Here is a 238,948-nt window from a genome sequence, read left to right as displayed (position 1 = left end):
GCCAGGGAAGGGAGGCTCAGGCAGAGGGAGGGAAGAGAGGAACTGCCTCGAGCAGCCTACCCCACTTCACCTACCCCTGTGTGAGCCTTCATTCCCCCAGGGCTGGCACAGCTGCTCACCGGAGGGGAAAGCAAGCCTGGAAAGGGAGAGGCAGCGCCAAGGAAAGGGGAGCTGTGGACCAGTGCTTTCCTTGAGCAGCAGAGCAGCCCTGTGTCTGCTGAGCCCAAAAGGGGCCAGCCTATCTGTCTGGCCTCTAGCTCCGGTGGCATCCTCCCACGGTGCCAGTCGGTCACAGGCTGATGCCTTGGGCCTCCCTGGCAAAACCAGGCACAGCAAATAGAGGGAAGGCAGCTGGCAGCCAGCAGTGCTCAGGTCCCCGTGCAGGGTTAGCCTCTCTTGATGCCCAAGAGGGGGAAAGCAGCCATGCCTGCCAGCACATCAGGAGCAGGTGAAGTTCATTACCTGCCACTAACACTCAGCACACTCATCTGCACCGTCTGCTTGGTCCAGGCAGCACACACAGGTCCCAGGGGCAGCTCACTTGCAGCTGGCTGTAAGAAGTTTAAATCGATAGAGACATCAGTACAGGTTGATTATCCTGCTGCTCAGACTCCTACAGCCAGCAGCACACCAGGCCTGAGGCTGAAAGCTGACAGAGCCTCACTCTGAAATGCAGAAGTGGCCTATGCCCAGGAAAAGCTTCTACAGCTCGTTTCATGATTCACAGTGCTCCTGAAATGATATTCATCTGTCTGCTTTCCATGGCAGCACTTTCAATCATAAACACTTAATTGCAGGAATTCATCCTCAAGGCCAAAGAGCTCTGGGTGAATTTAACCCTCTTTCATGTAAGGAGTAGAAGAGAGATTCAAAACTCAGCTTCTTAGCACGGAGGCCATTTGTTCAGGGCCACATAAGCCAGCTTTTAAGCCGTCTCCATTTTGCCCTGCAGCTGCAAACTCTCTCCTTTGGAGATAGCCACTACCTCACCTGTTTTCATCCTCCTCCCTCCTGCCACAGCTGACTCTGGGCCAACAAAAGAGCTGTAATGACTTCTGGGCTGACAGAAGAGAGGGGAGCTGCCCACATGCCGTCTGTCAGCACAACTTTTTTTTCACAGACGTTGCTTGGTCTCTTTTACTTGGAGAAGTAGGACTCACAACTGGCAAGAAAACATCTCAAGCCTCCTCGGGCCTAAAAGGGTTGTTTTTCCTGGCAGCATCTGGGACAAGAATGTAAGATTTCACAGTGCTCTCAGCTGGGCTATCTCTAGGATTTTTCTAACCCACAGACAAGAGTGTCCATTCCTCCAGGCCTGCCAGGAGCCTGCTTGCACACACACACTTCTGCTCAGGTATACAGACACTCGCTCAGCCAAAAAGAGGCAACAAACACTATGGCCACAGCATCTTACACCAGCATCTGAACGCTGAAATCCACTGCAAGTATGCTCCTGCTTACTGTTTGGCATTACTGCTACCAGAGTGGCTCCTGCCAGGAGTCTCTTTTTCTATCCCTATTGCTGTTCACAAAAAGGCAGCACAACAGGGGAAAAAAAAGCCCTGTGAAAGCACAGATATTTACAAAGCAGCCTCAGGTAACTCCCAGCAATATTTAGCTAGTGCTGGACAGAGTGAAACTGGGGAATTCACAAGACACTAAAGCGACAGAGCAGAAGTCATAAAGGAGCCCAAGACAGGACAAGGTGAGAGCTGCACTATGGAGGTTAGATGTGTTTGATACCCTTTCCCTTACTGTGTCCAGCCACAGTGTTTTAGTTTTGGATCTACTCTGAACTGTAAATGAGAGAAATTACAAAAGCAGTGCATTTGAGTTTTTAACCAAGGATATGCAACCAGTCGAGGCCCTGGGAGGCTGTTGCTGTTTTACACAGCATATGTAAGGCATGTGAGGAGCTGAGAGAAGGATTTAAGCACCACTCTGTATGGCCAGAGCTTCGTGCTGCCTGCTGGCTGCCTATCCACTGAACTGAAGGATCCTCTCCTTCTCTTGTCTGCCTCTGAAAGAAAATAAGCTGGGTGTTATTTCCAAGTACTACTTTCTTTACTGTTATCTCTTGATGGTTTGCTTTTAAATTAGGGGTGCTGGTTTTCTTTTGGAACACCACTGGTTCACAGAAATGATCTCACTGAATTCCTGGTTCTTCTCCTTTACCACCTATATATTCTCAAGAAAGATGCACATGTCCACAGACCAAAATGACAGGGAATAAGGTGGCAGCTGGTTAAGAGTCAAATTGTTTGGTATTTCATCAGACCCTTCTGCCCCTCGAGCAGCTGGGAAGAGCAGAGTGACTCCACTGACGGAGAGATTTGTTTTCTCTCTGCTGCACTGATTATATTTTAGGGACTCTCTGTGAAATAAGCAACTCTTCCTCCTGACTGCCAGTGAGAAGCTCTCCAAGGGCTCACCTCAGCGGCGGTGTGGAGCTGCAATTAACCTGCTCTAAGCTGCTTGGGGTAAAGGCTCAGTGTTCTCGTTTCTCTGTTGGAGAAGCACTGTTGATGACAGGACAGGGAGGAACCGAGGCAGCTACAGGCTGTGATCTCCACCGGGGCAGGTAAACAGCTGTCAAAGTATGCTCCAGAAGCAGCCGTGTGCTAGCTGGCCTGTTCCCTGCCCTGCTTTTTATCTGACCAAACAGCACACAGTGGGTCATGAACCTCCTCTGCTGCACCTTCGGGAAGCAAGGACACAGTGAGCGAGGAAAGGCCCCTTGGATGCTGCCAGGTCGCTGGAGAAATGCAGCTAAACACATCAGGAATCTTTTCAGCAAATCAAAGCAAAGTGAGCAAAATCAGCTGGGCCAAAACTGCATCCCTCCCTCCCCCAGCTCCTGTCCCGCTACATAAATAAATGAGCCTGCTAGCTCTCCAGTAAATTTGGCAGGCTTTTCAGGAACAAAGTGAAAATAACTTCTAGCAGCAGGCACTTCACACTATTGTCAAAATCTTATTACCTCCTTCCTTGCTCACAAAAGGGACTTTTGCCTCAAGGAACAACAAAATAAAATAAACCCATTCAGCCCTCCCCTTCTCTCTATTTTTTTAAGCACCTCTGTCTGAGGACAGGTCAGGCAGCAGATATTCTGCTTGTGATTTTCCAGAGCTCTTACTGTCCAGCTTCTCACTGCTAAGATAAAGCTCCCTTGAAAACGCTGAGGCTAGGGCTGATAGACTGACCCAGAGCAGAGCACTCACTCACAGCACCAAGGGTCTGGGTAAGAAATCCAGGGAGGTCCTAAGTTTGTGGCTTTCATCTGCAGTCGGACGACAGCTCTAACGCTGGCTCAGAAGCACTCTCAGCTGTACACCAGGACATCTGTCCCAAAACACAGAGGGTTGAAGAGAGCATTTGGCTTCACTTGGACTCACATTTTCAATCTCCATGCAATTCATTAGTTTCCTTCTCCATTTCAGGGACTCTGCTCAGAATTACTGTTTGTTGCATGGCAAATTAAAGAACCTGCTTTTGCTTACACGAGGGAAAGCTCAGCTTTCAGTCCTCTTCTTCTTTCCTCTTACTCCATCTCACATCTTTCTCCTAGTCCATCATATTTATTTTTTTTTATACAGTGAAAGAAAAACCCCAACAAAACCTTACGGCAGACTAAGCAGCTATTAAACATCCTCAGGCTAAAGAAGCTAAAAAGTAGCTTAAAGTAGTTTCATGCACCACGTGTGGCCCATAATCCCAAAAGTAATTTAATTTAATCACCTTTTCTCACTCCTGATTTTTTTTCCCCTTCTCCCTGTGACTCTGCGAAAGACTCACCCAGGCAGGGCAGAAAAGCAGCTCACACTGCCGAGAGAAAGAGTGAACTGCTAACTCACGCCACCGAGCCCTACCGTGCTTGTGGGAGTCTGCCAGAGAATAAAGATCGCTGCAAACCCAAGCGCTCTCCCGAGGTGCCAGAGGCATCGTTTAAAGACTGATCTGCAGGCTTGGTGGTTTGCTTTTTTTTTTTTAAGCTTGATTTTCATTCCTCCTGTAAGCTTATCAGATCTTTAGGAGTTGTTCTTTTCAAAGAGATCAGCTTCTCCTACATAAATACCTTCAGAGAGCTCTGTCTGGGTAAGATCTGCTGATACACTGCCTGTTTAATTTCTTTTATGCTGCCTTTTCCACAACAAGATCAAGTTCTAAGCAAGAAACGCTGATTGCATTCCTCTGCCCTCGCTTCTCCTTCACCACGCAAATCAGGGTCTCCTCTCTGCCTCCAGAGCAGCTAAGCTTTGCTTTTAGGAACCAATTATTATGACTTCAAGTGATGAATAAAGAGCAGAAGCAGAGGAAGCCTTGAGATACTACTCACGTAACAAATGCCATTAATAAAGAGCGTGGGGAAGGAGGACCGGAGCAAAGCTGTACAAAAGCAGCTTTGCACCTAGGGGAGGGAGGTCCAGTCCATTCCTCTAAGATGTATCAAGAGAACTTTAAAGGAAGAGTCATAATTTGAACACTGTGACATCAAAATCACCTCTTTTTGAGGAAAAGCTCCGTGTCTGCACATGCAGACACAGTATTATTTGAGTAGTAAAACCAGATTTGGCTTCCTTTTTTTGTTGTTGTTGTCCTTCTGAACACAGCTAAGCCTGCGTGCAACTCTGGAAGAGTAAATGAGGTTTCATGCAACATCTCGCACATCGTTGGTAGCAGAGCTGTTAACTGCATTTCAAAGGGCACAGACAGTATTTTTTCCCCCTTCCTCACATCCAGCCCACGAAGAGACAGTAGGGATTTCACAGAAGTCACCCGGGGCTGGATCTGAGACTACTGGAACCGACAAAAACAGGAACAAGGCTGACCTTCAAGATCGAAATTGTTTCGGAGCATTTCTGAGAATGCTGAAGGAAGAAAAGCCCAGGGCTGGTTCATTTGTCCTTTCCCCAGCCCTTACTTGACATCTGCGGTGCTGTCGGTGCTTTCAAGCCACCCTTTTTCATAGAGCTGAAGAAATCCAACCCAAAGGCACCCAAGCACTGCAAGCAGATGAACCCAGACCGACCCACTCACGGAGCAAACGGATTCTTTTTTTCCCCCAGGTGAAATCTGCTTAATCACTAAATAGAGCAGCTGGGATTTTCAGCTGGGTTGTTTTTTTTATTGAGAGAACTGTTAACTCTAGAACTATTCTAATGCTCTTCGCTTGTCCCTCGACATATAAAGATTATATCTACTACCTATCACAAAAACTTTCAGGAGCTGTCCTCTGTGGTGTGTGTATATATAAATATATATATACAATATATGAAGATACAATATATATGTATATATATATATATACACAATATATATATACAATGTATGAAAATAAATGTTGAATTTCAGGAGCTTCTGCAGAGTAGGACCCAAGGCAGCAGCGTCGCCGTGGGAGCTCCCTTCTGTGCAAGGGAGCTGCCAAACCGTCCAGCCTAATACATATGCATTTATCTCTTTGATAACGAAGGCTCTCCCCATCGCCCTGCCCGGGTTGTGGGGTTTTTTTACAGCGATTTTTTGGGTATTATCTTCTATTTTCCAGGACTTTTAAGACAATTCTTAACCCTTCTGCTGTCCAAGGCGAAAAATATTCCCTCCCTAACCCTGCTGTGGGCTGTGCAGACAAGGGGAGGGGGTGAGACTAATCGGGTGACTTTTGCTTTGTTTCCTTTTTGGTTTTTCTCCTTTTTTTCTCTTTTTCTTTTCTTCCTTTTCTGTTTTAACCTTTCTTTTTTCCTCTCCAGTCTTTCTGAAGTCGGCGGAGCCTGCCCCGGGTAGCGTCGGAAGGTGGCTTGGTTTAACCGAGCAGCGCCCGCGGCGCGGCTCAATCTCCTCGCTGAAACCCTCCCCCCGCCCGCCCCAGCTTCAGGCTTATTGCAAAATTAATGCATTTAAAAGAGAAAAAAACAATAATTAAAGAACGCCTAAAAGATGGGAGGGCTGGGGCGGGGGGGCGGATCGGCGGGCCACGGCTGTGTGTAGCAAGGAGGTATTTGGAGCCGCAGGGGGAAAGGAGGGAGGGGGAGAACCAGGGTGGGGTGTCCCAGGAGCTTCGGCCACCGCCGAGGTCTCTGGCACCGGCCCCCGGACGCGCCTCCCGGGCTCGGAGGGCGGACCGCGTTTGCCGCGTTCAGGTGCCCGCGGTTGCCGGGGCCGGCCAGGCCGGGCACCCCCTGCCCGGGCCCCCCCTGCCCTCGCACCCCCTGCCCGGGCACCCCCTGCCCTCGCACCCCCTGCCCTCGCACCCCCTGCCCGGGCACCCCCTGCCCTCGCACCCCCTGCCCTCACCCCGCGGCGGCTGCGGGGGAGGGGGGGGCGCCGCGCTCGCGCGCTTCCCGCTTACCTCCGGCGGTGCCGCGCGGCCCGCGCGCGGGCGGCCGTTGGAGCCTCTGCCGGCGGCGCCGTGCTCCGAGCCCCGGTCCCTCAGCGGCCCCGGCCCCCCAGCGGCCCCGGCCCCCGACCTGCCGCTGCCCGCCAGTCCCCCCGCGGCTCGGCGGGGCGCAGGGGGAGGAGGGGCGGCCCGGCCCGCCGGAGTGGCGGGGGCTGGGGGAGGGGAAGGGCTAAGCGAGCGCTGCCCCGGCGTGACAGGGGCGGCGGCTCGGTGCGGCGGCCCCGGCTGGCCGCGATCGCGGCGGAGGCGCCGGAGCGGGTCCTGTCACATGATGCGGTTCCTGGAAAGTTCCTGGAAAGCAGCCTTTGTATGTAGCCATCTCGGGAAGGGGGAGCGCGGGGGCAGGATGCCCTCGCCTCGCAATCAAAGGCGAGCAGAGCGCCCGCGCCGGGAGAGGGAGGGAGCGGAGGGTGTTGTTTCCCAGGAGCACCATCCTCCTCCTCCGGCAGCGGCAGCCTGCCTGCCTGCCTGCCTGCCCGCGCACAGCACCGGCGCTTCTCCCCGCGGCAGCTGTTGCTGTGGCTCACAACGCCGCCAGGAGCCAGAACAACCTGACTGCCCTACCTCCAGGCGGCGGCAGCGGCGGCCCCTAGCCCCGTTACGCCGAGCCTGGGTGAGTCCCGTCGTCGTTCTTCCCCCCTCCCCCCGCGCCCGGTGCCCTACCGCTCCTGGAGAGCAAGGAGCCTGCCTCCCTGCTCCCGGACAGAGCTGCTGAGAGGCGGGATGAGGGCTCCCCCGAGGCCGGAGGCAGGCTGCTGGGGCGCTCCTCGTCCCTGCCGCAGGACGCCCCGCCGCAGCTAGTAACTGCCACCGCCTCGCAGACCCTCCTGTCCCCGCCAAGCTCCCGCGGGCGGCCACACTCGGCGTTTCCCCTTCACAAGGGGTCGCGCCCGGGCAGCCGCGGTCCGGCGGATTCCACCTGCGCTCGGGGCTTCGCGGTCGGCGGCCCCGCAGCCGCTGCGCTGGCAGGCGCACCTGCGCCCGATCCGCGGGCCGGCAGCGAAAGAGAGGCAAAGGGCTGGGCTCTGCTAGGGGGTAGCGGCCTGAGTGCCTGTCTGTGTTGCGGTAGAAAGCCGGCAGAGCAACCTATCAGCTGCCGCTAAAGTTTAATTTGGAGAAGTTGCGAGCTTCACCGCCTAACTTCTGACGGGAGGAGCCGCCGCGGCAGAGCCTGCACCTGGACGCGGGGTCTTTGCCCGGTTCGCAAGCACAGGCTGGAAGGGGGGTCCCTGACTGCCCTGTGAGAGCCTCCCGCTTCCAGCCGTCTGGGCTCGCCCTCTCGGGTGCTGCCTGGCTCCGGATCGTTCCCGGTGTGACAGCGGGGGAGACAGAGGCTCTTTTTGTCCCTCCCGTGTGCTTCGGCCGAGCAGGAAGATTGGTTTTTTGTGGGTTTTGGGTTTTTTTTTCAATATCAGCATTTAATGGAACGGGAAACGCACATTTCCTGCCCCGCGCTAAATATATCGCGCCCTTCTCGGCGCTGCCGCTTTCCGCACCCAAGAGGCCGGCGAGCCCCGGGAGCCGGCGCTGCCCAGGGAAGGGAGGCTCCTTCCCCGTGCGGGAGCCTGGCGTGGGCCAGGCTGCCATTTCTAGAGGTACGACTTCGCCTATGACCTTATTGACAGGCGTACCGTACCGTACCGTGCCGTGCCGTGCCGTTCCTACGCGATGCAGCGTGCAGCCCGGGACCTGCCCCGCTGCTGGGTTACACCCCCCCTCTCCCCATACCTTTCCGTGCTCGGCTCTCCCCCCACGACCTGCTCTCTCCCAAACGCACTCCCCGGCACTACCGGCCAGAGTTTGGCTCCCCGGCCGAGGGAGCGGTGCATCGGCGGGCTTGCCCTTGCGACAAAACGAGACCACCTCGGCGGAGCGCTGCCTTTGCTTCGCCCCCGGCGGAGAGGAGCCGGGGACAGGCTAGGCGGCAGAGGGGAGGAGATGTCCCTCCCTCTGTGTCCGCCGGGAGGTGATGTCTCTCCCTCCCTCTCTCCGCCGGGAGGTGATCTCTCGCCTGGGGTCCGTTCTCTGGATGCTGGGAAGTTTCGAAGCAGGAGCGCCAGAGACACACGGGGCTTGCTGGGAGCGACTCTCCCGGGGCTCGCCGCTAACCACGCTCTCTCTCCGCTCGCAGGCTGCGCTCGGGCCGCGGGCCGGGGCCATGCATCCGGCGCCGTGCTGAGTACCGCGGCGGTGGCGAAGCGGAGCCCTCTCCCAGCGGGCAGCCCCCGACCTGCGTGCGAACGGGGCCGCGCCCGCCGCCGCCGCCCTCCATGACCCTGCGCTCCGCCGGGTCCCTGGAGAGCGCGGAGGGCTCCCGGGTGCGCTGGGGGCACCCCGGGGCAGCGCCGCCTGCTGCCGAGGAGTCCCGTGAGGCGGCGCCGCTAGCCGAGGCCATGGAGGAGCTGCGGCGGGCAGGTAAGCCAAGGCGGCTGGCCGGGAAGCGGCGAGCGCCCGGGGCGGCGGCGCTCACCAGGGTGCCCAGCCCACCGCACCCGCCGCGCCGGGGTCGCGGGAGGGGGGCAGGGGGAAGCGGGCGGCGGGGCGACACTTGCCGTCGCCGCCCGGCGTTGCGGGGTCGCGGCGGTGAGGGGCGGCGGCGGCCGAAGCGAAAAGTGCCCGCAGCGCCTCGCCCCGGTGGCAGCTCGGGATCGCGGGCCGGGCGCTGCCGCCGGTCGAAGCTCCGCGGTGCTGCATCCCTCACGGACCCGCGTACCTGCGCTCCGCTCGCCGGCGGAGGGGAGGGCTTTTGTCTTCCTTTGCCTTCCCGTTGGCACCGCCGAAGTTGTTTTATTGCCGATTTCTAGGCAAGGCTCCCTTCAGCAGCAGCCTACGAGAGAGTTACCGAAAGCGGCTGCCAGCTGCGCCTTGCGGACGCGGCCCCGGCCCGGCCGTGTGCGCGCCGCGGAGCAGTGGGACGCGGCCCGTGGGGTCGCTGCATTCGGCGCCAGCCCCGCAGGGCGCTGCAGGAAAGTCCCTGCGTGTGTCCGCGTAGATGTGAATGCAAAGAGTGCTCTGCAAAGCTGTGTCAGAACGAGCCGCATTGTAAAGCAAATGGATTTAAATAAGAAATAATAGTGTAGGGTGCCCGCAGGACTGCAACTTTCAAATAACAGGAAATATGTTATTGCAAATCTGTCGGCCAAAGAGCAGCTTTGCAAACAGACAAACGGGAATAAACAAATCCCCCCTCCCATCTTTCCTCTTTTAACAGGATGGTACTGGGGCAGCATGACTGTTGCTGAAGCCAAAGAGAGATTACAGGATGCCCCCGAAGGGACCTTCTTGGTTAGGGATAGTTCACATTCAGAATATCTGCTGACTATTTCGGTAAAAACATCAGCAGGGCCGACCAACCTCCGGATAGAATATCAAGATGGCAAGTTCAGACTGGATTCTATCACCTGTGTCAGGTCTAGACTTAAACAATTCAACAGCGTCGTGCATTTGATCGAGTACTATGTGCTGATGTGCAAGGACAGAGCCGAAACGCCTTCGAATGGAACAGTTCATCTTTACTTGAACAAACCCCTTTATACATCTGCTCCATCTCTGCAACACCGCTGCAGAATAACCATCAACAAATGTACAAATCAGATCTGGGAGCTGCCGTTACCAACAAGGCTAAAAGAGTACTTGAAAGAGTACCAATACCAGGTCTAAATGGCTTTTCTGAATGCCTCTAATGGAGAGGGACATTGAAATGCAATTCTTAAAATCGGCCAAAGAACTGAGTCATGGAATTCACTATCAAAACAGTGGCAGTTCTGGGGGAAACGGGTTTCATTTCAGATGCTACAAAGGGAGACTTTATGCAGAACAACCCCAGCTTGCATCTGTGGGGGCTGGACAAGGCGGCATGCTTATTCTTCAAGGAGAAAGAAGCCAGGAAGCTGTCCAGACTGCGTTGCTTTGTCAGTAGCATAACGTACTGCACTATCAAAGGCTGACTGGTGGGGCTGGGAGAGACTGCAGAAGTGCTCAGAGGTGTGTGAGACTCTCTAAGTTTCTCAGTTGTCTGATTCCAAGATTACTTTGGTGCTGGTGTTCCTACAATCCTGAAAGCTTAACTGGATCACACTGTGATAATCTTGCCAAAGTTATGCAACTAATCAAATCCAGTCAGACAAAACAGTGACCATGTATTCAGTTGTTAGTGAAGTAGAACTCTCGTGCTTTTCTGCAGGCAAAGGAATACTGTAAGTAACCAGAACACATTTTGGTTTGCTTTTGGTTTATTTTTTTCCTCCAAAGTTCTCTAAAAGCTGACCTTAAGGAGCAATGCCACAACCCAGGATGCTGCTGATTATACCAAATTGGTATCCCAGAACCTTGAACACGTTAGCATCTCCCGGTGGTGATATATCCATGGTAGTACTGTCAAAGCCTCTTTTGCCTGAGGCTCTAGGACTGGTACTCTGCAGAGTTCCAGTGTCAGAACATGGATATCAGCAGTTTACAGCTGTCTTCTACAGTGTAGAATGTTTTTCTTCAGCTTCTTTCCCAAAATGTGGGGAAACAGAATTTGAGGGGTTTTGGTTGTTTGGGTGTTTTGTTTCATTTTGGTTTTCGTTTGGGTTTTGGTGTTTTGCTTCGTTTTGTTTCATTTGGGTTTTTTGATTGTTTTATTTTGTTGGTTTGGGGGTATTTTGTTTTGGTTGGTCGTCTGAGGAAGGTTTTGGGTTTTCTTTTCCTCTAATTCACCATTGTAGCTACCAGACCATTACTCAATAAAGTAAGTCAAATTACACAACAATCTGGCAGTGGTTGGATGTATGGATTTGCTGCTGTTCAGGAAACAGGGATCATTTCCCAGCTAATAAATAAATGCAGGTGTACCAGTGAGGATGAACACCCTTCGTGGGGCTTTGCCTTTGTGGGGCAAAGGTATCTTTGGATTGTGTTCAGATTAGTGGCTTAGAGGCTGCATTCCTGTAATTTGGCATTATTATGGCATTGCTTTGCCTCTTTCAGCAGTGACAGGAAGGGACTAAGACCTTCAATACCTGTTCCTCAGACTAAATATTTAGCAGACTAAGTGTTTAACAGAACAAATACTCAGGGTGAGAGTAAGAGGCGGGCAGATAAGACAGAAACAAGGATATAGATTTATCCTTAGTCAACAATTTCAGGGATTTAACTCTTTCCCTGGCTTGCTTTTTGATTAAAGCAATCAGACCAACGTTTGGACACCAGGTGCCAAGACTTGCTGTAATCTAGCTCTGCCCAGGCTGAACTAAAATCAATGTACAGTTTTCTTCTTTTGCTTGTGCCTTAACTGCTCTGTGGTAGTTCTGTCCCTTCTCACAAGCCCTGGGACATTGACTGGCTCATTTTGTTGGGCCTAAACTCCCAGGGCTGTGCGCTCAGTTCTGTCACCAGCACACGGGCAGAACTGAGGAGCCTGTTCACTGAGACAAGGAGGACACCAAGAACCCGAGGCAGAGATGGTCCCTTGGTATGGCAAACGTTTGATATGCTGTTGTCCTCTCTCTGCAAAAGGTGGCTTTGCTCCCACCTCTTCCATGGCTTCAATTCTTTCTCCCCATTTTTAATGCAAGCTTCAGTGTAGAAGTGGACTTTTCTGCTGAAAAGCCAAGCAAAAGCTTTTGTGGTGGTAACTTTGTCTCCATGCCTTGCCAGCATGTAGGAGGTTGTTGAAGCTTCTCATATACAGTGACCACTCTCCAGTTCCCATCCCAGATGCATTCTCATGTTCCAGGTACATGCAGCAACCACACTTCTGTGCTTGTCATCTGTCTTGCTAGCATCTGGCACCCTAACACTGGGGACCTTTCCCAGTGAGCAGCACCCATGAAAGATCTGCACTCCTGGGAAGACTTCCCGTGCTGATCAGTGCTCTCTCACAGTTGTTGCTTGGCCGTACCTCCAGGTGAGACAGCTGCTGCATGGCACAGCTTCGGATGCAGTAGGAAATGTTCTGATCTGCTGCTACTGGGCACAGTGACACTCAGCTGTGATCCACTTGGGGTCTTGGTGGTAGACCTGTTACACCAAGGTCCTTTAAGATACGTTCCTTCCAGGCTAGCTCCTGTCCCAGGGATGTGAAATCACAAATAGCAATGCTGGAACAAGCAGGCTGAGGAGAGAAGAGCTCTGGGCTGCAATGAGACAATTGTCTGGTACACGTAAGAAATGATTTAGGGCTTGTTGCTTGCAGCCTACTGTTGGAGGCCAAATAAAGCCAAGCTCTGAGGAAGGAGAGAGGGCAGATGCTGGGCAGCTCGTTCTGTTAGTGGTCTTTTAGCCTTTTTGTTGGTGGTTCCCCAAAGCACAGGGGCAAACGGCAGGCTGAAATTAAGGAGCGCCAGCGGACTGAGAAGTGCCTCTCACAAATCATGGGAAGCGGTTGCTGTGATGTGGAATGCAGCCCCCAAAGCACTGAGCAGCTGCCCTGACGCCTTGTCGCCTGTCCTGGCTCCCGGGTGGAGAAGCAGGGCCTGCAGCTCTGGTGTGCCTGAGGCAGTGAACAGTGTTTTGAGCAGACTGGAGGGGGAACTAGTCCTCTTTGCATGAAAGCGCAGCTCTTGGCCTCAGCGGGATGCCAGCCCCAGGCTGGTGCCTTGCTCCAGTGAAGCTAACCACAGCAGAGCTTGCCGAGAGCTGGGCTGCGTGCTGAGGCAGCGCGGAGGAGGCACTGCTGCTACCAAAGCACCCAGCGGCAGAGCGTGGCTAGATTGGAGCTTCTGGGCACACTGATGTTGTCCAAACGTTGGCTTTTTAAGGTTCCAGTGCTGTTCTGGTTTGGTTTGGTTCACATTATTTTATTGTTTCACTTTATTTTAGTTCACTTTTGTTTTGTTTTATTTTATTACTTTACTTTATTTTGCCTTTATTTTGCTTTTATTTTACTTTATTTAGCTTTTATTTTGATTTATTTAATTATTTTACTTTATTTTGCTTTTATTTTACTTTATTTTGCTTTTATTTTACTTTATTTTGATTTTATTTTGATTTCTTTAATTATTTTACTTTATTTTGCTTTTATTTTACTTTATTTTGATTTTATTTTACTTTATTTTGCTTTTATTTTGATTTCTTTAATTATTTTACTTTATTTTGCTTTTATTTTACTTTATTTTGCTTTTATTTTGCTTCCTTTTGCTTTTATTTTGATTTATTTTATTTTAATTTATTTTGTCTTTATTTTACTCTATTTAGCTTTTATTATACTTTCTTTTGCTTTTCTTTTGCTTCATTTTGCTTTTATTTTGATTTATTTAATTATTTTACTTTATTCTGCTTTTATTTTGCTTCCTTTTGCTTTTATTTTGCTTCCTTTTGCTTTTATTTTGCTTCCTTTTGCTTTTATTTTGATTTATTTTATTATTTTACTTTGCTTTGCTTTTATTTTACTTTATTTTGCTTCCTTTTGCTTTTATTTTGATTTATTATTTTACTTTATTTTGATTCTATTTTGATTTATTTTATTATGTTACTTTATTTTGCTTTTATTTTGATTTATTTTACCTTTGCTTTATTTTATTTTGCTTTTATTTTTGCTGTTATTTTGATTTAACTTATTTTACTTTTGCTTTATTTTGCTTTTATTTTATTATTTTCCTTTTATTTTGCTTTCATTTTGCTGTCTTTTTTTCCCTTTATTATTTTAGTTTATTTTGCTTGTATTTTGCTTTATTTTATTTTGCTTTCATTTACTTTGTTTTTACCTTATGGATGTTGTTGTGGCTTGTTTGCAACAGTAGCTTTTAAATCACTGTCCCTTCAGATTCCAATCAATGACTCCTGACTGATCTGTGTCATCTTGATTTGCCAGCACAGGCTGCTCAGGAAGCCAGTTGCACAGGTTCAGTGCCCATGACTCAACCAAACATCCTGATAAGGTCTTTAATCCTAAGCCCTTTATTTTTTTTCCCATTCCATGTGTTGCTTTTGTTTTTCAGGTTTGGAGTTTCATTTTTTCCCCATCTTCTTGCTGGAATATTATTTGCTGAAAGCCTTTGTTTTAATTAAAGGAAAAGTGAGAATCTCACAGGACGTTAGGGGTCGGAAGGGTCCCAAGGAGATCATGGAGGCCAACCCCCCTGCCAGAGCAGGACAATCCAACCTAACACAGATCACCACACTAAAAGGTGATGCTTGAAGAACAGCTAACAACAATAAGTGCAAGAAGAACTATGGAAATGGACCAAGTGGCTGTGTTCAGTTTAGCACTATGAACTCTGGCTCCATTTCTAGCTGTATGGGCACTGCCCTGCTGCTACTGCTATTATCACCAGAGACAGAAAACCTTTCAAGTCCAGGATGGGTGGGTAGAGTGGGAATGTAACCAAGCAGCTGCAACCGTTGCATTAGAAGCAACTTTATTTTAATCTGATCTCCTCAGTGTTGTCCTAATTATATTTAATGGAACCACCATCCAGATAAACACTACAGGATTGGTAGCAAGGCAGGAAGATTGCTCACAAGGACATGGGGGCAGAGTGGTGGCTTAGGTTCTGTACCTAAAAACAATCCAGAACTTGCTCCTCACTCAGAGCTGTGGAGCTCTGGAATCTGCAGTGCTGTGTCCAGTTCTGGGCTCCTCCATTGCAGAGAGATGCTGAGGTGCTGGAAGGTGTTTGGAGAAGGGCAGCAAGGCTGGGGAGGGGCCTGGAGCACAGCCCTGTGAGGAGAGGCTGAGGGAGCTGGGGGGGTGCAGCCTGCAGCAGAGGAGGCTCAGGGCAGAGCTCATTGCTGCCTGCAGCTGCCTGCAGCTGCCTGCAGGGAGGCTGTAGCCAGGTGGGGTTGGGCTCTGCTGCCAGGCAGCCAGGGACAGAACAAGGGGACAGAGTCTGAAGCTGTGCCAGGGCAGGTCTAGGCTGGATGTTGTTAGGAAGTTGTTGTCAGAGAGAGTGATTGGCATTGGGATGGGCTGCCCAGGGAGGTGGTGGAGTGCCCATGGCTGGAGGTGTTGAAGCCAAGCCTGGCTGGGGCACTTAGTGCCATGGTCTGGTTGCTTGGCAAGGGCTGGGTGCTAGGTTGCGCTGGCTGAGCTTGGACCTCTCTGCCAGCCTGCTGGGTTCTGTGATTCTATGAAGGCAGAGAGAAGCTGTCCTGCTGGCTGAGGAAAGTTACCTATCTGGCTTCTGGTGTCTGAAGCATTGACTGAAGGGCAAGAACATGACAAAACCAGCAGCTGCTGTGAGAGGTGCACTCCTCACAAGGTGTGCCCAAGGGCTAACCATCAGGAAGCTGAAAGGTGATGAGTAGAGCTTAAAAGCCCAGGAAATTAACTAGGATCAGCGGTTTGAAACCACCAATACAAAGGAATCTGGATATAAGAGTGTAGCCAAATCAGCCTGTGCTGGTCCCAGGGTTGTCAAGGGTGGGGTTTATTAACCAGGCCATCTGCCAGTGCCTCTGAAGATCTAGGGGAGTGTGAAAACATCATCACCATAATTATGGTGTGTGACAGACTCTGGATTTCACTCTGCTTAAACACCACTGAAACAAGCATTGCACCTGTGCTTTGTTTTGCTTTCCTCCAGAGCAGGAGCCATTAATTCTTCAGGAACTGAATGATGAAATATTAATGACTTTCTGTGCTATTAAGGAGGAATAAATTGCAGGAGCAAAACCTATTTCTATTAGCATAAAGAATGAGCTGGCATTTAATGGGGAAAAGTTCAACCAGCTAATACCCAGGAAAAGTGGAGTGCTGAGTGCTGCAAAGAATAAAAGACATTTTAAGCCCCTCCAATTCCATGTTCCCTGCCCTCATTTTTCTTCCAGTGGCAGGCAGGGTTTATGTAAGCAAATCCTTCTCTTTTCAGTCACATTGTTCCATGATGGATGTTTCCCAGCTGAGGATTGCTATTTGGTGAGCAAATAGGAAATGCCAGGGGAGGTCTAGGCTGGATATTAGGAGGAAGTTGTTGGCAGAGAGAGTGATTGGCATTGGAATGGGCTGCCCAGGGAGGTGGTGGAGTGCCCATCCCTAGAGGTGTCCAAGACAAGACTGGATGGGGCACTCAGTAGAACCATGGAATCATAGAATCAAGCAGGTTGAAAGAGAGCTCCAAGCTCAGCCAGCCCAAGCTAGCAGCCAGTCCTGGCCAAGCAACCAGACCATGGCACTAAGTGCCCCAGCCAGGCTTTTTTTACCTACCAGCAGGGTAGGGTTAGGCTAGACTCTGGGAACACTTATTTCACTGGAAGAGCAGCCAAGCATCAAAACAGGATGCCCAGGGAGGTGCTGGAGTCATCATCCCTGGAGGTGTTTAAAGGTTGTTGAGATGTGGTGCTTAGTGGTGAACTTGGTGCGAGGGCTAATGCTGGCACCTGGTGATCTCCAGGGCCTTTTCCAGCCTGAATGATTCTATGATGCTATGAATCTGCAGCTTGAGGGACTGCCTTAGACACCTGCATTGCACATACCTTACCTTGTGCTGTTTCCTTACCTCCTGTGCTGCTTGGCACAGTCTGGAGGGCAGCAGAAGTTGTGGAGCAGCTGTTTATTTTTGATGGCATTTTGGAAGAGGAGCAGTATTAAGCAAGACTGAGCCTACATTAGCTCCAACTCAGCTGTCTGTAAAGAGGGCAGGACTTAACACTTGTCATTAATCAACGTCTGTTTCAATCAGCATTGCCAGGAACTGAAAAGGATCAAAGGGTTGGAGCACCTCGGCTATGAGAACAGGCTGGGGGAGCTGGAGCTGTGCAGCCTGGAGAAGAGAAGGCTCTGGGGAACCTAATAACAACCTTCCAGTACCTGAAGGGGGCTACAATATGGATGGAGAGAGACTGTTTGCAGAGGCCTGTGGTGATAGGACAAGGGGCATTGGTTTGAAATGAGAGCAGAGCAGATTGAGATTGGATGTGAGGAACAAATTCTGCACCATGAGGGTGCTGGAACGCTGCAACAGATAGCCCATGGGACCCCATGCCTGGACATACTGAAAGTGAGGCTGGACAGAGCTGTGAGCAACCTGATCTAGTGGAGGACGTCCCTGCTGGCTGCAGGGGGCTTGGGCTGGATGAGCCTTGGAGGTCACTTCCAACCCAGACCACTCTTAATAAGATGGGAAAGAGAATGAATCTGGGTGTAAGGAAAACGCCTAAGCAGTGGCAGAGGCTACCTGCAGAATCCTGCCATGAATCATCACCAACTCCCCAAAAGATCAAACTCAAAGCAAGAACCTTAAAAAAACCAGAGGTAGGAAATATGTTTGTCAAGAAACAGATCACAGAAAGCAGTAATCCTCCTCCTCCTCCTCCTCCTCCTCCTCCTCCACCCAGGCAAACATTTGCTGCAGCTTGTAAACTGCAGGGACTGTGATGAAAAGGTCTCAGACTTGGAACTGAAATTCCTTTTATTGCTTTGTCAAGGATTCATTTTTTCCCAGGCTAATTTGTGAATTTCCTTCCTTCTCAGGTGAGTAAAAATTGTTGCTTTGCAATTAAAAAAAGCCACCTGGATTCCTAAGTCTGGAGTAGATGTGTAGGAAGTTTGCAGTATTTCATCCCTCTGCTCCAAGCAGCTCTCAGTGAAGCTTTAACAGCAGAACTCAATGGATTCATCTATTTCAAGGACTGAGCATGCAGAGAAACACTGAGCACAGTTTGCAGGCATTAACTGTAGGCCCTTCACTGCTGTTCACTGCAGAGACTCTCTTCTCTTTTCCCCCCTTTGTTTCCTTCCCCTTTTCTCCTTTCACTTTTTTCCTTTTCCTCTTTCCCTTTTTGTTTCATTTTTCCTTTTTTCTTTCACTTTTTTCCTTTTCCTTTTTCTCTGTTTTATTTTCCCCCTTTTGCTTACTTTTGCCTTCTTTTTCACTCTTCCCTTTTTATTTTTCATCTTTCTTCTTCCTTTTTTCCTTTTCTTCTTCCTTTCTTATTCCTTTTTCTTTCTTCTTCCTTTTATCTTTTTCTTTCCCTTTTTCTTTCCCTTTTTCTTTCCCTTTTTCTTTCCCTTTTTCTTTCCCTTTTTCTTTCCCTTTTTCTTTCCCTTTTTCTTTCCCTTTTTCTTTCCCTTTTTATTTCCCTTTTTCTTTCCCTTTTTCTTTCTTCTTCCTTTTTCTTTCTTCATTTTCTCATATTTTTATTTTTCCTTTTTATTTCTTTTTTTTTATTCCTTCTTCCTTTTCTCCTTTTTCCTCTCACCACTCTCATGCTGAACAACTTCCTCCTCACCTCCAGCCTCACTCTCCCCACCTCCAGCTTTGCTCCATTCCCCCCAGTCCTGTCACTCCCTGACAGCCTCAAAAGTCCCTCCCCAGCTTTTTTGCAGTCCCCTTCAGATCCTGGAAGGCCACAAGAAGGTCACCTGGGAGCCTCCTCTGCTCCAGCCTGCACAGCCCCGTATTAGCATCAGGGAGAGTCACCCTCGATGACCCATGGAGGTCTCTTCCAACCCCAACCCTCTTGCCAGAGGGAATGCAGTGGAGACTGGAGTGAGGAGGAAGAGGTGAGGGAGGAAGGGAAGGGATGGCAGCAGATGGCAATGGCTTGCAAATCCTTGCTCTGGTTTGCAGGGGGCCCTGGCATATTTTAACAGCATCACTGAGACCCATCAGGTTCAGAAAGGTTTCCTGTGCTCCATCCTAAAACTGACAACAATAGAACTGGTGTTTCTTTCTCCCCCCACCCCCAGTCTTCATTTCAGAGGTCTTGTGAGAGATTTAAGCAATTAGATGTGCTTTTAATAAACAAATCTAGAGGCTCATATTTCTCTTGTCCTTAGAGTTGGAATGCTGTCCTCCAGACAATTGGAAACAGCATAGCCCTAACAGATTAAATCTGCTTGCACTACACTTTAAAACCACATTTGGGCTCTTGTTATCAGCAGAAACAAATTAGGCTGTAGAAGAAAAAAGGAGCTGCTGCTATATAATGATGACTCTAACATAAAGGAGCCTCTCAATAGCTCTTTTTTCCCTATGAAAGTCTCATTTTGCATGCCCAAAGTCCTAAAAAGAGTTGGGACTTGGAAGTGAGCTCTAAAGACAAAAAAAAAAAAAAAAAGGGAAAAGCAAAGTTTATGGTAAATCAAAAATGAGTGTTCAGACCTGGTAGACCTCCCAGGCAGAGAGAACAGCACTGCCACGAGAGAGGCTGCAGGGTGGGAAGAGTGTGTCCAGCAGATCCAGCAAGGTTCTCCTCCCCCTCTGCTCTGCTCTGCTCTGCCCTGCTGAGACCTCATCTTGAGCACTGTGTTCAGCTGATGAACCCCAAAACAGCAGGAGCACATTCAGCTTCTGCAGGTGAGTCTGCAGCAGCAGTGGAAGGAAAAGGGAGCACCAGGCTTGCACCTCTGCTGCCAACCTGTTCCTTCCTAGCCTTATCTGTTTCCTCTCACTGCCTTCCTTCCTTGCATCTCTGTTTAGACTGGAAGCAGAGACGTGACTCAAGCTGGCTGTGGGACAGCTCCCACTTGCTCCAGTGGGATCTGGAGTTGCTCTGTGCATATCCATATGTCTTGCTAACTTTCTAAGATATTCTTGGACAGTATAAAACAAATAATCCTCATTGCCTCATCTGGCAAAGAAAAAGAAGAAGCTGTAGCAAATGCAAGTGATGCAACTGCTTGTCCTGGGGTTCTATTTTAAGATGCAGGCACATCATCTGCAATTAAATGCAGCTGTCAGGATGACAATGATGTGATATTTTAAGTCTCCAGGCTTGGTCACTCTAATTCCAGATAGAATGCACTTCCTTAGATCAGGAGTGAGAGGAAAAAGGGGGGGTGGGGGAAGAAGCTGGCAGTCAGAAATAGAAGCCAAGAAAGGAAACTTTGAGTAGCTGCATAGTGCTGAGGATCACTCAGGTGGTTTGTGGTGTCCTCTGCTCCCTGGTGCTGGTTTGTTTATGAACGTTGTTTTCTTGCAACTTGTACTGCAACCTACCTGTGACAGGAACATTTAAAACCACTGCAGCTCTCCTGTGCCGACAGCAGCAGCCTGCTCCATGTCCTAGAGTCACTGCACCTCTCCTCTGAGGGCAGGCTGAGGGAGTTGGAGCTGCTCAGCCTGGAGAAGAAAAGGCTCCAGGGAGAGCTCAGAGCTGCATTTCAGTAGCTGAAGGGGACCTACAGGCAGGCTGGGGAGGGTCTGCTCAGAAGGGCTCGGAGTGATAGGCTGAGGGCAGTGGTTTGGAACTGCAGCAGGGCAGAGTTAGGTTGGACATCAGGAGGAAGTTCTGCACCATGAGGGTGGGGAGAGACTGGCACAGGCTGCACAGGGAGGGGGTTGAGGCTCCACCCCTGGAGACTTTCAAGATCAGGCTTGATGTGTCCTTGGGCAGCTTCCCCTAGCTGGAGGTGTCCCTGCTGCCTGCAGAGGGGGTGGGCAGGATGCCCTTGGAGGGTTCCCTTCCAACCCAGTGCAATCTCTGACTCACTTGTGTGGTTTCCAGAGCTGTCAAGGTCACAGTAAACATCTTACTGCATCCCTCTGGCACAACCCATGGGATGTTTCCTCTCTGTTCCTAGCAGCCTAACGTGTTGGCCTGAGACAGTAACATTCACCGTGGCTCGGGAAGTGCATGGGGATAAAACAGCACTGATCAATGATTCAAAGGCAATCCCTTCTATCAAATTTATTACCTAGAAAGAAAAGCATTACCCAATAAAGCACTGCTTTACAAGCACCAACTGAGCAGCCCCACTGCAGAAGCTGGCCACACAATGTGTGTGTGTGTGTGTGCATTTTAACTTCTCTAAAGTCCAGCACACAAAACTTTGCCTTCAAGGCTGTGATTCTGGATTCTGTGTCCACATAAATACTCAAACATGGAAATTCAAGAGGACCTGAGCTTTCTGAGCATGATGCAAAGTGCCTCACCCTGCAGCTAAAGGATGATCTGAAGTGCAGCAGCTCTGCCTGCAGCACCTGCAGTTCTATTTCTCCACGGCGAGGATTTCCTGGGTACCAGAGCTAGGATAAGGCACCCAAAGGATTCTATAACTGATATCCAAATGCCCTTAAATCTTCCAAACACTCTGTGCATTGAGCCTAAAGTGACTGTGCCCATGGGACCCACACAGCAGCAGCACTTCCAGCAGCAACCACCTCTGCTGCTTGTCCAGAGGGCAGACAGCAGCAAGTGGAGCACACCACAGGCAGCTCACTGTGGTTGCCTGCAGCTTCAAGATTGCACCTTCCTGCTCTGCAGTTCTTCAGAGAGAGACTGGCATTGGAATGGGCTGCCCAGGGAGGTGGTGGAGTGCCCATGGCTGGAGGTGTTGAAGCCAAGGCTGGCTGGGGCCCTTAGTGCCATGGTCTGGTTGCTTGGCCAGGGCTGGGTGAGCTTGGAGCTCTCTGACAACCTGCTGGATTCTGTGATTGTGTGATCTTCCAGGACCTTTTTCTTTCTCCTTTTTTTTCCCCTTCCCCTTTCATCAATATTCCTGCCATGAAAAGAAAAACAACCCAAAAGCTGACACTGCTCAAACCACCTGACACTGATGTGAAGATGGAAACAAGTCTTTTGCAGCTGGCACCAAGCTGTGTGGCACAGTCACTTGCTAAAGGGCAGGGACCCATCCAGAGGGAGCTGGGCAGGCTGCAGAGCTGTGCCCAGGCCAACCTCAGGACATTCAACAAGGCCAAGTGGAAGTTCCTGCAGCTGGGTGGGTGCAATCCTAAGCACAGCTCCAGGCTGGGTGAGGAATGGCTGAGAGCAGCCCTGAGGAACAGGCCCTGGGGGTCTGGGCTGATGCAAAGCTCCACAGGAGCCTGCAGGGTGAGTGCAGCCCAGACACAACCCTGTGCTGGGCTGCAGCCAGAGCAGTGTGGGCACAGGGCAAGGGAGGGGATTCTGCCCCTTGGCTCTGCTCTCCTCAGACCCCACCTGCAGTCCTGGGGACAGTTCTGGAGCCCCCAGCACAAGCAGGACATGGAAGTGTTGGAGGCAGTGCAGAGGAGGCCACCAAGATGCTGAGAGGGCTGCAGCAGCTCTGCTCTGAGCACAGGCTGAGAGAGTTGGGGCTGTGCAGCCTGCAGAGGAGAAGGCTTCCAGGAGAGCTTGGAGTGGCCTTGCAGGATGTGAAGGGGGCTGCAGGAGGGCTGGGGAGGGACTAGTGACAAGGTCTGGTGATGAGAGGAGGAGGAGGAGGAGGAATGGGTTTGAAGTGGCAGAGGGGAGATTGGAACTGGGTGTGAGGAAGAAGTTGCTTGCAGTGAGGGTGGTGGCACAGGTTGAGGGAGGTGAGACACTGGCACAGGTTTCCCAGGGAGGTTGTGGATCACAGAAGCAGCCAATGTGATCTTTGATCTTTGATCACATTCTGTGCTTCTGTGCTCCACAACCTCTCTGGACGTGTTCAGGACCAGCTTGGATGAGGCCCTGAGCAACCTGTTCTAGTGTGAGGTGTCCCAGCCCATGGCAGGGGGTTGGACGTGGCTGATCTCTGAGGTCCCTTCCAACCCAAACCATTCCATCATCCCAGGACATGCTAGGAAATGACACTGCTCCATGTTTTTTTTAATGTAGCTCTATGAATTTTCTCTCTTTGTCCTCACTCTGGTTTCACATCCGTGGGCAAAACCAGGTGAAGGAGATGAGTTTTGCCTTCAGCAGCTGCATAAACCAACGAGAATGTTCTAGCACGTGGGAGGCACAGCATGGATCTTGCTTTCCTAAATGGCTTTCACCTGTGAGAGTTTATTCATGGCTCAGGTCGCTCAGGTGAGAGCAATAAAGCTCAACGTGCGGCACTCGAGCCAGCACTGCTGTGCCTGAGTGGTGCTGCCAGCCGCTGCGGCAGGTTCGCTGCAGCGCAGCTAACAGGCGCCAGCATCCCTAGAAAGCAGCGGGAGCAGCTCCTTCTAAGCAGAGTGACCTTAAAGCTCTCTTCCAGCCCAAACAGCTCTTCTTTGACCAGCTCCTTCTAAGCAGGGTGACCTTAAAGCTCTCTTCCAGCCCAAACAGCTCTTCTTTTGCCGCTCCCGATGCAATGCCAGATGCGGATCCTCCAACTCGGTAACAAAACCCTTCCCCCCGCCCCGCGATGCCCAGAGCGCAGCATCTCCTCCCGGCGCCTAGAAGGGATCCTCTCCGCGGGGACCCCTCCTCCGCGGGGACCCCCGCTCCTAGCTGCTGCCTCCAGCAGCGGCCCCCCGCCGCCTGTCTCCGCCGGCCTGCCCCTGGGCTGGCGCGGGGTCCGCCGGGCGGCTCTGCCGGCCCTCCCCGGGCGCTCCCCTCCGCCCCGCCAGGGCCGGGGGGCGCCCCTGAACACAGCCCTTCACCGCCACAGCCTGCTCCCGCGCCCCGGTCCCGCAGCTGAGATGGCGGCAAGGCCCCGTGCCCGCGGCGCGGCCGTTCCGCGGCGGCCCGCGGAGGGCGCTGCGGCGGCTTCCGGCGGCGCCTCCCTGCCGGCAGCAGAGACGGTGCTGCCCGCGCAGGCTCCGCGTCGGCCCCGCCGCCCTCCCGTAAGTACGGCCCGGCGCCGGCGGGGGCTGTCCTCTCGCCTGTTCGCCGCCCCGAGCCCTCCTTCCGCTCGCTCGGCAGTGCGGTGCCAGCGCCGCTGCCGCAGCAGCAGCAGCAGCAGAGCCGGAGCTGCCAGCCCCAGCGCTGCCGAGGGCCCGGCGGCGGCGGCAGCCCCAGCGCTGCGAAGCTAGCACGGGGGAAGGGCTTCCGCGGGGCGGGCCGCGGCCGGCGCCTGCGTTGGCCTTGGCTGCGGCAGCCGTGCCCGGCCGGAGGGAGTGCGGGGAGCCGGGGGGCTGCTGCTGGCGGAGCCGGGGGGCTGCTGCTGGCGGAGCCGGGGGGCTGCTGCTGGCGGAGCCGGGGGGCTGCTGCTGGCGGAGCCGGGGGGCTGCTGCTGGCGGAGCCGGGGGGCTGCTGCTGGCGGAGCCCGGGCGGGAGGCTGCGGGCTCGGGGGCAGCAGGGCGCGGGGCTGCGGCAGGAGCAGCAGCAGGAGCAGCAGCTTCCAGAGCCCTGCTGTAGGGAAGAAGCTAAACGCCAAAGTCTGGGGTCTGGGGAGCAGTTTCTCGAGCAGCCGGACTCGCTCCGCGGTTGGGCAGGGGGACCTTGCCCGTAGCTACGCAAGGCACGGGGCGGTGTTGTCCGGGCGCAGCCGGTGCTCGGGGGGCGGCCGGGGGCTGCTCGCCGGTTGCTCAGCGAGTGTGCTCTTTAGGGCCAGGAGGAGCCTTTTTTCGGGGCTTTCGGAAGTTTTATCTCCACTCGTGGATAAATTATCTGTCAGATGCAGAGAAAATGCAGACCTGCCGGGCAGAGAGCAGGACCTGGGGCTGTGCTTCTTGGAATGTGGCTCTGCAGCGGAGAAGATGCACTTTTAGAGCTGCCTGGGGAAGGTCTGAGTGAGGGCTGGAAGGGAGCTCCAAAGCTCAGCCAGTCCAAGCCCCCTGCCAGGGCAGGAGCACCCAGAGCAGATCTCACAGCAACACAGCCAGGCAGGGTTGGAGTATCTCCAGAGGAGACTCCACAGCCCCCCTGGGCAGCCTGTGCCAGGGCTCTGGCACCCTCACAGGGTAAAAATTGCTCCTCAGGTTCACATGGAACCTCCTCTGCCTCAGCTGCCATCCATTGCCCCTTGTGCTGGCACTGGCATCCCCCAGCAGAGCCTGGCTCCAGCTCCTGGCACTGGCATCTCCCAGCAGAGCCTGGCTGCAGCTCCTGGCACTGGCATCACCCAGCAGAGCCTGGCTCCAGCTCCTGGCACTGGCATCTCCCAGCAGAGCCTGGCTCCAGCTCCTGCCACTCACCTGCACACATTGAGAACCATTGCTGAGGTCCCCTCTCAGCTCCTCCTCTCCCAGCACACAGCCCTCAGGCTGTGCTCCTAACAGAGCTGTGCCAGTCCCTGCAGCATCTCTGTGGCTCTGTGCTGGGCTCTCTCCAGCAGTTCTGTGTCCCTCTTGAACTGGGGGCCCAGAACTGGACACAGTGCTGCAGATGTGGCCTCAGCAGGGCAGGGCAGAGCAGAGGGGCAGGAGAACCTCTCTCGACCTACTCACCACAGCCCTTCTGACCCACTCCAGACTGGCATTGCCCCTCCTGGCCCCCAGAGCACACTGCTGGCTCATGCTCAACCTAACCATGGCTGAAGATGACCTAAGATCAAGTCCCAACCCAAGACCACCATGGCCACTAAACCATGTCCTAGAGTGCCATGGCTAAATGTCTCTTGAACACCTCCAGGCATGAGGCATCTCCCTGGGCATCCTATGCCAATCCCTGACCACTCTTGCAGCAAAGACATTTTTCCTCATCTCCAACCTACCCCCTCCCTGGCACAGTTTCAGGCCATTTCTTCTCCTTCTACCTCCTGATCCTAGGGAGAAGAGGATCTTACCAACCCCTACCTCGTTGCAGCCTCCTTTCAGGGAGTTTATTTATTCAGCTCCCTGCATACAGGCTGGGATTAAAATGAATTCAAATCAATACCTGTGTTGCACCAAACTCCATCCCTGCACTGTTCTGAGCCGAAGTCCAGACACATTTCCATACCTGAGTGCTTAGCAACCTTTGGTGGAGCCACCTCTTGATACAAAGACTTCTCTTTCGTAGGTTGGACTTGGTGATCACAGAATCACAGAACCCAGCAGGCTGGCAGAGAGCTCCAAGCTCACCCAGCCCAGCCTAGCACCCAGCCCTGCCCAACCAACCAGACCATGGCACTAAGTGCCCCAGCCAGCCTTGGCTGCAACACCTCCAGCCACGGGCACTGCACCACCTCCCTGGGCAGCCCATTCCAATGCCAATCACTCTCTCTGACAATAACTTCCTCCTCACATCCAGCCTAGACCTGCCCTGGCACAGCTTCAAGCTGTGTACCCTTGTTCTGTTGCTGGCTGCGTGGCAGAAGATCCTGAGGGTCTTTTCCAGCCTGGGTGTTTCTGTGATCCCTGTGGCTTCAGGAGGCTGCTCAGGAAAGCTTGGGAGTTGTCTGCCTCCCCTCATCTCCTCCAGCTGCGAGTGAAGTGCAGCTCCTGCGCTCTGGCTGTTGGAACAGCAGTGCCTCGTTTCATTAGCAGCAGCTCCCTTGGCAAGCAGGCTCCACACCTGCTGCAGTGCTTTGACTTCATTATTTTGTCACAAGAAGGCCTCCCATTGTGCTTCTCTGCCATTCTCTGCCCCTCGAGTGCCATTCATGGGCCCTGGGATGTGTTTGCCATGAAGTCCTAGACAAGACAGCTCAATTCTGTTTGTAGCTCTGCCACAGGCTCCCAGCATTGCCTTGAATGAGTTGCTTGATCTCTGTCTTGGCTTCTCTTCTGTAGTGTGGCTATAAAATGCTTTTCCAGTGGTTTTCCTTCCTGGTGGGAGTGTTAGTCAGGTGGAATGGAAGCTAGCAGAGGGCATCCTGTGGGCACATTGGAATCATGGAATGGGTTAGGTTGGAAGGGATGTTCCAGCATCACTTCTGGGCCTTCTAACATCCATTCTGGGCCTTCTAACATCCATTCTGGGCGTTCTAACATCACCTCAGCGTTCTAGCATCCATTCTGGGCGTTCTAGCATCCATTCTGGGTGTTCTAACATCACCTCAGTGTTCTAGCATCCATTCTGGGCTTTCTAGCATCCATTCAGGGCGTTCTAACATCCATTCTGGGCTTTCTAGCATCCATTCTGGGCATTCTAACATCCATTCTGCTTGTTGTAACATCACTTCTGGACATTCTCAAGTCCCTTCTGGGCATTCTAATATCTCTTCTGGGTGTTCTAACATCACTTTTAAGTGTTCTAATGTCCCTTCTGGGCATTCTATTGTCACCTCTGGGCATTCTGACATCCCTTCTAAGCATTCCAAGCATTCTACCATCACTTCTGGGCATTTTAACATCACCTCAGGGCATTCTAACATCACTTCTGGGTGTTGAAGGTTGGAGCATTTTGATCCTGACAGACTTCTCTGCTGCTGTCTGCTGCTGCAGGTTGCCAGATGGATGCCAGAGACAAGCAGCTGCTGCGCTCGCTGCGCCTGGAGCTCTGCACGGAGGTGCTGGTGGATGGAGTTGTGACTCAGTATCTCTACCAAGAAGGGATCCTCACAGACAGTCATGTTCAGGAAATAAAAGCCCAGACCACCACCCAGAGGAGAACCATGATGCTCCTTGACATTCTCCCCAGCAGAGGACCCAAGGCTTTCGAGGTGTTCCTGGAGTCCTTGCAGGAGTTCCCCTGGGTTAAAGACAAGCTGCTGGCGAAGCGTAAGGAGATGACAGTGCAGGAGCCTGCAGGTAAGGCCAGGATTGCTGTGGTGATGCTTTGAAGCTGCTTCTCGAGCTGTGGTTTTGAAAGTATTGGAGATAAGCAGGAATTGCAGGGAGATGTGGAGCATGGCACCAAGAAAAGGGGACAGGCTGAATTTCCTGGAAGCCAGGAAGTGTTGCAGAGGTTGAGGAGTGGGCAAGGCTGAGCCCCAGGAGACAGCAGGAAAAGCTGTCCTGGGAGAGGCTGGGATGTAGGAGGACCTAGACTCAATTACCTCGAAGGGAGGATGGAAGGAACCTCAAAGCTCATCCAGTTCCAACCCCCCTGCCATAGGCAGGGACACCTCTCACTGAAACAGGTCTCTCAGGGCCTCATCCAGCCTGGTCCTGAACACCTCCAGGGAGGTTGTGGAGCACAGAAGCAACCAATGTGATCTTTGATCACATTCTGTGCTTCTGTGCTCCACAACCTCCCTGGGCAACCTGTGCCAGTGTCTCACCACCCTCACTGCAAACAACTTCTTTCTCACATCCACTTTCAATCTCCCCTCTGCCACTTCAAACCCATTCCTCCTCATCCTCTCTTTACGAGACCTTACCAATAGTCCCTCCTCAGCCTTCCTGGAGCCCCCTTCAGGTACTGGACTAAGAGAAGTTACCGTTGGCAGACCTGGTGAAGAGAAGGCTCTGGGGTGACCTTATATGATTCTGTGGTAGTTGCCTTCTGTACCTGAGAGAGGTTTACAGGGCAGCTGGGGAGGGAATTTTCCCAAGGGCTCTTTGTGATAGGATGAGAGGGAATGGATTGAAGCTGGAAGAGTGGAGATTGAGGCTGGAGATGAGGAAGAAATTCTTGACAGTGAGGGTGGTAAGACACTGGCACAGGTTGCCCAGGGAGGTTGTGGAGCACAGAGAGTGAGGGTGAGGAGACACTGGCACAGGTTGAGGGTGCTGAGACACAGGCACAGGTTTCCCAGGGAGGTTGTGGAGCACAGAAGCACCCAATGTGATCAAAGATCACATTGGGTGCTTCTGTGCTCCACAACCTCCCTGGAGGTGTTCAAGGCCAGGTTAGATGAGGCCCTGAGCAACCTGGGGCTGGTGAGAAGTGTCCCTGCCCATGGCAGGGTGTTTGGAACTGAATGGTCTTTCAAGTCCCTTCCAACCCAACCCATTGTGTGTTTTCTATGCTGACAAATAGTAGCTTCAAGTAGCTACACAAGAGCCTCTCCACCCTCCACAGCTCATTCTCCTTTGGTTTCTGAGTGTCAGGAGTGCTCTGTGTCTGGGCTGCTTGTGCTGTCAGAGCATTTATTTGCTTTCACTTGGCCTCTCCTGTCGTTTTGGTTTGGTGTCACATGCCAGTTTGGGTTTGTGTTGCTTGGTAGGTTTATTTGGAGTGCAAATATCCAGGGTGATTGCTTCCAAACTGAATGGCCACTGCCTGCTGGCAGGACACATTTAGGAGCTGGTTGAATGGGTGTTTTGTAATCTTGTTCAGTCATATCTTTGGCTTCCTGACCTTCCAGTGTGCTTCTAAACTTAGCTTCCTGCTCTAGGTGCTCATTCAGAAGTGGTCTCTTCACCAAGGTGCCCGTGCAATTGTTGAGCAGTTGTTGATGTCAGCACAACAGGTCAGGTTGCTCGAGGCTCTGAGCAGCCTGCTCCAGTTGCAGGTGTCCCTGCTGAGTGCAGAAGGCTTGGACTAGATGATCTTTGCAGATCCCTCCCAACACCAAACACCCTCTGTGTCTGTGAGTTTTGGACTTCTGGCAGCGTGCCCTGGCTGCTAACCTCACCTTACCAGCAAGTCCTCCCCTGAGAGTGTTGTTTCTGAGCACTTTGATTAACCTTTCTCCAAGCCCTCCTCTCCCCTCCATTTCAGTTTGGCCATCTGAATAGCTGGGCAGGAGCCAGGCATGGGCACTGCCAGCCCAGAGGCCAAGGGCAGCCTGGGCTGCATCCAGAGCAGTGTGGGCAGACATAGAGAGAGGGGATCCTGCCCCTCTGCTCTGCTCTGGGGAGACCTCACCTACAGGGCTGGGGCCAGTTATGGGACCCCCAGCACAAGAGAGACCTGGAGCTGATGGAGAGTGTCTAGAGGAGGCCACAAAGGTGCTCAGAGGGCTGGAGAACCTCTGCTACAGGGACAGGCTGGGGGAGTTGGAGCTGTTCAGCCTGGAGAAGAAAAGGCTCCAGGCAGAGCTCAGGGCTGCTTTTCTGCAGGGAGCTGCAGGCAGGCTGGGGAGGGACTGCTCAGAAGGGGCTGTGGGGACAGGCTAAGGTCAGTGGTTTGGAGCTGGAGCAGGGCAGAGTTGTGTTGGACATCAGGAGGGAGCTCTGCACAGTGAGGCTGGGGAGAGACTGGCACAGGCTGCACAGGGAGGTGGTTGAGGCTCCATCCCTGGAGACATTGAAGGTCAAACTTGATGTGTTCCTGGGCAGCCTGACCTTGGTGTCCCTGCTGGCTGCAGAGGCATTGGACAAGATGCCACCTCCCTGGAGGTGTTCAGGCCCAGGCTGGATGAGGCCTTGAGCAACCTGTTCTAGTGGGAGGTGTCTCTGCCCATGGCAGGGGTTGGAACTGGCTGATCCCTGAGGTCCCTCCCAACCTAAGCCATTCTGCAAGTCTCTGATTCTGTGACTGTTCTCCATAATCCTATTGCCAAATTCTGGCTGCAGCTCAGAGAAGGCTTCCAGATGAGATCAAAGGTTACTGTTATTTTTGCTGTGGCAATCCAGAGCACAAGAAGAGGATCAGGAGGCAGGCAGCCAAGTGTGTTTGAATATTTAGGGATGTTCTTTAGATGCCAAAGGAACAGAGCAACCATCTGTGCCCCAATAAATGCTGAGTGCACCCTGGAATGAATCTGGAACTGTAAGCAGCAGCATCTGTGCTGATTGTAGGCATGGAAATGTGGTTTGGGATGCAGAGCCTGACTTTGCCTTGGGAACAACAAACTGGTGAGCTTTTGTCTCAGCAGAGTGCTTGAGCATAGTCTGGCCTCGAGCATGGAAAAAGCCATTGGCTCTAATCAACCCCAGCTAAGTGTGTTCTGCAGTACCCTGCTGGATAACCTCAGCTCTGCCCCCCTGGAAGCAGGTGAGGAGTTGTCGGTGGTGCTGATGGACCAGAAGCTGGCCAGGAGCAGGCAGTGTGAGCTTACAGCCCAGAAGGCCAGCGGCAGCCTGGGCTACATCCAAAGCAGTGTGGCCAGAGAGGGGATCCTGACACTTTGCTCTGCTCTGCTGGTCCTCACCTGGAGCACTGCATCCAGCTTTGGAGCCCTGAATGCAGGCAGGATATGGACCTGATGGAGTGGGGCCAGAGGAGGCCATGGAAATGCTCAGGGGGGTTTGGAGCAGCTCTGCTATGAGGACAGGCTGAGGGAGCTGAGGGTGTGCAGCCTGGAGAAGAAAAGCCTTCAGGGAGACCTAACAGCAGCCTGCCAGTGCCTGAAGGGGCTGCAACAGTGTGCAGAGGGACTGGTTGCAAAGGCCTGCAGGGGCAGGACGAGGGCAGTAGCTCCAAAGCAGAGCAGATTTGGGTTGGGCGTGAGGAACAAGTGCTGCACCAGGAGGCTGCTGCAACAGGCTGCCCAGGGAGGCAGCTGGGGGCTTTCAAGGTGAGGCTGGACAGGGCTGTGGGCAGCCTGCTCTGGTGCAGGATGCCCCTGCTGAGTGCAGAGGGTTGGTCTGGCTGAGCTTTGGAGGTCCCTTCCAGCCCATGCTGTGACTCTGTGCTGATGTCCTGTAAAGAGTGCATTTGGGTGCAGAAAGCAGCCACCTGCAGCCTGCCTTCAGTGGCACCCTGAAACCCTTTGCATTTTGAGAGCTGGCATCGTGGGCTCTGGTCTTAAACTCCTCTGGGTGTGTTTTTAGCTCTGAATCATCCATGTGGGGAGGAATCTTGTGCCTGCTGCTCACTTACCCTCCATGAAAATCCTCTTTACTCAAGCAAAGCACCCTCAGCTTTCACAGGTCTTTTGCAGGACTAAGGGCAGGTTGAAAATTGTTGCTTGAAGGGTCCCTGGAGGTGTTCAGGGCCAGGCTGGATGAGGCCTTGAGCAACCTGTTCTAGTGGGAGGTGTCCCTGCCCATGGCAGGGGGTTGGAGCTGGATGAGCTTTAAGATCCCTTCCAACCCAACCCATTCTGTGCATCTAGGAAGATTTCATGTTAGAGTCTTCCACTTCTCACTGACTTTAAACTCAGGGAGGGATAGGGCGGGGGGGGATGGAGCAAAGCTGGAAATGGGGAGAGTCAGCCTGGATGTGAGGAAGAAGTTGTTCAGCAGGAGGGTGGTGAGAGCCTGGCAGGGGCTGCCCAGGGAGGTGGTGGAAGCCTGATCCCTGGAGGTGTTTGAGGCCAGGCTGGCTGAGGCTGTGTGCAGCCTGCTCTAGTGTGAGGTGTCCCTGGGCATGGCAGGGGGTTGGGACTGGCTGCTCCTTGTGGTCCCTTCCAGCCCTGCCTGATTCTGTGTTTCTATAAAAGCAGACTGTTAGGGTTTTTTTCTCTTGAGTGTCAGAAACTGTGGCACAGGCACAGGGATTTTTCTGTGCAGGCCTTTGGATCACAGAATCACAGAACCATAGCATCATAGAACCACAGCACCACAGCATCACAGAATCTCAAGCAGAAAATGCCAAGTGCTGTGCTGCTGGAGGTCAGTAGCTCTGCCTTGACTTGAAAGTCATAGGGGCAGGTTCTTGCACACAGCCTGCTGGGGCAGCACCTGGAAAGCTTGGACCAGGCCATCCCTGGGGGCCCTTCCAACCTGGCCTTCTGTGCTTCTAGGGCATAAAACACTCTGCAGAGAGGCACTGCAAGACTTAAGGCATTATAAACACCAACCCAGGACTTAAATCATCATAAACACCAACCCAAGACCCAAATCATCATAAACACCAACCCAAGACCCAAATCATCATAAACACCAACCCAAGACCCAAATCATCATAAACACCATCCCAAGACTTAAGTCATCGTAAACACCATCCCAAGACTTAAATCATAAACACCAACCCAGGACTTAAATAATAAACACTAATCCAAGATTTAAATCATCATAAACACCAACCCAAGACTTAAATCATGAACACCTACCCAAGACTCAGCTCACCATAAGCACCATCCCAGGACTCAGATGATGAGCACCATGCCTGTCCGAAGGGCTGTGCTTAGCACCCTGGGGTCGGCCTGGAGGTGGAGGAGTGCCCTTGTGCCACATCCTGGTGCCTGCAGGCTATAGGGGAGCTGTTTTCTGCAGAGGCTCAAAGGCATCCTCGAGTTTCCCGAGGTCCTTTTGCACGTTGCCATCTCCCCTGCAGATTGGGTGTGACCTTTACAGCCTTGGCTGCCTTCCTGACCGCAGAGATCTGCAGAGCCTGCAGCAGAGGTTTGTGCACACACTCGCTGCTAGCAGCAGGCACCAGCCTAGGGACAAGCAGCCAGACCCCCCCTGCTTCTGCACAGCCTTCTGGGGGTGCACTCTGGGTTTGATGTGGGCTGTTTGGTTTGGTGTTCTCTTGCAGTCTGTCGTGGTGAGGGTTGGTTGGTGGTTGGGGTTTCCCCCACCCCATGTTAGTAAGCAGCTGTGTTTGTGCTGCTGACATCTCTCAGGGGATGCTCCCCATTCTGCTCTGCTCTCCTGGGAGCACACCTGGAGTACTGCTCCCAGCTCTGGGGCCCCAGCACAAGGACATGGACCTCCACCTGCACACCAGTGCCAAGTGGCTCCCTCAGGGGCCAGTGCTGGCACCAGTGATGTGGAACATCTTTGTCAGTGCCATGGGTAGAGGAATCAGTGCAGCCTCAGCAGGTGTGCAGATGGCACCAGCTGTGTGGCACAGTCACTTGCTAGAGGGCAGGGACCCATCCAGAGGGAGCTGGGCAGGCTGCAGAGCTGTGCCCAGGCCAACCTCAGGACATTCAACAAGGCCAAGTGGAAGGTCCTGCACCTGGGTGGGTGCAATCCCAAGCACAGCTCCAGGCTGGGTGAGGAATGGCTGAGAGCAGCCCTGAGGAACAGGCCCTGGGGGTCTGGGCTGATGCAAAGCTCCACAGGAGCCTGCAGGGTGAGTGCAGCCCAGACACAACCCTGTGCTGGGCTGCAGCCAGAGCAGTGTGGGCACAGGGCAAGGGAGGGGATTCTGCCCCTTGGCTCTGCTCTCCTCACACCCCACCTGCAGTCCTGGGGACAGTTCTGGAGCCCCCAGCACAAGCAGGACATGGAAGTGTTGGAGGCAGTGCAGAGGAGGCCACCAAGATGCTGAGAGGGCTGCAGCAGCTCTGCTGTGAGCACAGGCTGAGAGAGTTGGGGCTGTGCAGCCTGCAGAGGAGAAGGCTTCCAGGAGAGCTTGGAGTGGCCTTGCAGGATGTGAAGGGGGCTGCAGGAGGGCTGGGGAGGGACTGTTGACAAGGTCTGGTGATGAGAGGAGGAGGAGGAGGAATGGGTTTGAAGTGGCAGAGAGGAGATTGAAAGTGGCTGTGAGGAAGAAGTTGTTTGCAGTGAGGGTGCTGAGACACTGGCACAGGTTTCCCAGGGAGGTTGTGGAGCACATTCTTCTTGTAAGGGGAGTTCCAGAAGTGGATGCAGTACTCCAGGAGGGGTCTCACCAGAGCAGAGTGGAGGGGGAGAATCACCCTGCTGGCCACACTTCTCCTGATGCAGCCCAGGATCCTGCCGTGGTTTGAGAGTGGTAAGATCACAGCTCACAGATGTGAGGGCTTGGAAGGGACCCAAAGAGCTCATCCAGTCCAACCCCCTGCCAGAGCAGGGCCACACAATCCAGCTCGGGGCACACAGCAACACATCCAGACAGGCCTGGGAAGGCTCCACAGAAGGAGACTCCACAGCCTCTCTGGGCAGCCTGTGCCAGGCTCTGGGACCCTTCCAGGCAAGAAGTTCCCCTTGTGCTGAGCTGGAGCCTCCTGTGCTGCAGCTTCCATCCATTGCTGCTTGTCCTGTGCCAGGCAGCAGTGAGCAGAGCCTGTCCCCCCTCCTGACCCCCAGCCCTCAGAGATTTAGAGACATTGATTCAATCCCCTCTCAGTCTTCTCTTCTCCAGCCTAAAAAGAGAAGAGTTCCTCCTTTCAGACTGCCGAATTTGCTTCCTGCCCTTATGCTCACTGCCTGTGTCCTGTCCCAAGACTTCCTCCTCACACATCAAAACAAGCCCACCCCAAGAGCCGTCTGCTTACGTCAGCAGTGGAAGGCTTCTTCCACCCACTGCCAGATGTGCCACCCATCCAGGCAGGGTCAGGCAAGCAGAATTCTGCCCCTGTGCTCAGCACTGCTCAGGCCACCCCTGCAGTGCTGTGTCCAGTTCTGGGCTCCTCCATTGCAGAGAGATGTTGAGGTGCTGGAAGGTGTTTGGAGAAGGGCAGCAAGGCTGGGGAGGGGCCTGGAGCACAGCCCTGTGAGGAGAGGCTGAGGGAGCTGGGGGGGTGCAGCCTGCAGCAGAGGAGGCTCAGGACAGAGCTCATTGCTGCCTGCAGCTGCCTGCAGGGAGGCTGTAGCCAGGTGGGGTTGGGCTCTGCTGCCAGGCAGCCAGGGACAGAAGAAGGGGACACAGCCTCAAGCTGTGCCAGGGCAGGCTCAGGCTGGATGTTAGGAGGAAGTTGTTGGCAGGGAGAGTGATTGGCATTGGAATGGGCTGCCCAGGGAGGTGGTGGAGTGCCCATGGCTGGAGATGTTGGAGCCAAGCCTGGCTGGGGCACTTAGTGCCATGGTCTGGTTGGTTGGGCAGGGCTGGGTGCTAAGCTGGGCTGGCTGAGCTTGGAGCTCTCTGCCAGCCTGCTGCATTCTGTGATTGGGCAATTTGATTCCCAGCTCTGGTGCTGATTTGAGTAGTGGCCTTGGGCAAGTGACTGCTGCTCTGCTTTGCCTTCTGTTCACTGGAGGCAGTGATACTCTCGTGTGCACCTGCAGTGTGGTGGCCCCACGGGACCTGCAGTACCTGACTGCAGTGGGTAGCATGGAGCATTTCTTAATCACTTTCTGTATATTTTTATTGTCCCCCTCCCAGGCCAGATGGATTTGAAAGTTATAGTTCCAAGAAGCTGGATTCCTCTGTTCATACCCTATGGCTGCCTTCTCCCCCCCTCCCCTTCCCCTTCCTTCTTTTTTTCCTGTCCTTTTCATTCCATCTTTCTTTTCTCAGCATGAGAGTATCTCATTTAATACAAGATTCAGTCAGCTGCAGTGTGCAGACTGAGAAGTGCCTGACAGCAGAGCCTTCACAGAATCACAGCAGCAGGCAGGGACCACCAGGATCACCCAGCTCCAACCCCCCCTGCCATGGGCAGGGGCACCCAACCCTAGAGCAGGTTGGCCAGAGCCTGGCATATGAGCAGGCTTGAGGAGAGGGAACGGAGGAGGCAGGTGTGTGATGCACTTAGCATCCAAACAGCAGCCAGAGTGAGCAGCCTGCTCCTGCTCCATGCTGCTCCAGCCTGGTGCTGCTTCAGCTCTCCTCACTTCCTTGCCTGGAGCTGCAGTGCTTTGTGCCAGGTGACAGCTTTGGTGGCATCTTGCTGTTCTCAGCTTCAAGAGCCAGCTCCAGTCTCTCTTGTCTTCCAGCCTGCTTGATTCTGTGCTTCTCTGCTCACCTGCCTCTCAGCCTGCAAAGGGTTAAGGAGTGCTGAGTGCAGAGGGCTGTGGTGCTGTATTGATACTCTGTGCTTTGTAATAGAAAACAGAGCCATCCAGGTCAAGTATCAGTAACAGCCTGGGAGCCTTTCTAGGAAAACAGAATTAAAACCATGCAGAGCTGCTTCCCATAACTGCATTTACTGGGCCTTATTGACTTCAGCCCCACATCTCCACTCTCATATTGTTGTTATTGACTTTCAGAGGTCTGCCTAGTGTGAAAACACAGAAAACACAAAATCAGGTGGGGGGGCTTCCTCTGATGAGAAGCCTTGCCCCTTTTTCTTTGGGGTTTGGGGTTTGTTGGGTGGTACTTTGGGGGATTTTTTTTCCCCTCTGAAAGCAGGGACCTTATTGAATTGCTTGCACCACAAAATGATGAGGGCAGTCCTTCAGCTGCTTCTGCTTGGGTCACAGTCCCCCACCTGAACACAGGGATCACACTGAGTTGTTTGCACCACAAAATGATGAGGGCAATCCTTCAGGTGCTTCTGCTTGGGTCACAGTCTCCCCCCTGAAAGCAGCCAAACCAGGGGGACCATCAACTAAGAACCTACCTCAGGTCAAGCAGGTTGGGTCCTTTGCACCCACATCACTGCCTCCGCTTTTATTATCCACCTCTATTGACTTTTTATCCCCTTCCCTTTCACACTGAGTAGGACTTGAGTAGGGAGCTCACCCAGATGGTTTAAGTGTTCCCAGCAGAAGGAGTTTGCTTTTCTGATTGTGTCCCTCCCTCTCCTCCAAAGCATTTTTCTCTTGCACCATCCACACTGGACCCAGGAGGTTGTGTCCCTCCAAGCATATCATTTTCATGGCAAATGTGTTTTGTGCACTCTTAAACCTCTTTGCTAGCACAGCCCCTTTGAAACAGCATCCTCATAGTCTCCCAACTGGCATGTTTGTGTACAGTAAGTGATATTGTAGCCATTAATTACGTTTACCCTGCAGGCTTCTCCCAGATATGAGGTATTTTGCACAGCCAATCTGCTAGGAGAGTAAATTTGGGTTCGGGGGGGGGGGGAGGGGAAGGGTTGGTTATAAATGTGAAACACTCTGCAAGTATTCCAAGAGCCTGAGGAAAAAAACCTGCTCTGCAGATAGTTTTGTGCCTGTTGTTGGCTGTGGGTAGCTTGAGCCCTTCCTGGTTATCATGCAAAGTGTGATCAATAGCGAAGGCTCTGGAAGGAGTCAGATGTGTCTGAAAATAACCCACCCACGCCTGGCTCACAGGGAGAGAAAAGAGAGGGGGGTGGGAGAAAGTGGATGGAGAGTCTGACAAGGAGTTTCAAGGCTTCGTTCCCAGAGAATTCAGTGTGCAGTGGGGCTGAGCTCTCCTGCAGCCTGACGTTCCCTGGGAGCTGGTAGGGACTGTGCTGCCAGAGAGGGGGAAGAGCTGCGGCTGGTCCCTTTCTGCTGGCATGGCACTGCAGTGGGCACGCTTGTGGCTGGATTGAGAGGACCTAGGCTGAGCACAGACTGCCCCTGGAAGCACTCAGAGATGGATATTTACTGCTTCTGGCAGCTGAGAGTCGTTTTGGAGGCCATTCACGTGGCTTTTTGCTGGAGTTTGGGGCTTAATTGTTCCAGCGAGGAGCAGCCCCTCACATCCCCAGGCAGGCAGAGGAAGCTGGTGGGGAATTTGCTCCAGAGGAGGAGAGGCAGAAGTCAAAGATCAGTCTTGAAAGTATTAAGGGCTGAGGAATATTGTGTATGGGAACCACAAGACCCAAAGTGATTTCATTTCTCAGCAGATACTTCTAAGGTCTTACAGAACTCAGTAGGTAGCTGTGGGTTGGGAGGCAGAGAGGCTTCTCTGGGAGCCGCAGTCACATTCCCTCTGCTGTCAGATCTGCTGTGACTGCGGGGCCGAGCTGGAAAGCACTGCACCCCGAGCACTCCACCAGCACATTCAGTTGGGTGAATAGTTACCTTCGTTGGGGTGGGTGTTTTCCCCCCAAGTCATTTCAAGTCACCTGCAAATTTTAGGCAAGTCCAAGCCATAGGTTTTGTGTTTAATTCCTTTCTTTTGGGGAGGGGGAGGGAAAAAAGAGACAAAGAATCTCAATGTTTCAGTGTGAAATGCAGAATATTTTCTATCCTGGGTACTTGTTGGATGTTGTCATAGCTCTGAGGGAGTTTTGATGTCTGTGCTTTCTGCTCCTGCTATTAGGGACTACCTCTTGTAAAGGGGGAAGCAGGATGAATCCTTGAAGAGGCTGTAGGGGCTCTGATGGCATTTGCACTTCTGTTTTCATGTTCATGCCCAGCTTAAAACTGTCTCCAGAGCCTGCTTTTGGGTTGCTGTCTGTCTGCTGTAAACATAAACATGGTGGGGGAAAAATACTTGGTGCTACAGAGGGGGATGCTGCTGGACCCTCCTGTTGCTTTCTTGCTGCTTGCAAAGAGTCAGGAACAAGCAGGCAGGATGGGCAGTGGCTGTAGGCTTTGATTCACACACAGGGCAGTGGCTGTAGGCTTTGATTCACACACAGGGCAGTGGCTGTAGGCTTTGATTCACACACAGGGCAGTGGCTGTAGGCTTTGATTCACACACAGGGCAGTGACTGTAGGCTTTGATTCACACACAGGGCAGTGACTGTAGGCTTTGATTCACACACAGGGCAGTGACTGTAGGCTTTGATTCACACACAGGGCAGTGACTGTAGGCTTTGATTCACACACAGGGCAGTGACTGTAGGCTTTGATTCACACACAGGGCAGTGGCTGTAGGCTTTGATTCACACACAGGGCAGTGACTGTAGGCTTTGATTCACAGGCAGGGCAGTGACTGTAGGCTTTGATTCACAGGCAGGGCAGTGACTGTAGGCTTTGATTCACACACAGGGCAGTGACTGTAGGCTTTGATTCACAGGCAGGGCAGTGACTGTAGGCTTTGATTCACACACAGGGCAGTGGCTGTAGGCTTTGATTCACACACAGGGCAGTGACTGTAGGCTTTGATTCACAGGCAGGGCAGTGGCTGTAGGCTTTGATTCACACACAGGGCAGTGGCTGTAGGCTTTGATTCACAGGCAGGGCAGTGGCTGTAGGCTTTGATTCACACACAGGGCAGTGACTGTAGGCTTTGATTCACAGGCAGGGCAGTGGCTGTAGGCTTTGATTCACACACAGGGCAGTGGCTGTAGGCTTTGATTCACACACAGGCAGGGCAGTGGCTGTAGGCTTTGATTCACACACAGGGCAGTGACTGTAGGCTTTGATTCACAGGCAGGGCAGTGACTGTAGGCTTTGATTCACACACAGGGCAGTGGCTGTAGGCTTTGATTCACACACAGGGCAGTGACTGTAGGCTTTGATTCACACACAGGGCAGTGGCTGTAGGCTTTGATTCACACACAGGGCAGTGACTGTAGGCTTTGATTCACACACAGGGCAGTGGCTGTAGGCTTTGATTCACACACAGGCAGGGCAGTGGCTGTAGGCTTTGATTCACACACAGGGCAGTGGCTGTAGGCTTTGATTCACACACAGGGCAGTGGCTGTAGGCTTTGATTCACAGGCAGGGCAGTGGCTGTAGGCTTTGATTCACACACAGGGCAGTGGCTGTAGGCTTTGATTCACACACAGGGCAGTGGCTGTAGGCTTTGATTCACACACAGGGCAGTGGCTGTAGGCTTTGATTCACACACAGGGCAGTGGCTGTAGGCTTTGATTCACACACAGGGCAGTGGCTGTAGGCTTTGATTCACACACAGGGCAGTGGCTGTAGGCTTTGATTCACACACAGGGCAGTGGCTGTAGGCTTTGATTCACACACAGGCAGGGCAGTGGCTGTAGGCTTTGATTCACACACAGGGCAGTGGCTGTAGGCTTTGATTCACACACAGGGCAGTGGCTGTAGGCTTTGATTCACACACAGGGCAGTGACTGTAGGCTTTGATTCACACACAGGCAGGGCAGTGGCTGTAGGCTTTGATTCACACACAGGGCAGTGACTGTAGGCTTTGATTCACACACAGGGCAGTGGCTGTAGGCTTTGATTCACACACAGGCAGGGCAGTGACTGTAGGCTTTGATTCACACACAGGGCAGTGGCTGTAGGCTTTGATTCACACACAGGGCAGTGACTGTAGGCTTTGATTCACACACAGGCAGGGCAGTGGCTGTAGGCTTTGATTCACACACAGGGCAGTGACTGTAGGCTTTGATTCACACACAGAGCAGTGGCTGTAGGCTTTGATTCACACACAGGCAGGGCAGTGGCTGTAGGCTTTGATTCACACACAGGGCAGTGGCTGTAGGCTTTGATTCACACACAGAGCAGTGGCTGTAGGCTTTGATTCACACACAGGGCAGTGGCTGTAGGCTTTGATTCACACACAGGGCAGTGGCTGCAGGCTTTGATTCACACACAGGGCAGTGGCTGTAGGCTTTGATTCACACACAGGGCAGTGGCTGTAGGCTTTGATTCACACAGGGCAGTGGCTGTAGGCTTTGATTCACACACAGGCAGGGCAGTGGCTGTAGGCTTTGATTCACACACAGGGCAGTGGCTGTAGGCTTTGATTCACACACAGAGCAGTGGCTGTAGGCTTTGATTCACACACAGAGCAGTGGCTGTAGGCTTTGATTCACACACAGGGCAGTGGCTGTAGGCTTTGATTCACACACAGGGCAGTGGCTGTAGGCTTTGATTCACACACAGGGCAGTGACTGTAGGCTTTGATTCACACAATTCCCTTTCCCCCCAAATCCTACAGTGCTGTGCTGGCCTGTGCCAAGGAGGAATATTGCTCACAAGCATTAAATGTTCTTCCTTAACGCTTCACTGTTTTAGCATGCAGGTGGCAGGAGATTAAACCAAGCAGACACTAAAAGATGACAGGAAAAGCAATCCTGACCTGCGTTACTCTTGACAGCAACCTCCCCTCTTCTTGACCCATCATTTTTCACACAACCCATCAATACCTGGGGGGAAAAATCAGACCACAGCTCAATCCCATTTTTTGACATGTGTCTCTATACATGTGGCAGGGCAGAGCCTGTGCCTAGCCTGGAGCCTGCCACTTCCATGCTAATTGTGTCCTGCCATGCTACGTGAAAAGCATCACTGCAGTGTGCAGAGGAACTGCAATGGCAGTAACATGTGCAGCAACCTCCTTTCCTAGCTCCCAGGTGAAAATTAATCACCCCCCTTTATCTTGGGAGTTATTGTGGGAGGCTGTGATTTTATGAGCATTGTCAGGCCTCTTGAGGCAGTTTTGTGTACTACTCTTGAGGGTTTGTATGAGTTCAGAGCCTGGAGTTTACTGTAGGAGAGTGGTTGAGGCATATGGATACACCCCCTAACACTTTGCAGGAACAATTGCATTCCAAGAAAGGTGCTGGATAGGTTTGCTGCCAAGAAGCTGCTGGGGTTGGTTGCATTTGTGTTGTGGTTTTGTTTCTGTTTTCCCTCCCCTCTCCTCCCTCAATCTTCTTAATTTCTTTTGTTGATGTCATCTGGGGAGTGCCAAGAATGTTCACTTCACCTACTTAAAAACATTTGGAGCCTCGATAGAAAAAATAAATATATGTATTGCTTTAGGTTTATTTATCTTTGGAGTCCTAGCCCAGGAAGTTTGGTCCTGTGGCTGTCGCCTGGCGGGAAGGGAAGGGAAGGGAAGGGAAGGGAAGGGAAGGGAAGGGAAGGGAAGGGAAGGGAAGGGAAGGAGAAAGGAGGAAAAGGGGGAAAAAAGTAAAATAGAAAAAAAAAGAAAAATAGAAAAGAAAAATAAGAAGAGAAAAAGAAAGAAAAAGAAGAGAGAAAAAGAGAAAAGAAAAAGAACGTAAGAGAAGAGAAAAAGAAGATGAAAGGAAGTGGGAAAAGAGAAAAGAAGAAAGAAAAGAAAAGAGAAAAGAAAAGAAGAAAAAAAACGTAAGAGATGAGAAAAAGAAAAGGAAAAAAGAGAAAAAGAGGAAAGAAAAGAAAAAGAACGTAAGAGAAGAGAGAAGATAAAAAAGAGAAAAAGAGGAAAGGAAAGAGAAGAAAAAGAACAAAAAAGAAGATAAAAGCGAAAGAAGAGAAAAAAATAAAGGAAAAGGAAAGAAACTGAAAGAAAAAAAAGAAAAGAGAAAAAAGAGAAAAAGAAAAAGGAAGAGAAGAGAAAAGAAAATAAAAAAGAAAGGAAGAGAAAAGAGGAAGGGAAGAGAAGAGGAAGAGAAGAGAAGGGAAAAGAAAAAGAAGAAAAGAAAAAAGAGAAGAGAAAAGAAAATTCCCACTGCTGAGTGTGAGTCCTCATGGCAGGAGGTGCAGGACTGGGGGCTGGAGGTGCAGGCAGCCCTTTGTGGTGAACCGATTCCGAGCCCACACGAGGCTGCTTTGGTGCTGTGACTGCAGCTGAAAGCTGCGCTGCAAAAGGCAGAAGCCCATGCAGAGAGCAGCAGCAGCAGCGAGGTCTGCAGGCTGCCTGCTTTGCGTTCCCCTGAGCTGCTTGGGAGCGCTACGCTCGGTGTGTGCTGCAGCTCGGACGTGCGAACCTTGGCTGCTCCTTTGGGGTTGTTGGTTTTTGTCCTTGGGGGCCATGCACTCCCTACCTGTCATCTGCTTTGCTGTTGTGGGCTTTAATGTCATGGTTTGCTTTGATCTCCTTTTCTTTAATTCTTTCATGCCATGGTGTGATTTTATTTGAGGCTATTATTTAATTTCATTTATTCATTCTTTTTTACTGCTACCTTTGAAAATTGTATTATTGCCTTTTAGTTTGAAATTGGGTTTTATTTTTATTGTATTTTTTAACGTTATGATTTCATTTCAGTCTTTTATTTTCAATTTAATTTCTTACATTTTTATTTTATTTCATTATTTCATTTATTGTTGTATCATTTAATTTTATTATTCCATTTTATTTATTAATTTTTACCTTTGAAATTTTTTTTGTTTAGTTTTAAACTTTTAGTCAATTTGATTTTTCATTTTATCATTTAATTTTTAATGTTATTATTTCGTTTTATTTATGTATTTTTGCCTTTTAAAATGTTATTGGTTTATTTTAATTTTAAATTTATTTTTAGTTTTAGTTAATTTGACTTTTTATTTGATTGTTTCATTTTATTTTATCATTTCATTCTACTTATTTATTTTTAGTTTTACCTTTTAACATTTCATTATTTTTATTTTAGTTTTAAATTTATTTTCAGTTAGATTTTTTTATTTCATAATTTTATTTTATTATTTCATGTTATTTAGTTATTTTTAGCTTTACCTTTTAAAAAAATTATTATTTTACCTTGGTTTTAAACTTATTTTTAATTCGAATTTATCTTTTTTTTTTTTTTTAATTTGATTTAAAAAAATATTTTATTTTATAATTTCGTTTACTTTTATTATTTTTTCATTTCATTTCATTTTGTTTCATGTTATTTTCTCTAATTTTATTTCCTTTTATTTAATTTCATTTTATTTCATTTTATTTTCTCTTATTTCATTTCATTTCCTTTTATTTCATTTAATTTTATTTCATTTTATTTTATTTCATTTTATTTTATCTTATTTAATTTCATTTTATTTAATTTCATTTTATTTAATTTTATTTTCTCTTATTTAATCTCATTTCATTTTCTCTTGTTTAATTTAATTTCATTTTATTTTATCTTATTTATTTTATTTTATTTTATCTTATTTCATTTTATTTTCTCTTATTTCATTTCATTTTATTTCATTTTATTTTCTCTTATTTCACTTCATTTCATTTCCTTTTATTTCATTTAATTTTATTTAATTTTATTTCATCTTATTTTATTTCATTTTATTTAATTTCATTTTATTTCATTTTATTTTCTCTTATTTAATCTCATTTTATTTCCTTTTATTTCATTTCATTTCATTTTCTCTTATTTAATTTCATTTTATTTTCTCTTGTTTAATTTAATTTTATTTTATTTTATCTTATTTCATTTTATTTTCTCTTATTTAATTTAATTTTATTTCATTTTATTTTCTCTTTTATTTCATTTCATTTAATTTTATTTCGTTTCATTTTATTTTCTCTTCTTTCATTTAATTTCCTTTTACTTTCTCTTCTTTTCTTTAATTTCATTTTATTTTATTTCATTTTATTTCCTCTTCTTTCATTTTATTTAATTTTATTTTCTTTTATTTCATTTCATTTAATTTTATTTCATTTTCTTGTCTCTTATTTCATTGGATTGTATTTTATTGTATTTGATGTTCTCCTCTTTCTTTCTTTATTGTCACTATGCCCAAGGTGAAAGCCGCAGATGGGTTTGAAACGCTGCCACCCATCTTTAGCTCAGCCCTCACACTTTTCGCACTGCAGACTTTGCTCCGGCAGACGTTGGCTGCGGCAAAGGCAGAGCAGATGAGGCGGGAGGCAGCTCGCAGGCAGGCAGGCAACAACAACCTGCGCTTTCTCACAGGGAGCCTTAGGGACGGGAGGTAAAAAAGCCCCGAATGGAATTAGCCAAGCAGCAAACATTGTGTTTTGTAACCCCCCCCAAAGCTGACATTCTTGGGCAGCAGGCAGCCCTGTAATGTAATCCAATCTGTGCGAGCGCTGCGCGGTTTCCAAGAAAGCAGGAAGCAGCGCAGGGTGAGAGGCTTGCAGAGCTCTGCTCTTTCGTTTACAGATGCCTCGCGTTAATTTAATGCTTCTAGGGAACTGGGGCTCGTTCTGGTTTCTCAGAATCCCTCCTCTAGGAAATTGTGAGTGGTGTGGCGCTTCGAAGCACACTCATGGTTTACAACAGATAAGCCAAAGGATCTGGCTTCGAATTCCACACTTCTCTGAGCAAACAAACCACGCCAGTGCCTGCCGCTCTGCGGAGCGGAGACTTCCCTCGCCAGCCGACGGCGGAGAATTTACCTTAGAAGGAGCTCGGCAGACACCCTCCGTGGCCTTCCGCCTCCTCCCTTCCACCAGCACCTTGCAGTTCTCTGCAGTCAGTTGCATCTTTGTTGGGTTGGGGTTTTTTTTCCCCCAGCAGAAAAAGATAAATATTTACAGCTCTTGCTTTTGGAGCCTTCCAGCCCTGCGAGTCCTGCTGCCACGAACGTCGCCACTGCGGCCGGACCAGCGGCAGCCCCTCGGCAGATGCAGCGATGCCTGCCCCGTCCCAAAGCCCTGCCACTGCCTTTAGCTCCTGCCTGAGAGACAAAGCCGGAGGCACCCACCTGGAGGAGCCGCATTTTGTGGCTGAAGCTGCTCTTGTCTGGGGGGAAGGGAGGGAAAGAAATGAAAATAGAAGGAGCTGCTTGCGAAACGCCAGCCCGACTGCTGCCCGCCCTCTGCTTGCTGCAGCCCTGCCGCTGCCGCAGCAGGAGATGCCTCTGTGGCCTCCTCACCGCTTCTGTTCCTCATGCTCCTGCCTCACAGAAGAGTTCACAGTGCAGCTTTGGAAATGGCAGCAGCCCTGGTTCCTGGGTTGTGTTGGCAGTGAGAGGTGGGAGTGTAAGTTGTGGGGTTTGGGCAGAGAGGGCTGTGGGGCTGCTGCCAGCCACCCAGCCTGGGCTGCCTGCTCCACTTGTGCTGGGCAGGAGCAGCCACCAGCAGTGAGCAGGAGGAGACAGCTGAGAGGAGCCCATCACTGCATACTGGAAGGTGTCCAGAGCAGGGCAGGAAGGCTGGGGAGGGGCCTGGAGCACAGCCCTGTGAGGAGAGGCTGAGGGAGCTGGGGGGGTGCAGCCTGCAGCAGAGGAGGCTCAGGGCAGAGCTCATTGCTGCCTGCAGCTGCCTGCAGGGAGGCTGTAGCCAGGTGGGGTTGGGCTCTGCTGCCAGGCACTCAGCAATTGGACAAGGGGAAGCTGTGCCAGGGCAGGTCCAGGCTGGATGTGAGGAGGAAGTTGTTGTCAGAGAGAGTGATTGGCATTGGAATGGGCTGCCCAGGGAGGTGGTGGAGTGCCCATGGCTGGAGGTGTTGCAGCCAAGCCTGGCTGGGGCACTTAGTGCCATGGTCTGGTTGGTTGGGCAGGGCTGGGTGCTGGGTTGGATTGGATGAGCTTGGAGCTCTCTGCCAACCTGCTTGATTCTCTGATTCTGTGATTCCTTGAGACAGCAGGTTGTGTGGCTGGGCTGGTTTTACTTTGCTTGAGTAGGCTTTGCAAAACCATGGAACAGAGAAATCATCTAAAGATGGGCACATGAAAGCAGCCCAAGCCCATCTGTCTCAGCAGTCTGCTTCCTGTTAAGATCTGTAGCTGGGAGGCCAAGGGAAAGCTGCAAGAGCAGGTCCTGCCCTTAGCAGCAGGTACCCACCACACTCTTCCTGCAGGGGCTTGAAGGCTTCATAGAATGCCAGGTGGGAAGGGGCCCCAAGGGTCGTCTGCTGCAACCTTTCGAGGTGATGGTGGAGTTAGATGAGCTGCCCCAGCAGCCTGCCAAGCTGTGCCTTAGAGCTGCCCAGTGCAGGGGACTGCACCCTGGGACACAATTCTGATGCTTGCCTGTGCTGATGGGAATCTGCCCAGCAGTAACCTGTCCCCATCAGCCCTTGTCTTCTCCGTGGGACTCCTCGTAAAAAGAGTCTCCATCCTCTTGGGAGCCTCTCTTGGTGCCCTGGTCCATGACAATAAGGTCTCCCCTAAGCCATCTCCCTCTCCAGGCTGAGCAGTCCCAGCTCTGTCAGCCTTTGCTCCTGAGGTGCAGCTCGTGTCTTGGTGTGGGTTTTTCTCTCCCTTCGTTTGAGAAAGTCCTTCTTGAAACCTGGAGACTGCAACTGCTGCGGCAGTTTAGCTGCCTTCCCCTCCAGGTGCATCTGCTGCACTCTGCTCCCCGGGCATGGCTGCGCTGAAGGAGAGTGAGCAGCAGGCGCCGTGAGGATGCAGCCTGTCGTGGCCGGTACAGACATCGCCTTCAAGCACTAAGGCGAAGGGATGCATGCAAGGAGAGCCTTTCCCTTTGGCCTTCCTCTCTCCATTCCCCACAGGGCTCCTCCTCGGCTCGGGACAGCAGTGAGGGGCTTTGTTAGCCTTTAGAGCTGGCTCTGTAAAGCCAGGAGCTGAGGCTGTTCCAGCCTGGCAGGTCCTCCCGATGAAGAGCAGTGGCAGCGACTGCCCGAGCCTGGCTGCTGGCCGTCGTTGGCAGAGCCGTGCTCGGAGCCTGGGGCTGCTCCTGTCCGTGCGCAGTGCTCCGCGGCCGGCGGCGCCCGGGGCAGGGCAGCGCTGCCTGCCTGTCTCTGCTGTAGAGGAGTCCCCAGCAGCGAGTGGCTGCTGCCTTAGGCTGGCACAGCTTCCAGCGCTGGTGCTGTCTCTCCTGGGTGGGATTCACCTGCGTGGTTTGCTTCAGCGGCAGCGCAGAGCAGTGCCTGCCGTGGCGTGGCGGCTGCGCGGCGTGGGCGCTCCTCCGGACCTGCCACAGGAGCTGCTCAGTCTGCTCTGCTCCTGCATCTCTCTGTTGGGTTCCTTGGCACTGAGGAAGAAGATGGAAGTGCTCTGTGCAGATTGTAGCCTGTCTCATGCTAAGCAGTGCTTGTTGGCCCACAGCTCCTGGGGGCTTTTCAAAGAAGGAAGTTTGTTGGGAGGTGCAGTGGGTGCCTGGGTTGTCCTGTGGGTTGTAATCATAGAATGCCAGGGGCTGGAAGGGACCTCCAAAGCTCAGCCAGTCCAAGCCCCCTGCCAGGGCAGGAGCACCCAGAGCAGATCTCACAGCAACACAGCCAGGGGGGTTGGATTATCTGCAGAGAGGGAGACTCCACAGCCCCCCTGGGCAGCCTGTGCCAGGGCTCTGGCACCCTCACAGGGAAAAATTCCTCCTCATGTTTCCATGCAACTTCCTCTGCCTCAGCTCCCACCCAGTGCCCCTTGTGCTGGCACTGGCATCACCCAGCAGAGCCTGGCTGCAGCTCCTGGCACTGGCATCCCCCAGCAGAGCCTGGCTGCAGCTCCTGGCACTGGTATCCCCCAGCAGAGCCTGGCTCCAGCTCCTGGCACTGGCATCCCCCAGCAGAGCCTGGCTCCAGCTCCTGGCACTGGCATCCCCCAGCAGAGCCTGGCTCCAGCTCCTGGCACTGGCATCTCCCAGCAGAGCCTGGCTCCAGCTCCTGCCACTCACCTGCACACATTGAGAGCCATTGCTGAGGTCCCCTCTCAGCTCCTCCTCTCCCAGCACACAGCCCCAGCTCCCTCAGGCTCTGCTCCTAACAGAGCTGTTCCATTCCCTGCAGCATCTCTGTGGCTCTGTGCTGGGCTCTCTCCAGCAGTTCTCTGTCCCTCTTGAACTGGGGGCCCAGAACTGTGTACAATGCTCCAGATGTGGCCTCAGCAGGGCAGAGCAGAGGGGCAGGAGAACCTCTCTCGACCTACTCACCACAGCCCTTCTGACCCACCCCAGACTGGCATTGCCCCTCCTGGCCCCCAGAGCACACTGCTGGCTCCTGCCCATCCTCCCATCCACCAGGACCCTCAAATCCTTTTCCCCTTCACTGCCTTGCAGCAGCTCAGTCCCCAACCTCTCCTGCTCCCTTGGTGCATTCTGTGATTCTGTGCTCCACAGCTTCCCTGGGCAGCCTGTGCCAGTGTCTCACCACCCTCACTGCAAACAACTTCCTCACATCCAGTTTCAATCCCCCCTCTGCCAGTTCAAACCCATTCCTCCTCCTCCTCCTGCAGGCAGTGAGCACAGGCTGGGGGAGCTGGGAGCAGAGGAGCCTGAGAGCTGGCTCACTGCTGCTGATAAAGATGTGCAGGGCTGGAGCCAGGCTCTGCTCTGATGCCCAAGGACAGCACAAGGGGCACTGGGGGCAAGCTGGAGCAGAGTAGGTGCCAGGGAAACAGCAGGGAAAACTTTGTCACTGTGAGGATGCTGGAGCCTGGAGCAGGCTGCCCAGAGAGGCTGTGGAGTCTCCTCTGGAGCCATTCCACCCCCACCTGGCTGTGTTCCTGTGTGCCCTGCCCTGGGTGCTGCTGCTCTGGCATGGAGGGTGGGCTGGATGCTCTCCAGAGGTCCCTTCCACCCCTTCCCATCCATTGACTCTCTGCTTGTCTGTTTCTTTGCTCTCAGCCTGTGAGTGCTTTCAGATCTGGTACCTATTTTACTTAAAGCTTCATGAGGATTTAATTTCTGAGGCTGAGGTCTCCTTTCATCTGACTCTTTAGTTTTAAAGAGGAGAGGAATTGCTTTTCCCTGTAGAGAAGCAGCATTTCAAGTCCATCAGAGTCTTTTACAGACAACCTGATAAAACAATTCTTTAAATTCCTGACAGGCTGCCCCTGCCCTGTATTAGATCCTATTTTTCTTTCCTTTCATTCTTGCATCCCTGCTTGCCAGCCCAGGGGCTTACTTCAGCTCTGCAGATCAGGCAGCACAGAGATTAATCACAGAATGCAGCAGGCTGGCAGAGAGCTCCAAGCTCACCCAGCCCAACCCAGCACCCAGCTCTGCCCAACCAACCAGACCATGGCACTAAGTGCCCAAGCCAGGCTTGGCTGCAACACCTCCAGGCACAGCAACTCCACCACCTCCCTGGGCAGCCCATTCCAATGCCAATCACTCTCTCTGACAACAACTTCCTCCTCACATCCACCCACAACCTGCCCTGGCACAGCTTGAGGCTGTGTCCCCTTCTTCTGTCCCTGGCTGCCTGGCAGCAGAGCCCAACCCCATCTGGCTACAGCCTCCCTGCAGGCAGCTGCAGGCAGCAATGAGCTCTGCCCTGAGCCTCCTCTGCTGCAGGCTGCACACCCCCAGCTCCCTCAGCCTCTCCTCACAGGGCTCTGCTCCAGGCCCCTCTCTGGACACCTTCCAGCACCTCAACATCTCTCTGCAATAGAGGAGCCCAGAACTGGACACAGCACTGCAGGGGTGGCCTGAGCAGTGCTGAGCACAGGGGCACAAGAACCTCCCTTGTCCTGCTGCCCACACTGCTCCTGAGCCAGCCCAGGATGCCATTGGCTCTGCTGCCCACCTGGGCACTGCTGCCTCCTCTGCAGCTCCTCTCTGCCAGCACCCCCAGCTCCCTCTCTGCCTGGCTGCTCTCAGCCACTCTGGCCCCAGCCTGCAGTGCTGCTTGGGGTTGTTGTGGCCAAAGTGCAGAACCCTGCCCTTGGCCTTGCTTAGTGTCATCCCCTTGGCCTCTGCCCACCCATGCAGCCTGGCCAGGTCCCTCTGCAGGGCTCTCCTCCCCTCCATGAGCTCCACAGCTGCTCCTAGCTTGCTGTCATCTGCAAACATATTGATGCTGGCCTCAATCCCCTGCTCCAGATCATCAGTGGAGATCCAGAACAGGACTGGGTTCAGTGTGTGAAAAGCAGAGAAGTTCTGCTGCAGCACAGTTGCACATCAGTGTGCACACAGAACAGCTATCAGAGTACTTGCACTGAATTCTCACTCAGCATCCAGGGCTGGATCTGGGGAGTGTTACCAAAGCACTGAGCTGCAGACTGCCTGAGCTTTGAGCTGCTTCACTAATTCCTCCTTGGTTTATACTTTCATTGCTGCTAATGAGTTTGCCCTGAGTTATTTGAAGGGCTTTCAGTGTGCTGGCTGGGATTCCAGCATCCTGCTTGTTTGGACATCATAAAAGCATCAGGCTGTCTTTCACCAGGAGGGTCTGACTGCTCACAAGCCTTTGAAGTGCAGTTCCCGAGGTGACAAAGGCAGCCACTACCAGACAGCGCCGGGCAACCGGTGCCAGGCTTTGGTGAACCAATTCTTATTTCACTTGGGAGTGGGAAAGATTCCTGAACCTAGCATTTGTTCTCTTGCTGTTCCAGGCAGCCTCCTCCTGCTAGGCCATTTGTAAAGTGATCAGAAACCCTGTTAAGTTCTTTGTCTTCACTACTGTCATTGAAAATCTGTTCCAGAACCTCAGTGTGGTCAGGCTAGAAGCCTTCTGCTCGCTCCAGCCTGGATTCCACTGTGGCCTCTTTTATAGCCACTTGTTCTTGAGGCAGCTTTGTCGTTCTGCTTGAGCAGCTCCTCTGCTTCCTCTGCAGTGCCTTTCTAGAAACAGATCACAGAATCACACAATCACAGAACCAGGCAGGGCTGGAAGGCACCGCAAGGAGCAGCCAGTGCCAACCCCCTGCCATGCCCAGGGACACCTCACCCTAGAGCAGGCTGCACACAGCCTCAGCCAGCCTGGCCTCAAACACCTCCAGAGATCAGGCTTCCACCACCTCCCTGGGCAGCCCCTGCCAGGCTCTCACCACCCTCCTGCTGAACAACTTCTTCCTAACCTCCAGGCTGACTCTCTCCATTTCCAGCTTTGGCCCATTCTCCCCCGCCAGGTCCTATCAGCTGCAGCCCTTTCACTCTGTGTCTTCTGAAGATCACTGAATGGCTCAGGTTGGGAGTGACCTCAGAGATCATCTACTCCAACCTCCCTGCCATGCCCAGGAACACCTCTCAACTAGACTCAGATGCTCAAGACCTCATCCAACCTGGGCTTGAACAACCTTATGGAGGAGGCATCCACAGCCTCCCCCAACAAGGATAACCAAGCCAAGCTCTTCAAGTCCTCTTCTCCTCTAGGAGAGCTTCTCTGCTCTCTTGGCCCACACAGTAACCCTGCTTGAGACCATTTACCTTCAATATGGGCAGTGAAAACCTTTGCTCAGCACTCCAGGTGAGCTCTTAGTAGAGCAATTGCACTGCAGTGGTCTGTCGCTAGCAGAAGCACGAAGATGCTGGCAGGGCTGGAGCAGCTTTGCTGTGAGCACAGGCTGAGGGAGCTGGGGGGGTGCAGCCTGCAGAGGAGAAGGCTCCAGGGCACCTCAGAGCTGCTGCCAAGAGCTGAAGGCATCCTGCAGGAAGGCTGCAGAGGGAGCTGTGCTGAGGGGGTGTGAGGCAGGCCAAGGGGCAATGGTTTGGAGCTGAGGCAGAGCAGGCTGAGAGTGGAGCTGAGGCAGAAGCTGTTGAGTGTGAGGGTGGTGAGAGCCTGGCCCAGGCTGCCCAGGGAGGCTGTGGCTGCCTCCTTGCTGGGGGTGTTGCAGGCCAGGCTGGGTGAGGCCTGGAGCAGCTGAGTGTAGGTGAGAGGTGTCCCTGGGCATGGCAGGAGGTTGGAGCAGCTGAGCTCTGAGCTCCCTGCCAGCCTGAGCCACTCTGCGGTGGTTCTGTCGTACACCCCAGCAGTGTCTTTGTCGTTTCATGACTGCACCAAGCTGCCTCTCTCTGTGATTTTAGGGGTTTGTCTTCCTTGACCTTCCCAGCTGCTATGTCTCCAGTTCACAGCAGAAGTTTTCCTTTCAGTCCTTTTGTTCAGCCTTTCCAGCTGCATGTCCATGGCAGAGCTCCGCAGGCTCAGACAGTTCCTCTGCTATCTCCCAGGCCAGGTGACTATTTAATAAGCTGATTTCTTCTGGCTTTATCAACCCTGCCCCTTTGAAGTCCTGAACTTTTATTGCAGGCACTTTGCTTATCTCTCTGTTTAAAGAAAAGCAGCAATAGTCTTGCACCTCAGGAGTGTCTATCCTGCTGTGTTCCAGATACCTTTGCTACTCCCCAGGGCGACCCTCAGGCTCCCACAGCCCTCTTGCTCAGCCAGGATTTGGCTCAGAGATCGATAGGCTCTCACATCCAGAAGTGATTGGGTCCTGCTGGCATGAGACCCTGTCCTGCTGCCTCTGTCTCACGACTTCAGATCTTGTTTTCTCCCAGGAGTTGTGGCTTTTGAGTGTCAGGTGAAAATATCTTTGGGGAGAAGTCTGCTGCAAAGGAGCTGAGAGTCTGCTGCAGAGTGGATTTTGTGTTACTGATGGTACTCCTTAGCACACTGCCACTGACACCATTCCCTTTGGGCTCCTCTCCATCATCCTCACTGCTGCTGTTACCTTCCCTGAACACAGCCCTGTTCTGCTCCTGTTCTTCCTGCCACACCTTCTGCACCAGCAATTCCAATTCCACTTTCTCTTCTCTGGAGGTTAAGTGTCAGTAGCCTGACATCTATGATTGTGGTTCAGTGGTTCTGTGGTTCAGTGGTTCAGTGGTGCTGTGGTTCAGTGGTTCTGTGGTGCTGTGGTTCAGTGGTGCTGTGGTTCAGTGGTTCTGTGGTTCAGTGGTTCAGTGGTGCTGTGGTTCAGTGGTTCTGTGGTTCAGTGGTTCAGTGGTGCTGTGGTTCAGTGGTTCTGTGGTTCAGTGGTTCTATGATTCTGTAGTTCTGTGGTTCAGTGGTTCTGTGATTCTGTGGTTCAGTGGTTCTCTGATTCTGAGATTCAGTGGTTCTGTGGTTCAGTGGTTCTGTGATTCAGTGGTTCTGTGATTCTGAGGTTCAGTGGTTCTGTGGTTCTGTAGTTCTGTGGTTCAGTGGTTCTGTGATTCTGAGGTTCAGTGGTTCTGTGGTTCTGTAGTTCTGTGGTTCAGTGGTTCTGTGATTCTGAGGTTCAGTGGTTCAGTGGTTCTGTGGTTCTGTGGTTCAGTGGTTCAGTGGTTCTGTGGTTCTGTGATTCTGTGGTTCAGTGGTTCTGTGATCCTGTGATCCTTACCCAAGGGATGTTCCTTCAGTTTTGTCAAGCCTGTGCCACATCCCTGCAGCAGCACTGAGCTGTGCTGTGTAGGACATCACCTGCCCAGTACCCCATCAAGGATGCAGGACACCTCCTTTTCCATATCCACTCCTCTCTGTCATTATCTGGGCTTGCCCCACTGCTGTCCCAGCCACCAGCATTGTTTTCTCATCCTTGCCCCGAGCTGGTCACCACCACAAACCCGTGAGAAAAGCCTTCCCCTCCCCAGCTCCCGAGCCAGCCTGCCCTCTTCCCTGCTCTCTGCCGCTGGATCTGCTCCAGGGTTCCTGGCTTCTTTCTCTAGAAGTACGTCCCCTGATGACTCGGGGAATGGCTGAGGAGCAAGCCTCGCATCGAGCAGTCGCATCGAGCTGAGGCATGTCATGCTGCCTGCTGTTGTATTGGAGGAAACATCTGCTTAGAGAGCGCAGCCCCAGCCCAGGGAGCGGCATCGCCGCGCAGCGCTGCCGGTGCGCACCGAGAGCGCCTTTCAGGCTGCGCTTTGCAAGGGATGCTTCCCTCGCCTGGCAAAGTCACCTCCCTCCTCCCTCACCGCCCTGCCTTATTCAGTTCTGGCTGAAGCTGTCGAAAAGCCAAAGTACCAGAGCAAAGCAGCATCTCTCTGCTGCTAGCAAGACACATTCCCCTGGCATTGTTTGAGCCTGCAAACAGCGCCGGCAGCGCCCAGAGTCATGTCTGACAGGCAGGCAAGTCTGCTAGAGCCACTGGGAAGGGAGAGGAGTCTGGGGACTGATCAGTGGCTCCAAATCTCTGAGGACTGGGGGTCAGGAGGGGGGGACAGGCTCTGCTCACTGCTGCCTGGCACAGGACAAGCAGCAATGGATGGAAGCTGCAGCACAGGAGGTTCCAGCTCAGCACAAGGGCAACTTCTTGGCTGGAAGGGTCCCAGAGCCCTGGCACAGGCTGCCCAGAGAGGCTGTGGAGTCTCCTTCTGTGGAGCCTTTGCAGGCCTGTCTGGATGTGTTGCTGTGTGCCCTGAGCTGGATTGTGTGGTGCTGCCCTGGCAGGGGCTTGGACTGGATGATCTCCTTGCATCCCTTCCAACCCCTGGCATCTGTGATGCTGTGGTCTGTGATCCTGGGGGCTGGTGGAGTCACAGTCACAGTCAAGAGTCTCAAGACTGAGAAGGTGTTGTGGGTTGGGTGGTTTTGGGGTTCCCCCTCCCCCCTCCACTTTAGAACAGTTTAAATCTTTGGAAAAATTGGTGCCTGATGCTCTCTGTGCAGCCAAAGCTGTGCTGGGGCAGAGCAGGGAGTGCTGACAGCGGAGTGCAGCCTGAGAGCTGAAGCAGGGACCAAGGCTCTGTCTCCTGCAGGTGTTTCCTGCGCCGGAGTGTGCGGAATGGAAGCAGTTTTGGTGGAGTCACAGTTGCTGTTTATGGAGCTCCTGCTGCTCCTGAGCTCGTTTGGGTGGGTTGTTGGTTGGGTGTTGTGGGTGGTTTCCCCCCCCCCCCCCTTCTCAGTTACTCTTACTGTTTTCCAGGAATTCTGGAACTCAGAAATGTTCTACTTAGAATTTGCAAAGACGAAGCCTTCACTGAGCTTGTTTTGGAGTTGGGGAGAGCAGTGGAACGCAGGCTTGCTCCTTTGTTACTCTCTCTGCCACCTCCTAAACTGCTTTCACATCATTTAATTGCCCTTTGTGGAACAAAAAAACCCTCCCACAAACAGGGACTGCAGATGCAGCCTCCCCCCCTGAAACAGACGTTCAAAGAGAGGAGAGTGAATAACAAAGCAAGCAGGGGCAAGAAGAAATAGAAGGGAGGAATAACTAAGTGCTCGACATGGCTGGGTGTTTTGGAGGCCAGAAATGAGCTGACATCTTCTCCTGGCTGCATGGGTGGGCAGAGGCCAAGGGGATGACACTAAGCAAGGCCAAGGGCAGGGTTTTGCACTTTGGCCACAGCAACCCCAAGCAGCACTGCAGGCTGGGGCCAGAGTGGCTGAGAGCAGCCAGGCAGAGAGGGCCCTGGGGGTGCTGGCAGAGAGGAGCTGCAGAGGAGGCAGCAGTGCCCAGGTGGGCAGCAGAGCCAATGGCATCCTGGGCTGGCTCAGGAGCAGTGTGGGCAGCAGGACAAGGGAGGTTCTTCTGCCCACCTCTGTGCTCAGCACTGCTCAGGCCACCCCTTGCAGTGCTGTGTCCAGTTCTGGGCTCCTCCATTGCAGAGAGATGTTGAGGTGCTGGAAGGTGTTTGGAGAAGGGCAGCAAGGCTGGGGAGGGGCCTGGAGCACAGCCCTGTGAGGAGAGGCTGAGGGAGCTGGGGGTGTGCAGCCTGCAGCAGAGGGGGCTCAGGGCAGAGCTCATTGCTGCCTGCAGCTGCCTGCAGGGAGGCTGTAGCCAGGTGGGGTTGGGCTCTGCTGCCAGGCAGCCAGGGACAGAAGAAGGGGACAGAGCCTGAAGCTGTGCCAGGGCAGGTCTAGGCTGGATGTGAGGAGGAAGTTGTTGGCAGAGAGAGTGATTGGCATTGGAATGGGCTGCCCAGGGAGGTGGTGGAGTGCCCATGGCTGGAGGTGTTGCAGCCAAGGCTGGCTGGGGCACTTAGTGCCATGGTCTGGTTGCTTGGGCAGGGCTGGGTGCTGGGTTGGGCTGGGTGAGCTTGGAGCTCTCTGCCAGCCTGCTGGATGCTATGTCTCTGTGGTCTCTGCTTTTTATTCTCACTGGGAACATAGGAAGTTCCTTCTTTCCTCTACTTACCCTATTCATTTTTTGTCACACTAAACATGCCCACATTTGACCTTTCTCCCATTTCCTTCCTTTCCATCTGGTTCACAGAATGGCCCCTCCAGGGAGAGGGCATCTGCAGCCTCCCTGGGCAACCTGTGCCAGTGTCTCCCCACCCTCACTAGAAATAATTTCTTCCTAATCTCCAGTCTAAATCCCTCCTCTTCCATTTCCCCATGCCCTGTCACTGCAAGCCCTTGCAAAAAGTCCCTCCCCAGCTTTCTTGCAGGTACCTTTAAGGCACCTGGAGAAGTAAATTTCTGTTACTCAGTCATTTAAACCTGAAGAGTTTCCTTACCCATCCTGATTCTGCTGTTCAGTAGTCTCATCCCTGGAGGTGTTCCAAACCTGGCTGGATGAGGCCTTGAGCAGCCTGTGCTGGTGGGAGATGTCCCTGCCCATGGAGGGGGGATGAGCTCTGAGGGCCCTTCCAGCCCATCCCATTCTGTGACTCTGTGATGACTGAGTGCAACCAACCCTGCTGTTGTTTAACCGAGAGGAGAACTGGAGCCTTTCTCTCTTGCTTCCTGAGCACAGTGTTCTGGGCTCAGAAGGTCTAGTGCCTCCCTTTCTTTGCAGTCTGCTGTTGCCATCCATAATGCCACTGGATGGAAGGGGATGTGAGTGATGCAGGCTGACTCTTTTCAGCCTGTGGTCTGCTGAACCACATCCAAACCTTTTACCACCTTCCTCCTCCCTCGTCCTTGCCTTCTATGCAGTGTAAATGGCACTGATTTAGCAGAAAGGTAAATCTGGCTTCAAGGCTCTGGTGGTTTCTGCTGGGCAGTGAGTGTTGTGCTGGCTCCAGCAGGATCCCCTTGCTCTTGGTGATGCTCCCAGCCCCATCCAGGCACATAGTAAGGAGCATGGAGGAGAGGCACTGGTTGCCTGCAGAGGAGAGCAGTGAGGGCTGTGCTGGCTCCAGCAGGATCCCCTTGCCCTTGGTGATGCTCCCAGCCCCATCCAGGTACACAGCATGGAGCATGGAGGAGAGGCACTGGTTGCCTGCAGAGAGAGCAGTGGTGTACAGGATGTACCCAGGTTTCAGTTCCCTCATTAGGAGGCCCTCATTAGAAGACATTAAAAGGTTTTTTGTGCTTGCTGAGACTTTTCCAGCCTGGAGAAGCCCAACTCATTCTGCTTCTGCCTTGGTGGCATCTCAGAGCTCTGCCAGGGGATGCATCTGGTGAGAGCTTTGCTTGGTGCTGTGAGACAAGCAGCAGAAGGGCTGGCAGAGAGCAGGGACTGGCAGCTGTAGCTGCTGCTCGGCTCTTTAATTGGATTTCTCTGCTAGGCTTTTAAAGTGACTTGAAGTACTTCTCTCTGGAGCAAAGCAGAGCTTTCTGCAGCAGCAGCAGCAAAGAAATCCTTGAAGCTGGGATGCATTCACTGAGGTGAAGAGAGGCGAGAGCAGGTGGCTGGAGTGCTCGGAGCATCCCCCCTGCTCCTGCTCATTCTCTTCTCCTTCAGGTTTCTTTCCCTGCTTTAATAGAATCTGAATCAAGGCCACAATGCTGAAGGCTTTTCTTCTCTGAACTGGAGCTTGCTTTTACTGGAGTCTAAGGGGAACTGGAGGTCCCTTGGGACCCTCTGCTGCCTTTGCTGGGGAAGGTGAGGAAGGCTTCTCAGGCCTCCTTTCTTCAACATAGACTTGCATTTGGTAGGGAACCTGAGCTACACTTTGGAACTGCTGTGTTGAACAAGTTCACAGAATAGATTGGGGTGGAAGGGCCCTTAAAGGTCATCCAGTTCCAACCTGCCTGCCATGAGCAGGGACACAAGATCAGAGGCTCACAGATGTCAGAGTTAGAAGGGACCCAAAGAGCTCATCCAGTCCAACCCCCTGCCAGAGCAGGACCACACAATCCAGCTCAGGGCACACAGCAACACATCCAGACAGCCCTGCAAAGGCTCCAGAGAAGGAGACTCCACAGCCTCTCTGAGCAGCCTGTGCCAGGGCTCTGGGACCCTTCCAGGCAAGAAGTTGTCCCTTGTGCTGAGCTGGAACCTCCTGTGCTGCAGCTTCCATCCATTGCTGCTTGTCCTGTGCCAGGCAGCAGTGAGCAGAGCCTGTCTCCCCATCCTGTTCAGGATCAGGCTGGATGAATCCTTGAGCAACCTGTTCTAGTGGAAGGTGTCTCTGCCTATGGCAGGAGGTTGGAACTGGCTGAGCTCTGAGGTCCCTTCCAAGCTAAACCTTTCTATGATTCCTGCTTTTCCTGCGAGGTGCCTAACTTTGGAGGGAGCAGATTAGATACTCAAGCAGAAATGTGTCCTGTCCTGAAGCAGAAATGGGTTCTGTATTCCAGCAGCAATGTGTCCTGTATTTAGGCACAGCTGAACCCAGTGCAAGAGAAACAATCAGAGCTAAGATGGCTTGGGGTGATGTAAAAGGTTATATGAGACCAAAGGGGTTCAGCATCTAACTCGAGATCATAGAGGGTTGTAGGATGGTTTGGGTTGGAAGACAGCTTAAAGATCATTCACCTGCAGTGCTGTGTCCAGTTCTGGGCTCCTCCATTGCAGAGAGATGTTGAGGTGCTGGAAGGTGTTTGGAACAGGGCAGCAAGGCTGGGGAGGGGCCTGGAGCACAGCCCTATGAGGAGAGGCTGAGGGAGCTGGGGGGGTGCAGCCTGCAGCAGAGGAGGCTCAGGGCAGAGCTCATTGCTGCCTGCAGCTGCCTGCAGGGAGGCTGTAGCCAGGTGGGGTTGGGCTCTGCTGCCAGGCAGCCAGGGACAGAAGAAGGGGACAGAGGCTCAAGCTGTGCCAGGGCAGGTCTAGGCTGGATGTTAGGAGGAAGTTGTTGTCAGAGAGAGTGATTGGCATTGGAATGGGCTGCCCAGGGAGGTGGTGGAGTGCCCATGGCTGGAGGTGTTGCAGCCAAGCCTGGCTGGGGCACTTAGTGCCATGGTCTGGTTGGTTGGGCAGGGCTGGGTGCTAGGTTGGGCTGGGTGAGCTTGGAGCTCTCTGCCAGCCTGCTGCATTCTGTGACTGTGTGGTTCTGTGATTTCCAGCTCCCCTGCCTCATGGGGTTGTCCCAGGTCAGGGACACCTCCCACTAGCCCAGATTGCTCAAGCACTCATCCAGCTTGGCCTTGAACACCTCCAGGGAGGAGGCATCCATAGCCTCCCCAGGCAGCCTGTCCAGACCTCACCACCTTCCCTGCAAAGAGCTGCTTCTTACTCTGCAGTCTAAATCTCCCTGTGTCCCCCATCCAGCCTGCCACTCTGCGTGGCTGCAGCACTCATCCCTCAGGAGATGTGGTGAAAAGCAGGATCCCTCTGGAGAGATTTGTGCCCTAGAGCTGCTGGTGCTGAGACCTGCAGTGGTCCAGCCCCGTGGGGCACTTTGCATCTGCTCCTGAGGTTTCAGCAGAGACCATTCTGGTGCTGGAACTTGCCCCTAGGTCCCTCTGGCTGAGGACAGCCCTTGGCACAGGAGGAATGGATGTGCTGGGGGGCACAAAGAGGACCAGGGAGCTAGAACAGCTCTGCTGTGAGGTCAGGCTGAGGGAGCTGGGGTTGTTCAGCCTGGAGAAGAGAAGGCTCTGGGCATAGCTAACAGCAGCCTGCCAGTGGCTGAGGGGGGCTACAAGGGCGCTGCAGGGGGACTGCTTGCAAGGGCCTGAAGGGCCAGAACAAGGGACAATGGTTTGGAAGGAGAGAAGAGGCTTGGGCTGGATGTCAGGAGTAGGTTTTGCACCATGAGGGTGGTGTAAGACCGGAACAGGTTGCCCAAGGAGGTAGTTGAGGCCCCACCTCTGGAGAGCTCTCTTTAGGTGCCACTCCAGCACTGTCCCCTGAGTTCAGCTGGGGTCACAGCTGCAGTTCATGCAGGAGACAGCCTTTGGCCAGCTCCTGGGGCAGAGCTGTGTGGACAGGGCAGCCTTTGGGCCATGTGTGCAGCCTGCCCTCGCTTCCCTCTGCTCCTGGGCATGTGCCAGGCCCTGAGCGTGACTCAGCTGGGAGTCAGCAAGGTGTGGAGCAGTGAAGAAGCCATCTAATGGAGGGGACCTGTCTCCTGAGGAGAGCAGAATCATAGAATCATAGAATCAACCAGGATGGAAGAGAGCTCCAAGCTCATCCAGCCCAACCTATCCCCAGCCCTATCCAGTCAACCAGACCATGGCACTAAGTGCCCCAGCCAGGCTTGGCTGCAACACCTCCAGCCATGGGCACTGCACCACCTCCCTGGGCAGCCCATTCCAATGCCAATCACTCTCTCTGTGAAGAACTTCCTCCTAACATCCAGCCTAGACCTCCCCTGGCACAGCCTGAGGCTCCTGCAGCTGGGTCACAGCTCTGTCACTGCTTCTGACCCTGCACCTGCAGTCGCTGCGGCACGGCTGAGCCCCAGCCCTGGCAGCCAGAGCTGGCACTCCTGGGCAGCAAGCCTGAGGCTGCCAGAAAGCATGTCTGGGGCTGCCCAGCTCCAGAGAGACAGGCATCTGCTGGAGAGAGCCCAGCAGAGGCTGGGAGGGTGCTGAGGGAACTGGGACAGCTCTGCTGCGTCTGAGAGCCCTGGGGCTGCTGAGCCTGCAGAGGAGGAGGCTGAGAGGGGACCTGAGCAGTGTACCTGAGGGCTGGGTGCCAGGGTGAAGGTGCCAGGCTCTGTGTGGTGGTGCCCAGTGGCAGGACAAGGCACAGCAAGAAGGCATTGAGCAGAGTGTGTCCAGCAGAGCCAGGGAGGTTCTTCTGCCCCTCTGCTCTACCCTGCTGAGACCTCATCCTGAGCACTGCCTTCAGTTTGGGGCTCCCCAGTTGCAGAGGTTCAGGGAGAGGATCCAGGGCAGGGCAGTGAGGATGCTGAGGGGACTGGAGCAGTGCCTGGTGAGGAGAGGCTGAGGGCCCTGGGGCTGCTTAGTCTGGAGAAGAGAAGGCTGAGAGGGGATTGAATCAATGTCTCTAAATCTCTGAGGGCTGGGGGTCAGGAGGGGGGGACAGGCTCTGCTCACTGCTGCCTGGCACAGGACAAGCAGCAATGGATGGAAGCTGCAGCACAGGAGGTTCCAGCTCAGCACAAGGGCAACTTCTTGCCTGGAAGGGTCCCAGAGCCTGGCACAGGCTGCCCAGAGAGGCTGTGGAGTCTCCTTCTGTGGAGCCTTCCCAGGCCTGTCTGGATGTGTTGCTGTGTGCAGCCTGCCTTAGCTGGTCCTGCTCTGGCAGGGGGGATTGGTCTCTGGAGATCCCTTCCAACCCCTGAACCACAGAGAATCACAGAAACATTCATGTTGCCAGAGCCCCTCAGGATCACCAAGCCCAACTGGCAGCCCTCTTCTGCAAGGTTCACCCTAAACCATGGCCCCAGGCACCACATCCAGAGGACCTTTAACCACCTCCAGGCTTGGGGACTCCACCACCTCCCTGGGCAGCTCCTTGCAATGCCTGACCACTCTTGCTGGGAAAAAAAGGTTTCCTAGGGTCCAGTCTAAAGCTGCCCAGTGGCAGCTTGAGGCCATTCCCTCTTGTTCTGTCCCTGTTTAGCTGTGAGAAGAGAGCAGTTCTGTAGCTGTGCTCCTGTAGCTCCCTGTTTCTGTGTCAGCACAGTGGGGTTCAGCTCCCACTGAGCTCCTCTCAGTCTCCTGTAGACATCCCAGGCCTGGAGCAGCAGAGCCCAGTCAATGAGCTGTCCCTCCTGACAGTGGGGTGAGGCTGGAGGGGGTGATGCCTGAAGCCCCCCTCCATCCTGAGCCCTCCTGGGAGTCTGTGAATGCCCAAGCAAATGCCCTGCTGCTCTCTGAGCCACCCACACAGCCTGCAGCAAGGAGAGGAGTCCTTGCCTGGAGTAGCTGCAGAGCAAAAGGAGCTGAAAACAAGAAATGCATTCAGGATGCATTTCAAATGCTGACTCCTGGGAATTCATGTTCAGAGCACAGGCCCAGCCCTTGACCCTTCTGTGCAGGGCTGGGAAGCTGACAGCATGTCAGGGGCTGTTGGGAGCCTGGTATTTGTGGTGAGGTTTATTGTCTGACAGTGTCTGACAGCGAAGCACTGCTGTGAGTGCTGTGGTTTGCTGTTGTGTTTCATTTGGTAAGCTCTGTTATGGGCTGAGGCACTGAGCAGGCAGCACCATGCAAGTGCAGAGTGTCACCTCCACTGTGCAGGTGGTTCCTGCTGAGCCACACAGGACACAGACTGTCACAGCACAGGAGAATCACAGAATGCAGCAGGCTGGCAGAGAGCTCCAAGCTCAGCCAGCCCAACCTAGCACCCAGCCCTGCCCAACCAACCAGACCATGGCACTAAGTGCCCCAGCCAGCCTTGGCTGCAACACCTCCAGCCATGGGCACTGCACCACCTTCCTGGGCAGCCCATTCCAATGCCAATCACTCTCTCTGACAACAACTTCCTCCTCACATCCAGCCTAGACCTGCCCTGGCACAGCTTGAACCTGGGTCCCCTTCTTCTGTCCCTGGCTGCCTGGCAGCAGAGCCCAACCCCACCTGGCTACAGCCTCCCTGCAGGCAGCTGCAGGCAGCAATGAGCTCTGCCCTGAGCCTCCTCTGCTGCAGGCTGCACCCCCCCAGCTCCCTCAGCCTCTCCTCACAGGGCTGTGCTCCAGGCCCCTCCCCAGCCTTGCTGCCCTTCTCCAAACACCTTCCAGCACCTCAGCATCTCTCTGCAGTGGAGGAGCCCAGAACTGGACACAGCACTGCAGGGGTGGCCTGAGCAGTGCTGAGCACAGAGGTGGGCAGAAGAACCTCCCTTGTGCTGCTGCCCACACTGCTCCTGAGCCAGCCCAGGATGCCATTGGCTCTGGAGAACTTCCAAACCCACCTGAATGCTTTCCTGCCCTGGGTGACTCTGCTTTGGTGTGGCCTCCCCAGGGCAGAGTGAGGAGAGCCTCCCCAGAGCTGCTGGCCACACTCCTCCTGCTGCCCCCAGGATACCATGGGAGAGCTTTGCTGTGACTTGTGTGTCTGCAGGGAAGGCAGCCTGGAGGGGCTGTGGCAGGGGGCTGAGGGAGTCTGCAGTGTTTAAACTCTTCAGTCCCAAACCCAGACATCAGAATGGGAGCTCCCTTCAGAGCAGCAGCAGCTTGGGTTGCTGTGGCTGGAGGAGCAGCAGGAGCTGGGCTTGCCTTTCTCTGGTGGCTCTCCCACGTGCGGGTTTGCAGTGCCTGCTGACCCTGAAGTGGTGGTACCCGGTTCAGACTTTGGGTTACATCACAGAGTCTGCACTTCATGGTCATGGATCTGGCCTGGGCCACTTTCACTTTCCTTTTCCAGGGCTATTTATAAAGTGCTTCTCTTTCTGGCTCCCCTCGGTCTGACCTGTGCTGTAATGTTTGGACTAGAGATGCTTCTGGGGAAGCATCAAACCCAAACAGCCTCCTCCCACCTTGTTCTGCTTGCTTGGCTTGCTTAATTTTCACTGCTTGGGACTTCCTTCCTTCCTTCCTTCCTTCCTTCCTTCCTTCCTTCCTTCCTTCCTTCCTTCCTTCCTTCCTTCCTTCCTTCCTTCCTTCCTTCCTTCCTTCCTTCCTTCCTTCCTTCCTTCCTTCCTTCCTTCCTTCCTTCCTTCCTTCCTTCCTTCCTTCCTTCCTTCCTCTCTCTTCCTTCCTCTCTCTTCCTTCCTTCCTTCCTTCCTTCCTTCCTTCCTTCCTTCCTTCCTTCCTTCCTTCCTTCCTTCCTTCCTTCCTTCCTTCCTTCCTTCCTTCCTTCCTTCCTTCCTTCCTTCCTTCCTTCCTTCCTTCCTTCCTCTCTCTTTCTCTCCTTCTTTCTCTCCTTCTCTCTTTCTCCCTTTCTTTCTGGAGAGCAGCCAGGCAGAGAGAGCCCTGGGGGTGCTGGCAGAGAGGAGCTGCAGAGGTGGCAGCAGTGCCCAGGTGGGCAGCAGAGCCAATGGCATCCTGGGCTGGCTCAGGAGCAGTGTGGGCAGCAGGACAAGGGAGGTTCTTGTGCCCCTGTGCTCAGCACTGCTCAGGCCACCCCTGGAATGCTGTGTCCAGGTCTAGGCTACTCAGTTCAAGAGAGATGCTGAGGTGCTGGAAGGTGTTTGGAGAAGGGCAGCAAGGCTGGGGAGGGGCCTGGAGCACAGCCCTGTGAGGAGAGGCTGAGGGAGCTGGGGGGGTGCAGCCTGCAGCAGAGGAGGCTCAGGGCAGAGCTGATTGCTGCCTGCAGCTGCCTGCAGGGAGGCTGTAGCCAGGTGGGGTTGGGCTCTGCTGCCAGGCAGCCAGCACCAGAAGGAGGGGACACAGCCTCAAGTTGTGCCAGGGGAGGTCTAGGCTGGCTGTTAGGAGGAAGTTGTTGTCAGAGAGAGTGATTGGCATTGGAATGGGCTGCCCAGGGAGGTGGTGCAGTGCCCATGGCTGGAGGTGTTGAAGCCAAGCCTGGCTGGGGCACTTAGTGCCATGGTCTGGTTGGTTGGGCAGGGCTGGGTGCTAGGCTGGGCTGGCTGAGCTTGGAGCTCTCTTCCTAGCTGCTGCATTCTGTGCTCCCCAGGTGGCAATGCAGTAGGGTCTCTGCTGGCTGTTTCTGTCCCCTCTACATGCCCCACACCAGCAGGCCAGGGGCTCTCCTTCCCATACCTTCCCAGGTTTCAGGGGGGTTAGAGTAAATGCTTAGAGGATGGTTAGAGGATTTGCTTTGTAGCCTGTTGCTGGATAAAATCTGCACTCCATCTGCTGCTCTGGTAGCCCAGGTGCCTGAGGAGACCTGGAGCCTCCTTGCTGCAGGAATGTTTCCCTTCAGAAGCCTCTGGTTCGAGCTGATGAAGCTGAGAGCCACCAACTCCACTTCTGTTAGAGCTTCTTGGCTCTGATCTTTGGTGAATTCCATTCCAGAGAAGCTCTGCTAGGCTGAGGGTCCTGAATGTTTCACATCAGTATCCTGCCTTCAATAAAGCCTGGTCACTGCTGAGCAAAGCCAGCCTGGCTGCTTCCTGCTTTGGGGTGTTCAGGAACAAAGATCCAGAGAAATGGAATATCTGAGCCTGGGATTTCCTTCCTCTTCTCTGCTTCTCTCTCCTTTGCCTTCCTGCTGGATATCTTCAGGGTGTGCTAACTGTAGAGCCCAGGAGCTGGCCTGGATTAGTTCCATCCCTACCTCTTGTGGCTCAACTTGCCAGAATGTTCCCACCTCTGGCATTTCAAAGCTGCTGCCACCTGAATCCTGAAGCACATGTTCACACCTGCACAGATTGCATCTGGTTGGAAGGGACCCTCCAAGGGCATCTTGGCCAACCCCCTGCCCTCAGCAAGCCCTGCTGGCTCTCTTTCTGCTCCAGAGCCACAGAACAGAATCAGGGATACACAGAATGCAGCAGGCTGGCAGAGAGCTCCAAGCTTGCCCAACCTAGCACCCAGCCCTGCCCAACCAACCAGACCATGGCACTAAGTGCCCCAGCCAGCCTTGGCTGCAACACCTCCAGCCATGGGCACTGCACCACCTCCCTGGGCAGCCCATTCCAATGCCAATCACTCTCTCTGACAACAACACCCAGCTCATCCTTCCACTTAAATCCATTCCCCTTTGTCCCGTGGGTGGACACCTTTGTAAAAGGTCCCTCTGAAGCCTTCCTGCAGGATCCCTTCAGCTCTTGGCAGGCAGCTCTGAGGTCTCCCTGGAGTCTTCTGTTCTGCAGTCAGAGTTTCAGGAGGTGATCCATGGGAGTAGACCCCCCCTGGTTGAGGGCAGGCTGAAGCCACAGCACGAGGTGCAGCTCCATGTGGTGCCTGCAGCAAGCCCCAAGCTGTGAGCTCATCCCAAGAGGAGGCTGAGCCCTGGTGGTTTCCCAGGCAAACCAAGGTTTCAGTTTACTTTGGAAGATGCTCCCAGGATGTAATTGCAGAGGTGGGTTTTCTGGGCTGTCAGAACTTGTCCAAGCAGACTTCAGTTAGTCCAGTTACTGGAATTCCCTGGAGGAAAACAGCCTTCAGAGGAACGAAAACCACAGCGCAGCAGCACCAGCAGCTTTCCTGTCTCTTGTGTAACAGGGTTGCCTTGCTTGGCCCTTCCAAGGCTGGCCCTCTCCATGCAGGAGGAAGTGTTTTGGAAGCAAAAGCCCAGCCTGCTGGCAGTGGCCTGCTGGGGTTTCTTTTGAAGTCAAGCTTTCAAATGTGGGAAGGGAAGCTGAGAGAATTTCCTCATCCTCTCATCCCCTACAGGATGGAGGAAGAAAGCAGAGCGTGGGCAGAGGTGGAGAGAGGGGAGTCAGTCCTCCTGCTCTGCTGAGACCTCACCTGCAGTGTTGCATCCAGCTATGGGACCCTAAGTGCAAGGGAGACATGGACCTGATGGAGAGGGTCCAGAGGAGGCCACAAAGATAATCAGGAGAGGGCTGGAGAACCTCTGCTGTGAGGACAGGCTGAGAGGGTTGGGGCTGTTCAGCCTGGAGAAGAGAAGGCTGCAGGCAGACCTCAGAGCTGCAATTGAGTGTCTGCAGGGACTACAGGCAGGCTGGCAGGGACTGCTCAGAAGGGGCTGTGGGGATAGGCTGAGGGCAGTGGTTTGGAACTGGAGCAGAGCAGAGTTAGGTTGGGCATCAGGAGGGAGTTGTGCACAGTGAGAGTGGGGAGAGGCTAGAATAGGTTGTCCAGAGAGGCTCCATCCCTGCAGACTTCCAGGCTCAGCCTTGCCGTGTGCCTGGGCAGCCTGCTGCAGCTGGAGCGTCCCTGCTGGCTGCAGGGGGCTGGGCAGGATGCCCTTGGATGCAGTCAGTGAGGCTGTGAGTTCCCTGTGTACATGGAGGACTGAAAGCCTGGCTGCAGCTGGTAGCCCTGCCACAGGCCTGTTCACCCTTCCCACATCTCCTTGCCAGAGGTGATGCTGAAATCTCTCTGAGAGGAGCCAGGAGCACTGAGGGAGACCTTCCCTTGTCTTTTCTGCCTGAGGTGGGTGGGAATTCAGTTTTTCCTGGTAGCCTCAGGAAACCCAACAGCCTCCAACACCATCAGCAGTTGGAGCAGGAAGGTTGATGTAGGTAGTTAATTAGAAGTTGTGTAACATTGATTGTGCAGCCAGGCTGGCTAAGGGCTGCAGTAACAGATGAAAGGAGAGCTGGGATGGGGGGGGTTGGAGAGGTGACTGCTTTTGCCTTGGCAAAGAGAGCAGCCAGGGGCTGGGCTGGCAACAGAACCTTCACCCAGCAGCCATCTGCTCAGGCAGAGCTTCCTGCGACTCCCAGCAGCACTGCAGGCTGGGGCCAGAGTGGCTGAGAGCAGCCAGGCAGAGAGGGCCCTGGGGGTGCTGGCAGAGAGGAGCTGCAGAGGAGGCAGCAGTGCCCAGGTGGGCAGCAGAGCCAATGGCATCCTGGGCTGGCTCAGGAGCAGTGTGGGCAGCAGGACAAGGGAGGTTCTTGTGCCCCTGTGCTCAGCACTGCTCAGGCCACCCCTGCAGTGCTGTGTCCAGTTCTGGGCTCCTCCATTGCAGAGAGATGCTGAGGTGCTGGAAGGTGTTTGGAGAAGGGCAGCAAGGCTGGGGAGGGGCCTGGAGCAGAGCCCTGTGAGGAGAGGCTGAGGGAGCTGGGGGGGTGCAGCCTGCAGCAGAGGAGGCTCAGGGCAGAGCTCATTGCTGCCTGCAGCTGCCTGCAGGGAGGCTGTAGCCAGGTGGGGTTGGGCTCTGCTGCCAGGCAGCCAGGGACAGAAGAAGGGGACAGAGGCTCAAGCTGTGCCAGGGCAGGTCTAGGCTGGATGTTAGGAGGAAGTTGTTGTCAGAGAGAGTGATTGGCATTGGAATGGGCTGCCCAGGGAGGTGGTGGAGTGCCCATGGCTGGAGGTGTTGGAGCCAAGCCTGGCTGGGGCACTTAGTGCCATGGTCTGGTTGGTTGGGCAGGGCTGGGTGCTGGGTTGGGCTGGCTGAGCTTGGAGCTCTCTGCCAGCCTGCTGCATTCTGTGTATCCCTGATTCTGTTCTGTGGCTCTGGAGCAGAAGGAGAGCCAGCAGGGGCTGTGTGCACACACTCCAGGAGTCTGCCTGGCACTGCAGCAGCCTGCCCAGGCTGGGAGGTGCTTTGGAGGTGTCCAGAACCCTGTGGCCATGGCAGTTGGAACATGGTTTAGTGGCTGTGGCAGGGTTGGGTTGCTGGTTGGACTGGGTGATCTTTGAGGGCTTTTCCAACCCAGACAATTCCATAGTGCTGTGATTCAATGATCCCATTCTTATCATGACCATCATGTCCCAAGCCTGCTCAGAGCCCTGCCCACCCCAGTGCCCTTAAAGCAGGAATCTCCTCTCTGGATTTACGCTTTGTGTAAGTGTCTTGCAGCAAAGACATTTTTCCTCCTCTCCAACCTGACCCTCCCCTGGAGTTCCATAAGGGCCACCAGGGCAGGCTGTGTGCAGCTGAAGCAGCAGAGCCTGCACCCAAGGCTGGGATCCCTGCTGGATCCCTGCTCCCTGTGTGTTTGGGTTGAGCACCTCCTGGGCAGCCTCACAGGGAGTTCCCAGCCACTGCTGTGTGTGAGCCATGAAAGGGAGTAGTGGAGGTAGGAGCAGGGCTGGGAGGCTGTTCTGCGGAGTTCCTGGAAAGCCTGGGGTGGTGGACAGATGAGCTCATGCCTAAAGCATCCTAAGGGTGTTGTGCAATCGAGTTAAGGCTTCAGAGGAAGGGAAAGCAACGGCAGAGCTGTGTGTCTGTAGAGCAGGACAAGGGTGCTGTGCTCGCTGGCTCCACAGCAGGCTGTGGGCTTCGAGGCTAAAGCCACAGCCCTGCTGCCAGTCCAGCAGAGACCAGACCAGGACAGAGCCTCTGCTGTGAGGAGAGCCTGAGGCAGCTGGGGCTGTGCAGGCTGCAGAGGAGAAGGCTCCCAGGGGACCTTCTTGTGGCCTTGCAGCATCTGAAGGAGGCTACAAGAAAGCTGGGGAGGGACTTTTTAGGCTGTCAGGGAGTGCCAGGACTGGGGGGATGGAGCAAAGCTGGAGGTGGGGAGAGTCAGCCTGGGTGTTAGGAAGAAGTTGTTCAGCATGAGGGTGGTGAGAGCCTGGCAGGGGTTGCCCAGGGAGGTGGTGGAAGCCTGATCCCTGGAGGTGTTTGAGGCCAGGCAGGATGAGGCTGTGTGCAGCCTGCTCTAGGGTGAGGTGTCCCTGGGCATGGCAGGGGGCTTGGAACTGGCTGAGCCTGGTGGTGCTTTTCAACCCTCACTGGTTCTATGATTGTGTGATTCAATGATTCATTGATATCAGCCTGGAGGAAAGGAGGCAGAGGGCTCTACAATTCAGTGAGGTGAGCATTGGTCTCTTCTCCATCACTTCTGTCAAGTGTCAGAAGAGAGGAAATGGCCTCAGGTTGCACAGGAGAGGTTTAGTTTGGAGATGAGGAATGTCTTTGCTGCAAGAGTGGTCAGGGACTGGCACAGGCTGCCCAGGGAGGTGGTGGAGTGCCCAGCCCTAGAGCTCTTCAGGGAACCTGTGGCCATGGCACTTGGGGCCATAGTTTGGTGGCCAGAGTGGGGTTGGATTGCTGGTTGGCCTGGGTGATCCTAGAGGGCTTTTCCAACCCAAGCAACTCCATGAGTCTGTGATTCTGCTCGGGCTGGAGCTCACTGCAAACACCTAAGGAGTTTCCACCATTACCAGCTGAGGAGTTTCTCCCATTGCTTTCTAGCAGAGTTTGCCTTTTCCTCATCTTCCTCTGCTGGCTCAATCTCTGCATCCATGCAGCAGTTGTGGTTTTGCTGAGGGTCGGAGCCTGATAAGCACCAGAGCTGCTGCAGATGGCTTCAGCTGCCTCCTGCTGTCCCCTCGTGGAGCTCTGATCTTTGATAGATATCCTCAAGCTGTGTTCCTTAATGAAACTGTTTGAAGACAGCAATCCCTGCCCTTGCAGAGCTGCCCTTGCAGAGCTGCAGATCTCTTACAGTTGTGTTATGTGAGGCAATCTGAGCTGTCGTTTGAAACTGCTCCACTCAGCTTCTCTTCAGCTGTTCCAAACAGCCTTCTGCTGCCTGTTAAAGGGGTGCCCCTGCCACACTTCCCAGGTGCAGGCTGCTTTGCTTGACCAAGTTCCTCTCCTTGCTGGTGGAAATAATTGCCTGACCCCAAGAGCAGCCTCGAGAATTGCCTCTGCATTCCGTGCCTGATGCACAGAAGGGGCCTGTGGAGCCTCTTTGCCAAATGCTTTTGCATCTGAGCTGTTTGAAAAGCCTCATGGCTTCTGGTGCTGCTGCAGGGAGTCTTCTCCTGGCTTTCACAGTCGCCTGCCACAGAGCTTCCTGAAGGCAGGGAGGCTCCTCACTTTCCAGCTTCCTGCCCCATGCCCTTTGCAGCTGTGGAAGTGCCCAGTGGAGGCTACCAGGACCATGAAGACAGAGTGGAGCATCTGCCTGAGGAGGGAAGGCTGAGACCTGGGGCTGCTGGCAGCTTCCTCCTGGGCAGCTCTGCAGGCAGTGGCAGAAAGAGCCCTGGTGGGACCTACAGTGGCTCAGGTTGGAAGGGACTTCAGAGCTCATCTACTCCAACCTCCCTGCCATGGGCAGGGACACCTCTCAACCTGCCAGGGGATGTGACATTCCAGGGTGCTTTCTTTCAGGTCTGCTGCCTACAGCTGCCTGCAGGGAGGCTGTAGCCAGGTGGGGTTGGGCTCTGCTGCCAGGCAGCCAGCACCAGAAGAAGGGGACAGAGGCTCAAGCTGTGCCAGGGCAGGCTCAGGCTGGCTGTTAGGAGGAAGTTGTTGTCAGAGAGAGTGATTGGCATTGGAATGGGCTGCCCAGGGAGGTGGTGGAGTGCCCACGGCTGGAGGTGTTGAAGCCAAGGCTGGCTGGGGCACTTAGTGCCATGGTCTGGTTGGTTGGGCAGGGCTGGGTGCTAGGCTGGGCTGGGGGAGCTTGGAGCTCTCTGCCAGCCTGCTGGGTTCTGTGATTCCCTTCTATGATTCTCTACCTTTTTTTCCCCCCTGTGGGGTAGGAAATGCTGAGAACTCTCCTGAATTTCCTGAGCCTTTTTTGCAAGTGAAAAACAACAACAACAAGGGAGGGAAGAGGAGAGCAGGAGGGGATCTGAGTCCATGCTGCTGTGTGGAGTGAGGCATCTGTGAAGAGACACTGAGCTGAGCCACTGCGTTTGGCTTTGGGTGTAAGGGCTGAAGTGCCAAGTGGAGGATCCAGCCTAGTGCAGCAGTGCTGCAGCTTGCTCTGCATGGCTCATGCTATTAATAGCTGTCTGTGGTGGGGAAGGAATTCAGCCTCCCTTTGCTAGACTCTGCAGCTCACTGAATAAGTGCAGCATTAATTCTGGTGTGACACCTGCCAGGCAAAGGTCCTCAGCAGCCAAAATCACTGCTCCCAGTCCAGCTCCATCTGTTGTGCAGATCTTTCCTGCTGAGACTTCAAACTCCCTGAGCCAAAGCAAAAGGAAACAAAAAAAGGAGAGGAGCCAACTTGAAGGGGGGGAAAGCCCCAACCTTAATCTAATATCTAGGGGGAATGAAGAGTTTTGTCAAGGCTGCTTTGGTGTCCTGCTTGCTTCACGTCCTGTGAGGAAAGCATCTTCAGCTGGTTGTGTTATGCAGGTCCCCCTGCAGGGGGTTTGTGGGTGCTGCCTGAGGAGGAGGCTCCACAGCCTCTCTGGGCAGCCTGCTCCAGGGCTCTGCACCCTCACACCGAAGAACCTTCTCCTCATGCTGAGCTGGAACCTCCTGAGTGCCACTTTGTGTTCCTTGCCCCTTGTCCTATCCCAGGACACCAGTGCCAGGAGCCTGGCCCCTGCTTCTTGCCCCTCACCCTTCAGGTACTTGTAACCATTGCTCAGGTCCCCTCTCAGCCTTCTCCTCTCCAGGCTCGACAGGCTCTCAGCCTTTCCTCATCACACAGAGATTCCACTTCCAGTCCCTTCAGCATCCTCATAGCCTCTGTTGCAGTTCCTCAGTGCCAGGAAAGGTTCCCCGTGGCACAAGGCAGCCCTGAGAAAGCATCTCAGCCCTTTTTCCTGGAGCTGGAGGTGAGGAACAGGAGCAGAACATGCCTCGAGTTGATCCAGATCCTCTTCTCACTGGACTTTATCTGGAATCCCCCTCCTTGTACCAAGCAGGACAGAGCTGGAGGGAGTTTATTTTCCATCCCCTTGGTTGTTGCAACAGCATCTTGGAGTCTCCCACTCCAAGCTGGAGAGGTCCTGGAGACAAAGGGACTGCAGCAGTGGTGGGCAGCTGCCTTTGCCCCGTATGTAGCTCTGCTGTCTGGGTTACTGTGTCTGCTCTGGTCCCTCTCTGTGATGCTGTTTGTAGCCAGCTCTGTTTCCTCTCCCCAGCCTGCAGACTCCCAGCCTGTGCAGTGCCCTGGAAGCACAGATGCACACCCGGGCCAGAGAGTGTCAGCATCTCCCATTTCTCAACGACTGGGACAGCTGGGAGAGGCTTGGGGGGGTGAGCTTCCTTGCCCAGCTGGAGCTGTGGGCAGGGAGAAGGGCACTGCCTCCTGCTGCTGCTGCTGCTGCTGCTGCTGCTGCTGCTCTCAGTGGAATCACAGCAGCACACAATGCTCTGGGCTGGAAGGGACCTCCCAAGCTCAGCCAGTCCAACCCCTTGCACTCAGCAGGGACGTCCTCCACTAGATCAGGCTGCCCAGAGCCCTGTTCAGCCTGACCTTGAACATCTCCAGGGATGGTGCCTCAGTACCTCCCTGGTCAGCCTGCTCCAGTGCTCCAGCACCCCCCTGGTGCAGAGCTTGTTCCTGCAGTGGAAGGAGCTGCAGGTCTTTTTCTCTGGGCCTATTGCACCTCCAGCACTAGAGTGGAGGGTGTCCAGCCTGGAGAAAGGGGATTTCCTTGCCAGAGAGCTGGCTCCCAGTCCAGGAGGGCAGCTCTGTGCCAGCCTGGTTCACTGCCCACTCCTGTTCCTCAGTGGCCTCAGCGCCAGCAGTGAGCTGCAGCCTCTCCATCGCCACAGCACTTGGCGGTGTAGGCTGTGCCCACAGCTGGCACAGGGCTTCACTGGAGGTGAGGGCACTGGAAGTCACCTTCTCTGGGAAGCCCTGTGCCAGCCCCCAGTGGTGCCCCGAGCCCTGCTCCCTGGCCCCGTGTGGCTGGGCTGCAGCCTGTGTGTGAGGCAGGCACCTCCAGGCTGGGGCAGCCTCAAGCACCAGGAGCTTCACAGAGGTCTCAGCACTCTAAAGGCAGAGCTGAGGTCTGGGTGTCCTAAAGGCACCTTTCAAATGCAGCTCCAAGCTTTGCTCTGACCTTGGCACCTCCCTCAGGCAATGGAGACCATAAGTGAGGGTCTGTGGTAAGCACAACTGAGAAGAGGCAGCTTTAGTGTCCCTGCAGTGTGTTCAAAGCACAGAGCTCTAGAGCCATGCAATGGGTTGGCTTGGAAGAGACCTTCAAGGTCCTCCAGTTCCAAAGCCCTGTCATGGGCAGGGACACTTCTTTACTAGCCCAGGTTGCTCCAAGCCTTGTCCAGCCTGGCCCTGACCACCTTCAGGGAGGGAGCATCCACAGCCTCCCTTGGCAACCTGTGCCTCACCACCCTCACTGCAAAGAATTTCTTCCTCCTCTCCACTCTCACTCTGCCCTCTCCCAGCTCACAGCCACTGTCCCTCATCCAAGCACTCCCAGCCCTTGTCCAGAGTCCTCCCCCAGCTATCTTGGAGCCCCTTCAGGTACTGAAAGGCTGCTCTGAGATCTCTCTTTTCTGCAGCCTGAACAGCCCCAACTCTTCCAGCCTGTCCCCACAGGGGAGGTTCTGCAGTCCTCTGATCGTCTTCATGACCTCCTCTGGACCCTCTCCAGCAGCTCCAGGTCCTCCTTGAGCCGAGTTCCCCAGCACTGGAGGCAGTGCTGCAGGTTGGGTCTCAGCAGAGCAGAGCAGAGCAGAGCAGAGAGGCAGAATCCCCTCCCTGTGCTGGGGCTGTGCCTGCTCTGGCTGCAAACAGCACACAGCTGGCTGTGGGCTGCCAGTGCTGGCTGCTGGGCACTTGGTCATTCCAGCAAGGTGTGTGCAGGGCCCAGAGGACTAATCCCCCTTGTACCTGCAGTGCCTTTGTGCTCACTGAATGGAGTGGCAGTGGTCCTGGAGTGCAGCCAACCCTTGGGTGCCTCCGCGCTCACCATGGCCAGGAGGTCTCCCTCAGGATTTCTCTCTTCCTCTGCAGTTTTGCCATCCTGGAACACTTGTCTCAGATTTTGCTCCTTGACTTCACCCCAGAGCTGCAAAAGAGCTATCAGAGGAAGCAAAATGGGACTAAAATAGCAGAGCCTTTGTGTTACATTCAGCACTTGGCTCCTGTCCCAGAATTTCCCCCGTCCCTATTAGCATCAGATGGCAGTGAGAGATGAAAAGATTTCCTGGATGGGGATTTTTGGCTCTCATTTACTTTATACAAGGGCTGACAACAGGCTAAAGGCAAGAGACTTGTTGCAGCAAAAAAACAACCAGCCAGGCTGCATCAAGGGCTGGCTGGACAAGCTGATATGGGTTGTTGTTAGTCCTCCCTGCCCCATCGTGCTTCAGCATCGTCAGGTCATCAGGGCAGGGGTTTGGCATCTCAGCAGCAGAGTGCAGCTGTGCTTAGTGCAAGCTTAGTTCCTCTCAAGGATTTGCATCCATGAGAGGCTCTGCCTCAGCCTGGCTCATCTGTGCAGGGTGACAGCAGCAGGCAGCCCCAGCAGTGCTGCTCAGCTGTCCTCAGCAGGGCACAGAGCTGCAGAGAGAGCCCAGAGCAGGCCACAAAGATGCTGGCAGGGCTGGAGCAGCTCTGCTGTGAGCACAGGCTGAGGGAGCTGGGGGGGTGCAGCCTGCAGAGGAGAAGGCTCCAGGGCACCTCAGAGCTGCTGCCAAGAGCTGAAGGCATCCTGCAGGAAGGCTGCAGAGGGAGCTGTGCTGAGGGGGTGTGAGGCAGGCCAAGGGGCAATGGTTTGGAGCTGAGGCAGAGCAGGCTGAGAGTGGAGCTGAGGCAGAAGCTGTTGAGTGTGAGGGTGGTGAGAGCCTGGCCCAGGCTGCCCAGGGAGGCTGTGGCTGCCTCCTTGCTGGGGGTGTTGCAGGCCAGGCTGGGTGAGGCCTTGAGCAGCTGAGTGTAGCTGAGAGGTGTCCCTGGGCATGGCAGGAGGTTGGAGGGGCTGAGCTCTGAGCTCCCTGCCAGCCTGAGCCACTCAGGGATTCTTCAGCAGCTGTGCATCCTCTGCTCTGTCCCCAAAGCAGCCACTTGGGCAATCTGGAGACAAAGGTCAAAGGGACTTTAATACTCTCCAGCAAGCAACTTTCCCTCTGCTCAGAGCAGCTTTGTGTGGCACTGATGCATGGCTGGGCTCAAGCTCTGCAGAGGTTTGCAGGCTCTGGAGGCTCTATGCAAACCCCAGTTCCTTCTGGCAGAATGCAGAGTGGTGCTTTCTAGTGCTGCTCTTCTGCTCTGCTGCAGACTCTGAGCTCCAGACTTGGAGCTCCAGGTGAGGTTTTGCTCCTCTGCTGCAGGGAGCCTGCTCCCAGGCCAGCAGCATTCCCCAGCAGCATTTGCTCTGTTTTGATGCAGCATCTTCACAGCAGCCAAAGCAGCACAGCAGCTGCAGGCTGCACTGGCCCTGCATTCCAGCTGCTGCTGCACAAAGGGTGCCAGAGAGCAAATGTGCTTCCTAGACACCTGCCACTGCTTGGCTAAATGCACCTTTGGAAGGCAGCTGCTGCCTGCTGTGGCTTTGCAGAGAATGGTTTCATGGAGTCACAGACTGGCAGGGGTTGGAAGAAACCTCTGGGGATCACCCAGTCCAGCCCCTGCCAGAGCAGCAGCACCCAGGGCAGGGCACGCAGGAGCACAGCCAGGTGGGGCTGGAATGTCTCTAGAGGAGATTCCACAGCCCCTCTGGGCAGCCTGCTCCAGGCTCCAGCACCCTCACACCAAACAACTTTCTCCTTGTGTTGGGATGGAACCTCCTGGGTTCCAGTTTGTGTCCCTTGGCCCTTGTCCTATCACAGGGCACCACTGAGAGCAGCCTGGCCCCAGCTGCTTGCCCCCCACCCTGCTGATGTTCACAGACACTGCTCAGGTCCCCTTCTCAGCCTTCTCCTCTCCAGGCTCAGCAGCCCCAGGGCTCTCAGCCTTTCCTCACCACACAGAGCTCCCAGTCCCTGCAGCATCCTCAGAGCCTTTGCTGGACTCTCTGCAGTAGTTCCCTGCTCCTCTGGAACTGGGGAGCCCAGAACTGGACACTGCTCAGGACGTGGTCTCAGCAGAGCAGAGCAGAGCAGAGCAGAGGACCTGAGCTCACAGCCAGTGCCCCTCCTGCAGGCAATGAGAGCAGCCTGCATAGTTAGAGCAATAATGAATGGGGTTACCTTAGCCTCCCGGTGAGATGGGTTGCAGGCTACTAGAACCTACTTCTCTCCTTGCAATAATTAATCCTAGCATAATTAGTCGAGGAGAGGCTGCCTGGAGTCAGGTGAGGCAGATCCCAAACGAAGAGTGCTGGCTTCTCACTCTGCAATTAGCAGCTCCTGTTAATGGGGCTTGGTAGGGCATGCACAGAGGCATCACTTGTGTGTGCCAGACTGGGTGCAGTCCCTCAGGGATCATCACAGCTGCCTCCTGTGAGTGCTGCTTGGGCAGCTGTATTGATCTGTGCTCTGTGACTCGGGGAGCAACTCGATGCTAAACATCTTGCATGGGAGGTCATGAGCAGATGGGGCTGAGTGCCACAGGGCAGCGTGTGCAGGGCAGGGAGGTGACCCAGCTCGGGCAGTGTGGGCTCCTGAAGGGCAGGTTCTGCCTGCTGAACCTCTGCTGCTGCTCTGACAGCCACTCAGAGGAGAAAGGGAAGGCTGTGGATGTCTGGAGAGGAGCACAGGCTCCACAGCAGGCTGTGGGCTTCGAGGCTAAAGCCACAGCCCTGCTGTCAGTCCAGCAGAGATCAGACTGGGACAGAGCCTCTGCTGTGAGGAGAGCCTGAGGCTGTGCAGGCTGCAGAGGAGAAGCCTCTCAGGGGACCCTATTGTGGCCTTGCAGGATCTGAAGGGGGCTACAAGAAAGCTGGGGAGGGACTTTTTAGGCTCTCAGGGAGGAATGGGGTTAGGGGAGTGCAGCGAAGCTGGAAATGGAGAGAGTCAGCCTGGGTGTTAGGAAGAAGTTGTTCAGCAGGAGGGTGGTGAGAAGCTGGCAGGGGTTGCCCAGGGAGGTGGTTGAGGCCCCATGGCTGGAGGTGTTTGAGGCCAGGCTGGCTGAGGCTGTGTGCAGGCTGCTCTAGGGTAGGATGTCCCTGGGCATGGCAGGGGGTTGGAACTGGCTGATCCTTGTGGTCCCTTCCAGCCCTGCCTGGTTCTGTGGTTCTATGGTTCTACATTTCTGTGGTTCTGTGATGTTTTTTACCTGGGCTTTAGTAAAGCCTTGGACCTGTCTCCCACAGCCTCCTCCTGGAGAAGCTGCTCGTGGCTTGGGTGGGTGGATGCTTCCCTGGGTAAGGACCTGGCTGGATGGCCAGGCCCAGAGGGTGGTGTGGGATGGAGTGAAATGCAGCTGGTGGCCCCAGTGGTGCTCCCCAGGGTTCTGGAATCTCTCTATCAATCACCCCCAGTGAGTTTGCAGACCACACCAAGCTGGGGTGGAAGTACTGATCTGCTGGAGAAAGGCCCTGCAGAGGGATGTGGCCAGGATGGGTTGATGGCCAAGACCAACTGCTGAGGTTCAACAAGGCCAAGGGCCAGGTCCTGCACTCAGGTTGCAGCAAGCCCAGGCAGTGCTGCAGGCTCGGGGCAGAGTGGCTGGAAACCAGCCAGCAGGAAAGGATCTGGAGGTGCTGGTTGACAGCACTTGAAGAGGAGCCAGCGGTGTGCCCAGGTGGCCAAAAAGGCCACCAGCATCCTGGCCTGGATCCGCAGTGGTGTGGCCAGCAGGAGCATGGCAGCAATGCTGCCTCTGTGCTGGGCACTGCTGAGGCTGCACCTCGAGTCCTGGGCACAGTTCTGGGCCACTCACTGCAAGAAGGACACTGAGGGGCTGGAGCAGGTCCAGAGAAGGGCAATGCAGCTGGGGAAGGGTCTGGAGAACAGGGCTGGGAAGGAGCAGCTGAGGGAGCTGGGGGTGTGCAGCGTGGAGGAGGCTGAGGACAGAGCTCATTGCTCTCTGCAGCTCCAGGCCCTTCACCTCAGCCAGGCTGCCCCTTGAGTCCGTGCTGCAGCGCCCAGTGACCTGTTCCTCTCCCTTACTCCTTTACAGGTGTCCCCGAGCTTGCGGCAGGCGTCCTGGAGGCTGCGCCGACAGACCAGCAGCTGAACAGGCTGGCCCGAGGGCTGGGCGCCGAGTGGGAGCACATCGCACTGTGCCTGGGGCTGTCGCACACTGACATCTACCGATGCAAGGTCCAGCACCCGCACAACCTGCAGTCGCAGGTCCTGGCCGCCCTGGTGCTGTGGAGGCAGCGGCAGGGGAAAGCAGCGACCCTGCGGAGCCTGCAGGGCAGCCTGCTGCGGGAGGAGCTGGACCCGTGGCTGCTGCAGGACATGCTGCGGTGAAGCTCTGCTGCAGGACATGCTGCAGTGAAGCTCTGCTGCTGCAGGACATGCTGCGGTGAAGCTCTGCTGCAGGACATGCTGCAGTGAAGCTCTGCTGCTGCAGGACATGCTGCGGTGAAGCTCTGCTGCTGCAGGACATGCTGCAGTGAAGCTCTGCTGCTGCAGGACATGCTGCGGTGAAGCTCTGCTGCTGCAGGACATGCTGCAGTGAAGCTCTGCTGCTGCAGGACATGCTGCAGTGAAGCTCTGCTGCTGCAGGACATGCTGCAGTGAAGCTCTGCTGCAGGACATGCTGCGGTGAAGCTCTGCTGCTGCAGGACATGCTGCAGTGAAGCTCTGCTGCTGCAGGACATGCTGCAGTGAAGCTCTGCTGCTGCAGGACATGCTGCAGTGAAGCTCTGCTGCAGGACATGCTGCGGTGAAGCTCTGCTGCTGCAGGACATGCTGCAGTGAAGCTCTGCTGCTGCAGGACATGCTGCGGTGAAGCTCTGCTGCAGGACATGCTGCGGTGAAGCTCTGCTGCTGCAGGACATGCTGCAGTGAAGCTCTGCTGCTGCAGGACATGCTGCAGTGAAGCTCTGCTGCAGGACATGCTGCGGTGAAGCTCTGCTGCTGCAGGACATGCTGCAGTGAAGCTCTGCTGCAGGACATGCTGCGGTGAAGCTCTGCTGCTGCAGGACATGCTGCGGTGAAGCTCTGCTGCTGCAGGACATGCTGCGGTGAAGCTCTGTTGCTGCAGGACATGCTGCAGTGAAGCTCTGCTGCAGGACATGCTGCGGTGAAGCTCTGCTGCAGGACATGCTGCAGTGAAGCTCTGTTGCTGCAGGACATGCTGCAGTGAAGCTCTGCTGCAGGACATGCTGCGGTGAAGCTCTGCTGCTGCAGGACATGCTGCGGTGAAGCTCTGTTGCTGCAGGACATGCTGCAGTGAAGCTCTGCTGCAGGACACACTGAGGTGAAGCTCTGCTGCTGCAGGACACGCTGAGGTGAAGCTCTGCTGCTGCAGGACATGCTGCAGTGAAGCTCTGCTGCAGGACATGCTGCGGTGAAGCTCTGCTGCTGCAGGACATGCTGCAGTGAAGCTCTGCTGCTGCAGGACACGCTGCAGTGAAGCTCTGCTGCTGCAGGACACGCTGCGGTGAAGCTCTGCTGCTGCAGGACACGCTGCGGTGAAGCTCTGCTGCTGCAGGACATGCTGCGGTGAAGCTCTGCTGCTGCAGGACATGCTGCGGTGAAGCTCTGCTGCTGCAGGACATGCTGCGGTGAAGCTCTGCTGCTGCAGGACATGCTGCAGTGAAGCTCTGCTGCAGGACATGCTGCGGTGAAGCTCTGCTGCTGCAGGACATGCTGCAGTGAAGCTCTGTTGCTGCAGGACATGCTGCAGTGAAGCTCTGCTGCAGGACATGCTGAGGTGAAGCTCTGCTGCAGGACATGCTGCAGTGAAGCTCTGCTGTTGTCTCCCGGCTGCGCCCAGCCCAGAGGACCCGCAGAGACCTGGGGTGGGGGCTGGGAGGAGGGGATCTGGGAGCTGAGGCTGCAGCAGCCTGGGCCGGGGAGCTGTGGTTCAATGAAGCTTAAACGTTCCAGGTGCCACCTGGTGAGCTGCAGCTCCTCTTGTCGCAGCAGGCGTTCAGGCCCTGGGTCAGCCTTGGCTGCTGGCTGCTTCCAGGGGGTGTAGGCTGACACTGTACTCCTGCAGTGGCTCCAGCAAGGTTTCTGGGTTCGCTGCAGAGCAGCACTTGGTTGCAGCTGCTCTCTGCACTGTGCAGGAGCCTTTTCTTCTCCCTGCTGCTCCCTGCTAGCTCCTGCTACCCCAGCAGGGAGGAGCATCCCCACTGTGGCTAACTGCACAGCTTTGCAGCAGTCCTTGCAGGTGCAGACTCTGGCTGGGAGGGGTGGCTGCCACCTTGCTCTGCCATGGAACTGGCTTCTGGGTGGAAGCACAGGAGCCTGCTGGGCCTGGGAGGGTTTCTCCTGTGTCACTGCGTAGGCTGCTGCCAGGAGACAGGCACCAAGCACAGAAGCTTAGCATGGCAGGGGTGGGGAGGCCTCAGGGAAGGCAGGCAGTAGAAAAGTGAAGCAGAACATAGGCAGGAAGAGGCAAACAGAGCAAGAAGGAGCCTAAAAGCTGAGACAGCTTCTAAGGTACCCATGTTTGTTTGCTCTAATGACCTGGGAGTCAGCCTGGTGTGCCTGAGCATTGACTGCTGCCAGGTGGGGAGGCTCTTCAGAGGGGTCTGGCCAGGCTGAGTCAGTGGGCACAGGGTAATTGTTTGAGGTTCAGCAAGGCCAAGTGCTGGGTCCTGCTCACAGCCACCTCGAGCAATGCTCCAGGCTTGGGGCAGTCAGGGGAAGGCTACCTGGCAGAAAAGGACCAGGGGGTGCTGGGTTACAGCTGGCTGCACATGAGCCAGCAGAGTGCCACTCTGAGGGGCTTTGCCAGCCTGGAGGGCTTGTGAGTCTGTGACACATACATGGCACTGTCCTTGCTCAGCATCTCCAAGACCTCTCTCATCCAGGGAGGACACTTCCTGCCTCTGCCTCCTCTTCTGGAGCGGTGTGACCAGCAGGTCTAGCCACAGGTTGTCCTCCTCCAGCCAGCACTGGTGAGTCCTGCCTTCAGTTCTGGGCCCCTCACTCCAAGAAGGACATTGAGGGGCTGGAAAGGTCCAGGGAAGGACAATCAAGCTGGGGAAGGGTCTGGAGAACAGGACTGGAGAGGAGCAGCTGGGGGGGTTTGGTGTGGAGGAGGCTGAGGGCAGAGCTCATTGCTCTCTACAGCTCCCTGAGAGAAGGCTGCAGGAGGTGGGGATTGGGCTCTGCTCCCTAGGCTCAGGGGGTAGAAAGAGAGAAGATGGCCTGAAATTGTGCCAGGGGAGGGTTGGGGATTAGGAGAAATGTCTTTGCTGCAAGAGTGGTCAGAGATTGGCACAGGCTGCCCAGGGAGGCGGTGGAGTGCCCATGCCAAGCGATGCAGACATGGTGAGGGGCTGAGTGTTGGCTCGGTGGTGTCAGGGGTCCTTTCCAGCCAATGAGTCTGATTCAGTGATTGGAATTGACCCAGAAGAGCAGCAGACCTTGAGCTTTGCTCCTCCTTCCCTCCTGCCAGGGAGATTTGTCTTCCTGCTGCAAGACCTCAGGTTGGTTTTGGCTGCCCAGGTGGGTGTGGATCACTGCACAGGGCACTGGATCCAAAGGTGATGGAAGTGGCCAGCTGCTCTCTGAGCCTGCTGCTAAGAGGCAGAATAGATCTTAATTTGCCCCGGGAAGCTGTAGAGTAAGGATAGGTTTGGCTGCAGGGATTCCAGGTCAGTTTATGAGCAGTTTATGACAGACTTTCATCTGCAGTCACTGCCAGGTAGGCTCCAGCCCTGCAGCTCCCCTGTGTGATTTAACAGCCTAAGCAGAAGCCTGCAGTGGGGCAAGGCTGAACTGACTCCCTTGCACCTCGTTTGATTTTAATTCTTCCTGTATCCAGAGCTTGGAAGGTAGGACAGACAAAGAGGTGTTAAGGACAGTCCTGCCCACTTTGCCTTTCAGAAGCATGGCAACAGGCAGGATCAGCCCTTGCAGCTGCCAGGGCAGCCTGGTGGTGGTCTGGTTTGAATCTTCTCTCCACAGCTGTGCCCTTCAGCAGATCATGGTCCTGTTACCTCTCCCTCACAGCTTACCCAACCAGATCCTCTTCTGGCTGCTCACAGAGGCTGTCAGCAAAGCCCACAGCAGCTGTCTGAGTCCATTTGGGCCTTGGGACTGACGCATGCCTTGTGCCACCAGACAAGAGGGGGCTTGCACAGAGCCTCCTGTCCTTGCCCACTGTGTTCCAGTGCATGGCAGAGCCTGGCCAGGGCTAACTCCCTGCAAGGGACTGGTTCCCCCTCCACTGCTCATCCCCTGCAGCCAGAGGCCACTTCAGGCTGGCCCATGGCGAGGGGGCTGCAGCAGATGATCTCTGAGGGCCCTTCCAGCCTGAGCCATTCTAGGATCCTGTGATGTTCTCCAAGGCCATAGACTCCTGTCAAGGTATAGCAGAAGCAGAGATGAAAAGACAGTTCCTGGAAGCTCTCTGCAGTTCCAGTGAACATTCCAAACCTTTGTCCAGCTTGCATGCAATGAGAGGAGTTTGGACTTCCAAGCTGCCTTTGTAGCACCCAGTAGCAGGCTCCAAATGAAAGGCAGTGATTTAGCTTTCTTTGGCCTGAGTGCAGGGCACTGCTGACTGAGTGCTTGAGAAGAAAGGAACCTTTGCCAAGAAGGTGATGATTCCCAGCTCACAACCATGGAAAACTCCAGGAAGTAGCTGGGAGGCTTCCCACTGAGCTGAGGACAGCCACGAGGAGCCCTCAGGTACATTTATGGAACCACAGAATCTGCAAACTGGGTTGGAGAAGCCCTCTGGGATCCAACTGTTGGAGGCAGTGCAGAGGAGGCCACCAAGATGCTGAGAGGGCTGCAGCAGCTCTGCTCTGAGCACAGGCTGAGAGAGTTGGGGCTGTGCAGCCTGCAGAGGAGAAGGCTTCCAGGAGAGCTTGGAGTGGCCTTGCAGGATCTGAAGGGGGCTGCAGGAGGGCTGGGGAGGGACTATTGACAAGGTCTGGTGATGAGAGGAGGAGGAGGAAGAATGGGTTTGAAGTGGCAGAGGGGAAACTGGAACTGGATGTGAGGAAGAAGTTGTTGTAGTGAAGGTAGTGAGGCGCTGGCACAGGTTGAGGGGGGTGAGACACTGGCACAGGTTTCCCAGGGAGGTTGTGGAGCACAGAAGCACCCAATGTGATCTTTGATCTTTGATCACATTGGGTGCTTCTGTGCTCCACAACCTCCCTGGAGGTGTTCAGGACCAGGCTGGACGAGGCCTTGAGCAACCTGTTCTAGTGGCAGGGTGGGAACTGGCTGATCTTTGAAGTCCCTTCCATCCTAAACCATTCTGACACCACCCAGTGCAACCAGCAACCCAACCCCACCATGGCCACCAAGCCATGGCCCTCAGTGCCATGCCCACACCTTTCTGGATCACCTCCAGGCATGGGGACTCTGCCACCTCCCTGGGCAGCCTGTGCCACTTGCAGCACAGAAGTTTTTCCTCCTCTCCAACCTAACCTTGCCCTGGCACAGGTCATTGCCTTTCCTTCTGCCATCTTGATCTTAGGAGCAGAGCCCAACCTCCACCTCACTGCAGCCTCCTCTCAGGGAGCTGTAGAGAGGGATGAGAGCTGCAGAGGGCTTGTAGAGGCTACACACTGAAGCAGTCTGGAGCAGAGGAGGCTGAAGTGCCTTCATGACACCCTACCAGGCATGCTGCTGGCACCATGTGGCACAGCCACTGCCTTTCAAAGCTTCAACAGGCACCCAACAAGCCTGGGGATGAAAAACAACCCCACCAAAACAATAAGGCTCTGAAGAGAGACTGAGAGGAAAACAGAGGCTCCAGTTGCCTGGGCAGGCAGATGCTGCCTCTGATGAGGGTTTTCTTTTCACAGGCACATTTGCTGGGCTCTATTTAGAGAAGAAAGTAGTTGAATAACTGCAGCATGTGGAGCCTGCTGATAAGGATCCCTCTCCCAGGTTATTAAACAATCTGCAGAGCAAGTGCTCGATTGTTCCTCAAACAGTGCTTGAGCAACACCTTGTCTGCAGATTCCCACCTGGAATTACCTCCCAGCAAGCTGCCTCCCAGCCATTTCCAAGAAGCAGAGCAGGAGCAGCACCCTCCCCTGCTCTGGGTGGCTGCAGCCTGCCGAGAACAGGCTCAGGGTGAGCAGCCCAGCAGGGCAGGGAGTGAGGGAGCAGAGCTGCTGCAGGGCTCCTGCTGGCCTGGCACCCAGCTCTGCGCCTCCAGCTCCAGGGGTGGGCTGGAGCCAGCCTCAAAGGGAGTCTGCTCCTGTGCTCCCACCTCACCTCCAGTCATGGCATCACAGAATCAGACAATCACAGAGTCACAGGATCAGAGAATCAAAGAATCATTAAGGCACAGAATCACAGAATCAGTCAGGGTTGGAAGAGGCCACGAGGATAGAATCATAGAATCATCAAATCACAGAATGCAGCAGGCTGGCAGAGAGCTCCAAGCTCAGCCAGCCCAGCCTAGCACCCAGCCCAGGCCAAGCAACCACACCATGGCACTAAGTGCCCCAGCCAGGCTTGGCTGCAACACCTCCAGCCATGGGCACTGCACCACCTCCCTGGGCAGCCCATTCCAATGCCAATCACTCTCTCTGACAACAACTTCCTCATCACATCCAGCCTGAGCCTGCCCTGGCACAGCTTGAGGCTGTGTCCCCTTCTTCTGTCCCTGGCTGCCTGGCAGCAGAGCCCAACCCCACCTGGCTACAGCCTCCCTGCAGGCAGCTGCAGGCAGCAATGAGCTCTGCCCTGAGCCTCCTCTTCTCCAGGCTAAACAAGTTCAAGATCACCCAGTTCCAACCCCCTGCCATGGACACCTCCCACCAGCCCAGGTTGCTCAAGACCTCATCCAGCCTGGCCTTGAACACTTCCAGGGAGGGGACATCCACAGCCTCTGTGGGCAATCTGTGCCAGCCTCTCCTCACCCTCACTGTGAAGAATTTCCTCCTCCTCTCCAGACTTAGTCTGTGCTCCTCAAGCTCCAATCTGTTGCCTCTCCTCCTGTCTCTACAAGCCCTAAGCCATGGTGTGGATGTGAGCCTTGAAGAGGCAGGCAGAGGCTTTGCTGCTTGGCCACAGAGAGGTTTTCTCAGCAGCAGCCCCTGCTTGGCTCCCACAGACCTCGGCTAAAGCCCCCAGATTCTCCCTGGCACTGCTTGTCCAGAGCAAGAGCAGGCAGGGGCAGCAGTGAGGGCCTGAAGTGCAGGAGCAGGTCCAGAGGAGGGCCAGGGAGATGATCAGAGTGGAAGGGAAGCTCTGAGCGTGGGCAAGCAGGCTGCTGTGCAGCTGAGAGCTGGCAGAGGGCTTTGTGCCAGGGCTGGTTGGCTTCTCCCCTGGCATGGCAGCTCCAGGCTCTGGCCAGCAGCTGCTGCAGGCGTGGGCACCGCAGGGCACAGCAGCCAGGGCAGAGAGGGACGAGTGTGCATAAGCAGCTAGGGGCCAAGGATACAGGGACTGGGAGAGGAGGGAACGAGCTCCAGAGCTCCCAGAGGGCTTGTTTGCAGTCCTGCTGCACCCTCAGCAGTGCCCCAGGTCCCTGCCTGCTGCTGTGCACCAGGAGCTGTGTCCTCTGGCACCAGCAGATGCCACAGCAGGCAGGATTTGCCTGCCTCTTCCCAGGCAGACACAACCAACACATGGGGTGTCCCCTGACAGCAGCTGCCAGGCTGCCTGCAGCCTCGAAGTGCTTTCCTAGAAGAGGCATTGCTCAGAGGGCACCCAGCTGCCCTTGCCAAAGTGAGTGCTGCCAGGCATGGGCCCTGGCCAGCTGGCAAGGCAGCAGTGCCCCAGCAGTAAGCACCTGAGAGAAGCAGCAGCAGCAGCAGCCTGCCTAACCACAGCCAGCAGCAAACACTTCTGCCCACCAGCAGACAGCAGAGGCTTCACTAAGAGCCAGCATTTCTCCCTTGGTACCATGGGGCCTCCTCTCCCTGGGCACACTGGCAGAGGATTAGGTTTGCTCAGGGCCATGGGGCCTCCTCTCCCTGGGCACACTGGCAGAGGATTGGGTTTGCTCAGGGCCATTAGGGCAACAGAGCAGGAGCAGTGCCCAAGGGAAGGCAGAAGTGATCTGAAGTGCCAGCAAGGGCTGCCTTGGCGAGCTGGCACCTGGGGCCGTGGTTTGGTGGCCTTGGTGTGTTGGGCTGGTGGTTGGACTGGGTGAGCTCTCAGGGCTTTGGTTCTGTGTTTGCTGCTGTGAGCTCTGCTGGGGACATAAACTTGTGGAAGCAAAAAGAGGAGGAGCTGAAGGGCTCCACCTGGCAGCAGCAGTAAAAGCCCAAAGCCCCCAGGGTGAGAGCTGCTCAGATGGCAGAGCAGAAGTGCTCATCTCTGAGGAGCTACTCCAGGGTTACTACACCCTGTACTGCTGGTCACATTGGGTGCTTCTGAGCAACCTGGGGCTGGTGGGAGATGTCCTTGCCCACAGCGGTGGGCCTGGCACTGGATGATGTTCGAGGTCCCTTCCAACCCAACCTGTGCTGTGTGTCTGTGGTGCTGTGGTACCAGAGGCAGCCAGCAGACCAAGGGTGGCTCCCAGCAAGGATCAGCTGCCAGGCAGTGTCTTGTGAGCATTACCTTTCCTGAGCTGTTTGTCTGCTTTATGAGGCAGCAGAGCACAAATATTCCATCCTCTGCCTTCTGAGAGGTTTTGGTGCTTTGGCTTTTATTCTCCCCCCCCTCTTTGCTGCTTGACTTTTAGAAGCTTTAATTTGGAATAGCCTTTACATTTCCTCATGTCTGTGAGTCTCACCTCTGTGCCACTGAGAGTCAAGGCACATACCAGAGAAGCAGCTGGGCAGGAAACTTGAGGCCATCTGCTCAGCATTAATTGCATGTATCCCTCAAACCCCCTAGCATCTGTTTGGATGTCTCAGGACACATCTGCTGCACCACTGCAGAGGGAGGGCTTTGGTTTGGGCTTGGGGTGGTTTTCTTTGTCAGTCACTGAAAATGGCCAAGCCACAAGCTGGTCAGACAGGCAAGCAAAGGCATCTGGGCAGGCTTGGAGAGCTGGGGGCAAAGGGGAACCCAAATGAGGTTCAGCAAGGGTAAGGGCAGAGTGCTGCGCCTGGGCAGGAACCACAGCAGGCACCAGGACAGGTTAGGGATTGACCTGCTGGAAAGCAGCTCCCTGGAGAAAGACCTTGGGGTCCTGCTGGGCAGCAGGGTGCCCTTAGGGCACATCAAGAGTGAGGTCAGGTCAAGGGAGGTTCTCCTGCCCCTCTGCGCTGCCCTGGTGAGACCACACCTGGAGTATTGTGCCCAGTTCTGGGCTCCCCAGTTCAGGTTGTGCCAGGGCAGGTCTAGGCTGGAAGTTAGGAGGCAGTTCTTGCCAGAGAGTGATTGGCACTGGAGTGGGCTGCCCAGGGAGGTGGTGGAGTGCCCATGGCTGGAGGTGTTGCAGCCAAGGCTGGCTGGGGCACTTAGTGCCATGGTCTGGTTGGTTGGGCAGGGCTGGGTGCTAGGCTGGGCTGGGTGAGCTTGGAGCTCTCTGCCAGCCTGCTGCATTCTGTGGTTCTGTGATCCTAAGAAGCACAGGGAAATGTTAGAGAGTGTCCAGCAGAGGCCACCAGGGTGCTAAAGGGGCTGCAGCCTCTGTGGGGTGAGGGAAGGCCTGGGGCTGCTTAGCCTGGGGAGAGAAGGCTGAGAGGGGATCTGAGCAGTGTTTGCAAGTGCTGGAGGGGGTGGAGGTCAAGAAGGGACAGGCTCTTTCTAAGGTGCCCAGTGACAGGGGAAGGGGCAGTGGACACAGAGGGCAACCCAGGAAGAGCCTACTCAACATGAGAAGAAACTTCTGTGGTGTGAGGGTGCAGCCCTGGAACAGGGAGGGAGGGAGGGAGGAAGGAGGATTTTTGCCCATTTTCCTCGATGTGCACCCAGTAGGAGGCAAGGACCAGCCCCCTGCCCCCCGAGAAGTGTCACTGTGAGCTTCCTTTTTGTGGCAGAGATCCTTTCTCAAGGTCTTTGCTGCTGCACATGGCAGGCTGCTTCCCACTGTCAGCTGGCTGAAGTGTGTGCTGAGTGCTGACAGCCAGGATGAAGTCAGCAGCAAGTGGTGATGCGAGATGCTTGCTGGTGGCTGGAGAGCAGGACTGGAAGGCACAGATTTGGGAGGCCTGAGCTTTCTCAGTGCTGCAGGGCAGGTGCATCCCACAGCAGGCTTGACTGAGAGAAATATGGCAGCAGGTCTGTGCTGCCTGCCTGCCTGCCTGGGGTGACCCTGAGCCGCTGAGAGGACCCACGGAGGCTGGGCGGAGGGAGGAGGGAGGGGAGCCCCGGGCATGGCTCTGACTGCAGCATGCTGCAGCAGGCACCTGCACCCACACCTCCGGGGGTGGCTGGGGGAGGGATGCTCCTCAGTCCCATGCTCTGAAGAGGGAGTGAGGCCCAGAGGTGTGCTCCTCTGCTCGGGAGGCTTCCAGCTTCCTCCCGTGCAAAGAGCCTCTGCAGAGCCAAGCTGCAGCCTCACACTTGGCCCCAGCTGTAGGGCAAGTCCTGCTCTGGGGCTGAACTGCACAGCTGCTGAACAGCCACCACTGCTGCTGGCACCAGACTGGGCAGCACTGATCTGCTGGAGGGTGGGAAGGCTCTGCAGAGGGGTCTGCCCAGCCTGGATCTGCCACTGAGGTTAGCTGGAGGAGGCTCCACCAGGCCAAGTGCCAGGTCCTGCACTGGGGTCACAACAAGCCCAGGAGCACTCCAGGCTTGGGGCAGAGTGGCTGGAGACTGCCCAGCAGAAAAGGGGCTGGGAGTGCTGGTTCACAGCTGGCTGAGCAGCAGCCAGCAGAGTGCCCAGGTGGGCAAGAAGGCCAACAGGCATCCTGGCCTGGCTCAGCAGGGGTGTGGGCAGCACAGGTGGGGCAGTGATAGTGCCCCTGTGCTGGGCACTGGTGAGGAACCCTGGAGTCCTGGGCTGGCTTTTGGGCCCCTCACTCCAAGAGGGACCCTGAGGGGCTGGATGGTGTCTGGAGAAGAGCAGTGAAGCTGCTCCTCTGCAGCTGTATGTTGAAGGAGTTTATGGAACCCACAGCCCAGAGATCCTGGGCCCCTGGGGGCCAAGGAGGGGGCAGTAGGGGACAAGAGGACAAAGCCTGGGCAAAGGCAGAAGTCAAGCAGCAGTGCAGAGTGTCCATGAGTGAGAAGGGGGAAGAGGAAGGCTCCTGTGAGCCTCTGCCTGGAGACCCAGCGGGGCTGGTGCCAGCTCTGGCAAGGCTTGGAGCTGAGTGTGCTTTGCACAGGTAGGGATGAGACTTCACTCAGGCGGGGGGCAGGGACATTATCTGTGGGTAGAGCTGGGAGGGCCAGCAGAGAGAGCAAAGCTTTGGTTGTCATCAGCTCCAGTGAGCAGCTGCACTCCCAGGCTGCAGGGGAGCAGGAAGAAGCCCCTGGGGATGAGGGCAGAGACATCATTTAACCTGCAGCATCACCACAGCCCAAGCAGAGGGGCAGGGCTGGCTTTAGCACACAGCCCAGCACCTCGGCTGGCCCTGCTGGCCCTTATCTGCCTCACGCCGCTGGGCAGGGACCAGCTCTGCTCATCCTCCCCTGGGGGCACAGGCTGGGAGCTTTCCGGGGCTGCCGCTGCTGGCTCCAGCAGTACACCTGCTGGGCTCTGCTGCTGCAGAAGCGAAGATCCTGCTGTGCAGGGCAGGATGAGACCCAGCCAGCCCAGCTACAGCCCTCTGAACGGGGGCAGAAAGGCCCCGCGGAGGGCAGAGGTGAGCCTGACCCTGCAGCCCTGGCACAGCAGGGGACTCCTGTGCTCCTCTGCAGCCAGGCTGAAGTGGGGGTGCCACAGAGCCAGGCTGAAGTGAGGGAGCTGCAGAGCCAGGCTGTGGCACTTTGTGGGGAGCAAACTCGTGTGCTTTTCTGAAGTGAGCTTTCCCCACTGGCTGGTGCCCTGAGGGCACAGCCCCTGGCACTCTGCACGCTGAGGATGATAAGTCATAGAGTGCATTGGGTTGGAGGGGGCCCTAGAAGGTCATTTTGTCCACCCCCTCCTCCCTGCGGTGAGCAGGGACTAGGTCAGGTTGCTCAGGGCCACATCAGGCTTGACGTTGAATGTCTCCAGGGGTGGGGCCTCCAGCACATCTCTGCCTCCAGCACACCTCTGCCTCCAGCACCTCTGCCTGCAGCACTCCTCTGCCTGCAGCACTCCTCTGCCTGCAGCACTCCTCTGCCTCCAGCACATCTCTGCCTCCAGCACACCTCTGCCTCCAGCACCTCTGCCTGCAGCACTCCTCTGCCTCCAGCACGTCTCTGCCTGCAGCACTCCTCTGCCTCCAGCACATCTCTGCCCCCAGCACATCTCTGCCTCCAGCACTCCTCTGCCTGCAGCACTCCTCTGCCTCCAGCACGTCTCTGCCTGCAGCACGTCTCTGCCTCCAGCACCTCTGCCTGCAGCACTCCTCTGCCTGCAGCACGTCTCTGCCTCCAGCACTCCTCTGCCTCCAGCACGTCTCTGTCCCCAGCACATCTCTGCCTCCAGCACTCCTCTGCCTCCAGCACTCCTCTGCCTCCAGCACTCCTCTGCCTCCAGCACGTCTCTGCCCCCAGCACGTCTCTGCCTCCAGCACTCCTCTGCCTCCAGCACATCTCTGCCTCCAGCACATCTCTGCCTCCAGCACTCCTCTGCCTCCAGCACTCCTCTGCCCCCAGCACCACTTCTTCACTGCTGGTGAGCAGCAACACCCAGCAGCCTGTCTGCAGCGTTTGCTGCAGCTCAGAGGAGACAGGCAGAGGCAAGCAGGGACAGCACAGTGCAGGAGCCCCCATGGCTGCATGTGCACCTGTGTGTGTAGGTGCACAGGATGCCAGCAGACAGGCTGGGGGCTGCCAAGGGGCAGTGCTGGCACTCAGGGTCGGGCTGCTCGCCTCCACACAGCAGTTGTTCTGGCAGGGCAGGGCAGGACAGCCACGCTGCTGCTGCTGCTGCTGCTGCTGCTGCTGCTGCTGGCAGGGAGGAAGCACAGCTGGCAACACAGGCAGGAGTCCTGCAGGCCAGTTTGGGGCAGAGTGGGCCGGGTGCATGGCAGAGGCTGGGGGTGCTGCCCGGGGGCAGGGGCTGGGCACGGCGCGGGAGCTGCTCGATTCCATCAGTCAGCACTCTCTTCCAGAGGATGACCTATTGAACATTTCCAGGAATAGCTGTGCCAAGCCTGTCAACTGCTTCTTGGAAATCCACTCGAGAGAAATGGCTTCCTGCCAGCAGGGATCCACGCAAAGCCCGGACTGGATCCCAGCTGCAGCCTGAGCTGCCCACGCCGCTGCCCTGCCGCAGCTCTTCGGCCAGCAGGGCGTGAAGGGGGCTGGGGGGGATGTGTTTGCTCCTGCTTCTCCCCCTCCTCCCGTCACAGGGGCTGGGGGCTGGGGGCAGGGGGGAGGGCAGGGGGGCACTGGTTGGTTGTTTGCAGATGTGTGTTGCTCTGCTGCTCTCTTTCTCCTCGCTTGCAGGCTCCGGCAGGAGCGGGCAGGGGAAGCTGCGGCGCCGCACACGACTGGGCTGGCAGCCCAGCACACAGAGCCTACCTGGGCAACCACTGGCATCGGCTGCCAAGAGCAGGACAGGCCCCAGCAGCCACAGCCCACTCCCAGCATTGCATTCCTGGTATTCCCTTATCACTTTGTTGCTGGAATTGAGATGCTAATCTGGAGCTATCGCTGCTGCGCCGAGCGCTCACTCCCTGCACCAGCAGCTGCGTGGGTGGCAGGATGGGGAGCAGGGTTGAAGCATGCCCTGGGAAGGCCCTGTCACGGTGGCCCTGTGCCAGTTGGAGGTTCCCACCAGCTGCAATCGATCAGCAGGGAGAGGGCTTGGGAGACACAGGCTGTGGGGTGTGACTCTCAAGCCCTTCTGGAGCCTGCCCTCGCAGTGCACACCTGTGTCCCGGTGACTGTGCCCCACTGTGAGGCCTTGAGCCACCCAAGGCTGCAGGACAGAAGTGACTCTTGCCCCTTTTCAAGACCTGCCACTGCCAGACCTGCTCTGCCACCTGGGAGCAGCAAAGTGCAGAGCAGAGCTGACCAGAGCTAGAATCTGAAGTATTCAGCTTGCATTTTGCACTTAGCAAAGGTATCAGAGTGCAGCAAAGCACAGGACCACATCTGTGATTGGTTGGAAGGGACCCTGGTTGGAAGGCACCCTCCAAAGCCATCTTGGCCAACCCCCCCCTGCAGTCAGCAGGGACATCTTTAGCTCAGAGTGCTCAGGGCTCCATGGAGTCTGACCTCAGATGTCTCCAGGGATGCAATCTCCATCCCATCACAGCTCCACCACACCACAGTGAAGGAAATCCCATGGGAATGAGCATTTCCCCACCTCTGGGTCGAAGGAGGGAGGTGCTGCTGTGCCATGTGAGAGAGGTTGTAGAGCTGCCTTTTGGAGCTGCTCTGGATCGACTCCAGATCTGGATTCACACTGGGTTACAGACTAGCCCAGAGCAGTGGGCTCTGGCCCAGCTGGGCAGGCTGCTCGTGGGACACAGAGTCCTTCCCTCCTGGGTCACTGAATCAGCCCAGAGCAGCAGTGGCCAAACGTTGCTGCAGCCTAATAGCTGTGTAATAAGCTCTGAGAAGAGAACCTGGAAGTCCTCCTCCTCCACCACCTCCTGTTTCAATTACAGCAGCCTTTGTTGGCTGTCTCAGCAAAACAGCTCAGCACTGCATGCTCCCCAAAGTGGGGGCTGCCTGGAGAAGTGGGGGCAGGTGGCAGCCAAACCTCCCTTCAGGTAGCTGTTGAGATCAGTGAGCTCTGCCCTGAGTCTCCTCTTCTGCAGGCTGCACACTCCCAGCTCTCAGAGCTCATTGAGGCTGTAGCCAGGTGGGGTTGGGCTCTGCTGCCAGGCAGCCAGCACCAGAACAAGGGGACACAGCCTCAAGCTGTGCCAGGGCAGGTCTAGGCTGGATGTTAGGAGGAAATTGTTGTCAGAGAGAGTGATTGGCATTGGAATGGGCTGCCCAGGGAGGTGGTGGAGTGCCCATGGCTGGAGGTGTTGCAGCCAAGGCTGGCTGGGGCACTTAGTGCCATGGTCTGGTTGGTTGGGCAGGGCTGGGTGCTGGGTTGGGCTGGCTGAGCCTGGAGCTGCTGGACTCTGTAATTCTGTGATTTTGATCTTGGCCCAGTGATGAAAACAAATCCCTCTGAAGGGTTTGCAGCTCCAGTGTGAGGGAGGAAGGACAATGCTGCTTTCATCCTGCTTCATTTTGGGTTTGGCCTTCTTTTTGATCCTTCCTCTCCCAGTGTCAGCTCCAGTTAGCTGGCCCAAAACAGCCAAGCCCCAAAGTGACCTCGAAGCAGCTTCCTGGTGGTTGTTGGGGCTTTTTTCTGCCTTCCCGGGAGGAATATTTTCATCTGTCTTTCTGGGTGTGGACAGAAGTTTTGGCAGCACTTTGCTGAGCCCAAGCCTGGCTTGTGACTCATGCAGCAGCCAGGCCAGCACACCACACTGCCTGCAGGGCACTGTGCAGCTCACAGCAGCAGATGGCATCAGCTGGGGGCTGCCTGCTGCGGGCACTCACCAGAGCCCTGCGGCTCCATCCCCGCTGAGCCGCCAGCAGGAGTTGGAGCTGTTCAGCTTGGAGGGGAGAAGGCTCTGGGAAGAGCTTAGAGCAGCCTTCAGGTGCCGAAAGGGGGCTGCAGGAGAGCTGGGGAGGGACCTGGGATAAGGGCTGGGAGTGCCAGGACAGCTGGGAGTGGATTGAAGCTGGGGGAGAGAGGACTGACAGTGGAGATGAGGGAGAAGTTCCATACAGTGAGGGTGGCACAGGTTGAGGGTGCTGAGACCCTGGCACAGGTTGAGGGTGGTGAGACACTGGTACAGGTTGCCCAGGGAGGTGGTAGAGCACAGAGGCACCCAATGTGATCTTTGATCACATTGGGTGCCTCTGTGCTCCACCACCTCCCTGGAGGTGTTGAGGACCAGGTTGGATGAGTCCTTGAGTGACCTGTTCTAGTCCCTGCCTGTGATTTTTGAGGTCCCTTCCAACCTAACCCATTCTGTGGTTCTCTGATCTGCCAGAGCTGCCCCCAGGGACTGTGAGCTGTGGCTGCTGGGATGCAGCTGGAGCGAGGCTGAGAGTGGGCAGCTGAAAATCAGCCTTGGTGGTGCATTGTTGCTTGCTTCTTCCAGCAGCTCTTTCCTAAGGGTAGAGGCAGATCTGCCCTCCCAGGCTGTCCAGGTTTGGGCCTGGCTTGGATTTAAGGCACTGGGGTTGTGAGTGGGAAGAGGCTGAGACAAGCCTCGGGCTGATGCCTGAAGCAGCCATGGAGAAAGCTGCGTGGTGCTGACCTTGCTGACAGCTCTGGTGATTGGAGCACTTCTCCTCTGGGAACAGCACTGACAGCAGCAGCTCATGTCCTATGGGGAGGGCATGAAGCAGCCCCCCTGGGAGACAAACTTCTGGTCACCACCACCAAACCCTGGCTTGGAGTCTCCATCTCTGCTGTCTGGTGCCATTGCCAAGCGCTCATGGGCACTGTGGGGCTGCTCTGTAGGCTCTAAATGATGCCAAGGCAGGTCTGGCTAGGTCAGGGGAGGTGACTCTTGCCTACCCCATGCATGTTGTTCCATCTCCACTCTGGAAGGCTGATTCTATGATTCTGTGATTCTGTACTGCAGAAGTGATCCCAGGGCTGGAGCAGCTCTGCTGTGAGCACAGGCTGAGGGAGCTGGGGGGGTGCAGCCTGCAGAGGAGAAGGCTCCAGGGCACCTCAGAGCTGCTGCCAAGAGCTGAAGGCATCCTGCAGGAAGGCTGCAGAGGGAGCTGTGCTGAGGGGGTGTGAGGCAGGCCAAGGGGCAATGGTTTGGAGCTGAGGCAGAGCAGGCTGAGAGTGGAGCTGAGGCAGAAGCTGTTGAGTGTGAGGGAGGTGAGAGCCTGGCCCAGGCTGCCCAGGGAGGCTGTGGCTGCCTCCTTGCTGGGGGTGTTGCAGGCCAGGCTGGGTGAGGCCTTGAGCAGCTGAGTGTAGCTGAGAGGTGTCCCTGGGCACGGCAGGAGGTTGGAGGGGCTGAGCTCTGAGCTCCCTGCCAGCCTGAGCCACTCTGTGCCCCTACCTGAGCACAGCCCTGAGAGCTTTCCTGGCACAGGGCTGCTGTGCTGCTCACCCTGCTTGCCCCAGCCCCAGGAGCAGGAGGTTCACTCTTTCACTCTGCCTAGCCCCTGACTGGAATTCAAACCTTTATCTCAGCCTGCCCAGCAGAAAACCACAAATGCCAGACTGCAAATTCTTTGCAAATGAAACCAAACTCTTGGGTTTGTTTGATTCTGTGTCTGGGAGGAAGCTCTTTGGCAAACTGATTTGCCATGGCAAGGCCATTTCTGCACCTGTGCTGTCCCTCTGTGTCTGCCCAGTCCTTCTCCATAGCTCTGGCCGTGCTGACTACATCCCATCCTGTTTGGCAGTGAGGGAGAAATCTCAGGGATCCTGCAAGTCTTGGGGTAAGAGGCAGACTGGAGGTTAGGAAGAAAGGGAGAGACACTGGCACAGGGAGGCTGTGGGTGCCCTGAGCAACCTGTGCTGGTGGGAGCTGTCCCTGCCCGTGGCAGGGGGCTGGGACTGGATGAGCTGTGAGGGCTCTTCCAACCCAAGCCATTCTGTGAGTCTGTAATTGCCTGCAGCAGCAGTGAAGCTCTTCCTCAGTATCCTGTGATCTCAGTTAACACCCAGGAGTTAATGCAAAGGCAGTGCCAGCAGCTGAGTGGGAAATAATGAGAGACAACAGTTTAAAGAGGGAGGATAAGGCAGCAGAAAGTGCCCTGGGTAAGCACTGAGAAATGAGCTGAAGGGGTTGGTTTAAAAGGCTCTCAAGGTAGAGCAAGAGCAACATCCCTAGAAAGCTCTGTGCTCAGAGCAGCTCTCTGGTGAAAGCAGAGGTGCAGAGGGCTGGAGAAAGGGAACCAGCCATGGCACCAGGGGTGACTGAAGAGGTCACTGGAGCCAGTTCTGTGACCTTCAGAAAGCTGACCCCACTGAGGGCAGTGCACAGGATCATACACCAGGGGAGGGGCAAGCTGCAGGGAACGAGGAGCAGCAGCACAGGCTCCAGAGTGACAGAGCTGTCCTCCAGAGAGGACAGTGCAAAAGAAGGGTTTCAAGGCTGCCAGAAGTGATGGTGGCAGGGAAGGACCCACTGGGCTAGGAGAGCACCAGGGGCTGTGGGAGGAGGCTGGAGGGTGAGAGGGATGTCCTGGGAAGTGAAGTTATCTCTGGGTACAGGTCTCTGCCACTGATGATGTTACAGTGGTGGGATTGGGGCCCCCAGCATGAGAGAGACATGGACCTGATGGAGTGGGTCCAGAAAGATGACAGACACAGAATCACAGAGTCATAGAATCAGGCAGGCTGGCAGAGAGGTCCAGGCTCACCCAGCCCAGCCTAGCACCCAGCCCTGCCCAACCAACCAGACCATGGCACTAAGTGCCCCAGCCAGGCTTGGCTTCAACACCCCTCTCCCTCACCCTCTGCATTAGCAGCCCTCCTGGCACATCCCAGGCTCTTGTGGGCTGTCTCTGTGCTGCTGTTTTTCTCTCCTAGCACATTCCTGCGTGGGAGTTAATCTGCTTAGTGCCAAGCCCTGTGTGGTGGGTGGTTCTGTTAGCTGCTGAGGAGAAGTCCCATCCACCTGCCCCTCCTGCTCTTGCACAAGCCTCCCTCGGGCTCCTCCTGCCTTGAGTCTGGTGCTGGATGTGAGAGCAGAGTGGAGACTGCCTGGGGAAGGTGCAAGCTGTGGGCAGCTCCCTCTCCCTTCTAATAGCAGGTCAGTGGCAGGTGGAGAAGCAAGCACTGTGGGGTGGGTAGAAGGAAGCCTTTCCTGCCACGGGCTGAGCATTGCCATGGGAACACTTTCTAGCTGAGATTGGCTCTGGAAGAGGCAGTGGGTGGCTGGGCAGAGGGCACCCAGGGAGCATGTGTGCTGGAGACACAGGCTGAGCCTTGTTCTCCAGAGCCCAGGCCAGTCTGACAGAGTCACAGCCTCCCAGAGCCAGCCAGGCTGGCAAAGCCCAACCTAGAACCCTGCTCTGCAAGGTTCACCTTCAACCACAGCCCCAAGCACCACAGCCAGACCATCCTGGAACACAGCCAGGCTGGGGGACTCCACCACCTCCCTGGGCAGCTCATCCCAGTCCCTGACCACTCTCAACAGGAAAACTTCTTCCCAATGTCCAGTCTAACCCTCCCCAGCCTCAGCTTGAGGCCATTCCCCCTTGTTCTGTCTCCAGTTCCCTGTGAGCAGAGCCCAGCAGCACAGTGTCCTTTCAGATATCTGTAGACAGCAATGAGGTCTCCTATTCCTCACACTACCCATCCCCAGCTCCTTCAGCCTCTCCTCATCAGATTTATTCTCCAGGCCCTTCCCAGCTTTGTTGCCCTCCTCTGGGCCCACTCCAGCACCTCCACATCCCTCTTGTACTGTGTCACCATGGAGTGCCAGGCTGCCCCATGAGGTGCTGAGGCAGCTTTATCCCTTCCCAAGGTGGGCATTGTTCGTGTGGGAGCTCAGGAGGCTCTCTGAGCCCCTGGGATGGGCTCTGCCACATGTGGCATGTTGCTGATCCCTGCAGCCAGGCTGCTCCTGCCAGCCTGAGCACAGCTCCAGTCTTCAGAAAGGGTAAGGAGGTGTAGACAGCAGTGAGGTTCACCCCTGTGGTGCTTGCAGATGTGGCTTAGTTTTGGCCTTGGTAGGGCCAATGGTTGGGTCCTGAAGGTCTTCTCCAGCCTGAGGGGGTCTGGTTTGGATGAGCTGCGCTGGGCAGAGCAGCTGCAGGGATGCAGAAAGTGAAGTGCTGCCTGCTGGAGTGGCTCCTCCAGCTGAATCTGCGCTGCCTGGGGGGCATGCCTTCTTCAGGTGGCACTGCTGCCCCCCTGGCAGAGTCTCTCTGAGCCCACACAGCTTCTGAATACCTGATCCACAGTTCCTCTCCCTACTTCTGAGGCAGGATTCCCACTCTGCAGCCGCTGTCTGGCTTGGCCTCCTCCCAGCTGTGAGTGATCTGACAAAGGCTCTGTTCAGATGCAGAGCTGCTGTGGCTGTAGCCATCCCTGGCAGCCTGCCCAGTAAGATAAGCTGCTGGGAAGATTGGGCTGATAGGAGGCTTTGCTCCATCACCCCTGGAGAGCAAACACTGCTCCCTGCTCCGTGAAGGGCCCTTCCTGGAAAGAGGGAGGCTGGGTCCCGGCACAGGCAGGACAGGAATTTTCCAGCCCTGGGCAGTCTGGGGCTCTGTCATGGAAGCCTGAGGACAGGTCCTGCCCAGCTTAGGCAAGGGAAGCCTCATGCTTCCAGGGCTCTCTTGCTCCTTCTCTGCCATGTGGTCTTCTCAGGGTACCTTCAGTCGCCCGAGGACGCTGAGCTCTCTGCTCTGCTCAACTCCATCTGCTGCTTCTCTTGCTCCTGCCCTTCAGCATCTTTCCACCCTCTCAGGCTCTCTCCAGCCAGGCCTGCCATTGATTGTCCCTCCTGCAGCCAGCCTGAGTGCTTTGTGCACAGCAGCTCCAGGGCCCATGTCTGTGGTCCCAGGTTGGTGTCTCTGATGCTCATGTCAAGCACCTGGCCCTGATGTCTCCCCAGACCCTTCTGGCTCGCCAGCATCCCTCTCTAGTGCTCATCCAGCACACATCTGGGGAGCTGAAGTCTCCCATGAGAGGCAGACTATGATCCAGAAACACCTTCAGGTGGTCTAAAGAAGGCTTCATCTTCTTCCCCAGGGACTTGGCTAGGCTCAGACCAGTGAGCCAGCAGGAATGGCATAAGTTTCAGCAAGGCCAACTGCCAGCTCCTGCACCTGGGCACAACAGCCCCAGGCAACGCTGCAGGCCTGGGGCAGGGTGGCTGGAGAGCTGCTGGCAGAAAGGAGTCTGGGAGTTGGAATGGACAGGAGCTGAGTGAGAGCCAGCAGTGTGCCCAGGCAGCTGAGTGTGAGCCAGCAGAGTGCCCATGCAGCTGAGTGAGAGCCAGCAGTGTGCCCAGGCAGCTGAGTGTGAGCCAGCAGTGTGCCCAGGCAGCTGAGTGAGAGCCAGCAGTGTGCCCAGGCAGCTGAGTGTGAGCCAGCAGTGTGCCCATGCAGCTGAGTGAGAGCCAGCAGTGTGCCCAGGCAGCTGAGTGAGAGCCAGCAGTGTGCCCAGGCAGCTGAGTGTGAGCCAGCAGTGTGCCCATGCCCTGGCATCCTGCAGGGCTTTCAGGCTCAGACAACACTCTCCAATCACAGCTTAGCTCTGACAGGTGTGAGTGGTTGAGAGCTGAAGCAGCAGAGGTGTGCTCTGAAGTGCCTCTTTGTTTAAGCAGTTTAAAAGGGGAAGTTTGGTGAAGTAGCATAAATGAACTCTGGCAGTTCCACCTGAGTGCATCTCTCAGCCAGGAGCTCAGGAACAAGGGGGCCAGCAGTGAGGCTGGGCTGAGGCAGCAGCAGGTGTCCTGGGAGCTGCACCTGCCCCAGCAGGGCCCAGGCTGCTCTCCAGCTGATTGATCTCCAGTGGAGCACAGAAGGCAGGCATCAGAGGTTGTGATCTTCAGTATGGGGAAGGCTTTCTTCTCTTGCCATCAGCAACAGCCTGGCCCCCACCTATGTATGTGAGCAGGGAGGTTGCATCCCCATCCCAGAGAGGTTCTGTAGTCTCCTTCTCTGGAGCCTTTCACAGCCTGTCTGGATGCTGATGGTGTCCCTGCTGAGACCTCATCCTGAGCACTGCCTTCAGTTTGGGGCTCCCCAGTTGCAGAGGGACAGGAACTGCTGGAGAGAGTCCAAGGGAGGGCTCTGAGGATGCTGAGGGGACTGGAGCAGTGCCTGGTGAGGAGAGGCTGAGGGCCCTGGGGCTGCTTAGTCTGGAGAAGAGAAGACTGAGAGAGGATTGAATCAATGTCTCTAAATCTCTGAGGGCTGGGGGTCAGGAGGGGGGGACAGGCTCTGCTCACTGCTGCCTGGCACAGGACAAGCAGCAATGGATGGAAGCTGCAGCACAGGAGGCTCCAGCTCAGCACAAGAGGAACTTCTTGGCTGGAAGGGTCCCAGAGCCTGGCACAGGCTGCCCAGAGAGGCTGTGGAGTCTCCTTCTGTGGAGCCTTCCCAGGCCTGTCTGGATGTGTTGCTGTGTGCCCTGAGCTGGATTGTGTGGTGCTGCTCTGGCAGGGGGCTTGGTCTGGATGAGCTCTTTGGGTCCCTTCCTCTTCCTCAGCTCCCACCCATTGCCCCTTGGCCTGGCACTGGCATCCCCCAGCAGAGCCTGGCTGCAGCTCCTGGCACTGGCATCCCCCAGCAGAGCCTGGCTGCAGCTCCTGGCACTCACTGCACACACTGATAACCATTGCTGAGGTCACCTCTCAGTTCCTCCTCTCCCAGCACACAGCCCCAGCTCCCTCAGGCTCTGCTTCTAAGAGAGCTGTGCCATTCCCTGCAGCATCTCTGTGGCTCAGCTGAGTGTGAGGCAGCAGTGTGCCCAGGTGGCCAAGAAGGCCAGTGGCAGCCTGGCTTGGGTTAAAAATGCTGTGCCCAGCAGGAGCAGGGGGGGATTGTGCCCTTGGACCCTGCTCTGGTGAGGCCACAGCTCGAGTGCTGTGTTCAGTTTTGGGCACTGCAGTACAGGAGAGGTGTGGAGGTGCTGGAGTGGGTCCAGAGGAGGGCAACAGAGCTGGGGAAGCTTTATTAATCTGATGAGGAGAGACTGAGGGAGCTGGGGATGGGTAGGGTGAGGAAGAGGAGGCTGAGGGCAGACCTCATTGCTGTCTACAGCTACCTGAAGGGACACTGTGGAGAGGCTGCTGCTGGGCTCTGCTCACAGGGAACTGAAGCCAGAACAAGGGAGAATGGCCTCAAGCTGAGGCTGGGGAGGTTTGGATTGGACCTTAGGAAGAAGTTTCTCCTGTTGAGAGTGGTCAGGGGCTGGAATGAGCTGCCCAGGGAGATGCTGGAGTCCCTCATCTGGGCTGTGTTCCAGGGTGGTTTGGCTGTGGTGCTTGGGGCTATGGTTGAAGGTGAACCTTGCAGAGCAGGGTTCTAGGTTGGGCTTGGTGCCCCTGAGGGGTGTGCCAGCCTGGCTGTGATTCGTGGGCAGAAGGCACAGGCTGTAATTGGAGCATGCTCTGCATTCCCAACAAAAGCTTATCAGAGAGTGGCAGGGCTGGGAGGGAGCTCTGAAGAGCTAAGACAGAGGCAGTGCTATTTATGGGAAACTAATTGTGCTAATGGTCTGTGATCAGCCTGTTCCTCAGGGCTCAGGGCTCCTAAATGTCACCTCCTCACACTTCAGGTTTAGAGCCCACTTGGAAGAGGCAGCCTGGCTGCTTGGGTGGTGGTGGTTATTTTCCTTCTTTTCTTCTGGTCAAGTCCCAGCTGGTTCCTCAAATTCCATTCCAGGACTGGTGTGGCTGCTGAATGGAGCACAGCTGATAGGAAGGAAGAACCCTTCCAACAGGAGAGGCTGCAGGTTGCCCAGAAAGGAACATAAATGCCTCAGCAAATTCTGTTCCATAAAATCAAGCAGGTTGGAAGAGACCTCCAAGCTCATCCAGAGTGATTGGCACTGGAATGGGCTGCCCAGGGAGCTGGTGCAGAGCCCATGGCTGGAGGTGTTGCAGCCAAGCCTGGCTGGGGCCCTTAGTGCCATGGTCTGGTTGCTTGGGCAGGGCTGGGTGCTAGGCTGGGCTGGGTGAGCTTGGAGCTCTCTTCCAGCCTGAATAACTCTGTGATTCTATCACTGGAATCCCTTCTGCACAGTCCCTCTGCAGCCTTCCCGTGGGACCCCTTCAGGTACTGAAATGCAGCTCTGGGACCTCCCTGCAGCCTCTTCTGCAGGCTGAGCAGCCCAGCCCAGAACTCTCCCAGCCTGTCCCCATAGGGAAGGTTCTCCAGGTCTTCTTGGTGGCCTCCTCTGGGCTCACTCTAGCAGCTCCATGTCCTTCCCGTGCTGGGGAGCCCCATAAGTGGTTGCTTTCTGAGAGCAGAGATTGGTGCACACTGTTGGTGCAAGGATAGGAAGAAAGGCAAATGCAGGACCAGGCTCAGTAGTCTGCTGCTAGGAAATTGACATCTGGAGACTTTATCAGACTCAGCAGGAAGCAAGGCAGGAGTCTATTTTTGCAGCAGTATTTAGCTCTCTCTGTTTAGTTCTTCCCATCACATTCCACAGGATTGATTCCTGGGTTTACTGATGCTGTTCTGATCTCGTTGCTGCTCTTTACCTCCTCCTGCTGTGCTCCACTGTGAACTCAGTGCCTGAAGCAAAATTATCTTTCTTTCTATTCTATCCTCTTATTTTTCATCCCTTCAGCTCTTGGCAGCAGCTCTGAGGTGCCCTGGAGCCTTCTCCTCTGCAGGCTGCCCCCCCCCAGCTCCCTCAGCCTGTGCTCACAGCAGAGCTGCTCCAGCCCTGCCAGCATCTTTGTGGCCTCCTCTGGGCTCTCTCCACAGCTCTGTGTCCTCCTGCTGCTGAGGCCAGCAGCTCTGGAGGCAGGATTGGAGGTGAGGTCTGAGCAGAGCAGAGCCAAGGGGCACAATGCCCTCTCCTGCCCTCTGCCCACACTGGCTGCAGAAATGCCCAGGTGGATGTGTGATGAGGTGCAGTGGGCACCTGCTTGTGCCACTCTGCTTCTCGGGGTCTCTCCTCAGATTTCCATCAGATGCCTGCATCCCAGGAGCTGTGCTCTGCTGCTGCTGCTGCTAATTGGGTTTGCCTTACATGAAGCAGTTCAGGCTTTACTTAATAAAGGTCAGGCAGTGGCCATGGGATTGTTACTGGGTTAGCCCCAGCAAGCAAATACATCAGGAAAGAACAAGGAGAGTGGATCACAGAACACAGTCCCTGCCTTCATCTGGACAGGGAAGCCTTGCTAGGATCAGCCTACTGCCATTCTGGGTTTGGGTTTGCAAGGCAAAAGGGGGTTAGGAGGCTCCCCCTTAGGAGGTTATAGGTGTGGAGGAGTAAAAGAAAGGTGAGATAAGGGAAAGAAAAGGGAAGGGGAAAAGGAGGGAAAAGAAATGGGAAGGCAGAAGGGGAAAGGGAAGGCAGAAGGGGAAAGAGGAGAAGGGCAAAAGGAAGGGAGAAGAGGAAAGGGAAGGGGGAAAGAGGAGAAGGGGAAAGGGAAGGGAGAAGGGGAAAGGGAAGGGAGAAGGGGAAAGGGGAGGGCAATAAGGAAAAGAGGAAGGAAACCCTGGAAGATTGTTTGTGTCAGGATTCCAGCAGAGAGCAGCCTGAGGAAGTTTGCTTGACAGAGTCTTTATTTGCAGGGCGAGGCTGAGGCTTGTGCCAGCAGAGAGTGCAGAGCAAACCGACCCAGTGAGCAGCAGCAGCTTGGCAGGAGCAGGTAAGAGTCACTGCGGGGATGGGAGGCAACTCAGATAGGAAAGTGCTGAGCTGCCCTCGGCCGTGTGTAAGCTGTGGCTTACTTTGGCCCCGGTTCCAGAGCAGGGGAAGGTGGCAAATGTGGCCTCAATTTCAGAAAGTGATCTCCAGAGGGGAGCCAGGAAACCAGAGGATTGTAACTCTGCCTTCCTGCTGGGGCAGGCTGCTGGGAGTGAGAGTAATGAGCAGAGTTGGCAGAGCCGAGCGCATACAGCCTCCTGCAGGCACTTAGCAGGGCTCATAAACACAGACACACAGCTTGCAGAGCCTGGGCAGCCCCGGGGAAGGCTCCACTGCTGCTCCGGGCAGGGGCAGCCTCGGCGCAGAAGTTACCTCTGGGTTTGCAGACCTTCCTCTGATATCCCTTCCACACAGCCTGACAGGAACCCAGCGTCGGGGGGTGGCTGCTGGGAGGAGAAGGAGCAGCAGGCAGGGGGGAGTGCTCCCTGTTCCTCCCAGGGCAGTTCCTGGGGGAGTCCTGGGCAGGGGGCATGTGGCTAGGAGAGGTTCGAACCAAGGGAGCTGCCCTGGAGAGGGCGAAGCGCAGCATCGCTGACTTCAGCGGGAGCTGCTCGGCTGCCTGACAGCTCCCAACTCCTGGGAGCTGCTGCTCCCTGCTGCCCATCTTCCAAACAAAGCTTCCTCTTCTCATCCTCCTCGCCCTGCTTGTGATGCTGCTGCTGGATTGCTTCGAGGGGAGGAGAGTCGAGAAGTCGCTGCTCAGGTTCAGATGCAAATCCCTTCCCAGCAAGTGCTGGCAAACAAAATGCACTTGGAATTGTGCCACTGAGCCTGTGCAGCATGGAAGGGAGCCTGTTCTGTGTGCCCCAGGGAGCAGTGCTGGGCACAGTCCTGTGCAATGTCTTTATTGATGATCTGGAGCAGGAGATTGAGTCCAGCATCAGTGAGTTTGCAGATGACACCAAGCTAGGAGCAGCTGTGGAGCTGTTGAAGGGTAGCAGAGCCCTGCAGAGGGACCTGGCCAGGCTGCATGGGTGGGCAGAGGCCAAGGGGATGAGACTGAGCAAGGCCAAGGGCAGGGTTCTGCACTTTGGCCACAACAACCCCAAGCAGCACTACAGGCTGGGGCCAGAGAGGCTGAGAGCAGCCAGGCAGAGAGGGAGCTGGGGGTGCTGGGAGAGAGGAGCTGCAGAGGAGGCAGCAGTGCCCAGGTGGGCAGCAGAGCCAATGGCATCCTGGGCTGGCTCAGGAGCAGTGTGGGCAGCAGGAGCAGGGAGGTTCTTGTGCCCCTGTGCTCAGCATTGCTCAGGCCACCCCTGCAGTGCTGTGTCCAGTTCTGGGCTCCTCCATTGCAGAGAGATGCTGAGGTGCTGGAAGGTGTTTGGAGAAGGGCAGCAAGGCTGGGGAGGGGCCTGGAGCACAGCCCTGTGAGGAGAGGCTGAGGGGGCTGGGGGTGTGCTAACTTCTGCACCACTCTTGCAGCAAACAAACATTCCCTCATCTCCACCATAACCCTGCCCTGGTGCAGTTTTGGGCCATTTCCTCCTGTTTATCACCTGGCACAAAGGACAGAGCCCAGCCCCCACCTCACTGCCTGCCACCTCCTGTCAGAGAGCTGTAGGCAGTGATGACTTTAAAGCACTTTGCTTCCATCTCCAATGTAAGGCTCTGGTAAGAGTTTGTCTGTGATCAGAACTGAAATAGGACCAAAGCACTCCGTAGGGCTGGTGCAGAAGAGCTTTGGAAGCCAGGCCATGTGTGGCTGGCACTCCTCCTCCTCAGCTGGAATGGAACTGCAGGGCAAAGCTGGGAGTGAGAAGCTTTCCCAGAGGACAGAACACCTCTGTGACCATCCCCTTTCCTCTCCTATGTGAACATGTGCTCTGAGTCAGCCCCAGGCTGCCACATCCCACTCTGAACTCCCTGCTTTTGCTGGGAGAACTTTGAGGGATGTGATAGGTAGAATCATGCTGGAGGCTCTGAGGTCCCCTGGAGCCTTCTCCTCTCCGGGCTGCACACCCCCAGCTCCCTCAGCCTCTCCTCCTAGCAGAGGTGCTGCAGCTCATCTTTGTGGGCTCTCCTGGCCTGGCTCCAGCAGCTCTGTGTGCTGGACTTTGCCTGCAGGCAGAGGAGCTGCTGCTTGCAGCCAGCAGGAGCAAAAGCACCACCACAGTGAGAAGGCTTCGCCTGGAGAACGCTGGGCTGTGAGGAGCGAGGCCTGAAGTCCTTGCAGAGCCTGAGAGGGTTCTGGATTTGGCCAAAGTTAAAAGGTTTGCTCTCTGTTCTGCACAAATAAGCCCCTGGAAGTCCAGTCAAGACATTCCCAAGCAGAGCTTCTGAGAGCTGACAGTTCATAGTCAGTGGTAAGCCATTAGGACTTTATGTAAGAGAGCAGCTAGAGGAGGGTTTGCAGCCAGTTCTTGAGCTTCCAGGAACTGTGCTGGAGGATGGAATGTTTCTATAGAGAGCTTTTGTTGGGCCACAGAATAGGTCTACCAAATGTACAGCAGGGTGTCCCCTCCTCCCCAGCCCTGCTTCTGCCTTGCTGTCAGGCAGGCACTGCTGCCTCACACAGCAGGCACATGGCTGCACTTCACTGCCTGCTCCAGGGATGCCTTCCTGCCTCCCAAAGAGATGGAGAGGAAAGAGAGATAAAGAAGATGATATTTTCATTTATGAGAGGAGGAAATAGCTCAGCCCTGCAGAGGGACCTGGCCAGGCTGCATGGGTGGGCAGAGGCCAATGGGGTGAGACTGAACAAGGCCAAGGGCAGGTTCTGCACTTTGGCCACAGCAACCCCAAGCAGTGCTACAGGCTGGGGCCAGAGTGGCTGAGAGCAGCCAGGCAGAGAGGGAGCTGGGGGTGGTGGGAGAGAGGAGCTGCAGAGGAGGCAGCAGTGCCCAGGTGGGCAGCAGAGCCAATGGCATCCTGGGCTGGCTCAGGAGCAGTGTGGGCAGCAGGACAAGGGAGGTTCTTGTGCTCCTGTGCTCAGCACTGCTCAGGCCACCCCTGCAGTGCTGTGCCCAGTTCTGGGCTCCTCCATTGCAGAGAGATGTTGAGGTGCTGGAAGGTGTTTGGAGAAGGGCAGCAAGGCTGGGGAGGGGCCTGGAGCAGAGCCCTGTGAGGAGAGGCTGAGGGAGCTGGGGGGGTGCAGCCTGCAGCAGAGGAGGCTCAGGGCAGAGCTCATTGCTGCCTGCAGCTGCCTGCAGGGAGGCTGTAGCCAGGTGGGGTTGGGCTCTGCTGCCAGGCAGCCAGGGACAGAAGAAGGGGACACAGTCTCAAGCTGTGCCAGGGCAGGCTCAGGCTGGATGTTGTTAGGAAGTTGTTGTCAGAGAGAGTGATTGGCATTGGAATGGGCTGCCCAGGGAGGTGGTGGAGTTGGCATCCCTGGAGGTGCTGAAGCCAAGCCTGGCTGGGGCACTTAGTGCCATGGTCTGGTTGGTTGGGCAGGGCTGGGTGCTAGGTTGGGCTGGCTGAGCTTGGAGCTCTCTGCCAACCTGCTGGGTTCTGTGGTTCCATGCAATGGTCTCTTCCACTGAGACTGGAAAGCATTTCCCAAAGTGAGTGTAAGTGCACAGAGGTGAAGCTCTCACAGCAGAAAGGCAGCTCGGAGGATTAAGCAGATTGTGTCTGAGACTACATTTTTGCCCTGGCTTTGAATGCAGACAGAGGTGGCCAAAACTCTGAACCTTTCTAACCAACGACTTTGACACCCTCAGCATTTTCTACAGTTGAAGGAAAAAAACAATTAGCTTCCAGAGCCTGCAGACCAGATTAGAGGTTTAGCATCCACCCAGACAGCAGCAGGTTTAAATTCTCTTTCCCTCACCCCACCCCAGTCCTCCTGAGGAATACTTAAAGGGGGGAAAACATCTCAAAAAGAGACTTTTCAGCCGCCAGAGCTGCTGAATAAAGGGAGCTAATCTTGCAACAAGTTTGTTGAGAAATCACTACTGTGCTTCCCGGTGTAAGAGCAGCTGGCACATCACAGCAGGCCTTTGTGAACCTTCTGCTGTTAATTAATCCCTTGGGGCTCTCCACTGACCTCGGGACAGTTACACAAGGAGGAGATTTGTCTTCTTGTTAGGAACAATTCTCTCTATAAATATGTCTTTAATTTTGGTAGGAGCTGGGTGGGTTCTTCACTCTGCCTCAGCAGAGAGCACTCTGAGTACAGAGCTTGAGCTGTTTGGTCTGGGTTCGGCTGCCCTGCTTTGGAGTCCTGGGTTCTAGGCAGGCTCACTGCAGAGCTCCCCTGCGGCTGGCTCTGTGGTGAGCCCAGCTGCCATCGCAGGCCTGGCTGCTCTGCACTGTTTACACCTGCAGCTTGCTTTCTGTGCTTTTCTAGACCAAAGAGGCTTTCAGGACTTGAGGTAGCCCAAGGGAGAAGGGCATGGTCTGAGGTGACCTTTTCCTCAGCTGCCATTTCTGAGCTGCCACGAGCTGGGTGCTTCGCGGGCAACTAAGTGGGAACAAAGCACAGAGAGCCCTTCTGCTAAAGCCACCCATGGCTGCTGGGCCATAAATCTTCCTACCTGCCAGCCTTATCTTTGATCTGCTCCACAGCAAGTAGCTGGGATGTTAGGAGGAGCCCTGAAGTGACTTGAGGAACAAGCAGCGCAGGCTGTCCAACTCGTCCGCTGCGGAGAGTCCTGCCCGTGTGCCAGGGAGCTGCTGGAGCTGGCAGGTAAGGGTGGGGAGGGGCAGGCACGTGGGAGAGGAGCCACAGGCATGCCAGGAAAGTGCCTCCTCCTTCAGGGCAGAGACTCAGAAACTTCTGCCTGCCACTAGACTCCTTGCTTTGAAGTGGTTCCTGTTGGCTGGCTTTGCCTGGCGGGGAGCGGCTGCGAAGCAGTGCTTGGAGCTGCTGGGGGCAGCCCTGCGGTGGGGAACCAATCCGCTGGAGACAGCCACCACAAGAGACCCCCACCTGTGCAGCAAGATCCATCAGAGGGATTACACAACGTGTGGCACAGCTGTTTCCACGCAGAACCCTCAGCAGCTCGAGGTCAGCCTTGCAGCAGCCAGCACAATGGCATGCACTAGAAAGGCAGAGCCAAGCGCAGTGCTGCGGAGCAGCAGCCTGAACCCGGAGCAGCTCCTTCAGCTTCACTGAGATGGCAGCAAACCTGAGCCAGGCTTCACATCCTAGGTGGCTCCCACTGCCTGCACGTAGCTCACTAGGTTGCCTAAACCGAACTCCAGCTGCCTCGTTTCTGGCAGCTTAAAGGGACAGACATCAAACAGGCTGAGGGAGCTGGAGGTGTGCAGCCTGCAGCAGAGGAGGCTCAGGGCAGAGCTCATTGCTGTCTGCAGCTGCCTGCAGGGAGGCTGTAGCCAGGTGGGGTTGGGCTCTGCTGCCAGGCAGCCAGGGACAGAAGAAGGGGACACAGCCTGAAGCTGTGCCAGGGCAGGCTCAGGCTGGCTGTTAGGAGGAAGTTGTTGTCAGAGAGAGTGATTGGCATTGGAATGGGCTGCCCAGGGAGGTGGTGCAGTGCCCATGGCTGGAGGTGTTTCAGAGGAGGCTGCACGAGGCACTCAGTGCCATGGGATAGTTGATTAGAAGGTGCTGGGTGCTGAGTTGGACTCGATGTTCTTCAAGGTCTTTTCCAATCTGATTCATTCTGTGACTCCTCCCCAGCCCTGCTCTCCAGACCCTTCCCCAGCTTTGTTGTCCTTCTCTGGACCTGCTCCAGCCTCTCAATGTCCTTCTTGCAGTGAGGGGCCCAAAACTGAACCTCACCAGTGCTAAGTACAGGGGGGAAGGTGACAGCCAAGGCCAGACTGGATGTGGCCCTGTGTAGCCTGATCTGGTTGCAGATGTCCCTGCTCACTGCAGCAGGGTTGGATCCCTTCCAGCCCATTGCCTTCTGCCTTTCTCTGGCTGCCAGACCGCACAGAGCACAATGACCTTGACTGCTCCCCACCTCCCCCCGTGACTGCCAGGCATCTTGAACGTGCTGTGGTGCCAGCATGGGCAGAGTGTGGGCTCCCCACTGCCCTCTTCACAGGCTCTCACGCCTGGGGACAGCTTGGGCACCAGCTGCTGGCTGTGGTGCTGCTCATTATCTCGGCCACACGCATGGCTGCAGTCACAATGATTTCTAGCAGCTTGAGGATAAAACCCTCAGTGTACAATTTCCTCTCCCTTAAGGCCTTGGCTTTCAAGGGCATTTCGAATGTCTGCCTCTCATTCAGATGGAAAAGAGGCAGAAATGGCCAAAGCTCCATCAGGTGCTGGGCTTAGGCTCTTCTCCTCACTGCCCTACCTGTCCCTCTGAAGCTGGGACATACAAGGGCCCCAGGCTTGCTCAGCTGCACCTGCACAAGCCAGCTAAAACTGGAACTGGAGGACAGCAGTAAGAGGAGAATCACAGAGTTGTTCTGCTTGGAAAAGACCATCCAGTCCAGCCACCAGCTTCACACCACCATGGCCATCAAACCACCTCCCAGACTGCCACAGCTTTCTGCAGCACCTCCAGGCATGGGCACTCCACCACCTCCCTGGGCAGCCTCTGCCAGTCCCTGACCACTCTTGCGGCAAAAAGACTTTTCTTTGTCTCCAACCTAAGCCTCCCCTGGCACTATTTCAGGCCATTTCCTCCCCTTCTACCACCTGATCGTAGAGAGAAGCTGCCCCCCACCTCCCTGCAGCCTCCCTTCAGGGAGCTGTAGAGAGCAGTGAGGTCTCCCTCAGCCTCCTCTTCTCCAGATGTTGAAGTGGGGTCTGGAAGGCAAAGGCCTAATTAGCTGTGGTGCTTTAGGAGGTCTGACAAGCAGCAGAAAGCAGACCAGTGCTTGGGTGACCTGGGTGGGCAGGGAAGACTCCTGTTGCTTCTCCAGCAAGCAGAGGGCTAACAGAGCTGCTGCTGTGGTGGGCTGCTCAGGCCTGGACTGCAGTGTGACTGAGCAGGAGAAAAGCAGCTCTTGCTGGCCTGGCTCTCAGCTGTTAGCTGGGCTCGTGTGGGGTCCAGAGGAGGCTGCTTCATACCTGGCACTGGCACTGCAGAGCAGAGGTAGGCACAGTGGTGTGAAGCAGGCAGCTGTGGTGCTCTGAGTTAGTTACTGTGGAGTCTCACTGACAGCCTGTGTCTAATGCATCTGGAAAAGGCTGATCTGGAGGTAAAGGGTGCTAAAAGCATCCAGTGCCTTGGGGCTGCTCCCCAGGCTTGTGCTTTGACACTTCCTTTTCAGCTCCTGGCTGCTGTGCCAGGCTTCCCCAGGGGCAGACTTTGTTTGCATCCTGAGCTCTTGGTTCTCATTTCAGCAGGTGTGCTGGTTTGAGGCTAATTGGAGTAGTTTAGTGAGAAGAATTAGATGATAGGCTGTGAAAAGGGAAACAAAGGGCATGTCTGCTCCACTCACAGCTGCCTGAGATGTATAAAAGCAAGGACACAGGCAAGACAGTCTGTGTGTCTCTCTAGGCTGCTTCTGCTTCTAACCCCCTGGCCCATCCTCCAAACTCACCTTCTACCTCAGGCAGACTCTGGGATGAGGTAAAGGGGTGGGGAGAAGGTGGAGGGTGGTTGAGAGCCCCTCGTGGGGACTCTGGTTCCTGGGAGGGCTGTTGTGTTTCTGGATGACTTTTACCTTGTCTCTTTGTTTGTGGCTGTAACATACTGTGCCTGCTTGTCTCTTGTGCTGGGCTGGCAACGTACAGCTGCAGTCCTTCACTTCCAGCTGGCTGAGTCTAGCCTGGGTGATTTCATAAGAGCAGGGGGGCAGGGAACTCCCAAACCACACAGGTGGGTTTGGAAAGCCTGCAGAGAAGGAGACTGCACAACCTCTCTGGGCAGCCTGCTCCAGGGCTCACCACCCTCACACCAAAGAAGTTTCTCCTCAGTGTTGAGCTGGAACCTTCTGGGTTCCATTTGTGTCCACTGCCACCACTGACAAGAGCTTGACCCCTTCTTCCTGACCCCCATCCTCCAGCTGTTTATAGGCACTGCTCAGATCCCCTCTCAGCCTTCTCTTCTCCAGGCTGGACAGCCCCAGGGCTCTCCAGCCTTTCCTCATAGGATCACAGAATGGTTTAGGTTGGAAGGGACCTCAAAGATCACCTAGTTCCAGCTCCCCACCAGAGGCAGGGACACCTCCCGCTAGAGCAGGTCAGAGGTGACATAGTTGAGGATTCATCTTGGAGGTCTCTCCCAACCTGTTTGATTCTGTTCAGTTAAATTCTTCAAGCAGACTCTTTCCCTACTACCTGGAAGCAGAAACCTTCCTCCTCTTTAGAGTATTTCATAACAAGCAACTAAACTGTGACTGATTTGCAGTGGTTGCCACAAACGAGACCTTTGGGGCCAGCAGGCTGCGCATGGCCAGAACCAGGGGCTGGGCAGGGGCATTGTAATGATGCCTCTAGCCCAGAGCTGCTCTCCTGCTTCCCACGGGCACTGCTGGGCCGTTCCCTGGTGGTCAGAGCAGCTTCCCTCTGTTAACTAAAGCGCTCACAACAGGTGTCAGCAGCTTCCCACGGGAGGCGAAGTTCCTGCCGCGTTCGACAGCAGCGCCCTGGAACCTTCCAGGCTCTAATCTAATTCCTAGGATCAATAGCTCGTGTTACTAATAGGTTTTGCCAAAACCCTGGGATCATGTCCTACATATTACAGTAATTCTTTCCAGAAGAATTTCAATTTGTAAATGATGAAGAGCTCGCAGGGCTCCTTCTGCGCGCGGCGCCGCCGGGCCCCCTGCCAGCTGGTAAGCTGAAGAATGTGGGTGTTTAGTGCTCCCATCTGTTCAGAAGGCCTGGGGGTGAGCACTTATCAAAAGCAATATGTGGGCTTTGGGGCCGGGCTTTTTCCCCTCCCTGTCTGAGATTCCCTGGCACACTGTCCCACAGCAGCCCCCAGGGCAGCAGAGATTGCCCTCCTGGCAACTCGCTCTGCCCGCGGGAACCTCTGCAGCCCCACGGGCTGGGGCTTTGCCCAGCCCTGAGCTATGCTCTAGTTGATTGGATAGGGCTGGGTGCTAGGCTGGACTGGATGAGCTTGGAGGTCTCTTACAACGTGGTTGATTCTATGATAAACAGACCAAAATTCACATAGATATCTCATGGTTCCCACCCTGGTGCCTCAGATAGAAACAGGACCCAGCAGTCCACAGCTGTTCATTCTGGGGTGGGTCAGAAGGGCTGTGGTAGCAGGTCCAGAGAGGTTCTCCTGCCCCTCTGCTCTGCTGAGGCCACATCTGGAGCACTGTGTCCACAGTTCTGGGCCCCCAGTTCAATAGGGACGTAGAACTGCTGGAGAAAGTCCAGCACAGAGCCACAGAGATGTTGAAGGGAATGGAACAGCTCTGTTAGGAGCAGAGCCTGGCTGGGGCACTTAGTGCCGTGGTCTGGTTGGTTGGGCAGGGCTGGCTGGGTGCTAGGTTGGGCTGGAGGAGCTTGGAGCTCTCTGCCAGCCTGCTGGATTTTATAATTCTATGAGACCCACGAGCAGGAGCCCAAATCTTTCCTGAAGTTTGGATGTGTTTGGTTAAATGTTGGCAGTTTTGGTTAGGTTCCTGCCCTGACAAGCTGGTGGTGCTGTGGAGCTGTGCTCAGCAGATGAGACCCAAACGAACCCTCACTAAGTGCCCCAGCCAGGCTTGTCCTGAACATCTCCAGGGGTGGGGACTCCACTACCTCCCTGGGCAGCCCATTCCAATGCCAGTCACTCTCTCTGACAACAACTTCCTCCTAACAGCCAGCCTAGACCTGCCCTGGCACAGCTTCAGGCTGTGTCCCCTTCTTCTGTCCCTGGCTGCCTGGCAGCAGAGCCCAACCCCACCTGGCTACAGCCTCCCTGCAGGCAGCAATGAGCTCTGCCCTGAGCCTCCTCTGCTGCAGGCTGCACCCCCCCAGCTCCCTCAGCCTCTCCTCACAGGGCTCTGCTCCAGGCCCCTCCCCAGCCTTGCTGCCCTGCTCCAAACACCTTCCAGCACCTCAACATCTGTCTTGAATTCTAGACCCTTCACCAGCTTTGTCTGAAGCGCTGGGAAGAAGCTGGTGTGAAGGGGAGGTGCAGAGAGTCGTTTCTGCCACTGCAGAGCCTCGGGAGCCCTGGGTTCTGCCGCCCGTGGGTGCTGGGAGCTGCCGGCTCGGGAGGGATGTGCTGGGAAGGGAGCAGGAAGCACCGTGCAGGCATTTCCTGCTGCCCGAGGAGTTCTGCCAACAGGCTTCATCTCTGCTTCGGGCAGGGAGGCTGCCATCTGGCATCTTGGCTTTGCAGGGAGGATCGCCACAGTTTGTGCTGCTGGCGACAGCTCTGGCGCAGACCCCCAGGCACAAACCGGGGCGCGGCAGCCTCCTGCCTGCCAGGCAGCTCCTTCCCCACCCACCAAGGCAGCGCCCTCCCTGCCCTGCCTTCCTCCCTGGGACTGCCCTTGTGTTGTCTCAGCTCCTCGGCGCTGGCATGGAGCTTTGTAGGAGCCTTCCTGCGCGGCCCTGCTCCCTCTGCCTCCCCTCGGCCGCTCTCAGCGCCCTTCGCTCCCGCCGGCGGCGCCCATCGGCGCCCTGCGAGTGCCTCCCCGGGGATGCGAGGGATGCGAATCCCACTTATTGGGTATGACTGGACTAGCGGGAACCTGGGGCTGGGAAAGAGATCATCTTACCAGCCCCGTCGCCGTCTAACAGAGCCCCTGCTTTGTTCCCTTGAAGCCGCTAATTGCAGTGGCAGCTACGGTGCGGAGCCCGATTTTGGGACCATCCAGCCGCAGCGAAGGGACGCGAGAGGAGCGTTTGGACCATCCTGCAGGCTGCAGCTTCGGTGGGTCTCGAGTCAGAGCAAGACCAGCAGAAAGCAGTGAGGCTGTGATTATTTCTGCAACGCACTTCAGGAATATCCAAAGCAGCCTGAGCCAAGGAGCAACGGCTCTGAGCTTTTGGAAGGGCTCTGCAAGCTGCAGCCGGAGCCTGCTGTGGCTGCGCCGTGTTTAGAAAGCTAATAGAGGGCAGAAGGCTCAGGCGCTGCGTGCTTGGAGCACGGCAGAGGCAGAGTATTTGTTCAGCTGTGCCCACATAAAGGTGGGCAGGCTCTTCCCTGCAGAGGGCTCCAGCAGACCTCCCCCTGGTTCGTCCTGCAGCCTCTGCTAAAGAAGACTACACTACTTCTGGGGTTTGCTGTTCTATTTTTCTTCTGGTTCCTTCCTCCTTTTATTCCTCCCTGAAATCTTAGACTCCTGCTCCTGCCAGCTTGCCTGTGTGGGGCATCAACAAAAAAGGGACTGATTGAGCCAGGCCTCCTTCCATGCATGTTCACTCCTGCTCCTGTCAGAGCTCCTTCACAAAGCACAGCTGAGTTTGAGCAGTGTGCAGCTCTGGAGGAGAAGAATTCTTGTCTTTGATTAGCACCAGCGCCAGGGGTTACCTGCAGGTCCTTCTCCCATCTTCTTTCTCTTAGTTCTTTAAATAAGTACTGCCCTTTCCCACCATTGTAAATGCAGTTGCCAGCTCCAGCCCACATCCTGAGACCTGTGAAAGCTGAAGGGATTGGCCCAGCCTGCCCTTGCACCTGCTGCAAGCAGGCAGGTGAGAAGCTGTGGGAACAGAGGGATCTTTCTGAAGGAAAAGGGGATGTGGTTGTCAGTGCAGGAAAATGCCCCACCAAGTAGATCAGCAGAGTCAAATGCCTCTTCTCCCGTGCCAGTAACCTCCAGAGCTCTCCCAGCTCCTGTCTTAGCTGCCACCAGAAACATTTCCTTGCCCCAAAGTCCTCATGAGGCAGAAGGAAGAGGATGCAGAGTGCTGGAGCAGCCATGGGAGCTTTCAAAGCAGCTGCTTGCTCCAAGATAGGAGGTCTCAAGGGCTGCGTGGATGCGCTGCTGAGGGACATGGTTTAGCAGCAGTGGTGGGCTGGAGAGCTCCAGGCAGTTGCACTTGGTGATCTCAAAGGGCTCCTCCAACATCAGCAGTTCTGTGGTTCTGCATCTGGACAGAAATTCCTGGACAGCAATCATGGAATCAAGCAGGTGAGAAGAGACCTCCAAGATCAGTGATGACTTCCTGTGGCATTGGCTGTGTAAGCAAATAGCTCGTGCAAGTCAAAACCCCACTGCAGCTCCTTGCTAGGGAAAAAGGAGATTGAAGAGAGTGGTTGGACTTGCCAGAACAAGATGAATTTGTTTAGAAGAGGATTTGGTCTTAGAAGAGGCTTTAGGAGTCCTGGAAGGGGTTTTCCTCCTGTCAGGGAGCAGACACCAAATATTAGGAGGAATTTGTTGGCAGAGAGAGTGACTGGCATTGGAATGGGCTGCCCAAGGAGGTGGTGCAGTGCCCATGGCTGGAGGTGTTTGAGCCAAGCCTGGCTGGGGCACTTAGTGCCATGGTCTGGTTGGTTGGGCAGGGCTGGGTGCTAGGTTGGGCTGGGTGAGCTTGGAGCTCTCTGCCAGCCTGCTGGATTCTCTGATTCTCTGCAAGGAGGTTGCCTAGGGAGGCTGTGGATGGTCCCTCCCTAGAGGCATTCAAGGCCAGATTGGATGAGTCTGTGACCAAGTCTAGTGGGAGGTGTCTCTGCCCAGGGCAGGAGTTTGGAACTGGAAGGTCTTGAAGCTGCCTTCCAAGCCAAACCATTCTGTGAGTGCATAAATCCATGAGTGTGCAAATCCAGCCTGGATGAGTCCTTGACCAGGTCTAGTGGGAGATGTCTCTGCCCATGGCAGAGGGTTGGAACTGGAAGGTCTTGAAGCTGCCTTCCAAGCCAAAGCAGTGTGAGTGACTGAATCTGAGAGGTGGCAGCCAGGAGCTCTGGGCTGCAGCCCACGGCTGAGCTGCCGCAGCCGGGGCAGGGGCACGTCGGTGCCTCGGTCCGTGCGCGCTCACACACACACCGGCAGCAGGCTGCCAGAGCTTCCTCCCAACGACTTCAGCAGAGTGTTTGGATTTCTGCAGCCTGACACATTCCAGCCCTTTAATGAGGACCTGGGGATTTCTCCTGAGCTCACATGTAGGGAACGGAGCAGACTCTTTTTCCTGTGGGAGCATCAGCCCTGTGCCTGGCACGGAAATGGCATGGAGTTGCCCCTAATTCCTGCTGTTTACTTTTGAGAGCCCAGGATCTTGCAGAGTGCAGGGGAGTCAGACAAGGTGATAGATGACTAACAGGGAAAAAAAGAGAGAGGATGTGAAGCTGCTTTCAAAGGCTCTGGCACTGCAGTGCATGCCTGGGAGTCACTGTTGCGTGAGCTAATATCAGGCCAGTGAAAGCAGTTGGCTATAAATAAAAGGTGAAGTGCCCTCCCCAGTCAGCAGCAGCTCTGTGAGGGTGTTTGTCAGGCTCTAGCCCTGCTGCACTATCATCAGCTCACTTCAGGCAGAGGGTCAGGGAGAATTATAGCTGCCTTGTCCTGGTGCCAGCAGCATTCAAGAAGCCCTGATTTCCAGGAGGAAAAGAAAAGGATAGTTCCTGGGGTGAGGCTAAGCCCATACCACTTGCAGAGCCATGAGCTGTAGCTCAGTGGCTCCCAGTTGTTCTGCAGGAAAGGCTCACTGGAGAAAATGGATACTGTTATACACCTCCCCCTTCAGCCCCCGAGGCCTGCTCCTCTTCCTCCTGCCACTTGTCCTTGGTGCTGCTGCTGCCACCACTCCCCTCTTCTTCCCTGGCTGCCCAGCAGAGGATTCCACCATGTCCTTTCCCGTGGCCACTGGCTCTCAGAAGAGACCCAGCTGAGTGCTCCCTCCGGGTGCCTAGAGCCCCCCAGAGGGGAATGGTTTGGAGCTGAGGCAGAGCAGGCTGAGAGTGGAGCTGAGGCAGAAGCTGTTGAGTGTGAGGGTGGTGAGATGAGAGCCTGGCCCAGGCTGCCCAGGGAGGCTGTGGCTGCCTCCTTGCTGGGGGTGCTGCAGGCCAGGCTGGGTGAAGCCTTGAACAGATGAGTCCAGCTGAGAGGGGTCCCTGGGCATGGCTCTGAGCTCCCTTCCAACCTAACCTATTCTATGGTCCCATGAGGTGCTGCAGTTCAGGACTGGGTTACCTGCTCAGCTGGTTTCATGGATACCTCAGCAGAGCCTCACAGCTTATTCTCAGCATTTTTGTCTCCAACCATACCACAATGGAGTGGATTAGAAGGGCTGTGCTTAGGAGGTCGAGGGAAGCTCTCCTGCCCTTCTACTGTTCAAGCAAAGCCTGTCTGGGGCACTTAGTGCCATGGTCTGGTTGATTGGACAGGGCTGGGTGAGCTTGGAGCTCTCTTCCAACCTGCTTGATTCTGATTCTATACTCTGCCCTGGTGAGGCCACATCTGGAGTATTGTGTCCAGTTCAGGGCTCCCCAGTTCCAAGGACCTCAGGAAGCTGCTTGAGAGAGTCCAGCAGGGAGCCACAAAGATGAGGAAGGAAGCTGAACATCTTCCTTAGGAGGAGAGCCTGAGGGAGCTGAGGCTTGGGGCTTAGAGCAGGAGACTGAGAGGTGACCTCAGCAGTGGCTATCAATGTGTGCAGGTGAGTGCCAGGAGCTGGAGCCAGGCTCTGCTGGGGGATGCCCAGTGGCAGGACAAGAGACAATGGTGACAGCTGAGGCAGAGGAGGTTCCATGTGAACCTGAGGAGGATTTTTTCCCCTGTGAGGGTGCCAGAGCCATGGCACAGGCTGCCCGGGGGGCTGTGGAGTCTCCCTTTCTAGGGATATTCAGGAACTGTCTGGCTGTGTTGCCGTCCCGGGCTGCGCTAGCGGCAGGCAGGCTCTGGGCTGCAGAGCCTCGGAGCTGCTGCCGCAGCCTTCGGCTTCTCTTGGCCCGAGAGCGCCACCCAGCGGCCACGACCGAGACTGCAAGGTCGGCCCCAGGAGCTCCCAAGCGCATCCCTCAGCACCGCACCCAGATGGCACTCACTGGTACAGCCCCAAATGCATAACGTCCCCTCCAGTGCAGGGTGGCACCGACAGCTCCCTCTTCCATCTGGTCATCCCTCACCCCTGCTCAGGCCCAGCCCTTGCCAGACTGACTCAGATCGGTAGAAAATGTGATGGGACTCTGTGGGACCACTCAGACAAGACCAGCTCTGCCTGCCACTGCTGGCCAAGGCTCCTGTTCTGAAGTGCTGCCCAGCAGCTGACCCTTTAAGACTTTGCTTTCCTGACATTTCCTAATGTCAAATCTGAACTTTACTCACTGCAGCCTTCCTGTCATGCAATCAACCACAGAGGAGGGGAACAAATGGTTTCCTTTCCTGCTGCATGGCTGAAGACCATCACAGCCCTTCTGCATTTGCCCTCTTCTCTCTTCCCCAGAGGAGAAATCAATCCCAAACAACTCTGCTGGGTCCAGCCCTGTCTTCAAAGGCCCATTCTAGTTTTTGCTGCTTTCCACTAGGTCTGCTCCTCCTTAAAGCAGATGCCCTAAAAAAACCCAGAGGGCAGACATCAGCTGCAGCCTTGCCTGTGCTGAGCAGAACAGAAGGGTTGCCTCATGCCCCTGCAGACAGCATTTCTGCTTACACACAAGTTCAGCCCAAAGTGCCTTTGCACTAAGGCCTGCTGCTGCTGATTCACACCCAGCTTGTGACAGGAAACCCCAAGGATCCTGGACAACCCTGGGCTACCTTTGTGCTGCCAGCCTTGGGCCTGCTGCACTGGTGTCAGTCCCACAGGGAACCTTCTCCTTTCCAGAGACTTCATCAGCTTACATAGAATCACAGTCTTGAGCTGTGCCAGGGCAGGTTCAGGCTGGCTGTTAGGAGGAGGCTCTGCACAGAGAGAGTGATTGGCATTGGAATGGGCTGCCCAGGGAGGTGGTGCAGTGCCCATGGCTGGAGGTGTTGCAGCCAAGCCTGGCTGGGGCACTTAGTGCATGGTCTGGTTGGTTGGGCAGGGCTGGGTGCTAGGTTGGGCTGGATGAGCTTGGAGCTCTCTTCCACCCTGGCTGATTCTGTGATTTTATAGACAAGCTTAAATTGGGAGGGAGCTCAGAGCTCAGCCCCTCCAGCCTCCTGCCATGCCCAGGGACACCTCTCAGCTACACTCAGCTGCTCAAGGCCTCACCCAGCCTGGCCTGCAACACCCCCAGCAAGGAGGCAGCCACAGTCTCCCTGGGCAGCCTGGGCCAGGCTCTCACCACCCTCACACTCAACAGCTTCTGCCTCAGCTCCACTCTCAGCCTGCTCTGCCTCAGCTCCAAACCATTGCCCCTTGGCCTGCCTCACACCCCCTCAGCACAGCTCCCTCTGCAGCCTTCCTGCAGGATGCCTTCAGCTCTTGGCAGCAGCTCTGAGGTGCCCTGGAGCCTTCTCCTCTGCAGGCTGCACCCCCCCAGCTCCCTCAGCCTGTGCTCACAGCAGAGGTGCTCCAGCCCTGCCAGCACCTTTGTGGCCCCCTCTGGGCTCTCCCCACAGCTCTGTGTCCTTAAGAACAAATCCTGTGGGGGTTTCTTTCCCTTTATTAAATGTCATTCACCTCCCCCCCAGCTGCTCCTTCAGTTTGTGAGCAGGATTGGCTGTTATAATCCTGGCATCCAAAGTGTCTGCAGCCCCTCCCAGCCTGGCAGCTGCCAACACTCATGGCCAACAATGACCCCAGGAGCCTTCTGAGCACAGCTGTTAGCTGTTAACCTTGTGCTGAGCTGTAGCACCTGTGGGTCACTCCTGGAGGGCCAATGGCATTTTGGGCTTCATCAATAGAGCCTTGCCAGCAGCTGGGCAGGCAGGAGTCTGCTTCTCTCTCCTGCCCTGGGGAGACCTCAGCTGGAGTACTGCATGCAGCTCTGGAGCTCTGAGTGCAGGTAGAACATGGAGCTGATGGAGTGGGGCCAGAGGAGGCCATGAAAATGCTCAGGGGATTGGAACACCTCTGCTGTGAGGAGAGGCTGAGGGAGCTGGGGGGGTGCAGCCTGCAGCAGAGGAGGCTCAGGGCAGAGCTCATTGCTGTCTGCAGCTGCCTGCAGGGAGGCTGTGGCCAGGTGGGGTTGGGCTCTGGTGCCAGGCAGCCAGGGACAGAAGAAGGGGACAGAGCCTGGAGCTGTGCCAGGGCAGGTCCAGGCTGGATGTTAGGAGGAAGTTGTTGTCAGAGAGAGTGATTGGCATTGGAATGGGCTGCCCAGGGAGGTGGTGGAGTGCCCATGGCTGGAGGTGTTGCAGCCAAGCCTGGCTGGGGCACTTAGTGCCATGGTCTGGTTGGTTGGGCAGGGCTGGAGGCTGGGCTGGCTGAGCTTGGAGCTCTCTGCCAGCCTGCTGGATTCTATGATTCTATACCCAACTGCAGTGTTTGTCCCTGTACCCTTTGGGGACACCTTTATCCAGCAGCAGCCAAGGAGAGGCAAGCTCTTGCATTCAGTGTGTGCTGCTAATTATACCCAATTACTGCTGTAATTAAAATACTTCCACTGCTCTCTGGTGGCAAAGGTGGAGCATGTCCTGGGTCTCTCTTAGCTCAGAGTGTCAGCACTGAGGAGATGCTTCGACAGAAGCTACTTTTGTAGCCTCTGGACATGAGCTGAAAGTTTTCTTGCTGAATGTCGTTAGCTTAATTAATTTGGCTAACCTAATTAATCACACTTTCATTAAAAGCAACGACAAAAACAACTAGGCACAGCTTTTGTGTAGATAATGGACGGGGGGGGGGAGCTCATTAAGAGATTGCTCATACCCAGGCTTGGGAAAAGCTGCTCTATAGAGCTGGGATTTTCCTCTGTGCCGAGCCAGACTTTCACTCCTTTGTCTTTTTGACTCCTCTCAGATGACTGCAGAAGCAAAACTCCTCAGCTTGCAGCCTGCAGGCACTGAGCACCCTGCAGCACTGAGCTGGCTTCTCAGCTTCTCGTGTCCTGTTGCCATGCAGAAGTCTCCTCAGCAGAAGCCAGAATGGGGAAGTGTGACAGGGACACCAAAACCAGTTGCTGGAGTGACAAAGGAGGAGTTAAACTTGGGTTAGCTTTTAACTTGCTCTGAAGACTTGCTCGTGGAAAGCAGCTGTGGAGCCAGAGAGGAGAAGTAGGACAAGGGAGGTTCTTGTGCCCCTGTGCTCAGCACTGCTCAGGCCACCCCTGCAGTGCTGTGTCCAGTTCTGGGCTCCTCCATTGCAGAGAGATGCTGAGGTGCTGGAAGGTGCCCAGAGAAGGGCAGCAAGGCTGGGGAGAGGCCTGGAGCACAGCCCTGTGAGGAGAGGCTGAGGGAGCTGGGGGTGTGCAGCCTGCAGCAGAGGAGGCTCAGGGCAGAGCTCATTGCTGCCTGCAGCTGCCTGCAGGGAGGCTGTAGCCAGGTGGGGTTGGGCTCTGCTGCCAGGCAGCCAGGGACAGAAGACACAGCCTGAAGCTGTGCCAGGGCAGGCTCAGGCTGGATGTTGTTAGGAAGTTGTTGTCAGAGAGAGTGATTGGCATTGGAATGGGCTGCCCAGGGAGGTGGTGAGGAAAGAGAAGATCACAGGCAGAAGAACCTCCCTTGTCCTGCTGCCCACACTGCTCCTGAGCCAGCCCAGGATGCCATTGGCTCTGCTGCCCACCTGGGCACTGCTGCCTCCTCTGCAGCTCCTCTCTGCCAGCACCCCCAGGGCCCTCTCTGCCTGGCTGCTCTCAGCCACTCTGGCCTCAGCCTGTGGAGCTGTGTGGGGTTGTTGTGGCCAAAATGTAGCTCCAACATGCTCCATCAGGTCCATGGCAGTGGTACAGAGTTCTGTAGTAAGTACAGTAGAAGTGAAGCACATCCTGGGTAGGCAGAGCTGCTGCCATGTGCCTGCTCTGGAAGCTCAGACAAGCGGAGGATGAAACCCCAGTGGCTTTGGTTCTGGTGTTACTGGATGGCTTCTGTGCCTTCCTGCAGCCCTGCAATTCCATTTCCCACGCAGGGAATGCCTCCACTGATGTGGATTCCCAGAGCCTCCTGACAGGTAGATCACTTTATGCATTCCATAAGCAGAGGAGACAGCCCTGAGGCTCGGGGGGGGGTTTGCTTGTCCACAGGAATGCGGTGGCACATCTAGAGCCCAGGTCTGCGCTTCCAACCCCAGCCCAGCCTCTGCAGGGCTGCTTTCACTGCGTGACCAGCGCCTCTCAGCGCAGCGGAGAGCAAGCTCTGACCTTCCTGTGTGCCTCTCTCCAGTTCTTTTCCCTAACACAGCTACCAGGTCTCCAAAACCACGTTTGAAAAGGAAGCGCAGTGAGCTCGGAGCGGGGGGAGTGCTTCACGTAGAGAACTGTGGTTCCCTGAGTCCCTTCCCCAAGTGTTTTAATGGAGATGGGATTCAGGTCCCTGTCCTCTCCCTTCAGCCGCAGTATTTGCAGCCCTTTCACAGTCAATTGCTCCTTTTCTTCTCCTGCGGCAGCCCCTGGAGTTTCCTCTGCAGGGTCACAAAGGTGCCCGCGGCTGAACCTGCCCCTCCCTCCCCGCGAAGCCCACCAAGAGCAATGCAGCAGGTCAGCAACTTTCCGGCTCGGTGATGCACAGAGACAAAAGTGGAAAGCAGAGCTAAAATCCCACCCTGCAGGCTCCGGTTCGGCATTCAAAGGCACTTCACTTGGCCAGGGAGGGAATCCTGCCCAGCATGACTCCCCGAGGTCTGCTGGAGCTGAGTAGCAGTACAGAAGTGCCTCAGGTCTCTAAGGAGGAGAGCAGTCAGTTAAAGCCTTACCCTGAGGACAGGGTGCAGGTTAGCATTAGTGCTACCTGTTGTTACTTTGTCAGAGGAAGCTTATTTACCCCTTGGGAAAAGAAAAACGCCACAGCAGAGCCAAGCTGAGGTAAACACATGCAGTAAATAAATAAATTAAATCGCCCTTTGATGGGGCTTGGAGCCTCAGAGCAGGGGAGACAGGCAAGTGGGGCCCAGTGAATGAAATGCAAACCCAGATCTCATTTACTGAGCACTATTTTGTCAGATTCTCTGCAGAGTCATAAACTCAGATCAATTTAGCATGCTGATGAGAAACAAGGAGGAGGGAAGCAGGCAGTGGGGAAGCAATTGTAACTTAATTCAAGATGTGTTCTGCCTCACACCGAGGAGGATCCAAAGGAGTGCTCTGTACATTGCACGTGGAGCCAAGCCCTGCTGTGATTCTAACTTCAGCTCTCCTACACCCCCCTGAAATATATAAAGCCTGCTCAGGGTAGTGAGGGAAGCTCAGTTTGGTTCCCTGGCTTCTGCAGAAGCTTGGGTGGCAGTGCCAGGGTTAGGCAGCAAGGCTCTGTGCAGCCTAACCCTAGCAGGCAGAGTCCTTCATTTGCTCTTCCTGCAGTGCCTGAGAAACAAAACTCAGAGCAACAACTGGACAAAACCAGCAGCAGTGGGACTGACAGCCAGGCCAGCACCCAGCCAAACCAGCACCCAGCAGCAGGGCTGGACAAAACCAGCAGCAGTGGGACTGACAGCCAGGCCAGCACCCAGCAAGAGGCTTGCTGGTGTCTTCTTAGCTTTCATACAATCATAGAATGGTTTAGGTTGGAAAGTACCTCAAAGCTCATCCAGTTCCACCCCCCCTGCCATAGGCAGGGACACCTCACACTAGAACAGGTTGTTCAAGGCCTCATCCAACCTGCTCCTGAACACCTCCAGGGAGGGAGGTCTGCCCCTCCACTGCAGAGAGATGTTGAGGTGCTGGAAGGTGTTTGGAGAAGGGCAGCAAGGCTGGGGAGGGGCCTGGGGCACGGCCCTGTGAGGAGAGGCTGAGGGAGCTGGGGGGGTGCAGCCTGCAGCAGAGGAGGCTCAGGGCAGAGCTCATTGCTGTCTGCAGCTGCCTGCAGGGAGGCTGTAGCCAGGTGGGGTTGGGCTCTGCTGCCAGGCAGCCAGCACCAGAACAAGGGGACACAGCCTGAAGCTGTGCCAGGGCAGGTCTAGGCTGGATGTTAGGAGGGAGTTGTTGTCAGAAAGAGTGATTGGCACTGGAGTGGGCTGCCCAGGGAGGTGGTGGAGTGCTCATGGCTGGAGGTGTTTCAGAGGAGGCTGCATGAGGGTCTTGGTTCCATGGCTTAGTTGATTACAAGCTGTTAAGTGATGTGTTGGTCTCGGTGATCTTGAAGCTCTTTTCCAACCTGATGAATTCTGATTAATAACAAATATCCTCTGCAGCCTCCTTTTCTGCTTCCCTATCAGCAGCAGCTCAGCTCAGCTGGACTGCTGGTGGGTGTCTCTGGAAGGAGCTGAAGCCAGGAGCTCCTGTTTCCTTCAGGGGCTTCGGAAGGAGCTGGGAATGCTTTGCCACTGCAAGAATTGGGCCACTCACAAGCAGAAGGACTTCAGGCAGTAATTCTCAGCACGAAGCTGCTTCAGAAGCCTATGCAAAATTAAACGTTGCAAGATGAGGCTTTGGTCCAAGCCACTGCTTCCTTGGGCAGAGGGAGGAAAGAGCAGGAACAGAGCAGTGAAAGAGGCAGGAAGTCTCTAGAAATGGGCTCATATGGATGACCCTGGGACAGGTGGGGTGCAGCCTCCTCTCCCTCTGCTCCTCCTGGCAGCAGCCTTTGCAGTGCAGCCTTTCCAGGTCCCAGTCTAATCTAAGCAGAACCTGAAGCAGAACACTGCTGCTCGGGCAGCCAAAGCAGCCTGCAGCCCCGGGAGCTCTCACGTTGCTGCTCTCCAAGGCTGGAGTCAGCCTGGCCTCACCCACTGAGCCAGATCAGTCATTTGGTGAAGAATGTGGCTTATTTTAAACATAGAGCCTGAGAAACAGGCTGCTTGGTCAGCCCTGGGAGCCAGCAAAGGCACAGCTTGGGGATTTGGCAGAGGGAGGGACGTCTGCAGGAGAAGACCTATTGCTGGACGTGGTCTGTGGGCAGGATCAAAGATGTCTTGCAGATGGGAGGTTGCTGAGCCTCTGAAGCTGTGAGCAAGACATAAATAGCTGAGAGCTTTGCCTCTGCAGTGAAAAGCAACAGAAGGCAAGGCAGGGGCTGATGCAGCCCAGTGTGCCACGTTCAGCTCCCCTTGCACAGCTGTGCCAGCTGCATTCGTGTGCACAACCCACGTTGGTGCTCTTGGCATGAGGCTTGGCTTTGCTTACCTGGCACAGGGAGCTGCAGGCAGCGTTTGTTAGCACCTAGAGCATCTCTTCTTATATGACAAGGAGAGAAATCATCCAACCCTCCTGCTCCACATCCTTTACTGCATTTTGCTCATATTGGATGCATTGTTGATGTTGCCACAGCCTGAGTGCTGTGTCCAGTTCTGGGCTCCTCCATTGCAGAGAGATGTTGAGGTGCTGGAAGGTACCCAGAGAATGGCAGCAAGGCTGGGGAGGGGCCTGGAGCACAGCCCTGTGAGGAGAGGCTGAGGGAGCTGGGGGTGTGCAGCCTGCAGCAGAGGAGGCTCAGGGCAGAGCTCATTGCCCTAAAGCCTTCTCCTCTGCAGGCTGCACCCCCCCAGCTCCCTCAGCCTGTGCTCACAGCAGAGCTGCTCCAGCCCTGCCAGCACCTTTGTGGCCCCCTCTGGGCTCTCCCCACAGCTCTGTGTCCTTAAGAACAAATCCTGTGGGGGTTTCTTTCCCTTTATTAAATGTCATTCACCTCCCCCCCAGCTGCTCCTTCAGTTTGGGAGCAGGATTGGCTGTTATAATCCTGGCATCCAAAGTGTTTGCAGCCCCTCCCAGCCTGGCAGCTGCCAACACTCATGGCCAACAATGACCCCAGGAGCCTTCTGAGCACAGCTGTTAGCTGTTAACCTTGTGCTGAGCTGTAGCACCTGTGGGTCACTCCTGGAGGGCCAATGGCATTTTGGGCTTCATCAATAGAGCCTTGCCAGCAGCTGGGCAGGCAGGAGTCTGCTTCTCTCTCCTGCCCTAGGGAGACCTCAGCTGGAGTACTGCATGCAGCTCTGGAGCTCTGAGTGCAGGTAGAACATGGAGCTGATGGAGTGGGGCCAGAGGAGGCCATGAAAATGCTCTAGGGGTTGGAACACCTCTGCTGTGAGGAGAGGCTGAGGGAGCTGGGGGGGTGCAGCCTGCAGCAGAGGAGGCTCAGGGCAGAGCTCATTGCTGCCTGCAGCTGCCTGCAGGGAGGCTGTAGCCAGGTGGGGTTGGGCTCTGCTGCCAGGCAGCCAGGGACAGAAGAAGGGGACAGAGCCTGGAGCTGTGCCAGGGCAGGTCCAGGCTGGATGTTGTTAGGAAGTTGTCAGAGAGAGTGATTGGCATTGGAATGGGCTGCCCAGGGAGGTGGTGCAGTGCCCGTGGCAGGAGGTGTTGAAGCCAAGCCTGGCTGGGGCACTTAGTGCCATGGTCTGGTTGGTTGGGCAGGGCTGGGTGCTAGGCTGGGCTGGATGAGCTTGGAGCTCTCTGCCAGCCTGCTGCATTCTGTGATTCATTTTAGAGCCACTGTCCCAGAGCTCAGCAGATGAGTTGTGAAGGGATTTCAGGGTGGTGCTTGTCCTAGACACTGATTGCTGCAAGGTTACTTTGTTTTGGGGCTGTGTTTTTGCTGACCTGAGCGACAACAATTCTTGCACAATAACTGCCACTGGGGGTGGCAGTGGAGAAAGAGAATCAAAATTTGGTAACTGCATCACACTTCCTCCTTGAAAAAACTGCACTTGACTCGTTTGTACAGAGGTTACTTTTGTTCTAGTGCTGAGAGTTCCACTTTTGCCTGCTGAAAGCTAATTTAAGATAAAAGCAATGTAAATGGAGGGTCAGATGGCCTCTTGGTTCTGAACGAGATGTGCTCTTCTCAGGGACAGTGGCAGTGGGTCCTATGCCCATCCTCACCCAAGTGAGAACAGTGAAATGAGTCCATCCCTGCCCTTCACAAACCCACTTTTCCATTTATAATTCATCAAAATGCTGTTTTACTGGCAGCAGAGCTGGCAGCCTCTGCTCCTCATCCTGCTGATCCTGTGCCAGCAACAACCCCATGGGGAACAGAATCCTAAGACCCACAGAACGCACTGGGTTACAAGGGACCCCCAAAGGGCATCTTGTCCAGCCCCCCTGCACTCAGCAGGAGCACCTCCAGCTACAGCAGGCTGCCCTGGGACACACCACATGTGATCTCCAGGGATGGGCCCTCAACCACATCCCTGGGCAACCTGTTCCAGCATTCACCACTCTCACTGTGCAGAACTTCCTCCTGATGTCCAACCTAGAGCTGTTCTGCTGTAGTTTGAAGCCAGTGCCCCTCGTGCTGTTGCTACAAGCCCTCTGAACAGTCCCTCCTGACCCTGCTCATAGGTCCCCTTCAGAGCCTGAAATGCAGCTCTGAGGTCTCCCTGGAGCCTTTTCTTCTCCAAGCTTAACAACGTCAATTCTCTCTTTGTAGCAGAGGTTCTCCAGCCCTCTGGTCACTTATCTTTATGGCCTTCTGGACCTTCTCCATCAGGTCCACACTCTTCTTGCCCTGGGAGGTACAAAGCTGGACGCAGCACTGCAGGTGAGGTCTGAGCAGAGAGAGCAGTGGGGCCGAATCCCCTCTCTTGACCTGCTGGCCATATTGCCTTGGATGCAGCCCAGCCTGCCCTTGGCCTTCTGAGCTGCAGGTGCCCACTGCTGGCTCCTGCCCAGCTTCTCGTCCACCAGCACTGCAAAGTGCTTCCTAGCAGGGCTGCTCTCGGTCTCATCACCCACCCTGCATCGCTGTCAGCTGCGCCGCTCCAAGCGACCCGTCCCGGCCTCCTGTCTGCGCTGGACAGGTGTCGGTGTCCCGGCAGCAGGGCTGCAGAGGACAGGGACTTCTGCCTACCCTGCTGAACTCGGGAGGAAGTCTGGAGCCTTTGCTGCAGCTCGGACAAGCCCGTAAGTCCCCACACAGCTCAACCGTCCTGGGCAGGGTGGCAGCGATGGACTGGGCTGTTCATCCAGCGGCTGTGCAGTCTTTTAACGGGTACCAGCCGGGGTGCCGAGCTGGCAGCGTGCAGAGCCCGGTGCTCAGCAGAGCCTGGCCCCGTGCCCGCACCCCACACCCAGCCGCGGGCCGCTCCGCGGGCCTGCCTCCGCGCAGCACCTTCGCCCCGGCCGCGCCGCCTCGCTCCTCCGCCCGCTGCCAGCAGGGAGGCTGCAGCCGGGCAGGGAGAGACGCGCAGAGGGGTGCGCGGGGGAACCCCTTTGCCCCGGCGGGGTCCAGGTGAGCGACCAGGGTCCTGAGCCGCCGGGGAAGGACGGGAGGGGGTTGCCACCCCCCGGGGCCGGCAGCTTAGCGAAGTGGCCGCCCGAGGCGAGGCGGGTGTCGCCCCGCGCCGCGGGGAAGCGGCCGTCCCCAGCCCCGGCTGCCACCGGCATCCCCGGCTCCCCGAGTCCCGGCGACCGCCCCTATCTCCGGCTCCCCAGAGCCCGGCGACCGCCCCCATCTCCGGCTCCCCGAGTCCCGGCGGCCGCTCCCAGCCGCCGCTCCCCCAAGCCCCGCGGTCGCGGTGGGCTCCCGCGCCGCCGCCGCCCCCTGTCCGCGGCGAGGCGGGCCGGCGGGGCCGGGGGCGGGGGGGAGCTGCGGCGCACGGCGGCGAGGTGGCTCGGCAGCCCTCCCGGAGGAGCCCGGCCCACCGCTCTCGTGCGGGCGCCCCCTCCTCTGCTCTGCTCCCCGCCCCGAAAGAGGAACTCCCGCCCGCACACAAGCGCGGCCGCGGCGGCGAGAGCGGCGGCGGCGGCAGCGCCCGGCCCCTGGCGCACCATGGCGCAGCAGCGCCCGCCGCCCGCCGCCGCCTGAGGCGCCCCGCCGAGCCGAGCCCGCGCCCATGGCGGCGCCGCCGCCCGCCCTCCGCTGGGCGCTGCCCCTGCTGGCGGCGCTGGCGGGCGCCAGCGGCCCCCAGAGCTTCGAGCTGCCGGGGGCCGCCATCGACAACATCGAGGTGAGCGGCGGCGGCGTGCTGGTGGCGGGCGGCAGCTGCCTCTACGAGCTCTGGCCCGAGCTGCGGCCCCGCCGCCGCGTAGTGCCGGCGGCCGCGGGGCAGGGCTGCGGGGAGCCCCCCGGCATGCGCAGCAACCTGCTGCTGCCCTACGAGGAGGCCGGAGGGGTGGGGGTCCTGCTGGCGGGCTGGACCCAGAAGGACGGCACCTGCGAGGTGTGGGAGCGGCCGGCCTACCGGCAGCGCCTGAACCGCAGCGAGGTGGTCAGCTGCCTGCCCGACGGCTCCACCGCCGGCGTCGTCTTCCAGCTGTCCGGCGCCTGGTACCTGGCCGTGGCGGCCACCTACTCGACTGGCGACTCCGAGAGCCGTCTGGGCTGCGAGCCCTCCCAGTCGGACGAGGCGACCGTCATCACGGTGCGCAGCATGGACAACCTGGAGTCCAAGGAGGAGCTGGGCATCATCAAGCGCAAGAAGGAGCCCTTGCACTTTGTTGACGCGCTGCAGTGGGGGGATCATCTCTTCTTCCCCTACTACAGGTTGAAGGTCAGGCGGGCTGGCTACGTGGAGCCGCCCAGCATGGCTGTCCTGCGCCAGCTGCGCCCCACGGAGGGCGGCCTGACTTTGCAGGGGCACGTCTATCTGGACTGCGGCTGCAGGAGCCTCATCGTTTCCTCCAGCCTCATCCGACGGGGCGAGCAGGGCTGGTGGGTAGGCGTTTTCCACCACAACCACGGTGCCAAGGCCTGGAACACCACTGCCGTCTGCATCTTCGGGATGGAGGAGGTGAAGCAGCAAGCCTGCGCCTCCACGCACTTCATCGTGAACGGCAAGAGCTGCGTAAGTCTGCGCTTGGCTTTGCTAAGCCCTCGTCCCGCACGCCCTTGTGGACGCTGTTGTGCTTGTGGCTGGTGTTGCTGTGTGTGAGTGACTCTTGTGGAGCGTGGCCCTGGCCTGAGGGCTCATGAAGTTAGCAGGAACTCCAGAGCTGCGCCAGGCTCTGCTCGTTAGCCCTTCCAAGAAGCCAGGGCCTTACCAGGGTAGGGGCACCGTTCCCACCTGCGTGTGAGCAGAGACGTAGGTCTGAGGGCATCCCGGGGCGGGCCCGAGTCTCAGGCTTCCCACTCCACGAGCGGTGTGTTTTAGCTCCAGGGATGAGTCGCACTTCCTTGTACCTCCCGTCCAGCCTAGGTGCAGCACCTCCTGCCTTGTGTGCACCCACTGCTGTCATTGCAGCCACTTCAGGGGCCAGCAAAAGCCCATCCAGCTGGCTCTGTGCGCTGGGCTGTGTGCCTTGTTACCCCCTTTGCTCGCCGGTTGTTTATGGCTGCTTGTGCCCTGGTGGGTGTCCCCCAGACCTCCCAGGATCAGCCTCGCTGCAGAGGGGCTCACAGCCACCCTCCTAAGTCCGTCTGTGCAGCAGACAGCAACAGGCAGCGCATCTTTGTTGTTGCGCTGGTTACGTTTTCGCAGGCAGTGGTATCCCATGGAGATCACCTCCTTCCCTAACATTCTCTCGTCAGCTCCTCCTCCTTTTTGAGGGTGAGCTGGGCAGCGGGAGGACAGGATGGGCGAGGTTGCTGGATTTGCTGTGGTTCTGGGTAACGAGGAGAGAAATCAGCTAAAACTGACGCTGCAGACAGAGTTCAGGTGAAGAAGGTGCTTGGGCAGGGCTTTCAAGTCGCGCTCAGGAGGCTTTTCAGAGCTCTGGCAAACGGAGCACTGAAGAGCGTCGGGCAGAAGCAGAGGGGATGGAGCGAGGCATCATGAAGCAAGCCCTGGTCTCTTGCATCCTCCATCAGGGCCCCCTGGTTCCTTGCTGCGTTTGGATGGGAGCCGTTGGACCTCCCTTGAGAGAAGCACAGTGGCTCGACTGTCACTTCTTGGCTCCCCAGCGCTAGCCCAGAGCAGCGCACGGCGCTGAGCTCCTTCCAAACACAAAGCACCGGAGGGCATGTGTGAATCACTGCTCCTCTTCCTACTGAGCTGTGAGACTGCTGCCAGTGCTAGAGGATGCACTTATGAATGAGAAGCCCATATGTGGGTGAAGTAAATAGTGAAAGTCTAACAACAGAGCCCAAGCCAATCCTTTGCTTTCCAGTGCCAGTTTACAGCTTGCTGCTCTGACAAGGCAAACTGCGCGAATTTGGAGCCTCATCCTGGTCCCCAGAGAGCGAGTGGCTGCTTGGAGGCTGACTTTGTGTTCTTAGCCCCTAATTACTCCCGGGCGTTCTTGGTGAGGTGCTTTCTGAGCCTGCAGAACAGAGCAGAGCAAGCACCTCCCTGGGCAGCAGGGGCTTTTATAACTGCTTCCCGAAGCCCCATGCTGGAAATGCCAGGAGGCTCTCGTGGATGCCATGGAGTGGTGTGAAGCAGGTGTGAAGCAGCTATTTCTGACTCGCATTCCTCTCAGCCTCCCATCCCCCTTGCTTCCCAGTGCCTGAGTATGAGATATCAACAATCCACCTGTCTAAGGGTTGGTCTGACTCAGATCCTAGAATCCTGGAATCGTTTGGGTTGGAAAAGACCTTTGAGTCCAACCATAAGCCCACCCCACCATGGCCACCAAACCATGCCCCTAAGTGCCACGGCCACAGGTTTCATGAACACCTCCAGGGATGGGCACTCTACCACCTCCCTGGGCAGCCTGTGCCAACACCTGAGCAGGCTTTCAGATTGGACACCTGTGACTCCAGAAGTTACTTTGATGTCACAGGGGGCTTGCCCCTGCTGGAAGTGTAGGTTATCTTTGCTGCAGTGCAGAGGAATCTCAGCATAAAAATGCATGATCCTTGAGGTCCTTCCAGCCTAAACCATTCCGTGATTGTTTGCTTACCGCCCTGGCCCCACTTGTGGTGGGGTTATTAATGGTGGTGTTTTGGAGCAGTACATCCAGATCACTTCCAATGTGACCTGCTGGTGTTTGAACGTGCTGTGAGCTGGCAGGACATCTGTGTGTGTGTGTGTAGTAATAGGACTTACAACACTGCACAGCTAATTAGGCTCCCTTTTAATGCTAATTGTGTGTGCTGATGGTGTACAAACAGCAGCAAACACAAGTAGTTCAGCTTTAATATGTTTTTTATACTCCAGAAGGTTAGGCAAGGCTACTGCAGAGTAAGTTGGAAGATGACAGGCCCATATGCTGCTGCTTCTGGTTGTTTTAGACCAGCTCCTTCCCCTGTCTCTCACCAAGCCGTGGTGGGAGTCCCTGCAAACATGGAGTGTTCAATATCTGTATTGGTGATCTGGACCAGGGGGTTGAGGCCAGCATCAGTATGTTTGCAGATGACACCAAGCTAGGAGCAGCTGTGGAGCTGTTGGAGGGCAGCAGAGCCCTGCAGAGGGACCTGGCCAGACTGCATGGGTGGGCAGAGGCCATGGGATGAGACTGAACAAGGCCAAGGGCAGGGTTCTGCACTTTGGCCACAACAACCCCAAGCAGCACTGCAGGCTGGGGCCAGAGTGGCTGAGAGCAGCCAGGCAGAGAGGGAGCTGGGGGTGCTGGCAGAGAGGAGCTGCAGAGGAGGCAGCAGCTGGGGTTTCTCAGCATGGAGAGGAGGAAGCTGAGGGCAGACATCACTGCTCTCTATGGCTCCTTGAAAGGAGGTTTCAGGGATGTGGGGGTTGGTCTCTGCTCCCTAAGATCAGGAGAATGAAGGGGAGGAAATGTGCTGGAATTGTGCCAGGGGACAGTTAAGTTGGAGATGAGGAAGTTCTTTGCTGCAAGAGTGGTCAGTGCCTGGCACAAGGCTGCCCAGGGAGGTGGTGGAGTCCCCATGCCTGGAGGTGTTCAAGAAAGGTGTGGCCATGGCCCTTGGGAACGTGGTTTAGTGGCCCTGGTGTGGTTGGGTTGCAGGTTTGATGATTCTAGAAGTTTCTTCCGGCTGAACCAGTTCCATGAGTCTATGACTGATTGCTGGGAGTGCAGCCCCCTGTGGTGTGTGTGGCAGGTGGGCCAGAGTAGGCACCAGCCTGCCTCTTGCACTGCAGGTGCCAGCTGCTGTCTGGTGCATCTGTGTGCACCTTAGTCCCACTCTTCGGTGGGCACACCGGAGCTGTGGGGCCGAGGGGTGGTGTGGTACACAGTGCCCGGGCTGGGCTGTCAGCCTGTGCAGGAGTTGAAGGCAGCAGAGCCTTTCCCAGCAGGAGTACAGTCGCTGGAGTCGGGGTGAGGAAGCAGCTGCAGCTTGTTTCCCTTCTGAGCTTGTGGTTCCCCAGCTCTCTGCAACGGCTCTGATTACCTGTGGGCAAGACAGCCTCTTGCCTGGCTGCACTCAGGCAGCTGCTTGTAGTTGCCCTGTGTCTTGACACCACTTCTCAGTAGTGCTGTGCAAGAGGAACTTAGTCCTGAGTGTCTGTGCTCCTCACTGCCTTACTGTTCTGCTGCTGCGCATCCTGCTCTTAAGCTCCTCCCTGCGAGGAAGGTCCTGAGCTTTCTGGCCCTAACCCAGGAGAGCACTTAAGGGCATATTTAACACTAAGGTATATAAGTGCCTGCATCATCTTTGTGCCCACGCATCTGAGGTTAAGCATGAGCCTGAGTACCTCGCTGGATCACAACCAAGTTGTTGTGCATCCTGCCAGCGGCTGCGTGGTCTCCGCAGTTTTGCATTGCTTCGGCCCGAGGTGACATTTGCATGAAGTTTGAATGCTGTCCCTGGAAGTCACTTCTCACATCCAGCTGTTTCAAACAGCCTGGGACAGCTACCGAGCCTGTGGAGCTGCTGCTTGTGAGCCCGAGCTAGTGCCGGGCTTGCTTTGTGCAGCAGCGGCAGGAGGCGTTTTCTGCCAGCTGGAGGTGCTCGCCCCGGACGGCTGCAGCGCTGCCTTCCCAGAGGCATGAGCCCTCGGTGGCAGGAGGCAAGCGGTGCCCGAGGTGAGATGCCTCTGAAAAGATGTTGCACTTTGCTACAGAGCTCATTTTCCTCTGATCCACATCTTCTGCTTTGGATTCTTCCTGCCTCCCAGCGTGCTGGAGGAGTCTGTTGGTGAGGGCTTGCTACAGCACAGCCTGCGTCTGCGGCGGCAGGGAAGTGGTTGTGCCTCTGAACTCAGCAATGCTGAGGCCACACCTCGAGTGCTGGGTTCAGTTCTGGACCTCTCACTGCAAGGAGGACTCTGAGAGTCACAGTTTTGGCTGGAAGAGCTCTCCAAGATCCTCCAGTCCAGCCATCAGCCCAGCACTTCCATGGCCCCAGGAGCTGTGGACATACCTATCTTGAGCACCTCCAGGGTGTTCTTCTCTGACCTGACCCTCCCCTGGCACAATTTCAGGTCATTTCCTTTCCTTCTATTGCCCCATACTAAGGAGAAGATCCCAACCCCCTTCTCCCTGCAGCCTCCTCTCAGGGAGCTGCAGAGAGCAATGAGGTCTCCCTCAGCCTCCTCTTCTCCACACTGCACACCCCCAGCTCCCTCAGCTGCTCCTCCCCAGCCCTGTTCTCCAGACCCTTCCCCAGCTTTGTTGCCCTTTTCTGGGCACACTTCAGCTCCTCAGTGTCCTTCTTGAAGGCTGGATGAGGCACTTACTGCCATGGGTTAGATAATTAGAAAGGTTAGGTGATAGGTTGGACTCGATGATAGCACTAAAAGCCCTGTGAGAAGAGGCTGAGGGAGCTGGGGGTGTGCAGGAGCCTGCAGCAGAGGAGGCTCAGGGCAGAGCTCATTGCTGCCTGCAGCTGCCTGCAGGGAGGCTGTAGCCAGGTGGGGTTGGGCTCTGCTGCCAGGCAGCCAGCAACAGAAGAAGGGGACAGAGGCTCAAGCTGTGGCAGGGCAGGTCTAGACTGGCTGTTAGGAGGAAGTTGTTGTCAGAGAGAGTGATTGGCATTGGAATGGGCTGCCCAGGGAGGTGGTGGAGTGCCCATGGCTGGAGGTGTTGCAGCCAAGCCTGGCTGGGGCACTTAGTGCCATGGTGTGGTTGGTTGGGCAGGGCTGGGTGCTAGGCTGGGCTGGATGAGCTTGGAGCTCTCTGCCAGCCTGCTGCATTCTGTGATGCTGTGATCCTAGAAGTCTTCTCCAGACTGGTTAATTCTTTGATTCTGTGATTATTGGAGTGAGGAGCCCAAAGCTGAGGGCAGGATTGGAGGTGCAGGCTCAGCAGTGCTGAGCACCAGGGGACAGTCCCTTCCCTGCCCTGCTGGCCCCACCTCTGCTGCGGCGCTGCGTAGGTGCGAGAGCTGCGGCGTGGAGAGCTGCCTCGGCTGAGTTCTCATCTGCTCTGTGCTGCAAGTACAGCTCCCTAACAGGCTGTTCTGTGAAGTTCTGCACTTTGCAGTGGGTGATAAATATGTGGGTTGCTTTATGGCCTTTAATATACCAAGCAGGGTTTGGAATCCTGGGAGAAATCAGCTGCTCTGAGATGTGCTGGAAGGAGCTGGTTGCAGTCAGCAGTCCCATCAGTTTAATCAGGACCATTAATTGACAGCAGTGATGTTTGAGTTGGGCTGGGAGCTAATTCCAGAATGATTAATGGCCTTTTAGTTAAGGAAACAGTTGCAGGCCCCTAAATATCATTTGGTATCAAATTTGAGGTTGTAATTAATTGTCTAGTAGCAGAGTGATCTCCTGTGTGCTAGCAGGCTGCCAGGGTCTCCTCTGACGTTCGACAGTCTTGTGGAGCTAACATCTCCAGGGGGAGTATTTCTGCCCAGTTAGGATCAATTTTCAGTTCATCCCACTCTGGAGTGGAAAGCAAACCACAGGAGACTTGAGAGCTCTCAGGCTGTCAGGAAGAAGAGGAGCTGCTGTTAGTCAGCTGGCTTCCCCAGGTGCTCTGAATGGAAACTTAGGGGAGCCTGGGGGCTCCTGAGCAGAGGATTTGCTTCCTTGGGACTGCAGAGACATTCAGGTTGGATGGAACCTCAGAGGAGGTCTCCAGCCCAGCTCCCTGCTCACAGCAGGGTCAGATCTAAGATCAGACAAGGTTGCTCTGGGCTTTGCCCTGTCAGATCTTGAAACCTCCAGGAATGGAGACTATGTAACATCTCTGGACAACCTGTTCTGCTTAATTGTCCTCACAGTGATGTGGTTTCATCTCTTGTCCACTAGCAACCTCCACTCTTCTCGCTGCGTCCTTGGCTTTTGTTCTCCTGCATACAGCCAGCTCAGGAGCCTGCCTGTGTTTCTCTGGCTCCTCTAAAGCTGCCTCTTGTGTAGGCTGAAGCAGTGCACCCTTTCCTCTGGAGCAGGTGCTGCAGGCTCTGAGCATCACAGTGAGCTCAGGCTCATCTGGGCTCCTCAGTTCAAGAGAGGAGGTGCCCAGAGAAGGGCAGCAAGGCTGGGGAGGGGCCTGGAGCACAGCCCTGTGAGGAGAGGCTGAGGGAGCTGGGGGGTGCAGCCTGCAGCAGAGGAGGCTCAGGGCAGAGCTCATTGCTGCCTGCAGCTGCCTGTTGCTGCAGGCTGATCACAAAGCCTGGTGCCCTTTTGTGTTGCTGCATCTGTGCCCTCACTGGTGCTCAAACCCTTTCTCTTCCCATCTTGGCCAGCTGTAGGATGATGAGTGCCATCCCCTCTGAGGCCCCCAGTGTGAGATGGGCAGGAGGAAGGCAGGGCAGAAGGTAGCAGTGTGAGTGAGGTTGCTGCAGCTGGCATCAGAGGGAGAGCAGTCTGAGAAGGGGATGCAAAAGGGAAAATTGGGGTGGATGCCTTCCCTGCCGGGAACCAAACTGCAGAGGGGTGGGGGGAACTTAAAAGCACAGTCCGGGTTAATTCAGGGGATCTCTGGGGCTTACCTCGGGGAGGGGAGGGGAGGGGAGGGGAGGGGAGGGGAGAGGAGGGGAGAGAAGGGAAGAGAGGAGAGGAGAGGAGGGGAGGGGAGGGGAGGGGAGAGAAAAAGGAAATGAAGAAAGGTAGGAAAGAAGAGAAGGGAGAGGAAAGGCAGAGGTGGGACTGGAGGCTTAAGAAAAAGGTCTTCTAGAGCAGTGTTGCCTTTTCCTTAGCTTTTCCTGGTTTTGTATGGCCCTGAAGACGTTACAGGACAGACAAACAGACGATGGTGGCCATGGTGACTCCTCAAAAGCAAAGTTTAGCCTGTAAATGCCTTTTGGGGATGGTTTTAGCTGTGAAAGGACAAGCTTGGGACGGCCCTGCAGTGTGTGACCCCACTAGGCACAGTGGGGAAGGTAAAAGGCTTGAGAGCAAATAAGTGGACATGGCAGAGGGGTGAAAGCAGCAGCTGCAGCCCGGGGGCAGCAGGCAGGCTGGAGGAGGAGGCTGCAGAGGAGAGAAGGCAGTTCTGGTGGTGCCTGCCCAGCCGCTGCATCCCTCTGCTGTATTAGCTCAGTGTCGCCCTGACCCTCCCTCCAGCAGGCAGGGGGAGGGGGAGGCTTCCAGGCTGTCAGCATGGGCTCCTCCCGCAGCCAGGAGGATGCTCTGATGTGACACGGGCTGCTTGCTGCTATGTGGGCCAAAACAAACCTGGCAGCAGAGCCTGCAGGGACTGGCTGAGTCCTCTTCTGTGCTCTTGCTGCACAGAGGCTGGAGGTGCTTTGCTTTCCTTACACACTGCTACAGCCTGGACTTTGAGGCCCTGGGCTGCCTGACCTAGGGAGCACAAGGGTCTGGCTGATCCTTGTGGTCCCTTCCAACCCTGACTGATTCTGTGATTCTACACAGAAACAAAGGTCCTGATGCTGGTGGAGATGAAGGCCTGGAAGCTTCATCTGCATGCTCCTGAGCCTGAGTGAAGCTCACTGTGTGCACTCTGCTCACCCCAGTGAGCCTCCCACCTGAGCCAGTTGAAACATGACTTAGCTTTTTCCACCTGAAAATGCTTGCAATGATTTACTTTCCCCTCCACACCTAAAGCAGACCTCCAGAGTGCTGAAGTCTCCTGCCTAGGTCAGTGTTAGTGAGGCTGTGTGGCAGTGTCTGGCAGTTCTGTGTCTTCTTCCTGCTGCAGGGCAAAACAGATCCCAGCACCAGTCCAGGCTGGGTGCAGAGGGGGCTGAGAGCAGCTCTGAGGAGAGAGCCCTGGGGGTGCTGGGTGCTGAGCAGCTCCCCAGCAGGCAGCAGTGCCCTCCTGCAGCCCAGCAGGCAGCTGTGTGCTGGCTGCAGCCAGAGCAGTGTGGGCAGAGGGCAAGAGAGGGCATTGTGCCCCTTGGCTCTGCTCAGCCCTCACCTCCAATCCTGCCTCCAGGGCTGCTGGCCCCAGCAGCAGGAGGACACAGAGCTGTGGAGAGAGCCCAGAGGAGGCCACAAAGATGCTGCCAGGGCTGGAGCAGCTCTGCTGTGAGCACAGGCTGAGGGAGCTGGGGGGGGTGCAGCCTGCAGAGGAGAAGGCTCCAGGGCACCTCAGAGCTGCTGCCAAGAGCTGAAGGCATCCTGCAGGAAGGCTGCAGAGGGAGCTGTGCTGAGGGGGTGTGAGGCAGGCCAAGGGGCAATGGTTTGGAGCTGAGGCAGAGCAGGCTGAGAGTGGAGCTGAGGCAGAAGCTGTTGAGTGTGAGGGTGCTGAGAGCCTGGCCCAGGCTGCCCAGGGAGGCTGTGGCTGCCTCCTTGCTGGGGGTGTTGCAGGCCAGGCTGGGTGAGGCCTTGAGCAGCTGAGTGTAGCTGAGAGGTGTCCCTGGGCATGGCAGGAGGTTGGAGGGGCTGAGCTCTGAGCTCCCTGCCAGCCTGAGCCACTCTGTGATTCTCTGATGTTTAAATATGAAAGTTAATCAACTCTTCTTTTATTCCAAGTGGCTGTTCTTGGGAGCTAATTAAAACCATTCAGATGACTGAAAAAGATTTTAATTGACTTAGGACTGCAGCTCAGAAGGGAAATGATTCCTGTGTGGAAGGACTGTTGGGGATTAAAGCAGCAAGGGCTGAGTGTAGCTGTCCCTGCGTGGTGGATTGGCTCATACCTTTGAGAAATGCCTTCCCCTCTCCGGGCAGTGTCACTGCTGATGGCCTCTCCCCACAGCTTGGGCTCTGCAGGGAAGCCACACAGCTTCTTGCACTCCCAGGGCCTCTGAAGGTGTAAGGATCAGCATCTTTATCAATGCCACTGATGAGGGCACAGAGTCTGCTCAGCAGGTTTGCTGCTGACACCAAGCTGGGAGGCTTGGCTGAGACAGCTGCAGGCTGTGCTGCCATCCAGAGAGCCCTGGGCACAGAGCTGGGCACAGAGGAGCCAGAGGAGGTTCAACAAGGACAAGTGCAGAGTCCTGCACCTGGGCAGGAGCAATAAACTGCAGCAGTCCAGGCTGGGAGGTGACTGCTGGAGAGCAGCCCCAGGGAGAGGGAGCTGGGGGTGCTGGGGGAGAGCATCCATGGGGCAGCAATGTGCCCTGGGGGCCAAGAGGCAATGGGGTCCTGGGGGGCATTGAGCAGAGTGTGTCCAGCAGAGCCAGGGAGGTTCTCCTGCCCCTCTGCTCTGCCCTGCTGAGACCTCATCTTGAGCACTGCCTTCAGTTTGGGGCTCCCCAGTTGCAGAGGGACAGGAACTGCTGGAGAGAGTCCAATGGAGGACAGGAGGATGCTGAGGGGCCTGGAGCAGTGCCTGGTGAGGAGAGGCTGAGGGCCCTGGGGCTGCTTAGTCTGGAGAAGAGAAGACTGAGAGGGGATTGAATCAATGTCTCTAAATCTCTGAGGGCTGGGGGTCAGGAGGGGGGGACAGGCTCTGCTCACTGCTGCCTGGCACAGGACAAGCAGCAATGGATGGAAGCTGCAGCACAGGAGGTTCCAGCTCAGCACAAGGGCAACTTCTTGCCTGGAAGGGTCCCAGAGCCTGGCACAGGCTGCCCAGAGAGGTTGTGGAGTCTCCTCATGTGGAGCTGTGATGGTTTGGGTGTTCCCTGCCCCCCCCCCACTTAAGAAGATCACCCAGACTAGAGTCAGGGGCTGGAGATGAGAGAGTGAAGCTTTGCATTCACAGTTTGTCACCAAGGGCTTGCCTCAGGTTGAGTTCTCTGAGTGCTTTCCAGGGCTGCTGCTCTGGAAAGCAGGTGTTGGAGTCACCGACTGGGGAGGTGTTGCAGCCAAGCCTGACTGGGGCACTGAGTGCCATGGTCTGGTTGGTTGGGCAGGGCTGGGTGCTAGGCTGGGCTGGGTGAGCTTGGAGCTCTCTGCCAGCCTGCTGCATTCTGTGAGTCTGTGACTCTTCCCTGCACGCTTTGCAGCGTGGCTGAGTGCCTTTGTAACGGCTCTCTCCCATCTGATTTTTCAGGAGGCAAGGTCAATCAAGAAGTTACCTACCTTGGTTCACTCTGGCTTGGTGGCTGTTTATGGCACCCTTGTTCTGAACCAGATAGTTCTGTTCCTGGGCACGGACGATGGACAGCTGCTGAAGGTAAGCAGAGTGCAGCAGCTCTGCCCTGCTCCGCCGCCTGCTGCTCTCTTCACGGGGCTCAGCCTCGCCTGCCTTGGGCTCTCTGTTTAAACAGATGTCATACCCTGGCTCTCTGTTAGCTTTGCTTGGTTTATTACACTGGCTCTGGCTTAACTTTGTTCTAATACCCTGCATCTCTGTTAGTTTGGTTTGCTCTCATGCCCTGCATCTCTGTTAGTTTGGTTTGCTTTCATGCCCTGCATCTCTGTTAGTTTGGTTTGCTCTCATGCCCTGCATCTCTGTTAGTTTGGTTTGCTTTCATGCCCTGCATCTCTGTTAGTTTGGTTTGCTTTCATGCCCTGCATCTCTGTTAGTTTGGTTTATTTTAGCCCCCTGGATCTCTGTTACTCCTGTTAGCTCCAGCAGCTCCTGCCGTGGTGGTACTTGGCGAGGGGGGGCACTTCCCAAAGCAGTTGTACCCCTCCAGACACTGCTAATGCACACAGGATCCAGTCAGGGGCTGGGGAGTTCTCAGTTCCTCTTTTCTTCCTTCCTTGCTTCGAGTTTCCAGTAGAAACCTGGAATATGGCTAGGTCTGGGAGCATATTTGTCTGTTAGCCCATTTGTGTGATGTGAGTAGCTGTTAGGGAGAAAAGTCAAGACTCCTTTCGCCTCCGCTTCGGGGGAGCTGCCCTCTGCTCGCTCAGCTCAATCCGCTGGCAGGGCAGGCCGCCTTAGCTCGCTGTCAGACTCCTCTGCCGCCCAATCAGATGGGTTTAGGCTTCAGTTTTCAGTTGTGGGCTCTGCAAGGATGTGCATTTCCTGCCTGCCCTGCACAGGATGCCTCTCAGCTGCTGGTTTTATGAAGCAGGCAGTTGGAGGGCAGCGGAGCAGAGAGCTTGGAAAGCTTTTGCCCGGTGGATTTCGCTGTGCTTTTGATAGCAACCCAGGAACTCAAACTGCTCCTCCACATCTCCTTAGCACAGTCAGGAATTACCACTCACAAACTCAAACTCCTCCTCCACATCTCCTTAGTACAGTCAGGAGTTACCACTCACAAACTCAAACTCCTCCTCCACATCTCCTTAGTACAGTCAGGAGTTACCACTCACAAACTCAAACTGCTCCTCCACATCTCCTTAGCACAGTCAGGAGTTACCACTCACAAACTCAAACTGCTCCTCCACATCTCCTTAGCACAGTCAGGAGTTACCACTCACAAACTCAAACTGCTCCTCCACATCTCCTTAGCACAGTCAGGAGTTACCACTCACAAACTCAAACTGCTCCTCCACATCTCCTTAGCACAGTCAGGAGTTACCACTCACAAACTCAAACTCCTCCTCCACGTCTCCTTAATACAGTCAGGAGTTACCACTCACAAACTCACACTCCTTCTCCACGTCTCCTTAGTACAGTCAGGAGTTACCACTCACAAACTCACACTCCTTCTCCACATCTCCTTAGCACAGTCAGGAGTTACCACTCACAAACTCACACTCCTTCTCCACATCTCCTTAGTACAGTCAGGAGTTACCACTCACAAACTCACACTCCTTCTCCACGTCTCCTTAGTACAGTCAGGAGTTACCACTCACAAACTCACACTCCTTCTCCACATCTCCTTAGCACAGTCAGGAGTTACCACTCACAAACTCACACTCCTTCTCCACATCTCCTTAGTACAGTCAGGAGTTACCACTCACAAACTCACACTCCTTCTCCACATCTCCTTAGTACAGTCAGGAGTTATCACTCATCTCAGTGCTGCTCTGCTTATTCACCTGCACAGCTAAATTTCTGTGGTCTCTGCTTCTCTTCAGTCCCATGCAGAGGGTGGTGGAAAACTGCAGAGCTGAGCAAGGGGAGAAAACGAAATTCCACCTCAGCTCTGTGCTCACAGGGGCCAGGAAGAAACCTCTGTCCTGGAGCCAGTTGTCAGTGACTTGTGGAGGTTCCTTTGTACTCTCTTGGCTTTCTGGGTGGCACTTAGTTTTCTGAAGGCTGAGTCTTCCTTCTCCATTCGTAGGAGTACTTAGTGCACTGTGACTTGGGCATGGAGGCATCTCTTCCACGTTCAGTTTCTGCACCAGTCAGGAAGATACTTGGTGTGAGGAGTGTTTCATCCCCTAAAGCAGTGCCAGGTTCAGTGTGAAGTGGGTTTTGTTGCAGTCCTGTTCTGGAGGTCTTTTCCTCTCTCCTTTCTGCAGTGGGAGGTGCCCAGTGCAGAAGGTGAATTACTACATCATCTTAGGAGCTGGGATGTAGCTGGAATGAGGCTCTGGTGTAAAGTGCTGACTGACCACTGAAAGGACTTGTGAGCAGTTTGATTTCATCTGTTTCAGGCTATTCTTAATGAGGATATGGAATCTAATTGCCCAGAGGTTTTGTATGAAATCAAGGAAGAGACCTCAGTTTTCCCCAAGCTTCGACTTGATCCAGTAGACAATAACTACATCTACCTGTCCTCTGCCAACAAGGTAAGCCCAACACTGAAGGCAAAGAGCTCAGATGAACTACTGCTTTAAGGATTCCTGCTGCTTTGTAGCTGGAGCATCACTCTGGGTCAGTTAGTCCTTAATTATCCCAGTTTGCAGTTACCAACTTTGCATCTAGTACCTGCTGGTGGTGTCTGCCTTTGGGCTGCACTTCTGCAGAGCCCAGAAGAGCTTCAGTGCTGTCACAGTGCTGCCCACTGTTGCCATGCTCCAGCAACACCCTTAATTCCCTGCCTAATTGATGCCATTCTCTTGAGTCACTATTTATTTCCTCTCTTCTTGGGAGTAGCTTGGAGGTAGCCAACGAAACTTGTAGACTGGAGATGGAGTTGCTCTGAATTAGCAGTCCAGGTCGTGGTAGATGAGGCTTTGTTAGGCAGTTTGGGAGTTTCTCATGTGGAGGAATCTCTTTGCTGGGTTTGCAGTTTTAACCAGTGGTGAGATCCTCTTTGCCTCCAGTTAGGCACAGGCTTCCAAGCACCCCCCAGAGCAAACCGTGCACACAGTGAGAAGTGCCTGCCGTGTGTGCTGAGCAGACCGCGGGGTTCGCAGCCGCTGCGTGTGAGCAGAGCTGTCAGAGCCGCCTGCAAAGCAGGCAGCAGCTCCCAGGAGCTCGGCAGTTGTTGCAGCACATCCCGCAGCAGGGCAGCTGAGCGTCAGCCCAGCAGTTTCCTTTGTCTGGCCAGCAGCAGGGAGGATGACTGCAAAGAGAGGGGCTGGGCACCCGTCGGAGCTGGGCAGGGTCTCCCCCAGCACTTGATTGCTTCCATTCACCCTAAACCCCCTGCTCCAGCAGCGACCAGAGGAGGGTGGCTGAGGCGAGAGGAGAGCTCCTGGCTGACAGGCAGCCTGCAGGCGGAAGGCAAGCTGTCAGCAGTGGATATCCCCAGCCTTGGGTTTCCCCTGGCTTTGGGGAAAGAGCAGGTTGTTCCCCGGGAGCCTTTTAGGAGTCACTCATCTCCTGGAGCTTAAACAGGGCTTCTGCTCTGTCTTTTTTGAGGAGTAGTCTGTGCTGTTGGCTGCTGATGTCGCACACCTGCAGAGAAGCTGGATTTGACAAGCTGTGACTGGGAGGAAAAAATAGAACCATAGAATCATCAACCAGGTTGGGAGAGACCTCCAAGCTCATCTAGTCCAACCTGTCACCCAGTCACCCTGATTTCCCTCAGAGCCACAGCCCTTGTGTCTGCTCACAAAGCAGAGCAGCTTTGCCCATTCTCACCAGCTTGGTTTAAATACAAAACAACCTGACTGTTGGAGGAGTGTTTTCCTTAGCAAGATAATTGATGAACATTGCTCTGACTAAGATTAATTTGCATTCAGTGTTTGTAATCAGCTTTCTCTTGTTCTTTCTTCCCTTTCCTTTTCTGAAAATGGCTGGCTAGGATATTCAAGCTGAATGTACAAGTACAGCTCCCTGACATATAGCCACAGCTACCTACATCCCCCCCGCCCTTCAAATGGCATTTCCCTGCATGCTGAGTAGTTGCATGTGTTTGTTTCTGGTGTGCCCATGCAGTAACCTGACCTGGTGATGCAGACACAGATGCATTTTGTTCTGTGCATGCAGGTTTTGGATGCACCTTCATCAGTCATTGAAAGAGACAACCGGTTCTGAGGAGGGGCAAGCTGTGCTCCGTGCAGCAGAGCGTGGCTTGTGGAAGGGAATTACCTCCATTTTATTGCTATCTCTTAATTCCCTATGCTAATCAGCCCTCCTTGCATTAATTTGCCTGTGCTGGCCTTTGAGTGCTCAGAACCAAATTGGCCTTGTCAGAGGCTTTTCATCATCTGGTGGCGAAGCGCAGCCTGCGGCGAGCAAGCTGCGGGTTTCTATCCCAAGGTGTTCTGGCAGAGGGGAGGCTGTTAAGGAAAACATCCCCAAAGGGGTTGTGCTTGTTGGCTGTCAGATCTGTCCTGGTAACCCTTCCCTCTCCCTGCTCCTGGAAGCTGTTTTAATCCAGTCTGTTATTGCCTCCTTTGCTTTCAGGTGAGAAGAATACCAGTTGCAAATTGCAGTAGATACGTTTCCGAGCAAGAGTGCTTATCTGCAAAGGATCCCTACTGTGGGTGGTGCTCTTTGAAGCAAAGGTATTGCTTGGTGTTTTAGACTTCCATGGCAAAGCAGGGCACTGTTAGTCTCCTCTGTGGCTGCCTCAGGGTTTCCTCAGCATTGAGATTGTGCCTACTACATTTTGATGGCAGCAAAACCCCTCTCGGGCTTTAAAGGGAGCTCTGCGCCTTCTGAGGACCATGGCAAGCCTCAGGCTTCTGAGATCTGCTCCTGCAATAGTTGTTGAGAAGGATTCCTTTGGATTTAGAGCATGGGTTTGATTACCAGACTGATTGAGAGATAACACTGCATGCTTCTGCTTGAAACAGCTTCAGAGCTTCAGCTGTAACGGGGAGAGAGAGTCATAGAATCCTAGAACCAAGCAGGCTGCAAGAGAGCTCCAAGCTCAGCCAGCCCAACCTAGCACCCAGCCCTGCCCAACCAACCACACCATGGCACTAAGTGCCCCAGCCAGGCTTGGCTGCAACACCTCCAGCCATGGGCACTGCACCACCTCCCTGGGCAGCCCATTCCAATGTCAATCACTCTCTCTGCCAACAACTTCCTCCTCACATCCAGCCTGGACCTCCCCTGGCACAACTTGAGGCTGTGTCCCCTTCTTCTGTCGCTGGGTGCCTGGCAGCAGAGCCCAACCCCACGTGGCTACAGCCTCCCTGCAGGCAGCTGCAGGCAGCAATGAGCTCTGCCCTGAGCCTCCTCTGCTGCAGGCTGCACACCCCCAGCTCCCTCAGTCTCTCCTCACAGGGCTGTGCTCCAGGCCCCTCCCCAGCCTTGCTGCCCTTCTCCAAACACCTTCCAGCACCTCAACATCTTTCTGCAATTCAGGAGCTCCAGGGGTGTCCTGAGCAGTGCTGAGCACAGGGGCAGAAGAACCTCCCTTGTCCTGCTGCCCACACTGCTCCTGAGCCAGCCCAGGATGCCATTGGCTCTGCTGCCCACCTGGGCACTGCTGCCTCCTCTGCAGCTCCTCTCTGCCAGCACCCCCAGCTCCCTCTCTGCCTGGCTGCTCTCAGCCACTCTGGCCCCAGGCTGTAGCTAAGGAGAAGGTTTCCATTTGGGTTTAGAGCACGGTTTTGATTACCAGACTGATTCAGAAGCAACATTGCATGCTTGTGCTTGGAACATCTTCATAGCCTCAGCATTATGGGCAGAGAGTGCTGAGTGCTCCTCAGTGTTCATGGCTGCTTGCTTTGGAACCACTGCTGGGTCTAGGCCAGAGGAGGAGAGAGTCAAAGGATCACAGATTGGCTTGGAAAGCATTTTAAAGACCATCTAGATCCCAGACCCCTGCCATGGGCATGGACACCTCCCACTGGAGCAGGTAGCTCAACTTTCCTTCTAAACCTATCATCCCCACGCTTGGGCTTTGCTGCTGCCACTGAGACACTCCTGACAGCTGTTTTGTCTCTTTGGTAAGTTCCTGGGGCATCAAGCCTGGGCAGTTGGAAGCAACCCCATCGTGTAAACCTACCCATGAACTGATCAAGGACCAGCCTCACTTTAGAGAGGCCTTTCAGTCCTCCCTGCCCTGCTGGTGTGGCTCCCTGGCAGGCTCATTTCCCTGCTGGTGGCAGTCTCTCTGCTCACTTTTCATCACCTGTGTTTTAGTGGACAGGTTGCTGGCTTTCCCTGCTGCCCACAGGCTCCTGGCCAATAGCTTTTCCCTTCTCCCTCACACACAGAACGGGAGGGGACCTCTGCAGATCCTCCACTCCAGCCCCCTTGCCAGAGCAGGGTCAGGCAGGGCAGGTCTCACAAGAACACATCCAGGTGGGTTTGGAAAGCCTCCAATGGAGGCTCCACAGCCTCTCTGGGCAGCCTGCTCCAGGGCTCAGCACCCTCACAGTGACAAAGTTCCTCCTTATGTTCATGTGGAAGCTCCTCTGCTCCTGTGGCCAGCAGGGCCAGGGTCATCCAGCCTGGCCTTCAGCACCCTTGTTTGCATCCCTCTGCTTGGCACTGGTGAGGTCACACCATGAGTACTGTGCTCAGGTTTGGGCTTCTCACTGCAAGAAGGACATTGAGGGGCTGGAGCAGGTCCAGAGAAGGGCAACAAAACAGGGCTGGGGAGGAGCAGCTTGAGGGAGCTGGGGCTGTGCAGTGTGGAGAAGAGGAGGCTGAGGGCAGAGCTCATTGCTGTCTGAGAGGAGGCTGGAGCCAGGTGGGGATTGTTCTGTTCTCACATAGGACAAGAGGAAATAGAATCATAGAATCAGTCAGGGCTGGAAGGGAGCACAAGGAGCAGCCAGTTCCAACCCCCCTGCCATGCCCAGGGACACCCTACCCTAGAGCAGGCTGCACACAGCCTCAGCCAGCCTGGCCTCAAACACCTCCAGCCATGGGACCTCAACCACCTCCCTGGGCAGCCCCTGCCAGGCTCTCACCACTCTCATGGAGAACTTCCTCCTCACCTCCAGCCTCACTCTCCCCACCTCCAGCTTTGCTCCATTCCCCCCACTCCTGCCACTCCCTCACAGCCTCAAAAGTCCCTCCCCAGCTTTTTTGTAGCCCCCTTCAGATCCTGGAAGGCCACAAGAAGGTCCCCTGGGAGCCTCCTCTGCTCCAGCCTGCACAGCCCCAACTCTCTCAGGCTGTGCTCACAGCAGAGCTGCTGCAGCCTCTGAGCATCCTCCTGGCCCTGCTCTGGACACTCTCCAGCATCTCCACAGCCCTCTTGTCCCACGGGCTCCAGAACTGGATGCAGGACTCCAGGTGGGGTCTCACAGAGCACAGTAGAGGAGGAGAATCCCCTCCCTGGCCCTGCTGGCCACACTGCTGCTGCTGCAGCCCAGGCTCTGCTTGGCTCTCTGGGCTGCAAGTGCACACTGCTGGCTCCTGCTGAGCTTCTCCTCCAGCAGCACCCCCAAGTGCCTCTCCTCAGGGCTGCTTTCCAGACACTCACTGCCCAGCCTGGATTGGTGCTTTGGATTGTGAAATAGCCTCAAGCTGTGCCAGGGGAGGTTCAGGTTGGATATTAGGAAAAGCTTCTTCCCAGCAAGGGCCATCAGGCAGTGCCCCAGAGGCTGCCCAGGGAGGTGGTGGAGTCACCATCTCTGAGGGGATTTAAAAGGGGCATGGATGTGGTGCTGAGGGGTGTGGGTTAGTGGCAGTGGCTCAGCAGCAGTGGGGGGGTCGAGAGCCCTAAGAGAGGCTTGGACTCAGTGATCTCAAAGCTCTCTTCCAGCCTCAGCAGCTGTGTGGTTCTGTGGCTCTGCAGAGCTTTCCTGTGCAGTGCTCTCCCCCTCCTGCACAGTGACCTCCAGCTGCTGTCCTTAGCAGGTGCCACCAGTGTGAACCTTCTTGCCAGGCTGGCAGTGGCACAGAGCACTGAGGTTGAAGTTCTCCCACTTGTAGCCTGATTTCAGGAGGTTTTGAGTTGTTTCAGTGTTGGTTTTGCTGCTTGGTGTTTGCAGAGGTGCTGCCTGGAGGGCAGTTGCTGTTTACTGGGAGGTTCTTCCTCCTCACTGCCCTGCTAGAGGCTGTCTGCAGCAGTGCTGAGCTTTGCAGGCTCTTAGGTGCCTCAGGAGGAGTTGGTGAGTAGCAGTTATTAGTCAGTGAACCCCCTCTTGATGAGGGGATCACCCAAAGTTTCCACCTGACTGAACCAGAAAGAATTTCCTCTTTCAGAGAAGAGATGAACTGCTGTGATGTGAGCTTCCCTAGACCCCCACAGCAGCTTTCACTGCTGAGCACTCAGTATCCCCCAGCAGTGAGGTCTGTGGAGAGAGGTTCTGAGTGGAGCTCTTGCAAGGGGAAGATGTGGGTTTAGCCAGGGTGGTATCAAAGTCCAGCAGCAGGAGGACACAGAGCTGTGGAGAGAGCCCAGAGGAGACCACAAAGATGCTGCCAGGGCTGGAGCAGCTCTGCTGTGAGCACAGGCTGAGGGAGCTGGGGGGGTGCAGCCTGCAGAGGAGAAGGCTCCAGGGCACCTCAGAGCTGCTGCCAAGAGCTGAAGGCATCCTGCAGGAAGGCTGCAGAGGGAGCTGTGCTGAGGGGGTGTGAGGCAGGCCAAGAGGCAATGGTTTGGAGCTGAGGCAGAGCAGGCTGAGAGTGGAGCTGAGGCAGAAGCTGTTGAGTGTGAGGGTGGTGAGAGCCTGGCCCAGGCTGCCCAGGGAGGCTGTGGCTGCCTCCTTGCTGGGGGTGTTGCAGGCCAGGCTGGAGGAGGCCCTGAGCATCTGAGTGTAGGTGAGAGGTGTCCCAGGGCATGGCAGGAGGCTGGAGCAGCTGAGCTCTGAGCTCCCTGCCAGCCTGAGCCATTCCATGATCCTGTGTCCACTAAAACACTGCATTCCCCAATCATGTTGAGCTCAGTGGAATGGTTTCCACTGTTGCTGGGAAATAGTTTTTCCACTGGGTCTGTCCATTATTGACTCCAAGCTTACAGCAGTGCTCATTTCACAGCCTCTCTGGCCTCACAGCTCATCTCTGGGTGACAAAACATCTGCACATCTTGAGAACAAAATACCTGCAGGGGAGCTGCAAGCAGGCTGGGGAGGGGCTGCTCAGGAGGGGCTGTGGGGGTGGGCTGAGGGCAGTGGTTTGGAAATGGAGCAGAGGGCAGAGTTAGGTTGGGCATCAGGAGGGAGTTGTGCACAGTGAGAGTGGGGAGAGACTGGCACAGGTTGTCCAGAGAGGCTCCACCCCTGAAGGCACTCAAGGTCAGCCTGGCTGTGGCCCTGGGCAGCCTGCTGCAGCTGGAGGTGTCCCTGCTGCCTGCAGGGGGTTGGCCAAGATGCCCTTGGAGGGTCCCTTGCAAGCTGATGCGTTCTGTGATCCTGCTCAGCCAGGCTTGGAGTCTGTCTCAGTGCCTGTGCTGCAGCTCACAGCTCAGATTCCTCTGTTGGCCTCACCCCAGCGAGCCTGCACACATTATCAATTGTCTAAAAATAGAGAGAGAGCAAAATAATCTGATCTGGAGTGAGTGCAGCTCAGGCTGGTCTTGGGCAAGTGTGAGAATTGATGCTGAGGAGCAGCAGATGCCCTCCTGCCCCCTCTGTGCCTGCTTCCTCCAGAGCACAGTGTTTGGGTGGCAAAGGGCAGCTTTTAGAGCACGAGGGACATGTTTGCTGGCAGGAGGACAGGCACAGCTCTGGCTCCTGCCTGGCAGCACTTCTGTTTCCCCCCTCCTTAAGGTTCTTCCTGTAGCTGGGGGAGCAGCCTTGCTGCTTGTGTGCTCAGGCAGCCTTCCTGGGAAGGCAAATCTCGTTTTGCTTGGGCTGTTTGCAGCTTCAGCTCCAGCAGCAGCTTTGCTGAGCTGCAGTGTGGCTGCCACTGAAGGGCACACACCTTCTTGGTGCCAGCCACTGCAGCTGTGCTGCCTGGCATCTCCAGTGGCAGGGATCTCAGCCTGGCAGAAGCTAGGGGATGTCTCTCTCCCAGGCAGCATGGCCCAGGAGGGTTACCTGCCCCTGCACATCTGACCTGGCACATCTGAGCACCTGGCACATCTGCTGGTGCCAGCTCCCAGCCTGGGTGCTTCTAAAGCTCTGTTGCTGATGGATCTTCACCCACTGCAGCAGGGCCAAGGGAGAGGAAAGTGAGATGTGCAGATGCACAGAATGGGTTGGGTTAGAAGGGACCTCAAACATCAGCCAGTGGCAACCCCTGCCGTGAGCACAGACACCTCCCACCAGCCCAGGCTGCTCAGGGCTTCATCCAGCCTAGGCTTGAGCACCTCCAGGGGGTGGCAACTTGTGCCACTGTCTCCCTGTGCTCACTAGAGAGGATTTCTTCCTGATCTCCAGTATCAATCTCCTCTCTTCCAGCTTCAATCCATTCCCTCTCATCCTGTCACTTCCAGCCCTTGTCCAGAGTCCCTCCCCAGCTCTCCTCTGGCCCCTTCAGGTCCTGGAAGGCTGCTCTAAGGTGTCCCCAGAGCCTTCACAGCCCCAACTCTCCCAGCCTGTCCCCATAGGGAAGGGTCTCCAGCCCCTCTGATCATCTTCCTACCCCTCCTCTGGACCTGCTCCTCTTATGCTGGGGGGCTCCAGACCTGGGCACAATTCAGAGAGTTGAAAAGGTGTCAGGCACAGCCCAGACTGTTTTACAGTGTAGTTGTGACCTGAGTGCACTCAGACGCCAGGCCCCAGCAGGTTCTTGTGCAGCAGGAACTGTTTCCTGAGTTAAACCACAGAGGAAACGACCCTGTGCTTAGCTGCATTCCAGCTGCCAGCGTCCTGACCTCCAGAGGAGATGAGGCTGTGCTTCTCTGCCTTATTTTGGGCCTCTCAGGAGGAGAGGTGGATGTTGTTTCTTCCAAGTCACTCTGCAGTTACTCCTCCTGGAGATAAAGCAGGTTGTTTGGGAGCACATCTGCACAGGCAGCTGCTCCTGGGAAAGAGCTTAGCAGGTCCTCATCTCTGCACTCTGCTCACCCCAGTGAGCCTCCCACCTGAGCCAGTTGAAACATGACTTAGCTTTTTCCACCTGAAAATGCTTGCAATGATTTACTTTCCCCTCCACACCTAAAGCAGACCTCCAGAGTGCTGAAGTCTCCTGCCTAGGTCAGTGTTAGTGAGGCTGTGTGGCAGTGTCTGGCAGTTCTGTGTCTTCTTCCTGCTGCAGGGCAAAACAGATCCCAGCACCAGTCCAGGCTGGGTGCAGAGGGGGCTGAGAGCAGCTCTGAGGAGAGAGCCCTGGGGGTGCTGGGTGCTGAGCAGCTCCCCAGCAGGCAGCAGTGCCCTCCTGCAGCCCAGCAGGCAGCTGTGTGCTGGCTGCAGCCAGAGCAGTGTGGGCAGAGGGCAAGAGAGGGCATTGTGCCCCTTGGCTCTGCTCAGCCCTCACCTCCAATCCTGCCTCCAGGGCTGCTGTCCCCAGCAGCAGGAGGACACAGAGCTGTGGAGAGAGCCCAGAGGAGACCACAAAGATGCTGGCAGGGCTGGAGCAGCTCTGCTGTGAGCACAGGCTGAGGGAGCTGGGGGGGTGCAGCCTGCAGAGGAGAAGGCTCCAGGGCACCTCAGAGCTGCTGCCAAGAGCTGAAGGCATCCTGCAGGAAGGCTGCAGAGGGAGCTGTGCTGAGGGGGTGTGAGGCAGGCCAAGGGGCAATGGTTTGGAGCTGAGGCAGAGCAGGCTGAGAGTGGAGCTGAGGCAGAAGCTGTTGAGTGTGAGGGTGGTGAGAGCCTGGCCCAGGCTGCCCAGGGAGGCTGTGGCTGCCTCCTTGCTGGGGGTGTTGCAGGCCCTGGAAGAGCACATTTCACCCCACTGAGGGCAGAGGTAAGTGGTGCTCTCATGTCTGGAGCTGTACAACAGAGCAATCAAGTTGGAGATTCACTGAGCCACAGATTGCATTGGTCTGGAAGGGACCCCAAAGTCCAACCTCCTGCACCCAGCAGGGACTCCTCCAGCTGGAGCAGGCTGCACAGACTCAGCACCCCCTGGCCTGGATTGGTGTCCAGGGCTGACCCAAGATGATGAGTTCCATTCCAGCCTCCCAAAGCCCATTGGTTACTGGCCAAGCATCTAATGCTTGCTGGGATCCCACTGAGGCCCCCAGAGCATCCCTCAGTGCCCTGTGGTTCATTTGGATGAGCAGAAGACTTTACTGATTGTTTTTCTGCAGCCATAGCCTTGTCCCTGTGGTGTTGCTGTGAGAAAGCAGTGGCATGAAGTGGGCTGAGGCAGAGTGCCTGAAGGCAAAGCCACCAGTGGAGGAGCCTGCTGTAACTTTATGTCTGCTTTTAGGTGCACATTAAAAGAGAGCTGTACACATTCAAGCAGCACAAAGGGTTGGGTTAACATTTCACATGCACCTGATGAAGATGTGAGGATCCTGCTAAGCTTTCCTGCCAAGAACCAGGTATGAGCACCCAGTTGTGTCGTGGCTGTCACTGTGTCCCTGACTGCAGCTTTCTTTTCTCCCCACGTCCCCTAATGGCCCTCTGGTCTCAGCAGTTGGCAGAGGCACTGGAGATGCCATCATCAGCTGCCTTCCTCCCCAGGCAGATGTTAGCCCCAAGCTGCTCCTCATCAGGCTGGGCCAGAGCTGCCCTGTGCTGACAAAGGCAACTCTTCTGCTCCAGCACTTGAGCAGCTGTTGGAATATTCCCAGTGGCAACATATGCAGAGCCTCAGTGGAGTTCTGAGCTCTCTGATGGGTTCCAGAGCTGTTCAGTGGGTCAAAAGGGCTCAGAGAACTGCCTCCTGAGGAGCTTGGTGTCAGGGCTTGCTCAGCATCCTTGCTGGCAGTGCAGCAGCTCTGGGGACCTGATCCTCAGCTCTTGGGACTGGCCCCCTCAGCTGCATGCTGCTGCCGTGGCTGCCTGGTGGGCTGCCCTGGTGCTCAGCCAGGAGCAGCACAATGCCTGCCAGGGCAGGTTCTCGTTGCTAATTAAGTGCACTTTGCTCAGGGGATGCAAATGTTTCTCAAGTCCCAAATGTTTGTGTTCCTGATGGGGTGTTCTGAGGGAGCAAACTGGTCCTGAGCAGCCTGGGTGGTGGGAGGTGTCCCTGCCCCTGGCAGGGGGTTGGAACTGGATGATCTTTGAGGTGCCCTCCCACCCAACTGCTCTGGGACTCTCTAAGAGCATGGAACTCAAAGTTCTGGCTTCCCAGCTTGCTCTGGGCTGCTTCCCTACCATGCCCTGCAGATGCATTTAGTTTCTGGAGCGAGCAGTGCTGAGCCTTCTGCTGCTTCTTCAGCTGGGAGAGGCTTTCACAGGATGTTGGGGGTTGGAAGGGACCCAAAGAGCTCATCCAGTCCAACCCCCTGCCAGAGCAGGACCACACAATCCAGCTCAGGGCACACAGCAACACATCCAGACAGGCCTGGAAAGGCTCCACAGAAGGAGGCTCCACAACCTCTCTGGGCAGCCTGTGCCAGGCTCTGGGACCCTTCCAGCCAAGAAGTTCCCCCTTGTGCTGAGCTGGAACCTCCTGTGCTGCAGCTTCCATCCATTGCTGCTTGTCCTGTGCCAGGCAGCAGTGAGCAGAGCCTGTCCCCCCTCCTGACCCCCAGCCCTCAGAGATTTAGAGACATTGATTCAATCTGCTCTCAGCCTTCTCTTCTCCAGACTAAGCAGCCCCAGGGCCCTCAGCCTCTCCTCACCAGGCACTGCTCCAGGCCCCTCATCATCCTCACTGCCCTCCCTTGGACCCTCTCCAGCAGTTCCTGTCCCTCTGCAACTGGGGAGCCCCAAACTGAAGGCAGTGCTCAGGATGAGGTCTCAGCAGGGCAGAGCAGAGGGGCAGGAGAACCTCCCTGGCTCTGCTGGACACACTCTGCTCAATGCCCCCCAGGACCCCATTGCCTCTTGGCCCCCAGGGCATATTGCTGCCCCATGGATGCTCTCCCCCAGCACCCCCAGCTCCCTCTCCTTGGGGCTGCTCTCCAGCAGTCACCTCCCAGCCTGGACTGCTGCAGTTTATTGTCCCTGCCCAGGTGCAGGACTCTGCACTTGTCCTTGTTGAACCTCCTCTGGCTCCTCTGTGCCCAGCTCTGTGCCCAGGGCTCTCTGGATGGCAGCACAGCCTGCAGCTGTCTCAGCCAAGCCTCCCAGCTTGGTGTCAGCAGCAAACCTGCTGAGCAGACTCTGTGCCCTCATCGATGGCATTGATGAAGATGCTGGACAGCACCAGAGCAAGCACTGATCCCTGGGAGACTCTGCTGGTTACAGCTTTCTCCTTTGAGGGTCTGCCTGCTGAGTTCTCTGCTTTCAGCACACACAAAAACTCCTTTGTGCCTTTTGTCCCAGGATCTTAGACTCATAGAACTCTTGAATGGCTCAGGGCGGAAGGGACCTCAGAGCTCACCTCCTCCACCCCCCCTGCCCCGGGCAAGGACACCTCTGCACCAGACTCAGCTGCTCAAGGCCTGTTTGTAGTTCCGTGCAGAGGTGACAGATCTGCTGTGTCCTTGGCTTTGCTGTTTGCCAGGTGGCCGTGGCTGCAAGCAGGAGCCAGCTCCTTACTGCCTGCATCATCAAAGTGGTCACAGCTGTGGAGATCTTCTATGAGAACGTGGTGCTGAACAGCTCCTCCTGCCTCTGCAACCTCACCAGCCCCGGCACAGCTGACGACGGTAGGTTTGCCTCCTGGGGGCTTTAGTGCCTCTTCCTGGGGGGCTGAGCAGAAAAGCTGCCTCCAGCAGGCTGCTCTGGTGGAAGAGCCCCTGCAGAAAAGGTGCCCATTCTTGGGGGGCATCTCCTGTTTGGTTCAGTGATTTGGGGCTACTCATAGAAGCACAGAGTCACAGGGGCTGGAAGGGAGCTCCAAAGCTCAGCCAGTCCAAGCCCCCTGCCAGGGCAGGAGCACCCAGAGCAGATCACACAGCAACACAGCCAGGTGGGGTTGGAATATCTGCAGAGAGGAAGATTCCACAGTCCCCCTGGGCAGCCTGTGCCAGGGCTCTGGCACCCTCACAGGGAAAAAATCCTCCTCAGGTTCACATGGAACCTCCTCTGCCTCAGCTCCCACCCAGTGCCCCTTGTGCTGGCACTGGCATCACCCAGCAGAGCCTGGCTCCAGCTCCTGGCACTGGCATCACCCAGCAGAGCCTGGCTCCAGCTCCTGGCACTCAGCTGCACACATTGATGGCCACTGCTGAGGTGGTGCTTGGTGCCTGACTTGAGGCTGTTGCTGGGCTGTGGTCTCAGGTGGGTGTCCCACAGTGGAGAGCCTTATTTGAGTAGCAGGAGGGCAGCTTCTTGCACTGCTGCAGGAGCCTGTCTGCAAGCACAGACTGCCCCTCAGGGCAGGTTGGGCTTCTGCCCTTTAGGAGCTGCTTGTGCTCGGATACAGAGAGAGAGAAATTCAGCAGAGGGACAGAGAGAGCAAGCTCAGGGATGGCCATGTGCTCTTCAAGGGCCTGAGGAAGAGGCAGGACCTTCAGACAAATGCCTGCCTTTATCCTTGCCTGCTCCTGCAGTCCCACAGGCACAGCACTCTGCAGGAGTCTCTTACCACCCCTTTGTGTAGAGAGAGGCCTGGAGTGTTGTTGGAGAGGACTCACAACAGCCTCTTGTCCTGAAGAGCTCCGTGCTGCAGACAGCTCTCTGGGAGTCCCTTACCCCTGAAGGAGCTTCTCAGGAGCTCATCCTATGGCTCCGGTGTGGCAGAAGCCTCTCTGGCATCCTGCAAGGACTATGGGGAGTGAGCAGAGCTGGGGGTGGGGAGGGTCAGCCTGCAGGGGGGGAGGAAGCTGTTCAGCAGGAGAGTGGTGAGGAGCCTGGCAGGGGCTGCCCAGGGAGGTGGCTGAGGCCCCATGGCTGGAGGTGTTTGAGGCCAGGCTGGCTGAGGCTGTGTGCAGCCCTAGGCATGGCAGGGGGTTGGAACTGGCTGCTCCTTGTGGTCCCTTCCAACCCTGCCTGACTCTGTGTGTGATGCCAGGTTCCTGGCCAGCAGGGAGTGGAGAAGAAAAGAGTTTGTCAGTAGCAGGTGACAGTGAGAGTGCTCTGCTCTGTTGACCTGTCCTTGGTAAACAGTCTCAGTGGATTCCCAAGAAGGACAAAGGCATGAGAGATAGAGAGGAGAGGATGTCCTTTGCTGACCCAGTGCTTGTGGAGCACGTTCTGGAGGTGCTCTGCTTGCTCAGCCTGAGGCTGTCTCTGCACCATGAGCAGGTTTGGAGAGCATGGAGCTGTGAAGCACCTTGCCTGTGCTGTGTGCCAGAGAGGAGCCCCTGCACAGTGCAGACACTTTCAAACACCTCCAGCCATGGGCACTCCACCACCTCCCTGGGCAGCCCATTCCTGTGCCAGTCACTCTTGCTGTGGAGAGCCTCTTCCAGCCTGAACCTGCCCTGGCACAGCTTGAGCCTCTGTCCCCTTGTTCTGTTGCTGGGTGCCTGGCAGCAGAGCCCAACCCCACCTGGCTACAGCCTCCCTGCAGGCAGCTGTAGACAGCAATGAGCTCTGCCCTGAGCCTCCTCTGCTGCAGGCTGCACACCCCCAGCTCCCTCAGCCTCTCCTCACAGGGCTGTGCTCCAGGCCCCTCCCCAGCCTTGCTGCCCTTCTCCAAACACCTTCCAGCACCTCAGCAGCTCTCTGCAATGGAGATGCTGAAGTGTGTGAGCAGTGCAAAGGGCTGGCTCTAAGAAGCACTGCAGGTGAGCTTGGCAGTGAGCAGCCAAGCAGCACGCAGAGGTGTGAGGCTCAGGGACAGCTGTGGCTGAGCAGTGTGTGTGCAGCCAAGGCTGGCCTTCACCTCAACGAGGCAGCCTCTGATGGAGGCAGAGGAAGGTGTGCTTTACATCTGGGAAACTCTTCTGGAGGAGGAAGCTCTCCAGTCCCAGCCTGGAGGAGCCAGAGGAGTCAGCACAGATGGGTGTTGTTTGATCTCAGGCAGCCATTCATTTCCAGGCGCCCAGATGAAAGGGGCTGTGGCTCGAGTGGTCTGCAGCTAACTCTGCTCCTGGCTGTGCTGTTCTGCTCAGAGGAGAAGATGCTCTTTCATTCCACAGCTGCCAGGGAATTGTTGGTGTAGTAATTGCTAGCTGAAATAATGGCAAATTGACTCATGCCATCATAAAAGATTTAAATAGGGTGAAAATTGCTACTGCATGGATTACAAAAGGAGGCTCAGAAACCAACTCTGTGAGACAGAGAGAGAGGAGTCAGGCACCCAGCAACAGAAGAAGGGGACACAGCCTGAAGCTGTGCCAGGGCAGGTCTAGGCTGGATGTGAGGAGGAAGTTGTTGTCAGAGAGAGTGATTGGCATTGGAATGGGCTGCCCAGGGAGGTGGTGGAGTGCCCATGGCTGGAGGTGTTGCAGCCAAGCCTGGCTGGGGCACTTAGTGCCATGGTCTGGTTGGTTGGGCAGGGCTGGGTGCTAGGTTGGGCTGGCTGAGCTTGGAGCTCTCTGCCAGCCTGCTGCATCCTGTGAGTATGGTGTGTTGGGGTCTCTCTGGTTAGCAGAGGCTGCTGTGTTCGGAGGCTTGAACTCAGGCTCTGGCTGTGCCACTCTGTGCTCTTTGGGAGTGGATTTGCTGCCTCACTCTGTGGCTGCATTTCCTTGTCTGTAATCCTGACAGTGACATCATTTTGCATGTCATGCAGTGGTGGCATCAACCTTACGAAGGGCAATGAGTAGAGTCTTGGAACAGCTTAGCTGCAGAGTGCTGTGGAAAGACAAAAGTTCATAGACTCACAGAACCCAGCAGGCTGGCAGAGAGCTCCAAACTCATCCAGCCCTACCTAGCACCCAGCCCTGCCCAACCAACCAGACCATGGCACTAAGTGCCCCAGCCAGGCTTGGCTTCAACACCTCCAGCCATGGGCACTCCACCACCTCCCTGGGCAGCCCATTCCAATGCCAATCACTCTCTCTGACAACAACTTCCTAACAACATCCAGCCTGAGCCTGCCCTGACACAGCTTGAGGCTGTGTCCCCTTCTTCTGGTGCTGGCTGCCTGGCAGCAGAGCCCAACCCCACCTGGCTACAGCCTCCCTGCAGGCAGCAATGAGCTCTGCCCTGAGCCTCCTCTGCTGCAGGCTGCACCCCCCCAGCTCCCTCAGCCTCTCCTCACAGGGCTGTGCTCCAGGCCCCTCCCCAGCCTTGCTGCCCTTCTCCAAACACCTTCCAGCACCTCAACATCTCTCTGCAATGGAGGAGCCCAGAACTGGACACAGCACTGCAGGGGTGGCCTGAGCAGTGCTGAGCACAGGAGCACAAGAACCTCCCTTGTCCTGCTGCCCACACTGCTCCTGAGCCAGCCCAGGATGCCACTGGCTCTGCTGCCCACCTGAGCACACTGGAGGCTTTCATCAGAACAGTGAATGGGTGTGAGAAGGGGCATGGAGCTGCAGGCACCTGAGCTCCCAGGTGACTCTGTTGTGTCCCTTCAGAGCTACTCCTTGTAACACGCAGGCTCCTCTTTGCAGACTGCCTGGTTCTGGAAGCGTCGCTGTCCTCCAGCTCCTGGGATGTCACACAAACGTTTCAGCTGAAGAAGTAAGAGCCTGCCTCCTCCTCATCTGTAGTGAGGGCTTTGTGTGTGCAGAGGGGGGCTGAATCACAGCATCACAGCATGGGAGGGGCTGGAAGGGGCCTCCAGAGATCATCCCCACAAGCCCCCTACCAGAGCAGCAGCACCCAGGGCAGGGCACACAGGAGCACATCCAGGTGGGGCTGGGAAGTCTGCAGAGGAGGAGACTCCACAGCTCTCTGGGCAGCCTGCTCCAGGCTCCAGCACCCTCACACCAAACAACTTTCTCCTCATGTTGTGACCTGGAGCCTCCTGGGTTCCACTTTGTGTGCCTTGCCCCTCGTCCTGTCTCTGGGCACCACCACACAGAGCCTGGCACCTTCACCCTGGCACCCACCCCTCAGGTATTCCTGGCCACTGCTCAGGTCCCCTCTCAGCCTTCTCCTCTGCAGGCTCAGCAGCCCCAGGGCTCTCAGCCTTTCTTCCCAGCAGAGCTGTTCCAGTCCCTTCAGCATCCTCACAGCCTCCTCTGCACTCTTCCCAGCAGGTCTGTGTCCCTCTGCAGCTGGGCAGCCCAGAGCTGGGCACAGTGCTGCAGGTGTGGGCTCAGCAGGGCAGAGCAGAGGGCAGGAGAGCCTCCCTGGCCCTGCTGGCCACACTCCTCTTGCTGCACCCCAGGCTATCTCTTGGCCCCAGGGGCACTTTGCTGCCCCATGGAGGGTTTGCTGCCCACCAGGATCCCAGGGTCCTTCTCCACAGAGCTGCTTTCCAGCAGGATCAGCCTCGGCCTGTCCTGGTGCTTGGAGTTGTTCCTCCCCAGGTGCAGGACCCTGCAGAGGTTCCCCTTCACCCAGCTGATCTTTTTTTTCTCTCTGGTATCTATTAAGGACACAGATTTTGCTAAAGATATGCACATCCCTTTTCTTGCCCCATTTCCTCCTCCTCTTTTTATTGCCCTTAGAAGGCTGCTGCTGCTGCCTCTCATTTAATGGCAGCCTGGCAGCCAGCTGAAGGAGTCATTACAGTGACTGAGTTTATGACAAGTGCCTGGAAAGATAATAGAGGATGTCACAGTGATGTTAAAATCCTTTCTGTCCTTGTGAGGAGGAGGGGGGGCTGGGAGTCAGGGTGAGGCCTGCATCAGAGAAGCCAAGGAATGCTGTACAAGTCACTTTCTGGAGCTGGTTCTGCAGAGAGCTGGATGCAGCTTACCTCTGCTCAGTGCAGTTAAAGCAGGAGCCTCTGAGCTGCATGAGTGTCCAGGCCTCTGCACTCTCCTTCCTCAGAGCCATGCTCTTTGCTGAGAGGTGGCAGGGGGAGCATTTGGCCCAGTACCTGGCATCATGGAATCACTAAGGTTGGGAAAGACCTGTAAGATCATCCAGTCCAACCACAACACAGCTCCCATGGCCACTAGCTGTCTCCTGAAGACCCACACCTCCAGGGCTGGGGACTCCACCACCTCCTTGGGCAGCCTGTGCCACTCCCTGCCCACTCAAACAGATTTTTCCTCATCTCCAGCCTCAGCCTCTCCTGGCACAACCTAAACCCATTCCCTCTCCTCCTGTGGCTGGTTACTTGGGAGAAGAGACTGCAAGCAGCCTCTCTGCAGCCTGTAGTGATGCTTCTTGCAGAGAGCAATGAGGTCTCCCCTCAGCCTCCTCTTCTCCAGGCTGAGCAATCCCAGCTCCCTCAGCCACCCCTCACATGATGCCCTCCAAACCCCTCACCAGCCTCACTGCTCTTCTTTGCACCCACTCCAGCACCTCCATGCCCTTCTATCCTGTGGCACCCAGAAGTGCTCCAGCTGTGGCCTCCCCATGGCCCAGCCTTTTCCATGTGTGGCTTTAACCCCTGGAGGGCTGTGGCTAACAGAAGCTGTGGGCATGCTGCAGGCCTCCTGCTCCTGAGCAGGCTGCCCAGGGAGGCAGTGGAGTGCCCAGCCGTGGAGGTGTTCAGAAAGGTGTGGCCGTGGCACCTGGGGCCATGGCTTGGTGGCCATGGTGGGGCTGAGTTGCTGGTTGGAGTGGATGATCTTAGAGGGCTTCTCCAGCCAAACCAATTCAGAATGCTCCTGCCCTGTCCAGAGAGTCTCCTTTAGAGGCACCTGGGGCAGAGCTGCACTCCTGCTCCTGGGGAAGTGGCACATCGCTCCCCGCAGCCTGGCACAGCGCAGGCAAGGAGCTGCTGTCTCTGAAGCAGAGCATTTCTCAGCATGCCTGGGGAGAGCCTGTGCTTGCTCTTGGCTCTGCTGCCTGCTGATAGATGCACTGCAAGGCAAGCTGGGGACAAGCTCATCCCAACAGGCAGGAGCCTGTGGCAGGGGAAGGCACCAGCAAATGAGCAGCTCTCCCCAGCAGCACACACGCAGACAGAGGAGCTGGGAAAGAATCAGTGATGTTTTCTTGCCCTTTTCTGACCACTTCTGTACTGAGGAAGGGCACAGCAAAGTGAAGCCCTGCCTGCTTCGTGGCTTTGGGGACTTCTTGCTCCTCAGCACAGGTTTGATTCCACCCCCAGCCTGCCCCCCCTCTACGCAGCATCACAGCACAAGAGGCTGGGAGGGTAGATGCAGGTTGTGTGTTTCACACATTTCATTCCATGTCTGCCAGGTTGTCCTCTTGGGGGGTCGTGCTTCTTGCTGTCACTTGGAGTGTCACATTCCTGCCTGCCTGCCTCTGGGCTGAGGTTGTGTCTCACAGAGCCTCCTGTCTTTGTTTCTCCAGCTGCTCGCGGTGCATACACGAGGGGAGCTGTGCCAGCTGCAGATGGACTCCAGTCTCCTCTGCCACCACCTGCCAGGTGAAGCTTGCTGGGGAGGGCTGCACTCCCCTCAGCTGCCTTTTCCTTTTCTTCTCTCTTCCTTGTCCTTAAATGCTGCTGCTTGGTTTTCTTTTCCAGGATAGCTGTGAGGCAGCTGCTTCCAAGGGGCTCGCTGCAGTGCAGAGAGCAGAGGTGAGCAGCTGGGCATGGAACGGTTTGGGTTGGAAGGGACCTCAGGGATCAGCCAATTCCAAGCCCCTGCCATAGGCAGGGACACCTCCCACTAGAACAGGTTGCTCAAGGCCTCATCCAGCCTGGCCTTGAACACCTTATAGGGAGGTTGTGGAGCACAGAAGCACCCAATGTGATCTTCAATCAAAGATCTTTGCTCCACAACCTCCCTGGGCAGCCTGTGCCAGTGTCTCACCCTTACTGCAAACAACTTCTTCCTCACATCCACTTTCAATCTCCCCTCTGCCACTTCAAACCCATTCCTCCTCCTCCTCATCCTCTCATTCCCAGACCTTGTCAATAGTCTCTCCCCAGCCCTCCTGCAGCCCCCTTCAGATCCTGCAAGGCCACTCCAAGGTCCCCTGGGAGCCTTCTCCTCTCCAGCCTGCAGAGCCCAAACTCTCTCAGCCTGTGCTCAGAGCAGAGCTGCTGCAGCCCTCTCAGCATCTTGGTGGCCTCCTCTGGACTGGCTCTAACAGTTCCAAGTCCTGCTTGTGCTGGGGGCTCCATAACTGCCCCCAGGAATGGAGGTGGGGTGTGAGGAGAGCAGAGCCAAGGGGCAGAATCCCCTCCCTTGCCCTGTGCCCACATCAGCAGTGCTGAGCTGCTGTGGCTGGGGGGGAGGGAGTTAGTGGAAGCAGAGTGATTTAAAATGAGCTTAGTGAAAGCAGATTTAGTTAAAACAGATTCATTTAACACAGGTTTCTTTAAATGGATTGAAAAGAGATTAGTTTTAAACCAGGTTTAAGAGAGGTTTCTTTTAACCAGGCTTGTTTGAGAGGGGTTTCTTTTAACCAGGCTTGTTTGAGAATCCAGTCTTGCCCTGAAAGGTTGGACAAGATGACCCTTGAGATCCCTCCCAGGTATTCTCTGGATCTCTGGCATGCAGGAGGAGCAGAGATGTGGCTGCAGCAGGGCAGTGCAGGCCTTGCACTGACATCATTTTCACTCAGTGCTTGGCTGCTGCCAGCAGAGGTTTCTGCACTGAGACACTGAGCACTGCAACAGACCTGTGCCTGCCTCCAAACACAGGGCTTACAGCCTGGCTTTGAAGGCCAAGTTCCCTGTGGGCTGTATTTAAGACACTCCACAGGAGTCAGCATGGCAATGGCTGGGATGTGTAAGCTGCCAGCCCCAAGGGGGACATCTCAGGCTTCATCTCTTACCTGGGTTTAAATGCATGCTTGAGTCCTGCTGCCACAGACAGCTCTGTGCAGGCAGGTTGCAGAGTGTCAAAGCTTCTTCCTCATCTTGTGTTGCCAGACAGAAGCATGGAGCTAACTGCCAGGGGTGGAAAAGACCCTTTTATGGGACAGGGCTGGGTGATAGCTGGGACTGGATGATCTTGGAGGTGTCTTCCCACCTGGATGATTCTGTAACCTTTGAGATCACCCAGTTCAACGTGGAGCTCCCAACCCCTCTACTGCTCAGCTGCTACCACTAAACCATGACCCCTAGGAGTGGTGATTCCAGCACCTCCCTGGGCAGCCTCAGACCCCTCGCTGGGAAGAAATTCTTCCTCATCTCCAACTTGAGCCTCCCCTGGCACAACTTGAGGCCATTTCCCCTTGTCCTGTCACTTGTTGCATGTGAGAAGAGCCCAATCCTCAGCTCATTTGAGCCAGTCCAGCTTTTCCTCCAGCTGCAGAGGGCAATGAGGTCTCCCCTCAGGCTCCTCTTCTGAAGGCTGACCACTCCCAGGTGCCTCAGCTGCTCCTCGTAAGGCTTGTGAGCAGCCAGGCTGGTTGCTCCACACCCTCCTGCTCTCACTGCCGAAATACAAGGAGCTGGGGGCCTTTATCCCAGCTTCTCCTGAAACACAGCTGCCAGGGGAGCAGAATGGAGGGGAGGATGTGACACCCAGATGCTTGCATGGTTTTTGCATGATAGAGGGTGTCTGGAGGGGCTGAAATCCCTGGGTCATGCTGGAAGCCATCACTGGGGGCTGGAAAGCTGGAGCTGCTCTCGGTCCTCCTCGCTCAGGCTGCATCTCTGGCAAGGGTCAAGTGTTGCTGCTGCCAAAGTCCCTTCTGAGTCTGGTGGTGGAGCTCACTGTTGAGGTTATCTGGAGTGCATAGGTTTGCTTGAGGGGCCAGCCCTTCAACCAGGAGGTTATCCCTTCACCCCCGGTGGTGCCCAGAGGGCTTCCCCTTCTGCTCAGGCTGAGCAGCCTTGTCGGCAGTGGTTGCTGTGATGTGCAGGTGTTAGGGGAGGAATGAGTGGGGAAGAGAAATGTGAGTGATGAGTAAGGACAGGGAGCTTTGCTGCCTACACCTTTTGGGTTCTGCTTTTCTGTGAGTGATGGCCTGGTTGGTATAAATAGCTGCTGGCTTCTTGCCTCTGAAGGTTTCGTTGAAACCAGCAGAGCTTTTAACTGTAAAGACAAGAATTACCTCTTGACTTCAGCTCTTCAGGCTGAGGTTTCTTGAAGGAAAATCAGCAGCCCCCTTCTGGGTTTCAGAGGGCTGAGTGGGATTGTGATGCTTGTGCTCCCGAGCCTGGGTCTGCAGAGGAAGCACTGCAGCCCCTGGAAGAGCAGAGAAAATTGTTCCTTGCTCTGCCTCCAAGTGCATTACTTTGCCCTTGCTGGAGGGCTGGGATTGCCTGGGTGATGGCTTTCTTCCCCCTGCCTTATCGGGGAGAGGCAGCGGTGGGCAAGGCAGCCGAAGCGCTGGAGGCACTCCGGAGGCAGATGTTTGTTTAGGAGTGATTGATCCGTGCAGAGGGCTTGAAATTGCATTTGAAATCCTGCTCCCTGGCTGCCAGGCCTTTAAAGAGGCTGTGCTGGAGAGCAGAGGGAGAGGATTTGTGTTTGCCCACACCCCCAGCTGAGCTTTGAGGTGAATGTACATCTTCACCCCAGTCCTCCTCCTGCCTCCAGCTGCTGCTTTCCATGCCTGCACTTTCCCCTTTCCCACGCCGGAGCAGCAGCTGGAGTGGCTGCAGGAGGCACTTGGCTGGCAGTGGCCCCTGCCTTCCAGCAGGTCATCCTTCAGCTGGGCCAGGCCCCCAGGACAGGTCTTTGCCTGGCCTCAGGGCCCTCTGCCAGTGCCATGTCAGGAGCTGTGTTGGAGTGAGAAGGGAGCTCCCTGGGGTGGCACAGGCTGCTAAAGCTGGGCTGCTGCTGGCTACCTTGCTGGGACCTGCAGCCATGCTCAGCACCCCTCTGAGGATGTGCCTGGCACTCTTTGCACAGCCTGGGGGAAGCTGAGGCTGTCCGGGGGGGGCATGGCTCAGAGAGTGGAGCTCTAATGGAGCTGACAAGGCTGTGCTGATGTACACCACCTGAGGAGCTGGCACAAGCTTGCTCTGTGTCTCTGTGCCTTTGCACAGCTTTCCTCACATGCCTCCCCAGCGGTGACCTCTGCAGCGATGCCTCTGCCTCTCCCCTGCCTCCCTCCCTGCCCCTGCTGCTGGGCACCTCTGCCCCTGCCATGCAGCACTGGAGGGGCAGCGGCGCCGGTGCCGGGCAGGGGAGGGCTGCACACCCCAAGGAGGAGCTTTGGTCCCTCCTGCCTTCAGTGAGCGAAGTCCTGGTTTCTGGTGCTGCTGAAGGAAGTGTCATGGGCTGTGGTGGTCGAGGTGGGAAGCAGGCTCCTGGGTGGCCCAGCCCTGCTTGCCTCGGTGCTGCCAGGGACTGCACTGGTGCCCCGAGGGCGAGGCAGGGCATGGGGAGGGGGCTGGGGCAGGCATGCTGGCAGGGAGGCCCAGACTTCCAGACAGAGCCGTTCTGCCCACCCTTCCTTCTTGCTGGAAGAAAAGGCACCAGGGAAGCTAGGCTGAGACACGCTGCGGTGTGTGGTGCCTGGCACAGAGGCCAGCTGGAGCCTCCTGCTGCAGCCCTGGCCTGGCATTTCTCTCGGCAGAGCTCACAGCCCCGCAGGGGCTCCCTGGGGCTGCTGCTGTTGTGTGGTTCCTGTGCTTCAGGGCTCCCTTCTGCTCGCCAGAGTGAGCCCTTGGCAGGCTGCTGCCCCTTCGGCTGGCATTCGGCTTCCAGGTGTGTGCGAGGCTGTTTGGGAGTGGGCACAGGCATGGGGCAGGGGTGGAGGGCAGCCCTGGTGCTTGGCTGGCTTGAAAGCCCTCAGACTTCTGCTTCAGCTCTCCTAAGTGAGGCTTAAGCCCATCCCCAGAGCGGGACGGGAGCAGATTCTCTCCCCCGGGCTGCTTGTCCTGGCTTTCCTTTGCCCTGCTTCATCACCCGCACCAGAGGTCATCTTGGAGCTCCCTTTGCATGCCCTCTGGCCCCAGCCCTTGCCCTCTGCTGCCCTTTCCCGCGGCAGAATCTGCAGCTTCCCGTCAGCTGTGACAGGTCTCTCGTTTGCTGCCGAGCTGTGGTGCTCAGCCAGCCGTGCCCGAGTGCGGGGACAGCCTGCTGGGCACCGCCCGAGCGGGCAGCTGCTGTGCTCGCAGAGCAGGCAGTGCCCCCTGCCCCTCGGGCTGCCAGCCCCGGAGCCTGCTGCTGCCCGGGGGCACGGGGAGATCAGTGGGGAGGAAAGCCCTGTGGGAAGAGTCTTCCTGGAGGTTTGGCACCAGCACCCAGCTCAGGGGCAGGAGGGCTGAAGTGTGCCCAGTGGATGCACCCCCAGAAGAAACCAGTTTGGTGGCAGCCCTCGGAAGGCTCCCTTTAAGCTGGGATTTGGGGCAGACCAAAAGCCAGCTAGAAATGGTTTGCCTGAGCAGGCCCCAAACAGTTTCTGCTTTCACTTGTGTAATTGTCTGGTTCCTCAAACACGTTCAGTGTGTGGTCTGCGAGACAGGCAGAGAGGAAGCTGTCTGTGTGGTTGTGAAACTGGGCGAGCAGAGAAGCTGATTAAACATGAGATGCTGTCAGATGCATCAAGTAAATACACCGAGGGGGAGGGGGGAAGCAGAAATTCCTCCTGGCTCAGTCCTGTGAGCAAGCTAAAAGAATGAAGAGATCTCCTGAGAAGAGGACACTGTCGAGCTGCCAGGCTCTGCCAGCAGCACAGCACAGCAGGGCAGGCTCTGAGCTGCTGGAGAATGGATTGGTGGACTTCTGTAGCAGCAAAATGGGCTCCCAAAGGCAGCCAAAGCCACAAGGCTTTCTAGTAAAGCTAATCCTGGGGCTCCCCCCCAGCCTTTCATTCTAGGCTCTGACCCTGCTCCCCTTTCCAGGCCGGAGGAGATGCCTTTGTTCCTGTGAGCCCCAGCAGCGTGGGGTTGGGCTGGTGGTGTTGCTTGGTTCCTCAAGGGTCAGAGCAAGCAGCAGCCTTTCAGGCTGGCTTTTTGTGATCCCTCCCTTCCCAGAAGGTTGTGATTCCTTGGGGGTGACTCTGTGGTGAGATGAATGGCAGTGTAAAATCCGGAGTACCAACAGTTGGCTGACAGAAGAACTGCTCCTTGGCAGAGCTTCCCAGGACCAAGCTCCTCCGAGCTTTCTGCCGAGTGAGAAGTTGCCTCCCCACGTCCTGTCCCCTGCTTCCCGCCTGCTGCTTGGGTTTGCAGTTGCTGTTGTCACTGCTCAGCCTTTTCTCTTTCTGACCAGGTTTATTCTTTTGGGTTGCTTTCTGTTCCCTCCCAGCACATCAGCATTCGTTCCATCGAGCCCCTGTGGATTTCTACCTTGGGCAAAAGTGAGATAACAGTGAAAGGAGAGAACTTTACTCGGGCGTCGGGCATAAAGCTGGTCCTGGCTGGCATCACTGGCTGCAAAACAGACATGTGAGTGCAGCTCCTGCTTTGCTTGCATGCTGAAAATCCTGCCCAGGTGGCCTGGGCACTGCAGTTGTGTGAACAGCTGGCATGGACAGCTCTCCTCAGCAGAGCAGGGGAGGCTGCTCTGTTCTCAGGGAATCATAGAATCAGCCAGGCTGGAAGAGAGCTCCAAGCTCACCCAGCCCTGCCCAGTCACCCAGACCATGGCATTGAGTGTCCCATCCAGGCTTGGCTTCAACACCTCCAGTCATGGGGTCTCCACCACCTCCCTGGGCAGCCCATTCCAATCCCTCTGGTGCAGAGTATTTCCCACATGCCCTAGGATTCTGCTGGTGAAAGCACAAACCCCATGCCAGGGAAGGGAATCTCTCAGGCAGTGGCTTGTACTTTTCCCTGTTGATGATTGCAGAGTGCAACCCCTGCATAATTGGGCTACTTTATTCTGAAACAGTAATTTTCAGGTGCAGCTGCAGTGGCTGCCTGTGATTTCCAAGCCCATTTTGCATCGTTGGCACTCAGGCAGTGCTGTTCAGTTTTTACTTCAGCCACAAACACCACAGAAAACAAATGGAGGAAGGAGGGAAAGAGGAGAAAGAGAGAAAGGAAGGGAGTAGAAGGGATGAAGAGGGGAGAAAAGAGGAGAGGAGAGAGAGAAGAGAGAAGGAATGAGAGAAGGATGGAAAGAGAAGGAGAGACAAAGAGGAGGGGAGAGAGAGAGGCAGAGACAAAGAGGATGAAGTACAAGGGAGGAAAGAGGAGGGAGAGAGAAGTAGAGAGAGGAGGGAGTACAAGGGAGAAAAGGGGGAGGAAGAGGAGACAATGACAGAGGACATAGGAGCAAAGGAGGGAGAGAGAAGTAGAGAGAAAGAGGAAGGAGGAAAGAAGGGGAAAAGAAAGACAAATAAGAGAGAAGGAAACTGGAGATTCTCATTCTTGCCTCGCCCCTGGCCCATGCTGGTAGCAGAGCAGTGGTAGAGAGGGAAGAGCAGAATCACACATTGCATGCCAGAGCCTCCTCCCAAGGCCATAAGATGTCTGTCTCCTGTGATTATGGTGACACGTAGCAGCTTCACTCAAGAGCTGCCCTACTTTGTCCTTTCAACTCCCTGCTCTGTCTTTCCACCCCCATCTGGCAGCTCCAAGTGAGATGCATTTGTCTTTGCTGCTCAGCCTTTGCTGGAGGGTGCAGGCTTTGTGTAGTAGCACCAAGGAGGGGCGCAGTGGCAGCTCCTTTCCTTCCCTGGCTCTTCTCTTCCTGCCCCAGCATCAAAGTGAGGACTGTGCTGAACGACACCCAGATGACCTTCGCTCTGCCGCCCACTCGCAAAGAGGCCAAAAGCATCTGCATCCAGGCTGCCGGCAAGAAGTGTTCCCCACCCATGACCCTGCACTATGTCTCCTTGCCATCCTGCCTTGCCATCACACCAAACACCTCCTGGGTCAGGTAAATTTGCCTTTCTGTGCTTCTTAGGGAGGTATTCCCATGGAGTCCCGGGGAGCCTGCGTGAGCCTCCTTCCTGGGCAGGCTGCAGCTTGGCTGGCTGCTGCAGCACACTGCCGCCGCTGGGCTGGCTCCACATTCGGCACACAGGCAGGGCCGTGAGAGGTGCAGGGTGGGTTCTCTGCTCTGCAAGCATTCTGTAAACAGCCTCTCAGATGGCATCCTGCTAGAAGGGCCCCTCCGAGGTGACCTTGTCCAACCCTCCTGCAGGTGGCAGGGACACCTCCACCTGGAGCAGGCTGCCCAGGGACAAGCAATGCCTTCAGGGATGGAGGCTCAACCACCTCCCTGGGCAGCCTGTGCCAGTCTCTGCCCACCCTCACTGTGCAGAATTCCCTCCTGATGTCCAAGCTAACTGCCCTGCTCCAGTTCCAAACCATTGCCCTCAGCCTATCACTCCAAGCCCTTCTAAACAGCCCTTCTCCAACTCATGCCTGCTCACCTCAGATCTCCTTAGAAGTCAAAAATAGTCTCATCATATTAAAGCTAAAGCAGAATGTGGGCAGCACACAGAAATGCCAGCTCCAGTTCCCTTTGGTGCTGCTCTCCTCTTCAGCTCAGCATGGTGTGAAGCAGCAGCAGCGGCTTGGCAGTAGCCACTGCAGCAGCAGTGCTGTGCACATGCTTCAGGCCTGACTTCCCTAAAGCCAGAGAAAGCCTTCTTGAGCCTCTGCTGCCTTCCACACGGTGGTTTCAGTACAGTCAGGCACAGCTTTACACCTCTGCCTGCACAGGCTTTGCTCACTGCCACCTTCTTCACCTGATCTCTTGGCAGTGAGCACTGGCACGTGTGGAGCTGAGGTAATGAGTGGAGCTGCCAGCTGCAGCAGCTGAGCTGCTGGGATGCTTGTCCTCATCTCCAGGGGAGAGGCAGTTCAGGCAGCTGGAAATGAATAATACCTTAAACCACTCAGACTGTGTGCAGCAGCAACTGGGAGGCAGAGCCTCCAGACACAAACACCCCTACGTGTGCCGAGGCAGATGGTCGGGACACTGCTGGGAACGACCCCTGCCAGGTGCCTGGCACTGCCAGCTCCTGAAGAAGGCAGGAGTGAAGCACAGGCAAGGCTGCTCTTGGGCAGTGAATCGTAGAATGAGGCAGATTGGAAGACAGCTCCAAGCTCACCCAGCCCAACCTAGCACCCAGCTTTGTCCAGTTAACCAGACCATGCACTAAGTGCCCCAGCCAGGCTTGGCTTCAACACCTCCAGCCATGGGCACTCCACCACGTCCCTGGGCAGCCCATTCCAATGCCAATCACTCTCTCTGACAACAACTTCCTAACATCCAGCCTGAACCTGCCCTGGCACAGCTTGAGCCTCTGTCCCCTTCTTCTGTTGCTGTCTGCCTGACAGCAGAGCCCAACCCCACCTGGCTACAGCCTCCCTGCAGGCAGCTGCAGGCAGCAATGAGCTCTGCCCTGAGCCTCCTCTGCTGCAGGCTGCACCCCCCCAGCTCCCTCAGCCTCTCCTCACAGGGCTGTGCTCCAGGCCCCTCCCCAGCCTTGCTGCCCTTCTCCAAACACCTTCCAGCACCTCAGCATCTCTCTGCAATGGAGGAGCCCAGAACTGGACCCAGCACTGCAGGGGTGGCCTGAGCAGTGCTGAGCACAGGGGCACAAGAACCTCCCTGCTCCTGCTGCCCACACTGCTCCTGAGCCAGCCCAGGATGCCATTGGCTCACCTGGGCACACGGAAATGCCACCTTGCTCTTTCTTCAAGCCAGAGCAGTGAATCACAGTCTAGTTCTGGGCTGCATGAGTAGCAGAGAAGCTGGAGGGTGCCTGCAGGAGCATGGCTGCGTGCTGGGAAGCCTCTGTGGTGCCAAAGTGTTTCGTGTTGCCTCGTTGGGAAGTGCAGCTCAGCTGCAGCCATCCTCTGCTGCAGCTGCCCCTCAGTGCATTGGCTGCTACCACAGCAGAGTGCACAGGAGTGGTTTCTTCAGGCCGAAGCCTGAACGCAGCAGTTGCGAGGGGGGACACAGGCACTAATCCCCTCCCTCCCCTGCCTCCCCTCCCCCGTTGCCGTTCTCTGCAGCGGCGGCCGCAGGATCACGACGATCGGCAGGAACTTCAACGTGGTGGACAGTGTGATCATTTCCGACGAGCAGAGAGCTAACCTCACTGTAAGTCTCAGGCTCACAGCACCCAGCAGAGGTCTCCCTGGGGGGTTAGGTTTGGCTCCCAGGCTTTCAGGAGAACCCCAGTGTTTTGGCAGCACCCTCGGGCACAGGTCAGTCACCTCGCTGCAGTCAGCGTGCCCGCTGCTGGCATGGCCCTTGCATGTTCTCGGTACCAGCTCGGGATTGCCTGGCAGCTGCTGCCCTGCAAAGTGCCCTGAGCCTTTCCTCTCTGCTCTGGACACTTGTTCCAGGTCTGTCCTTTCTAAGTCTCCCCAGCCTCCACGCGTGGGTCTGTTGGAGGAGGAGGAGGGGTATTCCTCTCTGGTTCTGTGTTGAGAACCCACCCAGATGGTGCCACTGCAGCAGCAAGGGGTGCAGGCTGAGCTGGTGTAGAGCCAAACGCCTTGCTCTGGGGCTGTGCGGAGGCAGGCACCCTTAGCTCCTGAGCCTGCAGCACACGCCGAAAGCAGCAGCACCCTGTGGGGCGGACGCGGGGGCTGAGCTGGTGCTGCCCCTCTGACGCTCGTTGAGGGGGGCCGCAGCGGTCGCTGTGCTGCCCGGCAGCAGGCAGCAGCTGCCCTGGCGCTGTGCGGTCAGCCCTCGGCAGCAGGCAGCAGCTGCCCTGGCGCTGTGCGGTCAGCCCTCGGCAGCAGGCAGCAGCTGCCCTGGCGCTGTGCGGTCAGCCCTCGGCAGCAGGCAGCAGCTGCCCTGGCGCTGTGCGGTCAGCCCTCGGCAGCAGGCAGCAGCTGCCCTGGCGCTGTGCGGTCAGCCCTCGGCAGCAGGCAGCAGCTGCCCTGGCGCTGTGCGGTCAGCCCTCGGCAGCAGGCAGCGCTCGCTCGGTGCGCTCCGGGGCAGGCGCAGCTCCGCGCAGCCCCCGTGGCAGCGGAGCCGCAGCAGCTGCCTTTGTCGGGTCAGGGAGGCACCGAGCTGGCCTCTGGGCGCCTCTGTTTCTGGCTGTGCTCGTTCCGGAGGGTTTCATGGCGTTGCAATTGCCGTTGCTAGGTTTCCAGGTGCCCTGGCGATGAGTCTGAGTATCGTTATTTAACGCCGAGCCTGAGCCACGCCACGGAGGGCAAAGTTGTTGATCTGATGTTAAGAGTGGAGACTACCTTCATACCGTGTGTCAAGCTGCACTACCACCCTGACCCAGTCTTCATTAACTACCAGCTGCACACTGAGCTGGACCCTGACCTGGAACTGAAGATCTACGTGAGTGGGGAGGGAAGGAGCTCTGACTGCTCCTTCAGAACTCCTCTGGGGGATTATTTTGTTCCTTACTGCATTTAGAGACTCTTTGTTGTCTTTTTTTTTTCCCCTCTCTCTAGAAAGAAAATGACAACCTGAACATTTCTAAAAGTGAGGTAGAGGTTTACCTGTCCTACCTGAGTGGTGCCCAGACCAAAAGGATCTGGTTCAGTGTCCAGAACATAACCAAGAAGCCAGACCGCAGCACTATCCTCTGCAAGTTCAAAAGGGAAGGGACAGACAAGATTGACTTCTCCACAGTCAAAGTCTTTGTGAGTGGAGTTCCCTTCTGTTGCCATTCAGCAGCGCTGGGATGTAGTCAGACATGCTCTTATCACCAGGGTCCTTGACAGAGGCATCTGCTGCTCCTGTGGTGCTTGTGCCACAGGTAGCTTGTGTCTGAGCCTGCCTGCCTCGGGTCCCACTCACAGTGCTGAGCTGCTTTAGGGTCACAGAACCCTGGAATGGCTCAGGCCGGCAGGGAGCTCAGAGCTCAGCCCCTCCAACCTCCTGACATGCCCAGGGACACCTCTCTGCTTGCTCAGGGCCTCATCCAGCCTGGCCTGCAACACCCCCAGCAAGGAGGCAGCCACAGCCTCCCTGGGCAGCCTGGGCCAGGCTCTCACCACCCTCACACTCAACAGCTTCTGCCTCAGCTCCACTCTCAGCCTGCTCTGCCTCAGCTCCAAACCATTGCCCCTTGGCCTGCCTCACACCCCCTCAGCACAGCTCCCTCTGCAGCCTTCCTGCAGGATGCCTTCAGCTCTTGGCAGCAGCTCTGAGGTGCCCTGGAGCCTTCTCCTCTGCAGGCTGCACCCCCCCAGCTCCCTCAGCCTGTGCTCACAGCAGAGCTGCTCCAGCCCTGGCAGCATCTTTGTGGCCTCCTCTGGGCTCTCTCCAGAAGCTCTGTGTCCTTCTTACGATGTCTAACTTATTTTGTCCATGATTCATAAGCAAGATCATTTAAAGATGAGGAAAGAAGTGGGGCCATGGTTGGGCATGACAAGTGGAGAAGGGCAGGTGTGATGGGCAGGAGGTGGTGAATGTGTTTAGGCACTAATACATTTCAGCTTTGGAAAAGCCAGTGGGGTCCTAGGAGTGCACAGAGTGAGAGTCCCTTGTGCAGGAGCTGTGAGAAGACACAAACAAGCAGGGGGAAGTCAACACTGGATGGGAGAAACAGCCCTGCCCTGGCTTCTGCTCTTTGTAGCCTCAGATCCACAAAGGCTGTGTCCCCCCAGCCCTCAAGGGTCTCTTTGCTGCTGGGTGTGTGGCTGCAGTGTGAGCACCCACAGGTCCCAGCTGCCCTGCTCATCCCTGTGACCAGTGCCTGTAATCACATCTCTGCCTTCCCTGCTGCAGCCCAAAATAACCCCAGCCCAGCTCTCCTTATCAATTAACTCAGTCTCATTTCTATCCCTGGCCTTCGGTGGTGTTCTTTGCCTCTCTCAAAGCACATTCCCACTCCTAGTCTGTTTATAGGCTTAGCTACCCTTTATTTATGGGTTCCCATGGTCCTCCTGGAGATCTTCTTGTGTGAGATGTCTCCTGCCGTAATTATCAGTGGTGAATGCAGCTGGCAGGCTTCAGCACTTCCATGTGCTCCTGCCTTTGACAAGCCCAGTGCCTGCTGAGGGCTGCTGGGTGTGCAGTGCTGTGTTTGTTCTTGAGCAGACCTTCAGCAGCATCCTGCAGCCTGCAGAAGGAGGTTGAAGCTCCTGCAAATAAATGGGGAAGAGGGCTGCAGGCCAGGCAGCTGCCAAGCATGGACTTCCCTCCTGAGCAGCTCCAGTCCTGCCCTGCTCTTCTACTCATCAGAGTAACACACTGAGTGCAAGGGAAAGTTCTGAACTGCCTGCATGTACCTTCCCCACCCCCTCTGGAGCAGCCAGCACCAGCTCAGAGGTGCAGGAGCCACCTGGCTAGGTCCTGCCACTCCAAAATGCCAGAGCAGTCAGCACCAGCTCAGAGGTGCAGGAGCCACCTGGCCAGCTGCAGGCCAGGTCCTGCCCTTCACCTGAGGGCTCTCTGCAGCGAGAACAGTGACAACATTCGGTGCTTGTTGAGGTCTCCCACATGTTCTCCTCTCCCAGCTGTGCTGCCCTGCCTAAGTGCTGGGTTTGTGCTGCTGCAGTGCTGCTGTCGCGGCAGCAGCCTGGAGGAGCAGAGCCCTTTGTGAGCACGCAGCTCTGGCTCCTCTCCACTGAATGCCATGCTCAGCACTTGTCTTGGGTTCAAATGCAGGTTCCCAGAGACTCTTATAAATTTAATAGACCCAATGACAATTTATAGAATTTATAGAGTGCCCTCCCCTCTTCCCCCTCCTTTCCCCAAAAGACAGGGAGAGAGATAAAAGGTAGGGACACCCCAATAAATCAATCTCACTCGATTTGGAAGTTAAAAAGGAAAAGTTTAACAATAACTTAGAAAAAGGGATTGGAGGTAGGGGAGTTTACAAAGGATAAGGAAGGGAAAACAGCAAAATACAAACAGGGATGGATACAACCCGAGTAGTGTGATGGTGTCTCTGCCTCGTGGCTGCCACGGGGTGTGCTGGTATGCAGTATCAGTGTGTGTGTGTGTAGAGTGAACGCAGGAAAAGAGAATGAGACAGGAAACTCCTCTGTCTTTTATACCACAGGCAGTGGGGGGAGTGGGCTAACCATCACCTGGAGTGTGGCCCACCCCTGGGGAGGGGCCAAGACCCCTAGGGTCAGGTTCAGGGTCACTCCCCCAGGAGTGTTAACCCTATACAGCACTGCTCTGCCTCCTCCTCTCTCTTAACACAGATGGGTTTTTATTCTCTTTTCTGCAGGTCAAACTAGGAAACTTTGAGCATGAAGTCAAGCCCACATCATCACACATCTATTTGTATGTCCTCATTCTGCTGCCCATCGTAGTGGGTGTCATTATAGGTGAGTACAGCAGCATCTCCTCTGCCCTCTGGCCGTGGCACACAAGCGCACAGAGACACGTTTGGGGCTGTCACAGCACTCTGGTGTTGTCCTTCCATCATAAGAAGGGACACTGAAGCCTGGTGTGGTGGGGAGGCCCTTCTGAGAGTGCAGGAGTTGTGGCTGTGCTGCTGGGGTTGCTGTCATTTAGTCAGGTGAGCCACAGGATTGGCATCCTTGTGTTGCAGTAAAGGGTGAGTGCCAGGAGCTGCAGCCAGGCTCTGCTGGGTGATGCCCAGTGCCAGGCCAAGGGGCAGTGAGTGGGAGCTGAGGCAGAGGAAGTTCCATGGAAACATGAGGAGGAATTTTTCCCTGTGAGGGTGCCAGAGCCTGGCACAGGGTACCCAGGGGGGCTGTGGAGTCTCCCTCTCTGCAGATATTCCAACCCCACCTGGCTGTGTTGCTGTGTGATCTGCTCTGGATGCTCCTGCCCCGGCAGGGGGCTTGGACTGGCTGAGCTTTGGAGGTCCCTTGCAGCTCCTGCCATTCTGTGCACTGCCAGAGCTCCCTGGAGAAGGGATCTTAGAGGTCCCTCCCAACAAGGACAGCTCTGTGAAAGCCCTGGTTAGTGCTGGGGTGTCTTAGGGCATAGCTGCTGTGGATCTGAACTGCCTGCTGCTCTGTGACCCAGTCCTGCAGCATGCTCTGTGGTTGCCCTGCACGCAGCTAGTTAGTGGCTGGAAGTGGTTGCTGGACTGTGTCCCACTGTACAGGTGGTGTGTAGCAGGGTGTGCTGTGCTGTCACATCAGGTTGGACTGGCAGGTGCAAGGCCTGGTTGTGAGGAGTGGGTTTGATTCATTGTGGGGTGGCAGCAGCAGACACAAACCTCTGGGGGAGCGCAGGTTGGGGTTGCTCTTGCTGTTTCTTGATGCAGCAGGTGTGGGGCTGGCCTGTCCTGGCCTTCCTCCACTTAAAATGCTGTTTCTCCTTCCTTTGCAGTGGCATTCATAGTCACCAGGTACAAATCCAAAGAGCTGACTCGTAAGCAGAGCCAGCAACTGGAGCTGCTGGAGTATGAGATTCGGAAGGAGATCCGCGAGGGTAGGTCTGGAGAGCTCTGCAGAGCTTAGCCACTGCAGCCCTCCTGGGCTGAGGCTGCCAGGGGGCTCACATCCCAGAAACCTGCCAGTTCACAGCTGTTAGATTGTTTCCTGTGCCCTGGCAGAGATCCCCTTCAGTGCTGGTGCTGCACTGCAGCAGCAGCTACCTGGGATTGCAGTGATACTGCCTTCAGTCCTCCTGAGCTGCTGGGACTGCAGCTGATGTTGCCTTCCAGGGGGTTGGTGCCTTCCCCCTCCCGGGAGGTCCAGCTAGAAAGGCAGCCCCAGCTTACCTGAAAGCTGCTGCTTAAGGAACATCAGGAGGCCTTGAGCAGTCTGGTGTGGTGGGAGGTGTCCCTGCTCGTGGCAGAGGGCTCTGCATCAGCAAAGCTCTGTCTGGGAGGGCAAGCTGGAGTGCAGTCAGCCCAGGTCCAGCTCACTGAGCAGCTCAGCCCCCACAGGAACGTGTGTGAGCAAGCTGAGCTACTGGAGAGAGCCCAGAGCAGGCCACAAAGATGCTGCCAGGGCTGGAGCAGCTCTGCTGTGAGCACAGGCTGAGGGAGCTGGGGGGGGCAGCCTGCAGAGGAGAAGGCTCCAGGGCACCTCAGAGCTGCTGCCAAGAGCTGAAGGCATCCTGCAGGAAGGCTGCAGAGGGAGCTGTGCTGAGGGGGTGTGAGGCAGGCCAAGGGGCAATGGTTTGGAGCTGAGGCAGAGCAGGCTGAGAGTGGAGCTGAGGCAGAAGCTGCTGAGTGTGAGGGTGGTGAGAGCCTGGCCCAGGCTGCCCAGGGAGGCTGTGGCTGCCTCCTTGCTGGGGGTGTTGCAGGCCAGGCTGATGAGGCCTTGAGCAGCTGAGTGTAGGTGAGAGGTGTCCCTGGGCATGGCAGGAGGCTGGAGGGGCTGAGCTCTGAGCTCCCTGCCAGCCTGAGCCACGCTGTGATTCCATGGCTCTGTGTTTGTGTGGTCTGTTGGGGCAGATACAGTTGTGAAGGAGATTTTCTGTCACCTACATTAACTCTCTGGCTGGGGAGGGGGGCTTCTTTTGCAGGATTTGCTGAGCTGCAGATGGATGAGTTGGATGTGGTGGATAGCTTTGGGACCGTTCCCTTCCTTGACTACAAACACTTTGCTCTTAGAACTTTCTTTCCAGAGGTAAATGCTTAACAACTCTCTCAGCTGCCAGTCCTGCCTGATCCTGAAGACCTAGGAAGCTCAGGATCCAAGCAGTGAAGTGAATACTGTGCAGTAGTTGGGCATTGCTCCCACAGGAGGCTTTTCTGAAGTCAAGAGTATGCACAGAAGGCTGAAGGCTGTGCAGCTCTGGTCTGAGCTAAGCCTACCTGCTGAAGCATCCTGCTTGGATTTTGAAGGGTTGTGTGGGTTTTGCCCAGCCTCGCTGAGCCTCTCAGGCCATTGCAAGTAAGCTGTGGCTTACCCCTTGCTTTCTGTGCCCTCCTGCTGTGACTGGTTGAAGGAGCAGCCAGGCTGGCTGTCATGCCAGCTGCCATCCTGCCCCCTCCTAGTTAGGCTTGTGGGTGAAGAAATGGCTCTGAGGTCCTGCTGGCTTTGCTCTGCAGGCTGCTGACATGGCAGAACCCAAGCTGAGAGGAGAGCAGGGCAGATGGCTAAAGGTCAGTGAAGTGTGTGCAGTTCAGAGGTCCTTCCTGTTTGGAGCAGCCCCTGGCACCCTGTGGAATTACACATGCTCACTCTTTGGGCCCTTTGAGTTCTCACACCGAAGGAAACTGGCAGCATCTCTTCTGATGCCCCTCTGGTGCTCCCAGGCTGACTTGTAGGGGGTCCCTGGGGAGGTTGGAGGAAAGTGGATCAAGGGATCCACACTTCCCCTTCAGTCTGTTGTGTTGCTAGGCTGCTGAGCATTAAAGCAGTGGTTTTTGTTTGTAGGAGTTGCTCTTTTCCCAGTGCTAGTCCCCTGGCAAAACAGTGCCAGTCTGGCTGGGGATGCTTTGCTTTATGCAGAGCACAAAGGAAAGAACAGAAGGCACAAAGGCTGCCACTGCTGCAGTGTGTGAGGTCGGAGAGGGAAGGGCTCCTCCAGCTTGGCCTTGGTGAGTCTCGTGGCACTGCTCATCCTGAAAACGATTCCTGTTAGCTTTTGTCTCAGTTCGAGGTGCTGAGACCACGGAGGTCAGCCCAGCACTCGGAGCTCTGCTGCCACGTGGCAGTCATTTCACTTGTTGTGTGACCAGTTTGCCCTGCTAGTGCCTGCTGTTTGCATTGCAGGGGTGTTCAAACATGCCTTCTGCTGCCAGGCTGCGGGAGCAGGGCAGTGCTCCACTGAGCAAACACTGAAGATGAACAGAAAAGGCAATCAGGGAGCAGATTGCCACTGAGTGTGGGCAGTGTTGACAGGAGGGTTGAGAAGGCAAAGCACCGTGGCGGCGTTACACTCCTGCTGCCTTCTGGTGCATCCTGTGGGCTTTGTCTCACCTCTGCTCAGCTGTGTGAGCATGGACATCAGAGCTCTTCACTGAGCAGCTTCCTGTAGTCAGAGCAGAGAGAGCAGCCCCAGAGGCACTGATCCCACTCGCCTGAGACCTCTCTCTCAGGATGGGCTGAGCAGCTGCAGGAGGACATCACCTCTCTCCACTGCAGAGTGGTGGAGCCCAGCTTCATTCTGAGCTTCCAGCTCCCTGCTGCCTCCGTTTTCCAGATAGCTTTTTGGTTTCTGCTTGCAGCTTGCAGCTGTTACTGAATTCTTCCCTGCTCACAACCTCCTTTTTGGCTTTACTTGTTAAATTTGGATTTGTGGTTTCTGCTTTGCCCCAGCTGCCCACATTGCTTGGTTTAATGCTACCATGCTTGGTCACAGCTCACAAGCACCTTTAAGATGCTTCTGGTTGTTCCAGTGCCTGCAGGTCTGCCTTTCAGTGGTAGGTAGGAATAGGGGTGCTGAGGAGAAATTGGCAGTACCTAGTGGAGGAAAGGTGAGAAGAGGCTGGAAGGGAAGGGAAGGGAGGAGGAGGAGGCCTGAGGAAAATGGCATGGGTGACAAATCAGACGAGGGATTAGCTGTGAGGTGGCAAAGTCTGCTCGCAGCACAGGCAACCCATCACGTCCTGGGCTACAGCAGCCCAAGGGAAGTGCTCCTCTCCCTCTGCTCTCTGACCCCCCACCTGGAACGCTGTGTGCAGTTTGGGGGTCCCCAGCAAAGCAGGTCCATGGCCCTGTTGGAGCAGGCCCAGAGAAGGGCCAGAGAAATGGCTGGAACAGCCTGTGGGGAGAGCCTGAGCGACTTGGGGCTGTCAGGCCTGGAGAAGAGAAGGCTCCAGCAACCTCGTAGTAGCCTGGCAACATAGAGGAGGCTTGGAAGAGACTGAGAGGGGCTTTTTACCAGGGCCTGCAGTGGCAGGACCAGGGCCTGTGGTTCTAAGCTGAAAGAGAGAGGAGTTAGCTTGGACCTCAGGAAGAAATTCTTTATGGTGAGGTTGATGAGACACTGGAGCAGGTCACGCAGGGAGGCTGTGGATGCCCTCTCCTGGAAGCGCTCAGGCTCAGGCTGGGCAGGACTTCAAGCAGCCTGATCCCTAGAGGAGCTGGCGTTGAAGGTCTCTTCCCAGCTAAGCCACTCTGTAGCTGTGTGAGGAGAGCAGGAGCTGCCGGCAGCACAGACACAGCAGTGTGAGCTTGTCGGGGCAGTGCCGCTGAGAGCATGCAGCTGCTTTGGACCCTTTGAGGCAGTGGGAACCAGACAAGAGGCACTGACAGAGTGTTTGGGGGCTGGGGCTGCCCTTTGTCAGGAGAGCTCTGGCTAGGAGGAGATGCTGGTGGCAGCTGTGCCGCTCTGGGGGCTGCAGCATGGACCTCCTGCAGGGATCATTAGCGAGCATTCACGAGGTGCCCTGAGCTGAGTGGGGGCAGAGGAACTCAAGAGTCACTCGGTGACAGAGCCTGGCTGCCAGGGGCTGTCAGTGCCATCCAGGAGGGGTGCAGCAGCCTTTGTAGGTGAGGAGTAGCGACGAGCAGCTGCTCCTGCAGCACTTGGGCTGGCTGCTGTAGCACAGCTCAGCAGCAGCACGGAGCACGGAGCAGCAGCAGCACGGAGGAGCAGCAGCAGCAGGAGCAGCAGCAGCAGGAGCAGCAGCAGCAGGAGCACTGAGGTCCACACCAGGGCGTCTTGGAGAGCTGCATGTGCCGTGAGCCTTGGCTGCACCTTTGCAGGACTCACTGTGTGGCGTTTGTCTCTCATAGCTGCATTAGAGTTCAGCATTCCCACTGCTTTGGTCCAGGTTTCTTGATTCCAGGCACTGGCACAGGTTGCCCGAGGAGGTGTTCAAGGGCAGATTGGATGAAGCCTTGAGCAGCCTGCTCTAGAGGGAGATGTCCCTGCCCACGGCAGGGGGTTGGAACTGGATGCCCTTTGGGGTCCCTTCCAGCCAGCAGCATCCTGTGAGTCACTGAATCTGTGCGTTAGAAGCTTCTGGCAGGGCTGAGGATGCTGAACCTGTCCTGTTCTGTTGCAGTCGGGAGGCTACGCGTCCATCTTCAGCGAGGACATGCCCCAGGTAAGGCCATGTGCTCCCCGGCCCCGCTGGCCTCGGCTCAGCGCTGCCCTGCGGCACAGCAGGTTGCCTTCTCACGCCGTTCCCTTCCCCCGCGGGCGGCTCACGGCTCTGGACACCCACAGCTGCTGTGTGCTGGGACCGCCGGAGCGGACAGCGGCAGGAGCTGCGGCAGGGAAGCTTCCCGAGCGGCGTCGCTGGCGGCAGAGGTCTGCTCTGTGCCAGCCGAGCCAGAAATGCATCTTGGCTGCAAATCCTGAGAGCCAGGAGAGAGTGCAGTGTCCCCTCCGAGGCCGGGACCTGGCCCCACGTGTTGCTTCCCGTTTGGTTTGGTTTGGTTTGTCTGGGCGTGGGGAATGCATCACAGCCGAACTACAGCTTGCTTGTTTCTGTTTAACTCTTGCAGAGCAGAGACCAAACGAGCAAGGATGAGAGCTTCAACATGTTGCATGCTTTGATTTGCAACAAGAACTTTCTTGTTACTCTCATTCACACCCTTGAAAAGCAGAAGAATTTCTCAGTGAAGGACAGGTGCAGTATGATTATGCTTCTCATCGTCAAGGCAGTTAGCAGGGGAGGGGGAAAGAGAACCCAACGAGGATTGTAGCAGGCAAATGTAACTTCTGCTGCTTGCAGAACAAGCTTGCATTACTCCAGAGCATTCTTCCCATCTCCTCCATCTGTGCACACTGAGGCAGAGGAGGAAAACCCCAGCAAAACAACCACCCATTGCCATCAAAGCAGCAGTGAAAGGGAAATCAGAGCCGCGGTGCATGTAAAGAGAGAGGCAGAGGAGCTCCCCCCTAACCTCCAGATGCTGCCTGCAGGTAGAGCAGCAGTTGCACAGTGCAGAAACCTCTTGTCACGGGAGCAGGAGAGCTGCTGCAGAGGGGAAGGGAAGGCTGAGAGCCTTGGGGCTGCACAGTCTGCAGAGGAGGAGGCTGAGAGGGGATATCAGCAGCACCTGTCAGTGTCTGGGGGCTGGGGGTCAGGAAGGAAGGGACCGGGACAGCCTCTGCTCACTTGTGCCCTGTGGCAGCACAAGAGGCAATGGATGGAGACTGCAGCACAGGAAGTTCCACCTCGACATGAGGAAGAACTTCTTGGCTGCGAGGGTCCCAGAGCCCTGGAGCAGGCTGCCTGGAGAGGCTGTGCAGTCTCCTTCTCTGGAGACCTTCAGGAGCCATCTGGATGTGTTCTGTGCAACCTGCGCTGGAGTCTCTGGTCCTGCTCTGGCAGCGGGGGTTGGACCTGAGGCTCTCCAGAGGTCCCTCCCAGCCCCTCTAAACTGCTGTGAGATGGAGAGGCACAGAGCAGTAAGAGCAGGGGAGAGGCACAGAGCAGTAGAGCAGGGGAGAGACACAGAGCAGTAAGAGCAGGGCAGAGGCACAGAGCAGTAAGAGCAGGTGGAGGTGCAGTGGCCCTGGTTTTGTGGAGCCCAGTGGATGGTTTGTGTGCCTGAGGAGGGAAGGCCTGGGGTGCACAGTGCCCTGCAGGGTGTTGCACTGTTGGAGGGCTTTGGGCAGGGCAAGCCCAGGTGTTACAGCTGCCTTTTTTCCCCCCCTTTTTCTGAACAGGTGCTTGTTTGCATCCTTCTTGACTATTGCACTCCAAACTAAGCTGGTTTATCTAACCCAGATTCTGGAAGTGTTGACAAGGGACTTGATGGAACAGTCGAGCAATGTCCAGCCCAAGCTCCTGCTCAGGAGGACTGAGTCTGTGGTGGAAAAGCTGCTGACCAACTGGATGTCTGTCTGCCTCTCTGGCTTCCTGCGGGTACCTGTGCACCTCTCACCACACCACAGCTGCCAGAAAGCCTCTTCTGAACTCATGGCTTTCCCAAACACTTGCTGGAGCATTCACTCTAACCTTTGGCATGATCTGTGGGCACTTCAGGTGCCCTGGCTAGTGCCACCAGAGGGGTGTAGGGAAGGAGCACATCTGTAAGTGAGGCTCATTGGGCTGACATTGGCATCATTTGCCAATTCTCATGGCTACTTGGGATCATTTCCTGACTCTGATGTCCTTTGCCTCGTGGAGAGGAGAAGGCTTCCAGGCGACCTTGGAGTGGCCTTGCAGGATCTGAAGAGGGCTGCAGGAGGGCTGGGGAGGGACTATTGACAAGGTCTGGGAATGAGAGGAGGAGGAGGAGGAATGGGTTTGAAGTGGCAGAGGGGAGAATGGAACTGGATGTGAGGAAGAAGTTGTTTGCAGTGAGGGTGCTGAGACACTGGCACAGGTTGAGGGTGCTGAGACACTGACACAGGTTGCCTAGGGAGGTTGTGGAGACACTGGCACAGATTGAGGGTGGTGAGACACTGGCACAGGTTGAGGGTGCTGAGACACTGACACAGGTTGCCCAGGGAGGTTGTGGAGACACTGGCGCAGATTGAGGGTGGTGAGACACTGGCACAGGTTGCCCATGGAGGTTGTGGAGCACAGAAGCACCCAATGGGATCAAAGATCACATTCTGTGCTTCTGTGCTCCACATCCTCCCTGGAGGTGTTCAGGGCCAGGCTGGATGAGGCCCTGAGCAACCTGTTCTAGTGGGAGGTGTCCCTGCCTATGGCAGGGGGGGTTGGAACCGGCTGAGCTTTGAGGTCCCTTCCAACCACTCCATGGCTCTCCTGGCAGACCTCATTTCACCCCCATGAGCTGCTGTGTGATGGTGCTAAAAGGTTGGCACCCTTGCCAAAGTGCAGCTGCCCCCTTCTATCCAGGCTCTTGGGGATTTAAGGAATGCCAGCTTCTGGAGAGTTGACCTTCTCTCTAGGCGTTTTAACCTCCCAGCAGCACTGCAGATTTCAGGAGCTGGATGACCTCCATCCCTTCATTTTCCTGTTTGTTTATTCTGAGGCCACTTGGTAGCACTTTGTGCTTGGTTTCAGTGCTTGGCTGTGCTTCCTCTCTCCCTCCAGCAGTGTGGTGGTTGTGCATCACTTGGGTTCACTCAGATCAGTGCTTGCAGCAGGAGAGCAGCAGAAGTGTTTGAGGATCAGCAGATCAAGGAGCTGGCAGGCATCAGTTGGCAGCTGGCACCAGTGGTGTGCCCCAGGGATCAGTGCTGGGCACAGGCCTGTTCAGTGTCTTTATTTATGATCTGGAGCAGGGGATTGAGTCCAGCAGCAGTGAGTTTGCAGATGACACCAAGCTAGGAGCAGCTGTGGAGCTCATGGAGGGTAGGAGAGCCCTGCAGAGGGACCTGGCCAGGGTGCATGGGTGGGCAGAGGCCAAGGGGATGAGACTGAACAAGGCCAAGTGCAGAGTTCTGCTCTTTGGCCACAACAACCCCAAGCAGCACTACAGGCTGGGGCCAGAGTGGCTGAGAGCAGCCAGGCAGAGAGGGAGCTGGAGGTGCTGGGAGAGAGGAGCTGCAGAGGAGGCAGCAGTGCCCAGGTGGGCAGCAGAGCCAATGGCATCCTGGGCTGGCTCAGGAGCAGTGTGGGCAGCAGGACAAGGGAGGTTCTTGTGCCCCTGTGCTCAGTACTGCTCAGGCCACCCCTGCAGTGCTGTGTCCAGGTCTGGGCTCCTCAATTGCAGAGAGATGCTGAGGTGCTGGAAGGTGTTTGGAGAAGGGCAGCAAGGCTGGGGAGGGGCCTGGAGCACAGCCCTGTGAGGAGAGGCTGAGGGAGCTGGGGGGGTGCAGCCTGCAGCAGAGGAGGCTCAGGGCAGAGCTCATTGCTGCCTGCAGCTCCCTGCAGGGAGGCTGTAGCCAGGTGGGGTTGGGCTCTGCTGCCAGGCACCCAGCAACAGAACAAGGGGACAAAGCCTCAAGTTGTGCCAGGGGAGGTCCAGGCTGGATGTGAGGAGGAAGTTGTTGTCAGAGAGAGTGATTGGCACTGGAATGGGCTGCCCAGGGAGGTGGTGGAGTTGGCATCCCTGGAGGTGTTGCAGCCAAGGCTGGCTGGGGCACTTAGTGCCATGGTCTGGTTGGTTGGGCAGGGCTGGGCTGGGTGAGCTGGTCAAAAAGCCTCATGTGTTATCCTTTTCCTTTCCTTCTGGTTGCCCATGGGCACAGAGCTAAAGACCTTCCTTCTCTCTGTGTCTTCTTGCAGGAGACAATTGGGGAGCCTTTCTATTTGCTGGTGACAACTCTCAACCAGAGGATAAACAAAGGCCCTGTGGATGCCATCACTTGCAAGGCCCTCTACACCCTCAACGAAGACTGGCTGCTGTGGCAAGTGTCTGAGTTCAAATCTGTGGTATGTTTGCCAGTTTGTGTGCCCTCCAAACACTCAGTCATAGACCCATCAAGGATGGAAAAGCCTTCTGAGGTCATCCAGTCCAAGCTTCAACCCAACCCCACCACGGCCACTAAACCCTGTCCCCAAGTGCCACGGCCACAGATTTTTGGAGCACCTCCAGGGGTGGGCACTCCACCACCTCCCTGGGCAGCCTCTGCCAATCCCTGACCACTCTGGCAGCAAAGAAACTGTTCCTCATCTCCAACCTACCCCTCCCCTGGCACAACTTGAGCCTGTGGACACTATGGACAGGGCTTTGTCTTCTCCTAAGAGGGTAAATGAAGGCTCTTGGGCACTGGGGTGTCAAACTGCTGCCAGTTTGACAACACAGGAGAGGTTCCCTTGCTGGTGTTTGCCCAACAGCCACTGCACAGAGAGCTCTCCTCCTCGCCTCACAGTGTGCCTTAAGCACTCAAGCTTAGGCTTAATGAAGTCTGAGGGTGTTCAAATCCTTTCTCCTCTCAAAGTGCACTACAGAAACCTAAGCATCTGGATCCCACTTCTCCACTGAGTCAGAGGATGGAAGCCAGAGGCTTGCTTCTCCTCTTGTGCTCACTTGTGGCTGATCCTCAGCTGCTGGCTCCATGCTGCTGGCTGCAGGCTAGCCAGGGTGCAGCGTGGTGGAGGTCAGTGAGCTGCTTGGTGAGGACCGAGGTGCCTGGGAGCCCAGCTAAGGTTCTGAGCACCTCTGACACTTGGAGGCAGAACTGAAAGCTGGAATTCCCTCACTGATTGTCATTCTGACCCCCAGATGAGAGGGGCCAGGGAGGATTGTTGCACTTTGGGGCAGGTAAAACTTGGGAGTTGCTGAGCAGCAGGGCAGAAATGCTTCCTCCTGCGCTCCTTCTATGCACACAGGCATCGATGAGCTCCTGTGGGCACCCTGCAGGCAAGAGGAGGGAGGGGAAGTGGTCTGAAGGCCTTGGTGTCAGTGGGGAAGGCTGGCTGGGGGTGAGTGAGGAATTGGGAGAGCAGAGAGCCTTTCTCATACATGCTTTAGACTTTGTGTTCACAGAGAGAGTGATTGGCATTGGAATGGGCTGCCCAGGGAGGTGGTGGAGTGCCCATGGCTGGAGGTGTTGAAGCCAAGCCTGGCTGGGGCCAGCCTCCCCTGGCACAATATCACAGAATGCAGCAGGCTGGCAGAGAGCTCCAAGCTCACCCAGCCCTGGCCAAGCAACAAGGCCATGGCACTAAGTGCCCCCCCTCTTTCTTTGCTGGTTGCCCTTGCAGGCCATTTCCTCTCAGTATTCTAGGGAGAAGAGGCCAACCCCCACCTCACTCCTCAGCTGGGTGGATTTGGCTGAGCAGTGCCTGAGTGTTCCTTTTCAGACTTTCAGAAGAGATGAGAGGGTCCTGCAGGAGAGGAGCAGAGATTCAGCCCAGGGACTCTGGCTCACATTGGGTGCTTCTGTGCTCCACAGCCTCCCTGGAGGTGCTCAGGGCCAGGCTGGATGAGGCCTTGAGCAGCCTGTTCTAGTGTCCCTGCCCATGGCAGGGGGTTGGAACTGGATAATCCTTGAGGTCCCTTCCACCCTGAACCATTCTGTGATTCTCTGTGACAGGTTGGGACCTCTATCACTGGCAGCCTGCCCTAGGCAGTGAGCAGGTGGTGGCTGCAGGAGAGTCCTCTCAACACCTCTGCTGTGAGCACAGGCTGGAGGAGCTGGGCTTGTGCAGCCTGGAAAAGAGAAGCCTCCATGGGGACCTTAGAGCTGCCTGCCAGCCCCTGCAGGGATCCTCCAGGAAGGCTGCAGAGGGACTTCCCTCTTGACTCTTGTCTGCAGAGTAACACAGGACTTCCTTGCTCTCTCCTCCCTGGTCTCAAGTACAGGAGGAGAGGAAATGGCCAGAAGTTGTGCCAGGGGAGGGTTAGTTTGGCCACGAGGAAAGATGTCTTTGCTGCAAGATGTCAGGGATTGGCACAGGCTGCCCAGGGAGGTGCTGGAGTCTCCATCCCTGGAGGTGTCCAGCAAAGGCCATGGTGCCTGGGGCTGTGGTTTGGTGGCCATGGTGGAGCTGGGTTGCTGGTTGGCCTGGGTGACCCTGCAGGGCTTTTCCTACCCAAACCTCTCTCTGTGGCTCCATGCTCAATCTGATCTTTCCTGCTCACTGTGTTTCACAGTCTGGGTGGCAGGAGAGCAGGTTAGAGTGGGCTCCTTGTGCTGCCATCAGAGTGTCCTCTCCTCCTAACTTTCAGCAGTCTCAGGCTTTCCCTCTTCTGATCCTGCCTGCCAAGTGGAGCTGTGCTTGCTTCAGCTGAGCAGAGAGCTGGGTAATGAGGAGGAGTGCTTGAATCATAGAATCAGGGATGTATTGGGTTGGAAGGGACCTTTAAAGGTCATCTGGTCCAACCCCCCCTGCAGTAAGCTGCTGAGGAAATGTGGTGTGCTCACATTTCTTCCCTTGTTTGTCATCTGCCCTGGTTATTAATAGCTCCACCAAAGAGTTCCCTCTTTAGAGAGCACTTTCCAGACCCCTGGAAAGCTGCAGGCCCACCAGCAGTGAGCACTGTCTGCAGTGTTGGCACTCCTGGCACTGCAGCAGGGGGAGGAAAAGGCTTCTCGAAGCTGTTGCTCTCTTCCAGCTGGGCTCCAGGCTGCTGCCCCCCAGACCAGTGCTTGCAGGTGCTTGCCTTGTTCTGCCTAAGCAGCCTGGAACCACTGCTGCAGCCTGTGCTCAGCCTCTGCTGCACAGCACTGGCACTTGGTGGGGCTGATCCTCAGTTCTGGGCTGATCCTCAGTTCTGCTCTGCTCAGACCTCACCTCCAGGGCTGCTGTCCCCAGCAGGAGGACACAGAGCTGCTGGAGAGGGCCCAGAGGAGGCCACAAAGGTGCTGCCAGGGCTGGAGCAGCTCTGCTGTGAGCACAGGCTGAGGGAGCTGGGGGGGTGCAGCCTGCAGAGGAGAAGGCTCCAGGGCACCTCAGAGCTGCTGCCAAGAGCTGAAGGCATCCTGCAGGAAGGCTGCAGAGGGCCCTGTGCTGAGGGGGTCTATCAACAGCCCTCCCTGGAGGGGTACCAAAGGCATGGAGATGTGGTGGTGAGGGACATGGTTTGGTGGTGGCCTGCCAGTGCTGGGCTGATGATCTGAAAGGTCTCTTTAAGCCAAGGTCTTCCCCAGCCAATGCTTCCTTGATTCTTTCTCATCCTCAGGGCACAGAAATGGACATTTTGGCTTCTTTTCCCTCTTGCTCAGACAAGCTACCAGAGGAGGCTCTGAGCATCCTTCACCCCACTCCTATCACAGATGCTGTTTAGATCCCACAGAGAGGGACTTGGGGAGGCTCCAACCTTGCCAGGTTCAAAGCCAGGCTGGCTGAGGCCTTGAGCAAGCTGCTGCAGGGGGAGGTGCCATGGGCAAGGAGGTTGGACTGGATGACCTTTAAGGTCCCTTCCAACCCCAACCATTCTGTGATGATGTTTCTTTGTCACCTCCATGTGTCCTGTGAGTTCTCTTTGATGCTTTCTGACCTTCATAGGTCATCCTAAAAGCATTTTGTACCTATTGTAGCCATTCCTGATTCTCCTCCCAGTCAGCTCCTGATGAGTGGGTTCTGAAGCCAGGGCAGGGGGTGGGAGCTGTCCCTGCCCATGGCAGGCGATGGGAGCTGGATGAACTCGAAGGTCCCTTCCAGCCCAACCCGTTCTGTGCATCTCTGAGCTCCAGAGAGATCAGTTCAGAGGCTGGCAGAGGGAGAAGCTCTGAAAGGAGCTTGGAAGCCAAGATGCAGTCAGTCGCTGCCCATTTCCCCGTGGCCCCAGGGCAGCTGGTCAAGGACAGGGCTGCTCAGCTGCTCTGCAGGCCTCCCCAGCCCTCTGCCAATACAGTTCTTGCTAATTTTCCACATGAGATCCCGACCTGAGGCAGGGCATCCAGTCTGCTGCTCCTTCTGCAGGCAGCCCTCCCACAGCTCCTGCCCTTCCCTGCCCTCTGCCCTCCCCACGGGCTCCTCTCTCACCACTCAGCCTCTCCCTGTCCTCACTCAGCAAGGTCAAGTGTCCAGGGCTGCACCTGGGCCACAGCAACCCCATGCAGAGCTGCAGGCTTGGCCAGGAGTGGCTGCAGAAGGAACTGGGGGTGCTGATTGCAGGGCAGCTGAGTAGGAGCCAGCAGTGTGCTCGGGTGGCCAAGAGGGTCAGTGGCACCCTGGGCTCATGCCAGCAGTGGTGGGGCCAGCAGGAGCAGGGATGTGGCTCTCCCCCCTCTGCTTGGCAGTGCAGCATTCCTGGAGGGATGTGGTGCTGAGGGATGTGGTCTGGTGGCAGTGGCTCAGCAGCAGTGGTTGGGTTGTGAGCCCTGGGTGAGTGCTTGGATGTGATGCCCTCAGAGGTCTCCCCCAGCCTCAGCTGCTCTCTGACTCTAGGTTGCTCTCAGTTCCATCCTAGCCTTTGTTAAGTCTTTTGTTTCATCTGGATAGTCCTGCAGACCTCCTTTAACTTCTTCCTGTTGCTTCTCTGGAAGCAGCAAAGTTAATTTGTAGCTCCTTGCCCTGCTATTTGTCACCTCCACTGCGGTGTAGTTTCCACTGGTGATGGGTGATAAAGTAGAAAATAGCATCCTGCAGCTCTAATTAGCAGCTCATTTTCCTAAGAAGGGAGGGAGGTTGTCCCTGCAGCAGCCTGGACAGGAGCTCCTTGCTTCACATGGCAGCAGGGGGGGGAATTAGTTACAAGCTGCTTCCTCCTGCACTCAGTCACACCTGCAGCCCTCTCACGCTGAGTAAGGTTGAGAGCAGAAAGGGCAGCAGCAGCCAGCATGGCTGGAGCAGAGAGGCTGTCCCGAGCCACCTGCACTCCAGTGCTGGCATCTGAGCCACTTGGTCCTGGCCCAAGTCAGCTCCAGCAGCAGGTCTGAGTTTGTGCAGCTGAGGAGTGGTGCAAGGAGCAGGCACTGGACATGATCCCAGCTCCAGCAGCAGGTCTGAGTTTGTGCAGCTGAGTGGTGGTGCAAGGAGTAGGCACTGGATGTGATCCCAGAATGGTACAAGCATAGATTCAGAGAATGAGTTGGGTTGGAAAGGACCTTGAGGAGCATCCAGTGCCAACCCCTGCCCTGGGCAGGGACAGCTCCCACCAGCCCAGGCTGCTAAAGGCCTCATCCAACCTGGCTTTGAAGACCTTCAGAGAAGGAGCTGGAGCAGCTCTGCTGTGAGCACAGGCTGAGGGAGCTGGGGGGGTGCAGCCTGCAGAGGAGAAGGCTCCAGGGCACCTCAGAGCTGCTGCCAAGAGCTGAAGGCATCCTGCAGGAAGGCTGCAGAGGGAGCTGTACTGAGGGGGTGTGAGGCAGGCCAAGGGGCAATGGTTTGGAGCTGAGGCAGAGCAGGCTGAGAGTGGAGCTGAGGCAGAAGCTGTTGAGTGTGAGGGAGGTGAGAGCCTGGCCCAGGCTGCCCAGGGAGGCTGTGGCTGCCTCCTTGCTGGGGGTGTTGCAGGCCAGGCTGGAGGAGGCCTTGAGCAGGTGAGTCCAGCTGAGAGGTGTCCCTGGGCATGGCAGGAGGTTGGAGCAGCTGAGCTGTGAGCCCCCTGCCAGCCTGAGCCACTCTGTGAGTCTATGATCCGCAACCTCCCTGAGCAACCTGCTCCAGTGTCTCACCACAGCAGCAGTCCTGCACTCCCCTCTTGCCCCTGCCTGTGGTGAGTTGCTCTACCTGATCTTGCCCACCAGTGTGGCCTGCCTGAACCCCTTCCCTGCTCACCCAGGGGGCTTGGCACCTCCCTGCAGCTGTGTCCCAGCCCAGGGCAGCTGTCAGCTCAGGGCCAGGGCTGTTGTGAGCTCTGGCCTGGAGCAAGGACAGAGCAGATCCCAGCTCCCTGTGCAGGTCTGGGGCGCTGCCAGCCCTGCCTGCTGCCTGCATTACCTTCCCAGCACTGCTGCCTGTGGAGGCTGAGCTGTGTGCAGGCAGACAAGTAAAGGGCACTCTGCAGAAGGTGCTGGAGTGCAGATCCATTCTCACTGCTTCCCAGCCCCTCCACATCCATCATGCTTACCATGACAGCTTCCTTAGCAACCTTAGCAGGTCCCAGCCCCTCACAGGCTGGCTCTGGAGCTTGGGTTTCCAGTGAAAGCTGCAGCCCTTGCTCTGCCACTTGTCCCACTCCCCTGACTCCCTTTTTGCTGGTGATTCCCTGGCACAGATCTGCACCAAAGCAGGAGACAAAAGAGCCTTCTGGAAATCTGTGGCCCTGTGCCTTTGACTCTCTGGGCTGAAGGAATTCGAATTCCAACCATCTATGTCTGAAGCAGTTTCCATGAGCTGCAAGTCTCTCAGGCTTGCTGGCAGGAGCCTGTAGGTTTCCCATGCCAGGTGTCCCCGGGGAGTCACAGAATCACAGCATGGCAGGGGCAGGAGGGGACCTCCAGAGGCCATCCAGACGAGCCCCCTGCCAGAGCAGCAGCACCCAGGGCAGGGCACACAGGAGCACAGCCAGGTGGGGCTGGGAAGTCTGCAGAGGAGGAGACTCCACAGCCTCTCTGGGCAGCCTGCTCCAGGCTCCAGCACCCTCACACCAAACAACTTTCTCCTCAGGCTGAGGTGCAGCCTCCTGGGTTCCAGCCTGTACCTGTTGTGCCTTGCCCTGTCCCTGGGCACCACCACACAGAGCCTGGCACCTTCACCCTGGCACCCACCCCTCAGGTGTTCCTGGCCACTGCTCAGGTCCCCTCTCAGCCTTCTCCTCTGCAGGCTCAGCAGCCCCAGGGCTCTCAGCCTTTCTTCCCAGCAGAGCTGTTCCAGTCCCTTCAGCATCCTCACAGCCTCCACTGGCATCTCCCCAGCAGGTCTGTGTCCCTCTGCACCTGGGCAGCCCAGAGCTGGGCACAGTGCTGCAGGTGTGGGCTCAGCAGGGCAGAGCAGAGGGCAGGAGAGCCTCCCTGGCCCTGCTGGCCACACTCCTCTGGCTGCACCCCAGGATGCCCTTGGCCCCTCAGCCCTGAGGGCCATCCCCAGGCTCAGAGTTGTGTCTCTTTCCCCAGACCCTGAACGTTGTCTTCGAGAAAGTGCCCGAGAGCGAGGGTGGGGACGGCTGCCAGAGCGTCGCTGTCACCGTGCTGGACTGCGACACCGTGGGCCAGGCCAAGGAGAAGAGCCTGCAGGCCTTCCTCTGCAAGAACGGCTTCCCCTACGGCCTGCAGCTGGACCAGCTCGGCCTGGGTGAGAGCTGCCCCGGGGCCGCTGGCGGGCAGCTGGCGCCGGCTGCGTGGCTGCCCTGGGTGCTGGCTGTGCACCTGCCCTGGGTGCTGGCTGTGTGGCTGCCCTGGGCGCTGGCTGTGCGCCTGCCCTGAGTGCTGGCTGTGCGCCTGCCCTGGGTGCTGGCTGTGTGGCTGCCCTGGGTGCTGGCTGCATGGCTGCCCTGGGTGCTGGCTGTGTGGCTGCCCTGGGCGCTGGCTGCTGCGGCTGCCCTGGGTGCTGGCTGCTGCGGCTGCCCTGGGTGCTGGCTGTGCGCCTGCCCTGGGTGCTGGCTGTGTGGCTGCCCTGGGTGCTGGCTGCGTGGCTGCCCTGGGTGCTGGCTGTGCGCCTGCCCTGAGTGCTGGCTGTGCGCCTGCCCTGGGTGCTGGCTGTGCGCCTGCCCTGGGTGCTGGCTGCTGCGGCTGCCCTGGGTGCTGGCTGCTGCGGCTGCCCTGGGTGCTGGCTGTGCGCCTGCCCTGGGTGCTGGCTGTGTGGCTGCCCTGGGCGCTGGCTGCTGCGGCTGCCCTGGGTGCTGGCTGTGCGCCTGCCCTGGGTGCTGGCTGTGTGGCTGCCCTGGGTGCTGGCTGCTGCGGCTGCCCTGGGTGCTGGCTGTGTGGCTGCCCTGGGTGCTGGCTGTGTGGCTGCCCTGGGTGCTGGCTGCTGCGGCTGCCCTGGGTGCTGGCTGCGTGGCTGCCCTGGGTGCTGGCTGTGCGCCTGCCCTGGGTGCTGGCTGTGTGGCTGCCCTGGGTGCTGGCTGTGTGGCTGCCCTGGGTGCTGGCTGTGTGGCTGCCCTGGGCGCTGGCTGTGTGGCTGCCCTGGGCGCTGGCTGTGTGGCTGTCCTGGGTGCTGGCTGTGTGGCTGCCCTGGGTGCTGGCTGCGTGGCTGCCCTGGGTGCTGGCTGTGTGGCTGCCCTGGGTGCTGGCTGTGTGGCTGCCCTGGGTGCTGGCTGTGTGGCTGCCCTGGGTGCTGGCTGCGTGGCTGCCCTGGGTGCTGGCTGCTGCGGCTGCCCTGGGTGCTGGCTGCGTGGCTGCCCTGGGTGCTGGCTGCGTGGCTGCCCTGGGTGCTGGCTGCGTGGCTGCCCTGGGTGCTGGCTGTGTGGCTGCCCTGGGTGCTGGCTGTGTGGCTGCCCTGGGTGCTGGCTGTGTGGCTGCCCTGGGTGCTGGCTGCGTGGCTGCCCTGGGTGCTGGCTGCTGCGGCTGCCCTGGGTGCTGGCTGCGTGGCTGCCCTGGGTGCTGGCTGTGTGGCTGCCCTGGGTGCTGGCTGCGTGGCTGCCCTGGGTACTGGCTGTGTGGCTGCCCTGGGTGCTGGCTGTGTGGCTGCCCTGGGTGCTGGCTGCGTGGCTGCCCTGGGTGCTGGCTGCGTGGCTGCCCTGGGTGCTGGCTGCGTGGCTGCCCTGGGTGCTGGCTGTGTGGCTGCCCTGGGTGCTGGCTGCGTGGCTGTCCTGGGTGCTGGCTGCGTGGCTGCCCTGGGTGCTGGCTGCGTGGCTGCCCTGGGTGCTGGCTGCGTGGCTGCCCTGGGTACTGGCTGTGTGGCTGCCCTGGGTGCTGGCTGCGTGGCTGCCCTGAGTGCTGGCTGCAGCACAACAGGCAGCAGCGAGGACATGCATGAGAACAGGCAGCAGCTAGACTAGAACATGCCTGAGAACATGCTTGAGAGCACAGAGCAGCTGGAGCAGGCAGCAGCTAGCCTGGCACCTCCCTGAGAGCACAGAGCAGCTGGAGCAGGCAGCAGCTAGCCTGGCACCTGCCTGAGAGCACAGAGCAGCTGGAGCAGGCAGCAGCTAGCCTGGCACCTGCCTGAGAGCACACAGCATCTGGAGCAGGCAGCAGCTAGCCTGGCACCTGCCTGAGAGCACACAGCATCTGGAGCAGGCAGCAGCTAGCCTGGCACCTGCCTGGGAGCCCACAGCGTCCGGAGGCTGCCCCAGAGCAGGTGGTCTCTGTGGCCCCTCCCCAGCCGCTCTGAGGTGCCTTCTCCGCACTGCAGAGCTGGTGTCCGAGGAGCAGCCGAGGGAGCTGTTGGACGTGGATGGCTCTTCGGAGGTGCTGGAGGACGGCATCAGGAAGCTGAACACCATCGGGCACTACGAGGTGAGCAGGGCAGCCGTGCCGGGGGCTGAGCGGCGCAGGGCAGCAGCAGCAGCAGCAGGACAGCTCCGTGTCACAGCAGGCTCCCCCCACCGTGAGCCCTGCTCTGTGCTGCTCTGCAGAGCTGTGCCGTGGCAGGGGAGCTTGGCCCGAGCCCTGCGGGCAAACCTTTCCTTCTGCTAGAGCAGCTTCTGCTTCCCAGCTGTGAACATCCCATCCCCCTCAGCCCTTCTGCTCTCTTCCTGCACCCTGGGCGGTTGTTTGTCCCTTCTCACCTCCTCTGCTGGCTGGCAGGTGCCAGTGGTACTTGTGAACGCTCCTTGAGAGCCAGTGAAGAGGAGTGAGGAGTTTGCTTGCTCTCCCCTGGAGGCCTCCTCTGCCTTCCCTTGTTCTCTCCTTGTGCTTCCATCCACTGGCACCACTTGCAGCAGAGGTTTTCCCCTCTGCTCCCAGCTGCACTGTGAAGCAGGCACCTGCAGCCTGTCCAGCTGCTGGCAGAGCCCTCCTGGCTCTAGCAGGCTGGCATGAGCACAGCAGGCAGAGTTTCCACTGCCCCCACTCGGGTTAGAGGGTGAGAGGCCACAGTGGCACGTGCCAGAGGCTTGGCCTTGGTGCTGTGGCAGCTCACATCCTGATGCTGAGCTGAGCATGCTGGCTGCTCAGTGAGCTTCCTTCCTGCCTCCTGTTGCACTTCCAAGCCTGCCTTTTGGAGCAGGATTTGCTTCTTGAGGAGCTGTGTTGGTGAGGGTGGGTCTGTGTCAGGAGGTGCTGGGAAACCTGAGCCAGCCCCGGGCACGGTGCTGTCTGCATGGCATCCACGGTGCCACCAGACAGAGGGACAAGGACTGGCAGGCAGGGCTGGCAGGAGCTGGAGCAGAGCATGAGGTTGCTCAGATAGGGAACAGCCTCACTTGGAGTCCCTTTAGAGGTTTCTGTAGGCCCAGATCTGCTGAGCAGCTTTGCCTGTGCCTCTCTTGGTGGACACACAACTTCCAGGGTCTCTTCTGCCCAGTGTCAGGTGACAGAAGGAGAGGAAATGACCTGGAATTGTGCCAGAGGAAGGGGAGCTCAGTGGAGATGAGGAAGTGGAGTGGGGGCAGCTTTGCTGTCCAGGCTGCTGCTGGTCAGCCCTCTTCCTGCTTCCCTGTCTTCAGGGCCAAGGAGGAGGCCGTTGTGGTGTTGGTGTCACCTCAGAAGGCAGCCCTAGAGCAGCTGCTGTGGCTTCCGAGTGCTCTGCAGCACTGTGCTGAGTGCCAAGGCTGCCCCACTCCTGCTGCTGCCATAGCTGGTGTTGGCTTTCCAGGAGCAAGGCTGAGGGCAGGCTTCTCTGGCTCCCCTGCTGCCCCCTCCCGTGCTGCCCCCCTAGGGACTGAGGAGAGTAAACTGCTGCTGTTTGGTTCTGCTTTCAGATTGCAAATGGAGCAACCATCAGAGTCTTTAAAAAGAAGGCAAACACCAGATCAGGTAACAGAGGAGCTGCAGCCTGCTGGGGAAGCAGAGGGCTGAGCTGGAACAGGCTGGGTGTTGGTTAATAGCAGGTCAGGAAAGCTGGCACTTGGACACAGCTGAGCCAAAGGAGAGCCACGGTACCCTGGCACCAGGCCTCTGGCAGGCACAGTGAGCCTGGGAGGAGAAGGCAAAGCAGGTCAGAAAGACTTCACAACCCTCAGCAACTGACTGCTGAAAGCCACAGGAAAGCAGGGCAGGGAGGAGAGGGTGGCAGAAGGTCCTGCCTGGTGAGGCCAGCACAAGGACCGTGCCCTGCCTGCTGCTGTGTGCCAGGGGCACAGCAGAGGTCTGCCCAGAGGCAGGCATCACAGGAAGGCACAGCTTGGGCATTTTCCTCCTCCTCTTGGCTGTGTTTCTGGAAGCCCTGAGCTCTGTCTCTGCAGCAGGTCAGCAGTCAGAGGGTGCTTAGCAGGGCTCTGAGGTTACCCTGCCCAGCTCGTGGCCAGGGCAAGAGGACTTTGTGTAGTCCTTGGGGAGAAACAGACACAGAGTGTGACTCACCTCAGTGCCATGTGGGCATCTGAGGTTAGATGTACCCTGAGGTGCAAGCCACAGGGCTGGCATTGCTGCCTCCCTCAGCAGCAGCAGCAGGATTGCTGTTCCCAGCTGCTGCTCTGCAGCCTGACCTCAGCCTGCCAGCGCTGAGCACCCCGAACGACCCAGTGCCACCATCCTGCTGCTGCCTCTTGTGTGCCCCTGCAGAGCAGCTCTGCTCTGCTGCCAGCTCACCCTGGCAGAAGGTGATGATGATGATGATGACAACACTGACACAGGTTGTCCAGGGAGGTTGTGGAGCTCAGAAGCACCCAATGTGATCTTTGATCACATTGGGTGCTTCTGAGCTCCACAACCTCCCTGGAGGCGTTCAGGACCAGGCTGGATGAGGCCCTGAGCAACCTGTCCTATGGTGTCCCAAGCCTGCAGGTGTGTTTGGTTAATGCCTGTTTGCTCTCTGCTTTCTCCTGCCTAGATGTGGACTACTCAGATCAGCACTGCCACTTGGTGAGTTCAGCCCTGGGTGCTGGGTGGGTGCTGGAATGCCCAGGGAGCTGCACTGCTCTCTCTCAGTCTCTGACCTCTCTGATCTCTTCATCACAGATTTTACCAGACTCTGAAGCAAACAAAGATGTGAAAGGAGCAGGTCACAAAGGAAAGCAAAAGTTCAAAGTGAAGGAAATGTATCTGACAAAGCTTCTGTCAACCAAGGTAACCTGCAAAGGCTTTGCTTTGGGCAGGGCTGGTGGTAAACTTGGCTCAGCTGGCACAGCAGAAACAGAACTCAAAGCAGAAGCTTCTGCTGTGCCCTGCTGAGACCACACCTGGAACACTGTGCCCAGCTCTGGGCTGCACAGTTCCAGAGAGACCTGCTGGGGAGAGTGCAGAGGAGGCTGTGAGGATGCTGAAGGGACTGGAACAGCTCTGCTGTTGGGGCTGAGAGCCCTGGGGCTGCTGAGCCTGCAGAGGAGAAGGCTGAGAGGGGACCTGAGCAGTGTGTGTGAATATCTGCAGGGTAGGGGTCAGGATGAAGGTGCCAGGCTCTGTGTGGTGGGGCCCAGGGATAGGGAGCAATGGGTACAGGGTGGAACACAGCTTCTCTCTGGTTGAAGAGGGAGTTCACAGTACCACAGAGTGTCAGGGGCTGGAAGGGACCTCCAGAGCTCATCCAGTCCAATCCCTGCCAGAGCAGGAGCACCCAGAGCAGATCACATGTAGTGAGATTGTAGCAAGTGAGGTTTGCTGCTGAGTCCCACAGGACAGGGGACAGCTGGAGCTCAGTGATCTCACAGAATGCAGCAGGCTGGAAGAGAGCTCCAGGCTCACCCAGCCCAACTCAGCACCCAGCCCTGGCCAAGCAACCAGACCATGGCACTAAGTGCCCCAGCCAGCCTTGGCTGCAACACCTCCAGGGATGCCAACTCCACCACCTCCCTGGGCAGCCCATTCCAATGCCAATCACTCTCTCTGCCAACAACTTCCTCCTCACATCCAGCCTAGACCTGCTCTGGCACAACTTGAGGCTGTGTCCCCTTCTTCTGTCCCTGGCTACCTGGCAGCAGAGCCCAACCCCAGCTGGCTGCAGCCTCCCTGCAGGGAGCTGCAGCCAGCAATGAGCTCTGCCCTGAGCCTCCTCTTCTCCTCACTCTCTGCTGCAGCTCACCCAGCTCAGGGACAGCTTCCAGGCTTGGGACTTTCACAAAGCAGTGCCCACAAAATGAAATAATCTTTGGAAGGTCTCAAATGAAGCTTCCAAAGTAACTGATTTTAGAGACAAGGTCTGCAGGATTTGTACTGGGATTGACCAATTCAGATTGGAGGTAGTTGCTGCAGGAGTGGTCAGGCACTGGCACAGGCTGCCCAGGGAGCTGGTGGAGTGCCCATCCCTGGAGATGGTCAAGAAAGCTGTGGCCATGGCCCCTGGGGCCACGGTTTGGTGGCCATGGTGGGGTGGGTTGCTGGTTGGGCTGGATGTGGGTGCCTCTGTCTGCCACTCAAAGCTGTCACCCCAGAATCAGCTCAAGTGCCACAGTCCCTTGGCTGTGAGGTGTTGCTGAGCACATCTCAACATGTGTCACCAGGGAGAGCAGACAGAACTGGCTGAGCTCCTGCTCAGCTGCATCCTCCTTTCTGTCACAGGTTCCAAACGCCCTTAGCAGTGGTGCCAGCAGCATCCAAAGGGTTGATGCTGTCTCTTGGAACAAATGGTCCCACTGCAGTCCTTCACCACAGCTCTCCTCTCAGAAGAGTGCTGGGAGGAGGAAGCAGCTGGCTGTGGTCTAGCTGGAGTTTCATTTCTGTAACTGACTCTGGTTTGCCTGTGGCCTAGGTGTGTGCCACAAATCTGGTGCAGCTTCTGCCTGTGGCTGCCTCAGCTCTCAGACAGGAGATCCCCTTCCTAATCATAGAACCAGCCAGGCTGGAGCAGACCAAGCTCACCCAGTCCAACCTAGCACCCAGCCCTGCCCAACCTACCAGACCATGGCACTAAGTGCCCCAGCCAGGCTTGGCTTCAACACCTCCAGGCACAGCAACTCCAGCACCTCCCTGGGCAGCCCATTCCAATGCTAACCACTCTCTCTGACAACAACTTCCTCCTCACATCCAGCCTAGACCTGCCCTGGCACAGCTTGAGGCTGTGTCCCCTTCTTCTGTCCCTGCCTGCCTGGCAGCAGAGCCCAACCCCACCTGGCTACAGCCTCCCTGCAGGCAGCTGCAGGCAGCAATCAGCTCTGCCCTGAGCCTCCTCTGCTGCAGGCTGCACCCCCCCAGCTCCCTCAGCCTCTCCTCACAGGGCTGTGCTCCAGGCCCCTCCCCAGCCTTGCTGCCCTTCTCCAAACACCTTCCAACACCTCAGCATCTCTCTTGAACTGAGTAGCCCAGAACTGGGCACAGCACTGCAGGGGTGGCCTGAGCAGTGCCCAGCACAGGGGCAGAATAACCCAGCCTTGGTCTTTTTCTCACTGTCCAGGTTGCAATCCACTCTGTGGTTGAGAAGCTCTTCAGGAGCATCTGGAGCTTACCCAACAACAAAGCACCTGTGGCCATCAAGTACTTTTTTGACTTCCTGGATGCCCAAGCTGAGAGCAAAAAAATTACAGACCCTGATGTGGTTCACATCTGGAAAACCAACAGGTGAGCTCCGGGGTCTGCAGGAGGGGGAGCAGGGCACAGGAGGAGAGGAAGGTGTGGGCAGGCCTGGGTGAAGATGTGGCTTAGCTTTGTGGATCTCAGGAGTGTGTTAGGGGAGAGTGGCTGAAGAGAGAGGCAGAGGGCTGCTGGCAGCCTGAGCCAGCAGTGTGCTTGGGGGGCAAGCAAGCCAACAGCAGGAGCAGGGCAGTGACTGTGCCACTGGACTCAGCACTGCCGAGGCTGCCCTTGAGTACAGGGTTCAGTTTTGGGCCCTCACTGCAAGAAGGACATTGAGGGGCTGGAACAGGTCCAGAGGAGCGTAACAAAGCTGGGGAAGGGTCTGGAGAACAGGGCTGGGAAGGAGCAGCTGAGGGAGCTGGGGGTTAGAGGAGGCTGAGGGAGACCTCATTGCTCTCTACAGCTCCCAGAGAGGAGGCTGCAGGGAGGTGGGGGTTGGGCTCTGCTCCCGAGGAACAAGTGATAGGAGGAGAGGAAATGGACTCAGGTTGCATGAGGAGAGGTTTAGGTTGCACATGAGAAGAAACTTCTTGGCTGAAAGGGTTCTCAGAGCCTGGCACAGGCTGCCCAGGGAGCTGCTTGAGTCTCCATCCCAGAGACGTTTCAAAGAGGCAGAGATGTGCTGAGGGCTGTGGGTTAGCCCCAGCCTTGGTAGGGTTAGAGAATGGTTGGGCTGGGTGAGCTTCAGCAGCTCTGTGATGAGCTGGGCACTGATGCAGACCACCACAGCCTCCAGGACACCCAAGTGTGTGCCCTGAGCACACTCAGGCCTGGGCAGCGCCCACTGCCACGCTGGCTGCCCCAGACAGGTGCCCTGTGCTGGTTGCCTTCACAGATGTTTGTCCTCTCTCTGCCCAGCCTTCCCCTGCGCTTCTGGGTGAACATCCTGAAGAACCCCCAGTTTGTCTTTGACATTAAGAAGACCTCTCACATCGATGGCTGCCTCTCTGTCATTGCCCAGGCCTTCATGGATGCCTTTTCTCTTGCTGAGCAGACACTGGGCAAGGTAATGCAGCTCTGCCAGCCTGCTGCTGTCTCCTGCACCAGTGTCCCCCTCACTGTGTAAGAGTTTAGTCCTGCTGCTGCTGCTGTTGCCCCTGGAGGTGTTTCAGGCAGGGGTAGGAGTGGTGCTGTGGCCAGCAGCAGGCTGGCTGATGTTAATGGGTGAGCTTGGTGGCCGTAGGAGGAGGCTGTGGTGAGGTGGGAGTTGGTCTCCTCTCCCTGGTCACAGGTGATAGAAGGAGAGGAAATGGCCTGGAATTGTGCCAGGGGAGGATTAGGCTGGGGATGTGAGTCTAGTTGAGAGGGTCCCTGCCCCTGGTGGGGGGGTTGAGGGAGATGAGCCCTGAGGTCCCTTCCTACCTGAGCCATTCTCTGCCTCACGTTTAGGTGGGACTTGGTGTCTGTCCTGGTGCAGCCCTGCAGAGCAGCTCTGACTGGCTGCTGTTTGAAGCCTCTCTTTGCAAAGCTCCATTTCACCTCTTCATGTGCACCATGAAGTGTTGCCAGCCCCTGGGACATGGAGGGATGGAAAGGCAGAAAGAGGAGATGCAAGCTTAGAAAGGATTCTTGGTTCAGGCTCAGGGAAGAAAAGCAGGAGAGGGTTTTTTACCCAAAAACCCAAGGAGTGACCTGGAGATGCCCTCATTGCCTGTGAGAGCTGAGTGAAGTGCTGCTCTCAGAGCTAAACAACAGTCTGCTGCTTCCTCCTGGCTCAGGAGTGAGGGGTCCTGAGCTAAAGCCACTCACATCACTTCCTCCCTGGGAATCAGCAGGGGCTGCTCCTTTCTGGGCCCAGCATCCCTGCTTGCTGCAGCAGCTCCCAGCAGCCGCTTGAGAGGGCTGAGAAAATACCTGCTAAACCTTGGCCTTGGACTACTCAGGTCTGCTCATTTGCTTCTGTGACCTTTAAAGCCTCTGAGTGTTCTGTAGCCACGTGGGAGGCAAACGTTTAGATCACTCCATCAGACAGTGGCACAGCAGTGACAAGAGGTCAGGTGGCTGTGGCATTTGGTGCCCAGAATCGCAGCTAGAGCAGACAGGAAGCTCCCAGCCCCCACTTAGCTGCACTCTGAAAGCAGAGCCTCCAGCTGGGGCCTCAGCTCCTACCGCAGGGCAGCTTCAGCACTTATGTGATCAGGTCAGCCTCAGGCTGCCTGCTCGGGTGGTGCTGACCTGGGCTGGTGAAGCCCTGAGTGTGCCCAGGTGGCCAAGGCCAATGGCATCCTGGCTTGTGTCAGCAGTGGTGTGGGCAGCGGGAGCAGGGCAGTGACTGTCCCTTCTGCTTGGCACTGCTGCACTCCTGTGCCAGCAGCACCAGGCAGGGAGAAAGCAAGCAAGCCATGGGTAAGAGGCAGATGTTGCTCTCTGCTGCTGCCAGCAGAGAGGAGTGCTTGGCAGCTGCCATGGAGCAGAGTGCTCCGAGGCCCTGTGGCTGTTGTTCATCTTCACTCCATGGCCTTGGTTCCTTGCAGGCCAGCAGCACAGAGCAGTGAGTCAGAGGGAGAGCAGCCGCAGTTAGCCGCGGGAGCTGGGAGCAGAGCTGGGCTGTGACACTGACAAGGCTTCACCTTTGCTTTTAAGGAAGCACCAACAAATAAACTTCTCTATGCTAAGGACATTCCACTCTACAAGAAGGAGGTGAAAGCCTACTACAAAGCCATCAGGGACCTGCCTCCACTGACCACTTCAGAGGTTGAAGAATTTCTAACTCAGGAATCTATGGTAAGGCTGAGAAGTGGCAGCTGCCCCTGCCCCCAGCCCTGGCAGTGCTGTTCAGAGGTCTGACCAGAGCTGTTCTCTCTCCTAGAAACATGAAAATGAGTTCAATGAGAAAGTTGCCTTGCTTGAAATCAACAGATACATAGTGAAGTACTATGATGAGGTAAGCAGCTCTGCCCTGCCCACACAGCCCCTCAGCCTTGACTCAGCCACCAAGGCTTGGCCGTGCCTGTGACCCGCTGGGTGCCAGCCAGAAACACTGCTCAGTGCTGCAGCCCAGGCTGCTCCTGCTGCAGGGAACCCCCCCAGCGTGGCTCAGAGGAGCCACAGCCCAAAGGTCTGTAGATGCCTTTTGCTGTCCCCTCTGCTTCACACTGCTCGGAGGAGTCACAGCCCAAAGGTCTGTAGATGCCTTTTGCTGTCCCCTCTGCTCCACAGAGATAGGAGCACTAAAACCCTGCCTGCAGCTGGGAGTAAGTTGGTATCTAGGCCAGGCTTGAAGGCTGCCTGCAGCACTGAGTCCAGCTCTGAGGTCCCCAGCACCATGGAACTGCTGGAGAGGGTCCAGATGAGGCCATGAAGATGATCAGAGGGCTGGAGAACCTCTCCTGTGGGGGCATGCAGAGGGAAGTGGAGTTGGTCAGCCTGGAAAAGGCTCCAGAGACCTTAGAGCAGCCTTTCAGTACCTGAAGGGACTCCAGGAGAGCTGGAGAGGGACTTGTGACAAGGGCTGGGAGTGCCAGGACGAGGGACAATGGCTGTGAGCTGGGAGAGGGGAGACTGAGAGTGGAGAGGAGGAAGAAAGGCTTTCTAGTACGTGTGGGCAGACACTGGCACAGGCTGCCCAGGGAGGCTGTGGATGTCCCCTCCCTGCAGGTGTTCTAGGACAGGCTCGATGAGGCCTTGAGCAGCCTGTGCTGGTGGGAGGGGTCCCTGCCCATGGCAGGGGGCTGGCACTGGATGAGCTTTAAGGTCCCTCCGAGGCCAACCCCTTCTGTGTGTCTCTGATTCCATGGCTTGCTTTCTTCCTGTGGCTGCAGAGCATCTGCCAGTGCCTGCCACAGCTGCCCTGCTCCAGCTGCCCTTCCCTGCCGGTGCAGGGTGGCTCAGTGTGGCAGCAGGGCTGGCAGGGGCTCAGGCAGGGCAGGCACCCTGGCAGCGCTGGCTCAGCCTTGCAGCAGGGGCTGGCTGCTCCTCTCCCCGCCCCGGCGCGGCTCTAGCAGGCTTTCTCCGGGAGAGGAGCAGCTGCAGCTGCCAGGCACTGCTGTTGCCAACACAGAAATGGTTTCTGCGCTGGACACACCCAGTGCCAGGCTACCTCTGAGCTGCTCTGCAAGCAGATCTCTGCCCCCTGCGAGCACGGCAGAGGTCTCCTTTCTGCCTGGCATCCTTAACTGCGTGGGGGTGCGGGCAAGAGCCAGCTGGGCTGTGCTGCCTGAAGGCCTCCTTACCACTTGCAGCAGGTTGCCTGGGTCTCCCAGCAACCAAACCCTCCTCTCTTTCATCCTCAGCATCACAGCTCAGCACAGGCTGTAATCATCCAGCTCTCAGGCACCTGTGAGCCAGCTTAGCCCTTCTGATCTCTAACACCTCCACTGCTCTGGCTTCAGCATCAAACCTCTGCTCAGAAGAGCTCAGGATGACACTCAGAGTGGCACTGCACTTTGTGAGGCTCATTAACATTGCTGACAAGAGGCTTCAGATGCTTCCTGACCTTAGTGCCCACTCTTGCCTCTTCTGAAGCAAGCTCTGGCTGCACTTAGCCCTGCCCTAGCGAGAAACCCTCCTGCTGCTCTTCCCCTTCTGACTTGTGCCTGGGAGCTGCCAGAGCTCACTCCTTGTTTGCTCAGACCTCAGTGGCTTTGTGGAGCTGCCAGCCCTGGCCTCTCAGACAGCAGCAGAGCTCCTTCCTATCACCTGGGCTGCTGCCAAGTGGGCCACTCAGAGGAAGAGAGGCAGCTTCTGGCCCTTGGTTTGTAGGGCAAAGGGGAGAGGCAATAAATAACAGGAGATGTGCTGCGGGGCAGAGCTGGAGCACTGAGCCCTGCAGGAGATGGGAGTTGGAGGTCATAGAATGGTTTAGGTTGGAAGGGACCTCAAAGATCATCCAAATTCAAGCCCCTAGACACCTCCCTAGACACTGAGGGCCTCATCCAGCCTGGCCTGGAACACCTCCCTGGGCAACCTCTGCCCGTGTCTCACCACTCTCTGCCAGTGTCTCACCACCTCACTATCAAGACCCCTTTCCCACCATCCAGTTTCAATCTCCCCTCTGCCAGTTCAAACCTGTTCCTCCTCCTCCTCTCATTCCATGACCTTGTCAGTAGTCCCTCCCCAGCCTTCCTGTAGCCCCCTTCAGCTCCTGGAAGGCCATAAAGGATTTGTTTGGGTGTGTTTTTTTCCCCTTTGCTTGGCACTGTGGAAGTGTTTCAAGTCCTCTACTCATCAGCATTGAAAGGAAAAGCTCCCAGAGTGGAGTGCAGAGGCAGGAAGGAGTTGGGTACCCGGCGGCAGCGTGCGGAGGGAGCTTGCTGCCTGCCAGCAGTCGTTGGGCTGCAGAGAAGCAGGCTGTGAAAAACAAGCACTGAGAAAACAGGCCAAAGCTTGTGTCTCTTTTGCTAATTGTTAACAGATTGTCAGCAAACTGGAGCGGGAGAGGGGGTTTGAGGAGGTCCAGAAGCAGCTGCAGCAAGTGAAAGCCCTGTTTGACGAGAAGAAGAAATGTAAGTGGCACTGAGCAGAGCTCGGGCTGGCTGCGGCGCCCTGGGGGCCAGGCTGCTGCGTCCCACCCCACCCCGACTGCACCTGCAGGCTTTGGAACCTTTGGACACTTCTCCACGCTGACCATTCCAGCATCTGCCTTTGGGAATTGGGTGTGGGCCGGGAGCAGATGTTCCAGTGTGGGCCTGGCACGTTGAGGCTGATGGTGGCAGGGCCAGCACTGCTGGGTACTTGGAGGCACCAAGCCCTGAGTCACAGCCACTGCCTCAGAAAGCCTTCTGCTTGCTTCACAAGCTGCAGGAGGTGCACGAAGCACACTGCACGTTCAGCACTGCCCACCTGAGCCTGGCACTGGCTTGGCCCTTTTTGGGTTTCCCTGAGGAGAGAACGCTGATGCCAGGCCACAGCCTCTCAGCAGCCTCAGCACCCCACGAGGACGAGCTCTGGGGTGCTACCAGCTTCCTTCCTTCCACACCAGCAGACACTGGCTCCTGTTTGGGACAAAGCCCCCAGCCCCTGGGCCCAGTGTGCTTGGCAGGAAGGTGGCTGTGAGCCCACGGGGCAGGCCTTACCTCCCTTAGCTTAGAGGTTCCAGGTGCAAGGCGAAGCCAGGCAGCGAGCAGGGCAGGGAGGCTTTTGGCGCTACGAGCTGGGCTGGCACCACTCCGTGTTTACATTTCCACCTCTCACTCCTTCAGGAGCTGTCAGGCACTGGGGAGCTGCTGCCTGGCTGCACAAACCTGTGCTCAGGTGCAGCAGTATTGGCCTCTCCTGCCGCCCCTCTGGAGGGGCTTCACAAGCCCAAAGGAAGCTTTTCTCCCTTTGTTTCCAGGTCGTTCACACAAAGGTTTTGTCACAAGAGGATTAAGTTTAGTGCTGGAGAAGCACAGGAGGGCTGCTGTAACCTCTGTGGTAGCTAAGGGTGGTGGGGGTGGGAAGGGGGTCACTGTCTGCCTTAGTCCTGCTGGAGTGTTCATAGAGTCATAGAATGGGTTGGCGTGGAAGGGACCCTCAGGATCATCCAGTTCCAACCCCCTGCCAGGGGCAGGGACAGTTCCCACTCACCTAGGTTGCTCAGGGACTCACCCAGAGCAGGGGCACCTAGGGGAGGCCACACAGGAATGCATCCAGATGAGTCTCGAAAGTCTCCAGAGAAGGAGATCCACAACCCCTCTGGGTTTCCAGAGGGCTCCACCATTGGGGGCAGGTGGAGCAGCACAGTGACCTGCAGGAGGGGAAGAGCTGTCCCCAGCCTTGGCAGCAGCAAAGGTAAGCAGGCAGAGACACCTGTGCAGGGCTCCCAGGCAGCCAACCCATTGCCCTCCACTGTGAGCTGCTGCCCAGGGGAGCTGATCCACGCAGCACAGCAGTGCTGATGGTTCCTGCTCTGGTTGCAAAGGCTGCCAGAAGCTGGCACCAGGCACAAGCACCAGCAAATGCCAAGCATCCTGTGGCAGAAGCATGGCTGCCTGCTCACCTGGGGAACAAAAGTATACACTCACAGCCATTGCCTCCTGGGCTGCCCCTTCCCCAGCACAGGACTGCACAAGTGGCCCCTCTCGGGTGCCAGAGGGCAGCCACCAGCCCATACTGTGATGGCTTTTCCCTCTGGGGCTGGTTTTTAGAGCCAGTCCAAGCCTGCACTTGCTGTTCCGTTTACACGTGGTGCTGATGGAACGTATGGCTTCTTCAGGCCCCTGCACTGGTGCAGTGCTTGCAGCAGTTCTCTGCTCTGCCTGGCACAGCAGAGCTGGGGGAAGCTCGAGTTTTAACTGAAGAAAACAGCCACAACAAAAAACCACCCCCAGCCCATCCTGCTCTCTCTCTCTCCTAAAGCAGTAGCCCCTGGCTTGAGCAGCACTTAAGCTTAGAGTACCTGTACTTAAGGGCTTGATTTTTATCATTGCTTAACCTTTTAAAGCAGTATCAAATGAAAAAAAAAAAGAAAAAAAAAGCACAGTAATTATTAACAATTAATGAGAGGTGGAGCAGGAGCAGAGCTCTGCCTGCAGTGAGGCCTCAGCACCTCTGCTCCACTCCAGGTGTTTGCTGGCAGTGCATTTGGATGAGCTGTGAGTTTTGTTCAACAGTAACCTTCTGTACAGGCAGAAAAGCAACCCCAAACCCAACCTTTCTGCTTGAGAAAAAGAGAAAAGGGGGAAAAAGAAAAAAAGGAAGAAAATAATTGTGTAAAATAGAATCTGTTTGCGTGGGTCTGATCCTGTGAACTTCACTTTTCTGTGTTGGTATGATGAGGAAACAAAACTCAGTCCAGTTCTGTATTTGTACTACTGCTTGTTGGCTACAATAGCTTTAATGATTTCTAGAGATGAAGTATGTGTTGCAGCAGGCCCTGTGGCTCCAGCCCAGGCCTGCACTAGGAGTCTTGCCTCTTCTTCCAGCCTCCTCAACACTGTCACTGTTAGTAAACCATTTACCAGTCATGCTGGGACCTTTGTAACCCATCAGAGTGGATCTCACCAAGTGATGTGAAGTCTAATGAAGTGCTCGTGGCTGTTTGGTAGGTTTGGGTCAGCACACAAACCATCGGCACACCTCCACCCCTGCAACTCACCCTTTCTGCTACATGGACAGAACAGAGAACCACCTCTGAGTAAAGCTGTAGTATGGCAACCCAACAGTTCCAACAGCATTCCCTGCAGTGAAAGCAAACTCCCCTTTCACTGAGTTCCACATGTTTACAGGCAAACTGCTATGGCAAAGAGCAGCTTTTCTAACACTAGCTTCCAGAGCATTAGTTTGCAGTCATCTAGGGTAAAAGTCAACTCTTACTAATGTGTGAAGTAATTCCTGTTGTACAGAAGTTAACCTGTTGTTTAAAATGAATGGTTTAAAAAAGTGCAAATGGCAAAGCCATGTTGGTGTTTGTATGGGTTCCTCTAGAATAAAATGCCTTTGGAGGGTCACTCACTTGTGGGCGTTGAAATGCTGGACAGAAGGCAGGCACAGCCTGAAGGAGCAGTGCCCAGGTCCTGTAAGACACCAGCTGCTGTGAGCTGAGTTCCACTGCAGCTCCTGCCTGGTGTGAGCTGAGGAGCTGCCCTGCAGCTCCATCAGACACTGCCTGGTATGAGCTGAGGAGTTGCCCTGCAGCTCCATCAGACAGTGCCTGGTGTGAGCTGAGGACTTCCTCTGCAGCTCCATCAGACAGTGCCTGGTGTGAGCTGAGGACTTCCTCTGCAGCTCCATCAGACAGTGCCTGGTGTGAGCTGAGGACTTCCTCTGCAGCTCCATCAGACACTGAGTGTTGGAGGAAGGGGGGAGGGATTTTCATTATATAGTGCTCTGAATAAATCACTTTATTATTACTTAAACAGCAGCAGCAAACAGCTGCCCAGTGCCAGCAGGTGAAGGCACTCTCTTGCCCTCATGCTGTTAGAGAACCTGATTCTTGCTGAGTGCCAGCACAAGAGGCACACTGCCAGGGGCAGCACAGGAAAGCTCTCAGCACTGTGTCCATCCTCCCTGTCTGTATTGGACTGTCCAGTGTTAACAACCCAGCTCAGCAAACCTCCACAGTGACACAGACACTTCTGCACTGAAGGAGGAAGAAGCTGTCAGCGAGGGGCAGGGCTGGGGAGGCACCTCTGGGGATCAGTGATCCCAAAGGAAGTTTTCAAAGCTTTTAAACCCCATTTTTATGTCAAATATCAGCACAACCCAACCTTGATAAATATCTGTGAGGAGGTGAACCAGTGCATGCCTGACTCCCAAATAGTGGTACTTCATTAGTACAAACCCCTTTACAGATGCAGTTAGGCTTCCAAGGGCTTGTTCTGAATCATCAGATCTGATCCTCTCTGCCAGGCTAGCAAAGCTGAACACCAGCTGCAGCAGACAGTTTATGCTACTCAGGTACATGTGGGCATGGCTTTGGCCACCCTGTGGGAGGATAACCACTGAAAGCCAACAGCAGAGAGCTGGCAGATGTCATTTGGAGTCCTCACTTCATGAATCACCTTCTCTGCTGACCTGATTTCCAGCCAAGTCGTTGCAGGTGCCCAATGTTGGTGTCTCTCTAGCTGGCCCTAGGTCTTCCAACTGCTTTCTCTGTGTGGTTTCAAGCTCCTCCAGCCGCCTGCGGAGCAGGGAAAGTTCTCTCTGATGTTGTTCCTCCTGAAATGAAACCGAAACAGCACAGAAGTAGCTCTATGACATTTTGTACACCACCTACAAGGGAGCAAAATGAGCTTCAGTTAATGACTTTCAGGTAGAAATAGTGAAGCCCACAACCCTCACTGTTACATTTTGCTCCCCAGGGGCTTGTGGCTTTTGTTCTGACATTCATGGAATGGTTTGGGTTGGAAGGGACCCAAGGTCCGCAATGAATCATAGAACCAAGCAGGTTGGCAGAGAGCTCCAAGCTCAGCCAGCCCAACCTAGCACCCAGCCCTGGCCAATCACCCAGACCATGGCACTAAGTGCCCCAGCCAGGCTTGGCTTCAACACCTCCAGCCATGGGCACTCCACCCCCTCCCTGGGCAGCCCATTCCAATGCCAATCACTCCCTCTGTGCAAAACTGACAGCTGGAGTGTCCCTTGGCTGTGTTGTGTTCAGGACTCACTGTGCATCCCTACCTGCAGAAGGGGGAAGGAGAGAGCAGGCCCAGGAGGCAGGGCAGAGGCGGGCGTGCCAGGGAGCGCGCCGGGCGGCGCCAGGCTGGGGTTGAGGATGAGGCTGCGGAAGTCGTCGTGCCGGCGGCGCAGCTCCTTCAGCCGCTTCTGCAGCCGCCTGTGCTCCTCGAAGGGAACGTTCTGCCTGCCAGACACACACTGCTCACTGCTCCAAGTCTGCACTGCCCCAGCACACAGCAGGGAAGAGCCCTCCGAGGTCATGCAGTCCGAACACCATGGCCATCAAACTGTGTCCCCAGGGGCCATGGCCACACCTTTCTTGAACACCTCCTGGCATGGGGACTGCACCACCTCCCTGGGCAGCCTGTGCCAGGCCCTGACCACTCTTGCAGCAAAGGAATTGTTCTTAATATCCAAGCTGAACTTCCCCTCACCATGAGTACTCTGCTGGTTACTGTCCCTGTGAAGGAAAACTCCATACACGAGAACTGGCAGAGCTGTGGCTGTTCTTCTGCCTACCCAGAAGTCTCTCTACACACTGAGCTATCTGCTGCAGAGGTGCTGAGGGGACTGGAGCAGCTCTGTGATGAGTAAAGATGAGAGAATTTGGGCTTTACAGTCTGGAGAACAGCAGCCTGAGGGAGATCTCATCAATGCTGATCAATGCTTTGAGAGTGGTGTCAGGAGGATGGGACCAGCTTTGTTCAGTGGTGCCCAGAGACAGGACAAGGGATAAGGGGCACAGGCTTGAACATCAGAAGTTCCATCTAAACACGAAGAGGAACATCTTTAATTTAAAGGTGCTGGAGCACTGGAACAGGCTGCCCAGAGAGGTGATGGAGTCTCCATCACTGGAGACAGTCAAAACCTGCTTGGATATCTTTCTGTGTGACCTTCTATAGCTGACCCTGCCTTGGCAGGGCAGTTGGACTGGATGATCCCAGAGGTCCCTTCCAACCCTCACCATTCTGTGGTGTATTCCAGACCAGAATTTACATGGAACAAGTGTATCTCTTAGTGGCACCCACAGCAGTGAGCCACAGGTCACAAGATCACAGGATGTCAGGAGTTGGAAGGGACCCAAAGAGCTCATCCAGTCCAACCCCCCTGCCAGAGCAGGGCCATCTAATCTAGCTCAGGGCACACAGGAACACATCCAGACAGGTCTGGAAAGGCTCCACAGCCTCTCTGGGCAGCCTGTGCCAGTGCTCTGGGACCCTTACAGCAATGACTCTTGCAGTTCATTAATGATTTGCATCCAGCCCTGCACAGGTGCTCAATGAGGAGTTTGTCTTTCACACTGGATGCTAAGTCTGCATCTCTTGCAGTTCTGGAGCCTCTTTCACTTCCTGCCTTTGAAGGGATTCCTGCAACTCCATCTATCAGCTACTCTTCCTCTATTTCTTCACGAAGACACAACCCTGCAATTGCCTCAGAAGCTTTCAGCTGCCCACCCCAGCCAGACTCCCCTAAAGGATTCTAGTGCTGAAGCTGCCATCAGACAGGACTGCAGTTGCCAGCTGTCAGGCAGCTTCAAAAGCCCTCTGCATGCCTAGGCACATGCCAGCTCTCCAGCTAAGGAAAGCTTCTCACCTATTTAGCACCTGGTTTTCTTTTTCTAGTTCTTCTATCTTGGCTTCCAACAGGTCCAGCTTCTCCCGCATCCTCCTGTGTTTGTTGTCGTTGAGAGTCTTCCTCTGTCAAACAAACAGACAGCTGAGCAACACTTTGCTGGAGGAGAGCCTGGGAAGGTTAAATCCACCCTGGGTTAGTTGCAAGCTAGTGACATCTTTTAGGATCTTCCTCCCTGAAGAAGAGGTGCTGTGTTGGTTGGAGGGGCTCTTGCATGTCAAGCTATTTCTGTGCTAACCCTGAAGAGCCTGATACATTTTGTTGTCCAGACAACAGGCTGCAAATATACTCTTACTATTCACACCAATTCCAGCTGGCCAAAGTAGCTGAAACGGTCAGAGTCACAGAGTGGCAGGGGCTGGAAGATCATCCAGTCCATCCCCACTGCCAAGGCAGGTTCACCTGGAGCAGGTCACACAGGAACACAGCCAGGTGAGTTTTGAATGTCTCCAGAGATGGAGACTCCACCACCTCTCTGGGCAGCCTGCTCCAGCACCCCTAAATTAAGAGGCTCCTCCTCATGGAACCTCTGATGGTCAAGTTTGTGCCCATTACCCCTTGTCCTGTCACTGGGCACCACTGAACAGAGCCTGGTCCCATCCCCCTCACACCCACCCTAGAAGTATTTTCCATCCTTGATGAGAGCCTCTCGGGCTGCTCTTCCCCAGCCCCAGTTCTCTCAGCCTCTCACCCTCACAGAACTGTCCCAGTCCCCTCAGCATCTCTGTAGCCCTTTGCTGTGCCCACTCCAGCAAGTCCCTGCCTTTGAACCACGGAGCCCAGAACTGCATGCCAGATGCAGCCTCACCAGAGCAGAGTAGAGGGGGAAGACAAAACTGATAGAAGAGTCCACCTGCCTTTTTCTGAGCAAGGGCAGCTCGGCACAGCTTGCTCTTGGCTTGGCTGTACCTCTCCTCCTGCTCTGCCAGGCGCTGTGCCAGCAGGTGCTTCTCCTGCAGCCACTCCAGGCGCTGGTGCTCCAGAGTCCTGTGAAAAACCAGGCTCAGCCATGGGGAGGTCACAGAGACACAGCTCTGCGTTTGATTAGTGCCTTCAGGCTCTTCTTTTCACAGCTCCTACCTTTCTGTACTCAAATCTGATTTCAATCTGCCTGTGCTAACGACCTCGTAGTGACTAACAACATTCCAGCAGCCCGGGAGGCAGCCTGAGCACCCGTTCCAATAAACTGGTTAATTGTTGGCTGCTGGTTGGCCTGGCAATGTGCCAAACCCACACAATCCCATGGGAAATGCCTACATTCAGACTGGAACACGAGAGCAGACACCTCTGTCACATGCTGCTTGTTACAAGAGCTGGCAGCTCCCTTCTGTGTTTGGGAGGGTAAGTTGTAAGGCAGCAGGGTGCTGCCCTGTGCAGCAACTACCTCTTTGTTACAAGGGCAGAAGACTTGACCAGCCTGTGCTCCTGAACAGAACAAACACAAACCCCTGGGAAATTCAACCTAAGCTTCAAACAGACCAGGAAACACCTCCAGTATGGGTCCTACACACCACAAGCAACATGTTTAGGCCCGGGCAAGGGCACAGCACAGCATAACCAGGCTGTGTTCCCTGGGAAAGCAGCCAGTGGCTCTCTGCTGCCCGGTTTGCCTGGGCTCTCTGCACTGTGGCATAAGCAGACAAGGACTAATTGCACATCTCACTTCACTGCTATTCAAACAATCCAATGGTGAGGGTCTGTGCAGCAGGCCTTAGGAAATGCATTGCAAGGCTGAGGATGAGTACAGCCATGCTGCTCCACTCCAGGACTGCTGCACTTTTCCTGCAAGGACACTGATCTCCACAAGTGTCTCCCCAGACACCACTTCCTTGCCCCACAGCAGCAGTGTTAGGAGTCATGCACTGGCACAGCAGAAGCAGGATCCTTGCCCACTTGGTGCCTCTCAGTTCATTTGGCAGACTGGTGTGGTTTGTACCTCGCTGTGGACTGAGCACAGCTACAGCACGCAGGAGCCACAGTGCTTCCTCAAAAAGCACTGCTTAGCAGCAGAAGAATTCCAGTTGAGCCAGTGGTTAAAAGTGCCAGGAGTGGTTTTGTTCAATGCCACTAGTGCTGTCCCTGAAATGCTGAACAAGTGCCTGCTTGAGCTCATCTCTGATCTCCCTCAGTCTCACAGTTTGCCTTCAGCCCTTTTCTCATTAAACATTTCCATTTCCAAGCCTAAGAGTGTCACAGCCAGGCAGGCAGCTGCCTTGCCTACTTATGGCTCAACTTGAATTATTTGATTTATCTGAAGCCTTTAATCTTAGGCCTCCTTATCTTCTTGTCCTTACTTCACTTTCTCTTTATGTCAAGTTGCTGTGGTACAATTTAACTCTTGGAGTTCAAGCTGCAAGAGCTAAGTATTACTGGAGTTCAAGTACGACTACAGTGAGGAAGGAAGCTTCATCACAGAAAGGCAATGGAAATGGCCCAGGGCTCCCAGGGTAGCAGCAGCACAGACCTGCTTAGGACTGAAGAACTCAGGTGCAGGCTGCAAAGCTGCTTTATTTCTACACTGCCAGCCCTGGTGCATCTCCTGTTACCTACATACTAACAGAAGGATCTCTGAGGGCTGCCAAGTTCCTTCCATTGCCCTCCCAGGACAAGCTGGCTGGTGACATCTGGTCAGTGGTCCAGAAATACATAAATGCCATTGACAGCCACTCAAATAGAGTGACAATCTCACTCCAAGTATGAATACATCTTCCTCAACCAGCCAGCCTTAGTATTTGCCATGCTGCTGAATGCACTCTGCAGTCCCAGTGCAGCAACTGCCCACGTGTTAAACTGAAAAGCAATACTGAACCTAAGGGCAGCAAAGCAGCTGCAGTGCCAACGTGTGGCAAAAGAGAAGATCAAACTCAAAATGCCACTTTTTATCTCATAGAGGTTGTCTCTAATCTGGGGCAAGGACTTTACAAACCCCTCCACATAAGAATCCAGTAGAAGCTAGGCAGGTATTTGGTTAGTGGGACAGGAAACACTAGAGGCACTTCAGACTGGCTAGTGAATCTTGACATTTCACAGATTCATAGCATGCCTTGGGTTGGAAGGGACCTTGAAGATTATCTAGTTCCATCCCTCCTGCCATGGACACCTTCCACTAGACCAGGTTGCTCAAGGCCTCACCCAAGAGCAATCTGGACAAGCAAAATACACTTCCAGGGAAGTGTTTCTTTGCTGGATGGAGTCTGACCAAGATGCAGCTTCCTTCAGCACTTACTGACATATTGTGATGGCCTGTGGTCAGTCTTGTGCTAAAAGAGAAGAGATCAGTTTTTATTTTGATAAGAAGAATTAGAAGATATCCAATACACTTTTATTTGCCTTGTGTCTGCTGAAGGATCCAGGGGGAAACAGGTGGGGGAGGGAGGGGGAAGTATCTGTTCATGATATACAGAGCTCCTGACACCTTACCAAGCATAATGCAATGATTAAATGTTGGGGTTTGAAGACTGTTAAAAGCCAATACAAGTTTGACATCCACCTCAACAGAGGATCTCCTTTCATGGAAATAGTGCATTTCACTAATCAATCATTAACTGCACCAATCATCAGTGCAAACAGACTCCTGGCCAAGCTTTCCTGCATAACAGAAGGATGTGAGAATTGCCTCACTTTGGATCACTGTCCAGTACTTCCCCCTCACTTCGAATTTCTGACTACCTCACAATCTACAACCCACGTGAAAGGATTACAAGCAGCAGGAAAACAAAAAGGAAAGCCAAAAGGAAGACAAAAAAATAATTACTTCTCTGTTTGCAGTTGAGCTTTTTCTGCCTGAGTCCTTGCATGCTGACATTCCTGTTTTAGCCTCTCTATTGTTTCCTTCAGCTTCTGATTGGACACCAGCAAATCGTTCTTCGCCTGAGACAGCGAGGCAAGCTGGAGCTGCAGCTCGTCGATTTGCTGCAAGAACAGAATTGTTTTCCGTTTGAGAAAGCATGCAAATAGCTAACAACTGCTTCTGCCACCCAGAGCAAAAGGCAGGCACCAACTGGCTGCAGCAGCTTTTCCTAAGCCCCTCTTATTTCTTCCCTCTGCTCCTTACCCAACAGCTTCTCCAGGAGCTCTACAGTAGATCACTGCGAGACAAAGGTTTGCAATTGTAGTTAACATGAGGGGAAGGGGGGCAGGAGTCTGCAGTCATTGAAGAGTCCCCCGAGGCTTAAGAAATGCGGCATGAAGCCCCAGGGCTGAACAGAAGTAGAGCACCAGACAAGATTTAGTAGCAGGGACGTGGAGCTCCCATAACACTCAATGCATTCCAGTCAGCACTGTCTGGCCCAAGCAGCTCATCAAACCAAAGACTCAGCCTGTGCAGTCAGCATAAAGGATGATTTCTCTTCCCTTTTCCTCCCCCATATGGACACTCAGACACACCAATTTCTGGCTTCTGGAGAGAAAAAAGATAAATTCCCTTGAAGCCAGAGCTTGCAGCCTGCTTTGATGCAGAGCTATGCTGCTCTTCACTAGAAATCATCATGGCTGAGCAGGAGTTAAAGGAATTAGGTTTTACTTTCAAGCCTGCCATCGGCTCACTCTGCAATAGGAATATACCTCTTTAAACTAGTTTAGTCATTTAGGAAACATCTGTTAAGCACTTGAAGAACCTCAGCTGAGAGATGCAGTGCAAACGCAAAGCATTACCTAGAAACAATTTATAAGTCTCCATGGAAACCAAATCTCCAGTTAAATGGTGCAGAACCACGTTCAGCAGAACAGTCTATAAACATCCAGCTTGGAAATTCTTGGTAGCCACAAAAGAGATGAAGCAAAGAGCTGTAATGCATTTACACCGGTCCAGGAAAGCAGAAGTGATTGCTACACAGTTCAGCTTGTTGTAGGCATGCATTTGGGCCCTCAGGATAAAAAGCCTGACCAAACCAGTCTAATCTTCACTCCCTGGCCACGGTAAGGGGCAGGCAAGGCAGGGTTGGAGTGCGGCAAAGCCTTACCTGCTTCAGGTCAGCATTTTCACACTTCTTTTTCTCCAACTCCTCTGTCTGTAGAGCTTGTTGTTGAATTTTGGATCTAAAATGGTATAAGGAGATTTTATTGGCATACAGACCATCAGGTGAAAGGTCAATCAATATTTCACTAAACAAGATTTTTTTATTCAGAGAATCACAGCATGGCTCAGGCTGGCAGGGAGCTCAGAGCTCAGCCCCTCCAACCTCCTGCCATGCCCAGGGACACCTCTCAACTAGACTCAGCTCCTCAGGATCTCATCCAGCCTGACCTGCAACACCCCCAGCAAGGAGGCAGCCACAGCCTCCCTGGGCAGCCTGGGCAAGGCTCTCACCACCCTCACACTCAGCAGCTTCTGCCTCAGCTCCACTCTCAGCCTGCTCTGCCTCAGCTCCAAACCATTGCCCCTTGGCCTGCCTCACACCCCCTCAGCACAGGTCTCTCTGCAGCCTTCCTGCAGGATGCCTTCAGCTCTTGGCAGCAGCTCTGAGGTGCCCTGGAGCCTTCTCCTCTGCAGGCTGCCCCCCCCAGCTCCCTCAGCCTGTGCTCACAGCAGAGCTGCTCCAGCCCTGCCAGCATCTTTGTGGCCTCCTCTGGACTCACTGGTGAGGGACTGTTCAGAAGGGCCTGTGGTGATAGGATGAGAGACAACGGTTTGAAATTGGAGCAGGGCAGGGTTAGTTTGGACATCAGCAGGAAGCTCTGCACAGTGAGTGGTGAAACAGTGGAACAGGTTGCCTGGGGATGTGGTTGAGGTCCCATGCCTGGAGACATTCAATGTCAAACTTCTGGAGCCCTGAGCAATCTGCTCTAGTTGGAGGTGTCCCTGCTGACCACAGGTCTGATGGACAGGAGGATTCCAACCCACTGTGTGTGTGATTTTACACAAGTCCAAAGGGCACTCTGTTCATCTGACCACAATGATGTGTGCACCTAGGGACCGTGAAGTGTTACAGTGACTACTGTAAGGACGCTGGGGCAGGGTTGGGGCTGAGAACTGCGTGTGAAGGTCAGCAGTGCGCCCTACCGCAGGCGCTGCAGCTCCTTTCTGCTGGATTCCTCTGCCACCTGCACAGCCCGTAGCTTCTCTTCATACTGCTCCTTTTCAGACTGTCTCCAGCTGTCCTGCTCCAGCCTCATCTTCTCTAGATCAGCCAATCTGCTCTCCACTTCCAACCTGGGACACGATGGAACAGGCACACAAGACATGACAAAACGCAGCGAGCCTGTGGCTGTGCAGTGACACTGCAGAGCGATTCAAAGCACTCGGCACTCAGAAGCTGGCCAGCAAGCCAGCACAACAAACATACTTCTCCTCCTGCAAGGCTGCAATCTGCCCAAAAACTTCCTCCTTGGCAGCCTGCACTTTGCGAACCAGCTCCCGATCCTTCTCTACTAGAAGCACCTTGTGGCGTTCCACTGCTGCCTTCAGGACGGCCGCGTCTGACAGCAGCCCTGCGGACAGCCAAACGGTGCCGTTAGTGACAGCAGCTGCCCAGGGCAGCAGTGACACAGCTCAACAACTGCTCACAGCCAGCTCAAAGCACAACTGACACGGACAGGAAAGGGGGGAGGGAAAGGAGGAGGGGAGAAGAAAGCCTCCTCCTCTCCAAGTAGCCAGCTCCAGCCCTCTCAGCCTCCTCTCCAAGTAGCCAGCTCCAGCCCTCTCAGCCTTTCCTCATGTGAGAGATGTTTCAGTCACCTCAGCATCTTAGCTGCCCTGTGCTGGACTCTCCAGCAGTTCCCTGTCCTTGAAAAGGTTTCAAGTGACAGACCTGCAAGACTTCCAGTTCAAGTGGAGGCCTCTGGAATTTGGCAGCCTCAGACAGAATAAGCATAGGAAGCAGACTACTGGAGACAGATCATGCTCAGCCTGTGTCACAAATCCCTAATTTACATAAATGCAGAACTGTTCTGTAACTGTTCTTCCTAATGGAGCAGACCAAGTGAAGCAACAGACTCATTTCAGCTACAAAATGAACTGTCACATCTGTGACCTAGAGCAGAGGAAGAAGCTGAAGGTTGCTGGGGAAGTGTCTGAAGGAGAAATAATTGGAGCAGTCTAATTAGAAGTCACAAAAGAAATCACTTTGAATTAATTGCACTTCTTACCATCCATTTCACTTTGAATCTTGTTTCTCTCTCTTTCTACCTCGCTCTTTGTTCTTGCTGCCTCCAGTTTGACATTTGTTACTTCCAATTTATGTGAATGTTTCAGTTCTTCTACCTATGAATGAGGAGGGGAAAAAGCCAAATCAACTAAAATAGACATATAAATATTCACAGTTCTTCAAGAGGAAAATCTGCCAAATAATCACAGACTGTGCTTATTTTAAACACGTTTTGAATAGTTTTTTCCTCCACTGCTTCCCTGAATACCCACTCTTGGAGATAATTTGGCAGAGGGGATTATGCAGACATGTAACACTGCAGCTATTGACCCCAGCTGATGCTCCAAATCCTAACCAGAGCTGGTTTCATTAGTTCCTCGAGTCACACCCTGCAGATGGCTGAAGGAGCTGCCAGTCACCTTGAAATGCAAGTTTTAGATGCTCCTTGCTAAAGTGCTCACACACAACACATGCTGCAGGAGCAAGCTGCCTGCCCTTCCACTGGCCTGCACTTCACACAGTCACACAATAGGCTGGGTTGGAAAGGACCTCAAAGCTCATCCAGTTCCAAACCCTTGCCAGGGGCAGGGATACCTCACACCAGTCCAGGTGGCTCAAGGCCTCATCCAGCCTAGCCATGAACACCTCCAGAGAGGAGGCATCCACAGCCTCCCTGGGCAACCTGTCCCAGAGTCTCCCCACCCTCACTGTCAAGAATTTCTTCCTACTCTCCAGTTCACTCTCCCCTCATTTCACCTTGGACTGGCCAGTTCATACAAGCTGCAGTGCACAACAGCTGCTCCTTTAAGAAGCCTTGGTGATATATGCAGAGGAGCACGGGGGGGGGGGTGTGAAAATTTGGGGTCTGAGCAAATACTACACATTCTGCCAGCCAGCCTCCAAATACTGGGGTGCTTCTGTGAAGATGAATTGGAAAGAGCTTGCTTTGACACTGAGCCAGAGTGCAGAGGACACTGACACCTCGCTCACTAGCACCTCACTTTACACATAGAATCAGAGAATCAAGCAGGCTGGAACAGCTCACCCAGCCCAACCTAGCACCCAGCCCTGGCCAGCCAACCAGACCATGGCACTGAGTGCCCCAGCCAGCCTTGGCTGCAACACCTCCAGGCACAGCAACTCCACCACCTCCCTGGGCAGCCCATTCCAATGCCAATCACTCTCTCTGACAACAACTTCCTCCTCACATCCAGCCTAGACCTGCCCTGGCACAGCTTGAGACTGTGTCCCCTTCTTCTGTTGCTGGGTGCCTGACAGCAGAGCCCAACCCCACCTGGCTACAACCTCCCTGCAGGGAGATGTAGCCAGCAATGAGCTCTGCCCTGAGCCTCCTCTGCTGCAGGCTGCACACCCCCAGCTCCCTCAGCCTCTCCTCATGGCTGTGCTCCAGGCCCCTCACTTCTGACTAAAGACCCCTCCAAGTGAAGCCAAAACAAAGTTCATCTCCCTAAGTCACACAAAACAGTGCTATGCAAACCCAGATCTTTGCTTCCCTGAGCAGTTCCCATTTGGTGGCTAGGGAGGATGTGGATGCTCCCTCATTGAAGGTGTTCAAGACCAAGCTGGATGAGTCCTTCAGCAACAGGGGCTAGTGGGAGATGTCCCTGCACATGGCAGGGGGCTGGAACTGGATGATCATCGAGGTTCCCCCAACTCAAATCACTCTATGAACCTATCAACTACTTAAAGCCACCCTGACCTCCTGGACTGGTCAGGGAGGCTTTAAGTAGTTACCAAACTTAATTACTGCTGGAGTGCTGCACTACTTCCTCAAAATCCAGGTCTTCCTCATTTCAAAGTTCATCTTAAGTATTTCTCTGCAGCTGTGATACAGGCATCAAATGCTCTCATAAAAGAGAGAGTTTAAGACCATCAAATGCAAGATGGGTGCTGCTGACATGGAAACTCTCTCCAGTTTAGGCAGTGGTATGCAGTAATTACATGGGCAGTGAGAATTAAGTATCTGGAGGAAAGAGCTGCTGCTGAAAACCCATTCACAGTGACAAATGTAATTACAACCTGCTCGCTACACAAGTGGGAAAGGTTAAGAATGACACAGGATCTTATTAAGACACTCCATGGTGGATTTGGTTGCTTAAATGCTCAGCTGAGAACCTTTCAGTGCAACACACAAAGATTTAAGGTGGCTTTTTGGAGGCACAAATTCCAGAAATGCAAGCAGCTGTGCTCAGGTGAGTCTGAGTGAGTGCAGAAGGGAGCAGAGTTTAGTACAGAAATGAGTTTCTGCTTTCCTCTCTCCAAGAAAGGCCAATGGACGTTTTCTCTTCTAGCTCAGGGGAGAGCAGCTGATTCTAACAACCTTCTACAGCTTTTGATAAGGAACTGATCAAAAAGTATTCAAGAGAAGCAGTCCCCTGCTGTGTATATTGTTCATGGCAGCCCAGAATGGAACGACAGCATCACTGACTGTTTTGGTGGGAAAAGACCTCTGAGACCCCACAGGCCTTAGGCTGGGGGTTGGACCTGGGGATCTCAGAGGTCTCATCCAACCAAAACAATTCTATGATTCTGTCATGGAGTCCAACTGTCAACCCAACACCACCATGGCCACCAAACCACGTCCCCAAGTGGCCAGTTCCAGGGATGGCCACCTCCACTCCACCACCCCCCTGGGCAGCCTGTGCCAGGCCCTAACCACTCTTGCAGCAAGGACATTTTTCCTCCTCTCCAACCTAACACTCCTCTGGCATAATTTCAGGCCATTTCCTCTCCTTCTATCACCTGATCCTAGGGAGCAGATCACTCTCTTTTCAGAGAGCTGCAGAGAGCAACGAGGTCTGCCCTCAGTCTCCTCCAGACTAAACACCTCCAGCTCCCTCAGCTGCTGCTCCCCAGCCTTGTTCTCCAGCCACTTCCCCAGCTTTGTTGCTCCACTCTGGACATGTTGGCTTTAAATCCTGGTCCAGGTGCACCCTATTCTTACAGTGAATTTGAACTGTTTTGGAATAAGGACCAAAGTGAACCACTTCCCCCTCAGCAATGTGCACTGTCGAGCCTGCTTGGAACTGCATTTGAGATTGAAGAAGAGCAAGTACAGTACAAGTGAGAAGTTTCCTTCTTCTGTTGTGTCTTTCTTAATGCATAGTCTGACAATATGAAGAGCTGTGCCCACACAAAACAGGTGCCAAGGTTGTTTTGAAAAGGAAATTGAGAAATGCAGGATAGCTTTACACCAAGAGAGAGCTTAAAGCAATTCTGCACTCAGCTAGACAAACAAGAGCAGGGTTACTGGGGCATTACAGTCAGTTCAGACCTAACTTAAGCCTCTTAAGGTAAGAAAACATAGGAGATTTATCACCTCTGGCAGCAAATTTAGGATTTATTACCCAATATTCTCTCCAGAGGGAAGGAAATAAGAGACAGCAGAAAGCTAATATTGACCCAAGTAACTATTTCCTTAGGCCTAGGATTGTGACTCAGATTTGCATAAGGCAATGTAGCAGTCTACAACATTTGAGGGTAAGAGAAGTTACTGTGGGTCCATTCTTTCTTTCTTTGTTCAAATCATCATCTGTGAAGTTGTATCAAGGACCTGCCAGCTTCGTGTGGCTGAGGAGCACTCTGCAGCTGCATCCGTACTAACTTAACGATGCTGAAATACTAAGCAGGGACCTCAAGTTTCTTAAGCACTTCCAGGTTTTCCCTGAATTTGCAACCTTATTGTAGAAACAAAAAGATCAGAGTTTTCTAGAAGTGTCCTTAAGATGCAATAAAAAACAAAATAAAAGAAGATACAAACACAGAAGAAAACCTCTGAGATCTGGTGCCAGCCCAGGAAGTGAAATACCCACACCAGCCTGTGCTCACAGGAGAGCTGCTCCAGCCCTGCCAGCATCTTTGTGGCCTCCTCTGGGCTCTCTCCACAGCTCTGTGTCCTGCTGCTGGGGGCAGCAGCCCTGGCGGCAGGATTGGAGGTGAGGTCTGAGCAGAGCAGAGCCAAGGCGCACAATGCCCTCTCTTGCCCTCTGCCCACACTGCTCTGGCTGCAACCAGCACACAGCTGCCTGCTGGGCTGCAGGAGGGCACTGCTGGGGAGCTGCTCAGCACCCAGCACCCCCAAGGCTCTTTCTTCAGAGCTGCTCTCAACCCATTTTGCACTCAGCCTGGATTGGTGCCTGGGAGAGGCCTGAGGCAGATGCAGGCCCTTGCACTGTGACTTGTTGAACCTCATATGGCAGATGCAGTGCTGAACAGAGATGTTTCTGTGCAAGCCCTGCTGGCATCAGCCCAAGACAAATGTTATGCTAATGTGACCTGCTTCTAATGCATCCTGCTTCTAATGTAACCTAGATCCCCACAGGTGAGTCCATGCAGCTTGCTTCCTGTGGCCAACAGCCCATTCATAGGATACTTTAAAGATTTCCAGAAGCCACAGCTCCACTGAACAGCAGCAGAATAAAATAAAGTGGAAATGAAGATTTCCATTTAAAGCCATATTCCACTTGACACCCCTTTTTAATGAAGCAGTGCTTGTTTGCATCACATGAGGCTGGCTGCTCTCAGGAGCACTGAAAACATGACACTGCTTCAAGCCCTGTTCAGAAATAAGACTAGAAAATTAAACCAAGAGAGGATAACCTCAGTGTTCAGGTACTTCACAGGAAAACACCACCCTTTAAAGTCACATCTTCTGCATCTCCCAGATGAAAATGGGACACGAAATCCAAAGCTAAGTCACAGAGAAAACCTTTTGCTTTTGACCTGCCATGAAGAATGAACAGAAAAGCCTGGGCACAAGAGGGAAGGAAAGCTGTGTTCCAAAGAGCACTTACTTTGGCAGCTAAGGAGTTGACTTCCCGCTCGGACTTGTGAAGTCTGCTTGTTAGGAGAATGTTCTGCTCGTGACTTGTCTGCAGCTCTTTCTCGAGCCGATCAATCTGCAGCTCTGCAGACCTCTTCTCTGCCTTTAATAAAGGAAATGTGGGAAGGAGTTTTGGACAAAGGCTGCCTCTTGCTATTCACTTGAAAGGTTCAGTGGATCTGAACGTTCAGGTATTACTGACTCTATGTTATACAATAATGCTACAGAATCAGGGAATGGCTTGGGTTGGAAGGGACCTTAAAGACTGCCTAGGCCAGCCCCTCCTGCCATGGGCAGGGACACCTCCCACTAGACCCAGCTGCTCAAAGCTTCATCTAAGCTGGCCCTGAACACTTCCAGGGATGAGGCACCCACAATTTCTATGGGCAACTTGTCACAGTGTCTCACTACCCTCACATTAAAGAGCTTCTCTCTCATACCTAATCTAAATTAAGCCTCTTGCTGCTTGAAACCACTACCCCTTGTCCTGTGACTATACTCCCTGATAGGGCCCATTCCTCTAAGGTCTCCCTGGAGCATTGTCCTCTCCAGGCTGAACAACCCCAACTTTCTCAGCTTATCTTCTCCCCTTGACCATCTCACACAACACAGAAGTATTTATCTTTACTCAAGAGTATGCTCCAATACCACAAGGGTCCAGAATGTTGCTCAGAAAGTCACACTTCACAAGAGGCAGAGGTAATCTCCCTTGGTTAGGGGAGATTCCTACCAGCAAGTTACTGATGCAAACACCAGTAGGACTGCAGATGCTGTTCAGAAAGGCATTGAGGCAAGAGTTAACACCGTGGGGAGGAAACACAATGCAATTGCTGTGAGCATTACAGATGCAAAACCCTGAGCTTTCCTGAGTGTCTAACTTGAGATAACCTAACCCACAACTTCCCTTCCTCTTTAGAAACTGATCTGTTCCCATCTGGACTTCTTACTTCTTCTAGATTAAGAATCTTACAGAACTCCTCTTTGCAAGTAGGGATCAGAGCATTTTGTAAGCAAGCTGAACAGCAGCCACAACAGCAAAAAGGAAAAGCAACTCTCTCTGCTGCAACTGTGTGAGAAAACTACACAGAAAGACTCAAAGCCTTTGACACTGTCTGCCACAAGCAGCTCCTGGTGCAGCTGGCAGCTCATGGCTGGGCACGATTCACTCTGATATGGGTCAAGAACTGGCTGGAGGGCTGGGCCCAGAGAGTGGTGGTGAATGATGCCACATCCAGCTGGCAGCTGGCACCAGTGGTGTGCACTGGACAGGTCACCCCTGGAGTGCTGTGTCCAGTTCTGGGCTCCTCAATTGCAGAGAGATGCTGAGGTGCTGGAAGGTGTTTGGAGAAGGGCAGCAAGGCTGGGGAGGGGCCTGGAGCACAGCCCTGTGAGGAGAGGCTGAGGGAGCTGGGGGGGTGCAGCTTGCAGAAGAGGAGGCTCAGGGCAGAGCTCATTGCTGCCTGCAGCTGCCTGCAGGGAGGCTGTAGTCAGGTGGGGTTGGGCTCTGCTGCCAGGCAGCCAGCACCAGAACAAGGGGACACAGCCTCAAGTTGTGCCAGAGCAGGTTCAGGCTGGATGTTAGGAGGAAGTCGTTGGCAGAGAGAGTGATTGGCACTGGAATGGGCTGCCCAGGGAGGTGGTGGAGCTGCTGTGCCTGGAGGTGTTGAAGCCAAGCCTGGCTGGGACACTTAGTGGTCTGGTTGCTTGGCCAGGGCTAGGTGCTAGGCTGGGCTGGATGAGCTCTTCCAACCTGCTTGATTCTATGATTCTATAGAGGCAGCAAGAATGGACAGGAGGACTGAAGGCCACAGATCAGGAAGAGAGTGGAACCCTGGGAAACACACAACAGGCCACAAAGACCAAAGGCTCTTTAAGGGAGAGCAACAGCCAACAACTAAACAATTGCAGCAATGTGTTGGAAATGCTGGACAAAGCAGAGGCAGAGGTAAGCAAGACAGAGGACAGACAGGGAAAGGCTTAACTGATTTAGTTGAGGCTGCCCCTCCTTACTGCAGAAGGGGTGGAAGAGCTGACCTCTGGAGGTCCCTTCCAACCCTGACCACTCTGTGATTCTGCAGAGAAACTGGGAGCATTCCACGCCACTTGTGAAAGAATTCAGAGCTCTCTGTGACAAAGGTGCTGACAATGTGTTAATAACCTAACTCCAAGTGGTGAGCGCTGCCTCGACTACCCTCTGGCTGCAAACAGGCCTCTCTCCCACATTTAGAAAGGAGCCCATGCAGCAGAACCTGGAGCTGAGCTCTGCATCCTCCTGCAGTCAGGGCACAACACCCAGCTCGCGAACCTGCACTTGTACACTCCAGATTTAACAATCTGTGGAGTCAAAGGCACAATGATCAGTGACTTCAGTGGCAGTTCTACCAGGCCAAGCATTGTTCTCACTGCTCTACAAAGAGGCAAAGTTAAAGGAAAAAAGAAAGACTAATTCTTACCTCTAGAGACCTGACCACAGCCTGCACCTCAGCCAGCTGTCGGACTTGCACTCGCTGAACACTTTCAGCTTGAGCCCCACAGTTGTCCCTTTCTGCTCTTAGTTCTGCTACTTCTGCTTCCAAGCCTTTCAGTTTCTGACAGAGCTGTGCCTTTTCTCTAGAGAGAGCCTCCACACGCTTGCTGTCCCTCGTGGGATCAACGCTGAGCAGCTGATGACGGAGCTCCTCTTTATCTTTATCCAGCCTTGCAATCTGAGGGGTGTGCAGCAGAAAAAGAAGAGCTTTCACACTGGGTGGCTGGCAAGCAGCAACAAGCACAGCAGCTGACAACTCAGGAAATAGCAGTGTGCCTCTAAACCATCAAGAAATCACATTTGTGTTTGTTTTCTTAGAGCAGGAACATCAACAGACAGTTCTACTGCCAGGCTTCCAGGCAGTTTTTGCCTGAGTTGTGAGACCACCACCTCAAATCCTGCCTCCAGTTCTGGTGTCTCCAGCACAAGGACAACACAGAGCTGCTGTTCAGCTTTGAGTGTAATGCATTTGCAAAGCTGGACTGATTTTGAAAGGGAAGATTGCTCAAGTCTGGACTAATACATTCAAACCTGACATCTTGGGATATCTGCCCCCAGACAGACACTTAAATGAATATGCAAATGAGCTATGCAACAGCCATTGGTACTGCTGCATCTGTTTAAAATTATTTAGCTGCACTTTGAAAGTCCAATTCTGAACCAGAAGACTCATGAGTGGTTTCTTGGAGAGTTAATGCAACTGAAACAAAGTCAGCAAAGGTTTCAGTTGACCATCACTGTCACAATCCAGCTTAGCTGCAAAGCATCCTCTCGCCTGGTATTAGCAGTATCTTTTGCTGTCTTCTTCTTGGATGAGTTGCTACAGAAGTAATTTAAAATCTAAATTCACATCAGTTGCTCAGATAATTTATTAACCTCAATGTCTCAAATTCCATCACAGATGTGATGCAAAGCATTAAGTGAAGCTACAGGCTAGCTGTCATTTATCAGAAGGCAAGTCTGCTCCTGCTGCCAAAATGGTATTGCAACACATCACTGAACAAACCCAGAGACAGCTTGAGGCCAAGGCAGAAAAGGGTCTGGGAGATGCAGAGAAAGGAAACAAAGACCCCAGTGTGAATGGGTGTCAAGCTGATACTCCCCCCCAGCACAGCACTTGCACCACGTTCGAGCAGCTCGGGCACCAGAGCCACCTGAAGCTGCTGGACCACTCCCTGTACCTCAGCCTCGTGCTTTATCTTCTTCTCTTCCAAAACCCGTGCATGTGCTTCGCTCTGATGTGCAAACTCTGACTTCAGAAAGGCATGCTCATAACGGAGTTTGTTATACTCTGTCCTGTATCTTTCCACTTCCTAAGCCAGAAAAAGACAAACAAACAGACCCAACCCCAAACTATCAATCACAGGAGCTTTCAGCTTGATTTCCTTCAAATGCCCACACAATGCTCCCAGCATTTCAGAAACCACATTTACCAACCTGAATCCCAATTTCTGCCCCTTTGACATTCACTGCCCAGGGCAGCAGTACCAGACAAAGAATGTGATCATTTGCTCCCTGCTCAGTTTTAATTTTCCAAGGTTTTAGGAATCACTATAAAGTGGTAACCACTGACCTAGAGAAACAGACTTTCAATACCAAGCACTTACATTTTCTAGCTTCCGATAACGTTCTGCCATAGGAGATTCCAGTTCCTGCTGGATTTGTGCTTTTAACAGCTCTAATTTCTGAGGGGTTAGCACCTTAAGACACAGAGGCATCATAAATAATTAGTCACACTCATTTATTTATCGTGTCCTAGGAAAAATGACTAAGAAGAAATGAGTTCCATTACGATTTTAGGATTCCTGCTTTAATTTTCTATGGTCTTCTAATACGTTTTTGATAGTTATAAAAGCAAAAAACCCCAACCCAACCATTCTATTAATGAGCTGATCATATTCTGGGCAGATAGCAAGCATTTCAAATGTCACTATTTACTGGCAGAAGAAACAGAAATGTCAAGCTGAGCTGCCAAGAGATGTATGTCTTTGAGGAGGGTGCGGAGCGTAAAAGATGAAGGATGGAGAGTTTGGGGAAAAGATCCAGCATGAAGTGAACTGACCCCAAAGAGCCAAAATGAGCAACAGCAAACCAAAGCTGGAAGATGTTCTTCAAGAGATACATGGGTACCAGTGTGAAATAAATCTAAGGTCAGGAGAGCTTCCCTGCTCTAAGCTCCATGCTGCATGGCATTTTGTTACCTTTCCCAGGCTATGGGTAGCAAAGCAAGATAAAGGGTTGAAAACAAAAACGCCATCCACATCCTGTGACAGCTTGGAGTTTATTCAGGCTGGAGAGGAGAAGGTTCCCAGGGGACCCTATTGTGGCCTTCCATGATCTGAAGGGGGCTACAAGAAAGCTGGGGAGGGACTTTTGAGGCCGTCAGGGAGCAACCAAAAAAAAGCTGAAAATGGGGAGATTCAGCCTGGGTGTTAGGAAGAAGTTGCTCAGCATGAGGGTGGTGAGAGCCTGGCAGGGGTTGCCCAGGGAGGTGGTGGAAGCCTGATCCCTGGAGGTGTTTCAGGCCGGGCTGGACGAGGCTGTGGACAGCCTGCTCTAGTGTGAGGTGTCCCTGGGCATGGCAGGGGGTTGGAACTGGCTGATCCTTGTGGTCCCTTCCAATCCTGACTGGTTCTATGATTCTGTTTTTCTGTACTCTGAAGTCCCTGAACACTAATCCTAGTTCTGGCACTGAGGTCCATCTCCTCCATTGGGACCCTTTGTTAGATGCTACATTTGTCTCCCAGGAAGTCCTGCACTAGTTTAAGGAAACAAGCAGCTATAGAAAGCATCATCCAACTTAGCTTAAATCCCGAGTGGGGTGGGGTTGTGTCTGTGTGGGGGTTTTTAAGATGAAGACAGCTGTCATTGTGAACAGAAACAACTATTTTCCCAATCACTTATCTTAATAAGTCTGGAGATTTAAGTTGTCCTCCAGGGCAGATGTCCCTCCCTACATAAAAAAGAGCTTTGGGGCTGGGGGGGTTCTTATTATCAACACAGACCAAAGCAACAGGATTTGAAAGATTCAGTTATACAAGAAAAAAGCCATTTGAACCCAAAGGCACTCTAAGGCAGCAGCATTACTGAGGCTGGGTGAAACTCAAGAGATGTGAAATCTGTTCATAGATTCACAGAACGCTTTGGGTTGGAAGGGGCCTTCAGGAACTTGGCATCTACAGAAACACATGCACAGATTGAAATTCATACCAAGGGTTGCCAGTAAGCTACCCCACCTGCATCTTCAGCTTTTCCACCTCTTGTGTTTTACCCAGCAATTGCTCTTGGCAGTCAGCAAGGAGTAACTGGAAGCTGTCACGTTCAGTTTGCCTCTCAGCCGCCAGCCTCTCCACTTCATCCTGGGATCTTCTATACTCCTCCTGCAAGCTGCAGGATAAAAAGCAAGACTCAGCTTGTATTTCCCTCTCCAAAAGCTCCCACGCAGAAACAAACATACAAATACCAAGTTATTAACATCCTCTGCCTGCAGTATCCTGAAAAGTGACCTAGTATTTGGAAACAAACAGAAGAGCAGAAAGACAAGAGATCCAGACAGCCACTTTGCTTAGAAGAGCCCTTTAAGACCATGGAGTCCAACCATAACGCCAGCACTGCCAGCTCACCACTAAACCATGTCCTCCAGCACATCCACGTGGCTCTTAAATCTCCTCAGGGATGGGATCACAGGCTGACAGGATGTCAGAGGTTGACTTCACCATTTCCCTGGGCAGCCTCTCTCAGGGCTTGACCATTCTGGGGAAGAAATTTTTCCTAGTTTCCAACCTAAACCTCTCCTGGCACAACCTGAGGGCATTTTCTCTTGTCCAGGCAGCTGCTGGTCTGGCACAGCCATTCCTGCCTAAACTAAAAAGGTGGCAGGGGTCTCTGAGAGATGATCCTTGGGGGGAGTGGGGGCAAAGCAGCCTCTGTGCAGAGGCCTGTGGCTGTAAGAAGCAATCTCTTCTCCCTCTACCCAGCAATTAGTGCCCTGTGCACTGAGGGTGCTGAAGAATGAGGTTTACTGAAGTACCAGCACTACTGTGGCACTGATGTGGCACAGGCTGCACCTCCTTCTGTTGGGTCTCCAGGTCCTTGGGATTGTTTCCTTGGGAATTGTTTCTGTTCTGATACGAGCAGTGCCCAAATCTGTCCTTAACTACAGAAACAGCTCTCTCACACACACAAATCCCTTCCACCTAACGTTTAGCTCCACCTCTCAGCAGCTCAAATGAAGAATCCTGCTTAAATGAGCGTACCTTAGAAGCTCTGCCTTCAGAGTCTGGTAGTTGGCTTTATGGAGATCACATCGCATTTTCTCATCAGCCAGAAGCTTCTGCAGCTCTTGGGAACTGGCTGCATCACAGCTCCCAAGCACAGGAGGAAGGAGGCTGCCCGAAGCCTGCATTTTAGGATGACTGCTCACAGGGAGTATGGAGAGGACAAACCCACGATTAATCTCGAGCTAACCTCGCTGCCGTCCACTTTTGCTGCTGCTGGCTCTGAAGACCACACCACCTGAACAAAGACAAGGACATGGAATTAGCAATTGAGTACAGGCACAGCTCAGGGACTTCACACACTGCTTTTGCCTTCAGCACAGAAGACTCCTGGCTTTGCTTGGTTAGAAGAGAAACCTGCACTGAAAGGGCAACCCTTCTCTGCTTCTTCGCAGAGAGCCCTTCCAGGGGCACAGAATCAATTTCAACATGGAAATGGAATCAATACAAACAAATAAAAGCTGCACAAGCACTTCTTTCTGAGAGATTACATGAAATCACAGAATCACAGAATCCAGCAGGTTGGAAGGACCTCTAAGCTCATCCAGCCCAGCCTAGCACCCAGCCCTGCCCAACCAACCAGACCATGGCACTCAGTGCCCCAGCCAGGCTTGGCTGCAACACCTCCAGCCACGGCAACTCCACCACCTCCCTGGGCAGCCCATTCCAATGCCAATCACTCTCTCTGACAACAACTTCCTCCTCACAGCCAGCCTGAACCTGCCCTGGCACAGCTTCAGGCTGTGTCCCCTTCTTCTCTCCCTGGCTGCCTGGCAGCAGAGCCCAACCCCACCTGGCTACAGCCTCCCTGCAGGCAGCTGCAGGCAGCAATGAGCTCTGCCCTGAGCCTCCTCTGCTGCAGGCTGCACCCCCCCAGCTCCCTCAGCCTCTCCTCACAGGGCTGTGATCTGGGCCTCTCCCCAGCCTTGCTGCCCTTCTCTGGAGACATTACTCTTGTTATTCTTACTTGTGCTGTAGACTGAGAATCCAAGTGTGATGCTAGCAATGCCCCAGTGAAGGCTTGCTAACCAGAGCTCAGGCAGAGGCCATGGACATCAGACACATAGAGCTTTTACTGCTCATGACAGTCACACTCTGTCACGCCATCCTAGCAAGATGTACTACTCCATACACCATCATTCCAGATAGAAGAAGAGCAGGCTGGTTCCCTTGTTGATTTCCTAATAAGGCCTCTCTAGAGAAGAGTTAAAATGCCATGGATAGTGTGGAAGATGCCTGCTCACAGCTCAGCCCTGAAACACATCACTGAAACGCGTCACTTCCTCATCTGCAAATCTTATCTCATGGTTTCCTCTGACCTTTCCAGAAAGGGCCCTGCTAAATGTGACATCAGATTGGTGTGAGAGCCCTGCAAATCAGCAGATGCTGAGAGATGAGGAAGTGTTCCAGCATGCCTCATTAGTTCTCCTTGCTATTAGAAGCAAGGTTATTGGGCTGAGCAGTACTGACAGTTTTAAAGCATCTGGGGGAGGGTAGACTGTCTAAATTTTAGGGAAGTTCCAAACCTCAAAAGCATTTATTTCAGGTTCTGGCATAGCTGGAGGCAGAGCTGAGAGCTCTATAGCTGCGGTGCACAAAGTGGAACTCAGCAGCTGCACAGTGTAACATTGTACAAACTAAAATTCAAAGGTTAAACCTCCACTATCACTGCATAGAACCTCAGGCCCCCTGCCTGGGCAGCTGGACACAGAATCTTTTCTATCGCTGCACTCCTGAAACCATTCTTGGATCAATCTCAAACAACAGCTTTGATGGATCAATCTTAGCACTTAGCATTTGGTTTTATAAACCCCTGAACTATCGGCAAGATGAAAATCTGCCTTCCATATAGGAAAAAACTGTTGTATGTCAGTGCCCATTTCACTAAGGCCTAATAATGCCCAAAAAAGCCACAGAATCACAGAATGCTTTGGGTAAGGAGGAGTCCAACTCCCTTGCACTCAGCAGACAGCCTCCGCTAGAGCAGGCTGCTCACAGCCCTGACCTTGAATACCTGCAGGCATGGAGCCCAACCACCTCCCTGGGCAGCCTGTTGCCGTGTTCCAGAAGCCTCCTGGTGCAGGACTTGTTCCTCACATCCAACCTCAATCTGCTCTGCTCTCATTTCAAACCACTGCCCTCAGCTTGTCCCCATAGGCCTTTGCAAACAGTCCCTCTGCAGCCTTATTGTAGCCCCTTCAGGTACTGGCAGGCAGCTCTTAAGTGTCCCTGGAGCCTTCTCCTGTCAGGCTGAACATCCCCAGCTTCCTCAGCCTGTCCTCACAGCAGAGCTGCCCCAAACCCTGGATCATTTATGTGGTCTCCTCTGTACCCACTCCCTCAGGTCCATGTCCTGCCTGTGTTGAGGGCTCCAGAGCTGGATGCAGTACTCCAGGTGAGGTCTACTAGAGCAAAGTGGCAGAATCACCTCTCTAGCTCTAGGTTTACATTTTCTTTCCCATTTTTTCTTTCCTCCATCACTAAAGCTGGGAATGGTTGGAGGGAAATCTACCAGAGTTACACCACCAGTACATGCAAAAATTACAACAGCAACTCTCTATTTGGCTTTACTTAAATTTGCTGAGAGTAAGGGGAAAGAAGTGAAAACAGAGAATGTTCTCCTCAGTGACTGTCTTGTATGTAGAACAATTTCAAGCAGTAACAGCACAGGTTCTGAAGACCCTTCAGATCAGTGCAGAATCTATTTTTCACTTTGATGGTTGTTGAGATATAAAGGCAATTTCCAAATATAGACACTTTCCATTGTTAAATCAACATCTGTACAAGAACTGGCAAAACCCCAACAACAACACTCAAAACCCCCCAACCACCAGTTGGTTGGTTCTTTTCTCTGTGTCAGGTCTCTACTTTCACAAGCTAGAGACACCAAATGTAACTATGAAACTGAAAACCAAAGCTCAGAGTTAGCAACACAGGATTTAATGTCAGGTCTGAATCACAGAATAAATCAGGTTGGAAAAGACCTTCATAGAGTCCATCCTATCACCTAATACCTTCTAATTAACTAAACCTTGGCACTAAGTGCCTCATCCAGTCTCTTTTTAAGCACCTCCAGGCACGGTGACTCTACCACCTACCCCGGGCAGCCCATTCCAATGCCAAACACTCTTGCTGTGAAGAACTTCTTCCTTACATCCAGCCCTGGCTCAGCAATCCCACAGCTCACTCGAGTAAGAAGCATTTCTGAAGTGTCATAACAGATCTGAAGTCAAAGACACCCAAAACATGCAGCATGTCCTGGGAGCACATCAGCCAAAGGGAGAAGCTAAACGCAACACCCTTTTGTATTCTCAAATCCACCCTGCCCTGTGTGTGCTCACAACTCTTACATACAAATCATACAGCAAGACACACCTGGGCACGCATTCATCCGCATGGAGGCTGCATGGAAAAGGAAAAAGGAAAGCAGGGAGCGGGGGAAATGCAGCTTCAAACAATAGTTTCGAGCTGCAAAGCCCTCCGCGGGCGGCAGCTCAGGGAGCAACACTCCTCTGGCTTGCAGCGACACCTGGTGGCCAATGTCTTGAACTGCAGCCTTGGTGGCAACTGAAAGGCGCTCAAGATTCAGAATTCTTTACTTCACAACAGCTTCTTCCTTGACATCATTCATTGCAACTGTAACATTTGACCTACTCACATCCTTACAAATAAGAATGTGGGGTTCTTTCCTCTTCTAAAGCACAAAACAGTCGGTGGCAGTGATCTCTCAACAGCCAATGTTGTTTAGGGCTACAAATACTTGAAGTGTATCACTAAGAATTTATTCTGTGCTAATTTCCTCAGAGCCAATGAGCAGACCTTAAATAGTCTTCAGAATTACACAAGGGCACAGCCATGGGTTTTGAGAAATGCTTTAAAGGAACACTAGTTTCAAGTCTTTCCTCTCCTGCCTGCAGAGCTGCTCAAGATGTAGTGAACATCTGTGAACCATAACACAGGCTTTAAAGAAACAAAGGCACATCGTATGCAAAACTGTTTCTCCACAAGCACACTTTCACAGAACCTCCTGCAGAACTGCAACCTTGTACCAGATGCCCCAGGCTCATCCTATGAAATTTCAACATGTTTTTGTGCAGGTGTCCACACAAAGGCATTGCTGCAGAGTGCTGGAGCTCAGGAGCTAAACTTGCAATATTTGTTGCAGCGTACCCAGAGAAGTGGAGCAGCTCAGTGACCTTTCCAAGAATCACCTTTCTCTTGATTTTCTTCTCCAGCTGTTTCTTTTCAGGCAGAGAGGAATGTTGCCCAAAAGCCTATTTCACATCTCTCTCTTCTTTATAACTAAGCATCCTCAAAGGGCTTTTTTAGTTCCATGAGGTTTTTTTTCAGCTATTATTATTTTCATTCTGGCTTTATTTTTTTTTTTCATGGCAAGAAATTTTGCATGCAGAGAAAATAAAAATGCATCAAATCAATTCTATTTATTTTTAACTCAGAGCAGCTTTCCTGCCATAATCAAATCACAGGATTGCTAGAAGCACGTATTGGTAACTCACCTGGGTGACAGCCAGAAGTCACAGCCACACTTAAAACACATGAAGTGATCACCTTGGAAGAGGGTTTTAACGGATGACAGAATGAACATAGTTTTGCAACAACTGGTGAAAAAATCCAGCACTATTTAGCCCTGTGCCATGTTTTGTTCAAGCAGTAAAATTGCCAGCAGATTCTGTGGAAAGCCAAACAGCTGTTTCACACAATGCATGGTTGAACCCATTTGCCTGCTTCTGTCAGGCTCTAGACCTCTTTATATGCTCTTTCTTCTCTCTTTTTTTCTCCCTCTAATTGAATGAGCCAAGATCTTGTGAAACAATAAACTATTTGCCTGAAATAATGAGGCAGGCAAAAGAAGTACAGCCTAATGCAAGTGGCTCTTCAAACACTACCCCTTCTCATCCCTGCTTAAGAGTGTAGAGTAAGACTAGATAATGGACTAATGGCAAAGTGTAATCCAATACAAGAGCTCACTGTCACCAGGAATGGGAGGTTCCACTCCTCCTTTCTTCTCCCCCATCCCTGCCATTTGTCACCCACCAGCCCCTTCCATGAACTGAATTAACTCCAGAAGCCAAGACACTTCAATAAGCTGAAAAGACTCAATGGTCTTTCTGTGGGGTCAGTGAGTCATGGAAAAATCCCACAAGCTACATCATCGGTGAAAGCAGGCAGCTGGTACTGGCTCGGAGACAGGAACAAAGAGCCAAGGAAACAGGCAGGAGGAGGAGCAAGGCTTTCTCCTTTCAGGAGCAGAGACTTGTCACATCATGAGCTCACAAAATCATAGCCTTGGACTGGACACCTGCCTTTTAGTCAAAGTCCAGTGAAACAAACTCTGTTCTGTGACACACTCACAGGATCAGACTGCCCAGGAAAATTAACAGCATAAAATCCCCAAATTATATAGATACAATTTGAGAAGTAAGATAACATACTTCCTACTAGAACAGACCACAGCCTACTAACCCACCATCATCAGCCTGCAACAGCCAAAGCAATCACCTTAAATGCCTATATATTAGGGGAGGGAAAAATACTTAAATGCTCATATAATTGAGGCATTGGAACAGGCTGCTCGGGAAGGTGGTGGAGTCACCATCCCTGCAGGTGTTCAAAGAATGAGTAGATGTGGCTCTTTGGGACATGGTCGAGTGGTTATGGGGGTGTTGGGTAGAAGGTTGAAGAGCTTGGAGGCCTTAATGGTTCTACAGTTCTATGACTGTACCTTACAGAAGATACCAATCTTATTTAAGCTGCTATTGTTTCCTTCACACCACCATTCAAATCACAAATCAAAGCAATTAAGCACACATTATTTCAGCATCCATTCAATATCATCCTTTCAATCTCTGTCGTGCAGAATCACAGAATGCAGCAGGCTGGCAGAGAGCTCCAAGCTCACCCAGCCCAGCCTAGCACCCAACCCTGCCCAACCAACCAGACAAAGGCACTAAGTGCCCCAGCCAGGCTTGGCTTCAACACCTCCAGCCATGGGCACTCCACCACCTCCCTGGGCAGCCCATTCCAATGCCAATTACTCTCTCTGACAACAACTTCCTCCTCACAGCCAGCCTAGACCTGCCCTGGCACAGCTTCAGGCTCTGTCCCCTTCTTCTGTCCCTGGCTGCCTGGCAGCAGAGCCCAACCCCACCTGGCTACAGCCTCCCTGCAGGCAGCTGCAGGCAGCAATGAGCTCTGCCCTGAGCCTCCTCTGCTGCAGGCTGCACACCCCCAGCTCCCTCAGCCTCTCCTCACAGGGCTGTGCTCCAGGCCCCTCCCCAGCCTTGCTGCCCTTCTCCAGACACCTTCCAGCACCTCAACATCTCTCTGCAATGGAGGAGCCCAGAACTGGACACAGCACTCAAGGTGCAGCCTGAGCAGTGCTGAGCACAGGGGCAGAAGAACTGCCCCGGTCCTGCTGCTCACACTGCTCCTGAGCCAGCCCAGGATGCCATCAGAGATCAGGTTAGTTATTAGGTGAAAAGCACCAAACAAGGTTGTGTCTTAACTCAGGATTTGCTTTAGCCACATACACAGCTAAGCCAGCCTGTCAGGAGTTACTAATCAGACGGACATTGGACACAGGTGCTACAGGTGCAAACCCAGCTGTACCCAAGCACAGCTAATCTGCTTCTGCCACGGACATTTTGCACTGCTTCTTCATCACAGGAGACCTTCTAACACAAGTTCACATACTGAATCGGTTTGGAAAGGATCCTCCAAGCTCATCTTGTCCAGCCCCCCCACGCAGCACAGACACCTCCAGCTAGAGCAGGCTGCCCAAGGCCACAGCAAGTCTGATCTTGAATGTCTCCAAGGATGAGGCCTGGATCACATCCCTGGGCAGCCTGGTCCAGCCTTTCACCCCTCATTGTACATAACTTCCTCCTGATGTCCAACCTAAACCTCCCCTGCTCCAGCTTCAACTATTGCCCCCTGTCCCATCACTGCCAGGCCTTCTGAACAGTCCCTTGGCAGCCTTCCTGCAGGACTTCTGCAGATACTGAAATCATAGAATCACAGAACGGTTTAGGTTGGAAGGGACCTCGAGGATCAGCCAGTTCCAAGCCTCCTGCCATAGGCAGGGACACCTCTCACTAGAACAGGTCGCTCAAGGCCTCATCCAATCCAGTCCTGAGCGCCTCCAGGGAGCTTGTGTGTTCCACAAGCTCCCTGGGCAACCCGTGCCAGTGTCTCCCTCCCCTCTCTGTCAAGAGCCCTTTCCTCACATGCAGTTTCAACCTCCCCTCTGCCAGCACAAACCCATTCCTCCTCGTCCTGTGCTTACCAGACCTTGTTAGCAGTCCCGCACCAGACTCAGCACCGCACAGGAGACAAGAGGCGGCCGCGCTGCGCAGCGAGCTGCCGATCTCCTCACGCGGCTGTGCGTCTCCCTGCTCGGGAAGGAGCGGCCCGGGCCGAGGGGAAGGCGAGCGGGGCCGAAGGCCGAAAGGCCTTCTCAGATCGTACACCGTGCGATGACGCCCGGAGCGGGAAGCCCCCAGTCCGCCCGCCCTGGCCTCGCCGCAGCGGTGCCCTGCCCCCCGCCGCCCCCGGGGCTCCCTGGGCCGGCAGCGGCGGCCTGCGGCGGGAACGATTTAAAAGCGGCGCCGCAGCTCAGCGACCGCCGCCGCCGCCGCCGCGGGGCATGCTGGGAGGGCCCGGCCCGGCCGCGGGGGGAGGGCTCCGCTGCCACGGCAACGGCTCACGCGACCGCCGCCGCCCCGCGCTCCGCCCCGCGCCGCGCGCGCGCAGGCCCCGCCCGCAGCCCAGGGGGGAGAGAGCTCCGAGCCCGCCCCGCCCAGCCTGCCCTGCCGCTGCACCGCTGCCCGCTCAGCCTGTGCTCAGCAGAGCTGCTCCAGCCCGCCCCGCTCAGCCTGCCCTGCCGCTGCACCGCTGCCCGCTCAGCCTGTGCTCAGCAGAGCTGCTCCAGCCCGCCCCGCTCAGCCTGCCCTGCTGCTGCACCCCTGCCCGCTCAGCCTGTGCTCAGCCTGTGCTCAGCAGAGCTGCTCCCCTGCCCGCTCAGCCTGTGCTCACAGCAGAGCTGCTCCAGCCCTGGCAGCACCTTTGTGGCCCCCTCTGGGCTCTCTCCACAGCTCTGTGTCCTTAAGAACAAATCCTGTGGGGGTTTCTTTCCCTTTATTAAATGTCATTCACCTCCCCCCCAGCTGCTCCTTCAGTTTGTGAGCAGGATTGGCTGTTATAATCCTGGCATCCAAAGTGTCTGCAGCCCCTCCCAGCCTGGCAGCTGCCAACACTCATGGCCAACAATGACCCCAGGAGCCTTCTGAGCACAGCTGTTAGCTGTTAACCTTGTGCTGAGCTGTAGCACCTGTGGGTCACTCCTGGAGGGCCAATGGCATTTTGGGCTTCATCAATAGAGCCTTGCCAGCAGCTGGGCAGGCAGGAGTCTGCTTCTCTCTCCTGCCCTGGGGAGACCTCAGCTGGAGTACTGCATGCAGCTCTGGAGCTCTGAGTGCAGGTAGGACATGGAGCTGATGGAGTGGGGCCAGAGGAGGCCATGAAAATGCTCTAGGGGTTGGAACACCTCTGCTGTGAGGAGAGGCTGAGGGAGCTGGGGGTGTGCAGCCTGCAGCAGAGGAGGCTCAGGGCAGAGCTCATTGCTGTCTGCAGCTGCCTGCAGGGAGGCTGTGGCCAGGTGGGGTTGGGCTCTGCTGCCAGGCAGCCAGGGACAGAAGAAGGGGACACAGCCTCAAGCTGTGCCAGGGCAGGTCAGGCTGGGTGCTAGAAGGACATTCTTCACAGAGTGATTGGCATTGGAATGGGCTGCCCATGGAGGTGGTGGAGAAGGAGATCACAGGCACAAGAACCTCCCCGGTCCTGCTGCCCACACTGCTCCTGAGCCAACCCAGGATGCCACTGGCT

General features: G+C 55.4%; 6 protein-coding genes across 10 annotated transcripts; 5 read left to right on the top strand and 1 right to left on the bottom strand.

Annotated features, from left to right (window-relative positions):
* The first annotated feature begins 6,917 nt into the window (after positions 1-6,917).
* On the top strand, positions 6,918-11,147 carry SOCS2 (suppressor of cytokine signaling 2). 2 transcript variants are annotated; one of them, XM_064154904.1, is made up of 3 exons: positions 6,918-7,007; positions 8,526-8,809; positions 9,606-11,147. In XM_064154904.1, the coding sequence occupies exons 2-3, from the start codon at positions 8,665-8,667 to the stop codon at positions 10,052-10,054; spliced, it is 594 nt and encodes a 197-aa protein (XP_064010974.1). In that variant the 5' UTR covers positions 6,918-7,007; positions 8,526-8,664; the 3' UTR covers positions 10,055-11,147. The 2 variants fall into 2 exon arrangements, with proteins under 2 accessions (XP_064010974.1, XP_064010975.1); XM_064154905.1 differs by lacking the exon at positions 6,918-7,007 and having other exon boundaries at positions 8,512-8,809.
* Positions 11,148-23,094: 11,947 nt separating this feature from the next.
* CRADD (CASP2 and RIPK1 domain containing adaptor with death domain) lies at positions 23,095-78,687 on the top strand. The gene is made up of 3 exons (XM_064154843.1): positions 23,095-23,335; positions 27,250-27,555; positions 78,392-78,687. Exons 1-3 carry the CDS (start codon positions 23,305-23,307, stop codon positions 78,685-78,687), a joined length of 633 nt encoding a protein of 210 aa, XP_064010913.1. The 5' UTR covers positions 23,095-23,304.
* Positions 78,688-84,958: 6,271 nt separating this feature from the next.
* On the top strand, positions 84,959-94,125 carry LOC135181656 (uncharacterized). Its single transcript, XM_064154912.1, has 2 exons — positions 84,959-90,985; positions 91,762-94,125. The coding sequence occupies exons 1-2, from the start codon at positions 90,245-90,247 to the stop codon at positions 91,945-91,947; spliced, it is 927 nt and encodes a 308-aa protein (XP_064010982.1). The 5' UTR covers positions 84,959-90,244; the 3' UTR covers positions 91,948-94,125.
* LOC135181659 (uncharacterized) lies at positions 91,699-128,765 on the top strand. The gene is made up of 5 exons (XM_064154917.1): positions 91,699-91,915; positions 103,522-103,598; positions 122,826-122,916; positions 127,742-127,852; positions 128,022-128,765. The coding sequence occupies exons 3-5, from the start codon at positions 122,908-122,910 to the stop codon at positions 128,544-128,546; spliced, it is 645 nt and encodes a 214-aa protein (XP_064010987.1). The 5' UTR covers positions 91,699-91,915; positions 103,522-103,598; positions 122,826-122,907; the 3' UTR covers positions 128,547-128,765.
* Positions 128,766-129,146: 381 nt separating this feature from the next.
* PLXNC1 (plexin C1) lies at positions 129,147-208,011 on the top strand. Its single transcript, XM_064154899.1, has 31 exons — positions 129,147-130,097; positions 140,407-140,529; positions 142,854-142,988; positions 144,997-145,097; positions 152,761-152,875; positions 154,951-155,095; positions 158,897-158,966; positions 161,667-161,742; positions 161,842-161,895; positions 167,477-167,616; positions 168,875-169,054; positions 171,148-171,235; positions 172,235-172,441; positions 172,558-172,749; positions 175,293-175,392; positions 176,372-176,473; positions 177,518-177,621; positions 180,954-180,995; positions 181,399-181,523; positions 182,570-182,768; positions 185,049-185,195; positions 192,209-192,386; positions 194,388-194,491; positions 195,898-195,952; positions 196,968-196,999; positions 197,096-197,203; positions 199,464-199,627; positions 200,501-200,648; positions 202,226-202,366; positions 202,452-202,526; positions 204,996-208,011. Exons 1-31 carry the CDS (start codon positions 129,147-129,149, stop codon positions 205,098-205,100), a joined length of 4,506 nt encoding a protein of 1,501 aa, XP_064010969.1. The 3' UTR covers positions 205,101-208,011.
* Positions 207,360-237,622, bottom strand: CEP83 (centrosomal protein 83). Of its 4 annotated transcripts, none has more exons than XM_064154900.1 (16): positions 237,351-237,622; positions 230,024-230,282; positions 229,004-229,154; positions 227,375-227,467; positions 226,949-227,080; positions 225,694-225,945; positions 223,212-223,343; positions 218,399-218,513; positions 217,597-217,741; positions 217,314-217,463; positions 216,274-216,349; positions 215,067-215,224; positions 212,170-212,299; positions 211,274-211,377; positions 209,684-209,864; positions 207,360-209,221 (listed from the first exon to the last, which is right to left on the bottom strand). In XM_064154900.1, the coding sequence occupies exons 2-16, from the start codon at positions 230,170-230,172 to the stop codon at positions 209,054-209,056; spliced, it is 2,136 nt and encodes a 711-aa protein (XP_064010970.1). In that variant the 5' UTR covers positions 230,173-230,282; positions 237,351-237,622; the 3' UTR covers positions 207,360-209,053. The 4 variants fall into 4 exon arrangements, with proteins under 4 accessions (XP_064010970.1, XP_064010971.1, XP_064010972.1 ...); XM_064154901.1 differs by having other exon boundaries at positions 237,356-237,622; XM_064154902.1 differs by lacking the exon at positions 223,212-223,343 and having other exon boundaries at positions 237,351-237,620.
* Positions 237,623-238,948: the final 1,326 nt, after the last annotated feature.

The sequence above is a fragment of the Pogoniulus pusillus genome, chromosome 15 (assembly GCF_015220805.1).
Source record: "Pogoniulus pusillus isolate bPogPus1 chromosome 15, bPogPus1.pri, whole genome shotgun sequence".
Lineage (NCBI taxonomy): Eukaryota > Metazoa > Chordata > Aves > Piciformes > Lybiidae > Pogoniulus > Pogoniulus pusillus.
Note: the sequence above shows the minus strand (reverse complement) of the source record. Positions and strands in the feature narration are given on the sequence as shown.

Coding starts and splice junctions, on each gene's coding strand:
- CRADD (XM_064154843.1), top strand. CDS start 23,305: ATGCAATGCCAGATGCGGATCCTCCAACTCG. Junction 23,336..27,249: donor GATGCGGATCCTCCAACTCG/GTAACAAAACCC, acceptor CTGCTGCTGCAG/GTTGCCAGATGGATGCCAGA. Junction 27,556..78,391: donor GACAGTGCAGGAGCCTGCAG/GTAAGGCCAGGA, acceptor ACTCCTTTACAG/GTGTCCCCGAGCTTGCGGCA.
- LOC135181659 (XM_064154917.1), top strand. Junction 127,853..128,021: donor AGCTGGACGCAGCACTGCAG/GTGAGGTCTGAG, acceptor GCTTCCTAGCAG/GGCTGCTCTCGGTCTCATCA.
- LOC135181656 (XM_064154912.1), top strand. CDS start 90,245: ATGATAAGTCATAGAGTGCATTGGGTTGGAGGGGGCCCTAGAAGGTCA. Junction 90,986..91,761: donor GCACCACTTCTTCACTGCTG/GTGAGCAGCAAC, acceptor CCTCGCTTGCAG/GCTCCGGCAGGAGCGGGCAG.
- SOCS2 (XM_064154904.1), top strand. CDS start 8,665: ATGACCCTGCGCTCCGCCGGGTCCCTGGAGAGCGCGGAGGGCTCCCGG. Junction 8,810..9,605: donor GGAGGAGCTGCGGCGGGCAG/GTAAGCCAAGGC, acceptor CTCTTTTAACAG/GATGGTACTGGGGCAGCATG.
- PLXNC1 (XM_064154899.1), top strand. CDS start 129,147: ATGGCGGCGCCGCCGCCCGCCCTCCGCTGGGCGCTGCCCCTGCTGGCG. Junction 172,750..175,292: donor TCTCCACAGTCAAAGTCTTT/GTGAGTGGAGTT, acceptor TCTTTTCTGCAG/GTCAAACTAGGAAACTTTGA. Junction 175,393..176,371: donor CGTAGTGGGTGTCATTATAG/GTGAGTACAGCA, acceptor CTTCCTTTGCAG/TGGCATTCATAGTCACCAGG.
- CEP83 (XM_064154900.1), bottom strand. CDS start 230,172: ATGCAGGCTTCGGGCAGCCTCCTTCCTCCTGTGCTTGGGAGCTGTGAT. Junction 217,742..218,398: donor GATTCAAAGTGAAATGGATG/GTAAGAAGTGCA, acceptor GGCTGTCCGCAG/GGCTGCTGTCAGACGCGGCC. Junction 217,464..217,596: donor GCAGCCTTGCAGGAGGAGAA/GTATGTTTGTTG, acceptor ATCGTGTCCCAG/GTTGGAAGTGGAGAGCAGAT.